Source organism: Chiroxiphia lanceolata, chromosome 13 (genome assembly GCF_009829145.1).
Source record: "Chiroxiphia lanceolata isolate bChiLan1 chromosome 13, bChiLan1.pri, whole genome shotgun sequence".
NCBI classification, from domain to species: domain Eukaryota; kingdom Metazoa; phylum Chordata; class Aves; order Passeriformes; family Pipridae; genus Chiroxiphia; species Chiroxiphia lanceolata.
This window is the reverse complement of record NC_045649.1, coordinates 18,447,907-18,650,830: the sequence shown is the minus strand read 5'-3', so window position 1 is coordinate 18,650,830 and position 202,924 is coordinate 18,447,907. Positions and strand designations below refer to the sequence as shown.

The window sequence follows — 202,924 nt, the reverse complement described above, 5'->3', positions numbered from 1 at the left end:
ATAAGGTGTGATAATCTGATGGCCAGTTGCTTATCACTTGGGCTTTTTTGGGGTTTAAACTGAAGGCAGGAGCCAGCTGGGTTAAATTTCCAGTCAGATGCAGAGGAGATTAGATGAGTGGTTTGTAGGAAAAGGAAGTAATTTATCTCATCATCTGCAGTTGGCACTGAGGGCCAACCCTGGGAGACACTTTGGGGCAGGAGCACTGATGACTTTTGGCCAGGAACGGCTGCACCACGGAGTTCCTGTGGTGGCAGACACGGCTCCATGGCAACCTCGCTGTCATCCCTGCACCGACTGTGTTCACACCACATAGCACGAGAAAGGCAGAGCTGCAGGAGCAGTGGTTCCCAGCATTAGAGGGCAGCATCACAAGAGGCATGTCTTCCTTTCCTAGCAAGGAGGGCAGGACTGTTTCAAGCAAAAAAAAAAGAAATGTTGCCTCTGCAAAGCCTGAAAGAACTCATTTCAGACAATTCTAATGTGACTATGTAAGAGAAAGCAATTTCTTCATCATCAACAAAATGCAGATCTTGATAAACCAGTGGCTTAAAATTTTAATGCAAGATCTCAGAGTGGAAAATACATTCTATATAAACAATAATTAAAAGAGGATGTTCTTATCAAAAAAGTGGGAAATCTGACTTTAAATCAGTGTGAAGATATGGATCATAATCTGCAAAAACCTGAAGGCATTAATCTTTTGAGATGTTATTTACATAAGCATATTATAAGCTTGTTTGGGGATTTGTTATGCACTGGGTGGAGAGTATATTATGCAGACAGTAATGAAAGAAAAAATAAGACTTGTAAACATCTTCTATATTATAACTGCGCAATATATTGCAAGGGTTGAGGTAAATTTGTGGCACCACAGGGAACTTGCATGAGAAGTGATGCTTTCCCATTGTACAAATGGTCATATGTTCATACATGCTGGCTAGAGAAATTTTCTGTAACACAGAACAGAAGCTTGACCAACCTCTTCCCACACTTCTACTCTAGAAGATAGAGCAAAGCTCCTTTGGTTGTGCCTTTCAAAGTACAGCCAGTGAGCCACTATCTTTGTAGAAAAAGGCTGTGAGAAATGCTGAGGAAATAAATCATGAGTAATGCAAAGGAATTTTGTTCCCACTGTAAGTTCAGTGATGCTGTTGGGGTGGTGGCTCCAGTGATTCTTACGACGTTCATGTCCTAAACCTCCCATTGCAAAATTTCGCTACAGTACTTTTGTTAAAACTCACTTAGAAGGAACAAAAATGTCCATCCACCATTCTAACTAGTAATGGTTACAAAAAAAGGAAACAGGATAGTAGCTTATCTCTTAGACCTGGCAATTGGCCATGACTGAACTGCACTCACATCACACAGCACATTTTTTATGCAGTACAAGGGCACACAACCCTCAGAAAAACAAAAAGGAGCCATGGTGCTGGGCACTGTGCAAGGGACACACAGACAGACAAAAACTGCGCCCATGGGTTAGCAAAAAACCACAATATATGAGCAAACAGACTGCAAATCACTGAGAAGTCTCCTTTTATTGAAGCAAATGTTGCAATATGTTGCAATATACAAAAATTGATTCTTTCAAGCAGCCAGAGATATTAGAGAAACATGACAGAGAACTTCATGTTGGCCACTAATTCTTAAATAAACCTGGCAAACCAAACCCCCCACAAAGAAGAAGTCTTCCAAGCAGTTTTGATAGTGCTGTTTTAATACATTTTGATGAGATAGTAGTTTCTGTGGCAGCAACTTATAAATACTGGTGGGCAGATTGATTTAAATGAAACAATTACAGTCTATACTAAGGAACCTAAAAAAACCCCCAAAAATCTCAACAATTATAACATTTTCTGAAGATCAATCAATCGCTGGAGAAGCCCCCTTAGACTGCCTGATCCTTGATGGGCACACTTTGAATATACTAGATTTTCTTACTCTGAAGTGAAAGTCAATGGTGAGAGTAATGAGGCAATGTAATGCTTTACCTTTCTTGTCTTTTATAATAATTTAGTTCAAGCAGGCTTTGGCAAAATCACACTTTCATTTCAAGATCCAAAAGATCAATACAGCAGTATACATTTAGTGCTTCAGGGAAAATTTACTCAAAATTGTTTCATGATGAAAATGCTAAAGGCAGATGCTTTTGTTCAATCTGTTACTTTGAAGGGACCTTGTAATCTCAATTCCACATTAAAGACTTGTGGCCACTGTATCAAACAAAGGCAGCTAGGGGTCCATGTGTAGTGATTCTATTAAAAAACTCCACAGTATTAACACATTTTAACACAGCAAACTATGTAATTACTTTGGACTAAGAGCCGATCCTATAATGTATGAAATACTTTTACTCAAATACCTACAAAATCTACCTGTTGTTCTTTGCTTAGCCAGTGCTCCCCCATGCAAGTGAAGAAGGTCACAGAGCATTTCAGCCAGCAATGTTCTGCCTTCCAAAAGTTTTGAGGACTATTCAGCAGAAACACAGATCAAATTGAACTTAGAAAAACTTCTGTGCTGATAAATCAGCATTTCCCATTATTTCTGTTTTTGTGGTGCTACATATAGTATGGAAGCTTTCTAGATATTTAGGAAATCAGTTGAAACTTGTAGTGAAATCATATATCCAGGTAAGGGAGGGTGACTTTAGTCACTCATTAGACCCTATTCCCCACTTCATATCATGGTATTGGCAGCTCCAGATTTCTTACCGTGGTCCCATGTTCTCAGTGTGGCTTTGGATTTTCATCTATCATACTCTAAAACCAGGAGAACATGCCTTGACCTGTATTCACAACAGTTGTGTCATTTTTTTATAATAAAAAGAAGGTTTATTAACCTAACATTATTTCCTTTCAGCTAAGATAACAGAAGCACTGAGCACTGATGGTGCTGAACTCTTTGGATCCTGCCTGGACAGCAAGCAGTATGAACAGGTAAAACACAGAGGGCCAGTGCAGAATTCCATCCCATCACATCATATGTTGCAGTGTTGCATCTCTTTTATGTCCAAACAGCTACAGTGGGAATTCTGAAGTTGCCACAAGTGCAAAATTTGGCATTCAGCCTCAGAGAGGGTGTTCTTGATCACAGAGTGAACTCCTGCTGGGAGATAAGTGACAGTCAAACCTTAGTGTAGAGGGAACTGCTCTGAACTAGCCTCTCAGATATTAAGGTCTACCCCTGCATTATCTCAGTTGCAGAGTCAAATGCAGTGCAGAGAGAATCAGAATTATCTATGTGTGCAATAAAGCTGGTCTTGCTCCCAGTCTGGCAGCCAGTATCATTCCTGTGGCTGGCATTTCAGCTGGCTGCCAGTTCAGCCTCCTTGCAAATGAGTTTCATTTGTGCACAGTGCAGAAGTTTCATTATTTTAAATCCTGAGACATGAGAACAGGATATTTTAGGTAATAAACAACATAAAAACTCCCCCTCCCCCAGTGAATGTAGTCTTATTTTCTGCTGAGATTTAATACTCTGCAGGTAACTTCTAAATCTGGTGATGGTGTTTGGAAGGCAGGTTAAATGACCAAGGGAAAGAGGTGAGGAAATTGAAATAAACAGGACAGAGAAAACCCATTTTAGAGATCAGATACTACAATGGACACTACAGAGGACAAGTGTAGGGGTAGGCAAAGGGGAGCAGGGAAGGATGAATGCCCGAAGCCACTAATGACAGTATTTGGAAGAGTGCCTTGAAGGCTTTAGTCTTTTTTCCCTATTCCTGACAGGAGAAGGAAAAGCAAAGTGAGCTTCCCTGCCTCCTCCCAGTGATTCTGCTGGAGCCTAAGCAGAAGGGAGCATCACTAGGGAACTTAAAGATTTTGCTACAGTTCACATTAATTTTTTTTTTCCAGGCTGCATAAACTGAAGGAAGGTTCTTGAAATTCAACAGCCTATCAATTATGTCTAAAATGGGGCTTTATCCATGAATTTGGAGCCCAAAGTAAGTATTGTTACTTGTCAAATGTGCAGTTCATGAAAGAAGCCTTTGATTATTTCAATATGTATTTTGTACTAAAGGTCTCTGACCTTTGGACATAAAAACATAAAGAGCTAAATGATCACCACTTGGCTTTTCTAATTTTATTAATCTACACGCTCCTCTCTAGACTTCCTGAAATCAATCTTTGCTTGTGCCTGCCCTGCAGCTTTCACACATCACTTCAGAGCCAGCTGTGCCTGAGTAGCTGCAGTTTTCTCCCAACTTCTAGAGGACAATTTGGCCAATCAAAAGAAAGATTTTAATCATGCACATTTCTTAGTACCAATGCGCTGATCTGTCATAACAAGCAGGAACTTGAAGCTACACGTATTTTATGATTGTCCTCTGCCCCTTCTTCTCACTGCCCTGCATTCCTGTCTTCCCTGAGCTCTGTGGTCGAAGCAGACTCTCCATGTGCAGTAGCCAAATATTTCACGTATCACAGCACTTGCTTTTGAGATCAGTGCCAGCCCAACAGAGCGGTGGCATTGCTGAGGAGCAGCAGAGCGAGGACTCAGGCTTTCTTTCCAGGGAGGGAGGGGTGCCTGCCAGCTCGGAGCTGTACTTATCGCTGCTTTATCGAGGCACAGAGCAGCGGACACTGTATTCAGGTCACAGAGCAGAGCTCCAGTCTCTGACTCCTTATCTGGTCTTTCATGCTCCTGGGTATTTCCTTTTGCGGCTGTATGGCACATGAACCCTGGCCTATGATGGTTTCTTCAGGTAAATCTTATCGTTTTGAGGCGAGAACAAGTCATTTCAAGTTCTGAAGAAATCTGTGAACAGGAGCGAAACACAGCAGGGTGGGGCGAGCCCAGGGGCTGGCGATGGCTCCAGCACACCGTGCCCTGAGGCTGCCGTGAAACCCTCCTCCTCTTCAACGTGCAGGTGGAAAGCGTCTCTTCCAGGGCTTACAGCAGGACTGCGCGTTACACGGGTTTTTGAGCAACTCTTTATTTAGGGGAGGTCCAGAGGAAAGACAGCAATCCCTGTGAGAGGCTGTATTTACATTACGCAGCTCTTGGCTTCCATGGCTGTAATTTTTTGGTGTACAAGAAGCCAGCGCACGAGGTGAGGGGTCGGGGCCGCTGCAGAGCACCCCGAAGGATGCCACCCGTCCAGGAACAGGGAGGGCCTGTCCCATCACGGATCTGTGGCTGAAGCCGGGAGGGGAGCCCCGACCCGGGGGACAGAGCGGTGTGTCCGTGCCCGGGGACAGAGCGGTGTGTCAGCCCCGGGACAGAGCGGTGTGTCCGTGCCCGGGAGAGCAGAGCGCTGTGTCCGTGCCCAGCTGGGGGGTCAGAGCGGTGTGCCCCTGTCCGTGTCCATGCCCACCCGGGGCACAGAGCGGTGTATCCGTATCCGTGTCCGTGCCCGTGTCCCTCCCGGCCCCGCTCCTGTCCCCGCCCGTCTCCCCGCGCCGAGGCGGTGCCGCCGTCACGTGACCGCGGCGCGGAGCGAACATGGCTGCGGCGGCGGGGTGAGTGCGCCCCGATCCCGATCCCTGCTCCACTCTCCCCTCTTCCTTCTCCCTGCTCCCGGCCCGGCGCGGTAAGTGCGCCACGCTCCCAGCCCGGCTCCCTCCGCTCCCCTCTCCCTGCTCCCGGCCCGGCCCGGCCCGGCGGGGTCTCGCAGGGGGTGAGACCGGGTCTGGGGTGCCCCGGCCGGCGGACACGCTGTGGGGCCGGGCAGCCTGCAGGGCAGGCCGGGCTGCCCGCGCTGCAGCGGCGGGTCCCCGAAAGGATTTCGGGTTTTGCGCGGGGTGGGGAGAGCTGCGGAGGGTCCCAGGGGCCCCCCTTGCCCCGCCGGGTCAGCTCGCAGCGCCTCCTCCCGAGCCGTGGGTTATCCTTTCGGTTCTGGGAGGTTTGGAAGTGGCGCTTAAAGCTGGCTTGGATTGCACAGAACGAGGGCTCTCCCGCATTTTTACCTGAATTCAGCCATTTCTTCCAGTGCTGTAGGAAGGTGCCATTAAAAACTGTATCAAAATGAGGGGGTAACTTTTCGTGGCTGCCAAAGCCGCGTCTGGGACTGGGCTCTGACGGTGTCTTTGGGGACAAGTCGCCTCCCGGTGGGTCCCCTCCTGGCCCAGGGTTCCCCCAGCGCTGATCAGGCGTTCCCTGGGCAGGGGTGCTCCTGCATCCCTGGATCGAGCCGGGGCTGGGGCGTGGGGAGGCTCTGGGACTTCCACAGCCGACCGCACAAGGAGCGCTGAGTTTACCGTGAAGACAACATCCATTTCACGTCTTGAACAGCACTAATTGCTTGTACTGTTTCATTGTATCGTCCGTTTGCTTGTGCCTGTGCTGCTGTTAGGTGGAGGCCTCTTGAGCTTCAGGTATTTGGTGTTGGAACAGCATTGGAAATTGTCAAGGCTTCAGGCTGATGTTGATAAATCTGTTACTCAAAACAAACAAATAAGTAAGGCCCAGTCAACAAACAAGTGATAACTCGTTGAAAAGTAGTTTCAGTGGTTTCTCATCCTCATTGAAATCTGCATCATGTCTGCAGGACCTCAGTAGAAGAGAAATGGCTGTTCCATGAATTTTCTGCTGAAAAGAACCAGAAGTACAAAAGGTTAACTGAGAAATGGTAGGAAAACCAGAAATAAAATAGGGGTTTTGGTTACCAGTGTGTTCTGGTGGTTGCATTGCAACAAATCCAAAATGTTAGATGGATCATACAGTGCCAAAATGTAAGCTCTCTGAAGATATAAAACTTCTGAAATAAGCATTGAAAATCAGCAGTTTCGGGCAAAAGAAAAATATCCTGTAAAGAAGCAGATGTAGTTTAATGTTCCTAGCCACATTTCACTTCCACTGTAATAAAATAAAAGAGCTCTTCTGTGAGCTTGGGCCTAAGTGATCATAAAAATTGTGTGTGGCAGCCAGCAGGAAACTGTCAGCTACTGGGGGAGGCCTTTACCAGACTGAGCAGTTGTTGAAGCAGACTGGAGAAAAGGAGGAAGCTGAGCTTTTCTTGTCCTGTCCTGGTCTTGCAAGTAGCCACTTGTGATGCTGACTAAGGCTTATTTGCAGAAGCTTCCTGGAGGCCTGCAGCACAAAGCAGTGCTTGTATCAAATACACTTCGTTATCAAATGTGTAACTCTGCAGGAGAGCTCTGAGTTGTTTGTGGCTGGAGACCTTGGAAACAGACCTTGAAAGACCAGCCAGTTCATTCAATTCTGATAATTCTGTGGGGGCAAGTCCAGAGGAGGCCGCGAAGTTGATCAGAGGACTGGAGCACCTCCCCTAAGAAGACAAGCTGAGAAAGTTGGGACTGTTCAACCTGGAGAAGAGAAGGTTGCGTGGAGACCTCACAGCACCTTCCAGTATCTGAAGGGTCCTACAGGGAAGCTGGAGAGAGACTGTTCATTAGGAATTGTAGTGATAGGACAGGGAGTAATGGGTACAAACTGAAAGAGAGGAAATTTAGGCTGGATATTAGGAAGAAGTTCTTTACTGTGAGGGTGGTGAGACGTTGAACAGGGACGCCCAGGGAGGTTGTGGGTGACCCAACCCTGGCAGGGTTCAAAGCCAGGTTGGATAAGGCCTTGCTCAACCTGGTCTAGTAGAAGGTGTCCCTGCCTATGGCAGGAGGTTGGAGCCAGATGGTCTTTAAAGTCCCTTCCAACCCAAACCATTCTAAGATTCTGTGATTTGTGTGTGATATAGTTGAGTGATTAGAGATCACGGACCAACATGGAAAGCTTGTAGTTACTTCTCTAGATAGAGTTTTGTGGCAGTTTTGTTAGCAGGCAAATAACATAGTTGTACACTGCCTACACTGTACCTGCATGTGTAAGGTACAGGGTTGATACATGTGTGAAGCAATTACATACACCTACCCACTTACTGCAGGTGGTTACACAGCCAGTCCTCAGTGTGAAGTTTTTTTCTTGTGATCTTGAGTACTGTGAGGGTTCTCTTCCCAAATTATGTGTGGTGGAAAGCCAGGTGTACAGCCATACTCCTTCTTGTAAGACTTGAGTTCCTCTCTCAGTCTCGTCCCTGAAAAGAGCTCTCTGTGTAAGCTGTGGGAAGCTCGTGCTTGGTTCATTTGTGTCTAGTGACCCAATCTCTGCAGGCAAAGCAGCACCTGTGGGTGTCCTGCCACGTTGGCAGTGCATCCATGAGGGTGCCCTCAGTTTGGTATCTGGGTGCTTGCAGGAGGAAAGAGAGGACAAAAGCTGTGGAGGAAGCAAAGTTTGCTAAGTTCAATTTCTCTCTGAAACTTAGCTGGTTTTCTTTGCAGAATTTCAGTTGTGAAAGTAGGTGTGTTGCCTGACAAGCCTGTGCTGTCCAAGGTATGAATTAAGAGCAAGATCTGCAGCAAGACTCAGCCCAGCCTTCAGGTCCCACAGTCCTTGCTGTGGGGTCCAGCATGCTCAGCCACTGTGACTGCTACAGCAGCCCTAAAACAGAGACCGAGGCCGTGCCCCTAAAAAACTTGTGCCAGTCTACAACAATTGCAGAGGCCACATTGTGCTGTGGATTAATATTGTGGCAGCACATTCAGATGGGGAAGGTGAGATCTGTTATGCCCAAGGAAGAACACACTTTTGCCGTGGGCTTAGAGAAAATGTGCAGAAAACCACCATTTTGCACCAGAATGCATTTCAGCTCTAGCATTAAGGTCCCAGTAAAAGGCATGCTTAGAGTGGCTTAGTGAGGCTACCAGTAGGAATTGCTGCCTGGCATAATTATTTCTCCTGGACTCTCATTTTGATTGTCAAAGGTTTTAAGTGTAATAAAAGCATTAATAGTAGACTTAAGGGAGATGAAAATGTGCCTTTGTAGCAGCTTCCTATGAGCTCTAGGATGTAGGAGTAGGCCTGGAGGAAAGAGGTCAGAATTTTCTCGTTTTCTTTTTTCTTTTTTTTTTTTTTTAAATCACAGAAAAAGATCTCAAACTTGTGAAGTGGGTAAAATTGCAATGAAGGTGACTTTTTTCCTTCCTTTGAAGCAAAACATGAGACAGGTTGTGCTACAACCTCTGCCTTTTTTTCCTTTTTATCAGCAGGTACAAAGATCTGAGAGTAACATATGACATTAAGGGTATCTGATGATGTTCTCTCATCCCTTTTATGAATGTCCCATAGGATGAGCAAATGATTTCCAGGCCCCTGCATCTTGTAACTCCAGGGGACGATCGTGTTTGGATAACAACGTTTTCAGCCTCTTGTGTGCTGCTGAGTTACTGAACCACACCTTTGTACCTGAAAAGCTTTGCCTATTTTTAGTCTAAGGTTCACTCTCTGATTTAAAACTTTCAGTAGCTTTTGCTAGGATTGTATGAACTTGCTTCCTCCTTTCTACAGCCATGGGTACCCCAAAATGAAAGTTTGGGCTGTGCTTCCAAGCTGTGCTGCAATAGGTAGTCTGCAGCCCTTATAATGATCACCTGCCTTGGTGCTGGGTTATCAGGTGTGTGTGGGAAAGAACAAAACTAAACATATAGGTTTCATGCACCATCAGCTGAACTCCTAAGCAGATATTAGCAAGAGCAGTCTTTCACCTTCTAAAATTACCTACGCTGTTTTATCAAGTAGTTATAAATAAGTAAAATAAAATATTTTATTAGCTCTTTTATGCTGGCAGTAGGAAATTATAGGGTTTACATTTCTGAGGTTGGTAAAGTCTTTCAGGAGGTCATGCAGCTATAAATCAAAGGTTACTTTCAGATTGCTTATGGAAGCTATATAATAATTAAGATCTAGAGCTCTGCTCCTCTAAGGTTAAGTCCCTTGGTGGTCGGTTCACTTCTTGTCACCTTAACACAGTAATAATTCAGCTGCACCTTTCTGTCATCTCCTCTTAGAAGCCTATGTGGTAGAAAACCCCCATCCAGTCAGTCACTCTTCAAGAAGCTGAGGTAGAGGGACAAACTGGACTCAAATCATAGGATTTTACTGATAAAGCAGTATTCATCTGTAATACTGAAGCTCCAAAGCACAGCTTTGCTATATTAAGCATAAAAACAATAATAAAAAACCCAACAGGACTGCTCTTTAATTCTTCTCTCATCATCTGATTGAACTCCTCCTCCCCCCCCCAATATCCTACAAAAGCTGTTGTGTTTGTACTGGTAAAGCTCCAAAAAGTGCATTTATAGACCTGTAACAAATGTGAATGACTCAGCAACATATTCTTGTAGTAGTTTGAACACCTTAAATTACTTAATAAGCAAACTCTCTGCTTTTAAACTGTATCTTAAGCTGTTCCTGGTTGCAGCTCTATTGAGTACAATCTTCCAGGAACTTTTGGGGCTGTGTCAGCACATTTGTGCTGCCTCAGGGGCGGGTGGTGATGTACAGCAGGAGGCCACTGGTACATAAGACACGCTGCTGTGGCCACGTGTTTGGCTTCAGTGACCTGCTGAAGCTGCTTGTGTGCATGCAAGAATAAACATACCTACATAGAAAAGAAATTTGCAGATGCTGTGTGAGCATGGAAATGCTGTTGTCCTGCATCTGCTGTCCTTCGTCTGTTCTCTCCAGTCCCTGTTTGAGCTACTGAACGTTACCCAGAAGGACTTGGTGAAGTTTGCCAGACTTAGTGTGACCTTCCAATTCTGTTTTCAGCAACTCAGAACTCCTTTTCTTCTCTCCTGCTTTGCCTTTCCCCATCTGACATAGGCTGTAGTGGCTTTCTGCATGTACACTTGGTGTTGCTGTACCTAGAGGAATGTAAGGAGTGAGATGCTGTGGACTGCAGCTGCAGCCAGCTTTGTCTCCTCTTGCCATCTTTTTCCTCTGATGCTTGTGTGAGCAATGTTTGATTGTCTCTTGAGCAGATGCTTGTATAGAGCATCTCTTCCCTGTGATTAGCCTCTTGTTTGTAGAGCTGAACTACACTGAAGGAATGAACACTGTGCATCTGAATTGTGCTAACCACTGTCTTTGTCTTCTATTAATTGTCAATTAAAAAATTCTCTTCTAGACCCTCCTTTTGGCTGGGGAATGAGACCTTGAGAGTGCCTTTAGCACTCTTTGCCTTGAACAGAAGACGACTGTGTGAACGGCTGAGACAGAACAAGGATGTCCAGAAGAATTCAGTTGTTCTGCTGCAGGGTGGGGAGGAAACCCAGAGATACTGTACTGACACTGGTATTGTGTTTCGCCAGGTAAGAGCTGAATCAAAACTTCAAAGCAAATTAGGAAACTTTCTTCAACTGCATGAGTTATGATTTTAAATTATTCTTCCTTTGTCTTCCAGGTGTGCATTGTCTCGCTCCACTTAAATAAACTGGCTTCTTTATAACATTTCCTCTTCAGCTTTGAGTTACTCTCTCTTTCAGTGCTTTACTGTGCAGGCTCATTTTCTGGTTTAAGGGGCCTAAACCTGTTCAAGGCCTTACTGCTCATCAGTGTTTAAATCTTAATCTTGAAGACAGCAGTGGAATATTTCTTCATTTTTTCAGTCTTGTCTGTGACCTGAAAAGCAACCTTCTTTCTGTAATGAAATGTGTTACAGTGGGCCTAAGCTGAATTAATTAATAGAAAAGCATATTTCATGTTTTTATACTAGTATATTCCACAAAACAGCATATATCTTGGAATTTACAGCAAATTAGATTCTTGCTTAAGTATCCATGTGTTCTGTCACAAATAGGACTTAACAAGTTCTGGGGATGTTGGCGTAACAGAACTCTAATTATGCATATCCCATACTCTGTGTGACTGCTACAGAACTTTGTTTTGTGCATTTAATTGAGCTGTTGTATGTTATGAAGAAACAAACCCAGCAAATTCTAATTCAGATAGCACATATTTTAATGTATTTATTGGTCTGGTTTTAGAGGAGATGCACCTTTCAGGGTACTAGAGCCTATGTCTGTCCTTACCAAAATTCATTTCTGTGTTGTTAGGTGTTTTGTTCTTGGCTTGCTTGTTGTTCAAATAACTCTTGGCTAAAGGCTGTTCCTAGTGCAGCTTCCTCTTCTCTGGGGAAGGCTGAGTTTTCACTTCAGCACTCTGCCTTCACAACCCACTGAAGCTGCTCTCTGCTTTTGCTTTGTCTCTTGTGATGTGATTGTTTCTCCCTGATCATACATTCCCTAATTCTAGATTGGAAGAATGTATTTTAATGTGTGATGTATGTTTATTGTGCTGAGTTAACCTGTTTATTTCTTAGGGTGGTTTATTAATCTCTGATACTTTCCAAATCCCAACAGAGAGATTTGTATTATTCTAACCTAAAACTAATCAATCTGAAGAGGTTTAGAGTTAAACCACTTCTGCCCCTCCAAAAGCAAGAGAGACCTCTTTTAGATACATGGAAGTAGGAATTAGTATGTACTTTAGTGTATTTTTAGAGTGTAGAAGTGAGGTTTTTTCTTCTAAGAATATATTTGTTTTAACCTAGGAATCTTACTTTCACTGGACTTTTGGAGTAACTGAAGCAGGCTGCTTTGGAGCAGTAGATGTTGATACTGGAAGATCCATGCTTTTTGTTCCACAACTCCCTGAAAGCTATGCTGTTTGGATGGGAAAGTAAGACCTGTCTTTTAACTGCATTCCAATGTATCTGAGTAGCTGTCTGTAGGGCTGCAATGCTTTTATCATTTAATCAGATTCCCCCAAATCATGCAGAGTGAATTGTAGTGATATGTACCTACAAAGATGCAAACCAGAATCAGTTGGTATTGATCATATGATCCCTCACCATATGGGAAATAATACCTTTAAAATTCCATGAATCTCACGGTGTCTATGAGAGAAGGTGAACCATAAAGAAAAGTCATTATCTTGTGTTAAGCCCCAACAAGTTAAATAATAAAAGCAGGCTTTTTCAAGCTGCTTTACCAGTTTGCAGCAGCCTGTGCTGATGAAGCTGTTTGAATGGCAGAAGGTAGCCTCTTTGATACTTCTTTATATGAACTCACAGACTGGGGAATGTGATTTTACTTCTATTCCGTGAGTATACCATAAACATCTCTCTGTCCACCTTGGTAGTAAATATTGCACAATGCCATAATAGTGGAGGAATTGATTTATGTATGTGTTCATTTATTTTTTCAGTCTTAATTGTGTTTACACCCTCTACCAAACTGTAATTTTTTGTGTTGTCTGCATTGTCTCAGAACACTGGATTACTTCTAATTTAATATTTTGACAGGCTGCTTCTCTTCTAATTGAAGCTATCACTTATATTTCAGTGCTAATTTTTGGGAAAAGGAAAACAGTTGTGAGCAATCCCATGTGCTGAACTGTGCCAGACCATATGGCAGGGCATGGCTCCTGTCTTGTCAGAGAGTTTGTATGAATATTGCTGTCTTCGACCTGCCTGGGGACTGAAATTGTGATGGCATAAAAATGTGAATACTGCTGTCTGAAATATTGTAGCTGAGAGCTGCACCTGTCTGGGAGTGCAGGTTCTGTAGCACCCATGTGCACACTGAAGTCTGTTCCCTCGTGATGCTTGTTCCCACTTACAAAGTTTTTTCCTCCCCCTAAGTTCTCTTCTGCTGGTTCAAATCAGCTGTTTCATACCCACATTGATTATGCCTAATATGAAAAAGCTTAAAAATAGTATTGAAATGCCAGCATCTCATTTTGCATTTTCAAAGAAAACATTGTGGTGTTTATAACTAGTGGCCTTTTTGATTTGTTTGTGCTGCACTTGTTATCTGTCCATTTACAGAATTACAAGTCTGGTTAAAAGTGGTTTATTGTCATAGTGTCTTCTTGCAGAGTATAACAAATGGTCTTTATCACAGCATCGTTGTTTCCTAAATGCTCCTCTTTACTCTTCCTGAATTCCTCTGTTTGAATCTTGTTTTCTCTTCTGTCAGCCCTGGTCATGTACTTTTTCTGCTTGTCAGAAGGAGGATGGATGAACAACTCATTTGTGAGTCAGCAGCAGTTCTGCTTCATAGGTTGGTTGGCAGGGGGTACTGCACACAGCCAGGGATTGTGTTCCTTCCCAGAAGAGCCAATTTTAATTCAAAATTAGCACTGAAAGAAAAACACAAATAAGTTTGCCTTCCATCTGCTGCAGTTTGTCTACTAGAGTTTGCCTTGGAAGGGCTTACTTTGTGCATGTGGAAGGCACTATCCAACCAATGAAGAAACAGCCATTTAACATCACTGAAGAACAAATCAATTCTATGCCTTGTGTGGTATTTGTGAGGTTGGTATTTTACAGAGGTCTACAGCTGGTCTTCTAGTTCACAGTGCAGGGTGGAGTTGCATTGCCAGCTGTTTAAATTGCTCTCTATTTAAGACAGATGTGGGAATCTGTGATGTGAATTTAGGCAGAAATGCGTAGATTCTCTTAAAAGTAATGCAGAAGGCTCTTTGCTACTGTTTTACTACTACTGTATTACTAAATGTATTGTTTGATGTACTGTTGTGCTTTCACTTCTGAAAAACTCGTATTTGAGTTGTTTCCAAAGCGTAGCTTGGGTAATGTGTCAGTCTGAAGGGTTAATCCTTTTACCTTGAAGTAATGCAACAGTGGAGCTTCTTGGCTCCTTTCAGGCTGCAGTGTTAGTTTGGCCAAGGCCAACAGTGTCTGAGAGCGTTTGCTTGGAGAGAAGCAGACCATAAGTTTACAAATGTGACCACGAACACTGTAATTATTTCAGTCTCACCCAATACTCTTGTTTTTATGAAGGGTGCTGCATGCTGAGGTGGTGCCTGGGGACTCTGCAGAACAGGTGAACAGGGAGATGGTGGATGCACCACCCTGGGCTGTGGTCTGCCCACGACCCAGCACTACTGATGCTGAGGGCGACTTCTACTTTGGAAGTGTTACCCGTCTGGGTGGACTTCATGCTGAATGTGTATGCTCTAAAGATTTGTAAATAGCTGTAAGGCTACCTTTCAGAAGTCCTTCAAGCCAAAATAACCTCTGCAGTTTTAAAAGGGAGGAGAGATTTAACTCACGGACTGTGGGCCTTCTCCAAAAAACCCACAACCTCTTCAGGTGGCAGTCGCAGAATTGTTATGAGGATAACTTTGGGACTGGTGGTCCTACATCCATGGAAGGGATCGCAAAGACAGTTACTCTGCTTTTAAACTATGGGTGTGGGCATTTCTCCAAATGTTGGGCCAGCCAGTTTCTTAGTTGTTAGCTGGGAAAATCTTTTCAGGTAAGAGAACCACTTTGCCTGTCCCTTGACCTGTACCTCTGCCCCCACCCCTCCATCGTTTGTAAGGCAGAAACACAGACTGAGGATGGCTTAGGGAGTAGGCTTTTCCTATTCCTAGCTTTAGAAGGAAGAGCTTAAGAAATGAGTCTGGCAATACAAGATTGTAAAGGCCCCTTTTTGGGTCGTACCCAGTCAATTTTGTGGTACAACAAAGCTGTTAGCAATCATTTCTCTTCCTAGAAAGCTTTAAGTTGGTATGACTGCCTGTCTTGCACAGAGACTTCAGTTTCACTAATTAATGCTGCACCTGCCATTTACCTCCTTAATTATAAATGACAGAACTAGTCAGTGTGCTGATTAAAGATATTTTACAAAGTAAAACACATCGTACAGCAGCTGCTTTACGTGGAGCACATGCCAAAATAACTTAATAGCCCTGCCATGTAAAGAGTGTTTTTGATGGAAAACAGTAATATTTAACTGTTTCATGCTCTGATGTTTTAGAAATATACGAGATGTTATAGAGCAATATTTATGTTCAGTTTCCTGTATTTTCTTTGAAGCCTTGCTGGATGATTGGGGAGTATTGCACTCACTAGAAGTAAGGTTTTTCCATGAATTTGATTGGAAGCTACCTGTATGTGCAAAGTTGAACCCTGGTGTAGCACTTGGAGCTGTAATAAAGCACAGTGAAATGCTTTGCCAATGTTAATATTTTCTTAGTAACCTAATGAGGAAGCTTTTTAAAACGTTGTCATCATTTTCTAAGTGGGTTACAACCAAAATCAACCTTTGGTTTTGGTGATTAAACTTGATCGACTTCAGCAAAGCTGAGCAGTTTTACTGCCTTTGGAAAAAAGAACAGAAGTGTGTAGTTGGGCTTTTTGTTTGTTTGCTTTTTTCCCTGTAAAGCTTTTGTAAAAAAAAAAAAGAGCCTTTCAGTCTTTGTAGGCTTTTACCTTTTTTATTCCCTCTAGACTGTATGTGACCAGGAAAATTAGAAGCTAGGAAATTGCTTTCTTGATCTCTTTTTCTTAATGGAGATTGGTGAGATTTCGTGGCATTTGTATTTTGAGTAATTGTGAGTATTAAATTGTGCACAGCATGGTGTGTTTATTTGACTGTATCATGATGACCAAGATCGGTGCATTAATTAGCCCTGGGCTTGATGACAAGAAGGCAAGGTCTGTAGCGAGTCCATTCCATGCAAGTTGACTTTGGAGACAGCTCTTTGGAAAGATAATGTGTGGGTCCTGTAGGGAACTGTGACAGTTCGAGCCACATTAGAAATCCAAAATCCAATTTTCAGGCTTCCCCCCACCTATTCCCACAATTTATCCCATCACCGGAGAGAAACTTTCAGGCCAGAGGCTTCTATAGGGTAAGGGGGAAGTATTTACATTTATTTACACAAATAAATACTATACAAACTAAAGGCAACTATATATATATATTACATTTCTATCAGTCCTTTTAAACCCCTCCCTTTAACTTTAGTCCAGGAAGAAGCCTTTTCAGGCTGGGAAGTAACCAGTCTCTCCCTCGTGGGAGTGTTCGGGGCCCGAACGCTCCCCCCTCACCAAGCTCTGGCTGTTTGTTGCAGTTTTTCCTCCTCATGAAGTCCAAGAAGGTAGCTTTGAGTCCTTTCTCCTCGGTCTGCTGTGTGGTCTCTCTCTCTCAGTCTCATACCTCTGTTCGTAGGCTGCTGCAGTGTAGCTTATCAGTGTACACGTCCTGGAATGTTGATTCCTCCTCCGGGTTTTCGGCTGTCCTGCGTTTAGATCACGGCAGAGACGTCCTCAGGGCCTCTCTCTTCGGTCCATCTCCAATTTCGCCTGGGATTCTTCTCCCGAGCACCGAGCTGTTTTATTATCAGCCCGTCCACTTGGCTCTGCTCCAATGCTGAGCCTCCCATCCACTCCCACTGAACAGCGAGAGGGAAAAACAGCCCCTTTCTGCAGCCTGGCTGCAAAGTGGGGGGGAGAAGAGGGCCTGGCTGCAGGGCCTGCCTCTCTCTCTCTCTCCCACTTACCAGTTGTTTGTCAGTCACATCCCTCACACTCACTTCAATGCTGCCTCCAACTCCAGCCCAGGCAGAGTTGGGGGCCGCAGGGCTCCCCTACCCCCCCAAAGGGGGAAAGAAGGAGCCCAGCCACCCCCTGGCCTCCTACACCTACACGCAGCAGACACCAACAGAAACACTGCCAACAGCTTCCAGTGCTGTGTATATGTGATTTTGAGCAGAAACGAACAACATGGACGGTGACTGGCTCTCCAGGGAACACTGCCCTGGCACCTAGTCACCCCTGAGCCCCCAGACTCTCAGGGGGGGACAATCTTAAACTATGACAGGAACAAACTCCAGATCACCTTAATTGCTCTTCTTAATGTAATGAGAAGCCCTGCTTCTCTTTCTGAATAGTGTCAGAACTAATTTCAGTCTTTACGGCATCCCACTAATCAAGACTTGCAGTCCATTGCTGTTTATCAGTTTAACTTCTGGGAACATCAATCTAAATTGATACACCACCTTCCACTGTGGCACTTGGAGGGTTTCCCAGCCCTTAAAATGCTCATCTTTTTATCTATTTATTTATTTTTATTTTCTCCTTTAGGCTTTTCCAATTTTTTATTATGGCTATTCATTGGGTTTCAGGTCACATTGTAGTGTTCCTGTCCCAGCCAATTTGAGTTGATTTTGGAGAGTAACAGTCTTGAGAGAGAGAGATTTTTATCAAATATTTTACTGTTATTCAGGTAGTACATCTGTTGCCTTACCCTTCATCTGATCCTTTCAAAACTACAATAAAGCTGGTGCTTTTGACTGACGAGACTTACTTGTGCAATTCCCCAGGCTGCTTATTTTCCATGATTCCAGTTCTCTCCCTGATACAGTGACTTCCATTTCTTGTCACCCATTTATTCATTATTGTATTTCATAGAGTCATAGAATGGCCTGGGTTGGGAGGGACCTTAAAGATCATCCTGTTCCAACACACCTGCCGTGGGCAGGGACACCTTCCACCAGCCCAGGTTGCTCCAAGCCCCGTCCAACCTGGCCTTGGACACTGCCAGGGATGGGGCAGCCACAGCTTCTCTGGGCAACCTGTGCCAGGGCCTCCCCACCCTCACAGCCAAGACTTTCTTCCAATATCCCATCTAAGCCTTCTCTCTGTCCGTTTGAAGCCATTCCCCCTTGTCCTCTCACTCCAGGCCCTTGTGAATATTGTCTTTCCCATCTTTCCTGTCGGCCCCTTCAGGTCCTGGAAGGCCACAATCAGGTCACCCCAAAGCTTCTCCTCTCCAGGCTGAACAATCCCAGCTCTCCCAGCCTTTCCTCCTAGCAGAGCTGCTCCATCGCTCTGATCATCTTTGTGGCCTCCTCTGGACTCTCTGCAGCAGCTCCATGTCCTGCTGTGCTGTTCCCCAGGGCTGGAGCAGCTCTGCAGGGGGGTCTCACCTGAGGGGCAGGGAGGCAGAATCCTCCCTGCCCTGCTGCCCACACTGTGGGATCAGCCCAGGGCATGGGGGTTTCTGGGCTGGGCCATGTCCAGCCTCTCCCCCACCAGCCCCCCAGGTCCTTCTCCCAGGGCTGCTCCATCTGTTCATCCCCAGCCTGGATTGATCCTGGGGCTGCCCTGACCCCGGAGCAGCACCAGCACTTGGTCTTGTTAAACCTGGTGAGGTTCCCATGGGCCACTGCCCAATTTCTCCATGGATAAAAGTTACTGTTTCACAATAATTAATGCCTGGATTGCATTTGCCACTGTACTGATGATTGTTTCCTCTGAACAGTACTGCTCAAATGCTCTGACTTCTCAAATTTGAGCAGTGCTGTTTAGAGGAAACTATTGCAGAGTCATTGTCCCAGTATTCTCATAGTCCACGAACCTTGCCTGGTCTGGGCTGAATGTGTAGTTTTTCTGTGACTTTTACTTCAGTAATTATTTTTATAAATCTGTGCTTTCTAGCTGCTTTAGTTTCTTATTTATTGTTGAGAAAGCTTTAAACCATAATAGTAATTTGTATCAGTCCATTGATTTGCAACCTCTACCAGCATACGCTGTTAACTGGATGCACCAGTTGATGTTTTTGTAAGTGTTAAAGTGCTTCTTTTTCCTCTCCTCTTTTTGATTCAGGCACACTGACAGCAGATCCAGCACTGAGCAAACCTGCTTGATGATGCTGCACCAGAGCTTTTTAATATCCGGACGTGGCTTCAAACCACAGCATGAGATATGTACATCCCATTCCTGTGGTGTCACAGGGAATGTTGATAACCCCCACCAAGCATTTCTGATTTTATACTTTATTTAAGGCGCTACCAGGAGTCCTGAGTTCAGTGATATGAGCTCCTGATAACGTTTTGAAATATCAGAGAATCCACGTTTTCTTTTGATCAGATGTGCCATGTATTTTTTCTCCGAGGACTCAGCTGCTGCTGGTAGGAAGCTGCAGCAAAAGAAATGTCTGTGGGGGTTTTCCAGCAGTGCTCTGACAAGGCTCTGCACCTCCACACTGCCCACTCTGAGGGCAGAGCTCTCTGCTTCTTGTTGGCCTGGATTTGGGAAGGCACTTCAGTGAAAAAAATCTCAAGAGGAAAACCTACAGTGGTGCCTCTATTCTTGCACTTTTTAAATTCCACATTCTTAGCTCTTGATGTTACCTGTTTCCTGAGGTTTTTATTCCCTGTGACCTCTCTGTACGCTCAGGAAGGACTCTGAAAGAGTGTGGCCTGTTGAGAAACACACAAAGAGAGAAAAACAAACCCAAGTGTTTTGTGAAAATGATGGGGAAGCGTGTCATTAATATTAATGCTTCTTAAGAGCTGAATGTGAGTGAGGAGCAGGCAGGTTGTGTTTTGTTGCTGTGTCCCCCTGGCTGGAGCTCTGGGGGTCGGAGCGGGTGGCCTCGACCCCAGTCCTGAGGGATGTCAGGGGCTGCTTTGTCTTGCAGGGCCAATGTGACACAGTGGATCAGGCACTGTGTGCATGGGGGGATTCTGTGAGTCCTTGTGTCAAGTTCACTTAATTTCTTTGTGGTTTAGCTTTCCTTTCAAGTTGTAAAATGGGAATATTATCATCCCCTTCTTAAAGCTGTTTGGGTCATCTAATGCTGATGTAAACACCAGTACTGCTTTCTCTCATTCTAATACCCATTAATATGGGAGCTGTGGGATGTGCTGCACACATTCCAGAGCATTAATGCTATAGTGCTTTTATGGGTGGGGCATAAAATATTGCTCGTTTTTCCCCCAGAGCTGGTGTTTTTCCAAAGTAGAAGAGGAACATCTGCTATTGACAGATTAAGTGTGTAAGTTTGTTAAGAAGCATGAATTGAGACCAGTGTTTGAGTGGAACACTCATTATATAGTGACCCAGAAATTATACTTCTTAACCACTACAATTCTTTTTGTGCTCTTTTTTTTGGGAAGAGTGCTTTCTAATGAGTATTTGTCAGCAGTCTTACGCTACAAGAAATCTTTCAGGGATTTCAGTGTATAAACATTTCCTTAGTTACAGTTCTTTCTGTCTCCAAGGAAGAATTTTATTTGCAGAGAGAAATAAAGGAGAGGTTACCAACTGCAAATTTTCTGTGGTTTTGTTGGATAGTATCTCTTAAATGTCTAATTGAGGCACTGCCTCTCGAGGTAGAATTTACAGAAAACCTAAAGAACTTTTCATCTTTTGGGAATGCCTGTGGTGGGAATAGCTGAGCAGGAGCAGTGAGACTGTATGTTTGAAGGAGATGAAATAGGTAGGTCAGTGCTTGGCTTTTATGAGAAATAACTGTGAGATTCTCCTCAATACTTTATTTCTGATTTCCCAAGTCCAACAGCCTCGGAGTTATTCTGCTTCTGCATGATCTGGGTGTAGCACTGGGAAGTCCAGGATCACATACCCAGCAGCCTGTGTCCAGCCTCGTGCCTGTGACTCTGCTGGTCTGTCCCTTGGCTAGGTGGGGCTTCAGTTACAGCCCTGGTTGTGTTTTCCAGTCAAATCAGCTCAAGTTGTCATCTTCAACTTGATTTTTTTTTTTTTAAAGTCCATTATTTTCTCAAAATCCATCTTACTTCGGACTGTATTAAAAGGAGCAAGGAGTCTGAATTTACATGTGTGTGGGTAGTCCTGTCTTTCAAAGGTTGTAACAGTAATCTAGAGAAATAAGGAAAGGGAGTAGCATTAAGGTAATCAAAACAGTTCTGAAGGCAGTCTGTGATACCAGCAAGCCCATTAGTACTGTTTTGTTTTAAATCTACCTTGATGCCTTTTAAAATTCTTTTTTGAGATAGTGAAATCCCTTTGGATTTGGCATTTTTCTGGGACAAGGTCAGGAACATCTGCTGGTATCTTGCAAAGTGTGCTGTGTTGTTCTTCCTAGCAGTTCTCTACACCCTCTTGTTGGGTTAATGCTTTGCCATCTGTTAACTTGATGATATTGTAATGAGGAGGGAGTGTATTGGTGAATCTCTGACAGCATTAAAACATTGCTTTTGTATCCCTTTTCCTCTTTCATCTCTACACTTGGTGATGTATTTCTATTCATCTGCTCCCAATTTTGCCCAGGTTGTTATTCTGTGTTTGCAATCTCTCTGGAATGTGTACTCTGCTTTTCAGCTCATTCTAGCAAGGCCTGAGAAATGAGTTGTTGACTATGTAGAACTTCAATTGCCAAAGAGCACACTTGTCCAATTTACTCCTTGTGCATGTGCTTTCCCTCATGTAAGTGAGGAAAAATGTGATGGAACTCATGCAGTGACTTGCTGGCAGGGTGTGCCTGCTGCAGTGCCACGTACAGGCACTATGTGCAGGGTAATGTGGGCACTTAATTTGCTCAAGACAAAGTGAGTTTGCTGTAAAGTGGTGTTTTATATCTGTTAACTCTGAATGTGAAAGTCAGGCTTGAGTGGAGGAACCAATACTGTTGTTTCCCTGTAGAGCAGGAAGGTTTACTGTGAAGTTCGCTGGTTTTATCTTTTCTGTCTCACTGCATCAAGAATCTTCCTCCCCTGATTCTGTGAGACAAGCTTGGACAGTTTTTCATGTATTTTGGGCAATAATATTTGCAGGACCTTTTAGGAGAGCATTGTACCCTGAACATTATTGTGTAGAACTGTCTCACTCTAGACTTTGTCATGGTTAGAGTCTGACATTGGTCTATTCTGTTATTGTTCCAACTCTGTTAATTCTTGCTTTTAATCACTGCTTGTGAGAACATCACTCTCAGGTAACTACCAGGAGCTGTGAATCCAAAAGACAATAAGCCTTGTGGATCAAGGCTTGTGTATCTTAATTGCAGGAGACAGTCTTTAGTATGGCATGTTGCTTTTTGTCAGTACTTGCTGTCTTCTTTCCTGACATACCAGGAGTTCCTCAGAATGGTTGTTGACTTTTATTTCAGGATTCATACTGATCCTTTTAAAAAAATACATTAAATTAATGCTGTTTTTTTTTTTTTTTAGCTAAGGCCACATACAGTGCTTAGAAATTGTAGGTAATTCACATTATTTGGCCCTAATATAAGTTCATTGATAGCATGTATGGTCAGCCAGCCTGGAATATTGCTTTGTTCTCTGTGCTATGTGGTATTAACTGAGCATTTCATCTTGCAGAACAGTTACCTCATGTTGCTGCTTATGTTAGGCTACACCTATTGCTTTCTTTTATATGTAACAGTGGAGTAAGACATCCTTCTTCCAGAATAGCTTCAAAACACAAACAAGGCCAGATGTGAGGACTTAAGGAGTTCTGTGAAACCATTCAAATCTTAACATTAAAGGTGTATAATTTGTCTAATTTTTGTAATGAACATACCATTTAGATTTTTTTTTCCCCAACAGGAATAATTTTACATTTAAGGCTGTGCGGTAAGATACGTAATCTTGAATTAGGAACTCCAGCTGAAATGCTGAAGAAAGCTAAATTGGACTACTTCAGGAAAAGCTGAATTTCATTTTAGAGCTGATCCAATGTAAAAGCTAAAAAAACTGAAAATCTGTCCTAGAAGCATTAACAAATGGAAATACAAAGCAACCAGTAGGAAAAAGTTGTTATATATATTGAAGTTTGGAAGAACATTTAGATGCAAATGAAAGCATATCCCTATGAATGTATATCAGCAATTAGGCTGCAAATATATTAGCAGTTGGCTTAGATGTGTTTCTTTCAGGAATCAGCTGTTATAAATTCTGTTCACAGTTTTTCTTTGGCATTTGTGATTTAGATCCATCTCATTTTTACCTCTCTTCTGAATGTAGTTCTGAAAACTAGAACACTCTTTTATCATGTTGGTATTACAAGGCTATTGCTCCAGAGTCCTTTAGAATATAAAGAAATGTTTCTTCATGGAATTCTTGCAGTAATGTCAAATTTGTACAAATCTCCTAGGATTTGTGTTATGAATTTTTGTGCGGTGTAATGAACAACAGGTTTAAAATTATTTTAGACAATGAGACTGAGTTTTTATTTGGTTTAAAGTGGAAACACAACATGGTTGATAAAATACTGCAAAGAAATTGAGATTTGAATTTTGTCCAGCTATATAAAAGCTTCAAAATATATTTCTTGTTGTATTTATAGATAGGCTGTCAGAGCTGCTCATCTTACTGATGGATAAACAGAGGAGTCAGTATTGCATTCCTCTCTGAGGATCACATCAAAGTGGAACCAGTCATAATGCTGTGGTCTGGCAAAATCTGCACTGGTGGGATTTGGTTGTGGTTGGGTGAAGCATCTTGGTTTTTAAACATGCCATCATGTACCACTGTGAATTTAGTTCATCCAAATGGACAAGTTTATTCTAAACTTGGAAGTTTTCACTAAGGAGGCTGACTGACTGGGATTTCTGATTACTGGTTTTAAAGCTATGTTCCCTTACTCTTTTGCTAGGGGTTTTTGTGTTGGATCAATGTGTTTAAGGGAAATGAAGTACAGCTACTGTGAGGTATTACTTTAACATTTCACACTGTATTTTTACACTGAAAATATTGCTGCTGCTCCTTTACCTCTTTTTCCCCATTGCTACCTCAGTAGAATTTTGTTTAAAATGAAATTGTCACTTGTTATCTTTGAAGGATGAATCTTCAGTATTTGGTGCTTTAATAACACCGTAGCTGTTAAAGCAGGACAGTGCACCAGAATTCAGATCTTCTCCTTAAAATGTAGCTTCACATCTTTAGGCCATTTTCAGCATTTCCCAATCTCCATGAAAATCTTGAGAGTAAGACAGCAAGCAGGTGAACCAGAGGGGGTAGAAAAACTTGGAAGACAGAAGAGTTCCATGGGAGACATCAGAAAAATGTAAATAGCTCTGATGTTTAAGCCAACATAACACAAGCTTTTTCACTGGAAATTGTGATGAATTGTAAGTGATAAACTAGAGTCAGTCTCTTGTTTAAGGGGCCCTTTGTGGCTGAAAGTGAGAAAAACAAGGACTTTGTAAATAAATAGCAGTGCTGGACTCTTATGTTTTCTTTCTAATGGCCATAAATGCTGAGATGCCACATTTTTGCCTGGAGGGTTGGGCATTCATACTTAGGCACAATGCTGTCCCAGGAGTTTGGAGCTGCTTATTTCCATTCTAAGATAAAATGATGACTCCTGCCATTCTGGAAGCTAACTATTGCCATTTCTAACTAACACTGGTATTTGCTTGGCTGGAGTTACAAAACTATAGGAAAGGATATTGAGCCTTTTTGGGGCTGAAGTGCATTATTGTCTGTGGGTTTTTGTCAACTTATGTTATCAGGGAATCTCAACAATTTTGCACATCCCCCACCCCCTACCCAAAGCCTGTAAAAATTAGGTCATTGCTTCTGTCCACATCTGTTTACAAAAGGGTTGGTGTTTATTTTTTGATAGGTAAGGAGACATGATTCAATAATATCTGGGATATCTTCCACTTGGGTAATCCTTCTAATTAATTTATGACTTGCTGTAGGGTTTTTTGTGTGTAGTCTCTGCAGTGATTAATCAGAATTCTGAAACTGGCAGCCCATAACAGCGCTACAAAAGACAAAGCCAAACCTAAAAATTGTGACCAATTAACTTCCTCTGGCTTCTTGAGAGTCATTTGTAGAGAGAAGTACTCCTCATGTCTGGGAAGTATCAGATGTACTTGAAATTATCATAACTGAATGTAACATCTGATTTTCATGATGCCAGTGAGCATTTTGTGGAAGGTACCCTGTGACAATGACAATCAGTGCTAGACTTTAGCCTGTTTTGCATTTAAATTGGATACAAATGGGTACTAAGTCCTGTATGTGCTAAGGAACCCTGTGCTGGTACTTTTTTACAGTAACTACCATATTGTGCATAATTGTCTTTCATTGAGCCCCAGTAAACTGGGGAAAAAATTGAAGAGACTGGAGAGATTGTGTAAAAGTTCCACCGAGGATGACAGAATCATAGAATGGCTTGGGTTGGGAGGGACTGTAAAGATCATCCCATTCCAACCTCCCTGCCATGGGCAGGGACACCTTCCACTATCCTGGGTTGTTCAGAGATCCATTCAGACTGGCCTTGAACACTTCCAGGGATGGGGCAGCCACAGCTTCTCTGGGCAACCTGTGCCAGGGCCTCCCCACCCTCACAAAGAATTTCTTCCCAATATCCCATCTAACCGTGCCCTCTGTCAGTGTGAAGCCATTCCCCCTTGTCCTGTCCCTCCAGGCCCTTGTCAATAGTCCCTCTCCATCTTTCTTGAAGGCTCCATTCAAGTACTGGAAAGCCAAAGTCCTCCCTGTGCTGGGGACCCCAGAGCTGGAGGCAGCACTGCAGGTGGGCTCTCACCTGAGCAGAGGAGAAGGGCAGAATCACCTCTTTTGCTTCTCTTTCTCCCTGAGCTTTTGGTTTGCTTTTCTCCATGTGACAGCACAGAATTTTTCAGCTCCAACACAGACTCCCACAGGCACTTTTTCCTTGCACCTGTGTGGTTCTGCAGTAGGGTTGGGCTTAGCAGAAATCTTCCCAGTGGGAGAGGCAGCTCCGTCACTGGAGCGTGGTGGCTCCCGTGGGATGGTAGTTTGTGGGAAGTGTACATGAATTTATTTTACCATCTAGTTGGAGGTGCTAAATGGCTGTATAAAAAAAGTGAGGCAGAGCTGTGAGTGCTTCAGAGAGGAGCTGAGAAGTCTGGCTCTCTATGTGCTAAAAGTCTTGCCAACTTCTGAGTGAGATAGCAAGGAGAAGATGAGCAGGGAGATGCACATCTGGGAATCGTGGCAGCTTGTCATTAGGTGTGATGGAGTTGAAAGTATCTAGAAGATGCCCTAGTTTAATAACTGAGAGAGAGGAGGGAGGATTGTGGGAAGCTGCTGTTTTCTTTCTCTCAAAGTAGAGAAAAATTCCTCAGCCTTGAAAGAATGATGAGCTACTTTTGTTCCTCAAAAGAGTCGTAGTGTACATAAAAAGAGATGTTGGAGGGATTAAAGCTGTAATAGAATGGATTAATATTAACCATAACCCAAGAATTAAAGTAGCAGAAGTGTGCTGCAGGCCACACAATTATAGGAGGCAACAAGCAATAACAACAACAAAGAAAGAAGTTGAAAACCAGCTTGTGAAAATACAGAAGTTTTCTTACTGCAGTGGTGGAAAATGAGACCTATTCTTAATTTAACTGCATTAAATGAAGTAAAAAAAATCCAGCACATTTATGCGTAGACTTTTAGGAAATATTTACAGTGAGCAGTTCTGTGATTCAAACAATGCAGCTAATTATAAGAAGGTGCTCTGGAGGTATTGCTCTAAAGAGCATACATTACCATTAATTACTGTTGGCCATACGTTTGCTGGTTTTACAGTTGGGATTCTTCTGCTACCATATGAATTGATTGGGACTGTAAAAGAGAACAAAAACGGGAAGTGCCAAATCTGTTCATCGTGTTTCTGGAATATTAAAGTATTTCAGTGTCTGAGGAATGAAGGAGGGCAAAAGGAGATGCCTGTAGGAGAAACAGAGTATGTAAAAGTTGGAGGTAAGGGAACAATAATGTACAGAGTATATAAAGATAAGAGGATATAGTGATTTTTTAAAATTATATATGAAATTAGCCAGGGAGAAAAGATAAATGATAATTGCTTTGAAATCTCCATCAGTGATGGGAAGAGTCCACAAAAGGAGCATTGCAAAAGGGAACATATAATGAGATATTTTTGTGTTACCTTTGAGTAGTACTTTCACAGATTAATACATTTTTAAAAATCTGTGATATACTGCTTTAGAACACCGTAAAGGTTTTCATGTTGTTGTTCATGTCACAGCCCAGTACTGTTTTGGAGCATAAGGGAATGTAAATGATAAATAAGCACATAAGACTGAAAAAACAGACATAAGCCAGTGCTCCAACCCCCTGGCAGTGCTGGCAGCTACAGCACAGCCCTTGGTGTGGAGCACCTCGTGCCTGGGGGGTGGAGCACCTCCTGAGGGTGCTGAGCTGTCTGTCCCACCACTTCTGCTGGTCCTCACTGCAAGGGTTAGAATGTTCTGTGGCCTCCAGCCTCGTGTATTTTTTCCCCAATTGGTCTTGTGCTCTTGTCTAGCATTTACCCCTCTGAAGGTTCTGTCCTGTGCATACCTCTTGCTCTCCTGCTGTCTCCCAGGAAGCAAAATGCACAGGACCCTCCAAACTCTGGCTCTTCCAGCCATGGTTTTTTAACTCCAGTAGCCTTTACTCTGGAGAAGGATGTAAGCCAGGTGTTTTTTTTTCCTTTATATTTTTGTTTGTTTCTTTTTGTTTGTTTTTGTTTTATTTGTTTTTATTTTCCCTTTTGAGTTTACGTTTTCAGAATTACGCTGATTGTATTTATTTCAGTTTTGGGGAGATAGAGATTGTAATCAGAGACTGAAGTCTCGTGAATAACTGGCTGCTACCATCCAGTGAAGGAATGAGCAACAGTACAGCTGCTGGTATGGGAGCTGGAGGAGAGCCCTGGAGGGACTGACTGCAGGCAGATCCTTCACACTGCTTGCATTTAGAAAAAACATCTAAATGTTGGATACTGGGAGAAAAGAGCAGAGGAGATTTAGTTTGGATGTGGACATGTAAAGTTGGACATAGACATGTGAAGGTGCCCACCCTGTTGGGTCAGAGGAGCAGGTCTCTGGTGTCCTGAGGAGCAGAGGCAGCAGAGCCCATGTCTTCATAGCCCTCAGTCTGCTCAGAGCAGTTACCAGGGCAGAAAAGGAATGTTTTGTTCATTATGTGCATGTCTTGCATAGAACAGGAAAAAAACCCTCTAATTCAGAAAAGACCATACAATCTAACTATCAAGCCTGGACTGGATTAAAGCACACTGATTTCTGTAGCTGTGGCAACTTTCTGTGTAACCTCCTATTTTGAGAAATGGAGTCAAGGATAAGATTATTAAAACATTCCTCATATCTGATGCTGTTGTTGTGATAGTATAGAACATTACTTCTCTGTATGTGGCCTTATTAAATATAACAGCAAAGCTAAACCCAAATGTTTCCTTTTGTTGTTTTCCAAAGGATTCACCCCCCTGAATTCTTCAAGAAAAAATATGCTGTGGATGAAGCCCACTACGTGACCGAGGTGAGTTGTCTGTGTCTCCAGGTATTTTTTGCTGTGAATACAAAATCAATAAGTGGCAATGACTTGGCTTAATTTTAGTCCTCTGCTTACTCTGTCAGGATGTCTCCTGACTTAGTGAGACCTTCTCTCCCTCTGCCTTTACTGGAAAATGTCCTGTCTTTAAAGCACTTGTAAATTATTTTTTTTAAGGCTGCCCTTAAAGTTCTTAATCCAAAGGCAGTCTCGTAAACGTGTCCTGGGCGTGATGAGACCCGTCAGTCTGTGTCTTTATCCAGCAGAAATTGTCACTAAATATATTTTTTGCAATGCCTTGCAGATTTGAGGAGATTGCTGTCAATGAGGTTGCACATCCTATCTCTGACTTGGGAGCCTACCTTTATTTTATGCCTCCAAAAAGCTGGGAGGAAAGGCTGCCTGCCTCACTCATATTTTCTGTAGAAGCACCTTATTACTTGAATAAGCAAATATATTCACATTTCTAAGTGCAAGTGTGCCTTGCTTAGTTAGGTTTGTCATTTCATTTCTGAGCAGATGTTTGTATCCTTGTGCACCTGGACAGCTACCTTTCCTTTAGTAGGAAGGCTCAGCAGGGCGAGGACAGTATTCCTGCCAGGCTCTGTGAGTGATTTTCATGGAGAGCAGCTTGAAGAAGACAACTCTGATACTTCTGTTCCTGCAGAGCAGTAACTATGACTCTCCAGACCAAAAATTTTGCTCTTGTCAGCTGTGAGGAGGTTTCATTTCATTTTCATAATGAGTCCAGCTATGAAGTGAAGTTTGGTCTGTATGCCAGGAGCTGGGAGTGGAGGAAGCTGTGGAGAGGTTGCTTTTTGACATGTGTGAGCTGGAGTCGTGTGGAGTGCAGGCACTCCAGTGCTCATCTCTCGGACAGGGAAAATTGCAAGTGGGAAATACGTGTTTCATTTTTAGAAATCACATTCTTTTGAGTCACCTTAGTTGTCTCGGGTCACTCTCCATCAACAAATGTCTTTATTGCATGCAGAGGTCAATGAAGCTAAGATGATCCCAGGGGAGGCAGAAAACTGGAATGCTTTATTGGACTCACAAGTTCATATTTAAAGGGTTTAGGGTTTGCATATTCAACAGGGGGTTTGCATATTAATTTTATTAAAATTGGGGGGTTTCACAAGGATGACATAAGGGAAAAACCCAGGTTAACACATCTTGGGGTCTTAGGAATTACCTCATGGGAAAAACCCTACTTTATCTTGGGGGATTTCATGGGGGGAACAGGTAACACAAAGGGAGAGATAAACCCCAAATGTTTTCTGCACAGGTTTGATGAGATCAGGGCATGGTTTCTCTGGGCTTGGGCAGGACATTCCAAACCCATGATGTCAATGGATCCTTATCTGGACTCTAGATGAAGGTTTTTTCCCAGTCTCTGTCAGCCCAAGGCTGTTTAAACCTAGCAGTTTTCTTTTTCTCATATCCAAAATTTGGAATCCAACAAGTGCAGTTCTATTCTCTGCTTCTTTACTGCCTAAGAACATCATTAATGGGAAAAAAGAGCTCTTTATGTGGACCAGCAAATAAAATTAAAAAATAAAGGCTCCTTTCCACCTGGACTATATGTATTGAAGTGAGAAGCTGTTGGAGCTTGCAGCAAAACTGTTCAGCTCTCCAAGGTTCTTTCTTATAACTTTTGCCTGGTTTGCCAAAGAATTGGTTTGCCACCATCAGGATACCAGGGGCCTTATTTATAGGATAGATTTACATCAACAAATAACCAACCAGTGTGTGTTATCCTGATGTTTTGTGAGATTAAGAAACAAAGAAATAAAGGGTGGAGTCGATATTTTTAAACCTCACTGCCATGTGCTTTCTTTTGTTAGTATCATTAGTGTGCTATTAAACTGGTTTAAAGTTGGTAGAACTGTGCTCTGTGGAATTATGTCAGGTGTTCTTTACCTCAGGAAATGTGGAGTTCAGTACCCACCTTTTGCAGCTGCTCTGCAAGCCCAGCTCTCTACAAACCCAAAGATTTTGTTCTTAGTTTGTGAATGTTTGAAGGAGACTGAGGGAGCCTAATAAAAGGATTAGTCAGTAAAAGGTGACTAATTTATTAATAACAGTAAATGTTCATTGCTAAGCATTCAGCACATTGTAACATAATAGTATTAATGCATATGTGTTTTATATGCAGTAGTGTGTTGAGGGTACTCAGTTGTTCCATATTTCTGTGTGACATTGCAACTTCTTGGCTCATATGTTGTGTCTTCCTAATGATGACAGTAGACTTAAACTTAAGTATAGTTGGCATTTATGTCTTTAAAGGACACCATCAACCTGATCACTGCATTTTTGTCTAAATATTTGTATTCTGCTCTCTCTTATTGCATGTCTCAGGTAATACAGTATTTGAAAGGTATCAGGGGAACGTTTTTGTCTTTGCAGCTTGTTCACTTTTTATGCAATGAATATTGATGACATTGGTATCAATGTGATTATGAGGAAGAAAAAAAAAGAAAAATAACAGCAATCTAAAACTTCTTTTTAGATATCCAGTGTCTTGGCTTCGAAGAAACCTACTGTGCTTCTCACTTTGGTAAGTCATATTCAGATGAATAAATTTTCCTCAGTAAGGAGATCAGTTTATTTAGCATTGCTTTGCACTGTCTCTCCCTCTCTTTTCCTCCCAGTCTTATGCCAAATTTGAGGCCACCTGTGTATAACAATTTAGTCTTCTGCTCCCTCCACAATTTCAAGATTTGTAACCTGTGGCCTCATCCAGTCTTCATTCTGTCTGCCCAAAAGCTTTATTGGTTTTCTGCTAAAACATGGCAAGCCTGTCTAACATCAGCCATGCTCCTGGTCCTGTCTGCAGTGACTCCAAACTCCTTTTTCCTCTTCTGCTGCTCTATCATGTCATAAGCATCTTTGGGCTTTCCTGTGGGAATCCCACAGGATGCAGGGAATACTTTTTCCACATAGAATGGTTTAGTAAGAACAACTTCTGGGAGAAGGGAGACAGTATGAAATGCCTGCCAAGTATTTTGAATGGTGCTTGCTTATTTCTTTGGAAGAAGGATGAATGAGTAGGGGTAAAGACTGCAAGTTCCTTCTTCCCTGTCACCTCTCTCTGTTGCTTTCCTTGTTTACAGACTTTTTGTAAACCTTTCACTACTAAGAGTATCTGTTTTATTGTCTCCAGTATATATAAGAAATGATTTTTTGACTCTGAGCTTTCCCTTACAGCAAATGCAGTGGCAGCTCCTGGATTTCTTTTCCCATAATAGTGACCAGACAGAAGTCTTAAAAAATATCCCTTCTCAAGAAGTCACACGACCTGAGCTCTGAATTCTTTATTCTTTAAGGACAGAGGCCCGAAATAGTTTTTAGTCTTTCCCTCACTTATATTTGTATACACATACATACACTTAAAAGATGCCCCTATGGCTTAATTTCATGTTCCTTAAGGGAAATGAGGGCTGTGGAAGGTTTGACCATCCTGTGCTTCTTACTGTGCATTTCTGCCCATGGAGTTGTTGAGTAGTTATCGCTCTGTGAGCGTCCTGTTGTAATCAGGAATTGTCACATGATTTTTGGCTGAGAGGATGGTGCTGTGGGGCTTTCACAGCTCCCACTGCCATGAAGAAGTATTCAGAGAAGGGAAGAGCTCTTCCCTTTGCTCTGGCTGAATGGAAGGCTGGTCCTCTCCTCCTGTGGTCTCATTCCAGGTACAGACCTGGAATGCTGCTCTGCAGGGTTTCCCAGGCACATGTCAGAAGTGTTCCTCTGCTGTGTAGCAGCCAAAATACTCTTGCTTATGCTTCTTGCTTGAATGGAAAGCTGTAGGGGACCAGCAAGCAAATTTAAATAGTAAGCATTGCTAAGGCAGGGCATAATAATTTATTTGAAAATGAAATTACTTTAGAAGAAGCCTTGCCTGTTTTTCATTCTCCTGCCCTTTACAATTATTATAAAGGTCTCACAGCTCCCTCTCAAGACAAGGGCATTAGAAATCAAAGCTTGTCTTTTTCCTAAGCAGCACATCCTGACTGGAGTTCTGCACTGGTCTCTGTGAAGCTGATTATTTCTTATATTGAACTGCATTTGAACAAACAGTCTGGGGCTTGGTATTTACAGTGATTCAAGTAAACTTATGTTAAGTTTTCCTAGAGACTTACTGCAATCAGGTTCTCCCCATGATTTAAATTTTAAATACCTGTGTTTGGCTCAGAATCATGGTCCTTTTTAATCTTTTTTTCTCCCAGCGTGGTGTTAACACTGACAGTGGAAACATCTCCAAAGAAGCTTCATTTGAGGGCATCAGCCAGTAAGTGACAAGGCTTTTTTATACACTAATTGTTGCGTGGTTATGTTGAACTCATTTTATTTCAAATTAAATGATGTTTTTTCCTAATGACAGGATGTTGAATGGCAGATCAGATGCTGAACATTTTATTTCCAAAGAAATTTTGATACATGTTTCTAATGACTTGAAATAGAGAAGTTTTTGGTTTTTTTTTTTGATCTCTTTTCCATCTAAATTAATCCAATGTTTCTCTTTCTCTGTGTTTGCTGTAACTCTTTAAAACCAGATAGACCCATCCTCATATGTACATTCCCACTTTTGGGATTGGAATATTTGATTTTCAGATTTCAGAAAAATTAATCTTTAAGAATATCTTCTTTCTCTTACTGACTTCCTTGCACAATATGAAGCTTGATATCGGGGATTCTGGTAGGCACAATCTTCTGCAAAGATGTCGCATTACTGGTGTAAAATAAAATCAGAAATTACAAAAAAATATCACTTCACTGCCTAGTTGTGATCTTTTAGTGTCCCTTGATGTTGTCTTTTTGTGAAGTTTGGCTACTAGTGGGCTTAAAATACCTTCCTGCCTGTGGTATTTTGAAAAGGCAGAAAATAAAAATACATCACAGCTTGCTCTGGGATGTGAGGATGATGGGCTCAATTTTTAATGAAATACAACTGTCTGTTCTGTTCTGACATCTGAAAATGATATCTGAAAATTTTCTGTTTTAGCTCAAATGTATGGCAAAAAAGAAACACATCCCCCCATTAAAAAGCCTGTTAAAATAAACACTGGTGCTGAGACGTTGAGGCCTTTTTTTGTGGTCCTTGAGTCCCACTCACCCCACTGTATTTTCTCCACCTCTGTCAGCAGCATATTAATCCTGCAGTGAATATGGTCCTGCACAGAACCTGCTGCAGATTTGGGCACTCATTGGTATAGTCTGAGAGCCTTTCTGCTGGGATCATCTGTGTCAAGTGATCTGGAATCTGATTCCATAATAACATTGTTCTCCTCTCTACAGCATGAATGGGAACTTAATGGTTCTGTCAGGGTTTTTCGAGGACCAAGGTGCCAGGCATTTAAACATCTTTTGTGAATTAAATATAAACTATTCCATAATACATAATTCCATTAATACTTTTAATAAGTCTTTGTTGTCTGTTCTGCTGTTACAACCAGTGTGAGTTCTGTTGCTTTGACCACATAGATAGTCATCTTGTGCTCTCCAGGTATAGGTGGACTCCAAAGTCTGTGTGGAGCAATACCTCCAGTTTTATCTGAGGCACCTCTGCTTGAAATATAATCAGTTATTAACTCCAGCAGTGATTCTTTATTGGAGTGATGTACTAAGGTCTGAAGTACCAAAAACCCCTTTTTTTCCCTTTGACTTTCACTAAACACTAGAGTTTAATTAGCAAGACATTCACTAGTCAACATAAAGCTAGGAAGCCACTCCATTTAGCACTTGATTTTAATAGCATGTCTCCTACAACACTTAAAGGGATTAATGATGTTTAAGCACTGGCTTCCTGGTTAGCAGCAAAGATGCTGTTGGTGTGCTCCAGGAGTGCTTCTCCATTCTTTAGGGGTGATTGCCAGCTTTTTAGCAGACACTTCTCCTCTGAGACTTGGCACATGCTCAGCCCTCTCCACCCCTAGGCACTAGGTCATTCATTTTGCTCCCTTTGACAGCTCTGGTTGGTATCTTCCCCTCCAGTGCTCATGGTATGGAAGAGCATGCATTGATTTTGTTGTTGGATCAGCTCCCCTCATCTGACAGATACTGTGCCCTCCTTGCCCTTAATCTTCCTGATGCTGCTTCTGTCTCCTCCCAGACTGTTGTGTCTCTTTGTGCTTGGTCCATCAGGAGTCCAGGGGAGGAGAAGAGCTTCCTTCTAAACTCTGCTCTCCTCAGGTTTTTGCAACAGGTTTTGTGTATAAACCAGTCCATTTTATATTTGTTTTCAACACAGACCCAAACCAATTCCAGCATTCCTGCTTCTCTGCCTCTCCTGTAGTGAATCTTTCCTTTATAGAAACTTGTATTTTAGATGTGTCAGTTGTTTCCTAGGGGATTAAACCCATAGAGTTTATAGTGAGCAGTGTGTTCCCTCAATCTGCCCTCCCTCCCTCCAACCTGTGTCTCTCTCCGTCCTTGGCTCTGCCCTGGTGAAGATGCTCTTATTTTATTCCTGGGCCCCTGTTTATTTCTGTTTTCTGGCTGCCTGGCCAAGATCTATTTTCTTGCCAGGGCCCTTCTGTGTTCCTCCTGCTCCCATATGTGTTTTTTCTCCTAGGCTGACTTGGCCCAATATGGGGGTTTTTTGGTGTTTTTTTCTGGTGATGGATAATACTGGAAATAATGTATAATTTCCTGAAAAAGCTGAATCTTGCTCTCTTTGCAGGCTGTTCCTTGGCTTCTATCAAGAAGCTGCTTTTTTCTTGCCCTAATGATGTTGCTTCCCTGCCTTTTTGAACTTTTTGAACTTCTTCTGGAACATTATTGCCTAAGCTATTTGATTAATTTTGGTAGTGTAATTAATAGTCATTTGAGGCAAAATGATGCCTGTGGTCGTGGGTTATTTCTGTGCCCTGAAGATCAACCCTAGGTCATTTTTGTCATGCTAGCAGTAGTCAAACTTGATTTTATCCTGATCATAGAGCCCATAATAGTGAATTATATCTTGGTTTTCATCAGTTCCTGTGTTGCCCTCGGATGGAGACCGGTGGGACGTGGGGAGTTGCCCCACTCAGCACAGGGTGGTACCGTGGGAGGTTCAGTGGAGGGACCAGTCTGGGACAGGGGCTTAGGACAGGAGCCCTGCACTGTTCACTAACCCTCTACTCCTGGGAGCTCCCCCCAGGGCAGCTTTGTTTGCAGCTGTTGGGAATCCTGCAGAAGTGACTTGCTGTCTCTTGCTCCAGGTGCCTTAATCATCTGGAGATTTCTAAAAGCAGATTTCCAAAGCAGTTCTAATGCTTTCTTTTCTAGAAATACATATTTCTGTTTTCTAGTAAAGGTCACTTCTGTGTTTGCGGGTTTCTTCCCTAATTCATAGACCCGTTTTTCAGACTGGAAAATGGGCAGGATTTTTTTAGTCTAATCATGTCAGTTATGTAGCCCTTGTAAAAATGCTTTGGGAGGATGTGACTCACCACACAGAAAATGGATTTTGACCCTGTATGGTTGAACAGTACTGTGCCATATACTTTAAAACACTGTTGAATAAATCATTACTCACTGTGTTGACAGGGTTTTTTCACCCTCAGAATCAGTTGATGTAAATGACGGACAGTTTAAGCAATTGTACCTAATATTTAAAGTTTTGCAGTGAATTCCTTTCCCTCAGAACTGCACTTGTGGGGTATGACAGTGAAGACCATCTAAATGGCCTTTTTTCATGCTGGTAATGAAGTCAGTAGGAAAAGGACTTCCATGTGGAGGAGGAGAAAATTCTAACGTTGTGTTTTAGATTTTTATCACTGTAGACACACAAAGTGTACTTGTTAAACTGACAAAAAAGAGGTCTCATTATGCTGTACTACTATACAGGAGATGTAGATTTCTCAGTTTTTTTAAACTAATGAATTTGTCTTGCATGTTAAAGGACAACTGAGTACGAAATCAATTTGGACATGCCTTTAAGTGTACTATTTCTTAGTTCTGTGTTGATTAAATGGGAGCATTAATATGTTACAGATTGCAACTGTAGCAAATGTCAATTTGTTTTCTTCCTCAGGACCACATATCTCATCATCTAAGTATTGTCAATTTGCAAATTGCAGAAAAAATGTGGAATTAAATTGCTCTGCGTGATCCTCTTAACATTAGGGCAGTACATGTTTTGTAAGAGTAAGTTGTTTACTGTCTGGTGAGATCAAAACTTTGCTGGGAGGCCAAGGTAGGGTGATTTTATGTGGGGATTTGTGCACAAATTATGTGAATTAAACACCATTTGTGTACTTGATGGTGAAAAGCTCTTCCCCTTGAGCGTAAGCAGTAACTTTTAGGACATGGTTTGTTTAGCTGCCTTGTGGGTAAATGTCTTGGTTCTGGCCAGGACAGGGTTAATTTTTTGCAATAGCAGGGAGGGGGCTTGGCCAGGACCCCGATTTATTCTGTCCCACCTCACATCTTTGCTGGGGGCAGGGAAACACTCCCTCCCTTGGGAGGAGAAGGAGTTCTTTAACAGTGGAGAAATGTGAAGGGTCCAGTATTTTGTCTATTGTCTGAGTTTTTTTCCATGTAAATAATTTGTTTGTTTTATACTTTTTGTTATTAATATGCTGCTGTAACTATTCATTTTCTCACCTCATTGCTGTTCCCAGTAAATTGTTTTTATCTCAACCTGTGATCTTTGCCTTTTGTGCTTCCAGCTGGAGGGGAGCAGTGGTGTGGTTTTAGTGGGAGCACTAATTTGGGTAACCAAAGTGAGGCATAATTTGAGTCACCTGCCTTAGAAATCTCACAGCTGTGAACAGGAGGCCTTGCAGCCACTCACACAGGACCCACAGGCTGAGTGGGACGGAGACAGTTCCATCCTTAACTCCCTGAAAAAGTGACCTATAATAGATTCTCTCCCACATATGAATTGCTCTTGTGTCCTGGAGGTCTAACATCTTGTTTTCTTCCTGACACTGCATCACAAAGTCCGTCTTTCACGTGTTTGCCTGATGACCTCCTGCCTCTCCTCCATCCCAGGACCCTCCTGATTCAGTCCTGCTGCCTCTCTGTGTGTTTAATTAGCTTCCCAAGTTGACAGCAGCTAGAATTTTAAGGAGCTGCCACATAGTAGGTGGTCCCAGCCAACAGGTAAAACTTGCATTTCTGGCAGCACAGACAGTTCAAGAAGAGCCTTTATGGCCAGGAAGGGTCAAATCCAGGGACTGCAATGCAGATGGTGCATCTCTGCAGCTGAAATGGCTTTTCTGGAAGTGTTATTTGAGCTATTATGAGCCTACACCACTGTACAATTTTCCCCCTATTTCCCTATGCTCAGATGAGGTTCATGTGAGGTTGTGAGGTTCATGTTTGGCTCATTTGATTTCCTTTGGATTTCATCCATTGATGCTTGGTCAGGTTCTCAAAATGTGGATTTTCAGAGTCCAAGTCAGCTGCCTTCTGTAACTGCCCTTCCCTGCCCTTTATTTTCTCTTGTTCCTTTATAATTAATAACCATAGTTTACTCTTATTTACATAGAGCTGTTGTGGAGCTTTCTGCAGTGCTGCAGTGTCTCCTTACACTTGCTTCATTGATCTGTTTTCTGTCTGACAGACTGATGACAATTATTGAAAGTTTTCTTTCTGTCGTTACAGCTGCAGCTTAATTCTACTGTGTCTTGGTTTTCTGTGGTGGTGTCAGTTGGTGTGCTTTCCAGCCAGGCAGGGAGCTCAGGCTTTTGGGTTGTTAGAAATTTTATAGATTGATTTTTACTATGTCATTCTTATCTTTTCCTCTGTGTGAATTTGTAGTTTACTGTCTCTTCCATTCCAGAATCGTTTCTGCATTGGTGTACATAGGTAATAATTTTTGTGATGGTGATGATTAAATTGAAAATGTGCCCTTTAGATACTTTCTTGTTTCCAAGTGACCAATTTTATTCCATAATGAAGCATTGTTCTGTGACTGGTGGCTTTCTGTATTGAGTTGCCTTTACAGTGATTTCTCATTAATACCCATAATGCTGAATACCATACAGCTTGTCCTTGTTGGATATTTTGATAAGTTTTTATTTTGTATCTTGGATAGGAACACAGAGCTATTAGCTTCTCCTTATTAGGATTTTGTAAGTTTATGAGCATCTGTTTCTGAAAAAGAGAAACAGTTGTTTTCTGCTTTCTGAGGATACAGGAAGACCCTTGTACAATTAGAAGTGACTTCTAAATAATTTTTAAAATTGGATTTGTGCTTAGTTGGTCCCTTCTGATGTATAAAGAATGGTTAATAACCTGGAATAGATTTAATTTTTCCTTCAAAAATGTGGGAAAATGAATTGTTGCCTTACAACGTGCTTTTGAAGAACTATTGGGAGCCTTGGAGCATTTTAATTCTCTTAAAAGCCATAACTGAGGAGCCAACAGTCCTGAGTCAGACAAAAATATCCTTGATGCAGAACACTCCTCAGCCATTTAAATTGTAAGCAAAAAACCCCCTTGAACAATGTTTGAAAATCCATTTGTGTTCCACCTAATTACTCAGCTTGTTACTCTATTGACCACTATAATATTATTGTTTAGAGAACCTCAAAATAGTTCCAAGAATACATGAATTGCTTACTGTGGAAAATAAACAGAAAAGCAAATAAGTGTTAGAAGCCAAGGTGAGGTGGAAGCTTCTGCTTTGCCTCTTGTATGGCTTGGAAAAGACATGGAGAAGTTGTTTTCCTTTTCCCCATCCTCTAAGCAAGCTTGTTTATCAAATGCCACCTTCTGTGCCCACAAAAATGGGAAGGCATAAAACAAAGGCCAAAATCAGCAATTCCCTGTGTTTAATTTCATTGAAGGGTGTTGGAGGAGCAAAGTTAAAATCACAGCATAATTTGGAAGGGACCTTTGGAGGTCAGTCTGGTGGAAGAAGGGTAATAAGTATGTCTCAAAAATACTGTTACTCTGGGTTCTGCACATCCTTAAAATTACATGTCTGATTTATTCTTGTGTGTTTCACAACTAAATGCAGTGAAGGTGAGTGTGTGCAGTCTCCTCTATGCTGAACTCCCATACAATATTTGCTTTCACTTTACTGCCTCAGAGAAGACACAGTTTAAAAAAAAAAGAATAAATACATGTGTCTGGCTGCTTTTTTTAATATTGGTGTCTTTTGGTTTTTTGTAGATTTAATGTGAACAACAAAATCCTTCATCCTGAAATTGCAGAATGGTGAGTAGCATAAAACCTTCCTCTTTGAGTACCATTGAACATGCTTTTATTGTGCCATTGCTGCAGAGAGATTCCTTCTGCAGAAGCCTCCTACTTTACAATGTGAGTTTTAATTTTAAGCTGATTTCATGTTATGGAGTGGAAATAATGTATAAAAGTAAAAAATTTTTGAATTCTTTGCATTCAAAAGCGAAGAATTTCTGTAGCATTTCTTTAACATTGTTCCTGGATACACATTTTTATAGGATGTGTTAGGAGTTAAGTCACATTCATGTAAATATGAATTTGTATGAATAGGAAAAGAACTGAGGATTATTTATATTCTAGCAACAACAATCAAAGGTAGATCAAAACTCTATCTGAACAGCTAGTATTTAATTAGGTGTTATTACTTCTCTAGGATTTATTTTAGCAGCCTTAATTTTGTTGAATTATTATTCATGTTACCATACTTTGTAATTCTATGGGAATTCTGGTGTAGCCTGTCTGGAATAGACAAATTAGAGTGTGACTAAGTGCAAAACTACTGCATTTTACTAGTTTTCCTCTTTTGATCAGTGTTGCTGACTCTGCTCCATAACTAAGGCTTTCTAGTTTTCCATTTAGGAAATTAACTGAAGAAAGAACATTTTTGTTAATGAATCAGGTTTTTATCTAAGCTTTTTTTTTTTTGTATATTAATCTAGAAATGAGGAAGCAAATCCTTAGTTAAGACAGATAAGCTTAAAATCTTAAAATACAAAAGGCAAGTGTACACTCTCACTCTCACTGTATTGTATTATATGCTACTGACATTTATACTTTTTAATGTTTATTATTAGCACATACACTGAGAACTATCTTCTGCTGTCTTCATCTACAGCTAATTGCCAACTTGAAAACTGTGGAGATGTTTTTCAAACATCAGAGTGGTTTCAGAAGGTGTAGACTTTTTAAAAGGTCACATTTCTGTTGTTGCAGACATTTTCCACTGCTTGGCACGACCTTAAGCTCTGAAAGGAAAGTAGGGAGGGGAGAGACTGTGTAGACATTGTTGCATCCCCGAGTCCTGGATGGCCCTGGAGCTGTGTAGCAGTGGGGCTTATTCCTCCTGCTCACCAGTGTAAGGGGGAATGGGAGGGCTTTGTAACACAGAAAGCTTGGGGTGCTAATTTTTAAACTTTGCCTACTTTGTCCTAATTGAATTTGGACCTGTCCTTTCCCTAAACAAAGAAGTTATCTTTTAGAATTGATTTCTGATTTGAAGAGGGATGAGGAAGGGGACCTACAGAGGGTCCTGTATGACTTCCAAGCTTTGCTCTGTAGTTATGGCAGTACAGGAGGGAGGCAGGTGACAGTTTGAGCTGCAGAAGGCTTTGGATTAGGGCTGCAAACTTGTTCCTGAGTTAGCTTTCAGTCTCTTTCCATCCACCTTACCAAGGTGTCACCAGATAAGCTTTTCTCCTCTGTGGTGTCAATTAATGGATGGTTAAATCTTGAGGAAGCTCAGGGACAGATGAACATGAGGTCCATGCCCTGGAGGATGTGCTGAGAGAGGTGGAGCACTGAGGCAGTAGAAAGGCAGCACTTGGAGCTGGGGTAGAGAGAATCATCTCTTCAGTGAATTGTGAGTGCCAGCCTGGACTTCTGACTTTGTCCTCCCTGCAGTCCTGGGGAAGAGGAATGCTTGGTATGCACCTTCCCTCCACCTGGCTTTCAAGGAAAGGGAATCCTAAGTGAAACCAAAGTTCAGATTTGCATTCAGAAGTGTTCTAAAAGGTTTTATTGAGTTTGGTGGGTTTCATTTTGAGTCCGAAGTATGTTAAGGACTGTTGTTAGGATTTAAGTGTCGGGTGAAATCAATATGTGAATGACAGGTTATGTATATTAAAGCTTACTAAAGCAGAAATCTCCTTGGAATGTCAAATTACTGCCCAAGAAAATTTCTTTGGCAAGCAATAATATTTTTAGAATGAAGAAAAATTTTTCCTTTAGGAAGATGAATTTTTTGGGTTGTATTCTAGGGTATGAAATTGCATCCTTTGAATCATCTGCTCGCAGGGATGCATATCATTTCAAATTCAGCAAGCTCTGAACTACTGTGTTTTACATGGTACTTGTCAGAAAAACTCCTCCGTGCCTTGCTGTCAAAGCACCAGCAAGAGATGAAATGGCTGAGCTTTCTGAACCAGGATTATACAATCCTCTAATAAAATGCAAAAAAAGATGGTTCAATACTGACAAGGGGCGAAACATTTGTCATTAAGGATCTGTTGCCTCCTTTGCTTATTCATCCTTTTTCAAGATTTCAACATTTTCTGACTTGGCATGGAACTTAAGGATAAAACATAGAAGAACTTGACCTTTGGATTTCAGCAGTTTGCAGAGGGTTTTTCTTTTCTTTTTTTCCCCCCAGTTTTATTGAGTGGATGTGTTTCCAAACAGATTTAAAAACTTTCATTTTAAACTTAAGGGCTTCCATGTCAAATTTGATAGTGAAATGTATACACTAAGTATTGATTACAGTGTTTTGAAAGGAAAATGTTATCAAACAGAAGATGAAACTTGTTTAAATTATCTCCCTTTTTATCAGAAGGAGGTTTTTCTACACTGGCACTTAGCAAAATAGCCTTTTGCTACTGTATTTTACCAGTGGCTGCCTACCATAATTGTGGTGCTGCTAGAAGTAAACATTTAGCAATGTGCAGCTCTTTCTGTGCCTGTATTTGTACTGTATTTTCCTGTAACCCCAGTGAAAATGGGATTTGATAGTTATAACTGGAAGATTTCATGTGCTCTGTATTTTGTATTACTTTGATGGAAAGCTGTAATTATTTCTTTGGGGAAAGTGATCTGTATGTTACTGTCTTAAAGCTGTGCATATGCTTTTTGTGTTTTCAGAGGGTTTTCTATCTATGTTGTAAACCTCTTAACATGTTTTTGAACTCCTGTGTTTGGTGTTTATGCACCTGAGCTTCAGAATTGTGCTGTGATGCCTCTCCTTTGCATTTGATCTTAACTCAGCAAGTTGTTGTGCCTTGCAGAAGAGCATAAATATATCAACTGTGGAAGAGAAATTTCGATAAATAAAGTGTGGAAAGGTAACAGCAGAGGTGAGAAAGGGTGAAGACAAGGCAGGACTGTGGAGTCTGTCTACATGGGTGTCATTTGCACTTGTTAGGTGGTCTGTAAATGTAATATTTCCAGAAGGACAAGGGGGAGTGGATGTTCCCAGATGTTTTCCATGCATGTCACGGGCAGGAGCCATTCAGGTTGTGCACCTGTACTAAAAAGCAGCAAAACAAGGCGTGTGATAAAACCCTGAGCTGTTAACTGGAAACAAATACTTCTGGTGGTGTGATCAGGGCTGCAGAGTGCACAGAGAGAAGCAAACATTTGTGTATCTTGGAGGAAAGCACCAGTTTAGGAAAATGTAGTTGAGTTAGGTGAGTGTCAGCTTCGTAATTGCCTCAAATTCTGTATGCTCCTGACCACTTGATTAGGTTGTGCATGAAATTTGGCATCCAGGCATTTAAAATGCCCAAATGTGATTTTAGGATTGAAGTGATACTTGTTTATATTAAAGCTTCCCTCTCCTGTTGGATGACTGACATGTGTGAAAAGACCAGCTGCTCATATGGCCAAGTGCAAATAAAAGCACAAAATGTGTGCAAAAGAGGAGAATTAAGAAGAGGAAATGGGTTTACAGTGCTAAAATGAGGGGAAAAAAAAAAAGCTGAAAATTTAGGCTGGTCCTGACAGTCAGAGACTTGTGCTTCTCTTTCAACTTGATTGCACTGAGTGCCTGTTAGTCTGAGGGTTGCCTTCCATGCTGAATCTGTCCATTTTCACAGTTGCATTAGCTGGAGCCTGGAGATGATTTGTTCCCATTAAAATATTAATGCATTTGTGCAAAGTGTGTAACTGGTCCAAGAGCTGTTTTTAAGAGAATGTTGAAGTTCACGTTCATGAACAAAGGTGTGATTTTCTTCCTATCCTTCTTTTGGAAGTGGGGGGGAAGACACCATGAGAACTGTGGACACTCATCACCTGCAAGGTTGCCCTGAAGTGCTTGGGCAGCACTGCTTTAAACCTGGCTTGGGGAAGTTCTGCTTTTTACACCATCAGGGCAGTGAGGTGGTGGTGAAATAAAGGCCTTTCTCCTACCCAGACATGCTGTGGCAACTCCATCAACAGTACCACTGTAACCAGTGACTTTTTGGTATCTAGTGGAGGGTGAAGGTGATCATGTTCCCTGCACAATTGCACATCCTCCCTCTCTTCCCTGCTAATGGTTGGGTAGTGGGTTTTGTTGGTCTCAGAATGACTAAACATCTTCTGTAAAATATTTCACTGCCCGACCTTGTGTAAATGAAGGGGTTGCATTGCATAAAAAACTGTGTCTGAGGCTGAGCATGAATTTCTGTATTCAGAAAGATACCTGAGAAATTGTCATCTAAAATAAATACCTTGAACCCTGAAGCCTTATGTCCAAGTCAAGGAAAATGGGTTTTAATATAGTTTGCACTTGCTGTGGAGCAGTTACTAACTTGTATTACTAGCAGATTCCAACAGAGATTAGACAACTGAATTATGAAACAACTTATTTTTCAGGCACTTGCAGATCAGGGATATGTACTGTATATTGAAAGTACTATAAAGGCACATCAAACCAGTATTAAATTACCCTGCTAGGACATGCAGTCTTCCGAAGAACAGGATTTAAAAAAAACAATCTGTAAGCCTTTGCTGCCTCATTCTAACTGGAATGTATTTGGGCCACTGTTCTTTATGTCTGGGCTGAAAGACAGAAGCAAAAATTTGTTTCCTCACCCACGGTCAGCAGATTTTACCATCCCCGTGTAATTTTTTGCACTTTTGTGTGCATTTTGAAACCTTGTGCTTCTCATTCTCAATGTGCATAATGATTGTTTTGTGTCATATTCCAATTGACTAAGAAAGTCAATCCATCCCCCTGTGCTATGTTTCTGTTGTAAATGTGTTTTGATCGATACTGGGATTTTACAAAGGCACCTTTGCTCTTGCCAGAAGGTTGGGTTTGAAGGGGAGTGGCTGAGCTGTAGCAGTGCAATCACTGTCTGTGGGAAGTGCTCTGATCTCACCTCAGAGGCACTGATGGCTGAGAAGCCTGTCTCTGGACTCATTAAAATGAACTACAGGAGCAGAAATACAGTAAATAGTTTTCTACAGCCGTGTGAGGAGGAGCGTGGTACAGTAAAAAGGGGTGTCTCGGTGGCAGTTTCAAAGCACATCAGTTATGGTGCTTTGTAACTGCTACAAACTCTGGAGTGGAGCTGGAAAATGCAGTTTAAATATTTTCATGCGATTCAAGAGATGTGGTTCTGCACTTTGTAAACAGTAAGAATGTACTTCACAGCTGCCTTTGAGATAGGCATGAAAAATACTGGGAATTCGGTGTGTGTAGCAGTGGAAAGAGCAGGTGGTTTTTAATAGGAATTATGGGACAATGCTTTCCTGTTCATGTCACACTAAATAGCTGCTTTTATTTGAAATACATGGTAAAAATACATGTAGAGAAGAATTAAATGGTAAATTTTTGAGGTGAGTTCAGAAGAGAGTGTCAAGGCACATAAACATACACAAATTCATTATCTTATAAGAGCAGGATTGGCTTTTTAGGGGTTTGCTTGGTTTTGGGAGGATTTTGTTTTTTATTTTCCTTCAGAAGCATGTGAAAGAATGGAGATTGTGGCTGTAATTACTGCTGCTGTGGTTTCTGAATTGCATGGTTTGGATTTTTTAACACCGAACAGAAATAGCATTTCTTTACACCACCTCCTGCACACCTTTTGAGGTATTGCAAATAGGTGGGAGTTGGGATTGTGCTGAACAGAATTCTGGAGATCTGGGAATTTAATGATGTAAACTAGTTTCAAATTGTGTTTAAAAAGTAAATCAAGTGTGCTTATAGAAATGTTCTATTTGAAGCAGTGTTTGAGTCATGACAAATGCAGACATGCATTGGTTTTGTTCCTAATGTATTGTAGAATGAGTTGAAAAAAATGTTGGTTGAACCACCTGTTTATAAGTATTAAATGGGGTAGGCTGATGTTTGAAATGCTTGTGACTTCCCTTTGTAAGATTGTTTTGCTAATGCTGAATCAAAGCCAACAAAACTTTGCTGTCATGAATACTGTAATAGCTGTTTGCTCTTGGGGTGTACTTGATCTAATTTTACAATGGGTGATGCAAATTATTTTCAGGGGGTTGTTAATTTTGTATTCTTAAGTTGTGAAGTTGCAGCCTAACGTGCTCTCTGTTCTCCTTTTCTTTAAGTCGTGTGATTAAGACAGACATGGAGTTGGAAGTTCTGCGCTACACCAATAAAATCTCCAGTGAAGCTCATAAAGAGGTAATGGGTCCTTTAGTGTTAATAATTTTTGCTCTTAGTGTAGCAGTGGTACTCAGAAAATGTTCCCAGCAACCCAGAATTGCTTAGTAATAAAATAATGGAAAGGCTGGATAGAAATAAGAGGATAATATCCCTCCTATTACAGCCCAGTAATATACCTTGCATTGTCCTTGAACTCACTGGTGCATTTGTGATGTGTGAGAAATGAAGTGTGGTTTTGGGTAAGAGCTGAAGCCTCAGCAGAAGGTGACCTGCTTGCAATCTGTTTGTCCTGTGTGCACAAATACCTGTACAGTGATGGAGAAAGAAAAGATCCAGAAGATTAATCAGGCCCATGTCAGCATGTGCAGGTCTGAAAGGTTTAACTAGCAGGTAACTCTGCAGGTGCTTCCAGCCTGGAGAGGTGTTTCCATGCACAGTGCAGGACAGGGCAAGGAGTCCTTAGGTTGCTCCTCAGAGGTGGGTCTGCCCCCAGGGCAGTGCTGTCTTGCTGTTCTGTGCTGCAGCAGTGTGGCAAAAACAAGTGCAGGCTCTCAGCAAGGCTGCTCAGGTCGGACCCAGCGCTGGAGCTGTGCTGCTCTGCTGGTGCTGGGGACAGAATTAACCCAGTGTCAGTCCTGTGCTCCAGGTAGTGATGCAGAGATGCCATGAGTTCTGGGAGTGGTGATGACCAAAGGGACCTTAGGTCAAAGCAGCTGATGGGGTGACTCACTCAACTGTTGGCTTTGCTCCTGCTCAGATTGCTGAACTGGGAAGTGTAAGAACGTTTTAAAGTGAACATTGTAAAACTGAAAAGTCAAGGGGTGATCAATTTGCATTCATTCTCCTCGGTTCTTTATCATCCTTGAATAATCTTCTCGCATCTGAGAGTATTTTTTCTGTACATCAGCTGCCTAGAATTTCTATATAAAACAGAAACAGGCAAAGGAATAAAAGATTCTTAGCAAATCTGAGAAGAAAAATAAGATTTATGAGTTGTAAACGAGTGTTAACTCCAGTAGTTTTCCAGTTGATTCAGATTGCAAAGTATAAAAGAGACTCTTCCATTGTAGTATAATCCAGTTCATAGCTTTGTTTTGCTAAAGTAAAACAAAAGGACTTGCTGCCAAGTTCACCACAGCTTTCAGAATTAAACATTGGTGTTTTGATGAGCTGTGCTTCATTAGGATATAGTAGTTTGGCAATTAAACTTGCTTTATTGCTGGAGACTGCAAGCATTTATAAAGATTAAAATGAGATTGATTCCAATGTAGTTTTAAAATACATCTACTGATGTAAATTTAAATAAAGTACAGATGATATTTTTGTATTATAGGTTCCTCTGGAGATAGTCATAAGTCATAAATTTATAAATATGAGATTCCCTCCTGCTATCATTGTCCCATGTTAATATGTATCTTACAGGTAATGAAGGCAGTAAAACCAGGAATGAAAGAATACGAGATGGAAAGGTAAGAGTTCTTTCAGTAATTATAATAAAAAGGAGAAAGTCTCTCTCTCTGTAGTGTGGGGAGAAGCAGTAACTGAGACAAAGCAGCACCATGGATTCAGTTGAGACTGAGAGCTCATTGCTGTTTGAAGGCCATTGCAAGCATTATTTTATTATTTTGAGGTGGTAATTCATCAGTTTCAAACCCGTATTTGATGAGGATTGATTATTTTTTGGTGACAGTTAAGTGAAATCCTCTCTTCCTGGAGTTCTAGCAATTTACAGAAGCTTTACAAAATATCTGTTATTATTGTTTGAAGGCATCTGATAAAATGGTGTTTGTGGATCAGCATTGCCCTTAGCCTGGTTATGCTCAGCAGACTGCAAGGATGGGTGTTTAAGGGTCTTACCAAAGGCTGTGTTGAGCTGCATTTTGCCTGCAGTTCCAAGCCAGCAGTCCCTGTAGTTGGCCTGTACAAGGAGCTCAGCTCACACCTCTGCTGGGGGTTCCTGCAGCAGTTGAGAGGTCAGTGAGAAGGCAGCAGATCTCTCTGCACAGGCAGACACGGGGGCTTTGGCTGCTCCTAGCTGGTACAATAATGGTGTGTCTAGACCTCAGCAAAACATTGCCTCCTCACTTGAATCAATATTTACATTAGATCATCAGCATTTATGTTATAAAGCATGGGTTTGATCATCAAGTCCATTTATTTTTAGCTTGCACACGATATTTTCTGTTTTCAAAGTATTTGCATAATGAAGGAATAGAAAACAGCAGTCATATCTCAGTTACTGTTGTTTCTTGGCAGTAATTTTTCAAAGGCTAGTAAGCAGGCTAGAGCAGCACCCAGGGAGGGGGAAATAAAGTGACCACAATCTTTGTCATCAGGATTTCAAAGTAGCTCAAAAGACAAATAATACCCGTATAACATATGCAATATGGAGAAACTAATGTTACATTTTTAAACAGTTTAAAGTTCTGCAGGTGCTATAGGCTTATGCTTATAATTTGCTTGTACTTCGAATTGCACCAGGTAAAAGGGGAAAAACCATGTTGTATACATTCTGTCTTCAACTTTACTCCTGAACTTTGTGTTCATTTTACTCACTGCCCATGCTATACATGCTGATAGTGAAATTTTGGTTCTGGAAGTCAGTAGCAATCAAAAATTTCCATAAAGCAGAATTGTTCTCAGGTGCTTTTAAATGTCACGATTCTGACAGTTTGATTTAAATGTCACACAACAGATACATGTATATACAGTTTTCTGTAAGACTGGGAGGTATATTGCATTTTTACTCCAGGACTTTCATACTTCCCTGGCTAGCTCCTTCCATACACATCAACCTTTTGCAAAGATTATTTGTTTCTTTCAATTAAACAAACAAATAAATAAAGCAGTTGTTACACTTATTTAAAATTGCCTTCTGTTCTTCCATACCTTTTGATAGATTACACTCTTGAAATAGTTTGAGGTTATTTAGCTAATAAAAGAGGTCTTGGCAGACTACTCTGCAGCATCTGCCTTGGAGACTATAATTAGAACTTCAGTTTCTTTTGCTGGTAGAATTCATCCTTGCACTGGTTTCTGTTCCCTTATTCCCTTGAGAAAAAAGGGTCATAAAAATGTAAACCTGTCATTTCCACACCTTTCCAGCAACAAACATATCATTGAAATGTTTATAAATGAAGTTAGAAAACCGTCTAGGAAATCTCTGTTCTGAATACAGGTGACCTGTATCTGTGAATGTAGTCTAAGAAGGGAACTTTCAGAGACCTAAAAATAGCCAACATGCAAAAATAGACAATTTTCACTGAAATAGTAGAGTTATGGAGGTTTTTAGGGGTGGTTGTTTCTTTGTTTTTTTCCTTTGTCAGCAAAATTCATAGTCTGGATGGATTTATCAAAAGTATTCGCACTTGTCTTTAGAAGATCAATTAAAAGTTAGTGCAATTTTTCATTTTCTGCTGTTTCTAGGGCTTCCACTCCCTTTGTGAAAGCTTTCTGAATTGTGTGGCTCTCTTCCCCTGCACTTGCAGTTCCCACTGATGGCTGTGAAACTGATTTTTTTTTTTTTTTAATGAATATAGATAGCTCTTGAAATGTGCCCAATGGCCCCCCTTTCTTATTGCTTTACTTTCATTCTTTGACATTGTGGACTATAGCATGTGCAGTGTTGGGTACAAAGCTGGTCTGACCCTGTCTGCTAGGAAGAATAATGCCAGAGATCCCAAAAGCAATTAAAATTTTCCATTACTGGATGTAGGACCTAAATGTTGCCTTTTCTTTGTCCATTTGGTCAAGCACTGGGAAATTATTTTGAAGCAGTAGTGTGTTAGTGCTGAGATATATAAAAAATGAACACATTTAACTGCAAATCCAATCAGCCCTGACTTCTTTTTTGGTTTGATGTTATTTAACTTTAATGTGTGGTCGGTTGACTTTAAGGAGACAGCCCATGCAATTATCTACAAACAGTAATTCACAGCATGTGTAATTGCATAGAAAGTCATTTTGGTAGGTCAGATTCTGGGTTTTCTCTGAAGCAGTTTGTTTAGTGTTTGTGCTTATCTCATGTGTAATTAATCTTCTTTAATTAAAGGCTTTTAATTATGAAACTGCTCTGTAGTGAATATATTGTTAAGATATAGCAAAATGGTAAAAGAAATCTCCAGCTTGAGAAGCATGCGAATGAAATCTGAGAATTCAGATAAGTTGTGTGTACATATAAATAAAAATGTTTTGTGTATGTATATAAACACACTGAAAATACTAATTAGAACCTACAGTCTTTTGTTTCAGGGTGGTCTAAAGTTCTGGAAATCCCTTCTAGATTGTTTATTAATTTCTAGGGTGTTGCCTGTTCATCTGCTCACTTCTGTTTTCCAAACGAGGTGTTGAATCTTCCGTGCATTTCCTCATTTGCTCCCTTTTTATTGAGGGGAACATTTTTAAGGTTGGGGTGGCTACTTGGAATGGTCTGTTGGATTGGGGAATGACAGGAAAGTGTGTGCTGGAGCAGCAGGTGAGCAACTTCCTACACCAGGAATTTTGGACACGTAGCTATAGTATGCATTGCTTGTGTTTGTGGGGTTCTGTGCTGTCCTTAATAGCCCTGAGGGTGCTCTGATAGGAGTGCACAGTCCTGAGTTCATGAAATGATGATGTGGTTATCATTGCCTTGGAGATGCTGGGCAGCACTAAACCAGGCCTAAACACTTGTTCCCTTGTCTGACATCTCCCTACATGATGTGAAGTCTCTGAAACTTTTGCTGCTGATCACAGGAGCACCTTGGGGTTACTGTGCAAATAACTGTGATCCCAGTACTGAGGATCCAAAGTGGATCCTGATCCTGGAGAGTGGAGTCCTCTAAAACAAGGGAGTGTGGCTGGTGTGGGCAGTGGGTCGACGGAGGTGATTCTGCCCCTCAGGTGAGACCCCCCTGCAGAGCTGCTCCAGCCCTGGGAACAGCACAGCAGGACATGGAGCTACTGGAGAGAGTCCAGAGGAGGCACCAAAGATGATCAGAGGGATGGAGCAGCTCTGCTGGGAGGAAAGGCTGGGAGAGTTGGGATTGTTCAGCCTGGAGAAGAGAAGCTTTGGGGTGACCTGATTGTGGCCTTCCAAGGCCTGAAGGGAGCCTGCAGGAAGGATGAAGAGAGACTATTGACAAGGGCCTGAAGAGACAGGACAAGGGGGAATGGCTTCAAACTGACAGAGGGTGGATTTAGATTAGATATTAGGAAGAAATTCTTTACTATGAGGGTAAGTAATTGTGGGGATTTTGTAGTGGTTAATACTAAACTTAAACCCCATGCTGCTGTAACAGCAACAATTTGAAGAGTAAAATGGCAAGAAAGCAGCTACAGAGGTTTTTTTTCTTCTTGGTTTACAATGCTTACAGACTATTTTTACACCTTGCCTCTCTTACCAGCTGAGGCTGATAAAAGTTCTTTATCCCTATTCTTTTCGGTGCTGTCCCTGATTCCAGAGCAGAGCTTAGACCCAGAGATGAGCTACTGTCGTATCTGTCAGTGTTAAATTTCACTATCTGTGGAAGTCTGAGAGTGCTCTCACGGATTATGGCTCTCATCTTTCATTTATCTCTCTCTCCTCTGCTCCAGTGGAACAAACTGAAAATAAAACATACATGTTATTTCACTAAAAAAGAAAAAATAGCTGGAATAATTTTATTTTCCTTTGGGTATTTCCTGTTAGCAAAATGCTGATTATTTTAGCTAATCAGTATTTGCCACTTACAGTCTCCTGATATTTGTGCTTTGAGTGTTTTTGAGATGGTTGCTGACTTCTGCAGCAAAGGATCTTTAAAAATATTTCTGGTTTTTTTCATGAGTCGGGTTAGAATTTCAGCTCAATTATAGCCTTTTGGAAGTTCTTCACATAAGAGTGTGTGGATAGTAAATAAGAATTCTCATTGCAGCTGGCAGAAGTACAGGGGTGAATCCTTCACCATTGCTTTTTGGTGTGGAAATGGTGTTGAATTGTGCCATGACCCTCACTGGTATTTGTGTATTTTTATTAAACAACAGACCAGCACTCCATTAATCTCAAGCACCATGTCAATCTGCTCAGCTACTGAAATATCTTTTCTTTTTTTTTTTTTTTTTTAATAGTTAGTGTTGGGTAGCCTGGAAGTGGCTTGACTGCCTTATTTCCCAGACTGCCTCACAAATAGAGGTGATGGGGTCTTAAATGTAGATTGCTGCTATCAAAAGGCTAGTTTGAAAACTTGAAAATACATCAAAAACTGAGAGAGGCAGAAGGTGGCCTTTTCCCAACCCAATCCACTAATTTTTCTTTTGTTCCTGCGGGCCTTTGTGGTAGGATGGGTGTCTGCCTGCTGTACCCAATATTGTTTATTTGTGTTGATACCTAGTTCTAGCAGAAGGGTTGAAGGAAGAAGTGGATCAGGCACAATCTCTGTTTTTAGCAGAATATCCTCACTGCACAGCAGCCCAGGAGCTTCTGTTCAACAGGGATTGCACAGGGGCCAGCAGGGAAGGAGTAGCTGAGCCAGTGGTTTTGTACTTGTACCTGTTCAGGGGTGGCAGGGATCCCCCAGATCTTCCTAAAAATGGTGCTCCAAAATGACCTACAGCAGCCCAGGGCCAGGTTGGCAGCTTAGTGCTGACAGCAAATGCTGGGTCCCTGCTAATTTGCTTAGTTATAGAGAGCTGCTGAGCCTCACATGCCCAGTGCCCACCGGGAAGTCAGGTATAATATATTTGCTGGGAAGAGCAGCTGGATTCAGAGAGACACTTCCTGGAGCCTTCCCCTCCTGCCTACCTTCCCTCAGGTACAGCTGGTTCTTTGATGTTTTAAATTAGGCTGTCACCACTCATTTCCTAATCCAGCTGAAGTCAGGTTGTAAATAGGCTCCAAATAAACCTAAATTTAGAAATTGGTTTTAGAAAACCCCTGAGCATTGTTTCTCTTCTGTGACATACGGAGGCACAATTGCATATGTATGCACACTCTGTCCACCAGAAATGAGGATTATTTGTGAGTGTGGAGACCTCCTGTCTGAGCACCTCATCTGCTGTAGGAGACCTGAATCCACTTGGGAGGTTCCAGCTGTCCATACCTGCTTCCAGTCTCCCTGCTCTTCCCTCTGCCCAGCTGAGAGGAACAGTGTGGGAGTTGGAAACCTGTAGGGGGGGGGAGTGGGGGCACTCTGAGACTTGTTTTGCCTGAACTGCTGTTCAGTGTGGTTGGTGATGGACTCCATTTACTGCTGGGAGAGAGCAGAGCAGTTCCAGTGTATTCCCAGTAACCTCTCAGCATTTTCCCTTTTCAGGAGGTCCTGTAGCAAGCTCCTGTGTTCTCTCTTTCAGTCACCTCCTGGTAGAAGAGCACTGTTTAATTGCACAGGTCTCTCTTGTGACTTCTGATTGAAGTTCCACATAATTGGTTTTTATCTTCTACAAAAAAATTGTGAAATTGGATCATGTGAGAGCTTTAAAACTAAACCCTCTATCAGCCCACAGATACCAAAGAACAATTACCATGCTCATACTGTAAAATGTTTCCCTTCAGAAAGAGAGCTGTGGAAGGATGTACACCACATGTGTGCATACAGAACCTGGCTTGCTTGTATAGCAAGATAAACCCAACTCTAAATGCTGTGTCACTGTATGTCCTTACAGGGTTGTTAATATAGTAAGTGCTGTGATAATTCATACTTATCACTTTATTATATTTTTGGAATTCAAAAAGTAGTCGCTGTTTTTATTTTAATTTTGTAACTGATTGAAAATTGCAAGCGATATTAATTTCTGTGGGTGTTTTCTAGGGTGACTGTTACTATTAGTTATATTAACAACAGAAAAAACTTTCTTCTCAAATTAGCAATGATCTCAGTTTCTACTGAATCTAGGGTGGCATTGAGATAGTGAACTAATTAGCATTGCTAATGACAAGCTAAGATTGGCGATATGTGAAATGGAACTCATTGTAAAAGACAGCAGGCTGAACTGATTATTATTTGCTGTGGATTTTGTTCATGCTTGTTCAGACAAGTCAAAAGTAAAGATTCTACCATATGTGAGGCTTTATCTGCATCTTGAGCTTTAGCTCAGTAATTTTTGCTAATTACTGATGAAGCAGAGAGATGAGAATTTTGTGTTTGTTGACCATCTTTTTATAACCAGAATTGCTTGGGATCATGCTCAGAGACCAGAAGCCCAACTTGAAGGAAATGGGTGGAATACCAAGAGTCTCCATTAATGATGTGGTGTTGCACACTGACCTTCTGAAAATCAAATCCATTTTACACGTGTGAAAAGAAAATGAACAGATTTTTTTTCCTTGCTGCTGGCATGCCCACTGCATTAATTCTTTTCCAGATTTGTTCTTGGGGCATCCTCATCATCATGGTGTGCAAGTGCCACCTTCCAGCCTATTAAGTTGCATTTCTAATGTTTGTTGTGATGGTTCTTTTGTTTGCTTGATTTTTGTTTGGTTTTCTGTTGTTGCATCATCTCTCTCAGGGGTGAATTGTGCAGAATTCCTCTTTTGGAAGGTGGTGGTTTTTTTACTGTGCACATTATCAGCAGTGTTGAAAAATGCAGGGTCAGGGTTATCATTACAGGATGATATGTGATCGTAGAATTATAGAATCAGCAAGGTTGGAAGAGGCATTTAAGATCATCCAGTCCAACCATCAACCCAGCCCTGCCACTGGAACCCCTAAACCACCAAACCACATCACCCAGCACCAGATCCAGATGCCTCTTGAACACCTCCAGGGATGGTGATTCCACCACCTCCCTATTCCAGTGGCTGACCACCTGAACAGTGAAATTCTTTTTTCTAATACCTGATCTGAATCTCCCCCGTCTCAGCTTGAGGCCATTTCCTCTGGTGCTCTCATTGCAGGCACAGAAGGAGACCGACCCTTCCTCACTACACCCTCCTGTCAGAGTTGTAGGGAGCCATGAGGTCCCCCCTGAGCCTCCTCTTCTCGAGACTAAACAACCCCAGCTCTCTCAGCTGCTCCTCATAAGACATGTTCTCTAGACCTTTCATAAGCCGTGCTGTCCTTTGCTGAACACTCTCCAGGACTTCAATGTCCCCTTTAGAGTGAGGAGCCCAAAGTTGAACACAGCACTTGAGGCCTCACCAGTGCTGAGTACAGAGGAATAATCACTTCCCTGGTCCTGCTGCCACACTGTTCCTGATACAGCCCAGGTGCCTCTGGGCTTCTTGGCCACCTGGGCACACCCTGGCTCAGGTTCAGCTGCTGTTGACCAGCACCCCCAGGTCCCTTTCTGCCAAATAGCTCTAGAGCCACTCCTCCCCCAGCCTGGAGCACTTCAGGCGGTTGTCGTGGTCAAAGTGCAGGACCCAGCACTTGCCCTTATTGAACCTTGTGCTGTTGTCCTTGGTTCATTGATCAAGTCTGTCCAGATCTCTTTGTAGAACCTTCCTGCCCTCCAGCAGATACACACTCCCCCCCAGCTTAGTGTTGTCTGCAAATTTACAGAGGGTGCAGAGGTGTCTGCAAATTCACAGAGGGTCCCCACATCCAGATCATCAGTAAAGATGTTAAACAGGACTGGCCCCGAAATCGAGCCCTTGGGAACACTGCTAGTGACTGACCCTAACTGGATTTAGCTCCATTCGCTGCATCTCTCTGGGCCCAACCATCCAGCCAGTTTTTTACCCATCTAAGAGTCTACTCATAAAAGCCATGAGCAGCAAGTTTTCCTAGGAGGATACTGTGCGAGGTGGTACCAAATGCTTTACTGAAGTCTACAGAGACAAATCCACAGCCTTTCCCTTACCTACTAAATGGGTCACTTTGTCATAGAAGGAGATCAGGTTGGTCAAGCAGGACATGCCTTTCCTAAGTCCATGCTGGCTGGGCTTGATCCTCTGGTTGTCCTCAGGATGGCACTCAGGATGATCTCTTCCATGACATTGCCCAGAACAGACATTATACTGACAGGCCATATCCAGCCTTCCTGGACTCCTTTGTCCTTCAGGACTGACTTCCAAGGGACTCTGCCAATCAGTGTTATAAATAGCCTGGCTGCTGGCAGTCTGAGGTGGAAGTCCTGCTGATGCCCCTCCTCACTTCACCCAGTACAGAAAATTCTAACGTTTTGTGGTCACTCTGCCCAAGACGGCCACTGACCACCACATCACCCACCAGTCCTTCTTTGTTCACAAACCACAGGGCCCCTCCTCTGGCAGTCAGGCAGAAGTGATGGAAAATGTTAGGACTGGGGAGGAATCTGAATCATATTAGACAGTAGAGGTGATGTTTCTGCTAAAATCAAATTGAGCCTTGAGGCAGTCTTGGCAAGTGAGGGATACGAAGAGCTTTGCTGACAACTGACTCTGTGTCTTCCAATTCATCTACTGAAACCTGTATATTTATAAGAACTAAGGAGATATGTGATATAAGCTAATCCTTTAGTGTAAGGTACAGTTGCCATCACTTCTCTCTTGGAACAATCCCCTTGTAAAGTGTCATCCTTCAGGAGTATTGGACTGGATTTCTGCTCTTTCTTAGTTCAGAATGAACCTGCTGTGTTCTCGACTGAGTGGTAGAGGTGGGCAAGTATTCCTATGTCTGTTGTTAGTAGATAATTTGTAAAAATGGTGTGGAGCTGTTTGGGTGCACAGTGTAACTGTAAGCTGTAAATGTTAGGACTGTGTCAAGTTCAGTTTACATGTGAATTGTTAGTGGCCTTTTACCTGTCTAATCTCTAGATTTCCTCCGTAATGAAAGATTTGATGCTGGATGTAATACATTGCATTGGATCAACTCTCCAGGATAATTTTTTGTCTTTATTGTGTGTTTGAAGGAGGAGAACATGCCTGTTACTGATACGTTGTTTGGGTTGGAAATGGTAACAATGTTCAGGAGTTGGCTTCCCAATTCTGCAAGATTTGAGGAGATTTCTGAGATGTGTGTGTTGAGGGAGGACTGATCTGCTTTTCATCAGTAACTCTGTGAGAAGGAAGCAGGTATTGTATGACAAGAAACCATTAAACTGAGGAAGGTCCCGGCCAATGCTGTTTGTGTTGCCAGTGCAAATCAGAGACTTGTGTCCGTAAGACCTCTGAGGGGTCTAGAATTTGTTTGGATCAGGTGAACTTGTTGGTTATTTGGGGCTGGTGGGGCAAGGAGGTCTCTGTTACTTGAAAGAGTTCGGGGATAAGGAGTTGTAACTTCTTTCTGGTAGTTTTCTGCTTTACTTTGTGCTTCATTTTCATATTGGTTCTAGCACTTGGGATTGGTGTAGTGAGTTTATGGTTCTAGCACGTGGGATTGGTGTAGTGAGTTTATGGTTCTAGCACGTGGGATTGGTGTAGTGAGTTTATCAGCTACAACAGGCCCTTGGAGCTAGATTTGGGTCCCTCGTGCAGTTTAGAATAACAAGTGAAAATTAATCCCATTTCAGCCCATCAGTCTGCATTAACCTCTGACTTCACTGCTGGTGATTGCTCTTTCTGCCCTTCCCTTCAGCCAGCTGAGGTGCTGGAAAGCAGCCTGTGCTCCGACCAAAAGGAGCAGCGTCTGCTGAGAGGGCGTGTGGCTTGAGGGCAGTGGATGGGTCAGTGGGACCCTGTGAACAGGGTGCAGAGTGTTTACCAATGAGGGGACCTGCCTACAGAGCACCTGTGCAATCATTTGTTTGGTCCCTGCGTAAAGAATGGAGTGTTGAGATGTTCCCAGGAATTGAAGCAGGTGTAGGCTTAGTTGCAAAATGTGCCTGGATGTTCCTGAACCAGATGGAGTCCTGCTTCCTCACCTCCCCTGCCCTGAAAAATTCTGACTTCTGCAGCCAACTACATCTTGTCCAGACACTGTCATCATAAATTGAGTGCTATAATCTTTTATTATCCTTAAATTAGTAGATTTGCACATCCCAAATGACAGATTACTGCCTTATAGCTCAAATATTCAAAAAACTATTGAGGGCAAATTAAGCTCTATACTAAGAGACCAACTTCCTTCTAACCTAAGCCCCCTTACTGCATTTCTACTTGCTCTGGGTTGTTGACCAGAAGTTCAGACTTCAAATATCCAATTTGAAACTGAAAGGAAGATTATGAAGCGCTGGTGATTGTGTTGGCACTCAGTGTCACTGAACAGCACTTGTGCGTTGTGTGCTGTGTGGGTGGCTGTGTATTTGCTAAGAAGCATAACTGAAGATGAAAGTTTAATTATTTCTTCAAGGCAAATCCTTTCTCCCATGGACTTAAACTTGCATAAGAAAAATGAAAATTCATAAGGAGGGTAAAAATTGGCTAAAATTAAAAACCATTTATTTTTACCCTATTTATTCTTCTGAATAATAAAATTTCCCCATGGGTTTTTGGAACATATGTAGAATAATTACACTGTAGAAGTGGTGCTTTAGTTCAGCTTCTAGAGCTAGGGCAAACATTGTGATTATGCTGCTAGCTTAAATCTGGGTTTTATAGAAAATCTCATTCAAGGCTCTGTTGCCATCAAGCGCAAAAAACTGTGACCCATGGATTGGTCCCTGTGGGAGCAATTATTCTTTGCAGAGACTTTTTTCCAGCACTGAATATTATAAATGTCAGAAAAAAGTTTAACCCTCAGTACCTCTAACAGAATGTTTCCATACCTGCTGGCAAGAATAAAAATTTTTAGCTGGTATTTGCATTATTTTCTGTTTAAGCCAGGATTTTTTTTTTAAAAAAGCTTCTCTTTATAAACAACTCAAAGGTAAAAATGCTGTTTTTTCGTTACAGACTGCATGCCTTGGTGAAGCAGCTGATGCTGCTTAATGCAGTGCTGTGCCCGGGCCTCTCCTGATGGGTTCTTCCACATCGGATGCAGTGTGAATTGACGATTAAAACCTCTTGTCTGCCGGTGGCAGTGGGGGGAGGACGTGGAGGGAGCGTGGGGTTGCTTAGGAACACGGGTTGGATCTGACACTCAGTGTGTGCCTGAGTGACATGTTTGGGTGAACAAGAGCAATATGTTCATCCTCAGCCCGGCTCTGAGGGAAGCGGTGGGGAGCGGGAGCTGACACTTGCCTCCGGGGGAACCTGCTTCCTTTGGGAGAGAGGCAACGTGTGTGTGCATTTCTGCTGCCTTAATTCTGGTGTTTGTTTAAGCCTTGTCAAATCAAAGCCTGTGCATTATTCCTAGCAGAAATTAAAATACTGTTTTTCTATTACTTAAATAACAGATCCAAACCCAGCAGATTTCCTGCCCCTTCCCTGTTTCCTCATGGGTGTTCTTTGGTGCTGAGTACGGTTTGGTCATTAACTGTGACAAAACGTTGACAAAATGGATAGGTCTTGCATCATGTGTTCAAAGACTTTTGCAAAGTGACACTAGTTGTGAGATGGCAGGGGGAATGTTGTGCTACCTTGTCACTGAGGTTCAAGGAAGAAGCACCATTCAGTCACCGTAATATTGCAGTGAGGCATAAAGACAAATGGGTCCCAAATATATACCAACCTTGGGACGGGATGAGTCACCTTTACTTGTACTTTTTTTTCTCAGTTATTTGTATATATCACATTGTTTTGTGATTTGTACGTTTCTAAATATAAAATATTGATGATACTCAAAATAGTCTCAAGCAACATTAAATTAAGAAGCTCTCGTTTTGAGACATGAAGATAGGACCTTGAAAGTAAAAATCAATAAGTTTTTCACTTTCTAAAGGATGCAGATTCATTTGTGTGGGTAGTTATTATGTAGAGCTCGCAGTGCGATGTGACAGTTTTTTTTCCAGTAAATTATGTTAGTTTTCGGTTCAGTTTTGCTTAGCATGCATAAGTAATTTTAAAAGATTTTGTGAGGCCTCTCAGCAGTTCAGAACTTTATTCCGTATTATTGTGACAAGCATTGAAAAATTTATTCCAATATATTATGGGGAAACACAGCGCTCTGCTGTTACGATGTTCTGTAGCTTAGGTCCTGTAACCTCCTGCATGTCATCCCACTTGATCTACACAGAATGCACTGCTCCAGGCACCCTGGCTGTACCTACCCCTGTGGGCATGATCCCTGTGGGCTATTTTTGGCCAAATTACTTTGCTGTTTGCCAGTTGTATTCACTCCTTCAAGGTTCAGTCTATACTTTTAATCTTGCTCCACTTTCCCCTCCTGCTCGGTGAGCTGACACAGAGAGGAGGGGCAGGGTTATGCCCTCTGCCACTGCTTTGGTGCTCTAAAGACAGCTTGGAAAAATCAGTGGGTGTAAGTTTGTGCAGGGAGAGACTGTCCCAGTGTTTCTCTTTGGACTGTGTGGGACAAAGGTTGTGTGTTACAGGTTTGTACTGTGCAGGTCACTTGGCTGTGCTCAGTGGGGCTGAGTGGGGACTGTGAGGTGCCAGTGGCACCAGTTCAGGCAGGTGATCCTGCTTTGCATCTTGACAATCTGCTGATGGCTTTGCTTTGATCCACCCACCCTTGAGTGGGGTGTAGGGCTCCAGACTTAGAGCTACAAATCATGGCAGATCACAGCTGTCACCACTGCCACTCCAAATAAATGCCAGACCATTATCAGGTGCCATTGATCTTCCTTCAGTGCTTCCCCACCTGCTCATTAGGCCTTTGCTGGCATCCAGCAGCCCTCTCAGAGGAGTCCCCAGATCCCAGAGATACACCCCTACTCCTTCAGGTTCCTCCTGTAGCCATTGGGGCTCGGTCAGTCATGTCTGGGCTGCTGCCAGAGACCTGCTCTTCGTAGCTGTGTTCACTGTTTGTACTGGAACAAGAGGCACAGGGCTTCTCAAAGCTGGCAGTGATGGAAATTTGGCTTAAAGTATTCACTTTTGTCTAGGAAGGACCTGAGTGAAGGACTGAGTGCACTGTTGTGTGCTGAAGGACTGGAAAATAGAAGTGGATTGTTTGAGTAGCGTCCTCCAGCAGGAGTGGGAAGAAGAGGCTTGATGTATTTCAGAGATTAAAAAACCCCAGAAAATAAAACTTTCTCTGCCATCTTTCATACATCAGGAGAAAAGTTAGAAGCTGATAGAGATAAGCAGGATGCTTGTGTCGTTTAATGTATTTTTCCTTGATGAGAGATAACTTTTACAGTGGCAATAGTACTTTTAAATCTTCATTTTCTGTTAAAAAAGAAAAAGGTGTCACTTCCTTTATTTTTTAGATGGAGTGTAGGTAGTCGCAGCTGGGCATGTTGGTCTGCACCAGCAGACCAGGCACTCCACTTGCTTTTACTCTGAGTCACTCCCAGCTGGTTTTACGTATATTTTTGTTTCTTTGTTCAACCTGAACAAGTATTTTGAATCCATGAATCGTATGTCTTGGTGGTTCTCTTTAGAACTGGAAGCAGGTGGAAATTCATCAAGCTGCTGAAAATGGATCTGGGAAAAAATGTGTCTGAGCTGCCCTAATAGGCAGTGCTCTTGTAGACATTGCCGGTGGCCCTTGGATCAAACAGCAGAGAAATGGCTTCACAGGAAGAGCCCAGGAAATTCTAACTAGGTAATGAGTAGTGGCTCCCTTTTGATTTACAGCATGGCTTTACAATCAATCTGTAAAGCTTTGAAGAGAAAAAATAAACCTCCAAGGGAAAGGAAAGGGCCATACAATTAGTTGCTACTGTCTGCTTACTTGTCTTCCCTAATTCCAAGAGCGTGTGCTGAAAATGGATGATGGTGTGCAAAAATCTCAACTATTGGCCAATTCCTTTGTGGCTTCCTGCTGAGATACGGTTCACATCATGCTGGTTCTTGGAGAATATTCTGATTCATCTTAGCTGTAGATTATGTGTACATAGCTGTAGTTGGAGGAATTTGACAAGGATTGCATGTGTGATGTAACTTCCAGCCTCTTGTATATCAAATTCCTGCTCTGATCTCCATTTCTTTCATCTCCAGTCTCTATCTTCCTTGAAAGAATTGGATGGTGAAGTGGATGTGACAGCTTGCAGAACCACGTTCAACACTGTTGTTTTTTTTTTTTTTTAAATCAAGCAAATCACTACAGTTCAGAAAACTTGCTCAGTAATATTACAGTGGAATTTGGATTTCGAAATGCAGTTTGTAATTGTCAAGGCACCGTTTGGTGGAGACTGCTCAGCCCTTAATTTGTTTGAAGTTGACACTTGAGTTGAAAGACTAATAGCTGCCTCGGTGCATTGCTCAATTTTAAATCTGATCTGTTACAGAGTTTGGGTGTAGTGCAGCTGTGGGTGTAGTTTGTCATTTTTATTGTTGGGGAGGCAGTGCCATTGTTTGGGGACCTGGATGTTTGCTGTTCACATGCACAGGCTTTTTTTTTGGTACATTAGTAAAACTTTAACATAACGAAGGGTTCATCTTTCTGATCTTTATGTTTTAACATGTGTATTAGAGCAGTTGTTTCCACCACTCAGAACAATTTATTTACTGTTAAAATCCAGAAAACTTGTGTTTTCGTCATCCGAAAAATTGAAAGAATTGTTCAGATATACAGGTTTGACTTTTGTGATGTGCACAGATGCTGTCAGTGTTCCTGTACTGACATGCAGATAATGTCAGGGGTTTTTACTGCACATGATAGACTCTTCTAAAGGGACTTTTAACAAGGATTTGTTTGGGATTTTTTTGAAAAGTGGATAATAACTTGCATATATGATCTTCATTTCCAAAACTGTTAATTTCCTAACTGAGGTAAGGTTTTCATTCATAGTAACAATCTATCTAGCTTTATTTCCTCCTCATATTTCAAATTAATTTATTATATTTTATTCATAATAAAATATTTTTTCTCAGCTCACATAGAAATATTACTTTCAATGTTAATGATGGTATAGGAATGGATTAAAATGCTTTCCCACCCCAATACTGGAAAGATGCTACTTCTTTGGTAGCTGAATTTGTTTTGGTCTCTCAGTTCTTAATATTTCCCTAGTCTGGCTCCTGCCTTACTCTGGAATGATTTAGAATTGCAGTAGTCAGCAGGCAACTCTTTTTTGTTCATAGAATCACAAAATACCCTGAGCTGGAAGGGACCCACTAGGACCATCCAGTCCAACTCCTGACCCTGCACAGGCACCCCAACAATCCCACCCTGTCCCTCAGAGTGTTGTCCAAACCCTCCTGGAGCTCTGGCAGCCTTGGGGCTGTGCCCACTGCCCTGGGGAGCCTGGGCAGTGCCCACCGCCGTCTGGGTGGTTGTTGTTGGTTGGAGGTTTTTGTTTGTTTGTTTCTTTTGATTCCCCCCCAATGCTTTCTTGCCTCCACCCATTCATTGTTTCTGTGTCAGGAATAATTGAAACTCGGAGCGTGAACTGTGAAATATTCAATGTGCTGTGTTTTACATAGTTAATAGATGTACTGGATCCCAAAGTATAAATCAAACCATGTAGCCTATTATGCATTACATAGGAGAAACAACATATGAAATATTTTACAATGCAGAAAGTGCATGTGAATCAAACTTTTGTTGCTCCTAAGGGATACAATTTTGACAATTTTACGAGGTTGCAATTTATTTGTGGGGTGAGTTGGCACATGGTTTTGATAAAAGTAATGTTCACACAGCATTCTGCCAACAAAAATACTTACTTGAAGCCACTAGTCTTGCTGATTTGTATTGTAAGAGCAAAGTATCTGTTTAACTCCCCAGAAGTGTGGCTGACTGAGATATACTTATAAACCCTGTGTGGTAACACTGGTCCTGAGTGTGAACAACATAAACTTTCAGTCTGTACTGAGGAACATCTTCAAGGAATAATAGAAAAAAGAAACCTGTTAAGAACTGGGGAAAGAAGAGGGAAGATGTATTTTTTTTTTTCAATACATACCTGATCTTAGGCAAAAGACTCAGAAAAAACCATTGGCCTTGAGACTTCGATGCTACCCCGTGCTGTGACAGAATGGTCTGATGGGGCTGTTGATAGGAATAATGACATTTCATTGAATAAATACTTCAAACATGGCTGAAAGTATAACTTCTCTACTTTCCAGACTTATAGTGGCATTAGACATCAGTTTCAGCTTCATTTTTAACATCTCTGTTTTCGTATCTTGTTTTTTGGAAAGTGCTTGAAAATACTTGGCTGGCATTTTTGCTATTTAAATTACACCAGACAGCAAGCCTTCAAGCTTCTTTATTCCTTCCTCCTTCCTTCCCTCTTCACTTGTATCTTTTCAATCTTTTCTTGCCTGTTTTCAGCCACATTCAATGTACTAAACCAAGGAAAGGTGTCTCACAGTATCTGTCCCACTATGGTATATATGTTTCATAGAAATGTGGGCAGATTATAACAGGAAGTAATGAACCTCAGAGAGGATAGTTCAGAAAATAGTAGTGAAAGGAGTGTGGTCAAGAAATTATTTATAAAGTAGAGAAGCTGAACAAAATTGAGATTAGAGTAGAAATTAAAAATACCTGAGCTCAGAATTTTGCTTGTAATCAGCCTGATCTTTTGTTTGTTCCCTTTGAACATTTTGTCCTAAAAGCATCGAGGAATGACAATCTCTTATTGCAGGGAGAATTTAAGGCCTCTTAAGAGCTGAAAACCTGTGGGTTTCGAATGGGTAAATTCTGAAAGAGATGAAGCTGTCGTGTTTTCAAGATCTGGGTACTTGGCACGGAGCTTGCTCTGTTCAATATTGCAAAGTGCTGAGAGAGTCAGGAGGGCTTTCCACAGACACAGGGCTGTCAGAGCCTTTGTTAATGAGGGTTTGTGCCAGTTGGTTGGAAAGAGACCAAAAGGAATACTGTTATTCTTTAAATAGCACTAGTTAGCCTCCAAAATGCCTTCTCTTCTTTGACGAAGTTATTAGATGATGGAAAGCCTGAAAGGTGTGATTTAATGAAACTGGGTACATGGGTGAAAGAAGAATGAAATTCAGTACTCTAGCCAGATTCTGTATATGTTTAACATATTATTGGTATGTATTTCTGATTTTAGAGGATGTAAGTGTGCACACACACACATCTCTCTAATATTTAAAGTTGCTTTAAATAAGCTCTGCTGGAGCACAACATCTTACATGCTTTAGCAGCTTCAGGAGTTGTCATTACGGGTATAAAACACATCTCTCTCAAAAGACTGAGCAGCAGTGCCCTGTGGGGTTATTAGCAGCCTCTGAAGATTTTTACATTCCTTATCCTACAGTCGTAGTTTTGGGAAGAGAAGACACATGAACTTGTCCCAAGTTTTCTTGGCAAGACCCATTGTTCCCCATTTATCCCCCTTGATCTACGTGCAAGAGGCTGGCAGAGAACTTCAAAACATCTGTAACCTGCAGAGGTGGGGAGAACCCCAGTGAGACTGAGCCACTGCCCCAACACCCCTACCTGAGGGTTTGTCTCATGTGTCCTTAGTCTGCAGCAGAAGAGGTGTGTGTGTCATCCACAGCCTGGAAACAACAGACTGTTTCCCTCAGCACAGTGGTGAGGCCACTGAAGGGGGAGTTACCCAGCAGCACATCCCAGATTTCAGTATCAGTAAATACAGGTGAGTGGGAAAATGCCTCAGCAGCACACAAAGATTTAGTGGGGATTTGGTGTGTGGTTCTCATCTTTTGACACAGAAGTCTAGGCAATATAAAAATCAGTATTTATAATTGCATTCAAGGGTCTTGATTTTCAGATTGATTAGAGAAGGTAAGTGCTGCTATGACTCAGAGTGCAGGATTGTGAGGAGACTTGGTTGAAAGATACAGAAGGCCAAAGGGATTAGGGAAAATGAATACTTATAAGGCTACTAAACATAAAAGCAAGTAGAAGTAAACATAGATATGATTTTTACCCAGCAAAGAATCTACACAAATTTTATGTGAACCTGCTGTTACTGCAAAAATCCAATGCAGAGTAAATCAAGAAGTTGTAAAAACAAAAACAGATTCCTCATGTTAACAGCGTTTTCAGGAAAGAGGAGTGGGAAATGGGAAGCAAAAGGGTAGCATTTTAGTTTTAAGAGCGTGAGAAGCCACTAGGATTTCACCAGCTTGGTAAGTTGTTATTTGTTTGCTTTCTTGTTGGTTTATTCCTTTTTTATTCAAAGAGGATAATATCTGAGAGTTGTAGACAGCAAGCTCAGAAGCCATACATGGCTTATATAATCATCTTTATTCTGAATAAAAATAGGTAGGTCATAGAATATTGTATACTTTATCTTTTTCTAGCAAGGAGACTGTATCAGATTAATTTGCTGTGAAGTCAAGTGGTATTCCCTATTTAAGGATTTATTGCACATGAGACTCCTTAGTAAATTAATTATGAATTGGCCTGAATGTATGATTTTGTTTGAGGTTAAAGATTTCCATCGTGGAGGTGTGAGGGCATCAGAACACATGGTCAACAGGACGAGAGGGAATGACCTCAAGCTGCACCAGGGGAGGGTCAGGTTGGACATCAGGAGGAATTTCTTCATGGAAAGGGTGATCAGGCTCTGGAAGGGGCTGCCCAGGGAGGTGGTGGAGTCCCCACCCCTGGAGCTGTCCACGGAAGGAGTGGATGTGGCACTGGGTGCTCTGGGGTGAGGGACAAGGTGGTGTTTGGTTAAAGGTTGGACTTGATAATCTTGGAGGTCTTTTCCAACCTTAGTGATGGTATGAATTCTAAAAAAGCATCACTAAGTGCCAGTGTGACAATGCATATAGCCTATACATCCTGGGGTATGAAAAATACTTGGGCTTTTAATACTGCTAATGCAGGTAATTAGTTAATGGGGCTAGATGAACTTCCCTTGCACGTTGTCATATGAGAACAGAACAGAAAACTAGAGTTATAATAAATGCTCCTCTAAAAGCAGAAGTCAAGAAAGCTTCCAGCTGAGACACCATCAACTCAACCAGCTGGGACAAGGATCAGCAAATCCAGGGGCTGAGGCTTGGACCAGAACTTAAAAAATGTGTTTCCTTGATGAGCTCTGCCAGGAGGTGCCAAACGAGTCTGTTTGGCCACCTTATGTTTCTCCTTTCATTCTTTCTCATCTCTGTGCAGACAGAGGAGAAGCTCCAATTCTCTGTATGGTGCCTGTAACAGCAGATGAGCAGCCTCAGCTGGATCTCCTGCTGCTCTGGGCAATATCCAGAAGTGCCCCCAAAGCCACCCAGCAGGTCCCCTCCCTGTTCAGATGCAGCACTGGCCTTCTGCAGCTGTGCTGCTTCCGTGCATTATTGTCCAATTCCAGTTTTTGTTAAGCTGTTCAGATTGCTGTTGTTACCAGGTGGGTTTTAGTTGTTGTTAGTCATTAAGAGGTGAAATAAAATCAGAATACAGCTCAGGAAATTACTAATTAAAGGATCGTAGACTCGTTTTTAAAGATTCTTAATGTGGTTAGTGAATATAAGAAGAACAAAATTAAACTGCTGGTAAATGATGGAGTAGGAACATGAATGTGGGTAGTCTCTAAACTGCAGTTCATCCCAGTGTGGTGATTGCTGCAGGTACTGGAAGCAGCTGAAGTAAACAGGGGAAACTTTTTTATTATCTGCCAAAAGCTCAGAGTATTTGTAATTGAGTTTTACAGTCATCTGTAGAAAACTCACTCGAGAGAAACATGATAAAATGTATTATAAAATTAGTAGCACAAAGAAATTTTTTTTTCTTTCACTGTGGGTGAGCTTTGTACATCATGGTCTTGTTTTGACTAGCTGTGATCAAGAAGATGCTTATCTGAATGATTGTAGACTTGGAAAAATGACTTGTAGCAGTCTCAAGAGCTTTTATTGCATTGATTATTTAGTAGGAGAGTAAACAAAATAGCTCAGAGAACTGCAGTTTATTTCTATATTGTGTGCATTTTAACAGTGGCATCCCTTTCCAGTTGCAATTATTAGAAATTCAAAAAGAGAAATTAAAAATCTGTGTTCTTCCAAGAGAGTAACCACAGCTGTTAAATGTTATCCTTAAGCTTCTCCTTTCCCATTTTTTCTAATGAAGAACAGTAGCAGTAATGCCATTCCCTTCCCTGAGGACCCCTGGAGGAGCTGTGTTTTCCCAAAGGCAGGCTCGGGCTGGTGAGCTCACCTGGTGCACAAGAAGCTGCAAGTGAAATGGATTCATCTATTTTCGTTATCTGAGCTAACAGGGTATTAAAAGTAAGACTAGAGAGTGAAAACTATATTGGATTCTTTTCAGCTTAGATTATCGAAGGAGCTGCTGTTAATGTAAGGAAAGACCTTGGTTTCAATTTTGAGAAGTGCTGTAGTCCCTCTTCCATATTGCCTTTTCAGTAGAATTTAAGCTTTTAAAGCCTAGAATTTTAAGTGCAACTGTATCTTTCTGGGTAGAGTATGAATCAGTGCTGTAGTATTTTGGGGATATGGGCTTAAATTTCCAAGATATTTAGATGCTTTCTGAAATGACTCTCCGTCTTCTCAGCTAGTCTTAATTTAAAATCCTTACTGATATTCCAAGAAGGGCATGAAGAGATGCTGCTGTTGAAAAGGAACAGCAGAAGTTTGTGCCATCTGTGTGCTGCCTTCTTCCCTAGAACCCCACTGAAGAAACTGGTGAGCAGCAGTGTAGGTTCAGCACACAGGTCACCCATTTGGTGCAGGAAGGACCTCAGAAAGAATTGCTCCTGCCCCTTGTCCCCAGCAGGATTGTGGCACCAGGAGAACGCTGCATGAAGTGGTCTTGCTTGAAGTTCATGGAGGTAATTGGCATAAGAGCAGGAAATACTTGAGTAAAAGTAATTTTCCCATTGTTTGTTCTGTTACAAATGGTGCCGTGCTACAGAATATAAACCTGGAGCTTCAGAGAACAGTAAGGGGCACTTTGAACATATTAGTAATAAAGAAGAAATTCCAGCATTTCTGTGATCACTTGAGCCCTTCTCCAGTAGCTGGTTTGGGTTATTTGGGTTTGGAGTCCTTTTCTGGTTTATATTTTGTGGAGTTTTGGTTTATTTTTTGAGATGGATGGTGGCAAAGGTGTCAGAAACGAAGAGGAAAGTTAAGTGCTAACATGATCTCTGTGGTTTTTTAAACAAAATCAGGAAATGCTGCAAAACATCTTAGTTTGCTTTGATTCCTTTCTTAATATGAATAACACTGATGTCCTGTCACTGTCTCATGAAAACTGAGTATTTACCCAAGGTGATTTATATGTCATGAAAGTTGTGTGGCTGCCCAATTAAAAGTTAATTCTATTTGACTACTCCACTTTAAACACATAAACCCAAAGATGGCATAAAACCAAAGAATGATTTGATAGCACAGGGGAGAAGCAGGAAATGTTATTTAAAACCTAGTGATCTTTCTAGCAAAGCTGCTGTGTTTTCTCCTTTCCTGTAGCGATTTTCTGGTTAGTTCTGTGTCAAACCATCTCCTTTGCCTCACTCATTCTTGTAGACCTTTGCTCAGGTACCTGTATTAAGTCATTTTAATTCATTATGATAAGCCATATACAGTTTGCCATTCAGCAAAGTCCTTGTCACTTTGCTGTAAACCCTCTCATGTGGTGTGACCTAACCAGTTCTGACAGCAGAGAGAGTTCAGCCACAATGTAGCATTTTAAAGTTATTTACAGTGCTTGAAGGTCTGTCTGAGTACAGTATCCACTTAATCCAGCCTAAATCTAGGGAGCTGTCTTCTGGTCGTGCCACTCTGTCTAACAGCTGTTAATAATAGCTGTTCTAGTCACCCTGGCTTCTGACTGAAAATCTATCTGGAGCTCTTGCATCTCATGAGGCAGGTCAAAATTGACATTTTTTATTGATGTTACTGGTTTCTGCTGAATACTTGGGGACAAATAAAAGTAACTGAATTCAAAAAATGAAGGGGAAAAAGTAATTTGTTTGGTGGAATTACCAGTCAACTGACATCTGTAGTTAAATAAGTAGTCCTTTTAAAAATACACTGTTTTGTGTATATATATATGTATATATACATATATATATACAAACATAATTTCATTATTAACTTTCTTAAATGTAGCCATGATGCAGACAGATCTCATTTAGCACTTCCATTTCTTTTTCAGTGAGTATTAAAAGTGAAAAACTGTGCATATTTATTTCATGAGGAAATGGATGAACTTTGTTGGCTAAAAATTTAATATCCATCTGTGTATTCAATATAGAAATTCCAAAGAGTGGTTTACATTTTAACAGAGCATCTGCTTCTGATTTACACTTGGAGCAGGAGGAGAGGGAGCAACTAGTAGGTGCAGACTAGGGTTATGGATGATATCAGGTTGAATTTGTGAGAGAAGCTTATTTGGCAACAATGACAGTGCTGATATAAAGTTCCAGTAGTGGAGGACAAGTATTTAATTAATTGGAGTTAATGTGGTGTCATGAAGGACATCTTATTAAAGAACCCAGGATTTAATTTTTTAAATTAGATTACATATAGTTGATAAAGTTAAGTCCATGGCTGTAATATATTCAGCCTTCAGCAATGCATTTGACTTATTATCACACAACATTCGGATTAGCTGTATACAATATTAATAAGGTTCACATTAAATGGATTAAAGCCTGGTTTACTGACAGAAGTAGTTGTCAGGAACAAGTCATCCTCTAGCGCTTGTTCTTTTTTTCACAAGTGGGGTTACAAAGGAGATGGTGTTAAATCTGATGGCATTTGACATCTCAGAAGCAATTTCTAGATCCCAATTAATCATATAGATTAACTAACTCTCATATAACTTTGAGAGTTAGTAGGTCATCAAAATGATGGGAAGTTTGAGCAGTAAGATCTGGATCATTTGATCAGTTGAGTTTATTAATATAATTTTTTTTAAAAATATAGACAAGAGAAGTCATAAGTTTAAGAAGAAAGAATTTAGATGAAAGCTAGAGAATACTGCACTTGTGATCTGGAAATAATTTAGACACGACAGTCTGCAAACAGCTGAACACATCCTTTGTGTAGTAAACTCTCAGAAACAACTAATGAGATTCTTGTGTATACATCAGAACAAAAGCTTAATTACCTCCGGGGGAATGACTCTAGTCTCAGGTAATGTTCTTTAAATCTCTCTCTGTAGTGCTTCTGTGTCTGATGTGTGTGTGGAGAGTCACAGCTAATGTGACTCATGTCAGCTCCGTTTTAAAGTGATGGCAAGGAGCAGTTTTTCCTTGAGAAATATGAGGGCCTACACACTGCATTATCCAAGAACAGCCATTCTGGTAAATACAGACAGTCCTGTAAGGAGTGCTCGGGTACTGCTGGGGTGCTTGGGTGCTTAAAGAAAAAGCCTCCATGTGTTTAGTAACTGGATGGTGAAGCCAGAGAAAATTCAATAGAAACTGAGGCGCACAGATAGGATAAAAACGATAAACAAGGGAAATGGCAGATTCTACCTATTTAAGGAATCAGCACTTTTTAAATGGAGAACCAGCTGGTTCTGGCAAAGACTTTTCTAAGGAAGGACTTAGGGAAGTTAAGTGTAAAAATGTGTGTCTGAGCAAACCAATGGGCAGCTTCCTAAACATCGCCCTGAGGTCAGAGGATTCAGCAGCCGTCTGAACCTCTCCCTGATGTTCCATGGTCTTCAATAATGTATCCTGCTCTTCTAACATCCCCCCTGCTCTTGGTCCTCTGCCTGGTCCTCAGGGCATGAGCCAGATCTTTTTGCCTTGTGTTTGTGGAGACCTTTGAAGTCTGATGGTAAGACAGAATTGTCTGTAGCCTGGCAATGGGGTTTCAGCACTGATCCTCATCTGTTCTTGCTTTGTCAGTGAGGAATGGCAAATAAAGCCTGTATTTCAGTTTATATCTCCTAAGTTTGCTGAACATAGTGAAAGATGTTTACCTCTTCTGCATGTAGGCTCCTCCAGAGGTGATGAAAGGTACAGTATGCTAGTGAAAAGACAAGTGCCAGCTGAATCATGGTGTGGTTTAGGCATTTTTTAAATATTCCTGGCAGAACTAGTGCCTATGGCTTGTAGGCATCCTGGATGACCTGTTGGAGCCACTCATGTGCCTGTTGCAGAGATTTACAAGACAAGAAATAAGTGTAGAGAATTTGAGTGGATCAGTCCATTGCTGCTTGGATGTGGCATTAGACCCTGGGACACAGTTTAAGGCACTGTGACTGTGTAGATCTTTTCCCACCATCTCTGGGGATGTGATTTCTTTTGTAGCTTCCCCAGCAGGAAGCACAGAAGACCTTGTGGGGTTCAGTCTGGGAGGTGTGGTCCTGCAATCCTGCCTCCTGTGTTCCCCTGTTTTTCTGTGTGCCTTCATCCTCCTGTTGGGAGAAGGAGCCAGAGGTGGTGGGTAACAAATCTTGTGGATAAAGAGGATAGATTTTGTCATTTTGGTGCAAGAGCTTGTGTGTGTCTCCCGACAGACAGGGCTCTGCTAGGCAGTTTCACATCTTGACATAAACAGTTTCAAGCCTTAAGTGGACATGTGGCATCAGGACAAAACTTCTTCTTTCATTCTCCTGACAGATCTAAATATTATGCTGTTAGCCAAGGACTGTAATTCTTGTTTTATTTGCTGGTAGTGGAGGCTCTGCGATGCCAGGAGTGGAGTGACTGAAACATCCTTAGAGTTTGAGACGTGCAGTGAAATGTTAGGCTCATTTATAGTTGGTTGATACTATCTTTCTAATCCTTACAGTTTTAATTCTTTCTAACAAAAGCAGTAGATCTCCAGAAACTGATGAGCACTGAGCTGGGCAATTTTCTGTGTGTCACTCATGAGCAGGCAAGTGGATTTATCAAGCCTTTCGTGACAGCTTGAATTGTTCAAAGTTCTGTTGAGGGTGTTCTTTCCCTTCACTTTCACCCAGATGATGATTCGTACTCTGGAACATGGATTAAGGGAATCACAATCAGCATTATGGATTTATTCCTCAGCTTAAGAGCTGTTGGAATCATCTCTGCTGAATGCATTGTGTTTTGCTCCCCAGGTTTTGCAGAGGTATTTGTTTTGCAGGTTGCACACTGTCTTCTTAGGAGTTGAAATTAGTTAATATATTTTTAAAGCTTTATTCTCATGAGTTTAGCTTTGCAAAATTCCTCATGATGAGCAGAAGACCATGTGTGTTGGAGTTTCCAGGGCAGCATGAGGGGGGACATCTCTTGAAAACACTTTCTGGTCCTGTTGTATCAGATTGACTTGAATTTAGCTTTCTGGTCTGTTGGGGCAGAAGATTGTTGGAGACTCAACAGATTAGTCTGGACACTTTTAGCCATATAATGGTAAAGTGTTGATACTTGTTTTCTTTACTCAGAATCCTTTTTAAAGGCTTGTAAGTCCTCTCTAGATTTTTACAACTGATAGTTCATAGCCCCAAGAATAGATCCTTGGAATCATCTCTCAGGCTTGGCTCTCAAAAGAGTAATTCCAGTGGATTGAAGAGGCAAGTGTTTGAAATTCAGGGGACTATAAAATTGATTCTTCCATGAAACAGTAATTTGTGGTAAATGGTGTAGTCCTCTGGGCAGCTATTCACTCATTTTATGTGACCAGGACCCTTGAAACATGGTCAGAAGGATTAGAGAAGGACACCTCTGATCTGTTATTTATCTGTACAAGCCGAGGAAACTTTTCTTTTTGACAACACAGTATCTGAGAGCAGACCCAACCAAACACACCATCTTACTCGAAGCTTCTGGGAACAGGGAAAATGCAATCTTAAGAAAAGTTTGGAGAGTGTTGGGGAGTTAACTAGAAGATTCTGAAATACTTAACCAGCTTTTCTATATTTAGTTGCATGTTCTGTGGTAGGGAAGCAGCAATGCACTGCATTACTCCAGGAAGCGTGTGGGAGATCCAGGCGGGGTTGCAGGGTTCTGAATTCTGGGAAGTAGAATTGTCTGGCATGAGCCTCCTCCAAGAAAGTATCCTCCCAAGAGGATGTTAGTCATCTCTCCCTTTCCAGTGTGCTAGACTGGCTCAGCATGAAAGCAGGTGGCCAGCTGGCATTTCCTTCTGTGTCCTTGCTCTGGTAGCCAGTCTCTGTAGACTGAGAAGGAAATCATAGCATTTAGTGGCCAAAGTGCCATCTTTAAACAAAAGCAGCTACTTTTTCATTTAGATGAACCAGTAAATTAAATTGAAAGTAAGACAAGCTGTCAATATATATCTGATTAGCTTCTGTCAGAATGCTGTTTCTGGGATTGGCCTTGTAACCGTCCTTCCCCAGTGCTTCTAACACTGAAATATTTCTTCTTCTTGAATATTTCTTCTTGTTCAAAGGCTGCACACACAGTAATATCAAACAATTTGTCCTTGGCCTCAGTACTGCCAAGGCATCATGAGGGACAGGAAAGCCAGTGATGTGGCTGGGAGAGCAGCTCGCAGGAGGTGATACAGCCCTGGTTGTCTGCTTGTCACTTGTGTTGGCACTACAAGATTCCTGAGTGGTGGAACAGCAATCAGGTACCAGACATAATAAGTCTGAGGTTTTTTTTTCCCCAAGTTAGATCTACTGCCATCTTTAAAAAAGTAAGGAGTGTTCTTGATAAACCTCGATCAAGCTCATTGCTACATCAGCATTTGTCCTTGTTAAGTATGAGTACAAATATATTCCAAATGACCTTTCCACACATGCTCTTTCAAGGAGATACAGATCATATACTCCTCATAATGAGCTGTTGTTCTTGTTATTTCTTCAGAGTATAAATGGACAGTGCACTTTATAAGGTAGTAAAATGTATTTCCTGCCCCCAAGAGCTTGCTCTATAAGCAGGAATAGACAAAAAGGGAAATGAGAGGATTTATGTAAACCAAACTAGGCAGCAGCTTAAGTCTTGTTGTGTGGTTACTTCAGTATTTGTATGTTCAGTGGCTTCCTGATAGATGCATGTGGTGAAAACAACTATCACAGTGTGTTAAATGCTAAATATTTTTAGAGAAAACTTGAAATAAACTGAAATACCAGCAATTTCATTAATATATCCGAACAGGAGAAACTAATGTATGAAAATTAAATTTAATATATCTGAGTCAGTAGAAATAACGTAATATACCTTTTGGAATATTTGTAAAGTACAATTTAATGGCAAACAGACTTCTCCTATAAACTCATTGGTTTCCTCATGTCATATTCAGATCACTGAAAGCAGTGAAGCCTTAAAACTGAATTTACAGTGATGTATAACTACTTAGAACATGCAGAGCTTAGAAACTTCTTTAATAACTGTAATTTATCACATTTTAGTTTGTCTTAGAAAAACAAAATTTATTGTAATAACTGGCAGTTTTAAATGTTGAATTGCTGCAGGATATCGAGTGTTCCTGATCAGCTGTCTATACTCTGTGATTTAGAAAGAAATAATTTGTTCCATAGTTCCATATTTGCATTGAAAACTGACTTAGCCATACTAAAAAACAGCTAAACCTTTAACACTGTTGTATTTATAAGTCTCAGCCTCCCATTAATGCAGATAATGGGTTGCTGTCTGCAGTCAGCACATGATGTTCATTCACCACCCTCCCCTCCCAGATGGAGGCAAGGGGATACCCTAATAAAATGAAAATTCATGGCTCCTCCAATAACTAAAGCATCTCTTGGCTTGTGCAGTTTCCTAAAATGATAAAGGAATGAAATAGGAAAATTGATAAGATGCCACTTTCTATTTTTTCCTAACTAGCAGGTTTTTAGTGGCCTTGTACTTTGAGCTGAAGAAGCTCGAAGACATGCAAGTGCAATAATAAAGATAAAGCATTTCTCTTTATTATGGTCAGTTACTACTAATCTCCTTTTAGAGTTTTAACTGGGATTTATAGGGATTCATTTGTGGTTTAGGTTTGGAGATAATTAAGTACCTTTCTGCTGCAAAGAAGAAATGGAGAGAGAATTGGCTCAAAGCTAAAGAAAGATTCCAGTACTATCGCATATATTAAACTTTCTTTTATTTGGTTGTCACCCCAATAGGAATGATTAGTGGGTTGTAAAGAAAGAAAATGTATTGCATTACATCTATTAAAGCATGTTTTATATGTAACAGTAATTAAAATATAATTGAAATCATGAGTTCTTCTAATTATTGGCTTTACATAATGCATAGTTAAAGAGTGAGCATCTATAAATGTGTCCTTTTTACACATCCAGAAATGGTTTGCTGGCAGCATTTTAATTAAAGATGGATTAGTTAAAATGCAGTTTAATCATTCTGTCATCAAAGGATTTAGACCTCATTAATTAGCTGTTGATAAATAGGTTTAAACTACAAAAAATTTAATTTAAAACATGCCAGTTGTGATCTAGAATTATTAGAGCTGGAGATGGAGCAATGAGTCTAAGAAAAATTCGTGCCATCTCTTTCCGTAATATTAGATTAAATATGAAATGTAGACCAGTGCAGAACTTAGTTCTGCCTTGTTGGTAATGGATGAGACTCCAAGTGCTCGTTGGAACTGGTGAAGAATTAAAACAGAGACTGTTTTTAATGATCATTCCTTTGTAATGCAGCAGTGAGATCCGTTTTCCATTTATGTATTTGGTGAAGATTGAAAACTCCTTTAAAAATCCTTCTGCTCTGGCAAATGGATGAAAATAAATCCTGGATTCAAGGGTTTATAGTTTGCTCATTGCTGTAGAGGAGCAGTGCAGGAGGAGCCCCCACTACTTCTGTAAAACCACGGGGCAGGGCCAGACTGGCAGAGGCAAGAGCAGGAACGTTGGGAAGGTGATGTGATGTTGTCACAGTGTAGGAGGACAAGTTTCCCCCCTAAAGGGCGTGCTCTGTGCTCCTGGTGCCAGTGCTGAGCCCCCAGCTGGAGAGCAGCTGAAGGGAACTGTTTCCCTTGCTGTGGCAGCAGCTTCCAGAGCTGCCCACAGGGTCTGGTGCTCTGTTGGTTACCACAGAATCCCAGAATGTGCTGAGTCAGAAGGGATCCTCAAGGATCATCGAGTCCGATCCTCAAGGATCATCGAGTCCAATCCTCAGCCCTGCACAGGCCCAGCCCCAGGAGTCACCCCCTGTGCCCCAGAGGATCAGCCAAACCCTCCTGCAGCTCTGGCAGCCTTGGGGCTGTGCCCACTGCCCTGGGGAGCCTGGGCAGTGCCCAACCAGCCTCTGGGGGAAGAAGCTTTGCCTGAGATCCAACCTGAGCCTGCCCTGACACAGCTCCAGCCATTCCCTGGCTGCTGTCCCTGGTCCCCCCAGAGCAGAGCTCAGTCCCTGCCCCTCCTCTGCCCCTGCCCAGCAATTGGAACTGCACTGAGGTCTCCCCTCAGTCTCCTCTGCTCCAGCTGAACACACCAAGTGCCCTCAGTGTCCTCACATGGCTTCCAGTCAAAGCCCTTCCCCATCTCCGTGTCCCTCCTTTGGACACTCTCCAATGGCTCAATCCCTTCCCTACATTGTGTCCCCCCAAACTGCCCCAATGTTGAGGTGAGGCCTCCCCAGGGCAGAGCAGAGCGGGACAATCCCCTCCCGATGCCCCAGGACAGGGATGTCCCTCCTGGCTGCCAGGGCACTGCTGACTCAGGGACAACTGGCACCCCCAGCACCCCCAGGGCCCTTTCCCAGCTCTGCTCTCCAGCCTCTCAGTCAGTTCAGCTTCACTCCTTGCAATGGTCTCACCATGGCTGGAATCCCAGTCATGGCAATCTCCTGCACTAGGCAGGCTTTTCCATCAGTTCCTGGTTCATGGACTGGCTGGAGGATCTGGTGCAATCCTTTGGGTAAACCTTGTTTGTGTTCTTGTCACAGTCCCTTGACAGACTCAGCAGCTCTGGAAGAGCTGTGTCCTCTGCTGGCAGAGCACGCACCTGCCACTGAGCTTCTGCACATGGGAAAAGCAGAACGAGAGGTAGACCTTGGCTTGCAAGTCTGTCAGAATTGACATGAAACCTTTATATTAAACCTTTGTATTATGACTGTCTTAATCAGCTTAATTACTGTGAAACACTAACTGTGTTTCAGCAGGATTGATAGTTAAGGATTTCAATAGCTTAATAGTCATAATATTTGAATCCACAAATCAACTGGGTATAATGCTGATGAGTCAAACAATTTTGACAAACAATAGGTGACTTTTCTGAGTGGAGTTAAAAGAGTTTCAGGAAAATAATAATTTGACAACCATACTTGAAGACTTTCTTAAAGGCTTCTTGAATGTTAATTTAAAGGTTGACTTACTGAACAGCTGTATTTACAGAGCAGTCTGGTAACTGTGCTATCTCTAGGGTACCCATTCCATTGTCTTGCCAAGCTTCTGGAAAAGCAGCAGCTGAGTTATAGGTTTACATAATTATTGTTTGTATTTGAACATTTGTAATGAAATGGCTTAGCTGAACTACTGTGAAAATGCATAATTTGATGAATTTTCAGAGTGAGGTAGAGAAATGTTGCACCAGCACAGAATCAGATGAAAGACAAATGAAGTGGGAGTGGGTATATGCACTTCCTTAAAACCACATCTGTGAAAGCTCTTTCACTTTCCTCATACTGAAACAAAAATGCATTTAAACTCAAACAGACTGGTTAGAAGACACACCAGTCTGTCTGGGAGGGAGAAGGGAAGATCATTCCACAGGTATTCTTAAACTACTGCAGTATCATAGAGTCAGTCACTGACTGACAGTCAGTTCTCTGACCCCAAAATTATTCAAAAATTCTAGGTTTGCAAATTGATGGGAGAAAATTTTCTTCCTGTGGAATAGTTAAAAGGAAGAGCCATGAAATGAAAAAAAAAACCCAAAAAGAAAATGCCTGTGTGTGGGTGAGGAAAATGCCGTTCCAGATTCTCTAAATTCACCACCCTGTGTATCTTAGCCAAAAAGATGAAATATCAGCTAATGTCATATAATCTCTTCAGTTATTCTTTGCATAAGACAGGTGATTTATAATTCCCAATTATACAATTAAAATGCTAATTACCCCTCACCTAAACTCTCTGTTCTTGAACTGAGATTATCAATTACCTTCAATCATTGCAAATCACATATGACATATGTGACAGTGCTGAGTTTTGTATTATTTATGGACTTTCTGTTACTGTGTCTCTGGTTTCCAGGAAGCATTAATGGCTTTACCTTGATGGACTTTGTTTCCTGAAGGAATGATATTCCTTCCCATCTGTGTTGTTTTGTATCTGAAAGCATAGCTGCATTTTGGGGTTCCTGCCCTGAGCTTTGGCTTGTCATCCATTTTAATACAGCAAAGTAACACATTTAGAAGTCCCAACAGGAATTAATTATTACAGAGGCGAGCCCACCTACTTCTGTGCTGCTTCTACACAGCTCTTCCTTTCCTCATAAATGTTCTGTGCTCTATTCACATTAATATGTTGCCAGTTTCCTGTGCCATACCTACTTGCCAAAATTACAGTTCTTCTATTCCTGCTGAACTCAAATAACATTGTTCTCTTCTAAGATTCCGTTATTTTGTAGAGTTTGCTGCACATAAAGAAAAATTATGTAGTTTAAAAAAAAACCCAGCAAAAATGAGAACAGAATCTAGACATTAGAATTCAGAAGGATCAACATTTAAAAAAAATAACACATTATTTCTGCTTGTGCATGGTAGACATTAGGACAATTGTCAATAGGGATGCTTCAAAGTACAGTTACTTTCAGTATCTCTGGTTGATGGTAAGCTTCAGCAGCTCTGCTCCCTGAGCATGCACAATAACCCAGGCAGTGCTTTGAATCTGAAAGTTTCATTCGAAGTAGTGCAACCAGTTAGTTTGAGAAGTCAGTGCGTAGAAGTGTTTTTGTTTCCTGTTGTTCATGGATCTGTAAGTTCTGTTCTAAACAATTTGCAGGCATGTAGAGCACTTAAATAATAACATGGCTTTCATAAATCATTAATTATGTTGTCTCCAAGGTGCAGAATAACTTTGCTCATCTGCTCATAGTGCTATTTTTCTTGTTCTGGTGCAAGTTTGTAATCCATCATTTGTTAATTAATACTTGGATTATTCTTCCTACTCTTCTCCACTCTCCTTCTTTACCCTTTTGCAATGAAGTACTGACTTTTTTTTTTTGCTTGCTTTTGTATTAAAACAACTTCAGACTTGTTTGGCAATACTGCAACGTGCTGTTGTGAACTAAATGAAAATAGGATTAGATAGGCTAAGCCTTTAAGCATCTAGTTGCCCACGGAAAATAAATTATATTACCAGAGTAAGTAGGTTAACAAAGAAAAATACACTGTATTTAGGAACCTCACAATGTCTAGTGTGGGATTAAGGGAAGCCCTGCTCACTTTGCTCCTGCATTCACTGATAGGATGTTAGTGACACCTTCTCTGCTTTTCTCTGAGCATGTTCCTTCCAGCCTAGTTTGATGTTAATTTTAAATGCTTGAGGCATCATGGACAAATTATATTTACTGTGGGTTAGCAATTTTGTGTTATTTGGGCTTTATAGCTTTTCTGTGTGTCTGGATGATCAAAAGAGTGGCTTTTAGTCCTGGTATAAACAGATCAGCTTTGGAATATTTGACCTTCTATGAATCCTTTAACAAAGGTTTGGATTTTAGCCTGTCTCATTGCTACACTTCATATTTACACCATACAAAAGCATAATGACACAGTCTAGTTGTAATTCAAAAGTAATTCAGTGCACAGATAACTAACTAATAGATATTCACCTACATCTTCCAGTTGTATTCCATTAAAAAAAAAAAAAAAGGAAACTATAAAAAAATCCTCCAGGTTCTGTCCAGAACTCCCTTAAGCTCCATACTTGCTAGTTTTTTGTAAGATATAGGTTAAAATGCTCCATTGGATTTTTATTTAGAATTTTAAATCTTTTTGATCTAGAAGTGTCTTGGTTTCAGGATTGAATAGCTGAGAAATGCAAAATGTGGTTTTCTTATAAATACTTGTTATAAATCAAAAAGAGCTGATGACAAGAATTAAGATTAGAGATTATTTGTGTACATCTTTTGGGAAATAAAAATAACAGTGCTGAGTGTGTATGGATATGTTGTATTCAGGTGACAAGGAAGACCTGAAAATAAGCAAAAAATTATTACAGATAGTTCTATCCTTCCTGCTTTAAGTGCCTTTATTCTGCAAATTCACTTAAGTTAGGAAAGCTGTTGGCATTAAAGTACCTTATTTTACATTCATAGCAGACACCTGATTGTCATGGTCAGTGTGCTTTGGATAGCATTAAAAACTGGACCAAGGATGATCATGAGACACAAGCATCATTGTCAGAATGCTTTTGATAATTTATCAGAAAGACTGTTCACAGAAGGTTTTACTTGAGTGACTTTTTGGGCTGTTTTGAACTTGAGGCTTTTTAAGCATTCAGGAATTTTGTTTGGATGTGTGCAGTGCTCCAGAAGCATAGCAAGGATATACTTGTTCTGTTATTTGTGATGATGAAGAACCCGTTATTTCTGAAAGGGGACTTCTCTCAGGTCACTGTGGTCAGTGAGGCAGCTGAGACTGAGCAGTGGGGATAACACTGGCTCGTACCTTGGCAGATTTGCAAGGCTGGGGCAGGTGCACTCTGTCAGATTTACCCGAGCTGATGGTGACTAATGCTTGCCTTTTTTTAAGTTAATGGAAAAAAGAGTGAGGTTTTTAAAACTACCTTCATTCTCCACATATTGTCAGTCAAAGAAAGTGAAGTTTTTGGCAAAAAGAAAAAGCACCAAACCCGGGATGTGTCAAAAGCAGTGCAAGGCCCATGCAGCACTAGCAAATGTCTGCATTTCAAGGTAGCATCTGAGAGCCAATACACCAGTGGTTGATCTGTGGACACCACTGAGGCCCCATGTACATGGTAAATAACACATACACCCTCTGGAGAAACGCTGCACAAAGCATGACAGGGAGCTTTGAAACCCATGGAATAAAGGAGAGAAAGAGGTGCTTGACTTCTGTGTCTCTGTTGGTTGCATTAAAAGCTCATGCAAAAGCATCCAGCACCAACATAAAACTGACTGAGGACACATACCCTCCAGCCAAAAGGACCAGGCAAAGCTCAAGATGCAATATTTGCAATGCCTGTGGAGAGACAGATTGAATTATATTCCATCCAACTGTTTCAGACTTTATACTTTTGTGTTGCACTTTCACATAAAGATTCTTACAGTGTAGTCAGTGTAATCCTGGTGTGATGAAGTCCAGTGGTAGAATCTTCACTAACTTCAATGGAACCAGGACTTTAACTACGAAATGCTGGCACCTTCTCTAATTCTGTATATATGCTTTTCAGCTTTGAAAAGCCAGCATTTCCCATGAAAGAGATACCCAAGCCTTCACTTGTCTATGCCATATTATACAAGGATGTTGGCTCACTCTAATGGAAATGTTGGATTTTTTTATTTCAGCTGCATGAACGTTTGTAATGAGTCATACCCCCAAAAAAGTAAATTCAAAAAAGTAATGTGAGTGGTTTTACTAGCAGAAAACTCATCACCTGGCAAAGCTGTGCTACCACCAGTTCAGTCTCTTAAATAACTGCTTCTTTCTTACTCTTAAAAGGGAGTCCATAATGTTTGATGAAACAATCAGGTTTCTTTTTTAGAAAACAGAAACAAAGTTCAGGCAACAGCTGGGTTATACGAAGCTTGTCTTAATTTACTTGCTGCTTTTTACTGCTAATCGGAGAGTGCTGCAAAAGGTGAATACTATTACTCAGCTGCATAGTTTCATATTAATTGCAGCCATGAATATGTGATCAGTTGTCATATGGAAAAATAAACCCTGCTATCCTGCATCACTGATGATGGAAAGATGTTTACAGCCTTCATTATTTCAGTTTTAAAGCTCTTTAGAAGGTTACTGAAAGTTGCTGTTTAGAGGACACAGTTTATTCAATCATTTAAAGTGAAGGGTCTTTAAAATACACTAAAAGTTGCTTCCTATATGTACATATATGTAACAGTATAATTATTGTGCAAAATCTTTGTACGTGGTGTCGTGTCTTACAGAGTAGACCTTGCCTGCAAGCAAATACTTCCATATAAAATGTCCATTTTTGTGAAAAAATGTCTGTGTCAGACCAAATGACAGTTGAGGTGATAAATTTCATTAGCTCAATTTAGTGATATCTCTGCTGTGCTCTCACCATGTCAGAGTTTACACTTAACTTCTCTGGCATTTGACCTACTCTTTACCGTTATTCATTTCTGGGGCAAAACAAACCTACTATTTCTGCCTTGTAAACCACAGTGTTTTGAGCAGAAAAGAGATCCTGTAAACAGCATCTCCCTACTGAGTCTCTGAATGGAGGCTTTTCTTTTTTCCTGTGTGGTTATCGTGTATGTTTTGTTTTGTTTCTCTTTAAATACTGTCATTTTGTGTCATTTTAAAATCCAGTTTGGATTTACAAGCATGTAATGCCTTTAATATCCTTTGAATTTGAATTGTGTTCTGTGGATTTTTGCTGCAAAAGGACAAAATCACAACATCTCTGTTCTTTGAATGGCACCATTATCACTCTGTGTTAATGAAATGATTTCAGTTTTACAAGAAATGAGGTTTTGAAATGCATTCAGTATTATTAAAGGGAATTGGATTGTAACTAGAGGATATTTCAAAAAGAATAGAAGGATCCATGATACATGCTTAGCTCTTAAAGCACCTAATCCTATATTAATTGTGCTTTGGGCACATCTGCCTTCATGTGAAGGGGACTTTGACAGTGAAGATGAAAATGTTTTAATGCTTTTTAAGGGCAAACAGCTCCTCCAGCAGGATGGCAGTGCTGTGTTGTACTGTTCTTTATAGGCTGAGGAGACTCAGCCTAATGTTACCACATTATCTTCTTGCTCTTGGGATTGAATCTGTGTTAATTTTTTCTCCCCTGTTTGGACAGGGGAAGACCACAGAGGTATTTAGGTACCACAACCTGAAATCGAGTAGTCTTGTGTTTTCTCTGTTGTGCTACAGGCAAGAAAACATGAGACCATCCATTCCAGCATGGCCTGTGACACTGGTGGAAAGGACTTGGTTTTACATAATAGGACAGCTCTGCTGGCTTCTCTGGGGAGGAGGGTGAACAGCATAGTCAGAAGCAGTTCAGGCTTTGGAAATATTAATTCAGCTTTCAGCAGAAGGTATCTGTGTGGTGGTAAAATTGAGAGGGCTTTTGCTGAAATTATTTTGAAGAGCTTTGTCCTGTCTGGCAAGCTCCTTCCCCAGTGAGGGGCTGGTTGGACTTCACTTTTCCTGAATCTACATGCCACGGACTGAAGGCAGCAGGAGTGACAATAAGGATCACAGGTGTGATTGTGTACCTGAAATACAGCAAGAAGTAGTTTTTTCAATTCCACTTTGGAGGGTTTGGCCAGCTTCAGCATTTTAACTGTTACCATCCTGTTCATTCTGTGGCCAGATGAACTCCCCTTTGCCAACAGTAATTTCCCTTCCTGCATGGAGTTGTTAAGGAAAGCAGTTGCCATTTGGAGTTACTGAGCTGCACTTGAGCCCCTCTTCTGTGTTGCAGAGTTGCTTCATGGCTCTGTGGAAATCCCTTGCTGCTCTGCAGGACTGCTGAGCTCTGGATGGGGGGGGAATAGGAGTGTTCAGCTGAGCAGAAACGGGCAGAGAGCCTCGCTGGGGAGCTGGGGATTTACACCAACCCAGCTGGACTCCAGCAGGGCTCGCTCTTCTCCCTGTCTTGTGGTGATTTTGCACAAATCATTAATTATTGCCTTTCTGTCTTCACAGCCTGTTCCAGCACTACTGCTACACGCGGGGAGGGATGCGCCACACCTCCTACACCTGCATCTGCGGCAGGTGGGTCGGTGCCTGACACTGAGCTGGGCAGTCTTTGTGGTCAGTGTCCCACTGGATATTTTAAAAATTGTTCCTGCTAGGCGTGGGATGTGTTTGCAAGTGCCACCAGCATGGGTTCTGACTTGTTTCCACTGGAAAAGCCAAAGAGAAGTGGATAGCACTGTCTCTTAAAGAAAGAACTTGGTCATAGATTCTGCTGCACTCAAGAGATTCCCCAGTGGCTGCTGCTGCTGCCAAGATCATGTTTATGCTCACATCTGTGCTGCAATTGGCTTTTTTATTAAATAGGGTTACGGAGAAGGGCTTTAGAGCTACTCTGTGCTGCTCAAAAATACTTTCTTTGAAATACACCTTAAGTATTTAATACAATTCTCAAAATTCTTTGTCTCAAAGGTTAGGGTACAATTAAAATAATCTCTTTGGAATGTGGAAATTTTTTGCTCTCTTTCTCTTGCTGAATAGCTAGTGTTGAAGGTTATTGTATTTAGGAAAGTAGTATAAAAGTTCTCCCTGCAGTTGTAGAAATGCACAAGAGAACAGTGTAGGGTACATGCTGAAGAACAGCTGTGTGCTTTGTGCAGAGATTAATCTTACTTAGTGGAATTAATCTAATCAGAGATATATGAGAGTTAGATGAAGCATATATGTTGGTATATATGTTCCACTTGTCATTCTCCTGCTACTGAGAAACATTTGCCCTGCACTGAAGTCACATACACTTACAAAAGGTAATTTTTACATTAAAGTCAATAATGCTATATTGCTGTGGAGATAATAAGGACAATTAGCACCTTCACTTCTTTCTGCTGTTTATTCAGTTGCTTATTTGTAAATGCAATTTTCCAATTTATATGCAAAACTGTGGTAGGAGCATGAGCAGTCTTATGGAAATTGTGTATCTAAATTGTCAGAAAAGTTTCCTGGTTTAAATACTGTCATATAACTTGAGAATTACATCCCACTGAAATGAGACTCCATCTCTGTGCTGTTGGCACAAGTGGGGGTGATATGATTTTTTACAGCCTTAATGACCTCACATTCACTTAGAGTGGATCAGAACCTGCACACAGGATCTGGTTTAGGTGGTCAAAGCCTACGGTCACTTTGCTAAACCTATACAAATATCCAAAATATGCTGTGTGGTAGGTCCCTGTGACCCCTGGGAACAGACTAACTCTCCACAGGACTGACAGATTCAGGGTTTGCATTACATGGCTCAGGGAGCCCAGGAGCAGAAAAGCTCCAACAGTAGTTCAGAAGTGGGTGATGAGAGGAGCTTCCTGGGTGTCCTGTCCCACCACGCTGGAGGGGCTTAGCAGGGCAGGGGAGGGGTGTTAGAGCTGCCTCTGAACCACTGGAGGATTTAAAACAGAGAATGGAATGCAAGATCCAAACAATATTGTGACTCTGTTGTAGTTGGGAGCTGGCATTGCATCCTGCCACTAGAATTAAAAGTGCAGACAAATATGATTAAAAAAAGAAAATTACATGAGGTAGAACACGAAGACCTTTGTCTGTAAATTTTTGTATTCTGACTATGAGTAAGAATGAATATTAGCAGTTTTAAGCTAGATCCTAATAAATGAATGAATTCAATTAACATAATAATGGCAGAAATAATAGACATTTTTTATTACCATGAAAATGTAATATTGTAAATATTTCACTTAACTACATTTACAACTAAAAATAGCTTTTGCAATTAGGATTTTTGAGTAGTCATGTTTTATTTTATTCATGCCGAGTTTTGTATTTTCCTGAACACTTAAAACTGGCATATTTTGACAGGATCTTTCCTTCTGAGATTACAGGCCTGATAATAATTTCCACAGAGGAGAATAATCTCTTACGTAGAAGTTTGTTATTCACATTTTAAAAAAAATACTCACTAAGCTGGAAATCTGGAGTAATCAATACAATATTTCTGTACAGAAATAAATCACCTGTCACCTGATGACTGTGTTTGTTGCTGTCCCTGTCTAGTGTTATATTCTGGAGGAGATAGTAAATGGACATGTGCTTTATGTATTTGCTATTATTTTCAGAATAATCACACACATTGTTTAGTATTCTAGGGCATCACCCAGTGAGGTTAGTCCTGCAGTTGGTGATATTTTCGCAGGCTGTCAGCTTGGGAGTGGTTTGAAGCACAGACATCACCCAAGTGCAATTAAAGGAGAATGGGGCATTTGATAAGAATACTTGGATATATTTAGCACTCATCTACCAAGTGTTGACTTCCAAGTAGAGTTCAAAGGCTAATGAATTATTCATTGCAGTGTCTTGGGGTTCCAAGTAACCGTTTTTACAAATGGGAAAACAAAGGTAATCCATTCACAGTGTGTCCTGGTGACACTGTGGTGGATGGCATCCACTGGGAACCAGAGATTCCAGCTGGAGTTGGATGGAGGTGGAGGCCTCAGTATCTCAGCAACCACCACAGAAGCCGTGGTCAGCTGCTGTTTGGTACTGCAGCAGCTTAGACTTGTTCAGGTCTTCTTGACAGATGTCTCTGGGCAGATGACAGCTCTCATCAGATGATACCAGTGATTGGGAATAACACAGTGCAGTAGAATGATTCTTCTTTCTGAGGATCGCCGTAAGTGAAGCTTTTTGGATAAGATCAGAATATTATTGCATCTGTTTTTCTTTCTTTCATTTCAGTACGACTTTGTAAGATTTCATGTCTTAGATGAAAAAGTGGAGAGAAGGACTTCCTTCTGGATTGGTTCTATGATGATTTAAATCATGGTGGAAGTAGTTTGTGGTTTTAGTTAATGGTCTGTTGGTTTTTCATTGGATGTTCTTATGTAGAGCTAATAGCTGCACTTTTTGTAATGCTTGATGCTCAGCATAGTCCTGTTCTTAAAATATTGCTGACATTCCTTCTCTTTCTTCTAATAATTTGTTTTCAGGGTGCTTTCTGATCTAAAATGTATCTTGGGGGTAATGGGAATCTCTTCCTACAGTTTGCATTCTCGGTGGTGTTAATTTGCAGCTTTTCCTCTGCCTCATGCAGTTCTTTCTGTAACAAACACATCTTGGGCACCAGTTAGAGGCAAATCATTAAGGGAATAAAAATTGATAGACAGAAACCTCTTGGAAGGTTTTCCAGGTTGGCTGCCTGAAGGCAAGCTCTGGCACCCCTGCATGTGGTGGTTTTGCTGACCAAAAAGAAGGCAGCAGAGCTACCAGTGATCCTCACCTCCTCACAGCACTTCATCTTAATCCCCAGCTTGGCACTCTAATGCCAGACCTTTCAATTGTTGCTTCTTAGAAAAGAAATAGATAGCTTCTACAGGAAGGCTCGTTTGCTTTGCCAGGTGCTGGAGGTTTTGTTTAAATTGTTTTGAAGCCACCTTGCAAGTTCTATTTAATCAATGTGAACAATTTCTGGCCAGCTGTAGTATTTATCTTGTGGGTACACATCTCTTCTGTGGCACTGCTCCTGAAGCATCTTCCTGCCTTCATCTTGGGACAGTGGTGAAGATGCATCCTGTGGGGGAGGTTGGGCATGCACCTCTTGGCAGGAACCAGCTGTAGGTGTTTTAGTTCAGGTCAGATGTGCTTTTCTGAGGCAAGCTGTCCCACTCATCCTCAGCTGCAGGGCCTGCTCAGAGCCAGGGACCAGTCCTGCAGCGCACATGCTGGATTTGTTTTGGCTCAAAAACAGCTGGGAGAGCTTTCTGGAGCAGATCTGCTGTGCCTTGGTTGCTAATGGGTGTTGAGCCCAGGGGACCTGCCCGGAGCCAGTCCCAAGGGTGCAGAGACCTCCTGGCTGCAGTCACTGCAGCCCTGCAGTGCATGTGGTGTGCATTTCTGGTCTCCAGCACCAGCTGTGCTCTCCGTGCTCTGATCCCATGTGCACAGCAGAGCCAAGATGTGCGTGACAGATAAGGAGCCTCAAATGCCAGGAAAGATTGTGGCTCTTAACGCTTCACTAACGGTGCTGAAAAACAGATTTTTCACGCATCTCCCATCACAGTTGGTGCTGAACCTTACAGAAATGTTTAGTAAACTAAAACCTTTACATTAAAGTGTGCAAAAGAAGTCCCTCATCTTTGTGTTTTCAATGTCTTTTGTTGAAAGTGTTTGTACAGTCCTCGGAGTTGAGTATATGACTTATTTATGCCCTGGTGTGGTGTATGACACCGAGGGTGCCAACATAAACAAGCTGTCTGCAAATACATTAACATGGAGTCATGCCCTTAAGCTTCATGATAATTTTTTAAAAGTTGATCATAAATAAATGCATGTGCTGTTTACTTCTCCTACTTTATCCCCATTTTTGGAGGGAGATAAGGAATAGTATCTGCAGCTAAAATCCTGACAAACTGCTGTGCAGTGTCTGTGTGGGCATGGCAGCTCTTGGTGGGTTTTAATTATTTTTTGTATTTTTCCTTAAACACCGAGCACGTGAGTTCACAAACAGTGTCATGCATAGCGCCAAGATCATTCCAGTTGTTTCCAGGTACCAGCCTCCCAAAATCTTACCCCTCCCCCTGGGAAACAGTTCTTCAGGCAGGAAATGATGCTGCCAGTCCAGGGCAGAGGTGGGAGCAGACTGCTCTGCTGTCCCGTGCATGTGCAAGGAGACAGCTGAGCCTGGGAACACAATTCCCACTGTACACGTTGCCTGGCACAGAAGGCCCTTTTCTTTCCATTGCACTCCATTGCCCTATTGCAGATTTTTTTCTTCACATAGAGCAAACTAATTTTGGAAGTGTCCTGGTGTGGAAAACTATTCCAGCAGTGCCCAGGAGACAGTACATCTCAGAAGGAAGCTCATGTCTGTCCTTATCCTGTATTCAGGCTTTATGTGGGGCCTTTTTTAGCTGTCTGCACAACAACAGAGGTTCCCAAGTCCAGTGTCCAGGAAGGAAAAAGCATCCAGCCAGTTGTGAAACTGTGTTTAAGCCATTGGGTCAGCATCACAAAATTAACCTTAAGTCTTAATTCCTAATTCTGTGGGGGTTTTTAACTCTTGATTTAACAACTTTAATTTTCCTCTTTAGAGTGTGTATAATTTTAAGAAGTATACTTTGTATCAGAAAATCATTCCCATGATTCTGAAATATCACCCTTCCCTGCTTTATTACGTAGTGATTCTTATATGCTAAAAAATAATAAACAATAAATACTTATTGTTTTCAGAATATCAACGTAGAATTATTCTAAGATCATCAAGTCCAACCATTAACCCAGCACTGCCGAGTCTGCTGCTTAACCATGTCCCCAGGTGCCACATCTACTTTTTAAATACTTCCAGGGACATGATCCAGCCATTTAGATTGAGAGCCTGCAGAAACTTACTCCTTTCTACTCCACAATCACTGTTTATGGAGTTTGCTATATCTGAATGATTGATGATCTGTTAAATACCCAATTGATCACAAGTACTTAATGTATCTTGAAGGTAATCTCTGTTTGGATACAGTGCATGCTTGCTGCTTTTGTAATTGCACTTATCAGAAGTCTAATGTGAGAAGTGTGTCAGATGTCACATTTACTCCAGGTACAACAAAAGATTTGCTGAAACTGAGCCTCAGGTTCCTGTCACCTGAGATATGAAGCTGTTCCACCTTCAGAACTTCAAAAGAATCAAATTTGAGCAGGGTGACCAGTATGGTTTTGATGAAAGCTGAGGTACACACTGGCCAGTCAGCTGGAGGGGTCAGAGATCCCACAGTAACCCTGTCCCAACACGTGTATTTTTGGATGTGATGTAGTTCTTCTAGCTCTTAGAAGAGAATAAGTGAGAGCATCAATCTGAGGAGACCAGTAAAAGAAAAATAAGTAGAGCCTGAAATCTTTAGCAGCCTTTTAACTGACATTTTATAGACCTGGGGGAGTATCAGTAGACAAGAGAGGATGCCCAGGGCAAATGTAGGTCACCAAATGGATCACGGAGCTTCAGAACGACAGAACAAGGCTCCATCCTTCTCTGGAGCTGTTTTGTTCTTGAGAAACAGCAGTTTACTCTGAAAGATTTCCAGGAATAAAAGTCTTTTCTTTGTAATGTGATTCTTTAATAAGAGGTAAGAAAAGAGTGACAGTTTTCGTACCTGTTACTTGCTGCTGACGTTGTATGCTGGGAAGCTCCCTGAGCAGCAGGCAGTGTATCCACTCCAGCAGAGACCACCAGAGGGAAACTGGAGCTGTTTCCCTGGACAACTCAATTTTTCCAGTCCCACTGATTCCTAGAGCGTTTCAAACATGTCAGATTTTACTCCAGCAGAAGTTAGTTTGTTTTACCCCTCAGACTACTTAACCTCAAACAGGGACAAATATCACTTAGTAGTTAAAAAAAAATCCAGGTGGTAACAAAAGGGTGTAAGTTGAAAGATTACTTGTGCATAATTCTTTCCTTTACACTGTCATGGAGATGGGAAATATTCAACTGAACTGTGCCAAGTTCCTCCTGCTCCTTCCCATCCCCAGCTCTGCTGCACTGGTGGCTGGGCAGGGCTTGGGAGGGCTCTCACAGGCTGCTTCCTGTATGAATATGCTGATGTTTACAGTGTTCCTTCTCATGCTGTGTGAGTGTGTGTGTTAATGTTTCTTCTCCCACTAACTGTGCTGCGTTTTCTTTCTGCCTCTCAGTGGGGAGAACTCCTCTGTTTTGCACTACGGCCACGCCGGAGCCCCGAACGACAGGACTATTGAAGATGGAGACTTGTGGTAGGTAAAGGGCTTGAGTTTGTTTGATATTTCTGTTTCACTACTGCTGTTTCCATACAGGAACTGTATGTACTCTTGGAGCTAGTTAGTAAAATGATGGCTGCATAATGGTCAAAGTCGAAATCTTTAAAATAAACTGTAACATTGCATACCCAATTAGTCTGGTTTCCTCCAAAAGTCCTGTGTACCTGCATCTACAGTTGAAAGGGAGAAGGAGATACTGTTTTAAAACACTCCTGGGCCAGAGGCACTTAGAATTTAATTTAAGAAATGGCTGTATTCTAAGTACAAGCGTAGTTGCAAAATTTGGCACCTGAGTTTGCTCTTGAACCTCAAATCCAAACCTCAGCTCTGATGGTGGGGTGGAGGATCACAAGAGCATTGGCTGCTTTTAGAGAACTGCATCAGATTGCAGAATGGATTAGACCTTACAAATGCTTGTGTGCACCCAGGCACCCTGATGTGACTTTGGAGTGTGTGAAGGGATCGAACTCATCTCAGTCCAGGTTAGGGCAGGGTGCCTCTAGTTCTGTGTTGTGCCAAAAATTTCTGTAAAGATTTTGCTTAGGGTTTACTGTTGCCATAATACAGCTGAAAATACCAGTTTTTCTCTACTTGCATTACGTGCCCACCTGCTTTGCAGTATCACTGCAGGGTGAATGAAAGCACCAAATACATTGCTATAAATTGAAAGACACACCTGTTTGTGTGGGGTGTAACATATCAGATTGTAACTTTTGTACTTCACCTCTAAAGACGTTGTTCTAAAAGCCTGCATTTATAAAAATGCAGAACTAGTTTTGGAGGATTTGTATTGGATTACCTTTGTAGCACATGCAAAAAGGGTGTAGGTGTGTGTTTTCACAGTGGAATGTAAACGTGTGAAGAAAAGCAAATTAGTATTATCAGCGATAAGCTCAAAACCTATTATGGAAAACAAATTGAATCTCAGAAGTTAAAAAATATGACTTATTGGCTAATGTTCCAGGCACATCTGCAGGTGCTGCAGAGTGAACTTGTGGAATTACAGATAGGTACTTTATTTATAATACTGTAAAAACTTTTTAAAAGGCTTCTTGTACAAAAGTTTATGTATTATCTTCATCTGTGGTTAATAGCTTACTAAACCCATCAAATACTACTGTTAATTGTAAGGGGGGTACTTTTGAATTGGATGGTCAATGGAGCATAGAGGCGTGAGAAAGGAATCATATTAGGATGTGAAACCAGCTAGAGTATGGTACAATGTAACTTCATGGCACGAGCTAATTGTAAGGTCCATTGTGGTTTTTAGCAAGTCAGCTTGATATCCCCTGTTATCAGAGCTGAGTTCTTCCTTGGTTTTGCTACATACTGCAAGATAGATACATCTACCCTTGAAACACAATGGTCGAGGTCATACATAGGGGTGAGAAAGATGATGATGGGAGGAAGATTCTGTGGGCAGGGGTCGCTCGCCCCTTGCCCTACAACAGGGCATGCACAGACTGTTGCCATGAGGGAATGATCAGGCGGGGTTTGGCTGCCACTCAGGCATCACCTTATACTGGGTACTGGCCCTACGTGGTGTAATGTGGAGCTGATAAAATGGGGTGTCGGGACTGCTGGGGTGAGCGATCCTCATCCTACCACCCAGACTGTGTTGTTCCATGGGGACGCCCGCTAAGCATGGGCACCGACCAGCTGCTGCAGATCCTGGCAGCCCTGGCCTGTCTGTGTGGGTCAGCACAGTTTATTGAGAGGAAGCAACTGAGAGAACAAACTTTTTCTTTTTAATATCCTTTTAGTGTACCTTTAATTCCCCTTTTTATTATTGAATATTGTTACATAATATTTTCCTTTAATTTCCCTTTTTACTAACCAATATTGTGTTAATAGTTATCCATAATATTGTGTTAAGATCCCTTTTTTGGTATCCCTTTAACCCTTCTCCTTTTCACTAGTTAATACTGTATTAAAAGCTGTTCGTAGTATTTGTTTTAATGTCACCCAATAAGGTAGTTATTTTGTATCCCTTTTTTAGTTTTTGATTCCTCTTGCTAAGTTTATTACTATCATTATTATTCTCACTGTAATAAAAGATAGTGTGTGTTTGAATATTTCTGGCACTTGTCTTTATTCCGGACATGTATCCAAACGAACTGTTACATTAATTTATTGCTTTAATTTATGATTATGTTGTGTTTGAGTAGATAATATGCCATGAGATTTTTTTTTTTGATCAGGCAGGACACACCAACATGATACTGTATCAGCTGTGTCATTCAATTAAATTTAAAAATAAGGTGTGTAACCTACAGGAAACATCAGCATATGTTATTGAGAGAAGATAGCGATGCATTATGATATCCTGTATTTGAAATTAAGGCCTTTAAATGGTGAGGGAGACCTCAGGGTGAAGGATATATGTAGGAACCTTTTACTTGCAGTCTGAGGGCAGTTTGGTGGGTGGCTGTAGTCCTTCCTAAACCATGAGAGCACATCCAAGACTCTTCACAAACTCTTATTTCCTGCAGTATTGGCAAAATCTTTGAAATATGTTTGGGTTGTATTAGCCTCATATCTCTGAACATCAGGAAAGCCTCATCTACCAAATACATTGATCACTTAAGCATTTCAAGGCTGCTGAGCAGCAGCCCCACTTTGTAACCATCTCCACAAAGAGAACAAGGTTTAATACAGTCGAAAATAACCTCTTGTTTAAACGGTCCAGTTGCCCCGTGGTGTTGATGAGATGGAGTTTGTCAGGTGTAGATTGGTTTCAGCAAACTGGTGCTCCGTGTGCATGAGCACCTGCCCGGGCCTCAGGTGCCCCTGCCTTCCCCCCTGGCTGATACACAGTCACACTCTGCTCCACACAGTTTCCTTGGCGTTTTTCTCAAGTGAAAATAAAAAAGTAATAAGAAAAAGTAATTTAATTTCTGTAAAGACAATTTAAAAATACGCTCATTTTCCGCAGTTAAAAATAGCGCTTCGGAAAAGAAAAAAAAAAATCTGGAGGTGGCTGCACTATCAGCATACAAATAATGCCAGGGCACTGCCTGGGTGGATTCACTGTGGGCTTTTACAAGGTCTGATTTGGGTGTGGATGGGTGTGTGTGTGCATACAGAGCAGGGCATTAAAACCACAGCGTGCTGATTTGTGTGTGTGTGTCATATATGTGGCTTTCAATTAAGCTTTTTAATAGCTACAGGGAGCCCTCTGTTGGATAATCTCAGGAAGCCCTGAGCACAGGGAGAAAATAGGCTTTACTTTTGGTGAAAAAGAGGTAGAAGTGTTTTAAGGGTTATTTCTGTTTCCTGGCAGTATTTTGGCATAAATTTAATTTAACAGTTTATGCACTTGTATGTAGCAGAATTGGGAGATTGGGTACTTGGTGTGATTTTCATTAAAATCTTCAGTAGAATTTCATGTCTTTCTCTTAACATTATTTAGTAGATGTTAATAACATTCAAGACTTCTACAGAAATATACTGCTCAGGTTTTTTATGTACAAAGCAGTGCAGTGCAGCATCATTAAATAAGTCAACAAAGCACCTGAATAATAGAAAAAAAATACATTTGGAAGACTAATGCTTGAGTGCGTGCACTGTTTGCTCTTTTAAAAATGTAAGTTACACAGATTTGGTTGTATCAAAAGGAGATCATAGGCCAAAATATTTGTGCTGTTGCATTTTTATATCTTTTTTTAAGACTCTTATTCTGACTTTTTCAAAAGCTGTGGCAGGTTTAGAACAGCCTGGTTTTATGATGTTAATTTTTTAAAATTAACCTATATCAAATGGGTTTATTGCTTCTGTAAGAAACTGGTATGGAATTGCATCTCTGATGTTGCATTATATCCACACTTTTTATAGGTACAACTTCTGCACTAAATGATCCCAGTGCAAAAGAAGGACTATCAAGGGAATTTCTGGCAGTTCATGTTAATACAGACTGTCTTGCTAAGCAGGGCTGTCATTTTCAGTCTATTAAATATTAAAATAGCTAACTAGCACAAAGCACTATGATTGACATAGAAAGAAATCAATATTTTTAGAGAGGGTTAGGTATTCAATAGATACATGCATTTAACTGGTATGAATATTAAAAATAAATATTGCAATAACCACAAGTCATTGTTTTATATGAAAGATTCATGTACTGTAACATCTGTGTGGTGAACATTTAAATTGTGATGATCCCTGTGCTCTGAAGCACTTTTCCCAAGCAAGGGGAAGGTCAGAAAGGTCATCCAGATAAACATGCAGGCTGACCATCCCTGCAAACCACTGTTCTGGGCACTTGACCCTTTCACTTGGTATTAACTTTAAATAAAATCTTCTACTTGGAATGTTTCCAATCACAGCCTGCAGTGATGACCTACAGCCAGGCTAATGCACAAATACTGATTTTCTTCTGTCATCTTAAACCTGTGACAGCTTGGATTGAAACTGAGCCCCTGGGCTGAGGTTCACTGCATTGTCTCAGGTATTGCATTACTAATTGTGTGCCAAGAGGCTCCTGTTTCTGTACTGAGGCTGTAACTGCCTTTGGTGATAGGAAAAGTGGAGTCATAAGCAGAAGAACTTGTAGTTTGCAGCTTCCTGCCCTGTACACAAGAGGCCTCCAGCAGTTCAGATAACCAGAGGTCTTTCAAAATTTGGTGAGGAGTAGAATGAATTTAAAAGTGGCTCCTCAAGAAGACAAAACCCCAAATAAATTAAAGGAGCAGAGGTCTGACTCCCTCCTGTGCACAAACCAAGAGCAGACGGGACTCCTGCTCATGGAGTTGCATCCCCTGCAAGGCTCGTTCTCCCTGGGCAAGTGTCTCATGAGCTCTCCTTGTGCAGCTGGTTTGCTTTTGTTCACACTGTGGAAAGATATTGGTTTAATGGTTAGAGAGCCCTTGTGGGAGATGGAAACCTGCTTTCAGCTCTTCTAAACCATCTCTGACTTTGGCTGGAAGTTATGACTTGAATGACTTGACCCTGGGAAACGACATCCAGAGCAATTTCAGTCAGAGCCAGTGTGCTTCTGTGGAAAGTATTGGTCCCAACAAATCAGCACCTGCCTTCTGGAAAATGAAAGCTTCCTTAAAAATAAAGGAAGCAAATTGCTTTGGGTCCTCCCTTCTGTGTGCTGCCCCTGCCCTGGCAGTGCTGCAGTGTGGAGTAACACCCTGGCTGGGGAGAGAGGGGAAGGGAGAAAACTGAACATCAGTGTGGAACAGAGGAAGCCTGGGGCAAGGCAAACATCTCACCTCTGTGGCGTGGTACTTTGTTCTAGGAACCATCAGAGGCTCAAACCTGAAGTGTATATTTTATGTTTTGATTTTGAGAAGGCATTAAAATGGTAGTTTATTGCCAAAAGCATGTTGGGAGTTGATTGTTCTTTTGCAGTTGATCAACAGGGCTCCTGCAACGTTTGGCAAATGGAAAATGCTTCTATGATCTTAAAATAAGGATTTCATGATGAGGCTCACACTTAAATAACAGAAATGTGGGAAAATCAGCCTGACCCCAGATGTAACTGAAGTAGATATGGCTGTTACCTCAGGAGGTTTTCTGCAGGTGTCATGAGTTGCAGGTCTTGGTCTTTTTGTGGCATCTGACAAATGTATCTCCATGAAAATTCAGCATTAGTAAGCAGCTTGCATTGGCAGGTTCACTGAACTTCAAGCATTTAGTGACATTTTGGCTTTTTTAAAAATAATGAAAAGAATTGTCCATTCTGCTGAATAGACAGCATTTTTAACTCAGCATTTTTTAATGTTTTGAAATGTCCTCCCAAGTCACAGCGTTAATGACCAGGGCACCCCGAGGCTGTGCTGGGTCTGCTCTGCACACCCTGAGGAAGTTGGGCACTCTGGTGCAGTCACCTGTGCCCAGCACTGGCTGGTAGCAGGGGGACATTGGTCCTTCCTGGAGCAAGGGCCAGAGTGTAGTTTATTCAGAAGGCTTAGGTGAAAGCATAAATAAGGGGAGTAGAACATCAACTGCTTGTGAAGTGCAGCAGACCTCAGAGAGAGACCATTAACCTCATATTCACAATGGGACTATCTATTATTTACAAAATGCAACTAGCTTTAAAAGTTTAAATGGAAGAAGGTTGGATCATCAGATAATGTCTTTCATTTTATTTGACTGGTTCTTTTAACACTCTCATAATTACTTATTGATTACTTATTTCATTGAAATAATTTATTGATTTCAGTGAAAGCGTTGGGCAGAGTTCAGTATCCTTGGGGAAACAGAATGTCTCCTGCTGCAAAAGCTCGCTGCTGTTTCCATGAAATGCCATCATTGCCATGGATGACAGTGAAACAAGTGAAAAAGATTTTTGTTGCATTCAAGTACCGGAATTTAAGCACTGGGGAGGTTTTGTTAGTGTCACAAAACCAAACACATTTGTCATAAAAAGTACAATGCTAGCATTAAATGGTTTAAGTGTGTCTTGGCTGTATCAACAAGCACTGTTATTTCCCTAGTCAAATGGTAGAGCTGGGGATATGGAAAGCTGTTGCAAAAAGAGCAGAATAGTTTAACTCTGAGGACTATTTTTGTTTTTATTTTTGTCCCAATGCGAAGTTAAAGCATCAGAACAATACTGACAGCAGGGGGCACTAAAATAAGCACACTCTGAAGGAGATGAGGTTTGTCCCAAGTTGGAATATTGGTAACATAGTGGATTTGCCAGAGCAAAGGCACAGCAGCCTTCTGGGAGCACTGCCTTCACATGTGTGCTTTTCACTCAAGGTGTGTCCAGCTTGGGCTTGTTTCCTTCCATTTGGCACTTGTATATAGCTTTTAATATTTCATTTTCCTCATTATTATTATTATTATTGTTATTATTATTATTATTACTACTATTTCTGGTGCTCTCAAAAGATCTTGTTTAACTTCTAACACTCCTCACCTTGTCGTTTCAGGAGCTTTGTTCATCATAGGGAGTTTTTCTTGGCTGCAAGTACTGGTAGTTGTGAAAGGTTTGTTCTGGCTGAAGCAGAGCGGGAAGATGCTCAGTGTTAGGGGCTTTTTATTTTCAGTGACTCAAAAGAGACTAAGAAGAGTGTTCAGGCTTCCTGCAGTGGCTGGTCACTCCCAGGTGTGTGAAGAAGGAGAGGTTTAGGTTGAATCTCAGGTAAAGGTTCTTCCCCCAGAGGCTGGTTGGGCACTGCCCAGGCTCCCCAGGGCAGTGGGCACAGCCCCAAGGCTGCCAGAGCTCCAGGAGGGTTTGGCTGATCCTCTGGGGCACAAGGGGTGACTCCTGGGAATGGGCCTGTGCAGGGCCAGGAGTTGGACTGATGGTCCTTGTGGGTCCCGTCCAACTCAGAGTATCTGTGATGAATATTGCAAAAGGAAGTTGCTTTTTGCAAGGGCTTGTCAGATTCAGTTGTTCATGGTTATTCAGAAGGCTAAGCCTTTTATTAGCTAAAATAGAATTCAATAAATTTGCTAATTTTATTTCTTTGATCTCAAAGCATCAGTTTTGTATAATCAAAAGATTTGTCACTTTCTGTATAATCTGTATTTATCTTTTATGTATACACACACACCATGCACCTGCAGGATACATATTGATTGAAACTATATCACCATGTTTATCTTAATATTATACAGTGTTATTTGTAGAAAATGCACTATTCTCTTTTTTTTGCAGGAAAAAGTAAGTATATAATATAAAAGGACTTTCTGTGATTACTGAGTGGCTATCTTTTATTTCAGGAAAATATTGAAAGATTTTCAATAAGTCAACTAAAATACTTAGGTGAGCTTGAAAATTATTACAAAATCTTATTACAAAAGATGATGGAAGTTTGCTGTGCCTCTTTTCCAAACTCCTTTTTTGGAACTCTCCCTATGTTTTATTGAGTTTTATGGTACTAATGCCAACCTATAACCGAAATTCTTTTGTCCAGGTGGGGGCAATGTTGCATTTAAAAAGCAGGAACTCACCAATCTTTTTCCATCAGATAATAGAAGTCCTCCCTTTTCTACCCCAGGTGGGAAATACTGTATTTATTACTTCTTGAAAGCACTGCTTTTAAGATCTCAGGATGTTAATGTGTCAGATGTAAATGCTCAACTATTTTAAGGATGAACCTAGTATTTTCATTTGGCCTTGTGCATTTTGATGCATTTTAAAGTTCAGTGCTGTAATAATATGTAAAGTTATGGTTAGCTTCAACTTTTCAGTCTGCAGTTTTGAAACAACTTGTTAGTAATGGTTTTGTTTCTAATAATAATACAAAGTACATTGCTACTACTTACTCGTTGATTGCAAAATCAACTGGCTATCCATTTCTTAAATAATTTCTTTGGCTTGATTCCTCTGGTTTGATTAATATTTACTATTTTCATCAAGTGTAGGTATTTTTCATTTTCTTGTAGCTATAGACTATATTAATTTTATGCTAATCTAGAAAAATTGAATTTGATTAAAAATAGAGAAATGTATTTCCTAGAATTAACAGTAATTTTGCTCTAATTGAATGTGTTCTGTTAGTACTGGTTAATTCAGGCTATGAGGTTGCCTGCTGTCAGAAATGTATAAGCCTTTTAACTAAAGCAGAGGTCACCAAGTATTAATAGTGTGTTTGCTGTAACAAATTTTAGCTTTCCTTTAAGTGCTGTGTTATAGTCTGCCTCTTAATTTTATGCTGTCTATAGTGTACGTGAAATGTCTTTTTAATTGTCACCTGTGAGTTCTATCTGTCATAGTTTTAGCTTAGCATTCCCAATGTAGTCTAAAAAAACCTGGCTGCTGTTGGATCAATTTGGCCAGAGTGTTCATCTCTTCAAAGAAAACAAGCACAATAAAGCTTAGTCTCTTTTTTTAATTCTTGATAATTCGATGTTGATCATTTATAAATGCCATTTAGTGTAATCCACTTTTTATGGTGGTCCTTAATACAAATACACGTGAAGTATGACAGAAGTACTCTTGATGAATGTTGCTTGTCTTGGACGAATTTCAGTAGCAAAATGTTTCTCACTGGTGTGGGAACTCAGTTGTATACCTTAAAATACAATTTTAGAGGGAGCTGCTTGGCTTTTAAACCACTGCATGGCTCAGAGGGAAGGTACAGTTAGTCCACAACACTTTGTGTCTCTCCCCTGAACTAGAAATAACTCCCAGTCCTTGTGTTTGGGGCAGTGCTGGGTCTTCTCTTGTGTCTGTTCAGAAAACCACTTGTTACCCCAGGAGAGGCACAGTCTGGCTGAGCTGGGGGCCTCAGGAGGAGTCCCTCTGCTCCACATCTGGGCTGAGGGTTTAGGTCTTTAAGGCAAGAGTGTTTCTAATTCCTGTGCACTTGGCTTGGACATTTGGACATGTCCATGGAAAGGCCAGCAACTGTCTTGTCAGGGGTTTTTCATTCAGTTGTCAGCTTCTGTAGAGCATTCGGAAACTCCTGTCTGGTGGATTCCATTTGAGAACTGACAATTTGAGGTTGCTTGAACAGTCACCAGAAAGACCATAGGCTGTCTAAAAAAACCTAAATGTACCTGTGCCATTGGACACTGGCTCAGTTCCCATCATGGAGAGAAATTGGAAGTGTTAGGCTTTTATTTACACAGACGTGTGTGAGTGTGCACACGTGAGAAAACTTGACAGTATTTACGGTAAGGTGTGACACGTCACGTGCTCCTGTGATCTCTGATTGTTGTTTGTCAAGGCAACACAGGTCAGAGCGTCCAAAAACAACTGCTGACAGCTGAGGCTCGTAGTTCCAAGTGTCAGCACCCAAGAATGGTGGCCTGTATTAGAAGTAGCAAACTTTTACAATTCACTTTCAGTAGGTACCTTCCACTTCTCAGCAGACATCTAGAAATGGACTGGTTTAGTTAACTGCAAAATTTTCATAACTTGCTAATGTAGCTGTGTTGTTCTTACCCTCTGCTGGTATCACACGTTCTGGTGAGGAGCTGATGAGGTTTGCTGTTGTCACTTTGGGAAGTACTCAGCTGCAAGGTTTCTCCTTGCATGCTCCCTTCTCTTCCCTGCAGCTCTGACATCCCTGTTCCTTGTTTGAGAGAGTCAGCTGCAGCCATGAATGCCCCATGATGGGGAGACTCCTAATGGATGGAAACTGGCCAAAACCTGGGGTTTGCTGCCATCTCTGTTGACTTTTCAACAAAGAATTGTCTCTGTTAAAAAGAGTACTGTTGCTTATTAAATATGTCAGTTAAAAATGGATAATAATTAGGATAGTACAGACAGAAAAAAAAATGATCCATTCAGCAAAAAGACAAGTCAAACAGGTAACCTTTTTGTCAGAACCTCACCTGAGCCTGTTCCTGGTCTCTGGTGCCCTGTCAGTGAGGGTCTGGCAGAGGTGTTCCATGGACACTTCTGACACTTTACCTTCTGCATCTTTTGGAGCCCCCATTGCTGCCACCTCCTTCTCCCAACCCAGGAGTACTGGTTGGTGTTCCCAGATCTTTATTTGTGTGCGGCACCTCTGTGTCAGAGACATCCCTCTGCTCAGCAGAAGCACTGGGTAGATGGCACTTGGGGGTGAATTTAGCTGTGAACAAGCCAATCAGAGGTTTTTTGGCTCTTTGCTCTGGGCAGACAGCATTTTTAAGAGAGCATTAATGCAAACTGCAGGGGAGTGGAGGACAGCTTAATATTTGATCATGGAAATTGGTTTATTTAGTGCAGAAGCTTAAGGATCTTGCCATAGATTTCTTCCAGAGATAAATGCTGTAAGCAAGGGACTCCTCCTTAAGCTGTGTATGAAAATAGCACATAAAATCTTGCAGAAGATGTGGGTATTCACTGAACCAGCTCTTACTGGCAGCTCGTTTGGTGGATTTGGTGAGGATGAGATTTCGTATCCTGTGGCAGAAATGGATCTGAAGGTCTTCTGCTTGGCACAAATCCTTGTGAGGGAGGACACCCCACACACTGCTGGAGCAGCAGAGCAGAGGCACAGCTCCCACTGCCACGCTGCTTCTGTGAGCAGTGTCTCTGTGTCTGTGGCAGTGAGAGGAAACCCTGGGCAGTGCAGGGCACAAACACCTGGTGAAGCTTTTTTGTTTGGTTGCTTTCTTTCCTTTTTTATTTTTTCCTTTTTAATCCATCCAACTTTTGTGTATTCTTGCTACAACCACTGAAGTCTCAGTAGTTGGAATTGTAGAGATACAGGTGAGCAGTCCTCTCTCCTTCAAAATTTAGTGTAGACAGATTTATTTATTTCTGTCACCCTCTTTCTATCTGAGCAAAGCTTAGTGGAATATCTTGTCATCTTCTGCGAGAAAAGTTTGAGACAAGCCTCCCATTACCTTTGAGATAGTTTGGGAAAGCCTGAAGTGAGACAGTGCAATAAGAGGAGCAAAGATAGGAAAGTCATGGAGAAGGTAGACAAGATGAAAAGACATGGTTGAGGACAAACCCCAAATGTGGGGCCACATGGTTATGTAAGTCAAAGTTAGATGGAGAGTAGTCATGTAGTCATTTTGTGTCTCTGTAACTGCATTACCTGTGTGGCTCTTCTTTTGAACAGGAGGCTTAAACAAAAAACTTGAAGATTTCTTGTGAATACCCAGAATCCCATTTCCTACACAAAGAGTATTCTCTTGGATTTTTTTTAGGTTATTCTTGACCCCAAGGGTTGCTGATGGCAAAAAGCTGGCATTAAATCAGTGAGCCAAGCCTGACTTCAGGACAGCCAGAACAAGCTCCCTGTCTACCGTGTCAGATGGAAGCTGGACACAGCAGGGCTTCTCTTAAAAAAACCTTCCTGAGCATGGTGGGACTATGTACTGTCCCAATTCTCTGGTGGAGTTTGCAATGTTATCTTACTCAGTGTTGCTTTTTTAATTGATATCTCTTGGCTAGTCAGGATGCAAGTGTATGAAAAAGTGTGTGTCACTGAACTCTCCATTTTCTTCCTTGTGATATCACTTACAATAACTCATTCTTGTGGTGTGCTATTAAACCACCCTATTTCCAAATCACTTGGCGTGTTTCCAGAATGTATCTCATAGAAATGCTGATACCTAGTTCCCTTAAGCTTGAAATTGCCTTAGAAGTGTTTAACCAAACAAGTGGCTGGGTTTTGTTAGTACGTGAGGATTTAATTGCTGCGTGAAGTGTAAAGCACAGAGCGCTCTCTGCGAACTCGGAGCAGGGAATGCTGAGATCACACAGAATAAACCTCCAGCTGGGGATGACTTGCTTTTAGTGCAAGAAGAGGAGGAAAATGTTGTACCTACCTTTATTCCTGATGTCCTAGGACTGGGCTGGCACCAGTTCATCTACGTGGCTGCTCGTAGGTATGTTGGTTAATAATGGCTCAAAACCCTAAAGCCTCAGTAAATGTGGCTGAGTGAAGTGCACCAGTGTTCACATCTGTTTAGCCTGAGGTGTGAGGAGGGCACAGTAAGATACAGCAATATCAGTTTTCTTGTTGCTAGTCTTGCAAACCCACCCAGGGGAAGGGAAGATTTAGTCCTGAGAACAGGAGCTGGGGAGGAAGGACGTGGGTTGCAGGCGGGTGATGCTCCGTGCCAGAGTGCCTTGCACCAGGAGGAGACCCACCCGGGTTTCACCCCAGTCATCGCTCTGCCACATTAACAATGCAGAGGAATAACTATCTTATAACTATGGTGAGGAGATCCAGTTGTGATGTACAGACCAGGCAGATCTGTAGAGCAGGCGAGTGACAGGTTTATGTTCGTGGGAGTAGCTGTAGGCTTCCCAAAAAATGCCTGCGAGAGCTTGTCTTTGGGTTGGGTTGGTGGTTGGATCATAACAATTCATACACATGGCTCAGATATCCCAAATAAAGTATTGCTTCCCATTGTGATATTGGCCATAATTTGCTTCATTGCCTGGCAGTTTCAAATTATTTGACAATAAAAGTGTCAGCAAGCCTATAAAAGTAAAACACATGCTTAGAGGAAGATGATGCTTTATTTTTTAAAAATGGTATACAGTGACTTTATGAAGAAAAGAACCATGACTCTTTATATTCCACAGTGTTCAGATCTAAAGAGTTAGCAAAGTGTTTCATGATGCTTCACAGTCAGAGGTTAAGAAAGCTAAAATCAATATCAAAATACGTTTTATTTTTCTTGGCTTGAAAGCCAAAAATGTAACTATAAATTTGCGTTTTGTGGTGCCAATATTCTGTGAAAGTAACGCAACCGTGACTTACTCATCCGTTTTGTTTCAGAGGGACAGGAGGGGAAAGGAGCTTTCTGTGCATCCTGTTGTGTGGTGTTTCAGTTCCAGTACTGACTTACAAGCCTGTATTCCCTTTAAAATTGACAGGACTTGAAATATTTCCTCCAAACCACCCTCCTGGGTTCCTGCACAGGGAGCAGAACCCCAGTGCAGTTGTACATGGAAGGGCTGAGGAGCTCCTGTGAGGAGGGGCACATCCAGCCAAGCCTTTCTGCAAGGCTGTGGCATGTCACACGTTCCTCCTTCTTTTTGACTATGATACTGTTTTATGTACAAAATTATATAAAGTTGTGGTTTCAGGTTTTTGCCTGTGAAAGGAATTAAATGCCCTTAGTGATTTTTGAAGGTGACTTGTAAAACGGAGGCAGAAGGCAACTTGTTTTTCGATGTTCTTGGCTAATGTTGTATTACTGGTACATAAGAAAGGCATTCTGTCAGTAGGGCAGCTGGCAGGTTATCTGATTTTGCTTATGCTTTGCATTGTTCAATTTTAGTTAGTAATGTTTACAGTGTTTTGCAATATGTTTGGGAGGAAAGATTATATGTATACGTAGAACTGATGCTTCCACCAGGAGAGTCATGCTCCTGCTTCCAAGAAGAAGTTTGGGCTATTTTTGCAATGCATCTTTTACTTATGGTGTAGCTTCTTAGTAGTTCTAGGAAATAAATGGAAGCAGTAACAAGGAATTTTTTAGAGGGTGCCCAGGTCTTCTGACTGTTAAGTCTGCTTTACACTTCTCACCCTGAAATGAAGGCAGGTAGGTTTTCGTTGCTTTTGCTCCCCACAAAATGACGCGAAGCAAGATTAACTTCTCTCTCAGAAGATTCAGAGAGAGACTGAGCTGACTTCCTCAGCTTCAAGCTAAATCAGTGAGGAGTTTGCCATACAACCAAGCATCTCTCTTTGGTCAGCAAAACTCCTTCTCCAGCCACCATCCCTTTCAAATGCCTCAGAAACCCGACAGCCTCAGACTCATCATGTGCTGAAAAATGGGGGAAGGGTTGTTCTGGAATGGAGCTTCTCATCATTCAACAGAAAACTGAATTCGCAACTAAGTTTTGTAATAGACAACATATACAGTCTGCTAGCACTTAATTTATCTGAAAGGGAAAAATGATAGAGTTTGGAGAATATTGTATTATTACGTATGTTATTCTGTCTTAAGCAGTTCTTAAAACGTAAACCATAGACCAAGATGCATAGAAGGCCTGTTTTCCTTTTTGTGTTTTAATTTGTTTATATTGCTGCTACATTTGATAACAGTCCAAATAACATTAAGTAATGGTTTCTGTACATGACCCTTTTAAGACTGCACTATCAGGCAGGTAATTTTGTACATGCAGTTGAGAACATGCTAGAATACACTAATAATATCTTTTTCACTAGGAGTTAACCATCTAATTTCAGAGTAAAATAAATGTTTTTTTTTCTAAGGAACTCGCTTTTAGAATTTTTTTCCAGTTAGTCAACAGGAGAAGATAGTAGCTGTCATACGTTTTATTTGATTTAAATGTGCTTCACCACTTACTTTGCCTGGCAGGCAAATATACAAAACTGGGATCTTCTCAGGCTCCCATTATTTTCTCAGGATAACTACAATATTTGGGCTATTTCCACGTCTTGGGCAACATTTTAACTAATGGATATGTTCCCAACTGAAGTTAAATGGAAGAGAATTCCCTGTAAGAGCCAAAATATCTCCCAGATGTCCCATTTGGTTTGGATGCTTTCTCACTGAAGCGTTCAGGCTGGATGGTGTGTTGTCCTCTGTGATGGAATTTGAAAGATCATCTTCCCTCATGTCTCCTCTTGTCTGGAAGCCAAGAAACCTGAACAAATGGTGCTTCCTAGGTTGTGAGCCTTGTTTTGGTGTACATTAGCTTTGTGATTTTTTTTTTCCCATTACTCAGTGCTCCAGTAACTTGAAAAGCTATTTAACAGCCACCGAGTGATGAATGGGTTTGAGAAAATGATGATAATTGTAAGATTAAAGACATCACTAAAGTTTTGCCTCTGGTAAGTTCGGAATAACTGTTTTCCAGGGAAAATATACAAAGCATAGCAACTTCCAGTAGGCATGGACAGGGAGTTTGGAAGTCGTTGGTCACAACTTTACTGTCACCATGCTGACTGGACATTCACACTTGTAAATGCAAAAGAGTTGGGCCACAGAACTGCTGCAGATCCCACAAAGCACCGTGCAGCTTGATTTGTGATTTTGAACGGGTCCATTTGGGATGGGTTAAAAAATTTAGAACTGATCTGACATCTGCATCTTGTTGGCACACTGCAGCATGTAGGCATGACTTTTAGTTGCTGCAGCTAGTTTTCTGTATCCATAGATTTTCTGTGAGTACCTTTAGTTATTTTTAGAAGCGAGTCTAACCGTAAAATTAAACCTTAGGCAGTGTTGGTGGGGTTTCTGATTTTGAGGTTTGACTAGACTGAGGTTTGACACAGTTGCTGTGCTGGTGTCTGAGGGTATTTTTTTCACCCTGTGCATCTGACATTTTCTGCCTGTTGTGTACCTTTTTTCAGTTCACAACTTTCTCTTGTAATATTCCGTGTTTCATGTTGAATTGAACATATGTAGTGTTTGTATCAGCTCGGTGTTCACATATCTAACTTTGCAGGTCTCTCTGTAGCACTCTCCTGAGGAGTTTGCTCCTGTAGCTTTAAGCCTTGTGCAGCTCTGCATCTGTAACCACTGGGTTTGTTCCTGAAGTTCCAGTCCTGCAAGTCTCTCTGCAGGTGAACCTTGCCCAGTTTGGGGAGGCTGGCGGTGACTGCAGCAGGGCTTGCACTCAGTGCAAGGATTTGTTCATGGAGGAAATTGTTGGGTGGATTTTAAAATTTCGTGGAGTAAATCTTCCTCAGTGTGTGTCTGTGTATGCAATGCAGCAAGAAGAGTCTGCTGAAATATTCTTTAGCTTTATCCTGGTTGCCTTTGTTTACTCAGTGCCCGTTGCTTTCAGCAGCAGGTATGTTGGAAACAGTGAACAGCTGGAGCACTTTCTGTGGTAGCTGATATTTATCCTTACCCTTCACATTTGCTGGCTGGGGACGGAGCTGCTCTGCAGAGTTTTCCTAATTACTGCTGTAACTAGGATTCAGTGGCACAGAGGGTCCCCCAGTGGAGTGGCCCTGCCTTCTGCTTGTGCTGTCTGACTGACCCTGCTGTGAAAAAGCAGCAAGAGGAAGAAAACTCCAAGGTTTTCGAACACAGTGAAGGAAAATCATATTTCTTACGATGGTTCACCTCTCATATAGTTGTTTGGGCTGGTTGGAAGAAGACTTAAATTAGCAGATTTCAACTCTAACTCGTTACCTTAGAAATCAGGAGGTCACACAAACAGTGTGTGTCAAGACCAAAGTCTTAGATGTAAAATGTGCTTTCTTGTAACCAATATATGATGAACTAAGGGGATTATTTGCTCAAGTATTGTCTGGTCCAAATGGTTATTTGGTTATTTGCTGATTTCTGAGCCTGCTGAAACCAGTGCAATGCCTTATCAGGTAGGCTCGAGAAGACGTACAAATATCTAACATGGCCCTCACAGGGTGTAGAGTCCCACTGGCTATTCCTGTAGATTGATTTCTGGCAGCTGAGCAATCTGTGGTGAATCACTGATTCATGTATAGAATAATTATGCTTCTCAAGGGGTAAGGCAGCGTTTTTGTCCCCATAAGAAAAGGTACCTAATATTTTTTCTTCTGCCTCTGATGCAGAAAACTGTACTACGTGTACTTTTCTTGTTGGATCTTTCCATAATGCTTGTTCCTTTAATTCTTGGTAGGCAAGTTTGTCTTAATAGAAAGTTTACATTGTGAGCAGTGGCAGTCAACCTTTAGTGGGGACATTGTATTCAAACCATCAGATGTGTTTTGATACTTAGATACGAAAGGCCATAATTTAATTGACATTTCTCTGTTAAGTGGGATTCTGTTTTGGATGTTGGGTGCTTTATGTGCTAGCATTTCTCAGGAAAGAAAAAAAGGACTTTTTTTTTTTCTGAGAAAAGGTCCTAGAAACTGGAACTGAAGAGGTTGAAGTGGATTCCTCATGTGCTTTTTATCTTCTTTCCTGTGTTCTCTCAGCATTTCCCTCCAGGACCAGCACAGCCCTTAAGGGCTATTTAAGCCATGTGGGATGCAGATACCCTTCTGCTGGGAAATTCCAAGGGACTCTTGTCTTATTTTACTGAGGAACAACATTTAATTGGTGATTGTGTGGCAAACTACCAAAATGCAGATGACTCTTAAGTGCAGAGCAAGAGAAAGGTCTACTATTATATGTTCTACTATTTCTTCGGAGCTCAATTTTCATTTCTTCCTCCTCTGTTTCCTTTTCAGCCTGTTTGATATGGGAGGGGAGTATTACTGCTATGGCTCTGACATCACCTGCACCTTCCCTGCCAGTGGGAAGTTCACTGCTGACCAGAGGGCTGTCTACGAGGCAGTGCTGAAGTCATCGAGGGCTGTGATGAAGGCAGTCAAACCAGGTAAAAGATCAGCACATGTCAGCAGGAATTGAAAAGCTTCTTGGCAGCACTCAGGCTGTCAAGTCAATTATGTTTGCAATTCAGAAAGTGCTGGAAAGGAACAAGATGATTAAATTAATTTCCATGTCTAGGCAGTTCCTGATGTATAAAGGTAGGACACAGAACACTCTCCACAAACTTTTAAAAGTATAACACAAAACTGATTATTAACAGGATATTTTAATCTTAGTTTTGTGGGGTTTTAATTCCTTTAATCTAGGGGTGACAGTTATTAATTATTTGGTTGTGTCTTTATACTGCCATCTTTTTGGGAAGCTTATGCCAAACACTGAAGTCAGAGTTTGGGTGAACACATGTGCTGTTCTTCAGTTTGTTTCAAGCATTTTCTGTATTTTATGTGTAAGCACAATAGAAAGCTTCTGTTGAAAAAGAGGACGGAGTGTGCATCTTTGGGAAGGATAATTAGCCTTAAAACCCTTTCAAAAGCATTGGCTATTGGGTACTTCACTGTGTGCCTTTAAATTGCAGGCAGACTAGTTCATCAAATATACCTTTTCATAATTGAAACAACTGTCTGGCTTAATGAAAATCTTATTTTTCTCTGATTCTGCTTCTGGGACAGCAAATAAATGTTTTAGAGCTAACTGCTGCTGAGATTTTGTGTGTGTCATGGTGAAGGTACTTGAGCATTTCTCAGTATTAGTAATGGAACAGCTTTGAGAGGAATGTACTCAATGCACAAAGCACACTTATCCTTTAAATTTGCCGTTCAGTCATCAGGCCTTGAGTGCAGGGGCTCTCTGGATTGCCAGTCGGAACACATGCAATTTTCCTGTTATACAAACTAGCAGCAGCACTGTTTATTTGAGCAGCTTGGAAGGGAGAAATAACACTTGATGCTTATCTGCAAAATGAGACTAGATATTTTGCTTTTTAATAACAATGTGCGTTCTCCATCATCTGCTGTGTCTCCTCTGAAGAATCTTGTCCCTATTCCTCTTCATAGTTTGCTTTGCATTTCAGTGCCACCTTTATTTTCATGTAACATTTTTGGCAGTATTTCATGCTAATAAGTTGCAGACTGTCTTCAGAACTTGAGAGCTAATATGATGTTGTGCTCAGGATGCTGTAGAGGATTCCTCAGTTTGCTGAACACTTTATTTACAGTGTCAGAAAATAAGGACGTAGTAAGTTGAGTATTTTTGAAAGGTAGCTGCAAGGATCTTTTACTGACTTTGGGAGCTTGAGATTCACAGGCAGAGCAATCATTCTTAATGTCTGGCAGAAGATGGGACTGAATTTTCTCACTGTGCTTTAGTTGCCTTTCCTGTTTAGAAGAATGGTGCAAATATGCATTTACACTGTTCATGAGACTGGTAATCATGAATTTTCTATCTACAGAAAATGTTCTGTAGACTGGTTCATTGGTTTCTTTCCTTCTGTTCCTCAGAGCAGTGAAATGCAACCTGGACCATTTGCAGTCCTGAATTACAGATCCAGCTAGAGTCCTCCCAACGTGCAAAAAATGTCACCATCTGGAAAAATCTGCTTTTTAGGTCCTTTTTAGGGTCTCCTGGAAGACTAGTATTCTGAAAAAGAAGAGATGAAAACTCTGGCCTTTATAGCATGGTCAGTGTTACATACTTGTCAGGCTGCTGAGGAAGCCCAGAGCCCCTCGAAGGGGAGGATGCAAACTGACTGCATTGTCACTGCTGCCCACGGGGAGACATTTCAGTGGGAGAGGCAGAACCTCCTTCTCCTCCTTGAACTAACCAGCTTGTTAACTCATTGACTAAAGCACTAGAATCTACTCCTGGGACTATCACAGAGGGAGCAGGAATTGATGATATGAATTCAGCTCTTCTCTCTGTAATACTTTAGGTCTCTGAAAAAGGAGGCCGAGAAGCTTGCAGGATTAGAGGCACTAAATTTAAAAGCCAGCCCCATCATATTTCAGTCAGATTTTCTGAATTATGGAGCCCAGTCAGAGGCTGTGGGCACGTGGCAGGAGCCACTGGTGGGGCAGGCTGGGCACAGGGAGTGCCCACAGCACAGGCAGCAGCTGTAGGAAATGGGGGTTCTCTCCAGCTGCAGAACTGGGGCCTTATTTGTGCCTTGTGGCAAAGGGTCACAGAGACATCTCGTTCTTGTCTTCAGGGTGTTAATGATTCCCGGGGTCTTTCTCACTGCGAGATAGGGAGCAAGTACTTTAGGGGGAGTCACTAACCAAATACTGGGTTGCATAACTGTGTTTATGGAAGGACACACAGCTGCTAGCAACCTTAAACATTCTGTATAGATGTGTGTGGTTCAAAGATTTGCATTTATTTTTTCAGTTTGCCTCTCATATGAACCTAATTAACTCTCAAGTGAAGTTACTTTCTGAGAGATAATAGACCTCCTAATACATTTTGTTTATACTTTTATATACAAACAGTTGCCATAATTTTAAAAATACTCCAAAATGTTGTATTTCACTGTAGAAAAGCATTCATCTGACTACATCCTGTGCGTGGTCCAAATGTGCAAACAGCTCTAATCATATATATGGGTTACCCTACCTTCCAACTGCAAGAACAGAATTCCTTCTGTAAGCCAAATAATATATTCTGAAAGTTAAGAAACACTCTCTGCGGGATTATAGCCCAAGTTCAGTGCAGTCGTCACAACTCCTGCCACAAATCAAATCTGTTTAAAATAAAAGGGGAGAGAGACATACTCAGTCTTGCATAAGCAGCAGTTTTGAAACCACGGAACATGGAGCTCATATGGAGGCTGAGAGGCTTGTCACTGAAGCAGAAGTCAAAAAGGTGTGCTTGTGTAGCAGTGGGGTGATTCTTTCCTACAAAGTCAGGCTCATGGTCCAAGATGACAGAGAGGAATGTTGCATTTCTACTTGGGGGATATTCTTAATTGTGTCAAGTCCATCTGTGTTAAATTTCCTCTTCCACAGAACTAAAATACAGGGACAGATGTGCAGAATATTGACACTTCCATGTCCTTCGTGGCTGAGGCATCGTCTGCTTCTTTCTCAGAACAGTGATTTGTGAAACAATTTGCTTTACAGAGATATTCTACGTAAAATGAGTTGTTAAAAAAGAGCGACATTGTAAAGCCAAGTATCAGAGTATTCCAGAAGTTAGTGTCCTAATTTGCCTCACTTCTGCATTGTTTTTTAATCTCATTAAATTTGCCAGATTGGTTGAGGAACATTAGATGCAGTCCTGGAGCACATCTCCCACTTTGCTTTCATCTGAAATGAATTCAATACATGCTTCAAAACTCCACTGAGTAAACAAAAACACAGTAAGTGGGGACAGCCAAGAGCTTTCACCTCCAAGGATGATTGGAACGAAAACGTTCCTGTAGATATATTCATTGTTTCTGTCTCTGCTGTCTTCACAGGATGCATATAACAGTAAGAGCTGAGCTAATGAGCAGCTAAGCAGGAATTCAGTTTAACCTTTTGTTCCATGTATGGCCTGGAGCTGTTTATTGCCTACTGTTCAAAGCCTGCTCTGAATCTAAAATTATCTACATCCTCACCGGTTTTTCTCAGAGCGCTCATCATAGCAGTACCCAGGTGCTGGGCATGCAGGAAGTTTGCTTGCACTGCATCTCAGTGATGTGGAAGTGTTCAGCAGTCCCCCTTCTGCAGGCCTGGGCTGGCAGGCTAGAGAAGCTGGTGGAAAAACTATTGACTCATTTGGGATGCCAAGATTGAAACTCATCAGACTTGAGATCTTTTTTAAGGGAGTTGAACCCTGCTCTTGCTCAAACCCCAGCTGTTTTGACCTCTGTTACAGCTGTTGAGTGCCCAGCCTTTCTGCAAATCACACTCCAGATTGTCAAGCCAAACTTTGGTCAAATGAAAGAAAATGATTAATGAACAAATGAAAAATAAATAAATAAAAATAAAAAACCCCTCTGTGTTTGAAGCAAGTTGCTTAGCATCCTGCTGGCAGTCTGAGTCTGATGCAAGAATGGTTGCTAATTCCCAGAGGCAACGTTTGGTGCATTTGCCATGCTTGCCTGCTTGTGAAGTCTCTTGTTTCTTTCCCTGCATGTTTTCAGCTTTTGCAACAGATGGGAGAGGAGTTCTATAAGGAACAGATATCTTCAGTGGTTTAGCAGGAGCTGTGCTTGCCTTGCAAATAAGGGAACCCTAGAAATAAATCATTTAGGGGCTTCTTGTGGATTTGCATCTTGTGGTCGGTAAGAAGCTTTGGTTGATCTGGTGAAAGCTTTTCCACCGTGCTGAAGTACTTCTGAGGCTCTCCTCCCTGTGAATTCTCCTGTCTGTAGTAATGCATGAATGCATGTTGCAGTTTTGCTTGCATCAGGTCTTCTGTCCTTTAGCCAGCTGCCTGCATTACAAAACATAGCACTGGGTCTTTTCCGCTGGTGGGTGGCACTGAAAGTCCCTAAAACATGTTAAAGGTTTTATTGGAGGACTGGAAAAGGCAGCATCATCAAAAAGGCCTTGTTACTACTGAAGTCCTATCTAAAGGAGTAGATGGTCGTGTAACTAAAGGACTGGACTGTAACACGTCAGCACTGAGGGTCCAAGGAAAGCTCACCCAGACAGTGTCAGTTGATATTGCTCAACTCTGGAGTCCTTGATGCTATAGCCATAAAAATACTGCTTTTAGTGTAGCTCCCCCCAACCTCTCTAATTGCCCAGGCTTAAAAAAGGCAAACTGTGGTGGAAAAAAAGTATTGTGTAGCACACCCTCAGTAGGAATAAGGCTGCAGAGTGCAGTGGGTAAGGGCAGGGTGTGAGGTCTCAGCTCTGATGTCTGTAGCACATCCCCTGGACAGCTGTCATAGAATCACAGAATCATAAAAGCAACTGGGTTGGAAAAGACCTCTGAAGTCATCGAGTCCAACCCTTGATCCAACCCCGCTGTGGTTCCCAGCCCATGGCACTGATGCCACATCCAGTCTCACCTTAAACACCTCCAGGGACAGTGACTCCACCCCTCCCTGCCCAGCCCATTCCAATGGCTGAGCGCTCTCTCTGTAAAAAATTTCTTCCTAATGTCCAACCTAAACCTCCCCTGGCACAGCTGAAGACCCAGCCCTCTTGTCCTACTGCTGCTTCCTGGGAGCAGAGCCCGACCCCCACCTGGCTACAACCTCCTGTCAGGGAGTTGTAGAGAGTGAGGAGGTCTCCCCTGAGCCTCCTCTTCTCCAGGCTGAACAGCCCCAGCTCCCTCAGCCTCTCCTCACAGCACTTGTGCTCCAGTCCCTTCCCCAGCCTTGTTGCTCTTCTCTGGATCTGCTCCAGCCCCTCCATGGCCTTCCTGAGCTGAGGGCCCAGAGCTGGACACAGCACTCCAGGGGTGGCTTCACAGGGGCAGAATCACTTCCCTGGTCCTGCTGCCACACTGTTCCTGAGCCAGACCAGGATCCATTGGCCCTCTTGTCCCCCTGGGCACACTCTGACTCCTGTTCAGCTTCCTGTCAATCCAAACTCCCGGGTCCCTTCCTGCCTGGCTGCTCTGCAGCCACTCTGTGCCCAGCCTGTAGTGCTGCATGGTAGTATTTGAAAGCCTGAAGTGCAGGGCTAGATTAGAACCTTCTGTGAGCAAGTTGGACATGTCTGTTGATAGTGGAAAGATCTGCAGGATTGGAAAGGCCACATGTGCATGGTTCCCAAATCTGTCTCAGTTCGTTCTTTATCTCCACTGCAAAAGTTAGATCCAATGTCAATGTATTAGCTTTGTAATCCATCATTTGTCACTAGTTACACCTGGTAGACCAGCATTGTTTGCTCTTTGGCATTAATATAAATCCATTTGAAGAAATGTGTAAAATAATTTGTTTTGCTGTAAGCCCCTCTCTAAAATTTCTAGAAAACAAGTTGTTGAAGAAACATGATCTTACCTTTCAAGTTATCCCTACTCTGAGCCAGGATTTGGTACCTTCTGGCATCCCTCCTAACCTAAATGACTCCACACTAATTATGTTCTGAAACATGCACATGGAAATGATACCAGTGATACCAGCAAAGGAGATGCTGCTGAGGACCAGTGCCTGAGTGTCTGTGTGTGAAGTGCATTCACACTTAGCCCAGCTCTGGGCATGGCTGTGTTCTCAAGCTCATACTTTACTGTCAGGGATACATAAGAGTCCAGTCGTGTTAGGGAAGTTTCTGAGGAGTAGCTTCTCCTTTATCCTTTAGCAAATGACTGTGTATTTATACAGTGATTGGTGCTATTTATTATTTGGGTTATTATCTTAAGCATTTAGAGAATATTAATAATTGGAATTCTTTAAATTTACTTCCTAGCTGATGAGGACAGTATGGTTGCTACATATAAAAAGTTTCTATATATGGTTTCTATTTATAGAAACATTGAAGTTTTTCAAATATATGAAAGTGCTACTGTGTGGAGAAGAACTAAAATGGAAGTATGCTTGTCTTTCAGCTTTGCAATTAAAACTATTTTGGATTAATGCACTAGAGCATAAACAGAGTCTTAAAGATTAACGAGCTAAATATTGGAGCAATCACATACTTTCCATTTTCATCCCTTTGCAATTGCATACTGGGACCTCCAAGCATTGCTCTGTGTCTTCACTGTAGAGTAATGGAAAATCACAGGAAAAGGGGAAGGAAGGGAGCTTGTTGTGCTTAGCATTCCTGGTACTAGTGCAAAACTTGTGTTTAAAAAACAAGCAGAAAAAACCTTCTTTCAGCCTCTTAAGTTATACTCATTAGTATTTGGGGTGCAAGGAAGAAGGAATGAAAACACCTCGATCCATAAGGTCTGTTGTCCTAAATTCCAGTTTCAAAAAAGATCTCTTTGCCTAGCAAACTGCTCCCAAGGAACAGTTGAGTAAGGCCAGGTTGGCGGCCACTCAAGTCCCTATCTCTACATTTATATGATTTAAAAAGCTCGTATATCCAAAGTCCCCATTGAATCGAAATTGCATTCAGGCATTAGCTATGCAGCTGGGGATGTTTGCTGATTGATGTTTGTTTGTTTCAATAAAATGAAGCATGAAAAAGGGTTCCAAATATGCACAGAAGTAGTTGTTCACCACATCAGGTCATGTGCAGTGTGAAAGCTTTCCTCCTTATGACACTGACATTACTACAGGATCTCCCTGTAGAATTTCTATCTCTGCATTTTTTTCAAGTTGGAGCTCATCTTATATGAATATCCCCAAATTCTGCATTTTACTGTCCCAGACAGTGAGTATTGTCTTGCTTCTGGCTTTCAGGCTTTGCTTTTCTGATAAATGCTGTAGAGGAACATCTTGAAAATCTCTGTCCTGGGGCCAACATCTCTGAGAACACAAGATGGAGGTTTCTCCATGTTAGGGCTGGAAAATTCCTTGCCCGTGTTTTAGTTTTCCCAGAAATCAAGTTTCACTTAAAGACATGAGTTCTTTAAGCTCTTAAATCCTGTCTTCCAGGATCAAAGATCAGCCATTGATGCCAGGATTGCCATATAATCTTTGAGCAAGAAGTAAACCCACATGGCAAGCAAGTAAAAGATGCTTTTATTAATCATGTAGATATCAGCTGATCCTTAGAGCCTACCAGAAGTGCTGTAAATGCAAAGGACTGAGGTGTTCTGAGGTAAAGAGGCTGAGGGGAGGGGGTTGGAACAGCCAGGGCAGCAGCGTCTGGCTTGAAGTTCAGAAAGTTCTCTGTAGCTGATGGTCCCTCCTCTGCCTTTGTTCCACCTGCCTCTCTGGGTCAAGTCCTGATTTTGCAGTTGAGAAGAGGTGCCTGAAGGTGTTGCTCTAAAGTTAGGAGCAGCCCTTCCACTCTGTCATTTCTTTCTCATGTTCAGACGATTTAGGTACAGAATGATTCAGAGACGAGCATTAGGCCCTTCTGTGAGTCTGACTCTGAGGACTTCCTCTGAAGACCAGGAGAAACAGTCCTTGGGAGTTGTCTGGGATGAAACGTGACTTGTCCATGGTGTGTCATCTCCATACACAGCTTGAGACCAGGCTCAGTGTGTTATTTTGGGTCGCTGCTGCAGTCCTGCCTGGAGTTGAAGTGTTGGCCACTCCTGGTTTCCCCTTGGTAGCAGAGGATCAAAGAAAGCCTTGTGTATTTGTAGGTGCAAGATGCAGAACAAAGTTAGTCCCACGTGGTCTTTGTCTGGGCAGCTGTAACTGCACAAGAGTTGAGCTGCTGTGTGAAACTCTGTGTCCACGTTTTGTGCTTTTCTCCTGATTTCTTCGGGGTTTGTTTATTGGTGTAGCTTCCTATCTGCTTTTGTCTTAGCTAGTTTTCCCATGTACTTCCTTCCAAGGAATGCTGTGAATCAGAAGGACAAAACAAAGCAGCCACTTAGTTTTCCAGTGCTTTCCCTCCTCCCTGTTTGCCTGATGCTGAAGGATTGAAGTAGTAAAGCTGATGGAGGTAGAGGGGTGAGCCCGGGGACCTTAGAGGGTGACTGGTCTGTATTTTTGAACAGCAGAGTGTAAACTTTGGGTGGTGTGTACTCCTTTGGTACCTAAAGATTGAGGCACAGTTCTTTCAGGGGACTGTCAAGAGGAGGCAGGTTCAGTGACCCAGTACTGGTTTCATAAATAACCTCTTTTAGACAACAAAAAGTGCTGGGATTTGAGTTCAAAGTAGCAGTATGATTCCCTTTTCTAGGTTCTAATAAAATGCCTCTCATTAAGAAAGAATAGTGGAGAATTCAACTCAGGTAGGATAGTAATAAGACCAAGGATTAGAATAACTCAGTTAAAGAACTGTTTAATTGGAAACTAATAGCTAGGTTACCTATTTGACATTGCAGATCACATTACCAGCAGTTTTTTCTGTTATTAAGTTGAACAGAGTTGGACTTACAAACATATGCAAATTCAAAATTTGCAACTTCACAGATTACTGCTTCTTTTTGTCCATGACAGTTCTGTAACTTCCTTAGAATTCAGATTTATTTTTGGTTTTGAATATACGGCTTTAGGGTAATTGTTACTGTATCCAACTAGGATTGAAGTGTATTATACCTAAAGAAAATAACTGTAGCTGTAATTAATAATTATTCCTTTCAAGTTAAGTACAAGCGAGGTTCTTATTCACATGCAGTGGATGCTTTTTCAATGGAAGTCATTTGAGTTTTGTTTTATGTAGTCCAGAGTTGTGCTTAGTAGAACCCCATGTGGGCATGCTTCTCTATTTTGCTATGTAAAAACAGTAGCTGATTTTGATTAATTTTTAGAAAGAAACTGGACTGTAAACTGGAATTTTTGACAAAAGCACAACAGGGAAGGTTGTGAGAGCACGATCTACTTTACAGCTTGTATAGTTTCAAAATGCCCATATGAATTATTCCCATTCAGATTGTCATATTTTAGGCAAAGCACTGCCGATCATTATTAGTCTGCTGTAATATTTGAAGCAAAACAATTCTTCTCAGAAATAAAACATTAATGACAGAAGTTAAAGATTTTATACCAATTCCTCTGAAGAAAAATGCTTGCAGGGCATGTTGTAACCAGTACTTAATATTCACAAATCTCGCTGAATGACGCTGCAGTATTATTTTTTTCTCCCCTTGCAGTTCGGAATGTGTTATTGTGTTGAAAGGCAGATGGGAAAGTAAATCTTGTTAATATATGTTTTAAAAAGCTATTTGTATTCTGCTCTCTCCCTTTTCTATTGAATGGAGTTGGCTGTGTGTTTCTTGCTGGCATTGATGTTCGTAAGTTTCCCTTTGAATACTGGCTCTCCAAGATTCACTCAGCAAAGGTAGTATAGCTTTCTGTGGTAAGTTAATTCTGGTTTTGTCAGTATAAATGCTTAAAGCATTGCTACTGCTTAGGGAAAAAAAGCTGAAGGTACTAAAGGATGCACTGACAATCAAGTTGGAATTCTTGATTTTTGCAAAATACTAAATAGAAATGGTGCCATTGATTACTGGAGCCCTCATGGCTGGTCACGTAACCTAACCATGCCCTGAACAGCAGCAGCCCAAGCAAGAGGTGAAGGAAAAGGCAATATTTTCTGCCAAATTCAGCAGATCCTGCAGACCCTCTGTTGAAATGCAGGATTTCTGACTGCAAACCTTCTGGGAGCTGCTCTTCCCCGCCGTGACAGCGCGGGAGCCGACCCTGAAACAGTGACCGCTGCAGCGCTGGGGAGCACAAAGTAGCGCTCAGTTACTTCCGAGTGGATAAAAACAGACACTTGGAAACAGTTGGGCCTTTCTGCCCCTAAGTCCCTCTCACGTTGAGATCTCTGAGCAGCGTCTGGGGGCAAACCTGCAGCTCTCCAGCTCAGCTGAATGTGCAGCTCTTTTCTTCAGAGGTGCGGCTCGCACAAGGCAAATGCACTTAGACATCTTTACAGACTCAGCCTAAATCAGCTGCAGGTTTCCTTTCTGTAGTGAATGGGTTTTGGTTTAAGGCTTTTTTTTTTTTTTAAAATCCTTTTTTCCTAATTGTAACACGTTGTAATACTGTAACATTGTACAATTTTGCTTTTAACAGTGACTTTGAGGGAATAAGCCGCCTGCATCTGGTCTGATGTGCACTGATTTCCCCCCAGCTCAGTGTTCAGAAAATGTGCTTGTTATACATTGTAATTTAAGTTGAAGTACAAAGTTCACAAGTCCTTCAATCTTGACACTGCATCAGCTGTAGCTGTCAGAGTGCAAACCTGCTAGACATAGATTATGGTGTTTGCCCCAAATCTTATCTAAACAGAGTCTTTTCTGAGCTTCAAAGATTGCTAAGTTTCCAAACTGCAATCACTCCCTCCAAGCACTTCCCTCATTTCCGCAGTCTTTTTCCTCCTCTTTTCAACATGCACCTATTTGGAAGGAACAAATAGGTAAAATCCACATTGTCTGCCAGCACTGCTCAATCCCAGTGCTGCACCCAGACGTGGAAAAAATCTCTTGCTCCATGTCTGCATCTATTCATATTGCTTTTCTTGATGTCTCCATGTGGCAGACTGTTACCCAGATGTTGCCTCTGATGTGTGATAGCTCATCTCGTGCAGGGTTTATAACAGGCAGGATAGATTTACTGCTGAAAAGTTCCATCATACTGATGCAAAAGAAATGTCATGGTACAACTGAATAGCACAGTGCTGTTCAGCCTTTTGAAAAAGAGGTCCAGGTTTCAGAGGTGATGGGGAGTAATCTCTATTTCCCTTCAGTAGCTCTCACTCCTGCCAGGAGTCCAACATCTTGCTGAGGAATAGAGGGATGGCTTTTGAAGGAGTCCATCCTGGTCTGGAGCTGTGGCACTGGGATTCAAGGCACAGGGCAGGGTCAGGTCTGGTAATTCCTTCAGTCAGAACTGTGGGTATTTGTGGGTGTGACACAGCAGCAAATTTCCATCCTTTTGGGATGGGAAAGTTAACAGGCTCTTCTCATCACATGGTAGCCAGTTGAGGCCATGCTACAGCTGTAAAATACAGTCTAAAATTGTGTCCCTGAGTTAGGCATCCATGCAGCCATCTAAGGGTGACCCCAGGAGGCTACAGGTAGTTATCTACACAGCATATGAAGCTTTGAACTGCTTCACTGTTGCCCAAACTGTGCCAGTGTTTGAACACAGCATTTGGGTTTCTTTTGCCATGGCAGAGTTGCCTTACTTGGTGCTGCAGGAAACCAAGCTCAAAGACTGAGCAACTACTGAATATTTCCTTTAGTGGGCCAAAAGGAAGGCATGAAAATCACAAATACGACAAATGGTTCTCTAGCACCCAAGTGAAGGGGGAAGAAATAATTGGTTTTAGTATTTAAATGTTGTTTTGGTTTGTTTTTTAAACTGGGTTTGATTGGAATTTTTAAAGACCTATTGTTTTATGTCTGATATGGTCACTGCCAGTTGGCAGATTTTAATCTGTTCCAGTGGGTTGCTGGCTGGGCTGGGATTGTGTGTTCTGTCTGCATTTCAGTGGCACTGCCAGGGGACATTGGGCCTTTTGCCCTTGTCTGTGGACACTCAGAAATTAAATGTAACTTAACCTTAGCACAATTTGGGGAGAAGTTACTACAACCTTGCCATACTCGTTTTTTTAGTAAGATTGTGACATCTGTGCTGGCAAAAAAACCCCACCCCACAACAACAAAAAAACCCTGTTAAATCATTTGTGGTTTAATCATTGTCACATTACAACCACAAAGTACCCTAAGCAGTGGCCAAAAAAATCCTGTTAGGCCTTTTCATAGTACTTTCTGACCAAAGTGGCTAAATACCATGCAGTAATTTTAAATTACTTTGTATGCTGTTTCTACTTTATGTTCTCAAATGACTTCTAATAAAACATCAGAAAATAGTCACTGGAATGAAAATACCAGTAAGTTACCAGCGACTGAGGAGCAGTTTATAGTGTGATGTGTTATAGCAACTCATCTTTTTAATTCTACTGCTTAAAAAGTTATGGTATGTTTGCTAAATGCTTCACTAGAAGCATTTCTTTCTTTTTTGGGGGGTTGGAGGGGAAAAATATCTTCTTCATTGATAGTGTGATCAAAGAGGTCGCAGATTATTGCAGAGATCCTTATATGATATTTCTGAGTTCCTAAAACATGGTGTTTTATCTGAAATTTTGTGGGTTTTGCAAACGGCCGATTAGAGAGGAAATATTTTTAGGAAGTAAAACAATATTCATTTTTTCTTTTTTGTCACAGTAGTATCTAGGAGTATCAATATCATTTGGGTTGATGGGAATAAATTCTAAAAAAACTCTTTCAGCAAATTTAATGCATTAAGTTTGCCATTTCTCAATATCTGCAGACCTCTGCTATACTGCTTGCATGGTGTCTGAAGCCCAATAACCTCTGTGGTTTTATGTTTTCCATGATCTTTTATGTTTCATTATCTCCACTGTCTGGTCGGTGCTGTGTCGTTCATTCACTATATATCTCAAGGAATCTCAAGTGCTTTGGTTGCTGTAAAAGGTGCTTTTTGCCCTGGTCTCTTGCCCAAACATGTGCTGCACGGCAGGTAACGAATCACAGCCCCGTGAGCCGTGGTAACTGAGCTTTGCTGGGGAGCCACTGGCTGGCTCAGTGACCTGTATTACCCACTATCTCATTTGGCAGAGAATTAAGAAGGGAGCAGACACCTCATCAGCAGATTTTCCTGAGTACAGACTCTTTTTGGTATAAGCTGTCAAAGTCCAAGGACCCTCCAATCTAGCTTTCTAAACCTCATCTGTCAGTGGACTATAATTGGTTCATAAATTGGCTTAAAGATAATAATGGAACTAACCTTTTTACACAAAAAACACATCTGCAACTGTCATAAACGTTTTTACACAGAAAGCATGTCTGCAACTATGCTAAACTTCACCAAAGCTTAAAAATAATGGTCCTGGATAGTATATGAATAAAACATCCCAGTGAGTGATTGGTGGTGGGACGTTAGTGCTGCAAAAGTCAGCTACTGCAGTAACTCACATCACTGGTGCTACAGTAACTTGTGTGGAAGTTGTTTTGTGGTGGTTTTTAGTTGTTTTTTAACTGTTTTTTCTCCCTACAAGAATGCTGATATGGTATTTGACTACCGCTGCATCAGCTTGCACAGAGCTCCCCACCGGACCACCAGTAATCCAAAAACTGAAGTGCCTGCACATCAAGTAGCCCCCATGTGTTAAGGATTCTTAGTACAAAATGATGTTCATTCAGCATTGTTTAGCTGGTGTGTTTTCTTCACATCTGCAAGTCTGCAGTCTGTTGGGCAGATTGTTCCCTGGCTGCCCACACGGAGCCTTTTCCATTATTGTTTCCTTGGCCATGCTAAAGCTTTCCACACAGGGATGTGTGCACAGACAGCTGAGCACAGCAGAGGTGTCTCTGGGCTCTGACAGAGGGACTCACATACTCTCACTGCAGGACCTTGTGGCACGTCCAGACTGTTGAATTGCACGTCATGTGGGAGTACCACAAAGTTCTGTTCATGGCTTTCCTAATCCAGTTATCAACTCGATCAAGCTATCAATCCTGGTAGTTAATTTTTCCTCCTTTCTCCACGTTTTGCAATGACTGGAAGTTCAGTGTCTACAAAGGAAAATTAGATTAGCAGAACTTAAGGACTTCTGCTCTTAAAGTTGACTAAATGGCACTTGAGTGCAGGCATGCCAGTCCATCTCAGAGACAGCTGGGCTTGCACAAGCCATTGTATTATAAAGATTCCCATTGCCAGATAAAACTAATACAATTTTAGATTTAAAATAACTTTTTAAAAAGAAAAATAACTTTTTAAAAGAGTCGTATATTTCTGTTTATATTAAATGTATACAACATATTCATTTACTTTTGTATGAAATGGACTAAGTGATCTTTCTTGAATTATGATGGCTCCCTGTTTTCAGTAAATTTTGTTTTATACTTTTAACTAATTGCCTTACTACTGTAAAGTAGTTCTTTCTCTTCACAAAGTTAATGTTTTTAAGATTGTAAAGGTAGTAGGAAATATTTGAAGATTCACATTTAGATCCTCTTTCTTTGTCAAATTGCCTATTTGAAAAAAGAGGGTAAAGCCTCTTTATACCTTATTGTTAAAGTTTATTTGTAGCATGATGGGAATCCTCTCATATCAAACAAGACACGGTTATGACCGTTTTTTAAGTGAAGACCAGAAAAGTCACTCCACTTAATTCACTGTCTCTAGTCAGCTCAATGTCCTCATATTTTGTCTTAGCACAAGAGTATTTGTATGTATGAGTATATTATACAGGGCTTGTAGGTTAAGTGTCTTGGAGGGGGGTGGCCTAATACTACCACACCATAGTCATAATTGAATAAAACATGGAGCCAGACAATAGAATATAAATTCAATCTATCTCTGAACTTTGCTTTTTAATTAAGACTATTCGAGCACCTATTTATTTGTAAACCAAGATTTCTGTTATTTAGTGGGTGCCTCCAGCAGAAGCTTAATTTCCCTCTGCCCAGAGCTGCCCTGGTGCCATCTGCAGCTCCTGCAGCATTCAGGAGAGAGCTGGAGCTCACGTGCTTCCCATCTCCAGCAAAATGGGTGGCACTGGCAGGATGGTGGCAGAGTGGTCCAGAGTGGTCCAGAGCCGTTTTGTTGGGCTCTGTCTGAAGCACTGCCCTGGTTCCAAGAGAGAGTCCAAAGCTGCAGATTTTCCATCCAGCCTCATTATTTATTTCGCAGTAGAGCTTTTTGTTGTCCTCAGTCTCTAGTGGAACAGATAAGATATGGAAGCCAAGACAGATGGGGAATGCAGAGCTCTGGGCAGGAGGAGGGGAGAGGAAATAGTTACACTTTATGTCAGTGAGAAAGAAAGAAAGAGGTAAAGGCGAGGGAAGAAGGGGCTCTAATGGATTTGTTCAGTACCCAGAAATATTCAGGATTTACAGCCATGGCTGTCTGTTCAGTTAGAGCAGTAGCATCATTCATTTGCTCTGTTAAACGTCTGCAGACAAATGGATATGTGGTTTTGCTGGTTTTATTTCTGATCAGTTTGATTTTTTATCTCTTCCTAAGTTTGACAAAGATGGCTGTCTCTCTTTAAGTGGAGTCTGTGGGTTTGGACTGAGACCAGCAGTACCAGCAGAGCTGCAGAGGAGAGCTGTGCTGCAAACAACAGACACCTCATGTCCAGTTTTCTCAGGCACCTCATCTTAACTTGATTCAGAGCATCCGGGGTATGGTTGTGTTTTGTCTTACAGCCATGGGGTTCTGACCTTCATTTGTATCAAGAGAAGATGAGGCTTCAAACAGTTGACCAGGATCAGACATTACATGTGGCTTTGCAGTTATGGGGATGAAAATAGATGACTTGTAGTAATACTCAGCTAAGATATCATGAGAGAGAGCTCAAAAGAACATCTAGTGTCCTCAGAAAGGAGATTAAAGACTTTTAGAACAGTTAGAGTTGACTGCAAAGTGCAGAAGCTGAACTTGGACTTAGACACAGAAATTCTATATTCTCACAGCTATAAAATAAACAGGAAAGCGACTGTGATTCACTAATACTTCCAGTGTGATATCCATGATATTGATGTGATAGATTGTAACAATTTCAATTTATCATACAATAGATTGGAGCCTACTGTGAGAGAGCTCTGAAACACAGATGAATCTAGGGAGGTGAAAATTACAATGCAGTCAAACATTCAGAAAGATAAATTATTGTAAAATATAGTTATGTTGAACATGGTTGTCAAAGAACAACTGGTTATAGTTGTATTGGTTCTTATTAAATGAAAAATCTAAATTCCTTTTTAAAGTAGGAATCTGCAGAAATAGCACATTTTGAACAGGAAGACTGCACACATTTCATGGGTGAGCATCACTCACTTGGGCACTGCTGGCTTTTGTGACGAGGCAGCACTGGGGGTTTGTGCAGCATATTGTGCCTGTCCCTCTGCCTTGTGGCCTTGCTTGGCAGGGACGAGCCTGCAGGCAGCAGGCTAAAGGTTTGGTCCCTGAGCAGTGTGCTGGGGAAAGGAGGCTGCCTGACACACAGAGCTGGATCCCAGCCGGCGCCCGGGGCAGCGCAGAGGTGGACGGTGTGCGAGGCAGAGCAGCCACGTGCTGACCAGTTTGGTTCTGATCTTCGTATCAGAGCCACAGCAGACAGCTGAATGTTATTTAAGCACTCCCATAGGATGATTTCATCTCAGGCTTTGAAGCCTCAGTACTTTCAGCAGAAAGTGCTAATGTAATTAAGATATGACATTCACGTTCACGAGACCCTAGAGCTGCGTGTTTAACTGGATTAAAGCAAATGGAACTTGATGGCGGTTTGGCTTTAAAAATTGCTCATTTCTTATTTGTTTAATCATGCCAAAATTGAACAAGGAAAATATTCTTCTACTGTACCTTAGCCCTAGTTGTCTTGACTCTGCAACTGCTCTGTTGATGATGACTCAAAGCCATGGTGAACTAATTAAGACAGCTCTGTGTTACTAACAAAAGAGCCGCTTTCTTCCTCCCTCCTCCCCCCAGCAGTTTGTCAAACAAAATTGTATCCTATACCAAATAATAGCAATCTAATGTATCCTGGCACTCTGTCTCTAGTCAACCAACAGTATTTTGTAATGCTGTTTTAGTACACGTATTAGAGGATTTGTGTTTTACACAGCCCATTAACACAAGGGAATCATTAATTTCTGGAGAGTGTCTTTGCCAGGAAGATGTGGGCTTTAAATCTTCAGCATACGTAGAAAAGTACTGCCCACCTCAAATGTTCTAAAGTAATATGATCATTATTGAAAATAATGGCATAGTAATATTTAATGCTCTGCCTTTTAAATAACTGCATTCTACACTGAACATTCTTATAGAAGACTCACTGATACCTTTACATTTGTATATACATGCTTAGATACAGCCTCTTAATATTTTTTCGTGTGGGTCTGGATTATGAGGTGCTGCTGTTTCTCCCTTTTGTAGTTTTCTGTACTTTGCAGGCGTGCTAAAATAGCTTTGTCTCATTCGAAGTATTTTTGTGCTAATGTAGTTGCTCTTTCCACCTTTGTTTTTTTATACAAACAAAGGGCACGTGTTACATCTGTTTTTTGAAAGCCGTCGTTCAAAACTTGCAGCAATCGTTAACTCAGCTGCTGGTTTCTGCTCTCCAAGGGGTCGCCTGGCCTGACATGCACCGTCTGGCTGACAGAGTCCATCTGGAGGAGTTGACCAGAATTGGCATCCTGAAAGGCAACGTAGATGACATGGTGAAGGTTCATCTGGGTGCAATATTTATGCCACACGGACTTGGACACCTACTTGGAATCGACGTGCATGACGTTGGAGGCTACCCAGAGGTTAGTGTTGGTCCCTTCCCAACTCCCCTCTCAATTCAATCAGCATTTCTTGTTCTGTGTGCATGGTTACCTAGTTTCATCCTCTCAGGGGTGGAGCCAATGCACATTTAAGTGTCTCTTTTTTCTTTAGGTGTGGTATTTAATGCAATTTACTTTGAGGAAATCTATTATTCCATTAAAACATAAATTATTTATGGAGAGAAGTAAACTGATACCGCCCTTTGGGCATTCTTAATCTGTCCAGTTCCTACATACATAGTGTTGTTGCTCTGTGAGTCACTGGTACCATTCTAGTGTACCCTGTGCTGTGGCAGAGCATCTCAGGCTACCTGAGACCTGTAGCAAGACTCACTTGCTCCATTCCAGATGTGAGACAGCTGCAGGAGCCCACTGCTGCACCTGGGCAGTATGTCCTGATGGCTCTGTGATATGGAAACAAGCTGGCTCATATCCCTGTCTTGAACTTTGATATCCAGTGTCAGCACGGACACCACTGTAGATGAATTGTCCTGGGATGAGAACAGAGAGAAAAAAATCCCTCCAGTCTTCCAGTCTTTGCAAATGTGAAAGCCTAAGCTCTTGTATTCTGAGTTTCTGCAGAAAGCACAGAATGATTGCCTTTTCCCTTGAATTAACTTGGTGATTCACGACTGCGATCCGAAAACAGAATAGGTAAAATTCTGTAACCAATTAATGGCAATATGTTTGCAATGATAACTAAAGAAATAAAAATCTCTAAGGGGAATTGAACTTAAGGTTTCAATAAAGAAAGGAAGTTTACAGCAGCTTCAGACATATTTCAGGAGGATTTTCTGAGTGTTAGGTCGTGGTTATTTGAGGCTAACTGTTTAAGGGTTTTCAAGTAATTCAGTACAAAATTAACCATTTGTCTTCTCTCATATGTAAGCTGTTCTTTTACAAGAAACTGCAAAAGAAACTAAGAACTTTATAGGTGAGGTTTAAGCATATTTTGGTGCTTATTCATGTTAGGGGAACAGCTGCTGTCGCTGGTTCACTTGCAGGCAGGGGAGAAACAGTATTAAATACTTGAGGGTACACATTATGTTCACAGTATAATTATTGCTGAGACACAATATTGTGATAACAATGTATTAGCACCAGCTAATAAATTTACATGTAATAAAAATGAAACAAAAATCGAAAGCAGCCCTATTGTGATTCGAAGGTTTCTGCAGATGAAGGGTGGCTGTTTGCCCCTCTGTCCCTCCCAAGTGCATTCTCTCTGTACAAGTAGAGCCATTCAGCAAAGCACAAGGATTGGGATTCCTTGGAGAGTTCATGGACTTAAAAATCCAGGACCCTGCTGTCGTATGCCTTTGCTTGGATTGTTTTCACTTGTGTTGTGAATACCCTTTCTGAATTTGGTGGACTAAAACACATGCTCAAGACTTGGTAGGGTAAAGAAATAACTAAATTTTAGGAACAAGGGAGAACAACTCTGAGAGTGCAAAGTTACCGTGCTTGGTTTTTATTTAAAAACTGTATGTTTTGAGGGTTAGAGCAAGTACCTTAATGTCAAGGGAGATTTCTAGAACTGATTTTGTGTGAGTCTAGAGCAGTGGACCCTGTACACCTTCCATCTCTCAGCAGATTTCAGTAGTGCAGTAGACAAGGCATAGAATCATTTTTTGAAACTAATTTTTAGTTTCATATGACTGAATTTGTAATTGTAAATTATCTGGTACATCATTTTGGGGTGTATTAAATTTAAGGGTGATTTTTTGAAAGCAAACAGATAAATCCACAGTTCTGAAAGAGCAACCTGTTGCAGATAAAAATGCATATAGGAATTGGATTGTCAAATGAATTAGGCTCTCCAGTTTCATACTTACTGTACGTAAAAATGCCCAAGTTCTGTGTAGAATTTTATACCTGCAAATATTAAAATTATTTCTTACATTAAGAACATTTGCATGGCTAATTTGCTTTCAAAATTTAATCCTAAATAGCAAATTTCTTGAATATGGAGGAAGCATATATGAAAGCCCACGAGTAAATAGCTAATTTGCTATTCTGTATTTGCATATAAATATGCACAGAGATGGGTGTGTGGCATCACCTTTAGTTTGAAAAATTATGAATTCTGGGTTCTGCAGCATTAATTTCACCTCTGTTAGACCCGTCACTTGTGTCTGACCCAAAGCATGAGGCACTTTCTGTTGGGCTGTTTGTCTTAGGTGAGTGTTGGAGCACCTAGGGGGGGAAAACACCCACCAGAAGCCTGGTGATGGGCTGAGCTTCACTGGGCTCCTCTGGGCCTGAGGGCCTTGTGTGGGGCACAGAGGGACCGTGGGGCTCAGGGGACAATAAATCCAAACGTGAGCAACTGGGCACCTTCCGTGCGGGTGTGAGGAGTGTCTGTGTTGGAAGGGAGAAGGTTTGTTGTCCAGGCCTCCTTGTCTCATGAGAAAACACAGTTTGAAGACATCTAGTACACTATGGAGTGGTTTGTGATGCATTTTAAATGTCTACCAGCTAGTGAGGTCTTCACAAGGGATTTCATAAAGCCATTTTGGTGTTTATTGTACACTGAGCCCATGCCTGTAGTATCGTGCTCTTTTTTTTCTAGCTGGTTAAAAAGCAACTTCTTTGCTTTTGGCCGAGGGAATTTCTGGGAGTATTACAAAGGATTTTTTAAAAATAAAAACTTTCCAAGTGGATATTATTCCATTATTTTTTCCTCAAGTGTAAACAGTTACATTTGAAATAATACAATAAACGTTAATTTCCTAATTTTTATCCGTCACAAAGTTTTGTGTGTTCCAAAAAAACTATTTCCAGACATTGTTAGCTTGGATTAGTTATTCATTGGTAGCCAAAGATTTCTTTTTTCAAAATTGGCAATAATAAGTTTTCATCTTTTCCAGTAAGCTGCTTTGACATGCAGCATTGAACAAGCACTTTCTTCCTCTTTGACAAACACCATAAAATGCTTGCAGATTTTCTGCAAGAGAGCATACTCTAGGATATTAGAAAATATAACATTTTACTTCCTTTTTTTTGTTTGTTTTGTTTCGTTTTTGCTGTGATAAAGAATAATCGGTTTTGGCCAGAAATAAATGCGTCTTGGTAACTCTTATTTTAGGACAAGATGTTCAAAATAGTATAACTGCCAGTGTTTCCCCACTGAAAGATGTAAGTAAAGGTCCTGGTTTTCAGAAGTGCTCAGCAGCCAAGGGCTCCTTAGGGAATCCCATCTCCCACGTGTGCCGTGGAATTCCTCGCAGGGAACGGGAGCGTCGAGCGCTCCTTTGAAAATCCATCTCCCTCTTCTGAGGGCCTGACTGCAGCTCGAGCAGCTCTGAAAATCCAGCCCCAGTGGTACTAATCACTTCAGAAAATCTGGCCCTCAGTCAGGCAGAGCTTCAAAGGGTGAAAACCCCACTGGGCCGAGCTTCAGCTCTAAAATTTAATCATGGAGATGGTTTCCTCACATTCTTTCAGTTGTTTCTGGGTAAATTCGATATGGGATATAAATGAGGATTTGTGCCCGTTGCAATGGAGGAACTGTGGTAGGTGATCCCAAATTTTCAGACCCTGGGGTAGATGGGGCTGAAGTTTTCATTTAAATCTGGGTTCTGTGTCTCTAGGTGCTTGAGTTGATTCAATTTCATGTTCTATTAATTGACTGTAAGGCTCTAAAGAATGCTAAGTACATTTGATGACTTTTTATAATAATAAGCCAGTTAATTTAAGTTAGGTTAATAACTACTGTGATTTTAGCATCTTACGAATTAAGACTTTCATTTTGGTTTGTTTTTTTTTTTTAAATTATAAAATTCACCTTAGTTTAAATTTTTAATTCCATTTTCATGGAAAGGTGATCCTTCCTTTGCTCTTCTGCATCAACAAATTAGGGTTAGAGGCTTTTTTTTGGAGTTATCCATGTGCTTCCATCTCTGTGCATGCTGTGGGAACATCCCTGCTACTCAGAGGGGTGCACAAGCTGTGTCTGGCTTTAACAGAAAACTTGCTCCCAGGTCCCAGATGACTGTCTGGGGATTTAGGTCACCAAACCTAGAGAACACAGGAATAATCTTGTTCCCTTTCTTGTTCTGGCAAAAATTATTTTCCTTATGTATCCTACTTTATGCTGAAGCAGAAGATTTCATTTTTTTGTGGTTAGCATTGCAAATGATGCATTAATGTTTTTTCCTTTAAGAAGCAGAGGATGAGGTGAATTTACCAAGAAGCCTAAAGCTGTTATGTAGGGCCCCAGTGATGCAAATTGCTTCACTTGGCCATAACCTTGCAAAGCCTTGCTCTAGCTTTGTGTACCCAGGACCTGCAAACATGAAGCAGCCTGTATGGGAGGCACTTAGATGAGCAAAGAGTAAAAGGGCCTTTCGCTGATTTTAACTTTAGGTTTTGTTCCTGCAAGCAATTGTACACCTTGAGAAAAGATTAGGAGAAAAAAAACCTGCTGCTTCTGCTTCCCGGGGTCCCCTTGAATCACTTTGGTTTTGATTCTTTGAATTCCTGCATAGCAGAGACACAGGGTGCTGTGGGGCCACCGAGCAGGCAGTGTGCAGGAAGGAAACAGGTGGGGGAAAACTCTCAGTTCTACAGCATTTCCATGCAGGGCACCACTGAAATCCATAGTGCTCATTGTTACCTGCTGGGTCCAACACCAGCCAGGAGGGTTTCCCGCAAGCTGGGATTCTTCTGTGAGGTGTAAACCCCTCCCAGAGTTAGACAGATGTTCTTACCCTGCTGTGGCATCTTACTTGTGTTCAGAAAAGTCGTGGTCAGTTCCCAGCAGCTTTTCCCTGTGAGGGCAGTGCTGGAGTTTGGTGCTTATGGAAACTTAGAGCCTGAGCAGAGGCAGAAGAGGAGGGAAGGCTCAGGTGCTGTCAGTGCAGTGCCAAGGTGCAGACCTGCTCCATCAAACCAGAGCTTCCCTGCTCTACTGAGAAAGAGTCATTGCACTTGGGGTTTTTAGTTGCTTGGTTTGTGTTTCATTAGTTCTGATTAATTTTTTTCTGATGGAGATACTTGCTTATGTTTCTTTGACTTCTTGAGGTTTGTTGCAAAAGACTTTGTGTGCTAACAGAGTTTTTATCTGAATATATTTTGTCCAAATATTTCTGAAAATTTAGCAGCAAATAATGGAGCTTGTGTGTTTGTGAACAATTCATTCTAGGTGCAGTAGGAGAGAAAAAACAAGACAGCAGAGTTCTGCTTTCAATTACATGTAAAAGTAAGGTATCATTGGTATACTTGAGGCTTTTTGCTATGCAATTTTTGCTAATATTGGTATTTATCACAAAAGAAAAAGCCCTTTCATTTAAGACAGTCATCTCTGTATGTTTTCTGTGTGTCACAAGAAAACCTGTCCATTAGATTTTAAATGGTGCTTGTCATTGGTCTTGTTCTAAAATAGTGTTTGTAGTTTTTGCAATTCTTTATCTCATTTCTTATGAATTCTCTAAATATCCTCCTCGTCTTCCAGGTTTATGTTGTAGTTGTCAACTTGATGATTTTTACTATTTGCTATGCTTTGTTTTCCTCACACTTAGGTCTTAAGAAAAGGAGAAAAAAATATTTATTATTTCCACTGTGATAGCATTGGAGCTTGGTGACATCTGAGGATCAGAAAGCAAAAATTACATGGGAAGTTATGCTCAGAGCCACAATGATGGATTGAAATTCAGCTCCATCTGAATCATCAGGCAGCAGTGCCTCGAATTAGTGGCAGGTGACTTTTCCTCATTCCCTGCAATAACAGGAAAATGATTAGGCAACCTGATAATATACCAAGGAAAAGAAGAAAACATGTCAAGTAAAATAGCCGGTTAAACATCGTGTGCCCTCTATTCCCCCACTATTAACTTTGAGATGTGTCCCAAAAGCTCCAGCTAGTAATTAGATTCTCCTGCAGAAGTGGAAGCTTTGACTTGCAAATGCCACAAGTGATATGTGGTGCTTGGGGCATATTCTGGAACCTGCTGCTGATTTCAAAGGCAGGAGTGACAGCAGTTCCTTCAGGTGACTACAGGCAGCTGGGGCTGCTGGGGAAAAGGGGGATAGATTGAATAAACTAATCTTCATTAGTAACACTCAGCAAGTGAAACAAGGGCTTAGAGAGAAGGGACCAGGAGACAAGTGAAATGGAATTTGGGACTTTTATTTTATTAGCTGCACACAGCTCCGTTCCTTTTGCAGCAAATGAGCTAATTAGAAGTTGGGGATGTGCACTGGGAGAATAGGGAGGAGTGGAAGAGCTGAGATTTCACTTCGGTGTTCATTTCATATTATCCAAGTGTAATCTTAGTGTCCTGATTAATTTAAATACCTGATTGCACTTAGCTTGGTAAAGTGGTTAGGACTTCATTGTATACTGGATGTATTCCAGCTGGCACAGTCTGTTTGTCAGGCTCAAAAAGTTCTGTGATGATTTAACTGGAAAAAAGTACCAGAAACTGGTTTGTGTCTCTACCTGAGTCTCTTACTGCGGGTCAGTATTTGCAGCCAGGAGTAGCTCTGGTGTTGTCTGCTGTGGCTGTGGCTGCCACTGCCTGGCTGGAGGAAGCTGCTGGGTGGTGGTTTTGGGGGGGAAGGTGCCCTGGCATCTCTGTGCCTGTGCATCTCTAGGTAGTGTCATGGCCCCGTGCGTGATGAGCAGCCAGCACAGGGACATCACCTGTGGTTTCTTCTGTCCTGGTCCGAAGAAAAACCCAAGATCAGACCCACTCAGGTGGGCCTGGAGCTCTCTCTGCCTCTGATGGCTTTGCCTGGTAGCCAGTGGCTGTGGAACAAGATCCAGTGTGATACACATTGCAGTCTTTCCGTGCAAAAAGCAATATATACCTCCATTAACCACTAGGTTGCTTAGGAGCAGTTCATCCTTATACTCAGTATAAGGAGTAATTCAGCCTTACACTGAGATATTCTGGGAATATTGCATATTCTAGCCTTCCGTGGCCATTTTTCTGGGGGATAGGCGGATACTTCCTAATTCCCTGCTTATTCCAAAAATAGATCTATATTTTATATTACTCTACACTTAATTTGAACTTTTATTTTGCTTACATAGTAATGAAATCAGTTTACATAATAATTCTCTTGTTCCCTTGACACTCCTTATTGCCTAGACATGCTGTTTTTTGTTACCTTAGATGAACCATTAATTGGAATCCAATGTTCTTGGCAGGAGTACAGTCACAAATGACAGTGTCATACATCTGTGCTCATTGGGAGAGGAGTGTCTCAATTTTAAAATGTGAGCAGTACCTCCAAATAAAATCCATCTTAGAAAACAATTTCAGATACAGTCTGTTGTTGCAATATACAGGAGAATAAATTTATTCAAAAAGTAATTTTCCCAGAATATAACTGGGAGTCTCTTTTTAGATGCCTAGGCATTAATATTTTCTAGACTATTCTCTACATTTTTGGGAGGGCAAATTATCAGTTTGTGCTTTCCTGTTGTGCAGCAGAGTCCTGCTCTGTGGCCAGGCCTCCAGGATATAATGGAAACAGAAACAGAGACCCACACAGCTGCTGCTCCAGCACCCACATTTTTGCTCTTCATTGCATCTGGCTACGAAACAACGTCGTGGTGATTGTTGAAAAGAAAGCTTGTGATGTTTAGCTGCGAAGTGTGGGCAAGTTTCCTCCTCACAAAGAAGAAAATCCATCAGTAGCAGAAGAGTCATACTGATGGATGGCAGTGAGAGGTTTCCCCAGCTTTGCTCCCAGTAGAGTTTGACTTGGTGGAAAATAGCAGGTCTTGTTTCAGACCTGTCAGCTTCTGTTTGGGGGTCATGGTATTTCAGTCATTAAAAAAAATCCTCAATTTGTCCTACTTTTCATAAACTGAAGCAGACTGAGAGCTGAGAACTGTCAGCCCCTGGACCTGATTGGGCATGGTGACTGCTGGGATGGTCATGAGTGCCCAGAGATCAGATGCCACGTGGGATGCTGAAGCCATAGTCTGATGTATGCTTTAGTCCAGCACTGTTCTCAAAAGAAGGGATTTTGTCATCTCCCCAGCCTGGTCACTTCCCTGCTCTGCTTGTTCCGTGTCACCTCGTTTTGTCCTTCAGCCTCACAGCAAATGGGACTGGGGCTGTCCTCTGCTCAGAGTGTGAATGGCCACAAACAAGCCACAGCCAGCACCTGTGTCTCTCTTCATCCCTTTCCCACATCTCTTGGTGAACACCTTGCTAGGCCCTGTTAAAAGGGACTGTAGTTCTTCCTTGCCACAAGCCCACCCACCAGTGCCCTGCTTGCTCCCCAGCTTTGAAAAGCTGAGCAGTATCACCCTTTCTCTGAAGGCCCACTAGAGATGCTTTCATGGCAGAGATGTAGCTGCTTCTGTACACGCAAAATCCAAAGACCTGGAGATGAAACCAAGAGCCAGCACCACCCAGAGCTGAGATAGGATGGGGGGAATATCAAAAAGAGTTCATGAATTCCTTCCAGAGAAGTTAAAATTTTACTCTTGGGTGAGCAGCAGTGTTCAGGTGCCTTGGGGACCCTCCCTGTGTTGCTACAGCCTGGGGAGCCTGCAGTGCTGAGGGACGTTTCCAAATGTGAGTCTGGGGCTTGCTCCTGAGTTGTAGATGTGCTGTTGGCTTCTTGGAGGGTGTACTACCAGCAGGATCAGACTGGGAGCAGTCTGGACAAAATGCCTGTGTGATGCTTTAATGGCTGAAGTGGGCACTGAGGCTTGGTTGTCACACCTGGTGTTAAGCATCATTTCTTTTAAGAAAAGGCAAAAGAATGTGGAGGCTGTGCCAGGGCTGCCTTCAGAGGATGTTTGCCATTGTTTTCCTCGCTATGCATTCATCTTTCTAGCATCTGTCTTGGATTGACTGCCTCGGAAAAGGCATTTACAAGTAGAATTGAGAAGTGGACTTAAAAGCCAAATATGGGTTGTTTGTTGTAAAGCAGCCGATAGATAGTTGGCAAGACACCAAAAGGTCCAGACCCTAATCTAATTGTTTACAGCTCATGGAGAGATTAATCCACAAGATTGGATGCCCTCATTTCCTTTACGCATTACAATGAATGTGTGAAATGCCAAACCCCATGGGGCAGCAGCAGAGAGAAAAATGGCTCCATTTCAGTGCAGTTATTGTTTCAAGTTTAGAAATATATTGATTTTCTGTGGGTTTTGATAAGCATATAAATGCAAAATGCCTTGCTTAATATCAGAATATTCTGGTTTCCTAGGCTCAGTAAAACAAAATCATATTTTCTTATTTTAGTGTAAAGTAGTGCTCTACAAAGTCCAAATCAAACATATGACATAAAACATATTGAATACACAGTGAAAATGGGCAAACCTGTCTCCAAATGTCCAGGCTGGTTAGCTCTAAAAGTCTTGGCTGCTGTAAGATGCTGTGCATTGGAACAGAATAAGCTCTGCAAAGGGAAGAAAAGCACCCCAGCATTGCTTGGGTGTCCAGCAAGAATAAAGCCAACACTGCTGACAGGCTGTTGCAAGCAGTATTTCTGTAAAATGGGCTTTCTCTGAACTGAAAGTGTAACTCAAGAGCAAACAGTGCTGCAGGGCTGTATCCACTCTGAAGAGGGAATGATTCAGTGAGATGAAAGCAGGGGTAATCTGCAGGGTATGCTCTGGCCTCCCTCCGTGTCTGCACTGGCGTGGCCCCGGCACCGAGGGTAGCGCTGGGCAGGGCACTTTGTCTGGGAGAAAGGGGATGTTTCATCCTCGTGATACCAGTCATGCTCCTGGTGGTGCTGACAGCAGTCGCCCCTTCTGCCCACAAGGAAAATTACCGTGGCTTGGGCCAGAAGCAAGACTTGGGAAGGCCACATGGAGACCAGATAAATAACGCCGTGGTCCCTGTGACTCACTGGCCGAAGCAGGAAAGGTTTCATGAGCAGTGTGTGTGCCTGTTTCCAAGCTGGTGGGCCGTGAGCTGTTTACGGGTCATCGTGATATTTTGTTGGTGAAATTTTGCTACAGTTGCAAAGAATTTTCAAAAAGCTAATGGGACTGAGATATATTTATTCCGATGTTGCAATACCTGGCACATTTGAGGGAAGAAAATTAATATCCTTAACTAGTCTTTGCAGTGTTTCTAATTCCTTGACTAAGCACGTCCTCATATATCATTTTACTTTACCAGCTTTTGGGAAGAAGAGAATGTTTTGCTAGTCAGGGCTTGTTTTGACTTAGCTTTTAATAATACCAATCAGCACCATGTTGCCTGAAAGTCTGAATCTGACAAAAGTTTAGCTTTAAATGGGCTGCTTTTATGAGGTCATGTGTAGACTCATTGCTCCTGAATCAAGATCATAAATGTGTAGTTTTAATAACATTTGGTGAGAATAAGTATTTGCATATCCTTGGAGAAATTCTTCTCTGCTGCATAGTTCAGCTATTTCAGCCATGACGTGGCAGGGGCATTTCAAGATCTGCATGTCACTTAAAATACCATACTCTGCAAGGGAGAGTAGAGACAGGAGTAGTGCAAGTAATTATATTTTCTTCATAGTGCAGTATTTCTCCCAAGGTAGAGAGTAACAGTACCATGTCAAAAACCAGGATTTCTGTGGTGCAAAAATCAGTTTGGGTGTTGAGTTGAAATCTGGTTATTGCTCTGTGTGAAAGCTAAATGAGGACTAATGGGAGGGAGGTAATTGCAGAGCTCAGTTTCGGTCCTTTGTGATTATTTCTTGTATTTTGTGTCTTATGGGGTGGTCAGCAGGGGAGGGCTCCATGCTCGGCACGAGTGTCAGCCCCGTGTCTGTCGCGCAGGGCGTGGAGCGCATCGACCAGCCGGGGCTGCGGAGCCTGCGCACGGCGCGGAGCCTGGAGCAGGGCATGGTGCTCACCATCGAGCCGGGCATCTACTTCATCGACCACCTCCTGGACCAGGCCCTGCGCGACCCCGCCCAGTCCTGCTTCATCAACAGCGACGTCCTGCGGCGCTTCCGGGGCTTCGGCGGGGTGAGTAACCCCTCACCAGGGGGTTTTATTCATTGGCCTTCTCTTTGTCTGCCCTCACTATGTCCTTGAGGAGGAGTCTTTTGGGAGTTGTAATGTCTTGCACACAGGGCTGTTCCCGAAGCAGCACCTTGAGTCATTTGGACCGTTTGACTCTGCAGACAAACTGGGGTTTTTTAGTCTAATTTTTAAATGCGATTTTGTACTAGTGATGTTTGATTAACGATAGATCCATATTGTCCCACTGACTGAAATACTCTCTGTCAGCACCATACAGTGACTTGCCAAGTGGGTGTTTTGTCTGATGTGTGAAATGTGTATTTTATGAAATATGAGACTGAGATCTGTAGCCCAGAGTTGGCTTCCTTGATGGCGACACAGTCCCGTGCTTCCTTCTGAGGCAGAAGAGCCGGATGCTGTTCAAGCTGGGGAGTCAGTAGATAAAATCAGCAATAATTGCTCTGACTATATTATTGACAGAAAGGCGTGAAACTTGTGCCTGTAAAGCCTTCCCCATTTTTCAAAAGAACGGCTGATGGTCTTCCCAAGCATCTGTGCTCGGGGTGACAGCTCAGGCAGCAGCGTGTGCACAGAAGGATTGGCCAGCTCAGGAGATGGAGGTGATCTGGGTGACCATTCCCAGCTGCTGGGCAAGTAGAGAGGCCTTGTTTGTCCTTGCTCTCCAGGGCACATTTCCCATTCAAAGCCACCGCCGTCACAGAGCACTCAGAAGTCGCTGTGGCTTCCAGTGGGTTTTTATTTCAGCAGGGCAAGCCTTTGAACGGTGCCGCATTGTTCTCTGGCTTCTGTGTTCCTGCACAGAGGAGATAGAGCAGGCAGCTGCCATGGCCTGTCCTCCTCGTGGCTCTTCTGCTAAGTCTCAACACAGCTAACAATCACTGGCAGCAGCGGTGATTTTCTGGTATGAAAAGTCACTCATTAGGAATTGTCTGCTTCTGCCATTGACTAATTTATCACTGTACCCCAGCCATGAGAGGGTAATTGCTGCAGCACTTTGGTCTGAGCTGCCTTTGAAGCACCAGCCCCGAGAGCAGAGCTGTGTGTGTGCCATCCCCAGCGGTGTGAGCCAGCCGGGCTCCTGGGCAGCCCCTGCCATGTGTGTGCAGCCCCAGCGAGAGGCACCTCACCCTTGCTGATGCTTCACTCGCTGCTGAGCTCTGGGACCTTATCTGTCTCTGTGTTGTTTCTTTATCTCGACTTTCCAGCCAGCCAGCTGAGATACTGGTGAAGGAGAGGCAGCTGACTCTGCGTTTTCTGGCTGTGAGCACATTCTGTATGGCACCGCACGCTGAAGTGTGTTTTAAAGGAGCACTGTCCTGTGCTTGTGTAGGCTGACACCGCAGTGCAAACAGGTTTAACTGTCTTTGCTTTCCTTGTAAACACTCTGTGGGGATTTTTCGGCAGTTGAATTGATTTCTGGTGAGTTTTCTGTGGAACTGCTCAGCAAAGCCCATGTTTTTCCTCGACCTGCTGGGAATGCCCACTGCAGCTCTGCAGCTCGAGGTGTGCCTGTGCCTCACCTGCTGCCTGTGGTTGCACTGAATAGGAGTAACAGCACAGGATCTCTACTTTGGTGATAAATTGCTGGATCAGGCACTTTTGTTCCAGAGATTTCAAGCAAAGTCTAACTTTCTCCCCTGTTTTTTGCTTAGCTTCCTGTAATGATGACTTGTAAGGAGTGCTAGCCAACGAACTTTGCTGAAAGGGGGAGCTGCCCAAAAACGATTGAGCAAAAATCTAAATCTCCAATCCCCCTGTGAACAATACATTTTACTTAGAGAGAAAAAAATAATAATACACACGTACCCTGAGCCAGATGTTGTCCCTTGATTTTGTCCAGGAGAAGAATGAAAATAAAATCTGAGACTGTAATACATCTGAATATTTCTGAATTCTACAAAAAAGCTGAATTATAATACAATCAAAATAAATTTGTCCATCTTTACAATTCTGACTTGATTCTGCACAAATAGAAGATGCAACTTGTGCTGTGTAGCATGCTTAGTTATCTACATGCTGTTCCATTCTAGGTTATCCAGAGGGAATGAATATCTCTCTCAAGAGCATGCCAGAAAGCTTGCTTTCTATGGGATTAAAAGAGATTTTGTGAAGCACAGTGTTTTTACTGACAAATATTAATAGCACAGGGGTTAGTATTGGTGTCAGTTCTAGCTAAAGAGCTCACTACAGCCAGTCCAATCTTCCTTCAAGTTTTAAAAAAATACATTCTACAAAAGGAAATAAATAGTCCATTTCCCTCTGCAGAGCTCAGCACTAATTAAAATGTTCTTAATTTGGTTTAGTTTAATTCACTTCAAAAATGAACTTACATTCACCAAAGTAACACCACTGTAATTCTGAGTAAGACTGTCCACACAGGGCATTTGTGGATTTTAATGAATTCACCTCGAATTCATGTCTTTTTTGGGCTTTGGATAATTTTCTTGAGCGTGACAAGTCTCTGCATTGAGAAGCAAAGCTCTCGTGCCGTGCCAAAAAGGACAAGCCTGTAGCCATTTATTGTAATTCGTGCTGCCTGGTGTCAGCCATGAAGAGATTGTAAAAGCTGCAAGAGCAGGGAAGAGCGAGAGGGTGAGGTTCCCTCTGCTGCTCTGCACACGTGGGACAGGTCCCCCCTGCTCGTCCCTCGAGCACAGACACAGCCTTTGTGGCTGTCACTGCTGCTCAGGGACCTCGTGATCTGGGCTTTTACCAAACAAGCTGCTCTGGGTCAAATACAGATCCCTCTGGGGGCAGGCGAGCAGTTGTGCTGAGGATGGTGCCCTGTGTGAAGCCCCAAACCCTTTATTTGAGTTCAGTCCTTCACAAATAGCCAGTCTGGGGACGTTTCAGTCACTTGTACTCCAGTTCTCCATCTGCAAATCTGAGACCCAGTTTGCTGAGGTGATACATCCTGTGGGGAAGGGCCTGTCCCAGGGCACCTCTGTCTGCCTGGGCCCTGCCTGCACACTCCCCAGTGAGCAGGGATATGCAAACCAGGGATGTGCAAAGCCAGGGATGTGCAAACCAGGGATGTGCAAACACAGGGATGTGCAAAGCCAGGGCTGTGCAAAGCCAGGGATGTGCAAAGCCAGGGATGTGCAAAGCCAGGGATGTGCAAACCCTGGGATGTGCAAAGCCAGGGATATGCAAACACAGATTGTACTGCTCGGGAAAAGCAGCTGCATCCTCGGGGAAGGGGAAATGCCGACTGCAAATGCTGCCCTTTAGGGTTTGACATTTCCATTCTTCATAAGCTGATTACTGATTCATGCAGTTCATATGATGTTTTCTCAAAGACACAGTAAAACCATTCAGCCTTTTTTTGGCCTTACACATTCAGTCTCTGTTCAGGCTTTATTTTTCCCTAGGATTTGTAGAACTAGCACTAGACTTAATATGTGAAAACTCTATGCAACTTAGGGAAAATGCTGAAAGACAGATAAATATATTACTTTCTTTTGTTTGCAGATTTTTCTCATTTAAAAACTAAACAGATTTACAAAGCCCAGGAACTTGAAGATCTGCTAATATTACAATATTTTTTGAAACAATAGTACTTCCCTTACTCAGAACAAATGTTAAACCAGATAAAAAGCAGGATATTTAGCTGCTTCTACCTTTAGTTCAGGGAGCCATGTAGTTGTCTCTGTCCTGATTTTTATTTTTCAGAAGGTTAAGCTCTGTTTCTGAGTTTATGGTGAATGTGTATTGTGAAGTGAAATGAAATAGTTCACTAGGCCAGAACATTATGCTCATCTGCTTTTTAACATTATGTAGCAGTAATAATGCTACACAGCATTTCTTCTAAAGTTTTCCTAGGAAAGCAGTTGTCACAATATAGATATATGGCAACCCAAAAACTGCCACTAGTTGCTTACAAACCTTCTTTAACCTTTTTCTCTGAAGTTGTCTAATTAATATAATTAATTTAAAGTAAGAGCAGTTCTTTCTAACCTGTAGTTGACAAGCAATCAACTTTTTGAGCCAGGATGAAGGGATGGGCACCTGAAGCTTTTTTTTTCCCAGCTGTATCAGTCAATCTAATAAAATATGTGGCCTCGCCCTACTAACATTGATCCACTCCTATAAAATGTTCCTATGTGGGCATCTAAAAATAAAGGTTCTCCTGATGTGAGGACTTGCTTGTGAATAAGATTTGCTTGTGGCAGGAAGACGAGCAGCATGGGGTGAGAAAGAGTCATTGTGCAGCACGGAGCCTGTTGGCCTCTATAGAAAACATCTTGGTGTCCCCACGTGTGTAACTGCCCGTCCCTGGGCTTGATGTGAGGGCAGCTCTGTTTCCCAGCCAGTCCCTCTGAGATACAGAAGTCAAACTAAGTTTGCTCTATTAAAAATTACTGGCAAGTCGATGGCCGAGTCAAAGTGCCCCTGGCTACATTCGTGTGGCTCTGTGGGACACCCGCTGTAGGAACAGACACATGGAGCATGTGTGTTAGTTCCCTTTGTGTGGTGCCATGTGTGCCCATGTCCTGGCATCACTTCCCAGGCCAGTGTCCCATCCTAAGGTCTTGCAGTGGTAGTATTGCTGCTTTCTACACCCATAATCAAACAAATGCTCAATAGATTTTAAAAAAAAAGGAGACGTTTCACCAGTTGCCTTTTTTGACATCTGGGATCTGTCATCATGTTAATCCGGACTATTTAATTGGCCAAAATTGTTTCTTGATTCTCAAAAGCCTTTTATATATATCGTCGTCCAAAAGAAATTAATAAGTGCTACAACCCCCCTTCCCTTGGAAGGTAACCCAGGAGGCTCTGGGGAGCATGACTGTATTAGTAAGTCAGGACAAAGTGCGAGGCTGTATTCAGAGCTGACAGCAGCCATTTAACTCCTGTGCTGTCCTTGGCTGTGCCCACACAGCCCTGCTTTGGGACACAGTTGGGACCATTGAGTCGAGCCACATGATGGCCTGTTGCTGGTTGTGCAATCAGGTCTATCTAGACAGATCATGTCACTACCCTTGATAAAAAAAGGCATTTTAGGGACAGTCCTAGCGTTCCTGGCCACTGCAGCTTTGCAGGAGTGCTTTTCTTGAAGTGTACCATTTAACACCAAAACAGCAAAGCCTCCACTGGGGTGTTTGCAGGGCGCCCTGAAAGCTGGAGGTGCAGCAAACATCACACTTCAGTTTGCTTTCCTTTAAGCTGTGCCTGATTCCAAACCACTCTGTAGCCCTGAAACAAGCAGCACTGATGAACAAAGAGCCTGCAGAAAGGGACAGCTCTGAGAGCAAGTTTCATAACCACTGTCCCCACTGGGAAAGGCAGTCCCAGGCCGGCGAGCCTTGCCAGGCAGATCCAGCATCTTTTGTCCATTTGGACAGAAGACAAGACCAAATGATGGGCTCTCCTGTAGGGAAGGTTTTGCAGGTCCTCTGAAGCTGCTTCTTGTTCCTGCTGAGTTTAAGCTCAGGGTGAAGCATAGAGGGTGTGAGGGAAAAGAGAAAACTAAACCATTTCCTTCTTGACAGCCTATGTTCCTCTGCACCCATGCTGCTTTTAGGCAAAGGAAAAATTGTGCACCAAGAGTGGGAAATCTGTCTTCTCTGTTGTGGCAAGCACCCATTTCAGGTGAGATTCATCCAGTAGAGGAAGGGTTAGATCCTGGAGAAAGAGCTGGTGTGATGGGTAAGGCCCCATGGGACCAGTGGCTCTGTGTGCCTCCATCTACATCCCAAAGACCATCTGGAGTTGCTGGTGGTGAGCAGGCTGGTGTGACAGTGCTCTCCTCCTTTTCAGGGCAGTTTGCAGCTGTGGATCAGTTACATGGTCTCCCAACAATGTGTCTCCTGTGCAGTGAGTCCCTGTGTGTGGCACTCACCCTCCCCCATTTGGTCACTCTCAGTTCCCCACCTTTGGCAGCTCCAGCCCCCCCTCTGTGCTCTCCTCATTCAGGATGTCTCACTTCTCATCCCCACCAGGATCTCCCTTCCTGGACTCCTTAGCCAGCCCTATCTCTCCCCATCATTCCAGCCCCAGTGGAATAATTGTCCATTATTTGTCAGTCCTCACTGTGCCTTCCTTTCCCTGGTGTCATTCATCACTCTATTTTCCAGCTCCTTGTCCATCTTGATTTTCTCTTGTGGCCTAGATAAAGTACAGCATGGACAAAGACCTTGTCCCACTTGTTCTTCCCCATCATCATCAGGCTTTCATCTGCTCTGCTTTCAAGTCAGTCCAAAGAGTGCTGAGGTGTCAGTGAAGGCATGAAATGTTGAACTGAAAAGCACAAACTGGTTTTTTCATTTTTTTTTTTGCTAATTTTACTGGTTAAGCAGATGAATTGTGACTGATATGTCTCTGTAGCAGACACACTGGGAAATTTCAGCTAAAGCAGGGGAAGGTTTGTGAAGCTGGTGGTGCTCAGGAAAAGGCTCTCTGTGTAGGCAGAGTCAGCTCTGGCCTTGTGTGGCCTCCCCTCTGCTGGTTTCCTCCCCTGCAGCAAGGCACCAGCCTTTCAGGCACACTGAGCCCACAAAGCCCCACAGCTTTCAAATTTACAGCTGTCCAAAGCAAATGTGTGAACTCAATGGAGTTCGTTTATTTAATTCTGCTTTATAATACACTTAACTTGATACCAAGTAAAAGAAATAATCTGGCAAAGACATCATTAAACAGTTTAATAAGGACTGGATGACTCACTTTGTTTGAACAAATGGATTATTTTGCAATCCAGAAGTACAAATGTTAACCAGCTTTATTTTTAGTTGAAAATGTCAAGAGGTCAGAAACAATTAAAGCAACTGTAAGGTGGGAGTACCCAGGGTTTGTGTTCTCTTGGATTTACACCTTACTAAAATTGCTTTTATTGCAGCTTAGAGACTTAGCAACATTTTTCTGATAAGATAACGGGAATGACTGTGTAGGCACATTTACTGGTAAGAAGAGATTAGAGTCAAACAGAAATGGAGCATGCTTTTCAGAACAAGAACAAGAGCTGGGAAACTGAGAGGATCTGCTTTTTCCTTCCATGATTTGAAATGTAGTGGTTGTATTTTAAAAGGAATGTCTGACCTGCTTAGGACTTTCTCATTGGCTCAAAATTCAATGTTTGGAATATCAGCTACAAGCTATTTCATGTTGCAGTTCCTCCTTTGAAAGTTTATTGTGTTTAGAGAAATGTTTAAGTGCAAAGAGAAAAGCTCCCTGCAGTGCAGAACAGGACAGCTTTGAGAACAGGCACCGTGGGCATCAGGAGGCACTGTCCCTAGCAAGCCATGTGCTAGCAAGGCTGGAGGCAAATGCAGGGGAGAATGTTCCTTTTACTGCTCCTGATGTCAGGGGGTTGAGATTTATTGGCCCCACGTTGCAGCATCTCTCTCAGCCTGTCCCTGCTGTGCCCAACACAGCAGAGGCACCACCCGAGACACCTGAGGGGTCACCACCGAGCCTGTGTGGCCCCAGGAGGGTGGCAGTGCTGGAGCCTGCAGAGCTCTGTGCCACGGTGCTGGTGGTGCCAGGCAGTTCCAGTGCCTGCAGTGCATTGCTCAGCCTGGGCACCCCTTGTGCTCCTGCTGCCTGCTGTGCCTCTCCTCCCAGCTGGAACGCCCCGGTAACCGTGTGTTCTCTGTGGCAGGTCCGGATCGAGGACGACATCGCGGTGACAGCCACGGGAATGGAGCTGCTCACGTGTGTCCCACGGACTGTGGAGGAAATAGAGGCTTTCATGGCAGAAGGCCAAGGCAGTGCCAAGTCGTTTGACTGCCTCTCCAGCCAAAAGCAGTAAACTCCAGGATGGCACTTACTGCCTCAAATAATCAGTCATCATTCTGATTCAATGCTGCAGCATATAAAATAAAGTGAATCCAATTCTTAATAGCAAGAGAGGCAGGCAGGCAATTACCTGCAATAATTCATTCACTAAAAACGAAGGTAGAAGGCTTCAGCACTTGATACCAGGTAACTCCACTGCTGCTGCTTGCAATCAGCAGTTCACATGACCAAGTGCCACCTAAATAACCCTACTGCATTATCAGTGGGACTTATACTTCTGTCAGATCTCAGCTCAGACATTTCTTGCAATTAAATCTGAATTTTGATGATTGGGACTCTAAAATACCAAATGGATTATCTGAAAGCTGTCAGCAATTGTAACACTTTTTTAAATTTCATCACAAGCACTGTGAAAACCAGAAGAAAAAATCAGTTGGTCTCAGTGAACATAATGGCACTGTTTTTCTTACAGATCTTATTTCGGTATCCATGGAGTAAACAGAATCAAACTTTTATTAAAATTCACTTTGGCATCATTTATGTTGACAACTTTGTGATGATTATGCTCTTCTGCTCCAGTTCCTGCTTCTTTATCTGACCCTACTACCAATTTGTGCTCTGCAAACTTTGACCCTTCACTAGCCAGAGTTTTCTGCTCTGGGTCATGGGTGTACTGATCCTTCACACAGAGCCCTATGCTTATTAGATTTGTCCATTTATTTGTTTCTTGAAAACATAGATTGCTGTGGTGTTCATGACCCTTAGAAATTGCAAGAAGGGAATATCTTTGCTGCAGGGCTCAGGGTCATTCAGCAGCATATGCTGTGCAGCATGATAGAGTTATTTTTAACTGTTCAGTGTTAGCTGGTTCAGAATTAAATAATATAAATTTTATTTGGATACATTACAAACATATTAATAGTGATCAAAATTATTTTCCATTCATGCAAGATTTAAATTACTTTAAATTACGCCTTTCTTTATTGTAGGTACTCATCAACCTGCAGGAGAACAAATACATTTCTTGCATCATAAAATGTAGTTGCTGTAACTACATAAAACTAATCTTACTTTTTGAGAAACTCCTGCTCAGTTTTCAAGGCACAGTTTGACTGCAAAGCCACTTCAGAACATCCCTCTGCCATGTCAGGAGGGAACTGAAGCCACAGCAGTGTCAGGGCCTTTCTGGGTGTTACCATTTGCCAGACGAGGATTTTCCCACTGAAGGGATCAGCTCCCTTGATCATCTCAGCATCTGGGTGGGACATCTCAGTTCTGCTGCTCACTCCAAGGAACTGGCACCTGGGTGATGGGACCAACCATGAGCTTCTGGGTGCCTGCATGTGCCTGTCTCACATGGGGTGCACAAAGCTTGGATGGTGTCAGAAACTACTGTGTTGCTGCCTTTGTGGCTCCCCCCACCCCAGACTGAATTTAGGTCTGAAATAATTTGCTTTAAAATTGTCAAATGTGTTGTTCTACAGAGAGCTCTTTTTGCTAATTGGGTTGATCTGTGTGACAAGAACCTGCTCTTTATTTGTAACACCTTGGTGACCCATTGCTGAATAGGAAACTGTGTGTTGGAGACCAAAGAAACATATTGTGAAATAAGCCAGAGGACTTCACTCCTTATGTTTAGTGTCACTCAGCTAACAAATAAGCCTACTTACATTTTTTAGAGGTTTCTTGGCATTGATTTGTAGGAGGTAAGTGCAGGAATTCTTGAATTGAAATGTAGCACCTACACAGAGGACATCAGGCTTTGCTTTGGTAGCTTTGCAGGTACGAGACCACAGAGACTGCACTGGCATTGCTCTGGCATTGCCCTAAAACTCAGTTTTCTTCAGTGCAAGACAGTGCTCATGGGCTCGGCCTCCTTCCCTCCACAACCATGCTCTGAACACACCCAGGGATGGCTCACTGCTTTGGGCATTCCGAAACCTGCTCTTGCTTGGCTTCAAGAGCAGTTACTATTTTATAGTAACACTTCACAGATTTTCAAAAAAAGGGAGCTTTGGAATTGTTTCAACTGAGCCATAACCCCAGTCTAGTTAACAGGCCTTTCCCTGCCTGTGATTAATCTTGGCAGACGCCGGGCTCTGCTGCTGCAGAACAGGTCGAACAACCCGGGGAGCTGCAGAGCCAGAACCGGTTCTGCCTCCACATGTTCCAGCACACAGACCCAGCCCCGGGCCGGGGGCAGCACTGGCTCAGTAACCAGCTCCTGAGTTCTGCCTGCACGAGATGTGGATGTGTTTCGCTCTGGGATGGTGCACCCTCTCCATTTTCCTTCATAATCAGGCCCACGAACTTGGTGGATATAAATTTCATCCTTCCTTCCAGAAGGCCTTCTGTAATTATGGTAATTTTTATCCACTACAGCAAAAAGTGAATTAGACGTTTTTTCTAAATTAAAAGGGGGGGGAGGGAATAAACCGTTACCAAAAAAGGCAAAGTGATATTTAATAACATTTTAAATGTATTAGTGGGGTGAAAATACTAGTTATGGCAAAATTTTTTTTACAGTGTTATGATATTTTATGCTGTCACTATCATGTTTTCCCAGATGCCTTCTCCCTTGGTGCAAACAAGACTTGAGTGGCACCAAAATAACAGAAAGGGTGTTATGCTCAGCAAGTTTGTTATAAAGGTCTCAGCACTTCTGAACTGATACATGTAAATGGGTTCAGCAGATTGCTTCAGCTCGGTGAGGTTGGGCACATCTGGACTTACCTGCCATGAGTTACACTGCTGCAGCTACAGGGTGTAGTTAAAGGGGTAGAGCTCCCAGTGCTCGTGGGGGCTAGAGCAGACCCCTTCCCATAGTGGCACAGTGAGAAAATGGGAATAAGGTTTCTTGGTGCTGTAACACCCGTTCCTGTAGTGACAGGCACTGTATTCTGTCACAGACTGTAGTTAAAAACAATGTGTCAGGAGGAAAACCTTAACTTTTATAGGTCCACGCTGAAATTTTCTTGTGTAGATGTATTTATTTCTTTAGGAAGAGAGAACTGTGCAAGTCCCCTGGGTGTGGGTGTTCTGTGCCTTGCAGCAGAGGGGTGAGACTGAGGCCCTTTGCTGTCACTGCACCTTGGGGCAAAGTGCATTTGCTCCTTGGAGCTGTTTTGGCTCAGAGTAATAAACTGCTGTTGGGTTGGACACCGTGAGCCTCTGGCTGGTACCACCCTCTGTTTGACACTGCTGTCCTGACTGGTGTTGCTGGGACTGCTCCTTTTCTTATCTCATTGCTGTTTCCAGTAAATTGTTATCCCAACCTGGGAGAGCCTTTTGTCTCTCACCTGAGGGGGGGGAGCGTGGGGCTTAATTTCCAGCTGGGTTTAAACCACGACATCGGCAAACAAAGCTAGAGCAGAGGCTGCTGAGCCAGAAATGGCATTTTGCAAACAAATGACTTTTCATAACTCTGTGGTTTGGTTTTAAACAAGAAGGAAGTGGAATCAGAGCTCTCAGGAGTAACAGGTGGAGAAGTCTCTGTCCAGAAAGAGTATTACTCCCACTCAAAAGAGATCTAAGAAATCCTTTTCACCAAAATCTGAACCAAATCTGAGAGATGTGGAGTTTTGACTATTAGGGGAGGACCCCACACTGGCCTGGCAAACCAACTTCAGGACAACAGGGCCACACAGTCCCAATTCACAGAGCAGACAACCAGGGGAGACCAGCTCTGGCCTTTCTACCAGAGGAGGTGCACAGTTAACAAAGCAGATGCTTTCAGATCATCATCTTCCTTGTAGCTTTTGATGTTCTGTTCCTCCCCCTCCCTTTTAATTGCAGCACATTTTCAGTCTTAAATTTCTTCTTTTTTTTTCTTTTTTGTTAAATCAGACATTCAGACAAAACTGTAATGAGTTTCTGATTGTTTCCATGGAGCAGGAACCGGAGTGCAAGACAGGAACAGAGACTGTTGCACTGATTTTCTGTGTGAGGTGAGCAACTCTGCACTTGAGGGAAATAGAAAAGGAAAAATGAGGCCAGCACTAGAAGCAAAAGGTTTTTATTAGCTTCTGGTACTTCAACCCTACCAACTTAAGCTGCAGCTAGAATGAAAAAAACATATCTTTGTAAAAAGACTATCATAATCCAAACCAATCTTTAAGTTTTCCACATGTATTAAAAGTTTAAATTCAAAAAGAACTTTTCAAGGTTTCATTTTCTAACAGCATCTTCATAGAGATAACATCCAAGTTTTTTCCTAAGTACAAAGCAAACAAGCATCCTACAAAATAATCTATGGAAAAAGGTAGTGCAAGAGGGAAATTAAGACAGTGTGGTAATCTACTCACGAGACACACAGGTTAAATGTAAAACAACCATACCATCAATGAAATATTTAGAAATGAAAATAAATTAAAGTTACATCAAAGTTCCTGCTTTACTTTGTTTAAATCCTCAGTATAGCACATACCACTGCATTATGGATCATAGCAAAGACTTAGCAGTAGCAATAAAAAAGTTGCTATAGAAAAACCTTTATGAAAATAAAACAAGACTGAAGATATTCCTTCACACAACTGTATGATGGCTGTAGAAATTCCACTGAATCAGTTAGTCATACTAGGGCCATTTAGGTTTAAATCATGATGAATTTCTGTAAGATTAAGCAGTGATCCATACATTCTGGCTGAACAGATGCTGCTTGGCCAGGCTGCACATTTCGTTCTCCCCGAAACCTCCACCCCAGCAAGAATGAAATTTTGCAGGGTGCAGTTTTTTGGTAGCATTTTGACATTTTCTGAAAACAAACTCTTGTTCTTCTAAGGCCCCAGTCACTATGTGAACAATGTGAACACAAGCTTAACTAAAAGGCTTTGTCAGTGTGCTGCTTTGCCTCTTGCATGTGATGCTTCAGACTCAGGAGCGTTTGGAAGCCAACTGCCTGTACATATCATCGTAGTATATTGTTATTTCTCTAGAAAACATCAGTAAGCATCCCAGCTCACTACTACTACACCCTCCCCACTAACTGGGCAGGAAGGACCCACATGGTGCCTTATAGGACTTGCTCTACAGATTTAAAGTATCCACCACATGGGAAAGCAAACACCCTCCACGGCCTTTGCACTTTGCAGTATGTCATGGAGAAAACTAAGTGCTTAAATACACTAACAGGCATTTAAAGGACATTTTATCCAATGATGAGTTTCTGATACTACAGTGAGCCATCCTTCTGGATTCCTCCCATTATGCAAACTCTTAAGATGGTAAGCAAACATTTCTGTGAAAATGTTATCTCCTTAATACGACGCCCCTGGTTGGCTATGAATTCAGACCTGCGTAAATCCTTGAGGAGAAAAATATTTAAAGCAAATACCCTAACCAGTTTCTGGTTTAATTGTTACAAATCTTCAGTGTTAAATCAAGAAGAAGAAAAATCTCCACAAAACAATGGTTAAAGGAACAGTTTTTGCTTGGTTGCTGCACCTCAGGAGTTCGTTTCCCAAGGTTGCCGTGTCTACTGTCCACTGCTCTCTGGGTTTGTTGTGGTGGTTTCAGTGCCAACGGGTTGCACATTGTCTGCAAAATTGTGTGCGTGCTCGAGGAACAAGTCTTTCAGTACACTCAGCTCCTTGGTCAGGAGCTTAATTTTTGCCTCTAAACGTTCATTTTCTTCTTTGAGCTGGTTGACCCTCTGCAGTGTGTCTTGTGCTTTCTGCTTGCTTTTTAACCGGCTCTTTTTCACTGCCATGTTGTTTCGCTCTCTGCGCTGACGATACTCATCACTGTTTCTATCCACAAAGGAATTTTTCTTTCCCTGTTTGCTGGGAGGCACAGCTTTGCCTCCACCACCAGGACTAACTGGCACCAGCTGGGGAACCTGCTGCAAACCACTGGTGTGTGCTGGGGTGTGAATCACACTTACGCCGTTCGCATCTGTAGTGGTGTTCTGTTGGGATGTCTTGCTCATTTGGACAGGCTGTTCTTGGACACAACAGGATTTATTAGGAGACTGAAAACTCTTGTGCTTCTTGAAGGTATTTCCAACAGATCTTCACATGGATTAAAGGCAAGATGAACCTAGTATGGAAAAACAAATGCTATTAAAGGTGCTGGCTTCAGCTACTATCTTGTACCATCGGTACCTCATGCTAAAGCCAGTGATGTGTATCTGGCAGTGACACATCACAACAGTGCTGCAAGTGGACAAGCTGCCAACTACATTTCTGAAGCCTCTCAAACGTATTTGGATTGGAAGGGACTATTACTGGGTCATCTAGTCAAGCTGTTTGAATTGTTCTCTGTTATTCCAAAGCCATCCCTGATGGATGGGTGTCTAGCCTAGCCTCAAATATCTCCAGTTTCACAACCTCTGTCTTGGCAACATGTTCCACTGTCTAACTTTTCCTCCAGTTATATAATTTTCTTAGTTTTCAGACTGGAGTTTTCCTTCTGTGGCTTAAACCTATTAACAGCCTGACTCTTGACCAACAGGGTACTTGATCCTTGTCCTCTTCGGACCGTTCCTCTGGACGTATCCCCACCCAAAGTCCTCCTTGGTCTCTGTTCTCTGGAGCGAGGGTGCTCAGCCTGTCCACCTTTCCTGAACTGTCTTACAGCACTTGCTTTTGAAGATGATGTTCAAACTGATGACTGTTTAAGGTCTACTAGTATTGAGTGGAAAAGTAAATCTATGGAAAAAGGTAGTGTGTTGCAAAGCCTGGCTCTGGGTGACGTTCAACCACAAGCAAAGGTAATCCTGTAACTGTGTATCGAGCAGGTGGGACAGGAACAGGGTGATGGCAATGTGAGAATCACCACACAAAGACAGGGCACTGCTGCCACCCATGAAAAGAGAGCAGCCACAGCTGACTCGTCCACCAAATATGGTTCCCTGCTGTAGCCTGTGCACTGGTCATTGTCCACTCTCCAGCAGACAAACTGGCTGCATGAGCAAGACATCCTCTCACCTGACTCACGTCCTTCCACTGCTGTGTCAGCCTGCTCCTGGCCCTACTGGTGGCACAAGGAGGACTCCACCACAGCTGCTGCAGGGACATGGCCCTGGCAAGGCTGTAACAGCTCGTCCCCTTCTCTTCCCATCTCACGAGATGACTTCTTCAAGGACTGGGAGAGAAGAGGGAAGGGTGACAGGATGGTCCTAAGCTCCTGAAACACCTGCCTATGGCTCCAGTGAAAAGTACTCGGTGACCAGTCAAACGAGGTTAAACAAACAGGTTAAAATTCAACTGTGTACTTTAACTGTGTATTTTCTCCCATGATGAAGGAGCCAGAATGAGATGCAGCTCCAGAATGTGGTTCAGTAACATTCATGGAAAAGCCCTGTAAGATTGGCTTAAATGTTACTCAAAATTAACATTCTCTGTCACCCAGAAGTCTTCTCACTTGTTAAGATGTATGAGTACACCCACGTCCCTCCTGTCAAGAAATCTTTTCATTTTCCTATTGCAGGGCAGAAAGAGGCCATCAACTCTTTCTGACATCTGTATAGCTGAATCTAGATACGTATCACCCAAAACCTTTGAATTTAGTATTGTCCCGATTTCAACTCTTTAAGCAACTTCTACAAACCCCGTTTCAGTCTCAGACTCTGACTGAATAAGCACTTTGGTTCAGCAGTTGAACTGAATGCACAGCTAACAAGATGTTACTGTGCCCAAACAGCAGACTGGCAGGGCCAGTTGTAGCAGCTGTGCAGGTGTAATTGCACAGACGTTTTTAGTCAAGCTGTAAGCGTATCCTCCTCCTGTCTGCACTTTATTTTACAGTACTGAATTTCTGCAGCCCTCAAACAGTATGCAGCTCTCTTAGGTTCCCTCTGACTAGATTTTTGGCACCTTTTCAGAGTCAGACAGAATGCCCTCTTGTCCCCTCTGTTTCAACACATTACAGTGCTTGCTAAGTTCACCTGGACAGTCCAGTTAAGTAACCCACACCATTTTCATGATCTGCTTTTTGTTTTTCATGAGATACTATGAAGGAAGGGGTGACTCTTGCCCCCAAGGGCACCCCACCTGACATGTAACAAGTTTCTTCACATCACCAGGTTCCATGTGCTACTTCTCTGTATGCTGTTGAAACTATTTAATATTGTTTTAACATCCCCTGCTGATCTCTATCAAATTTCCCTGTGATTCAATGGACAAATTATTTGTTCCATTAAACCAAATTTTAATGGAGTGTTTTAGCTGGGCAGTACATGGATACGAGCACACAAGATAAATCAGTGTCACACCTCTCAAGCAAGCATTCTAGCCCTGCTAGAACAGATCTCCCTCAATTCTTTCCCACTGCAACTGATCTGTTTTGTATTAAATAACTATTTCTTAAGTGAGATGTGCTATTTTCTGGCATGATCACCTGGGAGGGATGACACCTGGATTCCTGCTCCAATGAATATGCAAAGCACGTAGCACTAACTGTACTGCATCACAGATTCACAGCAGTGCTAATAGTTGAGGCTTGAAACTAGTTTTTCCCCCTAATTATTTGGACGCTGGATGCCTCTTAGCAGTTGTCAGGATGATACCCTGGACAGTGACAGGTGCTATGGGGCATCCTTCAGCAAACACTGCGAGGAGATTTAAAGGCAGCAGGTATGAGATGTACAGAGGGGACTCTCAAGAAGGGTGAGGTAAAGGACATGGTAATTGGGAGAGGCCAAGAAGGTGGGGAGGCAGGTAGGTCTCTAATTTCTTGGACCCCGTGTGACACAAAGGCAGCTGCTCCACTCCTCCCCACACAGGTTGGTGTCCCGTGAGTGGGTGACAGCCCAGCACAGCAGGAGGAGGTGAGTGGGTGACAGCCCAGCACAGCAGGAGGAGGTGAGTGGGTGACAGCCCAGCACAGCAGGAGGAGGTGAGTGGGTGACAGCCCCAACACAGCAGGAGGCAGCTCCTTGGAGAGCCAGCCCAGTTTCCAAGCATCTTGTTCCCATAAAGCTGCTCATTAGCTTCAGCTCAGCAACAGCCCTAGGCTGGTTCCACCCAGCACATGGTAGTGTTTCCAGTGGCCAGTTAGAACTGCCTGGTTCTCTCCTTGGGCCACCAACTGGCCACCCAGGACACTAGCTGGCCACCCACTACAGCATAATAGCTGGTAACTCAAAGGTGTCTCCTCAGACAGAAAGATGTTTCTTACTGTCTGACACAGCTCCTCAGGGACCACAGACTCCCCAGCAAATGAAGGCCTTTATTATCTTTGCTTTCACACACAAAAAAAAATAAATGAAACTTCCAAATGTTTGTTTTGGAAAAAACACAAAACAAAACAAAACAAAAGAAGTGTTCTGTTAATTAAATCAGTTTGGGTTTTTTTCACTTGGCAGCAAGAAATACTAAATGCTTCTCTCTGCTCCTTTTCTGCAATAGGACTGTGCTGATTCTGATCATTAGGATGACTTTATTGCACGGATTCACTTAGAGCTGTCTTGTCTAATGCAAAATCGGTCCCAACCTGAACGGCAATAGGTACCCTCCCTTCTCTTCAGCAGGAATATCCTAGTGGGAGCTGACTCTAAATTCCACTAACCCTGTACAAAGGACAGGGGCACAAAGCTCCAGGCACACATTTGCTGAGCAGTGGGAGGGCCCACTCCTGTGTGGTTCACTGTCCCGGGCATGTTTGCTGGAGATGAGGCTCACCCTCGTGTACCGAGGGCTGGGCAACAACTTTTTTGAGTCTAGGTAGCCCAAACCCGCCATCTCTTGCTATAGTTGACAACATCCTGCATTTACCTCAGAATCTGCATTTTTAATAGACACGTTCCAAGAAAAACGCACTCCCAACATCCTTAACAGACCGTGCTCGGAACACCTGAAACGTGTATTTTAATGTGACCAGAATCACAACCCACCCCAGCAGAGGAGGGACTGAAAGACTCCGTCATTCGAATTAAAACGACACAGCGATCCCTAACGACGAACCAATTCCTTGAATCAGAAAGTTCTGCACACTATCGGTGTTTACACCTCCCGGGGCGGCCGTGCCCGGCGCTGTCACCGCGCCGCGCCTGCCGTTCCTACCGGACGTCGAGGGTCTGTTTGGAAACTCGCGGCCGGGGCTGTAAAAAACCCGCCGGGTTCCGCGGGGAACCCCAAACATCCGTCAAGACCCCGCACCCCGCGCTGGGCACCCCCAGGCCCGACCGGGCGCGCTCCCGCCAGTGCCCCCGAGCGCGCCCCCGGACCCGAACCGCGACCCCCCGCCCGGCCCGGCCCGGCCCGGCCCTCCCCGGCGGCGCCGCCGCCCCGCCCGCCCCGCCGGGGCCGCGCCGCTGCTCCTCCCCCGCCCGCGCGGGGCTGCCCGGCGGGGCTGCCAAGCCGTGACTTCACCGGGGGAGGGGACGGGCCGGGCCGGGCGGGGAGGGGAGCGGGGCCGGCCGGCGGCTCGCGGGGCGCGGTGCGGAGCGGGGCCCGGCGGCGCGCGGGCTGTGAGGGGGTGTGTGTGAGGGGTGTGTGAGGGGCCCGGGGGCGGCCCCGCGTCCCCCCCGCTCTTACCTGGGCCGCGAGCGGCGGGAGGGGCCGGGCCGGGCCGCGCTCGGTCCGTGCGCGAGCGGCGATTGCGACACCGCGCGCGCCCCGCCCCGCCCCGCCCCGCCGGGTGATGCAACCGCCGCTGCCATTGGCTGACAGGACGGCCAATCAGGGGCGGGGCCGCGCGCGGGGGCCGAGGGGGGCACTGAGGGCGGCCCGGGCTGAGCTGTGATGAGCTGAGCCGGGCTGAGCTAAACCGGGCTGTACCGGGCCGAGCTGAGCCAAACCGGGCTGTGCCGGGCCGAGCTGAGCCAAACCGGGCTGTGCCGAGCCGAGCTGACCTAGGCCGGGCTGTGATGAGCTGAGCTGAGCTGGGCCGTGCCGTCCAGTCCTGTGCTAAGCTGGACCGCGCCGAGCTGGGCTCTGCTGAGCCGAGCTGAGCCGGGCCGAGCTGAGCCGGGGCCCGGGCGGTGCCGAGGCCCCGCTGTGGGGTCGGTGTCCCCGCGGTGGAGCAGGACGCACTGGTGTCCGTCCCCCCCGTTCGGCCGAGCCCGAGGAGCCCGCACCGGGCTCCGTGTCCCCGGGGCCGGGCCCCACGGGGAGTGCCCGGCACGGGATGGGCCGGTGCCCACGGGCATCGAAGTAGGTGGTGTTGTGTTGCTGCGCTGATTGGCATCTCCTAATTGCTCCCGGGCTGTTAATTAGCACCTGGTGGTGTGTTCCCATCTCGATCTAGCTGCCGTGTGGTTTGCCCCTCTGGGATGTCGTGAGATACAGAGAAAGCAATACCAGAGACACCAAGTAAAATTCAACAGTTCTCTTGACAACAGAAATCATGGCAAATTTCTAAATTTCATAGATTGTTGGTTAATTTTCATTTTCAAACTTACTATTACCCCTCTAATTGCTGGCAGATTTGGAGATATCTGGATCATAGACCTAAATATCATAAGATCATGCACCATTTCACTGGTATGTTTGCTATTGTAAAATACATCACCTTTTGTGGAGAAGAATTCTTTCTGCCCTTAGTATTTTCCAGACACTTTGGTTTACATCACCTTAGTTCTGCCTAAACAAGCATATGCAGTATAAATACACACACACAGACACGTGCTCAAGTCTCAAGCTGCTGCGTGTGCAGGGTGTGTTTGCAGCTCCCTGAATGGGAAATGCACACTTCAATACACAGGTGTGTGTATTTGCAGTGGGCAGGTCTGAAAACCATGGCTTTATAAGGTAGGCTTTGAATAAGTTTTGAATGTCTAGCTGTGCAGACAGTGAAAACGATACTGTTGGAAAAGTGGGGGGTTTTAATGCAGAGAGGAAAAGTACCAAGCCATGGTACTCCAGTTTAGGACATAGAACTGCTTGGGAAATGTTTTCTGTCTGCAAAAGACCTGAGGAGAATTAGATTTGTAAACACAGTTACAGAGCTCAGTAACATAGATATAATTATTTCTATTTGCCATTTTTATGGCTGGCTGATGTTGCGGAGGGGTTTTGGTTTTGTTTTCTAAAGGCCTGTGGAAAATAAACCACATTTGCAGAAGAATTCTGAGGGTTAGTCTGGACAAACAGTTTTACTCAGCTCATTTACCGTGAAGATACTTTTCCTGGTCAGTCATCAAGCATTTGCTTTAACTTCTCTAAAGTTTTTCTGTTTCTCGGTTGAAACTGTTACATTTTCTGTGACAGTGACTCATCCATCTATAGCTAGAGTGAAATTCCAGGTAAGCATTAAACATTATCCTTTGCACACAATAGTTAAGTAAGTGTGTGCTCTTAGCATGCTTTCCTAGGATTTTAGAGCACTTTGTGACCATTCATTCATTAATCCTCATCCAAGATAGCTCAAGAAAATAAAATGCAGACAAACTTATTCTCATAGAGAGTGATTATTTTAAGCATTAAAGCTCGCACATAATTCCCTGTGTGTAAGACCTTTCCAGAGCCTGGCTGGCATTGGGTGCTGTTACCAGGAACCATCACACAGGGTTTGTGGGATTTCTTTGGTTTTTTCCCCCCACAGTGTTACAGTAAAAATAGAATATGATGGAAGTGATCTAAAAAGTAAGCACAGAAATATATGGACAACTGGGATGTGGCATTGAAATACACCCTTTGCCTGCTCCCATACAAGTTGTGTGAGAGGAGCAGAAGCTCTGGGGTCGGGTGTCAGGAGCAGGCTGGTCCCTGCTGGGATGGAGTCCTTCTCACTCTGATTCTGCACGTGTTCCTATAGCAACAGTCCACCTATTTGACTGTAGATAACATTGTAAGAGTATCTTATTTTCATGCACATAGTCCAGTCTTTAAAGACTTTAGTCTTGGAAAAAAATTGCACCGATATTCAGCATCTTCAAGTAATCTACAGCAATTCCCAGTCAGGGGCAGAAAGGCAATTGAGGAAATAGAAACTGTGGGAATGGAGTCAGAAGGTATAAACGGGACACGAGCCTCTTTGGGCAAATGTCCTTGTTTACTGCCCACTCGGTAAAGTTCTCTGCAGCCTTCCACTTAGGGAGTGAAAACTTATTTTGTTGCCATGCAATGATTTCTGTTGTGTCTGATTCCATTGTTTACAGGTGTTACCTTTGTCTTCATGAGCAATTATTTCTTTGTCCTAAAATAAAAACCCTACAGACTCTCTAGACTACAGGCCTCCACATTTAAAAATATGTTTTTCTGTAAGCATTTGGTTCTTTGCTTCTATTTCCCTCATGGATAAGCCTTCACTGGATTTTTTTACTTCAGACTTGCACATTTCAGTTAAAAGTTCACTTTTCACACATGATGCTGCTGTGTAGTTTTTCACTCTGGTCCAACATCCATGCCTTTGAATTCTAGAGAAGCAATTAGTCATGTCTCTCCGGTGATTTAGCAGAGAGGAAAATAAATATATTTGTGTATTTATTCATATATATTTATATATATATATTTATATATATATTTATATATATATATATTTGACTGTTGGAAATAAATAGGCCCCTTAGGTAAAAACACATAATTCCAGGCTCTGATGAGCACTGGAATGTATTTAAGGGCAAATGCACTGAATTTTACCAAAATATACCTTTTCTTGGTAACTCAACCCTGTTATCTCAACCTCGATTTGTTCAAAACTGGATAGAAAGCCTCTCTCAATATGATTGCATTCTTTATGCTCACCAAGCAGATGGCATTCATTCAGGAATATCCCAGAAATGCAAAGTCTGTAAGAGAGGTTTTCCATAATCTTATTATTGCAAACCTCCCTTCTCTTAACAGCCCTTGCATTTTGGTATTACAATAATTACTTTTTGTGTTCAGGACTGACTTGCACCAAGACCCAAATCCATTGTTAGAAATCTAAATTTTGCAGAGCTGAGGCTATTAAAGCTTCAGGAAGCAGAAGGATTGCCGAGATTTATTTCACAGGAATCTAGCTATATTTTAAAAATAAAATGAAGAAAGAAAAAGCAATATGAATGGCTCTATTTGTTTGAAAATCTTATACTTCTTGAGCACAGAGTTTGTTTTTTTCAATATGATATAATAATTTAAATGATAGAAGCTTGTCTATTAATAGATGATTTGTCAGGGGTAGCCTTTTTGACTAGGTGAGGAGAAAGGAGAGGAAACATTGCTTAGTGGTGATCCCTATTTCAGTATCATACTGCTAATTCTAGCACTGACTCACTGCAGCCTTGGAAAGCTGCAGCGCTTTTGTTCTAGCAAATACTAAGTAAAGAAAGGAACCAATCTGCTCTAATAGCAAACATCCATTTTATTGTCACACTGCCTGGAGTTCATTTGCAGGAAAAATCCAGTGCCTTTGTTCTTGCTCTCTGTGCAGCTAAAAAGTCTTGTAACTAAGTATTTCCAGTTTCTAGTTCTGCATCTTCCAGTACTGCTCCCCTTATTTGCAGTTATTACAATATTAAAGTTATCTAGATATCCAGAGTTACTCATACTGGTTTCTGGAAATAGATGAACTCAATTGCATGGGCAGAATAAAGAGAATGATTCTGAAATGGAGGAGGCCAAAAAAACCCATAATAAACAGCTACTTCCTCCCCCACAAGTTCAGCAGGCTGTTGGGTGATAGCAAAGGGAATCAGGCTAACACAGAAGTCTTAGAGTGTCTGGAAAAACTAATATACCAAGGAGAGATATACATCATGTATATACACTAGAAAACTAATGAATTGATGATATATATGCTTCTATTAGATACCCAAGCTGTCACTTTTATAGGTGTTACATGCCATGCTTCTCTTCAGCTACAGCTGTCCCCATTTCCTCCACGGTTTTAAGGGGAGTGGGAGCTTTGGTACTTCACAACTGGTTTCATCAAGGTAGAGGCTGCATTAGTGGTTGCATTAGAGGCTGCCCTGAGACTTGAGTTCTTAATTGCCATATTTTCATTTCGTACTGTTATCAGGAAGTTAAATTTTTTAATCAGAAACTCTTAGCAAGCACTTTTAGAATCAGCCAGCTGCATAAGTAAAGGTGTGCCCGTTTTTGCAAGTTCCACTTCTTGGGTGATGTTCTGGTTAGTAGGCTGGGGTCTTCAGCAGTCACATAGCAGAGCCTTCTCTTTCCTAGCTATAAAATACTTGTTGATGATAAATTTATATTTTAATTAAACTCTTACTCAGCCTTTGCTGTCATGCTGTCAGGAATTTGTGCTTCAAGCCAAACCAGCTCGAGTTCTCCAATGCCAGTGTTTCCATTTCACCAGATGACACTCTGATCTGAGAAGTGTACCATTACAACAGTGGCTTCTTGAGGAATTTGGAGGTACAGGGACATCTCATTACCCTCAGTAATCCTCTGTTGTCTCGTGACAATTCTTCTCTGCGCATAAAAAATACTAGTCTGTGCTATTTCATAACTTAACATATGTCATCCTGTCTCTTCACTGTATTCCAGAGGACTGCTCAGAAGATGACCAACAGATTTGGGGTATATAAAGATGCACCAGATATGCATTAGTGTTCAGTAGCCACAAGTCCTTTTGAAGTGAGTGAAGCAGCTGGGGTTACTATCTGTGACCTTCTATAGAAATATCAGAACATGGAATTAGAAGCTTTCTTGTAGGTATATGATTTTGAAAATATTAAGTATGTCCCTGAAGAATGCCTGGTCTGGGAGGAGGCTCTACATGTGTCACCTCAAGGTGTTCAGATTTCTAGAAGATCATCTAGCAAAAAGAATAAGCACTATGTTCCTTTACAGGATTTTACAAATATGTGTTTGTGTTTGAGTGTTCTCTGGCTTTGCTCTGATGCCTAGTGATCCAATTAAAATTAGTATAGCCTTTGTTATGAATTTCGCTGGGCTTGGCTTGAGTTTTACCCGAGTTTGTTCAGAAATTGTACTGAACAATGCAAACTGCAAGTCTTCTGGTATCTACGGAACGTGACAGGGATTTGTAGGCTGCCACTGATCATTTCTGGGGTTTGCTGCCATGTGTGTGTAAAATGTTAGGTAAGATGAGGCTGCATAGCTAAAGATGAGTAAAAACAAAGTAGATAAATGGATTGAAAGGAAAATGCTATTTACTGTGTCAGTATACGTGCACATATAAAATCTGGTTCAAAAGAGACTTGTTAGGACTGAACAAGTCTGAGCGAGAATTAATGGCCCACACCTGGGAATAAGAGGTGAATTCTCAAGTATCCAGGTTTAGTAACTGCCACACCTGTCCTATATTCCCAAAAGCATAAATGAGGCCTGCAAGGATTTAGATAGCTTAGCTTCTGAATGCACAGTGCCATGGCTCTTTTCCAAGGCATCATCAGTCACCGCATGAAAATCCCCACCCATAATTACTAGGGCATTATTTGTCACAGGGTATACTCTAGTGAAGAACTTCACCTTGTTCCTATGATATCAAGAAGAGTAAACAGTTTTAGGCATGAATTTTATTCAGACTTCAAAACAGTTCTTCAGAACAGAAGCCTAAAATAAATACCCTTCCAGAAAACAATGGAATTAGAGAGGCATAGCTTTGTTTATGGTCTCATGATGGTGGGAGGATGAGGACACAAACTTCATTCTTATCAATGGCTTTGTTGTTCCCTGCAGCCTTTATGACCTCTGAAATACCATAAAAAGCTCAATTAAGAGCCACTTGAAACACAAAACTGAGAGTGTGGCACCTGGCAGAGGACACTCCACCTGATGGCTCACTCTGCCTTGCTTCTGTTCATAGAAGTGAATAGAAAATGAGTTATTTATGGTTGTATAAAATATATCTGTCCGTGACCTACTACTAACATTTTGGAGAGTTTTGGACTAGATAATCAGTGACTGATACAGGTAAGTAGAGTCTCCTACAGAAAAGAAATAAGACCTTACCTCAGCAGTTCCATCCTCCTTCCAGGAAGTTCATTCTCTGCATTTGGTGAGTTAACCGTTTCTAATTCTTCTGCCTCCTGAAATGGAAGCCAATTCCAAAGAAACAGTGAGGCACAGCTCTCTGCTTTTTGGCTCTGCCAACCTTCAAACATAATACAGACTCCCAGAAGAACAAAGCAATTACATTTACACTTGCAGGCATCTGAGTATCTCTGTCATTGTGAACTTACAAGACACAAACTAGGTTTGTATTGAATATAAACACTGCAGCTAAATTTGTAGAAAAAGCCACTTTCATAGTATGTTCCAGGGACAGCAGTGTAACTGGAGAAGGACTCATCTGGTTTTCTCTCCTCTCAGCAGTAACTAGATCAGATTTCCCTCTGATAGTGAGGAGAACCTTTGTGCTCCCTCCATCACTAGCATGTCCTTTGTGGTCATATTTGTGCACCTCACTGACCCTAAAAAGCAAATTGGCAAGTCTCTGTATAGAGGGAAGTCTCCTTATGTGGGGTTTTCCTGCATCAGGCATGATTTATTTGATCAGAAGTTCTTACACAATTAAGACAGCAAGTGTAACTATCAGGAATCCTACCTGAGGAGAGAATTCAGGCTCGGCAATATTGCATCAGAGTTGATGTCAGTGATGGAGAGTGGAATGACCTGTCTGCAAAAATATGGGGCAAAAGAGAGTAACATGCGAAGGAAAAGTTGACCCTGCAGAGTGTTTTGCTGCAGACCCAATGTTTGCAGAACATACACGTTCGAAAGGGGACTTCAGCAAGGTGTAACACCATCCTAGAAACCTCCACAGCGCACAGTGAACGTGGCAAAAGTCACAATCGCTTGTCTGGGGGTTCCTCCAGGGGGTACAGGCTTTGCTTTTAAGTCACTTGCAGTCCTGGTGGAAATGTGGTTTGGCAGTTGGAGAAAAGGACTTTGCTTACCAGGAAATGAGATGCTTCGAGGTATGTTTGTTTTTGTGTACTTTCACCTCGTGTCCTCTTTTTCCTCTCGTGTAAAGCCCCTTGACATAAAGGGGCTCAGCAGGTGGGACAAAGGGTGTAATGCACATGGTGGCCTTTTTCCTTCCTGTGAACAACATGAAGACAAGGCTGAGTGCACACAGGTGTATGTGTACTCCTAGCAGGAATATGCACAAAGGTAACCAGAACCAGAGAACTGCAGCTAGGACAAACTTCCATATTGCTAACGTGGCATGTTGTGCTTTGCTGGTGCCATAAATAACTGGAAAACCTCGAGCACAAACACCAATGCCTTAAGTACCAGCAGTTTATAACAAAATATTTCGTTTGTGTGAACACTGGCTTAATGCAGAGACATTTATTCAACACCAGTGTATGGCATCAGTGGGGAATACTGCAGCACAGGTTGGAACAGCCCATGTGTCTTTGGCTTTCCTCACATGAAGGCACAGTACCCATGGCTGTAGTTCACAGACAGCTCTCAGACACCTCATGCCATAGCAGCACTGGTAGCTGAGCCATGGGAAACTGAAGAGCTGCATGCTTTTAGATTTCTGAATGTTTTTTAATAGATTTCTGGAAAGATTTTCAGTAGGCTTAAAATTTGATACGTCACATATTCTGATACTCTGCCACCAGATGGATGTGATCAAAATATGCAGATCCAAGGACTTAGGGGTATTTCAGTGCTGCAAGGGAGATTTGACTGAGTAGCTCTTAGCCCACTGAAACAAATAGGGAAGGGGCACTGGGGCAAAGTCTGGCTTCCTGAAGACTGAGTTTGCAGTTGATAGGTCAGAAGATCTGAGCTCTACCTGCAGTGTTTCCCACAGTTTGAACATTTAGCCTTTCTTCTTAATAAGGACACATATATTTAGGGTTTGATTGCCTTCCATAAAACTCTGGCACCAATTTTTGCATATCCAGTGGAATCAGCAGCTGAGCTTGCACAGCTCTGTACAAGGGGCAACTGTAGTTAGGAGACCCACAGTGTTTTGAACTTCCATAAAAGGGAAGGAAATGGGAGCCTCAGACTTTCATCACTGACATCCTGGGCTGGGTAAGTTTATTAATTAAGGAGAAAGTAATTCTCATGTGGTCTAGACCCTACTTTAGATGCAAATGATCTCTTGATGACTTGATGTAAATGTGAAATGTCAGTGATCCATAAGATCTGCACTTAGTTATATAAATACTTCCATCTACTAAGCCTTTCTGAAAGGTCCCAGAAGATTCATGCTGGTGTGGGATGGTCCCTTTTAAAATGGTTTTGTGCTGAATTACACTTTCCTATCCTCTTTTGGCAGCTGAGTGCCAGATTGCAGATAACCAGCATGCATTCAGCCTTCCTATGCTATGGGTTCTGTGGCATGCAGGTTTTTCAATCGTCATCTTACTTTTAAAATCAGGTATTTTAGTAAAATAAGATCAAGAATTGTAGCATTCAGCACTAAAACACGTTCCATGAATTCTTTTTAGAACCATATAACTCATGTAATTAGAAATCTGGAAATTTTACCTGCCTTAAAGAATACAGGAGCTATTTTTCTAACATTAAATTTTACTTTGCCAAGTTAAATTACACTTCATATTTACCACATTTATGTCCTAAATGTGAGCAGCTTGTGTTGCTCATATTCCCTATTGATAGAATGCTGGTGTTTGTCAAGGAATGTAGGATTTATGCTCATATTAATATATGGCATGTAATTTGATTAAAATTAATATCTAGTTTAATCGTTTAGGCCTGATAGAATTATTCAAAGTGAATAATTTAGAATCCAAAAGCTTATTCCCATTTCCTATCTTTAATTACAGCAGAAGGAAAAAAAAATAGACATTTTTGCAGCATGGGAGTCCATTTCATAGTTGGTTCATTTTTTACTTAGAAACACAAGTCGTTTGCAAGGAGTTTTTCTTTGGAATTAGAAATCTCTGAGCCCTGGGCTCTTGCTGAATGATCAGCCCTGATTACACTTAGCTCCACTATTGACTATAGAGCCAGGTAAGTCATATGATGTTGTTGCTCCCTCCTATCTGAAGGGCAGTGCCTTTTCAGCATTGTTTATGAGGATTTAGATACCCAAATACCTTGCAAACAACATAGCACTGCCATTGGATTTTTACTTTTTGAAATGCTATTGCAGACAAAATACTTTTACACTTCCATAAAATGAATAAGAAAGATACTGGCTTCCATCAAAGGAAGTCCTCTGATTTTATTCATATGAATTCTGATAATATCTTTTTAAAGCACTCTGTAGCTCAGCTGTCAGCCACATTTAAGCACTAAGCAGAAAGAATGGTTTGTTCCAAGCATCATCACTTGAAGTAGCCAGTCCTGTTTTCCTCTAAAACTTTGAAATGTCCTTGTCACCTCACAACTTTAGATTCTTGATTTTTATGTGTCTGGGATCCCTTCAGGAAAAAACGACTGATTGTTAGACTCACCTGCTTTGTGATTAACTCTTATTTCACTTAAGATTAAGACTTGTTTTATCTGAAGTGTGAGACTCCAGATTGGACAAAACAATGTAAATGTGAAGGTCTTGGGGAACTCATGCAGTGGTGAGTAACATCTGATTTTTATGAGCAGGACTGAGGTACTGAATGTTACTGTGTGCAACTGCTCTTTCTACGAAGGCTTAGAAGGCAGAATAGGTGTTACCCAGCAGGCAGAAGTGGCAGGTTCTTTCTCTGGATGTTTTCAAGTGACCTTTGGAACGCTGGCAGGAAATGAAGGGCCATATCTCACCTCACCTGCCAGTGGTTGCAGGAGAGCTGGTGCTGCACAGTGAGTCCTTGTGCAGGGTCAGTCACCCTGCAGGGTCAGTGGGATGCAGATGGGAACTTCAGCACTGTGTGCCAGCTCCTAAGTGTAAGCTGCCTCCTCTCTGTGCAGTGCTTATTCCTAGGAGAGACAGGGAAATTCTGCTGCCAGGAGTGTCACTATGATTAGCCTGACACTGATAACAAAGCTGCCATTCTTTTCAAGCTGACATTGCCTCTGACTTGATTTCTTCCTCCACGTGCCTGTTGTTCCCCGGTGCTGGTGGTTGCTTTGATCACAGTTTGGATTCATTGGTGGTGTCACCGAGTGACTACAAGAGCTTTGCAGAGCTTCCTTGTGACTCCCTTTCCTCTCACTGCCATGGACATTTTTCATTTAGTAGGCCAACTCCTGCTTAGATTACTCATGCCAGTAATCCCTGGGCTGGCAGTGGGATAATCAGAGAAAGCTGAGTTTAGTTCAACAGGGAGGTCAAATTTTCGGATACAAGACAGCACCCACACTGAGCAGTAAAAGTGCTTTCTCTTAGTATAGAGTCAACATTTATAAAACCTAACATCTTAAAATATGAGTCGAGTGTGTTCCCAAAACCTTCTGCCACTGAAATCAAATGTCGAACGACATTCTTAAAAGAAGGGTTGCACCAAAGGTGTACCACCTTTGTATTTCCAGGTCTTAGTCCTGAATTCCATAGATCCTTTGAGCGGGTTGGCAATCAAAAACTGTGAGCTACTGCGTGGTGAGGTTATCCCAGCATGTGAATCCCATCCCATCGTGTGAATCGCACGATGGCTTCACTGTGAGAGAAGGGGATAAAGCTCACCAGATCCTCGAGTTCTCTGGGAGGTCTCCTGCTCAAGTCTGCCATGGATCCAGCACCTGTGAAACGACAGCATGATGCTCTCAGATCCACTCTGTGCTACAGAACGTAACCTTTTACCACATTTTTACTCTTTAATTTTGATCCTTGTAACAATCTCCCCTAAAGGGGAGTAAGTTGATTGAGAACATAGAAATTAGTCCATGTCAAGGTTTAAGTTTTGTGACAGGATGTGTCATGTATTAAAATACATAATTAAGAAATGTCATGACTATTTTATAAGCTGGTCTTCCTCTTCCTTTCAAGTCCCTTTGCTCTCACTTCTCATATCTTGTTCTTCTGATTGTACATTCTTTGTGTAGCAAAGCATCTCTTTCTATACTTCTGGAAAATAGTTAACATATAGTTAACATAGTTAACATATAAATATTTTATTTTTGCAGATACAAAATAATCTCTACAGTGCAAACTACTTATGAAGAGTGAAGAAGCCTGAGCTGTGCTGTCTCATCTTCTTTTTGAAAGTCTTTTGAGGTCAGCAAAATGTAACATCTAAGTCAGTGGCAGGATTCTTCATTACTTAAGCAACCTTCTCAAAATGTATTAGCCCAGCTTTGTAGATGCACTTTCTGGAAACCAGATGGTTTCAGAGTGACTGTAGACTGCCAAAGTTATGCTTAAAAACTACCTTTTACATTAAAAGGGCTACGTGAATATTTTCAAAGGATTAATGCACAGTCATATATAAAAGACACACATGTATAAAGAGACAAGCAAGGGTATTTTCTTCTTTGTTATTCAGTGTTACCTTGCAGTTCACATAGGCATTAAATCTCCCTTTTTTGGATTACCTCTTGTGTGATCCCATGAAAAGCAGCCAGACAAAGTCTAGGAGCTATAATCATCAGAGAATATTTTGAGAACACTTCCCTAAAAGCAGAGTTGGGACCTGAGTTTGGGGTATGATAACTACCCTATTACTGTTCTGCTGCACAATTTGTATGCCAGCTAAGGGATCACCAGTTCCTACTCAGATCAATGAGAGCCTTCAATTCAGTAGGCTGGGGCCAGGGTCTAGAAAAAAATAAGCTGTATTTTCTATATGCACCCTTAAGCATACAATGGCAAAAAAAAATCAAAAAGAATGACATTTTCTTGGCAGAAATAAATTTATTTTGGATAAAAAACTGATTTAACTTTTTCCATTAAGAAAAACCCAACAAACAACTAGGAACTGTATGAAAGGGTTTCGTTTGTAGGAAAGCAGCAGTCAAACTTTCTCATGCACACTGGTGGTGATATTAGCTCAGGACATAGGAGAGATGAAATTCTCAGCTTTGCTACATGTTTCTTATATTGCCTCAGCAAGTCATCCCATCTCACAGCTCTTGAGCTGTGAAATAGAGAGAAATAACACTGCTCCATCATCCAGGGAGGGGGAACACGAATGAATTAAAGATAATGAGCCATTCATGATGAGGGAAATCATTGAAGTTTGAAAGGTACACAGAAGATTGGAAAGTAAATTCAGGTCTTATCATTTAGTCAGAGGTAAAAGACTAGAGAGAGAGAGAATGGGTGATTTGTGGATAGGCCAAATACTGGGCAAAGGGGTAACTGATGCATACCAGCAAGGGAACTGCAAACATTTGTGCAAGTCTTGAGGCAAAGGTGATGGCCTAATATTGCAGAAGAAACCAGTACACTGAGAGGTGAAGAGCAGCACTATAATTTTTTTTTTTTTTTTTTGTGGTGGTGGTGGTGGTATTTCAGCTGTTCTTTGGAACAGGACTTAATCCTGTATCTGAAAAGCATTTGGAATATTTTGGGCACCATGGATATGGTCGGTGAAATATGATCCTAACTATAAGAAAGGGACTGTGTATGCAATGGCTTATTAACCCTGCAAACATTGTGAATGGATAAGACACCACTTCAGAGACTGATTGTACAAGATTACAGGTGACAAGCTGGAAAGAGGTGGGGCTCTGAGCCCGTTTGAATGGAGGTGAGCAGTAATTAGGCAAATGGAAGTGGAAAGATGCTCCTGGTCAGCCAGCTTGGGAATTGCAAAGGACTGAGCTCTCAGGAGAAGAGCCAGAAGTTAGTAGAGCACAAGGACAGCAAGAGCCAAGGATGTGGTCATAGACAAGGGGAATGGCACAAAAAAGGAAGAAGAACATAGCGCGGATTTGAGTTGGTTCATTTGGAGTTGTAAACAGTGTTTCTCCAAAGGAGAAAAGCTGTAATGATAAATCATTAAATCATCTCTTGTTGGACCAAAATGCACATAAAAAAATGATAAGCAGTCCCCAGCTGCCTTTCCCAGCTGAATGGAAGGTTCTGGTTGACTGCATACTGATCTACCGGCCTCCAAGGCTTTGGCATATAAAGTCTTTTCCCTTGAAAATTGTCATATGTGGCAGCTTTTATGTGCAGTATCATGTTTCGCCTCCCTGGGGCAGAAAACACAGGAGAGGGGAGATGTTTGTGTTTCAGTAACACCACAAGTAAGACTGTAGATTGCCAGCTCTTTATTCGCGCGGGAAGCCGCTGCTGCTCCGTCCCTGCCTGCTCCCCTGGGGCACTCAGGGCACAGCACCCAGCTGAGGATAATGTCTCTTTGTCACTCCTAGGACAGCTGTCCTGTCCTTTCTGCTCCACAGTGTCCATCTCTGCCCCAGCCAAATCAGTCTCCTTTCCCCCCACCCCTCCTGCAGGTGGGAGAGAGGAGAGGTTGGGCCGTTGCTGCCGTTCACCCCAAGAGGTTTTGTGTGCAGACTCCTGCCTGGAGCTTTGTCAGTAGCACTGAAATAGTTTGGTTTAACAAGGTAGTAAAATAAATGTGTAGCAGCACTCTGGTTCTTGCTGGGGCTGCCACATGCCATGTTGTGCACAAACTGCTGGGCTGCTGGATCAGCAGGCAGAGCTCTGTGCTGCCCACACAGCCTGCAAAGCCCAAATCCTGTAGCCAGGTAACCTATGTTAGCCCACGGGAGTGAAAGGCCTGAGAACAGCACAGAAGCAGAGTTCAGGTAAAACGAAGAGACTTCAGTGCTCAAGTGCACTTAAAAACTCTTACTAGTCACAAATGCACTTATATAAAGTAGATAGATATTCACAATCCTTTGTAACTGTGGTTTTCTATTCAGCTTCCTTCCCTTAGCAGAAGGCAGTGCAGCTGACTTTGTAGAGATGACTCTTGGTGCTGTTTCAAATTGTGGAGCACTTTTCTCGGCCTCCCCGAGCTCCTGGACAGCGAGGTCTGCTTTGAGATGGAAGAATAGCACCCTCAAGAGTTGACAGTGCTGCTTCAGGAAGCCATAGTATGCAACACACATCCTTCCTCTCTTCATCAAATCAACTCCCTGGCTCATGTAACTGAAGCAACGAGAACTAGTTTTCTATTTATGATTTGAAATATTTGGTATCAGTCACTGTTGATACGAATGTGGAAATAAGCATTTGTGCTTTCTGGGGATGATCCTGTTCTAAATATTTTATTTGTCTTCAGAGAAGTAGGGATAATAAAAAGACAAAGTCTTATTTGTTAAGTCTGGGAACCTCATTTTATACCATATTAAAACAATTTGAACAGGAATTTTTGTTTTCATGTAAAAAGAGATGATTTTAAAGTTCTTAACTTAGATAAAAGGGGTCTATGTAAAAAAAAATAAATACTGAGCAAACCAGTCCTTAAATTGTGGGGACTTGTTTGTTAATTACAGTAATTAGGAATGGAATCTGATCCTAAACTTTCTGATTTACTTTGATTTTTTTTAATATGTGGTTAGGCCTTAATTTCAGAATGATTATAAAATGGGAGAGCATTTTAAAGACTAAATAGGCGTAGGTATTGTTATTAAATGACAAACTTAGTTATATGCTTCTGCTTACACTTTCTTAGTTATCCTTCTGTTGTTTCATGCAGCACTGAACTTTTATTTTAAATATCCATGGCCTATTCCTGTTTCTGCTGACTTCAGAGATGGGTAAGGCCTCTCAAAAGCTCCGAGTATAAACTTCTTACCACCTTCTATTCCAGATGATATTTCTCCCACCAGGCAACAAGTCCATCTCCGGGTTTGTCCCTTTTCTGGAAATGGGTTCACTTGAGTAGAACAAGCTGAATTTGGAAAGATGGGTGCAGTCAGGGGCATTTTACTCTCCACTCCAAAACACCCAAAACTCACTCCTGTCACAGACTTGGGGATTTTCCTCTGTATCATGACTTTGTTCAGAGTTCTTGCTAGTGTTCTGGTTTCTTAGAGTTTCTTAGACAGCTCCCTGTGGGAGCACCCCTGTGAGGCACTGCTGCTGCACTGAAGCCAAGGCATATAATTTTAGAAAATACTGACTGTATATAAAAAACAATTTAGGATTGATTTTTTTCCTGTTGATAGTGAAAAGTATATTCTGTAGTCTGTAAATTAATATGTTTCCCTCCTGCAATTATAGAATCCGTTCTCCTGAGAGGACACTGGAGTGCAAAAGCCAACTGACTCCACTGGCCTTGCGTTTGCTCATGACACAGAGGTTCACACATGCATTGTGTGAGACAAAACCATGGGGTCCCGGTGCACTCTCATTTTTTGTTTCCTTTTGAATACTTTGTCAATTATTTTTAATTGCAAGGAATCTATCAAACCCTTTCTAAGCAAGGAATTTGCTGTCACAAGTTTGTTTTACTAAAAAACCCAGAACTAAGAATTGCAGCTTTTTTTTTTTGTCTCCAGCCATCGCTATGTTTGATTCATTTTCCCTGCAGATCTTTCTGTAGCAATTTTAACCCCCACCTGCTCCCGTGGCCTTGGCTTGTCCTTTCTCTATGCCAGTTTCAAAGGGACCTTAGGGACTAGGAGAACTAAATGCCCCTGGGGTTCCCTGCAGTGCACCTGGATGCCGTGCAAGGGGGGACAGAGACATCTGCTCTGCGTACTGGAGGGATGGCAGCAGGAGGAATTTTGTGCATGCTCACCCCTCCCGAGCTGAAGCTTGAAACGGAGGCTCCTGGGGAGGCTGTGGCCGTGCACAGGAGCTGCTGTGGGCGCACAGCCCGGAGGGGAGCCACGGGGGCTGCTCCTCTCCAGTCCCGCGCTGCGGGAGCATCGATCGCCTTCGAAACCCTCAGAAGACGGAGACAGGGAACGCCCGGGGCACCGGCCCGGCTGCGCCCGCGGTTATCTCGGGTCAAGGCCGGGAGGCGGCCCGGCACTGCTCGGGATTGCTGAGTGTGCGTTTGGAGAAATCCGTCATTAAATTTACCTGCTTGATTCGTACGGGGGGTGAGGGGGCCCGCAGGTGACCCGGCTCCGGCTGTCTCGAGCAGGCGGGGCAGCTCCTCCGGGCCTGGGGCCGGCAGTGACGGCCGGAGCCGGCGGGGCTGCCCGGCCGATCGCCACCGAGGCTCCGCGGCCACGGCGCTCCCCGCCCCTGCCCGCCGGGAGCCATCCCCGCACGGTCCTAGCGCCGCTCGGGGCCGGGCCCCCGGGTCCCGCTGTGCCCGGGTGAGCCCCGCGGGTCCCGCCGGAGGGATGCTCCGAGCCCGCCGGCCCCGGGGCGCTGCCGGCGGGGAACCACCGCCGGTGAGGCGGCGCGTCCCAATCCCGACGGCGCGAATATTCACTACTGGCCAAATATTTGCAAGTACGCGCGGCCGATGGTGAACTTTGAGACTCCCTGCGAAGCGCGGCCGGGGAGCGCTGGGCCGGAGCTCTCGGCGCAGGGGCGGGAGCGGGCGGTGGAAATGTACCGGGGCCGCCTTTGGCCGCTCCTGCCCCGCCGAGCGGCCCCGGCAGCGCAAAGTCCCCGCGCCGGTTCCCCGGGGCCTCCTGTCAGCGCGGAGCCTCCTCGGCGGGCGCTCCGAGCCCCCCGAGCCGGGTGTGCGGGGCCGGGCTGTGCGGGTGTGAGGGGCCGGGCTGTGCGGAGCCGGGCTGTGCGGGTTACGGGGCTGGGTGTGCGGGTTACGGGGCCGGGCTGCGGGTTACGGGGCTGAGTGTGCGGGTTACGGGGCCGGGCTGTGCGGGTTACGGGGCCGGGCTGTGCGGGTTACGGGGCTGGGTGTGCGGGGCTGGGCGTGCGGGGCGCTCTCCCGCGGCTTGGCGGCTCCCGGGGGAGGGCGGGCGGGCGGGAGGTGCTGCCCGGCCGGGACGCTGAGCCCCGGCTGCGCGGCGGTCAAAGGTTCCCAGCAGGAGGTTGGACACTAGAGGGCGATCCCCGGCCCTGCTGCGGGCTGTATATATATGGCACGCAGGACCGCGGCAGCCCACTAGCAACAGGGCAGGCAGGCAGCGAGCGGAGCGGGGCTGGGCCGGGGACGGGCTCCGGGCGCGCCGAGCCGAGCCGTGCCGAGCCGAGCCGAGCCGCGCCGAGCCGCGGTGCCGTTCGCCGCCCAGGGCCGGGGTGCCGCAGGATTGTTAGAGCCGCCGCCGCTGCCGCCGTCGTCCCGTTCGAAAGCTGGATTGCAGCAGCCCTTCACCATGCCCGGCAGACTGTAGGTGCTTCATGGAGCAAGCCAACTTCTACGAGGTCGATTCCCGGCCCCCGATGAGCAGCGGTCAGCACCACCAGCTCCAGACTCCCCTGCCCGGCAGCGCTTACAGCTACAGAGGGGCTCCCTCGGCGGCGGCACCTGCTGCGGGCGGCGCGGAGCTCGGCGACATCTGCGAGAACGAGAACTCCATCGACATCAGCGCCTACATCGACCCCGCCGCCTTCAACGACGAGTTCCTGGCCGACCTCTTCCAGCACAGCAAGCAGCAGGAGAAAGCCAAGGCCATCCTGGCCGGGGATTTCGACTTCCACACCATGCATGGGGCCGGCGCCGCGGCCTCGGCGCCGGGGCACCAGCAGCAGCACCACCAGCAGCCGCTCTTCGGCTGCGTGGCCGGCTACATGGACGGCAAGCTCGACCCCCTGTACGAGCGCATCGCCGCGCCCGGCTTGCGGCCGCTGGTGATCAAGCAGGAGCCCCGAGAGGAGGAGGAGGTGAAGTCGGCGGCCCTGTCGGCCCTCTACCCCCATCACGCCCCGCAGCAGCACCCGTCCCACCTGCAGTACCAGATCGCCCACTGCGCCCAGACCACCATGCACCTCCAGCCCGGGCACCCCACGCCGCCCCCCACGCCGGTGCCCAGCCCGCACCACCCGCACCACCCGCACCCCCCCGGCGGCCTGCCCGCCGCCGGCGCCCTCAAGATGATGCCCGCGGACCACCGGAGCAAATCGAAAAAGACAGTGGACAAGAACAGCAATGAGTACCGGGTGCGCCGGGAGCGCAACAACATCGCGGTGCGCAAGAGCCGGGACAAGGCCAAGCAGCGCAACGTGGAGACGCAGCAGAAGGTGCTGGAGCTCACCACCGACAACGAGCGGCTGCGCAAGCGGGTGGAGCAGCTCACCCGCGAGCTGGAGACTCTGCGGGGCATCTTCAGGCAGCTGCCCGAGAGCTCGCTGGTGAAGGCCATGGGCAGCTGCGCTTAGGGCCGCGCCGGGACCGGCCGGGCTGCCCTGCCCGCCCACAGATACTTTACGTACCGGAGCGCGGCGAGCGCACTGTGCCGGGGGAAAGGGGGATGGGGGCTGTTTTGTTTTTGTTTTGTTTCGTTTGTTTGGTTTTTTTTTTTATCAGTTCACGACCTATACAAGAAGCCAGGCAGCTCTAGTATTACAAGGTTTGTGCCTTACGGATGACACACGAGTAACCTGAAAACATGGTGGGTTTTCTAAGGAGAAGGGCAAGGGGAAGGAAGAATTAAAAAGCCCACGTGTCTACACAGGGTAAATAACAGTAATAATAATAATAATAATAATAATAATGGTAATAAAGCACGTATAGCAACCCAGATGTGCCTTAAAAGCTAGCTGCAGGAGCTCTGGGGCTTTCTGTGCCCTCTAGCCTGGCAGGGCATGAGGAAAAAGGGTGAGGGACGTGCAGGCTTGAGGGTCAGGGTGTCTGGGGTGTCCTGCCAGGCCCTCCCAGCTGGCCTGCGGTTCAGCACTCGGGAGCAGCTGTGGGGATGCCAGCGACAAGAGGACTTGAGGCTGAGAGACAGGCAGCACTGGACACCCGTTTGGAGCACTGAGGTGTGGGGCAGCCGCTAGACTGCTGCCAGGACTGTCCCAGCCTGGCTGGGCTGCCTCTGCCTACCCTGTCCCCTGCCGTGGCTGGGAGAAGGGCAAGGGGCCACCACTGCTGCGGGACCAATGGACAGCCTGGGACTGATGGAGCAGCAGCTTGCACGAGTGTGTGATGAGCTCCCTCCATCAAAAGAAAGAGCAGCAGTGTACTGTATGTCACGACGTGGCGAAGCACAAATGAATAAATACCTATCGATGCGGGTATTTACTATGAACTTTCAGTGTATTTTGCTTTATTCCAGGACATTTAGCTCCTGTCCAAGTCTCTGTCCGTCCAAGCTGTGCCTCATGTAATGTGAAAGCCTTTCTGTGTATACTAGCTACACTTTATTTTTATTGCATTACTTGGATCTTTGCCATCACACAACTTTATCTGGTGACAGAGACTATGCCCTCGTGCTGCAATGTTATTTTATTATTTGTGTGGGTGGGTGAGTGTGAGTGTGTGTTGCCTTCTTCACATTGTCCTGTACTGGCTGCTGCTTCCTAACCCCAAGGCAAAGGTGCCTGGAAGGGGGCACGGGCTGTGGGGCTGCAGGGTGCCTGCGGCGGGGCAAGGAGGCTTGTCCTGGTGCTGCAGCACCTTTGGACTCTGGAGCTTCTCCCAGGGTGAGAGAAAAACAAACAAACAAACAGGCTCCCTTCCAGGGTGTGCTGGTAGCCATGCAGAGCGTTTCTTCCTCGTGTTGTAGCTGCACAACAATTTGTCCAACTGAAGTAAGTCATGATGAGATAATAAGGTGGATGAAGCTGTTTGAAAGCATGACAGAGCACAGTGCTGGCGGTGTGTGTATGTGTGTGCAGTGTGTGTGTGTATGGTATGTATACGTCTATGTATATGCACACACATTGGTGTTTGTTTTTTTTTAATTTGGGGGGGAACCACATATAAAGTTTGTCAGAAGTCCTGGTTACGTTCATAAATAAACAGCATATATTCTACCATAACCATCCGCCTCTCTGCGTGTTTCCAGCCCTTTTTCTGTAGGAGGAAAAGCTAGAAGCTCCCCTCTTCCTCCAGACCAGCATCCCGCTCGTGGAGCGCAGCTCCCCGATTTTCGCCCCAGAGAAATAAATACGCGGTTGCCTCTAAAGAGAGCGGCAATTTCCTCAACACTTGCGGTGTCAGATGTGCGCCCGTGAGTCACCCCTGGCTTCGCCCTTCACCCGCGCCGGGGGCTGCGGGCGGGCGGGGGGACGCGGGGCCGGGCGGGACGGGGGGAACGCCGGGCGGCGAGGACACGGAGCCCGCCCGGGACAACGCGACAGCGGGGGACGAGGCCGAGGCACGGCGCGGCCGAGTGAGGAGGCGGCGGGCAGGGCAGGGCAGGGCAGGGTCCCCGCTCGCCCCGCAGCGCTGCCGCTGCCCGGCCATGCCCGTCCCGTCCCGGCCAGACGCGGCCCGGGCCCCTCGCCGCCCCCGCGGAGTTCCGCCCTGGCCGGGTCGGGCCCGCTCGGTGCCGGCGGGACAGGGCGCGGTGCCCCCGGTCCGGGCGGACCCTCGGCAGGGCCGGCGGGGAAGGGGTGCGGGACCCGGCCATGGGGGCGGGAGGGGGCGGCGGTGATGGGGGAGGAGGCTCCCTTCGGGCCGTCCCGTCCCGGAGCTGCCCCGCACGGCGCCCGGCGTGTGGCGCGGTGCCTGTGAGGGGGTCAGCGGGGACCCCCGGGCGCCGCCCGCCCTCTCCCCCGGCGGGGCTCCGTGCCCGGGCGGCCGGGCTGGGGCTGCGTGCCAGGGAAAGCTGCCCCGGGGCCCGTCCCCTTCAGCAGCGCCCGTGTCCGCCTTTGCCGTGGAGGGGGATCCGCCCGGGCGAGCCTAGCTCCGCACAGCTCGCTGCCCCCGTGCTGTGCCCATGGTCCCCGCGCCGTCTATGTCCAGCGCGGCAAAAATTAAACACCCCAGAAAAGGCAGATTTGGACCCACAAGTGTGTGTCCCGGTGATGCGCAGGCCATGAGACGGGACGTGTCCCAGTCCCTGGTGCGGGGGCAGCCCCCGAGCCCCGCTCGGCCCCGGGCTGGACGGCACTGCTCCGGGGGGCTTTGCCTCCTCCATGGTGGGCTGCGGAGGGGAAGAAAGATCAAGCTGCTCCTCTGAAATCCCCCTTGACCGCCAGTCTGCAAGCACGCGCTGCTCGAGACGGGTGAAAGATAAATGCAGATCAGGATCAAGGATTTCACTTTTCAGTTAGATGTAAATCGGGGGGTCCAGAGCTGCTGGTTTTCCGAGGAGAGGGTTAAGTTGTTCTAGTGGTGTTGGGCAAAATTAATGACTTTTAACTTGAGCGTGCTTCCTCCCCCAGCCCTGCAGAACTGTACACCCGTTGGGTAGGATGTGCCTTACTCAGTAATGCTGTCCAACGTGTAAAGTGGGGAAATGCTGTTATCGTTTGAGCAAAGATTATTGCAGGGTATATGTGGGAGGGACTGTAATCTAGTGGTTAGAGCATGGGAATACAGTCCTGGTCGTTTGAGTTATGTTCTGAACTGTGACTCACCGTGTGTGTGTGGTTTCAGCAAATCATTTATGACCCCAGACAAAGCAGATTTTTCCATTAATTTAAATGAACTGTAGATTAAACTAGTCTTCATTGGCAGAAGAATCAGCCATTCTATGATTCAAAATTAAGATCACCTATCTACCACCACATAGGTGTTTCAATAGTTATATAAACACAGAATGTCTTGGAATAGAACAAAGGGTAAATTATTGATAGCAGGAAAGTGTTTAGAGACACTTGCCTTAAACACAGTGCCAAAGTGAACAGCGTTCTCTAATCCTAACCCTAACTGTAGGCTGAGCCTTCGGCAAGGCCCTCACTCATGGCTTAGACAAAACAGTTCTCACAGCACAGGGCGTTTTGCAGTCTCTTTGTGCTCTTTGCAACCTGTTTTTTGCTTTGGCACCCCCCTCCTAGCCCTCCCCAGCTGCATATCTGCACTTTCTCTTCCTGTCAGACTTAACCCTTACCCTGGCATAGGGCAGAGCCTTTGAAAAGTCCCTAAGTCATTGTCCAGAAGCAGAAGGTTCTCACAGTGGCCTGTCCAGGGGTGTTTGCTGTAGCAGCAGGTCAGAGCCAGCGGTGCTGCAGCGCCCCAGCCTCACACGTGACCCCCTGCACTGCCCGTTTCAGCAATGCATCACCCACACTGTGTGGTGGAAAGGATTTTATGCACTGTCTACTCCAAGCACCCCAGGACAGCTGGAGCTGGAAGGGACCTCTGGGGACTGTCTATGCCAGCACACTCCTGTGAGAACAGCTGCCAGTCCGAGTGGCCAGCAGCGGCTGCGCTGTGGGCACACGTGTGGCAGGACTGTGGGCAGGGACAGCTCTCACATGTGGCATTCCCACTCATCTCCCTGCACACATGCACCCTGCACCAAGACTAGCCTGGCACGGGCAAGGCCTGAGCAGCCCAGCTCTGGGAGGGTGCTGTGGGTGTATGTACTCTGACATTTGTCTGCTCGACTGCTGGGTGGCTGTTTGGTTTTCCCGCTGAGCCTGTTCCTTTTCCACGCAGCACTGCTGCAATGCTGGCAGCCTCTGCCCATCCTGCCGCACCAGTGGGGCTGTGCAGTCCTTCCTCCTCCACCCCTGACCCTCGCCAGTCCCAGAGATGGGGCTGGGGACACGGAGGGGTGAGGTGTGGGAGTGGGCAGTGACTGAGAGGCTGAGCGAGTAATGCCACGTTTGGGAGGAAGGGAGTAGTTGTCTGCCAGCACTGTGTACAGAGTTGAGAGATTGCTCACGACCATAGCAAAGTCCTGCAGCAGGTTGGGGGTGGTGGGGGAATGTCAGGATTTCTCAGTCTTTTATTTTTCTCTGCTGCAACTGATGAAATTGCCCCTGAGGAGCTTTCCTCATCCACCTGCTTCAGGAGGTTGGAGGGCAGGAATGAATTTCCACACTGAAGAAGGGCAGTGAGAGATGCTTTGCTGTGAGGAGAAAGCCGGTGCTTTGCGCTTGGTAGTTTGGATTTAGTGGGTGAATTGGGTTTGACCCAATTCAATAGTGAAAAGAATGGCAAATGTCTGAGTAAAGGGCGGAGAAACAGGCCCACTGCCCTCTCTTGGCATAATAGATTAAGTTAAAAGTAATATTAAATACATTGACATCTCTGGTTTTAGGTGTATCTTTCTTCCCCTGTAAAGAAATACGTGTTTATACACATGAAATCACATAAAAAGACCACAAAAATATCAGTGTTTTGGTGTAGTTTGCTGTATCATACCAGGGGTAACTGGATTTTAAAGCCAAGAAAACAGTTAGTAATAACAAGCATATCACAAGAAACTTCAGAAGAACCAGAAAATCTGTTCAGATATTTCCTTCAAGTCCATATTATGTTATTATTTTACTTAGTATCTCAAACTTAGGCTATGGATCCAAAGAGAGAAAATCAGGCTTTATCCCAAAGAGTTTACAGCTTTGGTGGAAAATCAGCATATGCTCAGCTGATGGAGCACCTGTATATCCAGAGTAATCCAGCCTGTGTGGGTAGACTGAAACAAAAATCAACTGTTTGGAACAGAGATTTTTTTATTTATCAACCATTACCAGGTTGCTCCTCAGGTTTACCCCTGGCAGGGTAAAGGCAATATGTTTACACTGCCTTGTCTGCCAAGAACTTTGCTAGAGACTTCCACAAACTCCCTCTCCATGCAAAAGCAATGGGCTGATGTCTCCAGGACTATGTGGGTATACCTCTTTAATTGGAAGGGAATCCTCATAAATGGAATCTGATTCATTTACTCTCAGTATTTAAGTGCAATTTTCTTAGTTTAACACCATCCTATTTTACTGCAGTATTGCATCTTGCCTCTGAAATTAATAGTTAACCACGGAGAAAGACAGGTCTGGCAGAATGGAAATCAGGCATTATATTATCCCATGAGTCACATACATGCAGAGAACCAAACAAGTGTCAGCCAATGGCTTTGAGCCCAAAATATGTCAAAGAGGAGATGAGTATCTTCATTTATATTAAGTAGATAGAAGGCTTGTTGCCATTCCCATTAAACAGGTTGGAGTTCTGCCATGGACTTCAGTGGGAACAGGATTGGGCCCAGGCAGTGGAAGCTGGCTCTGGTTACCTGCACTGACTGTATCTTCTGTGCAGCAGGCAACTTATATTTTAACAACAGTTCCTAGTCAACAGAGAGATTCAAAATCTCCCCTAGTTTTAGGCATTACTCTTTCCTTTATTAGTTTGATGACCTTACTCCTTCAAAGTGTGAGGATGCTCAGTAGTAGGCAGCAATGGATGATTTTCTGAGTGCAGCTTCACTGACAAGTACAGAGGAACTAGCACAGAACCTTTTCTGAGAGGGGTTTTGTGATTTCTAATTGTTTACACTTAAGAACCACATTTAGGAATTAACCCCACTTTAGACATTCAAACCACTTTCTCTGGCAAAATCCCCTTTGGAGTCAGGGAAAGTCTTGGCTGAATAAATGCCTCAGAGTGTTTCAGAACTTTCTTGAATACCAGAGAACTTTTGTACCTCGGTTTTCTCACTCTGGATATTCTTGCCACAGGTCCCAATGCGTCTGGTTGTAGACCTGCCTCAAGAACCAAACAAATCCTGGGCTGCTGACACACCTTGGATCTCCTGTGTGATTTGTACTCAAGTCCCTCAGGGAGGGGAGATGATGTGAACAAATACACAAACCAGCAACTCTGAGATCAGGGCTGAATGCCAAATCTGTTGTTGGTCACTAAGTTCTAGCTGTTATATACAAGCTTATAGTCATCTCTGTCACATATACGTTTTACTTTGGTTGTATTGTCATTTATATTTTGGGGTTCAATTTACTTTGGTGGAACCATGTTCAGTTTGGTGGGCTGGGAATGTATCTTCCTTAACTTTTTTGAAGTTATTTTCACATTTTTTACTGGCATGTCAGTTCCATTAAAACCCTGATGACAGTCAGGCTGAAATGAGTGTCTGTTTTTGATTCATAATTGTGCAAATTAGCATTTAGACTTCTCATAAAATAATATAAAATTTGGAAGGCTATGTGCCAGTGCTGTTTGCTTCATTCCAGTCAGCAACCCTCTTGTGTTTACTGGAACTCATGTTAAATATCAAAAGAATTGGATTGCCAGAGTTCTCATACCAACAATTTCTTGACCTATCTTATTATTGGTTACAGAATTGGCTTATTCCAATTGTTTCTGGAGGCGAGGGGAGTTGCTGTTTTCTGGAATAAAACTGGGATTCGATTCCCTAAACTGCAGTTCTAAGAATAACACTGTATATTTGGTTTGCTAAGTGAGAAATGTATATAGCCACTCTATTAGCAACATTTATTTGAAAAAGTCAATCTATGATTTCCACAGGACAGCATCAAGTTCTGATTTTAAGTGAACGTGTAGGCAATGTAAACAAATAAATCTCTAGGTATACTGCTCTCTGTTTGCATTGTGGGCAATAACATTTACAAATATCACATCAAGAATTCTGAGCCGATAAAAACAGTTTAAAGGCGGCCTTTGCTCAGGCAAATTCCCAGTGGGTATTTCACGAGACCCATAACAATATCTAAGTCATTATATAATAGGTGGAGAATGTCATTCACGTTTTCAATTTAGCTCATGTAATATATTTTGTAATGTGATTACCCAGTGCTGTAGGAAATCTGGTTTTTTAGCTATCAGTAACATAACTAACTTTTATCAGCTAATTTGTGTATGAATGATTTCCTTAGAATTTTAAACAGTGACAGATGTTTCTTGATGTGACTAATGTTGATCATGACTTTTATTCAGTAGCTGGATATATTCCTCAGTGTTGTGTCACTGACCTGAATTATCCCTGCCAGAGCTCACGAGCAGCCAACTGAGAGAGTTTTCACGTATTCATTTAGAGTGAAATTTGCTCTTCCCCTTGCAGGAGCCAATGGGAGAAGTTTTCAAGTAACAAAAACATTTCAGGGCTCAGCTGAACAGTGTATATTTTGTTATTTGTCTTTTGTGCTTATGACTGAGCAGTGATTTTTAAAGGCTTACATCCTTCTGTGCAAGATGCCTGGTACAGATTCCAGGTGCCTTTTCACTGATTTTGCTGGGAATTCCTGGTTGACTCGGAGGAGTTTCCTGGAAACACATGGAGTCGTCTGCCTTTTCTTTCTTGGGTATGCTGCTGACAGGAAGAAAGTTTCCAGACTGATGTGCTGCTCTTCCCTTTGCAAATCCTGCAGCTGACAGTGACAGGAGCTCAGCTGGTGCCCTGGCAGCGGGCACTGTGCTCCGGGCTCACCGAGGGAACAGGGCTTGGCAAACGAGCACAGCAAGACCCTTCACGTGAGTCCAGCAGTGCTGTCTCCAGTGCTGTAAAATGGGAGTGAAAGGAGTAGGTTTCCCTTCACCAGCATGGTGCTGCAGCACAGGTCATGACAGGCCAGCCATGGGCAGCCACCAGGCAGCAGAAGCTTAAATAAGGTCATTGGAGACAAGGAGTGAGGTTATTTGGAAGGAAATGTGATACTGAGGGAAAGTTAGAGAAGAGAGGAGAAAAAAGGCTGCAGTTAGCATGTAGAAGTGAGGATATTTAATTCTGCCAGTGGGAAAATTTGCATCAAGTTTAACTGGACTGGGAGCAAACATTCAAGGAGAAAAGTCCAGGAAAAGGAGAAAAAAGGCCTGAGAGAGAGCAAATTGTCCAACATCTGCTCTTGGAGGGCCTAATGCTTGAAATGTTATCCAGCCAAAGCTTGGGCATGTTTGTGTGCCTGGTGATGGCAGGCAGGGTGTAGGCGTGCTGAGCCTACTTTATTTTTTTAGCTTTCATGCTATATAACATAATCTGTTTATTTAGAAAAGCATATTTTTGCCCCAGTCAGAGTCATTTCCCGTGAAAAGCAAAGTGCTCTCACTGGAAGACTGCTGGGCTTTGTGAAATGTGAGATCAGCAAGAAAAGTTAAAGAAAATTTTTGAAAACATATGGGAATCCTTCCCTCCATTTCTTTCATCAAAAGTGTCCCACCCATAATTCCAATGTGATGGTAGAACAGAGTAAGGTGGTTGAAGTTTGGGGTATGTTTTTACATCCTGGGCACCATTTTATGATGTACAATATGGATCATATACTCCCACCAGAGGAAGAAACACATGAATGCAAGTTAAACTGGCTAGAAGCTGTCACATTAGCACATAACAGAATTATCAGTAAAAGTGTACTTGTTGTTACAGGGCTTAAAATGCAAAAGTTACCTCTGATATTGCTATTCTGGCAAACCTGCCCCACGAGCCACTGTGAATCCCAGTGACAGCATTTGCATGCTGTGTGCCTATGGTGCAGCTAATTAATGTGTATTGTTGTTGCAGTTCATGTGCAAATTATTCTTACAGGTTGAAAATCTGGCACATTTTTGAACATACAAATTGAGCTGCTGTTTGCATCTATGTAAGCTTTTCTAATTTGGACACACAAAAATAAGTTTTCAGGAAAATCCTGCATCCTGATTAAAATGAAGGTCAAAGGATCAAAATATTTTCAAGCCAAGTAATGTTTTATGGGGATCAAAATGTATGTGCTAGAGTTCCTTTTAAAATGAGCTTTATGGATTTCATGGGTGACTACATTAGTAGAGTCTATAATCTATTTGCAGCTATGACTTCTGGATCTTTGCAATTTCAGTAATTTTGGTAATAAACAGCTCATAGTGAGCTCTCTCTTCCCAGCCAACACTATAATGCTGAAATCAGGAAAAGAGAGGAGAGGGTCGGAGAGGAGAAGTTTGGAGGGGAGAGGAGGGGAGGGGAGGGGAGGGGAGAGGAGGGGAGGGGAGGAAAGATGAGGAAAAAGGAAAAAGGAAAAAGGAAAAAGGGAAAAGGAAAAAGGAAAAAGGGAAAAGGGAAAAGGGAAAAGGAAAAAGGAAGAGAAGAGAAGAGAAGAGAAGAGAAGAGAAGAGAAGAGAAGAGAAGAGAAGAGAAGAGAAGAGAAGAGAAGAGAAGAGAAGAGAAGAGAAGAGAAGAGAAGAGAAGAGAAGAGAAGAGAAGAGAAGAGAAGAGAAGAGAAGAGAAGAGAAGAGGAGAAAGGAATAGAGAGAAAGGAATAGAAAAAAAAGAATGATAAATGAGTTTTTTTTTCAAGATCTCACTCCTTAGGTCAGTGCACTTGAGGTAGGTTTTGAAATTTTGTCAATGTTCATGCTTTTTAGTAAAAAAGCATTATTTCTCATGAGGCCAGGAAAACATTGGTTGCCTTGAGAACTGTTGCTAATGTTGTTGAGTATCACCTTGCATACCAGGGTAGGGCTGATGTGCAGATCCACCTGCACTGCTGCATGTGCCCAAGGACTCTTTAGTCCCCAGGAGGATCAGCATTCATTGCCTGGATGACAAGATACCCCTGTGTGAGGAATGTCAGCCCAGCACTTCCAAGGCAGCGCTGGTTTAGAGGTGTACTGGAGTCACTGGCAGTCAGAGGATGGGTGTGTGTGTGCCAGACACCATCCAGGGGCAGAGGAGAGGGTAACAAGCCCAGACTACCTTAACTGTGAAAGAGTGACTCAGCTGTTTCTTCAAAGTTTTCGGTTTCAGCAGAATATTTTCCCACTATGCTGACAGCTTTTCCACCCACGTATTGCATACGTGGCTTTGTGCCACAGAGGTATTTTAGGATTATAAAGCCTACTGTAAATTTATAAAGTTAGGTGTGAAAAAAGGTGCCTTCTGGTTCTTAAAATGTATAGATTGTGTGTAGAGTGTAGGGAGTAGGCATGTCTTTGAAAATCCCAGGACTTGGGGGAGGTATATCCCCAGCTATCATTTAGCTGGTTTTATTTATTCCACCAGAACCTAGTCAATTGTGTTTTCAGACAACCTGTACCAAGAGAAATAGAATTACTGAAAAATCACCCCAAAGTTTTGGCACTGTTTTTTTCATGGGGCATAGTCATTCACATACCTGCTATATACTGTTCTGTTTTTGGTCCTGTAAGGCATTCCCAAACAGTCCTGCAGGGAAAAGATGAGAGATATGCAGGGGAATTAAACCTAATAAAATAAAAAGGTTTCTTAATCTGTCACGTGTATTGCAATATTGAGTGAGTTACTGTACTCAGCTCGAGATTAAATTGGATGGAGTGTGCTTGTGATATTATTCCAGCACATTGAGCCATTATATGCAAATACATCCAGTCTGCTTTGAGCAAGTCATTTGTCAGTTCTTTATGCAAGACAGTAACCCTTGCTGTCACTCTGTGACTGCTGCATGAATCAGGCATGGGAGGACAGACTGAGGAGGAGGACAGTTGGGCACTGGGGTTGTGCTTGGTCATTTATGTCTTCAGGCAACCCAGCTGTGGAATCCAAAGGTTTGCCCTATTGTCACGATTTTTTTTTCAGGCCACAAATGCTGATACAGCAGCAAAAGCCTCTATCAAGGGCCTCACCACATCATGGGACTGGAGAAGAAAAAGAGCAGAAATCCAGGGAAGTGATGTTGGTGACCAGTAACCACCAGTCCGTGGCAGATGCTGTTGTGAGGCAGGAGGGGCTATGGCTTCCCTTGGCTCTGTGTCAGCTGAAGGAGCAGTAATTCATGTGTGATGTCCACAGCACTCCTCATCTTGCTTTGGTGTTTGGATTTTGGGGTTTGAGATTGTGTTTTGTTTTGGTCATTTATGAAGTTACTTCCAAAGAAAAGATATAATACAAAATGACAGCATATATTAAGCACAAAAGCATCTCTGTCCTCTGGGAGTCGTCGGAGAAAAAAACACAGAACCACTGGAACCCCATCAACTGTCAGAAGTGCCCACCAGCATGTCAGCAAATCTCTGTGATCATCTCTGGACAGATCTAAGGGAGTCAAAGGGATGAGTGACTTTTGTCCCTGGCTAGCAGGAAGATGCCAGCCAGGGAAACAAACTCATCCTTTGTTTCACCCTCAGGCTGCAAACAAACCAGGAAATAAGTCCTCCCAGCACCTTGCACTGGATGCTGATCACATTATTCCTATGTCACAGTAGAGCAAATTAGTTTCATACAGTAGTGTTCAGAGGAAGGGGAACAGTCCTGCTCCATAGTTGGAGCCCAGGTTTGGCAGAGTTTATCTCTCTAGGATGAGTTTGGAGATTTCTGAGGCTGAAATTCAAAGTGAAACTCAGTGGATGTGAGTGCCACGGGAACCAGAGCAAGCAGGAGGTTTGTGTGGATCTCCTTAGGGCTGGAGACACTGCTGAGTTTCATATGGCGCTAAAAAAAATAAAATACAGTGTCTCTGGAAAAAAAATCTGTCTGTGTCTTGAGGCAATTGTGGGCACCTTCAGCCAGCACCTGATTCACCAGTGAACAGTTACCTTCAAGGCATTTCAGCTGGCAGACACTTGTCCCAGGTGCCCTAGGCTGTAAGGGCTGTTTTCAGTTTAATCTATTTTTAATGTGGCACCTTGTTCCAAACTGTGAGTTCTCACATTCCCAAGCTGTCATGGTAATAGGATTGTGCAGTCTTATTGAGTAAAGTTTTCCCCACCAAGTGCCATAACTTGGGCTCCTAAATCCAGATTCAGATTCCTTTATGTGACTGACAAATCCCACGGGAGCCAGTAGGGCCAGGCCATGAGGTGCATCAGCCCAGCCTGGCTGCAGGCACACAGATGGTCAGATGTGGGGCACCACAGGAGTGGATTGAGCCCAGACTGCAAAGGGGTGTCTCCAAAGGTCAGAGAGGTTCGAGTGCAGGGTTCTACCCAGTGTACCTGCTGTGAGATGGAACTACAGTGCAGTGACCCTGTGAACTGTGATGCAATGCACAGGGAGGCCTCAAAAGGGCAGCTTTGAAAGCAGACATTCCCCTTCCCATCGTGGCTGCCATTTATCCAGAAGGGCTACGATATGTAGGTGGGAGGCAGTGTTAATGCAAGTGGGAATTTTGTCAGGAATTTGGAAATGGAGTGTGTTCAAAATCTAGCAAGTGGCGGAGAGCAGGACTGTGCCTGTCCCTCTCATTGACTTCCTGTCTGCACTACTTCTCCACCCGTGATCTAACACTGCATATTTTTACTCTACTACCTTGTTCTGCTATTTCTATTTGCAGCACCCTGCTAGACTTGAATCCAAGCCAATCCAAAATTATTCTGAAACTCCCTGTGCTAGCAGCAACATGAAAGCAGAACTCTGCAGTGGCTGCAGCAGCTATGGCAGGGTTTAGCTAAAGTTAAGCATGGTGTCAGTCACTTCAGGCTTTTGAGTTCCATTGGAAATGGAAATACCATCTGCCAAGAGAAACAGCTTGCAAAAATTGTGTCATGCTGCCTTTTTTCATGGGATTACCGACCAGCACTTGAAGCTGATGTACTTTTATTGCTTTGTTTTATATGGAAAGTTTGTTTTATTATTATTATTATTGCAAGATAACACATAAGGCCATGAAAGTACACCGCACTGATGAGGCAGAACTTACTTAGTATAGTTGAAAGGGTGTTTTGCTGAAGTGTGCAAGTGTGAAGTAATTTTTTCTCCTATTTTCTATAAAGGGGGAGGAAAGCAATTTTCAGTGTCCTGCCCCAGCAGAAGTCAAAACCAGAGAAGAATCAAAACAAATTCCCATATAGTCCATTCATGAGCCAAAAGACCTATAAAGCTTCAGTGAACCACATGTTTTGATCCACAGAGCACAGAGGAAAGACAAGGCCCTTGTGCTGGCAGTGCTGCCCAGGCCCCCAGCCCCCCCAGCCCCCCCAGCCGTGTCAGTGGTGCTGCCTGTGACCAGCACAGGGCACAGACCCCAGGCAGGAGGAGGCTCCAGAGCCAGACCCTGCAGCCAAAGGCAGCACTGTTGTGCCAAGGCTGCCTAGCCCGTGGACAGGGAGGGGTCAGCAGGCCAGGCTGCTGGGATGGGCTGAAGGGATCACAGCCTGGGTGAGCGTGTGTTCCCAAGGAATGGAGCAGCAGGGCTGCACAATGGCACAGCCCTTCCCTCCCCCTTGTTCTCCCAGTTCACATCAGGGCTACATCCAGACCTAACCTAGGCATTTGAGACATCTCCCTCCCAAAGAGACCAGGTTTAATGTCTGAGGGCAGACTGAAAATACAGGTATTTCTGAAATCTACTCCCCCATCCCTGCCATCCCATCAGAGCACAGAAACTTCACTCAGGACTTCCTGCTTGAGTCCTGTAAGGACTCTGACAGCCTGCTTCTCTCCAAGGACAGTGCTCTCAGGGGTAAGAGAGTAGTGTTCCTTCCTTCTGGCTGGAAAGTCTGTCTTCTAAGTCACTGTCTTTTGTTTTAGAGCATCCACTGAGGAAGGAACCTAGGTTCAATACCTTCCTCAATCTGAGAGTGTTTGTGTCTCACTTCCCATGAGACTGTCTAACTGCTGGCCTGTCAGCTATTCTGGGTGAAGTTCTTCAGAGTGAAACCATGCCTTCAACTAACGAGATGGTTGCTCTCCCCCTCCTGCTGTTGGTGGGCAGCTTCTGTTTGAGAGCAAAGTGATGAGAGCTGCATGGTCTGAGGAGCCTCAGGCTGCACTTGGTGTTCTCAGAACTGGTTTACGAGACCCCATACATTAGGAGTGCCTCTCCTCTGGATGCCTGTGGGGGATAATGTAAAGTGCATCTCCTTGGAGATGCTGTTCTGGGCAGGCATGGAAGCAGAAAACTTGAATGTGAACCAAGGAGAGACCACAGAGTGCAGGTACCTGAGAGCAGGGACTTCTGTGACTCTGGACTTCAGTTCCCCAGTGAAATTAAAGTCTAGTTTTATGCACTTGAGTTCTTTATAGTGGTAGCTCCTTAAACCCAACTCTGCATTTGGCTCCTTCATGTGGGCAGATCCAGGCAGATCAGTCAGGATCTTTACTGCCTCTCTGATAAACATTTACAAGCTTTATTAAATATGCTCTGTGACGTTCTTACGTGGAGACAGTCATCACGTGAGAAACTAAGAGTTTGCCATCTGGCCTGGCAAGACTTTTTTTCTCCTTACTATTAATTAAACTGAGGTTATTGCAAAATTTTATTATGATGGTTATGATTTGTCCTGTGATAATGCTGGGGCTAATACTGAGGTATGCAAACCATCTTCCACCCTGGTGATATTAATAGGAGATGCAGCTGAGCAGCACCTCTTCAGATTCCAGTGTCTAATAACAAAGTTCCAGGGCCAATTCATGCTAACCCTATTCAGGCACCTTACCCTGGAGCGGGTTCTTCTGGTTCTGAGGGGATGGTTTCACAAGTGGGAAGACGTAGCTGGGGGGGAGGAAGGGGGCAGCTTCTTGGCCACAATAGTGTCATATAACATGCCCTGGCAGGAGATCTTACTGACCACAGCTTTGCCCTGCTTAGTGAGACCGTGATCGTTCATGGGAAAGTAGATCAGCAACAGCAGAGTTTTAGAGCACAGTGAAAAAGAAAGGAGGGAAAGGCAGTAGGGCTAAAGCTGAAATCATCTGCAAAATCAGGTGCTGATGATGGCTGGGGTGAAAGAAAAAAGGAAATGAAGCTTTTCTGGTGATGCAAAAGGAGATGGTTGCAGCAGCCACAGGATGGGTTGGTTGGGTGCAGTATTTGGCAGCTTGGAAAACTATTTCTAGTACACATGGAGACACAGCTTGGGAGCCTTGAGTGTCAAAGGTCCTCCTTCATTCTTCAGTGGTCTCCAAACTGTGATTTGGCAAATATGCTGATGCTGATAGATTTGGGGAAGATAGCTGGATATGAAGTTGATTTTCCCCCAACACTGACTCTTGTCGTCTTTCCCTTCTCTGTCAGAGACTTGAATTCTTCACTGCTCAAAGTTAACTCAACAGCTTCACAAGAGATTCAATAATATTTATTTTACCCAAATCTCTCAATGTGTGAGGGTCTGGAGGCAGTTTACAATGAACAGCCAAGAGAAGTAAATCATCCTTGGGTCAGGGTCAAACTCTCATTTGAAGCGGCCACAGACGGCAAAGATGTTAACGAATCAGCAGTTTCACAGATCTCTGCCCATTCAGAGAGTAATGTGTGTGAAGAGACATGAAAACAGCCAGGGCCACAGAGCTTTCCAGATTCTTCCTGTTCCCTTTGCACTGCTGAGGGGCACCTCCACAGAGAAGGAGAGGGCTGAGGTTCTGGGCACTGAGCTGGGCCCAGGGACCATCATCCCACACCCTCTGCTGCAACTGCGTGAGAGCCAGGGAACAGGGTGATGGTGAGACACCATTCCCTGTTCACCTGACATCACACCCAGGAGTGCTCTTCAGTAAAGGAGACAGCTACCAACAAGCCCGGTGTTGAGATAAAGGGAAGGAAAGGAGGGTTAGGCAAGGACATGATCTGTTGCACCACTGCACGGCTGCAGGTGCAGAACAGCTCCTGCACCTTTGGGTCGTGTGGAGCGCGCCTGCCCCACCAGGCAGCTGCTCCTGGCAGCTGGTGGATGCATGGAGGTGAGGGAGAGTGATGCAGAAAGCCACGGTGATGTGATCCTGCTCTTCGATACCTGCATTGGACCCATGTGCCCATGGGTCTGGGACCTCAGGATCCCATTTCCTCACTTAGTCCTGCATTCTGGTCCCGTTCCCTGCGGGTAGGATTGTCTGTCCTTCCCTGCTGTGTGAGGGAAGTAGGCCCAGCAGTGGAGGCCACTGTATCTGAGCTCACAGCTGGGTGAGACAGAGCTGGGAGACAGGGAGGTCTGCACAAACCCAGAGAGGCTGTGCCCGTGCCAAGTGGAGGTCACACATAGCTGTCCTCAGGCTGTGGGTAGGAAATTCTCCAATGCAGAGCTGTCCTCTCAGGCTCTCAGCAGACTGCAGCATTCTTCCCTTCATCCAGCCTTTGCTTACTTTAGTTTTTCCTATCACAGCCACAAAAGCTCTTCAGAAAGCTCAGTGCAATCCCGTGGCTCTGTGGATGACTGCAGGCCAAGGGTGTGTGCCTGGGTGTGTGCCTGGACAGAGTGTGCCTCACCCCACAGAACCCCCAAAACTCCTGCCAGGCCGGGGGGGGATTCCTCCTGCCCCTCTTTGATGTTTGCCAAATGTTATGCCTGGACAGTGCAAGACCAGAGGGGTGTGCAGAGGACACCCCCCTTGTTTTCCTTGGGTTGTGCATTCTAGGATCTAGGAGGGCTCCCAGAGAGATGCAGCATCACTTCCATTCCTGCCCAAATTCCAGCCCAGGGGCTGCTTCTGCTCCAGGATAACATGCCAGTGGTGAGAGCTGGCCAAGCCAGAGACTGTGCCTGAATTGTTTGCCATACTTTTATGGGCTGTCTATCTGGGATGAAACACAGAGCCCAGATCTTCAAAGTGCTGTGGGATGGCAGCTATGGGATTCCCATTAAAGTTATGGGCATCACATGACAAAACTTCTGAGACACAGGGAAGTGCAAAAAAATGAACTCTACCATGTCTGCAAAAGCAAGACCTCACAGACTTTCAGCCATAGCACCTGTGTCTTCTTTGTAAGGAGCAGTCAGAGTGGGTATCACAGGAGATCTAAAGGAACATGTGAGACGCTGGGATTTATTGTCAGTAAACGAGATGCTTCAAATTCATTGCAAAGGTGGAGAACTCTGTAAAGAACTTGGGGAGTTAAGTAGAGTAAATTGGATGAATCTGATGGTGAAGTTAAAGCATCCACCTTTCCAGAGAAGAGAAAAGGTTCTCAGAGAATTTCTTCCAAAGGCATGGAGCATAGGAAGCAGAGTCACAGAGTAAGACAGACAGGGAAATGGAGTAAGTCCTGTCACAGAGCTTTCTATAACTCTTAGAAGAACTGATGGGTGAAGACTCAGTGTAGACAAACTCCCTTTTTCATACTGTTTTGACATATTTCAGGCTTCATGAACTAACTACTATTATCCTAATTTTACTGATGGGGACAGACAGGTTATGTGACATGCTTGGGATCACATGAGCAGTCTGTGTCAGAGCGAGAAACTGCACTTGGATCTCTCAGTTGTGAGGCTGTTGCTCTTGGCACTGCGTCCTCCTGGCTGCAAGCAGCACATGCAGGTTGACTTTGTCTGTGTCCTTTCTGTGCCCACAAATGGTAAGTTTTTTGAACAAATCAGCGAAACAAAAAAGTCACTCCTCCAATTTGTACGTCCGGTCATCTGAATGCTGTGGCATAATGTACCTTAGAGGACTCTGCAATTAACACAAGTAATTATCCCATGCTGCAAAAACCCTTAGACATCACTGGTTAAGAATCTAGATGAAACTTTCACCTTGTTTACTGAGTGCCTGATGTTGTATGTTACAGAATGGATTTGGGTGATATCTGCAGGATGAATTAACTTAAAACCAAAATGAATTCTGCAAACTCCTCGGTGCCATTGTCATGATTTGGCCACCGCTGGAGGTTTAATACCAGTAGAGACAAGTCAGGGAAATAATTAGGTAGGAAAACTAGTCATCAGCTTTCCAGAGGAGTTTCTTATGGCTGTCAGAGTTTGCCTCCTTCATTCAAAAAGGTTTAATATAAAAGCTGACAAAGGAGCAGTTATCCATAGCTTGTTTAGGACATTTGCAGGCTGTAGGCATGTTCTTGATCTTCAGCTTCACTGAAGATCAGCAGAAGTGGGATTTTCCGAAGTGCCCAAGGATCATGGACCCCAAGGCACAGGACACCTGGGGCATGTCTGACAGGGCAACTACTGAAAGCCCAGCTCTCAGTGCAAGAACATACCCCTTTGATTCCAGTTCCCAAACCTACTCCTGACTCCTGCTGCTCCAGATACACACTGTGGGCTGCTGCTTTTAACCTGGCAGCGTTGCCAGAGGCACTGGGCACCTGGCATTTCATGACACCAGAGGAACAGCCATTAGTTGAAATTCATCAAGCAAACTGCCACTTCTGCTTGCTGTGGCCCTGTTTTCAGCTCTTCAGCTCTGGAGCAAGGCTGACAATTTTTGCTGGTTTCTCAGACCTCCTGTTGAGTTTTGTTAATTAATATTTGTGAGGTACTTAGATGTTTTCAAGTTTATGGTGATCCAGAGTAGTATTATTACTGTTGGTATTATTAAGACTAATAATAGTGCTAATAACCTTAGTGAGCCTAGCAAAATTCAATTTGTCTAAAATCCTAGCCACAGATGAAAAAAATTAACTCCAGTGGTGTGAGGGGGGTACGTGACTCAGTTACCAGTAACTTCTGTTTACAAGGGGCAGGAAGAGTATATTTGCTTAAATGAAAAAAGGTCAAGGCAGAGGCCCATTTGCTGTTTGTTAATAAGTAATCTAATCTACAGCTTTACTGTAACAAATCAGCCTGGCTTAGCTTTTCTTCCATCACCATGATTTCCAATCCAGTTCAGGACTAAAATTCCAATTAAAAAATAATCCACATTCTCATAGATTATTTTGAACATTTCCAAATCTGTGGAGAGGATTTGCAACCAAGTAACAACAGCAACAACAACAAAAAAACCCCCTTTCCATACTTTTGCCAGTGTTTGTCTCAGGACATTGTAAGCAACCCAGGTTGAAATATCAGATAGGGCATTATTTATCTCCTGGGAAATTCTCCTTTAGGCTCAGACCTGTACATCTTCCCTATGGAATTGTGCCCATCAAGAGCTGTGGTGTAGCTGACCTGCTTACAGCCACCCCACTAAGTTACTAATATAACTTACAAAACCACCTACGTCATCTCTGAAGCTGGCTCACAGTCAACAGTTAAAATTCAAACATGGATGTTAGAGCACATCCCTCTTCCAACTGACTGAGCATATGTGCACTTCAAACACATATGTGCTTGTGACTCCTGCCTTCTCATTGTCTTTTGCAAAAAAAAAAACCACCCAAAAGTCATTCTCCAAGCACCACTTGTCCTTGGCCACCACAGTGTTCTGGAAAAGGGATGGAGTCTGTCCTGTGTGGTTTGTCTGCTGGCTGCAGGTAGGATTCCCTAGAAGAGGTTTTGCCATTAGAGCCAGTTATCAGAAAAGCAATACTTGTGCCACCTGCCAGCTAACCACAGCTTCTCAGTCATAACCCTTGGTGCTTACATCCTCCAGCTGGCCTGGCCTGAGTCCTCAAAGCAGGGAATGTGATGCACAGAGTGCTGGAGCAGCCACAGCCAAAGCACAGACACTGCTGGCACCACCCACACCTGAGGCATTCCTTGAAGGAGGGTGGCACACACACACACAGGATCACCTTTGGAAGCAGAAATCATGCAAACTGCAGGCTACAATTCCCAGCTTCCTGAAATGCAGTTTGGAAAGGCAGTGATCCTTTAACAAATCAACAGCCCCTGCTCCAGCAGTGCCAACTGCCTGTTAACCCTGGGGGAGGGAGAGAGAGAGGTTGGTGAGGAAGGATTGTCCTTGCAGAGCAGGTCCTTGCAGAGCGGTGTGAGCTCCGAGCATCTTTCCAGAGCCAGACCCTTAACAAAGAGTCTTCTTGAGCTCTGTAGTCGTAGAGGAACCAGGGTCTGCCTCCACCCAAGGCAGGGCCACACAAGCAGGGGGAAGGAATGGCTTTGCACAGAGCTGCCCCTCTGCACCAAGCAGGAGACAGCGAGGCTGAGCAGCAGATGCTGATGTGAGGAAATAGTGGAGTGTACTGGGAGGAACACGTGGGAGATGTTGCAGGGTCTTTGTAGTGGAAGGGCAAGAGGATTCATGCAACCAAGGGCTCACACACATCAGGAGGCAGCACCAGAGGCTCCTAGCTGCCAGGAAAGTGATATTTTGGGTGCCCCAGAGCCCTCATATTTGCTTTACTGTTCTGTGTTCTTGGCACAAGAGAAGAGGAGGAGGGATGGGAAGGAGGGGAGCGGAGGACACACAGTGTCCTGGGGCAGCAGGCGCTGTTGGTGCTGCCCTGTGTGTCTGTGCCTGTATGATGGGCTTCAGGTGGGTGGTTTGCCAGCAGTACAGTCCACAGATCCCTGCACTGACCTGGTGTGTGCAGGGTGTTCACCCCGGAACACCTGGTGTGGGCAGCAGGGAGTAAAGTGGAATTGGTGCTCACTTTTATGAAATCTGGTTGAGCTGGGGATCTCAGCAAGTATCTTGTAGCTTAAGCAAGGTTAAGAGGATGGCAGCATAATGTTCTAGATTCTGGGCCTCCATGCTGCTCTGGAGATACAGGTGGCCATGGCATACATCACATGTCCTGGCAGGGAGAGCAGTAAGTGTTACTTGCTGGCAGATTTTTCAGAGTGGTGATGCCATATGAAAACTCACCTGTTTGTTACTCATGCGATACACATTTGCTGCCTGTCCCCGCCTTTCTACAGCGGTGTATACACCCAGGGTGGTGGAGCTTTCTGCTCCTGCCTCTGGGTTCTGTGCTATTTCCTCTTACTGTGCTTTGTTCTGGGTAACATTTTGTTTCTCAGTTGCCAAGAGAGTTGCAGGAGTCTTTAACAACACTGATCCACTGCACTCTTCCTCTGAAAACCAGGTGATGGTTTACTTCTTCCCCTTAACAGCAATGGGAAAACTGGGGTACCGGGAAGCAGTGGGATTAGCTAGAACATGTTAAGTATTCCCTGAAACTAAGTCTTAGCCATCACTGTCATGTCACCCCTCAGTGGCATCACAGCAGTGAAATTCTGGACTGTACAGTCTTTAGCACACAAATGTGAGGCTTTCAGTGAACAGCAAGCTCATTGCTGCCAACACCACTGTAGACCCATGCTTTGTTCTAACTGGTAGCCAGGATGCCTGGGAAAACACGCAGGTGCTTTCAGACAATCATAAGTAGCCTATTATCACAGAGGTGAGGGGGGAAAAACCCCAGGAATTTTCCCCGTGACCACCTGTTAGTTTTCCCCTGAAGCCATTATTGATTTGCACGAGGTGGCAGCCAATGCCCTGGCAACAGTGCTGTGAATCAGAGCTCTGCACTGCCATTGCTGGAGCTTCCCTGGTGGGGAACAGCAGGGTGACCTGCTTCCTCAGCTGGTACCTTGGGGCTTCCTGCACCTGGCAGTCATCAGCCTCAGGGAAAGTTCTGTTTTCCTATGAACACCCTGCTTTTCTGCACCTGCAGTGTCCACAGCCCTCTGTAGTTAATGCTGGGCTTGGGGTTGGATCCACCAGTGACTCTGTTCTGCTTCTGCTTTGTGGAGACAAGTTTCTCAGAGCAGTGCCATTCAGCTTTTAGCTGGAGAGTCCCTAATGCTGCCAGCAACGGTGAAGGCAGTGGAGATCTCAATATGAGCAGTGGCATTAGTCACAAAATCATGGTGGGGCTCCCTTTGGCTGAAGCACACAATTTGGAAGCATTTTCCCAGCTTTCTCTTTTTTTTTTTTCATTCTTCTGATGCATCAGAAGGAGGTATTGCCCCAAAACCATGGCAGGGGAGCCATGTGAATAGCTCTGCTCTTTGCTGTGTCCTCCCAGAAGGAGGCCTGAGAGCGTTTACGAGAAGCAACTTGGCCTGTGGCTGTCTCTTGGTGTGGCTCTCTCCTGGTGTTTTTGGTGTGTGTACTGGGTGTGCTGAGTGGTTTCCAAAGGAACTTTCTGAGCACTGCAGTAAATAGGGAGATTTCACAGTGCAAGAGTTGCTGAATAAGTGAAACTTAGAAACAACTCTCGCTTTGTGTTTGTGAGCATTTTCCAAAGCATTTTTGTGTATTTGGTCCAGGGTGGAATTATCAATTTCTACCATCAGAAATATAATTTTTGTAGTAAAATTGGAAACCAACCAGAGCAAGCTGCACACTGCTATGAATTTAGTCCAGATGGAAGCTTGTCCAGTTAGATGTTTCCTCAGAGAAATGCGAGAATTTGTGCATTTTTACATTTTATATAAATACAATTCCCCCCCCCTCCCCCCATTTTTAGAAGAAACCAAGCTGTTCGCTCTCTCCTCCAAATGATCCTGGATGAGACAAATACACTACTGGTTGTTAAGGAGAGAGAATTATCAGGGAGGGAGCTGGTGTGCTGTTGGGGTAGAGGAGGACTCTGTTTCCCCGTAGCAATAGCAGCAGTACAGATTTTCCCAAAGGCTTTCTCCTTGGAACATGCTAATTCATGACACTCCTCATGTCAGGCACCACGACCTGAGTGCCCAGGCTGAGGATGTGGTGTAGTCATTTGCAGATGCAATTACAAATTTTTTAAGTTATATCCAGGAGTACTTTGATGTCTCAGTACTAAGCTCTGTGTTTCTCATTTCCAGCGCCCAGCTCTTGACTTTAGAGCCAGAAATCCCTGCAGGGTGCCTGAGGCAAGCCTGGCACTTCCACACGAGGACCAAAACATTCAGTGTGGTGACCAGAGGGACTAATAGGGAAATTTTAAGTCTTAAATGCTACTGCTACAGTGACCCAGCCCAGCAGCTCCTCTAGAAGGTGAGTGCAGGCAGCTTTCTGTCGCAGCACAGATGCCTAATCTGAAACATGGATTACCAGCAGCCAGGAAGTGAGAAATAGGGTCACTGTTCTCCTGAGGCTGTTTGTTCCCAGCTGCCACCTCTAGCAGAGCACTCAAGCCACAAGGCAGGGAGCTGGACACTCGTGGCCCGTGCTCTGCTGAGGAGCTGCTGCTCTACAGCAACGTGCTGTTGAATCATTGGGCCGGTGAGTGGGTGCACGTGAGGGAGCACGGCTGTGCTGCCTGCTGCTTCCAGCCTTCCTATGGGAGTTTGAGATTCCCGACTCCTCTCCCAGGGCTGTTTATGCATTTTACATGAAACAGTCACCAGGTAACATATAATCCCCGATCAAAGCCCTCAGGGGATTTAGGCAAAGCAACGCCTAGTTTCTTGATCCTGATCAGACTTAGGTGTGAATTGGGCTGAGCTGCTTGGCCTTGTCAGGACTGGGGCAGTTCTGGACATGCACAAAGGTGCAAATCTAGATAGCTGTTGAGCTTGAAAGCATTAAAATAAGTTGGAGATTGAAGGGGCCAGATAGTGGGAAGGACCTGGGAGCTGCAGAGGGACGTATATGACAGCGTTTCAATCCAAAGTGCAGACATCGTGTAAAACATCAGGTGCTCCAGTAACAAAGTCCTCTGACAGCAAAACGATTGTTCTCACAGACTCCTGAAGTGTAACCTTATTTACATAATCATTTTATGTGCTTTTTAAAACAAGAAGTCCCATCCTAGCCAGTGCATTTGCTTGGATTTATTTCCACTGGGCTGCAGGTACTGAGCTGCACAATGGTGGCTGCCATAGGAATTGCTTGTTATTCTTACCAAGCGTGACAACTGCTGTAGTGAAATCAAGAGCAACCTGCTCTAATGTAAACTGATTTCACATTGCTCCTGGCAGTCCCAGCTACCTCACCTAACCTCTTCTTTTTTTTTTTTTTTGGCCAGTCTTTTTCTCTTTTTTCCTTTTTATTTTTTTTCCCCACTAAAGACACACCCTGTGCTTTCTCATAAGGGGGTTTATCACCTTGACTGTTGCATTAGTGTCTGCGACCTGCAGGTGTGCTCCTCTGGCATTATCCTCGGTGCATTCCAAAGCCACTTGGACCCTCCAGTAGATGCAGATTCCAGCTGCCTTGCAGGGATAAGCTCTGTAGTGCCTGTGATGGCTGTACCTAAGCACACCTGGCTGCAAAGCACCACAGATGTGTGTCTGACTCTTGATGGGGCTGTTGCATCTCTGATACCCCACCTGCATGTGTGGAGTGCTGCAGGGTTGGACAACTGTGGGCAGAGAGAGGCTCATTGGGAGTGACACTGCTGTCATGCTGAATCCATGCAGACACCCGGTGGGAAGCAGTGGTGTTGGCAGGGGAGGGGAGGACACGGGGAGCGGATTTGGGGCAGGGAGTGCTGTGGGAGCAGCAGTCCCATGTGCCGATCAGAGCTGCCACATCAGTGTGTATGATGGATGTGATATAAATTACTATCTATAAATAAATACCACAACAGCATTTTAATGAGGTGTGCTCTGGTAGCACTTGTCCAGGCTGGTAGTGTTATGTTAAGGCTGGAGAAGTATCTCCAAGCAAGCTTCTTGGCCAAACTTTCATAAACATGGTCTCATAAACAAGATCTAACTAGGATTTGTTTGGATAAGAGGTTTTGCTTGTTTGTTTCTGAACATACATTCAAATAGGTTTTAGTTTTTATTTCTATTTATTTTCTTTTCCCTTCTTGGCACGGGTTTTGTGTTGGTGTCACAGAACCTAACTGATACACACTAAGGCACAAATCTGGTGCCTTTTTTGAGCATTCACTGTTGCTTTGACAACAATAAGCTTGCAGAAGGGCTGGGTGGCCTGGGGCATTGGGGTTGGGGGGAATCTGGGGCTGTGGCTCACAGGAGTGACTTGTGTCTCTCCAGAGACCGGCAGGTCCATATATCCTACATATCTCAATATCCTGGCCTGCTTCAGGGTGACACACTGGCACTGCAGCCAGTGCTGTCTCCTGGACCCATGCCTCACGTTTCCAACATGGTTCTGCTAAGACTCAGACTTGAAGATATGAGAGAGAAAGTTAATTTCTTTGTTCCTTAGAGACAAAATCTCTGAAGTGAAGTCTCTTGACTGTCTGGACTTGTGATGCATACTCAGAATTCATTCATACTATAAATAAATAATTGGCAGGTGACGCTATAACAGCTTCCATTCTTTTTGAGGAATCATTAATTCCAGCCACATCTCACTGACTAGCAGCTATAAAACCAACCAAAAAAAGCCCAACAAAAGAGAGACAAAATAATATCTGTTGGAAGAGTCAACTGGAGGGCTGCACACCAACCTCCTCAAAGCAGGACTAACTTCAGCATTAGCTTAGGCTGCACAGGGCTTTCTCCATTCGATTTTTGAAATCTCCAAGGATGGGGATTTCACAAACCTCTCTGCTCCAGTTTAACTGGTCTCATTTTGAAAAATTTCTTCTGTAATGTCCAATGCAATTTCTTGTGCTCTTGTGCTGTCACCCCTGTGGAGAGCCCGGCTCACACAGCCCAGGGGTGATTCACCATCAGCAGTGTGCTGCTGACAGTCCCACAGCTTTATTCTGTCTCAGGTGCAGGCTTTACCTTTGTCCTTGATGAATTTCAGCAAGTTTCATTCAGGTTTGTCTTCCAGGTTGCTGAAGACCCCCCTGCGTGGCTGCCTTTGTCCTCCAGCATAATGACATAGAGACTCAATTCAGTGTCCTGCTCAGACTCACTGAGGAGCTATTCTGCTCTCTCATCCAGGCTGCTGGCAAAGACTGGCCCTGGTGTTGTCACTTGAAGAATGCCATCTGTCAACACCAATTAAATGTCTAGTTGCTGACCGTGTTGACCATTGTTATCCTTTGAGCCTTTGGGGCCAGCCATGAGCTTTCTTCAGCCAGGTTGTGGTGCATCCATTCAGGCAATGCCACCCCAGATTGCCCTATAGAGGAGACGATGTCAAAGACCATCCTATAACAAAGTAAGAGACATCCACTGCTTCCCCCACCTTGTCCATCCAACCTGTCATTCCAGCACAGATGACAGCCACGCTGGCCAGGTACAATAAGTCCGTATTAGATCCATACTGGCTGTGACTCCTTGTGCCTGGACATGGCTTCTGTGTGCACTTGCTCTACAATATACCCAGTAAAAATGTATGGATATCTTATATAAGACATCTTCATCTTTGCTGATGCTTTGGCTAATCCCTTTCAGAAGAAGCCTGTTAATTACATGTGTTGAGTTTGTAAGCCCTTCAGCATGAGCCTACAGTGTCAGTTGAGGGAATTTTTGGAGCCTGAGCAGGACAAATGCTACTAAGCCAAGCTGGCCTGTGTCTGAGTGGCTTGAGTCTCATTGCTGCCATAGGGGCCTGGCTGCAGCCATTACACCTGCTCCCAGCCAAGACAACATCTGGGAATCACTCCATTTCTCTGGAAAACAAAACTCCTGGAAATGCTGGTCAGTGCAGCACTGGACCAGCCTCACAGGGATTCATTGGGGCCTTCATGAGTGGAAAGACTTGGCAGAGCAGACATCTCCCCTGTGACTTGAACTGGACCAGGTAACTGCACTTGAGGAAAGAGGCAGCACAGTGGTGGGTGGAACAACTCCACAAGAACACTCAGCCATGCAGCATCGGGAATGGCCCGCTAGTTGGAAGAAACATGCACAATTCTGTCATCATCTGTTGTACTCGTGCTAATCCATTCTGTGATGGGCTATGTTTGTAATCTCCTCACTTGCACATTAGCAGATTTTAAGAGTGCTGCACAGAAAAGCAAATAGGATGTTTGTGCAGTGACAGTGCTGCTGTGCAGTGCTAGTGAAGGAGACGCAGTTCAGATTCTTTGTATGGCAGGCTGGGCATTCCAGGGCCCCAAGGTAAGTGTGAGCACTGCAGTCCTTGTGCCTTACCAAAACCTGCCTTGCTGGGTCGCCCTCCTGCAGTGACACGTCATTTAAAGTTGTTTGCTCATTACAGAGATACTATCACAAGGTGTGGTGCCCTGATTGGAGTACAGCAAGAAAGTAACACTCTTATTCACCCACCCACCTTTGACAGATGGTCTGAGGGTCTCTCCTTGGCTTCATGACAGAAAGTGGTTGATTCACCTCCGCCCAGCAGTAATTATGTGTTGCTGCCTACTGGAAGTTCCCATGTTGGCATCAGAGTGGTAAACCTAGAACTCACCGCTAAGATTAGTTGCAAAGTAAAAGCAGGATTTCTTGATGTCTGTTTTATATTCGGCCTAGCAAAAGTTACCTTAATACATAGTATCATTTCCTTGTGATTTTTTTTTTCATGATCATTAAAATGTTCCTAATTGCTATCACCCTTTCACGCTCCCATTTCTCAGCAGCTATTTGCATGCAGCCTTCCCATCAAACTAGAAAGCAGCTCTGGTAGCAAAAAATTTATAGAATTTTGGGTTTTCCTTTCCTTTTGGAAGAGTCCCCTTTTTAATTCTTCAATTCTAGAACCTCCTGTGTAAAACACAGCTCCTTCTGTAGGGGTTTTGCCATCCTGAAAGCTTACAGTTTTATCCACTCAGATTGGGAACAAAATTATTCCCTTGTCAGCACAGTTCTTATTGAAGCAGGTTAGCTTGCCAGGTCTCCACTCCTTCTTTGTTTAAGGTTATTTATTTTTATATCAGAAAGGTATGAACATTGACAAAAGAGATTTATTCAGACTCTAACTGTACAGTTTACATACAAGCAAAATAAAACATCCAACACATTTTGTCTTATTTATGGCATCAGTGCTGAGCCATTATAGTACCAGCAGTAGGCAACTTTTCCTCCCTTCACCTTTTGGGACCTCTTGGCACCAGCACCATATCAGCTGGATGCTCCAACCATAACAGAGTCTGCAGGAAGGCCTGTGGGAGCCCATGGGCTCAGGTTGTGTGGAGCCCACCCCCACAGGGGGGATGTTCCCAAACACCTCATCAAGACCAGGGGTGGCCTCCCCTTGGCTCTGCTCTGGGGTCCTGGAGCTCCTCAGGGCTGTGGTGCTGAGAGCTGTGATGAGTGACCTGTTCCACCGAGAGAGTGCTAAACCCCAGAGCTCTGGCTCAGAAAGGGGGCTCTCATTTATGGGTCAGGTGGAAGTATCCAAATAAGGTTATAAACACACTGTGGAATCTCTTTAGCAAGATCTGGTTTCAGGTGTGTTCTTCAGTGAGTTGGGATCAGAGTGGGTGTAGGTCCTGGGGATTGCTGACTGCAGTTAGCAAAGAAGAAAGAGTTGTGGGAGGATGGAATAGCCCTTCAAAAGAGAAGATGTATTCCCATCTTCACTGTTTCTAGCCAGTGGACAAGAATTCTTCTGATACAAGGATATTTGGAGCCTGGACAAAGGAATAAATTGTCTTTTAATGCCTAAATCAACGAAGGGAAAAGAGCAGAGACAACCATGGAAGAGGAAGTCAATTCACTTGATGTATTAATATACCAGCTCCACAACCTTTATAAGGATCAGTGTCATCTGATACAGGCATGGGACATGTCACCTACTGGGGAGGTTGCTGACAAGGTGGGGGTGAGGCTGGTGACAGCCATGCCTTGCACTGCAATGTTTGCTGCA

At 43.3% G+C, this 202,924-nt stretch overlaps 3 protein-coding genes across 10 annotated transcripts; 2 read left to right on the top strand and 1 right to left on the bottom strand.

Annotated features, from left to right (window-relative positions):
- Positions 1-2,901: 2,901 nt before the first annotated feature.
- Positions 2,902-146,010, top strand: PEPD (peptidase D). Of its 6 annotated transcripts, none has more exons than XM_032701586.1 (15): positions 2,902-2,942; positions 10,931-11,114; positions 12,356-12,483; positions 28,581-28,644; positions 31,166-31,213; positions 32,883-32,944; positions 39,763-39,807; positions 46,105-46,180; positions 47,585-47,631; positions 84,599-84,667; positions 91,271-91,348; positions 108,880-109,028; positions 126,585-126,769; positions 137,526-137,717; positions 145,336-146,007. In XM_032701586.1, the coding sequence occupies exons 1-15, from the start codon at positions 2,935-2,937 to the stop codon at positions 145,483-145,485; spliced, it is 1,485 nt and encodes a 494-aa protein (XP_032557477.1). In that variant the 5' UTR covers positions 2,902-2,934; the 3' UTR covers positions 145,486-146,007. The 6 variants fall into 6 exon arrangements, with proteins under 6 accessions (XP_032557477.1, XP_032557474.1, XP_032557476.1 ...); XM_032701583.1 differs by lacking the exon at positions 2,902-2,942 and adding an exon at positions 4,992-5,062 and having other exon boundaries at positions 145,336-146,010; XM_032701585.1 differs by lacking the exon at positions 2,902-2,942 and adding an exon at positions 5,405-5,467 and having other exon boundaries at positions 10,930-11,114.
- Positions 146,011-149,471: 3,461 nt separating this feature from the next.
- Positions 149,472-156,035, bottom strand: CEBPG (CCAAT enhancer binding protein gamma). 3 transcript variants are annotated; one of them, XM_032701591.1, is made up of 2 exons: positions 155,948-156,035; positions 149,472-151,508 (listed from the first exon to the last, which is right to left on the bottom strand). In XM_032701591.1, the coding sequence occupies exon 2, from the start codon at positions 151,396-151,398 to the stop codon at positions 150,946-150,948; it is 453 nt and encodes a 150-aa protein (XP_032557482.1). In that variant the 5' UTR covers positions 151,399-151,508; positions 155,948-156,035; the 3' UTR covers positions 149,472-150,945. The 3 variants fall into 3 exon arrangements, with proteins under 3 accessions (XP_032557482.1, XP_032557486.1, XP_032557483.1); XM_032701595.1 differs by lacking the exon at positions 155,948-156,035 and adding an exon at positions 155,305-155,518; XM_032701592.1 differs by lacking the exon at positions 155,948-156,035 and adding an exon at positions 152,399-154,726.
- Positions 156,036-173,001: 16,966 nt separating this feature from the next.
- CEBPA (CCAAT enhancer binding protein alpha) lies at positions 173,002-175,958 on the top strand. Its single transcript, XM_032701514.1, has one exon. The coding sequence runs from the start codon at positions 173,376-173,378 to the stop codon at positions 174,351-174,353; it is 978 nt and encodes a 325-aa protein (XP_032557405.1). The 5' UTR covers positions 173,002-173,375; the 3' UTR covers positions 174,354-175,958.
- The last annotated feature ends 26,966 nt before the right edge of the window (positions 175,959-202,924 follow it).

Excerpts from the sequence above, each read along its gene's own strand:
- CEBPA (XM_032701514.1), top strand. The coding sequence starts at position 173,376 with ATGGAGCAAGCCAACTTCTACGAGGTCGATTCCCGGCCCCCGATGAGC.
- CEBPG (XM_032701591.1), bottom strand. The coding sequence starts at position 151,398 with ATGAGCAAGACATCCCAACAGAACACCACTACAGATGCGAACGGCGTA.
- PEPD (XM_032701583.1), top strand. The coding sequence starts at position 5,022 with ATGGCTGTAATTTTTTGGTGTACAAGAAGCCAGCGCACGAG. Across the intron at positions 11,115-12,355 it reads CTGGTATTGTGTTTCGCCAG|GAATCTTACTTTCACTGGAC; the intron begins GTAAGAGCTGAA and ends GTTTTAACCTAG. Across the intron at positions 39,808-46,104 it reads CATCCTGAAATTGCAGAATG|TCGTGTGATTAAGACAGACA; the intron begins GTGAGTAGCATA and ends CTTTTCTTTAAG.